General features: G+C 39.8%; 11 protein-coding genes, 1 long non-coding RNA gene and 4 other non-coding genes across 31 annotated transcripts in view; 7 read left to right on the top strand and 9 right to left on the bottom strand.

Annotated features, from left to right (window-relative positions):
* The first annotated feature begins 6972 nt into the window (after positions 1-6972).
* Positions 6973-46340, top strand: prkx (protein kinase X-linked). The gene is made up of 8 exons (XM_058380515.1): positions 6973-7564; positions 21052-21220; positions 21427-21690; positions 28277-28396; positions 36835-36930; positions 40085-40142; positions 41536-41613; positions 42523-46340. The coding sequence occupies exons 1-8, from the start codon at positions 7405-7407 to the stop codon at positions 42646-42648; spliced, it is 1071 nt and encodes a 356-aa protein (XP_058236498.1). The 5' UTR covers positions 6973-7404; the 3' UTR covers positions 42649-46340.
* Positions 46341-48546: 2206 nt separating this feature from the next.
* On the bottom strand, positions 48547-63867 carry LOC131346552 (uncharacterized). Of its 2 annotated transcripts, none has more exons than XR_009203633.1 (5): positions 63416-63867; positions 56894-56959; positions 56331-56755; positions 56084-56241; positions 48547-53464 (listed from the first exon to the last, which is right to left on the bottom strand). It is a non-coding gene; the product is annotated as an uncharacterized LOC131346552 (long non-coding RNA). The 2 variants fall into 2 exon arrangements; XR_009203632.1 differs by lacking the exon at positions 63416-63867 and adding an exon at positions 57651-58174.
* Positions 63868-65579: 1712 nt separating this feature from the next.
* Positions 65580-79047, top strand: mxra5a (matrix-remodelling associated 5a). Of its 3 annotated transcripts, none has more exons than XM_058380470.1 (7): positions 65580-66134; positions 66359-66595; positions 68557-68686; positions 68804-69194; positions 69764-73756; positions 74650-75571; positions 75965-79047. In XM_058380470.1, exons 2-7 carry the CDS (start codon positions 66375-66377, stop codon positions 77871-77873), a joined length of 7566 nt encoding a protein of 2521 aa, XP_058236453.1. In that variant the 5' UTR covers positions 65580-66134; positions 66359-66374; the 3' UTR covers positions 77874-79047. The 3 variants fall into 3 exon arrangements, with proteins under 3 accessions (XP_058236453.1, XP_058236454.1, XP_058236456.1); XM_058380471.1 differs by having other exon boundaries at positions 66385-66595; XM_058380473.1 differs by having other exon boundaries at positions 66397-66595.
* A 2805-nt stretch (positions 79048-81852) lies between these two features.
* On the bottom strand, positions 81853-94088 carry gyg2 (glycogenin 2). Of its 3 annotated transcripts, XM_058380475.1 has the most exons (10): positions 93876-94088; positions 92204-92345; positions 91593-91791; positions 90884-91046; positions 90565-90691; positions 90037-90304; positions 89087-89254; positions 86314-86451; positions 84948-85090; positions 81853-83920 (listed from the first exon to the last, which is right to left on the bottom strand). In XM_058380475.1, exons 1-9 carry the CDS (start codon positions 93880-93882, stop codon positions 84965-84967), a joined length of 1338 nt encoding a protein of 445 aa, XP_058236458.1. In that variant the 5' UTR covers positions 93883-94088; the 3' UTR covers positions 81853-83920; positions 84948-84964. The 3 variants fall into 3 exon arrangements, with proteins under 3 accessions (XP_058236458.1, XP_058236457.1, XP_058236459.1); XM_058380474.1 differs by lacking the exon at positions 81853-83920 and having other exon boundaries at positions 84241-85090; XM_058380476.1 differs by lacking the exon at positions 81853-83920 and having other exon boundaries at positions 84241-85090; positions 91593-91767; positions 93876-94087.
* A 1971-nt stretch (positions 94089-96059) lies between these two features.
* Positions 96060-130039, bottom strand: cd99 (CD99 molecule). Of its 2 annotated transcripts, XM_058380936.1 has the most exons (13): positions 129854-130029; positions 115910-115933; positions 115723-115749; positions 115434-115463; positions 114408-114437; positions 114245-114265; positions 113809-113844; positions 113272-113295; positions 113116-113181; positions 111566-111589; positions 99809-99925; positions 98819-98872; positions 96060-98287 (listed from the first exon to the last, which is right to left on the bottom strand). In XM_058380936.1, exons 1-13 carry the CDS (start codon positions 129909-129911, stop codon positions 98259-98261), a joined length of 540 nt encoding a protein of 179 aa, XP_058236919.1. In that variant the 5' UTR covers positions 129912-130029; the 3' UTR covers positions 96060-98258. The 2 variants fall into 2 exon arrangements, with proteins under 2 accessions (XP_058236919.1, XP_058236920.1); XM_058380937.1 differs by lacking the exons at positions 96060-98287; positions 98819-98872; positions 99809-99925 and adding an exon at positions 105474-107823 and having other exon boundaries at positions 129854-130039.
* Positions 99005-99096, bottom strand: trnar-ucu (transfer RNA arginine (anticodon UCU)). The gene is given in 2 exon segments: positions 99005-99040; positions 99060-99096. It is a non-coding gene; the product is annotated as a tRNA-Arg (tRNA).
* Positions 100651-100742, bottom strand: trnar-ucu (transfer RNA arginine (anticodon UCU)). The gene is given in 2 exon segments: positions 100651-100686; positions 100706-100742. It is a non-coding gene; the product is annotated as a tRNA-Arg (tRNA).
* On the bottom strand, positions 103788-103878 carry trnar-ucu (transfer RNA arginine (anticodon UCU)). The gene is given in 2 exon segments: positions 103788-103823; positions 103842-103878. It is a non-coding gene; the product is annotated as a tRNA-Arg (tRNA).
* Positions 104555-104645, bottom strand: trnar-ucu (transfer RNA arginine (anticodon UCU)). Its single transcript is given in 2 exon segments — positions 104555-104590; positions 104609-104645. It is a non-coding gene; the product is annotated as a tRNA-Arg (tRNA).
* Positions 130040-133282: 3243 nt separating the features above from the next.
* On the top strand, positions 133283-180275 carry dhrsx (dehydrogenase/reductase (SDR family) X-linked). 3 transcript variants are annotated; one of them, XM_058380844.1, is made up of 7 exons: positions 133283-133884; positions 145265-145372; positions 149047-149115; positions 162222-162323; positions 166831-167038; positions 170335-170542; positions 177761-180275. In XM_058380844.1, the coding sequence occupies exons 2-7, from the start codon at positions 145318-145320 to the stop codon at positions 177941-177943; spliced, it is 825 nt and encodes a 274-aa protein (XP_058236827.1). In that variant the 5' UTR covers positions 133283-133884; positions 145265-145317; the 3' UTR covers positions 177944-180275. The 3 variants fall into 3 exon arrangements, with proteins under 3 accessions (XP_058236827.1, XP_058236825.1, XP_058236826.1); XM_058380842.1 differs by lacking the exon at positions 133283-133884 and adding an exon at positions 140583-140735; XM_058380843.1 differs by lacking the exons at positions 133283-133884; positions 162222-162323 and adding an exon at positions 140583-140735.
* Positions 180276-210760: 30485 nt separating this feature from the next.
* On the bottom strand, positions 210761-218343 carry creb1a (cAMP responsive element binding protein 1a). 4 transcript variants are annotated; one of them, XM_058381151.1, is made up of 8 exons: positions 218181-218340; positions 214296-214436; positions 213251-213397; positions 213069-213169; positions 212825-212964; positions 212227-212409; positions 211159-211297; positions 210761-211040 (listed from the first exon to the last, which is right to left on the bottom strand). In XM_058381151.1, the coding sequence occupies exons 2-8, from the start codon at positions 214383-214385 to the stop codon at positions 210896-210898; spliced, it is 945 nt and encodes a 314-aa protein (XP_058237134.1). In that variant the 5' UTR covers positions 214386-214436; positions 218181-218340; the 3' UTR covers positions 210761-210895. The 4 variants fall into 4 exon arrangements, with proteins under 4 accessions (XP_058237134.1, XP_058237133.1, XP_058237131.1 ...); XM_058381150.1 differs by having other exon boundaries at positions 213069-213397; positions 218201-218343; XM_058381148.1 differs by having other exon boundaries at positions 213069-213397.
* Positions 218344-219441: 1098 nt separating this feature from the next.
* Positions 219442-225387, top strand: chmp2bb (charged multivesicular body protein 2Bb). Its single transcript, XM_058381117.1, has 6 exons — positions 219442-219600; positions 220072-220163; positions 221945-222139; positions 222275-222377; positions 222473-222579; positions 223691-225387. The coding sequence occupies exons 1-6, from the start codon at positions 219567-219569 to the stop codon at positions 223802-223804; spliced, it is 645 nt and encodes a 214-aa protein (XP_058237100.1). The 5' UTR covers positions 219442-219566; the 3' UTR covers positions 223805-225387.
* A 22276-nt stretch (positions 225388-247663) lies between these two features.
* htr1fb (5-hydroxytryptamine (serotonin) receptor 1Fb) lies at positions 247664-269880 on the top strand. The gene is made up of 2 exons (XM_058379960.1): positions 247664-247861; positions 268155-269880. Exon 2 carries the CDS (start codon positions 268184-268186, stop codon positions 269276-269278), a length of 1095 nt encoding a protein of 364 aa, XP_058235943.1. The 5' UTR covers positions 247664-247861; positions 268155-268183; the 3' UTR covers positions 269279-269880.
* Positions 269881-270188: 308 nt separating this feature from the next.
* cldng (claudin g) lies at positions 270189-272058 on the bottom strand. The gene is made up of 2 exons (XM_058379961.1): positions 271651-272058; positions 270189-270917 (listed from the first exon to the last, which is right to left on the bottom strand). The coding sequence occupies exon 2, from the start codon at positions 270895-270897 to the stop codon at positions 270268-270270; it is 630 nt and encodes a 209-aa protein (XP_058235944.1). The 5' UTR covers positions 270898-270917; positions 271651-272058; the 3' UTR covers positions 270189-270267.
* Positions 272059-272408: 350 nt separating this feature from the next.
* On the top strand, positions 272409-284212 carry znf654 (zinc finger protein 654). Of its 2 annotated transcripts, none has more exons than XM_058380063.1 (9): positions 272409-272567; positions 276091-276236; positions 276395-276476; positions 276592-276727; positions 276799-277001; positions 277085-277221; positions 277469-277607; positions 278251-282121; positions 283171-284212. In XM_058380063.1, exons 1-9 carry the CDS (start codon positions 272454-272456, stop codon positions 283179-283181), a joined length of 4839 nt encoding a protein of 1612 aa, XP_058236046.1. In that variant the 5' UTR covers positions 272409-272453; the 3' UTR covers positions 283182-284212. The 2 variants fall into 2 exon arrangements, with proteins under 2 accessions (XP_058236046.1, XP_058236047.1); XM_058380064.1 differs by lacking the exon at positions 272409-272567 and adding an exon at positions 275283-275973 and having other exon boundaries at positions 276091-276251.
* A 240-nt stretch (positions 284213-284452) lies between these two features.
* arl13b (ADP-ribosylation factor-like 13b) overlaps positions 284453-288358 on the top strand; it is a 10559-nt gene continuing 6653 nt past the window's right edge. For 2 of the 4 annotated variants that reach the window (XM_058380067.1, XM_058380069.1), the window contains exons 1-3: positions 284454-285039; positions 287874-287944; positions 288214-288358. The exon at positions 288214-288358 is cut by the window's right edge and continues 105 nt beyond it. In XM_058380067.1, coding sequence (XP_058236050.1) covers positions 284981-285039; positions 287874-287944; positions 288214-288358 — 275 coding nt within the window. In that variant the 5' untranslated portion in view covers positions 284454-284980. Of the gene's footprint in view, positions 285040-287873; positions 287945-288213 lie in introns of all 4 variants that reach the window. The other 2 variants (XM_058380068.1, XM_058380066.1) reach the window with 2 other exon arrangements.

Genomic DNA, 288358 nt, shown 5'->3' on the forward strand with positions numbered 1-288358 from the left:
GAGAAAAGAGAAATGACCCCGGGTAATACACACCTATAGATCTATACAGGAGTTCATGCCGCCATGTAATTATCCGATCAGCCGATATGGCAGCAGCACAATGCGTACAATCATGCAGATACTGATCAAGAGCTTCAATTAATGTTCACGTCAGACATGGGAACTCAGGGTTAAAGCTGATCTCTGAGATTTTTAGACAAGGCGGTCTCTAGAACTTTACACAGAATGGATACAAAACAAAAAACATCCAGAAGACATGGGAGAATTCTCACTGTTCATTGCAATTAAGCACAAACATAATGGGAATAAATGCATCACAATATGCTGACCAGATGAAGCAGATGACCACATTATTTTGCTTATTCCGTCAGGCAAGAACAGGAATGAGGCTATAGTATAGATGAACATTTTTACATCATCTACCTGTTTTACCCCAGTCCTAGCACCTCAAGTGACCTTTCTGACCTTCAACCTCTTGGTGCAGGAGTAACTGTGTGAAAAGCTTATAACTGTCCATCAAATGGCATGTATGATCAATTTCAGGAAACGGGTTGTTTACAAATGTCAGCATTTGGTCCAATTAACTGCATTGTGAGCTGATTGTACCATGTGGTAATAAAGGGTTCTTTGACCTGTTGAATGTGAAGCACTGGTTAGTTACCTCACATATTTTACAATCATAGAGGTAGGTGTAACTATCAGTCTCCATCTCACACAGGAACTTTCCTCACTTTCACTCCATTGTGTTTTTTTTGTTTTTTGTTTTTTTTGTCGGAAACTATGTTCCACCAGACTCAATTAGTAGTAAACTCTCTGAGACAGAAACGAGCTAAACGATTTTTCATTATATAGCAAATCACGTTACACTGATTAGGTCTGTGTAAATATATTACATTTGACGCAGACACCATTTGCAAAACCGGATTAAGATAAACCGCTCTTTGTCCTTATAGCAGATGCTAGAACTGAGAAGCTGACGATTCTAAATACGCTGTCACAATTACGTTAACGATAGATTAACAACGATCCGAGGCTCGGCAAAGCACCAGTATATAAGTAGAGGAAATGACTCTAATGTTTGGTTAATAGAAATATAGCAATTGTTTATTTGTTTCATTAAATAAGACACTTTTGAAAGCTTGATTCTGTTTGGTCAGAAAGTATTGGTTTGTTTTCTATAACAAGAACTGTGGGCACTAAGCCTTTGTTATCACCACACAATACATCCCAGCTGATGAAGTTGGGGTCAGAGTGCAGGAGGAGCTATGATACAGTGCCCCTGCTTGGTGTTTGGTGATGCCTGGGCTTGAACCCCAATCCTCCAATCAACAACCCAGAGCCTTAACTACTTGAACTATCACTCAGTCGGTGTATATGGTATATATTAAACATGGTCACTTTATAGTAACAACTTAGACTGGGATTTAACCGGAGAAGGAATCTCCAGTGTTTGTAACAGACGTAAAGCTGTAATACAGACATCTTGATTAATTAAAAAAAGAGTGAGAGTTTGTAAGTGATAACAGGGCATAATGTAAGATATAAGACATTAAAAGTAAAAATAAATGGATAAAAATGATGTGCTTAATTGTAATGGTTGACATATACGTGATGAATAAGATGAATAAACAGTGTGAGCCCTTATTTGAATAGAATTAACTTTCCATTGGGGAGAATAAGTCCGGTTAACATCAGGCCTCATGACTCAACCCCATCGTTCAACTGTTTCCAATAACAACACAACCCCATAATGTTTTATTCCATTACATGGCATGATGCTGAATTATAGGAGAGAAGCTGGTGAAGTTGTACAAAGTTAATGCAGGGGTGCCAATAATAATTCTCCATCCATTAATACAACCATTTTGTGTAGCATGTATCTTACACAAGGGCTGTGGGAAGCCTGGAGGCTATCCCGGGGACAGCGTGGGAGACCCTGTACATTATCACTCACACACCCTTTCACAAACTACAGACAGTTTAGACATGCCAATCATCCTATAAGGAGTGTCTTTAGACTAGGATAACTTGGGATAAGTACTTTTCTTTCACAGTTGTACATCATTTTAACCTGTCACCAACGGCCACCATTTTGTCAAACTTCTAATTAATGATAAGCATGAAGCCCATTAACTATCTTCTTGATGTTTCTTCTTCTTATTATTATTTTTTAATAATATGTTGTACAAAAAAGTCGTCTATTAAACAAACAACTTTGGGATAAGTACGTTTCTTTCACAACTGTACATCATTTTGGCCTGTCACCAGCAACCACCATTTTGTCGAACCCACTAATTAGCCGATTAGCATGAAGCCCATTATCTATCTGCTTGATGTCTCTGATTATTATTATTATTATTATTATTATTTTTATTTTTATTTTTATTTATTTTTATTTATATTTTATATTTTTTTATTTTAAAGAATATATTCTACAAAAAAGTCTTCTATCAAACACAGTCCTTTGGGATAACTACTTTCTTTTCCCACCTGTACATCGTTTTTGGCCTGTCACCAACGATCTCCATCTTGTCGACCTCACATTCGCACATTTTCCCCGGATGTGCAGTGTTTCCAGGACAGTAGTGATGTTCCACAGACTGTCTGAAGAGTGTGATAGCAGTTGAACTGACAGCCGCTGAAAGCTTTAATAGAGTTATGTGCGCTAACTGGGCTGCCTAACGGTCTTGCGCCCTTTGTCTCCATGACCGCTGATACGATCGGTGATGCAGAGCTTCAACGAGAACTCGATCAGGAGCTTATGTTGTAGCTGGGGATTTCTAGTCCTTCTTATATATTTTTTTCTCTCTTTGTTTTTCTTCCCAAGATGCATGTTAATTCTTCAACATCAAACATGGCAGTGTGGGAATGTAATGTGTTATAAAATAGAATATAAACACTTGCAACATGCAAATTATAATGTGTAATTAAATTCTGTAGCCGTTAAGTTGCTAGGTGATAGCATTTAAGCTACTATTCAGAGCCTACAGCAGGCTAGTTTGTGTATGTTGTAACTAGTTCAGCTAGTTTTGGGCGAGTGAAAACGCTTTGTGTAAATAAAAGTGTGTGTAAAAACAATCTCTGAGAGCACTTAGCTTGTTTACATGACTTCTTTTTCGTGTATCTTTGTTCAAGCTCCCTCTGGCTAACTGTTAGGAGGATTGTTAGCAGCTAACAGGGTTAGACTAGCCAAAGAACGATTTCTGGTTCAGTTAATGTTAATCAATCTATCTGATGGTGTTCTGATATTGTTAATGCTGTAGAACATCATGAAACAATTTAGTTTCATTGCTTATGTTTTAGTAGCTCTCTCACTGTTATAGAAACAATAATATATTATAATAAATACCGTATTGTTCCGAATATAAGACGATATTTTTTTCATGGAAATGCATCTCAGTAAACGATCTCGTCCTATATTCGAGCTCTAGACTTTTACACGTCAATACACCCGCAAAAATAGGACCGCCATGCTAACGTGTCTCGCTGACGGGACCAAACTTCCCCCATACGTGATTTTAAAGCGCAAGACAGTACCCAAAGAGGCAATACCCGCTGAAATTTTCGTTCGTGCTCAGAAAAAAAGGCTGGATGGAGACTGAGCTAGTGGAATAGACTGACTGACAGGAATGACATGATGATTTGAGGAGCCAAGTTTGGCAAGATAAAACAGTTCATTGCACTTCTGATTATTGCTGTACTGTTTGTTGCAGTATGTTTATTGCAATATTTTTTATTGCTCTACTGTTTGTTGCAGTATGTTTATTGCACTATTATTAATTACACTTTGTTATCCAATCACGCCTGTTATTTTTCTCTCTGAGGTAGGCTTCTACTGTTAATGAAATATTGGTAGGCTATGTATTTTTTCACAATGAGATGCACAGTCTAACTGTTATTAAATCCAGATGGACTGCAGGTTATATGTTATGCCAGATGTAAATTATTTTCAAATTAAAGCATTTTCTTTATAAAAGACAAGAGTTGGTCTTCAAAATGCATTTTTCCAAAAGGTACACTTTGAAAAGTGAGGGTCGTCTTATAATCAGGGACGTCTTATATTCGGGACAATATGGTACATTAACATACACCTGTGATTTGACATGCAGCCAAAACTACTGTTTTGTAATGGAGAATTCAACAGGCGTGTACAGTGGGATAACAGATATATTTTACATGTACTTTTATTTAGTGCACGAAAAACCATAACAATTAGCTGGATGAAGTCACACCCCCTGAAAATGGCCCAGTGGATTGAAAAACTTTAATCTATTTATAAACTGGAATGTATGACTGGCCGACCCCGACTGAACCTGGACATTTTAATACAAAGGTGGACACCTATTATTGATGCATGGAAAATGAACTGATCAATAAGGAACTTTTATTTATTCCTTGTGTTTATTTATTTATTTTTTTATTTGTAAATTTTTTTTTTTTTTTTTTTTTAATTTTAAATATTATTATGATTGATTATTTATGTATTTATTTATTTTGGGTTTTAAGTGTTTAAGTTTTTCCTTATCTTATTTTTGGTTGTTTATTTAAATCACTGCTGTTGTCCAGTTGCTGTTGTCCGATTAATGTCCAGTTCATTTTTTTTCATCGTGTTTCAAAATAAATAAATAAATAAATAAATAAATAATTATTACTACAACATTGCTGCAACATTTAAACCTGTTTTTTGTTGTTGAAACCTTTTCTAAAATCTAAACACACCTATTGTGGTACATTTGACAGATTTGATGGATGGCCATAGACTATGACAATTATTGTCATTTTCGAAGGATATCTAACATTTTTCTCATCTTTAAAGGTGATAATTCATTTATCTGCTTACATAATAATATAAATCTATTTAATAATGTAATATGTATATCATAATGTATATCTATTCATAATTCATTGTAAATATACCACTGTGCACTTCTGGTTAGATGCTAACTGCATTTCAGTGGCTTTGTAAAGTTGAATCTAATCTAATCTAATCTAATCTAATCTAATCTAATCTAATCTAATCTAATCTAATCTAATCTAATCTAATCTAATCTAATAAATATGGCTGCAGAATGTGTTTCTAGTTTATCGTGAGCCACTTCCTTTGGAGTTGTGTGTAGTGTATTATGTATTGTGAAGTTTGGCCCGTTCCTGGTAACAACTCCAACATGAATCTATATAACGATTGCTTCGTTTTCAATGCAATGCAAATCAAATGTACTAGTGATGGACGATTTTATTACACGCCTCATGAAAGACGTTCGTTTTTTGTAATATTTGCTACGCGGATGCGTAACAGAAAATCATTTCACAAAAAAAAAATTGAAAGAAGAAAAGGTGTGCAGGGTGCAGAGAGATGCGATGCGTATGAGACGAGAGCTCGCATTTCAGATTGTGAACTGACTGTGTTGAACAAATGAGGTGTCAAGAGCACAAGAAAAAACCTGGTTAAAGATGTAATGTTTCTTGTCCTAGATGCCTGTAGAAGGGACATACATATGGCACATGGGCCTATAGACGAGTGCAAGTATAGAGTGTACACAGTGAAATACGAGACTGTTTGCTGGTGGGTCAGTAAGTCACTGAGTCAAAGAGCCTCTTTTGTAGGTGTGTGTGTGTGTGTGTGTGTGCCAGTCTATCTAAAGAGTCACCTAAGAAACCAACCGGCTGCTGGCAGTAATTTAGGACGGCCCAGGAGTTCTTGGAAGGAGGGTTGTGTGTACTCCTTATATAGTCTCTCTCGTAAGTCATGCAGTGTATTAACTTGCAATAAATAAATTAAAAGTCAGGATTTCATTTCATGTTTTCACAAAATACTGACCTTACAGATTTTTCCAAACAATTGAGTCATCACTGTCCCATTGTGTAAGTGAATCAGGGTTCGTCACCACCTAGGGAGCTAGACAGTTGATTGAGACACACCCCAGGTTTTTTCCCTCCAGAAGCCAGCTGTTAGTCTGGATTAGACTTTTCCAGCTACCGCACAGCATTTCATCATTCAGTCACACAAAACACACTACAGCAAGGAGTGCCAGGTGTAAGTGACAGGGCTGTGTAGATGCAGGTAGAGATCAATTACACGACTAATTCTACAAGAAACGTCGTGTTTTCCTAAATATTAAACGTCTTTCTTTAATTCAAGCGGTTCATTTTAAATAGATTTCGACATGAGAGTGTGTTTTAAAGCTCAATTCCTGTACTTCAAGCAGTTGAGTTGGAAGAGAAAAAAAAGGTATGAAAACAAGAAAATAATTTATTTTTAAGAAAATAGAAGGGAAAAAACAAGGCAGGGAAAAAAAATCAGAAATAAAATGAAAAAGCGAAAGATTATAAAGACATTAAAAAAAAGAAAAAAAGAAAAAGAAAAACAAATATAAGATAAAAAAAAAAAATAAAGCAAAGCAAGAAATGCAGTGACTTCAGAACAAGAAAATAAATTAGACAAGACAGAAAATAAATGTATATTTATTTATATGCATACTTTATGTATATTTATCGCTTACCTATTATATAATAAAATAGACAAAATTAGAAAAAACAACAAGAGAAAATAAACAGAAAGAAGGAAAAAATGACAAGAATTATAAAATAAATATAAAAGGTTAGGAATAAATGTAGGGAATAAAAGAAATAAGAAGCCTTAAGGAAATGAAAGGAAAACAAATAATAATCCAGACAAGACAAGGAAATAAAGACGCTTCCACCCGACAATCCTGGGTCCTGTCTCAAATCACCTACTTCCACCCTAAATAGTATGTCTAATATGAGCAGTAACCGTAGTAACCGCGCTATTCAGACATACTATTAGTTGCGGTTTGGGACGTTGCCTTCAAAACACACTGAAAGAAAGACAGACACGCCCTCATGACACAGAGCCGCCCTTAGGCTAAACCCCGCCCATCTGACACCCCATTGGAGCATGCCTGACATGCGATAGCTGTGATTGGTTCTTGTGCTTGTCAATCGTTCTTTATTTTTTTTTATTTATTGTCCGGTGAAGCACACGGGTTCGTGTTTCGGTGTGGGTACTGGAGAGGGAGGAAGTGAATAATTTAAATGTCTCAAATAGCCCAAAGGAACGGAAGGGTATTGTTTGATACCGGGAGAGTCGTTTTCTCGTTAACTTTGTCCTGTCAGTTGTCAGTCGTGCCTTTGTTTACTGTCGCTCAGTGCTTTCTAAAGTAGACAGAGAGAGAGAGAGATAGACGGTGCGTGACATTCCCATTAAGGCAGATCGTGAGGTGTGATCATTAATTAGACAGATCAAGAGGGTATGGTGCTTTATCGGAGAGAATCTCAGGTTTGTGTGAACAAAGAAGATTAACGGTTTCCGTTTTCTGGGAAGAAACCGGAATAACTCGTTAAAAGCGCTGTGTGGTTCCTTATACGAGTCGAGCGGATGGCAAGATGGCAACAACAACAATAACAACAACAACAACAACAAAAGGACTGACCAGTGAAGAGACAGACACAACAAACAGCGCCACATTATCTACAATGGCAGCATCTTTAGCTTTAAACAACAGGGTTTACTCTCTGGACGACTTGGAAACAGTGGCCACTGTCGGTGAGTTACTTTTCATACACTAAAGTCACATCAGGAAACTTTGTATCACTGGTCACTTTTACACTGGACAACAGAGACGCGGTGTAATATCCTTCCTACAGCAATTCTGCGTTCTGATTGGCCGGCAGCTCTGACAGTAGTTCCGGCTGTAATTTAAATCGCTCGCCTGAACGCGTTATCGTTTCCATAGTGACGGCTCATTCACAGGGCCTCGTATGATTAAAACATGTTATTTAACAAGAAATATAAACCACAGCACGGTTTCATGCTAAAACCTGTCAGAAAATGTGCATTATTTTAAAAATAGTTCCATCTGTAACTTGAACAATTGGTTAATATCAACACGTCATTGTTTCCATAGTAACAGATGCTCCACATAATCAATACTTCGATAATAAAGTGGCTAAAAATAAAGCCACCACACAACTCACGGTCTAAGGAGTGTTATTCTAACAAATGGTGTAATTTTTCATAAGTTGATACGGCGACGCATTCTTTATTTATGAAGGAGTCTCCAGTGTCGGCATTTTCTCAGTCAGTTATTTGTCCACTTTGGAAAGAGTTTCTTGATAACATAGCAGACCTGTTTTGTCATTTGACCTTAAAGAGAAAGAAAGAAATGAAAGGAATGTCTTTGTGAAATGTTTAAGATGGTTACAGCAAGTGATAACAGGATTGTAGTTTGATTTTAACAGACCGTCTGCATCATTAAGGTGGTTTAGACACCAGGTCACGTTTGCTGCCGTCCGAATCCATGTGTAATTGTTTCCGGCGTCGCCAGAAGTGTTGATCTGATTTCAGACATGCTTGAGTCTATAGAACCCCTGGTTCGTTTGTCTTACGTCATCATAAATGTGAATGGAGAACACAACCACTGACTTACAATTTGCATAATTACTCACATTAAGCACCTATGGATGCAGTGCAGGTCCCAAGCCAGGAAGGGCATCCAGCGTAAAACCTGTGCCAGGTTGTTATGCGGACCAGTTCGTTCGCTGTGGCGACCCCTCACACACACACACAGGAATCGTGGCACAGTTCCAGTGCAACTGAACTCGCACCACTGTCTACAGGAAGTCTCGGGTTCAGAACCACACTGCGATTCCTGCTCCACTTGACAGCTTTCACACAATTTTTCGTGCAAACCGTGCTCTGTTTCGGACCAAACTGGCTGTTGTTGTTTAATAGGGGTAGTGGTGGCTCAAGTGGTTAAGGCTCTGGGTCGTTGACCGGAAGATCAGAGGTTCAAGCCCCAGCACCACCAAGTTGCCACTGTTGGGCCCTTGAGCAAGGCCCTTAACCCTCTCTGCTCCAGGGGCGATATCATGGCTATCAGGAGCCATATCATGGCTGACCCTGCGCTCTGACCCCAACCTCCAAGGATGGGATATGCGAAGAAAGAATTTCACTGTGCTGTAATGTATATGTGACAAATAAAGGCTGTTTCGTTTCGTTAATAAATGTAAAATATAATCTCTGAGAAATTGCTGAGGTGTATGAGGAATAAAACACTTCAGGATGCTCTGCTATTGGGAAAATATCAACCAACTTCAGGTTGGGGGCATTGCTTCATGTAGGGCCATGTTACACACATTCTTCTTCCTCTTCTTCTTCTTCTTCTTCTTCTTCTTCTTCTTCTTCTTCTTCTTCTTCCTCTTCCTCTTCCAGTTTTCCACATTTTCCATTTTTACCTATTCAGCTTATTGGAAATGTTTCCAGAAGTCACATTCAGACAAGCCAAACTTAAATGACGATCCTGACACGATGCATTAATGTAGTTCAGCAGTACTTTCCCATTCTTATCGCACTATTCCACTCAACAAACTAAAATCGCATACCATGCTAGTCTGTTTTGTGTCCAGTCTTCTGCATTTTCTAGATTTGTAAACACTTTTGAACGGAAGGGGCGGAGTTTCCGATGCTCGCGGAAGCGCACGGCAATGATCATGACGCAGGCGGAAAGTTTTAATAGAGACAGGGATCGGCGGTGTGTGTAACGTCACTGTCCATGAAATCGCTAAATATTTTACAGCTTGACTCGGATAGAGGACACAGGGAGGCATGGTCATCTAATATTTGTCATTTTTTAGAATAGAATATATTTATTGTCATTGTAACTTGTACAATGGAATTAAAAGTGCTGTTCAGTCAGTGCATTATTCATTGTACTATAAAACTAAAAAAAGGAGCATAAAAAATAGCTAAAAATAAAAAAACATAAAAAGATCAGAAAAAACACAAAACCATACATTCAGTCATCCATCAGATCGCACAATCCCTTGTTTCACTAGCAGCATGTGATGTTTTGGTTCTATTTAGTGCTGTGGAATAGAAGCTGTTACTGAATCTATTTGTCCATGATTTGTTCCGTCTACCTGATGGCAGAAGTTCAGATAGATGGTGTCCAAGGTGCGAGGTGTCCTTTATGATGTTCTGGGCATTTTTGAGACAGCGTGAGGTGAGGGCAGCTGGCAATCTTCTGGGCCGTGTTAATGACCCTTTATATGTGAATATTGTCACTCATGTTAATGTCAGTGTCTGTACCAACAGTGTAAAGTTCCTGGATTTGTTCAGATGAGACGCAGTCGATCAAAAGCAGGACCTGGAACCGTAAATATTTCTAAGTGAACTGTTAATTTTGGATAAGTAATTATTTAAAAAATACAAATACAGTATATAAACAGTGATTTTTTAGGTTTAATAGTTCTATTAAAAAGCCACTCATTCCGCCGGCGTTTCTTTGAGATGCGTTGTTGTAACAGGGACTCGGAGGTGATAAATTCGCCATATTTTTAGATTTGTTAGTGTAGTGAGTTTTTCCTGTAATTGTGTATCTGGACTCTGACATTTCTCCCTACACAGGAGAGAGACTTCCTCACCATAATCGCAGCTCCGACACCTTTTAATTAGTTTTGTTCGGCACGTTCACGCTCCGCTGACAGAAGTGTTGGAAAGCGATATTTTTGTGTATAGTCTGGTTGAGAATGAGTGTAAAACAGAGCGCTGGTATTGTTTAAAGGTGTGTTTGTTGAGGTGAGTCCAGATGGGGCGATGTGGGTGAAGTGCAAAGCTAATGGAACCATTTCTTTTCTTTTCAAAGTCTTCAACAATTTACACAAAGCCACGGTCAGAGTGTAGATAAACGGGAGGTGGTGGTAGAGTTTTTTTTTTCTTTTCTCCTGACCGGTGTTTTAGCCTGCTCAACCATTCACCTGCATTATAACAGAGTTTCAACACAATAAACAAACACACAAATTTCAGCTTATGCTTTTTTGCAAGAATACAAAATCAAGCAAATTTGCTCACAACACTGTGAAATTTTGAAGGGAGTAATAGTAGCACTGGACTTTTCCACAGCATTACTATACCTGGATCTCTAAATATTTCAACGCCTTACTTACTCCGATCAGGCATAACATTATGAGCACTGAGAGGTGAAGTGAATAACACTGATGATCTCCTCATTATGGCACCTGTTAGCGGGTGGGATATATTAGGCAGCAAGTCAACATTTTGTCTTCAAAGTTGATGTGTTAGAAGCAGGAAAAATGGACAAGTGTAAGGATTTGAGTTTGACGAAGGGCCAAATTGTGATGGTCAGTATCTATCAAACGTGTTCACAGGAAGAAACAGTGGTGAACCGGAGACAGGGTCATGGGCGGCCAAGGCTCACTGATGCATGTGGGGAGCAAAGGCTGGCCCGTGTGATCCGATCCAACAGACGAGCTACTGTTGCTCAAATTGCAGAAGCAGTTAATGCTGGTTCTGATAGAAAGGTGTCAGAATACACAGGGCATCACAGTTTGTTGCATTTTGGCAGCAAAAGGGGGACCAACATAATATTAGGCAGGTGGTTATAATGTTATGCCTGATCGGTGTATATACTTATACAGAGGAATAATGTTATGTTAAATATATATAATTTCTGTAAATATTTTTGGCTTTTCTGGCCACTTCTGCTATTGTTCCTGAAATGCAGAATGAGACAGGAACATCTTTTTTTCTTCTTTTTTTTTTTTACATAAAACACACACACACACACACAATTTGATAATAAGGTTCTACATACTTTTCCAGGTTATATATAATAGTAAAGAATAGAAAAAGAATTGATGCAGCTTTAACTAAAAGTGTACATTAGTCACGCTTTGGCAAGCGGTCATGCTATATGATGTGCTATTTTGCCAAATATCAGGAAATATATTCCTACTGCTCAAATTTCATCCAAATGTTAATGAGATTATAATTTTACAGCCAGATAATGAACATTAGCAGTAAAATTACTTCATAGCTATTTTCACTTTCCCAAACATAAAAGAGGAAGGCACCATCGTCATTTTTGTAGGGTCAGCTTTAATGATTTTGATTTATTTTCATTCACAGACACTTTTCCTGTAGCTGACATTAGATTTTGTCATCAGCCAGGGATTCATGCTTCATACAGAAGTAACGACGTAGCGAAGCACATCAACAATACAGCTCTGTGAGGAAATCTCTGGAGTTAGCTTAATGCTAAACCTCCTGATTCCTGGCCTCCTAATGACAGACCGCTTTTCATAGGTTTATCTACCCAGGATATTTAGGAAAGTATCGAGTAAAAATAGGACTTAGACATAAACGAGACTAATGTGGATTGTTTTTGTATGAAAATGTAAGTAGCAACTGAAACAGTGATTCAAGTAGAGACAGAACAGAAACAGGAACATGTTGACATTGTAGACAATTTATTTTTAGTCATGTTATCGTGTGTGTGTGTGTGTGTGTGTGTGTGTATGTATGTGTTTGTGGTACTCCTTTTGGCCTCTTTGGTCATTGGTGTGTGAATTTGAAAGGACAGCTCCTCCTCTAGGGTCTGAGGAATGAGATCTAGGTCATGTTAGGATGCACACACACACACACACACACACACATACTTGCACACTATATATTACCTCAGAGTTTCACACCTGCAAGTGCTAACATGTTTTCTTTACTTGGTTAAAGGCGTTTGATGATAAAGATAGTGTTTTGCTGCTGTGTAAGCACTGACGATTTGAATTTGGAATTGTGTGTGTGTGTGTGTGTGTGTGTGTGTGTGGTTATAAAGCTTGTATAGACTGAAAATAAATGATGCTGCTCAGACGATGCTGCTCTGCCTATTCCATAACCTTAAAACGTTCAAACAGCTCATTTGCCTTTCAGCCGAAACACGCAGCACGCTGTATGATGAACACGAGCTCAGTCTCATGCGTAGCGTCTCTGTAATTAACGTCCTTACACAGATTCTTTCCACGACGCTTTTGAAAGGTTGATTCGCTTTCGTTTGCATCATTTTCATTTCTGTACTAACAAAAGGGATTTGTGTGTTGATGTGATGAAGGAGATGTTTGGAAGGAGTTTCCAGTGTCAGGGCTTAAAGGTACATTTGGTAAGATTTGTTTCAAATGTTTTGACTTTGAAATGACTTTTTTGTTCAGTTTCACTAAGCTCCTGAACCCAAGACTTATGGTGGTTCGAATGGAATTAGTGTATAAGTTTCCATGAGCCCTCATGACGTCACTTTCAACCACACTTGGACTCTATAAACACTTACTTTTATGAGGATGTGAAGGGAGGTTGGGGGGTGTGGCTATAAAATGACTGACAAGAAGCCAATCCAGATATTCCAGGCCTGAAGGCAGGTTTCCAAAATGTAAATACTCTTGTTGTAAGATAGCATTTCTTTAGCATAATTTTTCACGATTCGTATTATTAAGAAACGCAACAAGCTGGATATTTTTGAAGTTTTATCAGAAAGTAAATGACAGTTTATACCTGCTGCAGTGTGAATGATAACAAGAACGTACTTGTTTCATGGACCTTCTACAACGTTAAATGTAACTGCAAATGGATAAAAAGTGTGACGTGTTTAATAAATAAACCAATGTTAACATTTAGATATTGCTCGTTATCAAGGTCATTAAGGTTGGTAACGGTGACTTTTTTTTATCATTAAAGTAAATGTTTATATCAAACCTATTTCTGCTCTCTGAGATGAAATAGAAAATTAGAAATTCTTTCTTCGCTTATCCCAGCCTTGGAGGTTGAGGTCAGAGCTCAGGGTCAGCCATGATACAGCACCCCTGGAGCAGAGAGGGTTAAGGGCCTTGCTCAAGGGCCCAACAGTGGCAACTTGGCGGTGCTGGAGCTTTAACCCCTGTTCTTCTGGTCAACGACCCAGAGCTTTAACCACTTGAGCCACCACCGCCCCTAGATGCTCTAAGTGCTTGTTCATAAGCATCTAAAATATGAAGGTGTGTATCTTCAACCTGTAAAATTCTGTCAGGTTATCCAACAGAGGGAAAAACACACGTCTCACACTGACTCATTTTATATCAGCCAGAAAATGATTCATTTGTTTATACCGATTGAAAATGTGTGATAAGTCGATTTCCATTCCGTCGGTGGAAAAAAATGGCTAAAGATGATCAGAAGATTTCCAGTGATTTCCAGTGTCCTATGAGCTGTCATTCATATACTGCCTCATTTAGAAACTACACTGAATGAAAATAATGCCAAGTAATTAAATGTTAATGAATGCGTGTAGGGAATTTCATTGTGGAGGGGGGAAAAAAAAAATGTTATTAAAGGATATAACTCGGCCCGCTTGGGAAGGAGACCTCCAGCTGAACCGCAGCAGAATGACAAGCATACAGCATTAGGCCTAGCATAAAAAATCCAATTTGCTGACTCTGTGCTCGGACGCCACGGATTTACAGCCTGTGACGAATCAGTTACGCTCTCATCTCGACGCTCCTGTTACAGATTTTAACATTACCATGATTAAGAAAGAGCTCATTTTCATGAATCAGCGCTATCTACAGCTCCCTCATGGTTTGGCTTGACATGAATCACAGCAGAGAGTAGGTGCGGCGGAGAAGCCATGCGTCACGCTTTTCTGATTTACAGTTTCGGAAAGCTGAGGTAACTTTCTCCCGAATATAAGGAAGCTTTTCTGTATCACTACATAAACATGGAAATGGGTGGTACTCGGAAACGTCTGCTGCGTGTACACACACGAATCGGTTCAGGAAGACTGTGCTGTTTGGGAGATTCTTGGAAAAAAAACAAACAGTCCGTCAGGCGGATTAGGGTGGTCACTGCGGTATTAACGGGCGTGTTTAGTTTTGAGAATGACCCACGTTTCTTGGAATTAACCAGAAAAGTATTCTGTGGTCTAGTCAGATTTGCATCCACTTTTCTGAGACGTCTTGTTTCTAGCAGTTCGGTGTTTGTGCATCATTTAAGTGGAAAAATCATGTCGACCCACCAGAATAAATTAAGGTCAAGTAACATGACGGCGATTCGGCATAATGAATCTTTTATTGAATGAAAGTTGCTTGAAGCCAATGTTTTAGCGCTTATAATGCTATGTAATGGGATTGTCATACAGTTGAGGGAGGGAAAAAATGTACATCTTTATGATTTTTTAATGGAAAAATGAAAAGTCTACTTTTCTGTTTAACATTTACGGCACATTTATAAACTGAACGCTAATTCACATGGTTTTTATTTTTTATAAGACAGTTAGCGCTCACACATATTAAGGAAATGAATCAAAACTGTGAATAAAATATATCATAACAGATTGTAATGTTATAAAAATATTATTCCGGCAGCATTCTGATAGATGACGATCTGAAACAGGGCTGTTTTTCAATATGTCTGAGGAGATTCAGTTAGCAGACTATGCCAAGTGCAGTTTACTGGCTGATTTTAGCTGAAAGGAGTCTTTTCTTAGTACTGTTCCAAGACATCTGAGAGAAAGGTTGATATTCTTAATGTATCTGTTTGGATTTTACTGACACGTCTGTCTTCGTCTACAAGACAACCTCCTGCTAGTACACCTCAGAAATTAGCTGAGCTCTGCTTAGAGTCCAAAGTTTTCAGTTTTCTGCTCTTCAAGTAGTCAACTGTGAGGACCGTGTTGCTAACACGGTCCTCACAGCTGACTACTTGAAGAGCAGATTTCCTGTAAAATAGTGATTTAAATAAAGTAATTGAATTTTTTTATCATCTAAGAGTGATACACATATTGTGAAAACTTTTGCCATGTCCCTCGCCCCTGAGGAAATTAATTTTGTCGTGTAAGAAGTGATTAGCGTGGTCACTCGGCGAATTTCTTTAATTCGGTCACATGACCTAAATGAACTCACTCAGTTCATGCCCACTCGTAATCTCATGTGCTGCTACTTACGGCTTTGGACACACGTCGTTTATCCCGTCGAAGGATTTTCTCTTTGCTGCTGTATGTAAAAAATGTCATGTAGCAAAATTCCTGCTGATTAGCAAGTTCTGTATTTGCACTCCACAATCCACAGAGAGCTTTCTCATGGTCAGGATTTGTGCTGGAATGACCCAGTGATAGTCTCCATGGCGAAACACATTGTTCGTGTTGTTTGGGGTTATGTGTAAATAGCTAGGAATGTGTGAGACGCAGAGTCTGAGAGGTTCGGGGCACAATATCGTTTTGTCTTTAAGAAAACAGTCAGCGCTTTCCCAGTTGATCGGTTTTAATTCTAAATGGATTTATTTCAATCGGAAACACGTCTAGGCGAGCCGGGCTTGGCAGACTAGCAAATACTTATGAGTAATAGTAAACAGATTTTTCCTTTTTTTACTCAATGTATTGTTATTTCTCACTTTTGTCACATTTTGCATGCCATACACATTAGATTCAGTTAGATTCAGGCTAGCAATGAAGACTCCACAATCAACTCCAGAAGTATTGGCACCCCTCGTGACATTAGGTGATATTTTAAATGTAAGCATGGGGCAAATCTAATACTCTCAGATTTTTATAAAATAACTTAAAGTAAAACACGTTTCGCTCCCCCTAGGCAAAACACTCTTTTCAAAAGTATTGGAATTTGCTACCCTGTAGTGTGTAATAAGATTGAAGATTCTAGATTCGTGCATGTACATTTCAGTACTTAATACCGAGAATCTGACTCTCTGTCGATTTGGCTGTGTGTTTGGAATTTGGATTCTATTATAACCAATGACCAAGGAGTATTCTAACTTCGTGGAGGAGGTAAAATATTCCCGAATGTGTCAAACAAATTCATTACACACAATTTGCTCTCAAGTCTACTGTGATTAGACTTGCCAGCATGTCAGCAGGACTATTTTAGGAACATTGGAACATAAACACAATACAAAAACAGATTTATGACAATTTATGTAATATTTGATTTGGTTCTGAAATGTGTTGTCTTCATAAATATACTATTTCTGCCTGGTATTGTTAATAAAATATCCGAACGATCATTTATGATCAGTTGAAATCGTAGCATGTTCACACACACACTCTGGTGAAGAATGTCTCGGAGGTTTCATATCAGTTCAGATCACATAGCAGACCAGAAGACGCGACGCAGTACAGAGTTATCGCTCGTGCTTAGCCATTCTTCACGTGTTCCTTCATGCAGTCTTCCTCTCTTACCGCGCAAGTGTTGCTTGCTTTCTCTGGGTATAAGCATGTAGACGCAATGGCTTCCGAACAATGACTCGTTGTATGAGGTGACAGCATTCCATTTCACTTATATCATGTAACGGATGTGATTGTTCCCTGTGCGTTCCTTTATGTTGAGCAATTACGTAAGGTCACCCTCTGAAAAAGTCGTAAAGATAAGATCTGTTTGTCGGCATTTCAGTGAAAGTTTTATGTAAGGAGATGTGTGTTTAGTATCTTTGGAAGGAGTCTCTAGTGTCAGCGCAGCTTTACAATTTCCGATACACAGGGTTCGGCGGTTTCCTAGCAACATGACCGCGTTAATAACTGAGGTGAGGGAGTGACGGTTTATAGCCAGCATAACGAAAGTGAAAATAGGAATGTACTCGTTCTGCAACATTTAGTGGAACTATAAATGGCACAACAATTTGTTGTGCTATAAAAACAAAACAATCTGCTTCACGTCATGTGTCATCACACCAACACGTTTATTATTTTCCAATCACTGATCTGATCACCGATCCGATCCGAGCCGCATCACACCCCTTGGTTATTTTCTGAAAACAGCACTCCATGAAGTGTTTTATGCCTCTATGAATAAATGATTAATTGTAGCTTCATTTCAGACTTTTAGATTCAAATTTTAGACGCTTCTGAACAAGCACTTGAAGCATCTCAGAGAGGAGAAATGGGTTAGATATCAACATTTACTTTGAAGCCCTGAGTTTCTACTTTCATATGAGCTTCATATTAAGCACCACTGTGGAGTGAGACATGGCAAAGCTGAACATGGACACAACCAAACAGGAGCAAATATATAATATATATTGCATATTAGGGTTTCCTCCGGGTGCTCCGGTTTCCTCCTATAGTCCAGCTTCTAGGCTGATTGGTGTCTCTAAATTGCCCGTAGTGTGTGATTGCGTGCGTGAGTGAATGAGTGTGTGTGTGCCCTGCGATGGGTTGGCACTCCATCCAGGGTGTATCCTGCCTTGATGCCTGATGACGCCTGAGGCTCCCCGTGACCCGAGGATAGATCGGATAAGAGGTACAGACAATGAAATGAAAAAACAGACATGTATAGTTTACGTCTTAGTCTAATGGCTATCAAGAATTCTAGTCACTTCACAGAATCCCGGACCAGAACCACAACAGTTTTGAAGAGCTCATGAAGGTCAACATTAATACTGTATTAACTGCATAAACACTTCTCATTATCGCTTATTAATAGTAATGTTATTACACCAGTGCATTGTGTGCCTTAGTTAAAGGTTAACATATATGTTTACTGCAAATAGGAACTGAGTGTGTGAGGAGCTGCTTAAAGCTTTGCTTAGCGTGTATTATTTTAGGAAGTTGGGGTCGACCTCGTTCTTGCGCTTGATCATGTGTGTAGTGTTAGATCTCTTACTCAACAAGGTCCAGAGTTCCCCTGTGTGGGAGCCAGTGGTAGCTCTGCGCTAGTCTCCATACACTCATCTCTCAAACATACACTCTCTCTCTCTCTCTCTCTCTCTCTCTCTCTCTCTCTGTCTCTCTATCTTTAACTTTCTATCGCTCTATCTCCCTCTATTGATCTCTCTCTCTTATTTTCACTCTCTCTGTTGTTCTCTCCATCATTCTCTCTATAATTTTCTCCCTCTCTCTCTCTTTCTCTCTCTCTCTCTCTCTCTATTGATCTCTCTATAAGTTTTCACTCCCTCTTTTGCTCACTCCATCCTTCTCTCTATCATTTTTTTTCTCTCTCTCTCGAGATCTCCATCGTTCTTTCTCTCTCTAGACCTCTATAGTCTTCCTTCTCTCTCTCTCTCTCTCTCTCTCTCTCTCTCTCTCTCTCTCTCTCTCTCTCTATCACTCCTTCTACTGTTCTCTCTCTCTCTCTCTCTCTCTCTTTTTCTCTCTCTAGATCTCTCTCTTTGTCTCTCTAGATCTCTATTGTTCCCTTTTTCTTTGTCTCACTCTCTCTATTACTCCCTCAACTGTTCTCTCTCTCTCTCTCTCTCTCTCTCTCTCTTTTTCATTAGATCTCTCTATCATTTTCATTCTCTCTATTCCTCTCTCCATCCATCTCTCTTTTCAGAAGTTTTCACTCCCTCTTTTGCTTACTCCATCCTTCTCTCTATCATTTTTTTTCTTTCTCTCTCTAGATCTCTATTGTCTTCCTTCTCTCTCTCTCTCTCTCTCTCTCTCTCTCTCTCTCTCTCTCTATCACTCCTTCTACTGTTCTCTCTCTCTCTATCACTCCTTCTACTGTTCTCTCTCTCTCTCTCTCTCTCTTTCTCGTTTTCTCTCTCTAGATCTCTCTCTTTGTCTCTCTAGTTCTCTGTTGTTCCCTTTCTCTTTGTCTCACTCTCTCTATTACTCCCTCAACTGTTCTTTCTCTCTCTCTCTCTCTCTCTTTTTCATTAGATCTCTCTATCATTTTCATTCTCTCTATTCCTCTCTCCATCCATCTCTCTTTTCAGAAGTTTTCACTCTCTTTCCTCTCTCTCTATCATTCTCCTTCTCTCTGTCTTTTCGCTGCCTTTATCACTCCTTCTACCATTCTCTCTATGGCTCTCTCTCTAGCTCTCTATAACTCTCTCTGTCATTGTCTCTGTATCGTTCTCTCCATGTGTCCATGTGGACGTGGTAAATGGTGCTCTGTAGTCGTGCCGAGCTCGCCCTGGCCTCTCGGTGCTGCTTGGCTTCTGTTTCATTCTCTCAGCTGTGGGAGAGCGACTAGTACTCGCTTAGTTGCTGTGGTGATGGTGCTTTAGTGTGCGGATGGACGGACGCTGGGAAAAGTGTCCCCCTATCCCAACCCAACCCCCCACCCCCCCTTCTTTCACAAGCTTTCATACACAAAGTCAACTGCATTTGTAGACACAGCTTCTAACACAACATTCATTCCACTAGAGTCGTCAGGTCAAGCAGGATTTGTTCTCGTTCTTCTTACTACAAGTTCAGGGTGTTACTCAAACTGATAACCAATACACCACAAAGCAAAGAAATACAGACAATACAATAATCTCTACACAGCGCACTCTGTTCTGATGTTGTGTTTGATAAACTCTCATATTAGTCCCGATCCAAATCTTAACAAATGTAAGTGCTACAATCAACATCCAAGCAAGTCTGAATGGCAAAAAAAAAGCAACACTGACCTATCAGGAATGAGTCTATTCCCAGGATCAGATCAGTGCAGTGGGCGGAGTCTGGTACTGTAATGCGCAAATCTGATTTGCTGCTTTAACATCTAATCACTGGAATCAGTTAAGGCTTATTATGCCTGGAAGGAGTGTCCGGTGTCAGCGTCTTTATTTGGTGTTAAAGGAATACAACACCTCAGGATGTGCTTTCATGGGATAAAAATCATCCTCACAGTGCTAACAGCATCTGTTATCTTTCCCAGACTCGTACGCCTTAGTGTGTTTTATTCCTCACTTATTTCATCGACTCACTTTATAATTCATTTTTCTCTTCCGTTTTCACTCTTTTGTCGACTGATTTAAAGGATTTCATACTTGCTGCTTGCGATCTTCTCATGCTAGCTAGCACTACTAGCTTGTTTTTTGTTTTTTTGGTTCATATCATACACCTGACTATTGAGTTAGACCTTTAACCCAAAGCAAACAATGTCAGAGAAGAAAGGGATTATTGTTCACGCTTGATGCCTGAGCGAGCATGGAGACAGAATCGCCTTTTGTCATCAGAGATTAAAACAAAGCCAGGGACCCGGTGACGGCTTCCCGTCTGACGCTTTTAAAAGCACGGGTAAATGTCATATACAGCATGTTGAACTGCATGAGCTGCGAGTGCTTACAGTGATGGAGCTATCGTTTGTGTGATTCCCTGCCAGACACTTGGGTTGAAAGTTCTTGTTGTTTCTTCTTTTGATTAGTGCACAGGATGATGGAAAAGTGCTGAGCTATCAGATAATGATCGGACGACTTAGAAAGGTGCATGGGTCGTAAAAACTAATCTTCTAATGGCCGCTCTCATGCCCTGTACTGTGTCTGTGTCTCTTTGACAGGCACAGGGACATTCGGGAGGGTTTTTCTGGTCAAGGACAAGAAGACGAGGGGTTTCTTCGCCCTGAAAGCCATGAAGATCCCAGACGTCATCCGGTTAAAACAGGAGCAGCACGTCCATAACGAGAAGGAGGTTCTGACGGAGGTGAACCATCCCTTCCTCATCCGGCTGTGAGTGTGATTTGGATTTCAAACACACCAAAGAAACACACTGAATCCTAATTGGCTTGCTCTTTTATAATTTAAGAGTGAAGCATAATGAATCTATACACACTACCTAGTGCCCTAGGTTGATTTCTGTTGATGTGTGTTTCTAGTCACTGAGTAAGAGTGTATGTTGTGTATTCTGTAATCACATGCCACGTTTCTGTGTACAGGTTTTGGACGTACCATGATGAGCGCTTTCTGTACATGCTAATGGACTACGTGCCAGGCGGCGAGCTGTTCAGCTACCTGCGCAACCGCGGCCGCTTCAGCAACGGCACCGGACTCTTCTACTCGGCCGAGATAGTGTGTGCCATCGAGTACCTGCACTCCAAAGAGATTGTCTACAGGGATCTGAAACCCGAGAACATCCTGCTGGACAGAGAAGGTCACATCCGCCTCACCGACTTCGGCTTCGCCAAGAAACTTTCCGACCGGTACGCCAGCACACACTTATTTACACATAGAGGGCAACTGCCTAGCGACAATATCAGAGCTTTATTTTATGTCCAATAGAAATCCTCTCCGATTTGTCCTCCAGCAGTTTAGCGTAATAGATCCAATCCTGAACAAGCTTCTTAAGACCTCTATTATTTAGTGTTTGAGTAAAACATAATAGATCTCCAGGGGTGGATGGGTTTGGCAAGCCCGACCTACTGTAGAAATTGCTTCATCCTAATACCTACCTATGCCTTGAAACACTTTTATTTTCTTCCTTGCTTCCAGCAGTTTCAGAACTACTGTCCTGGGTTGTTTGGGTTATATTTGTGTCCTTGGTGTATTTTGTGTAGCTGTATTTTGTCCCCATCACACCTAAAGTACTCAGGAATCACTATAAAGGTCTCGGGGTCAAACAGTTACTCTCTGTTTTTTTTAACAACAAATAAAACAATAGTTAGTCAGCCAAACATCCTCAGCAGAGGAAAGGCTTCAAAAAAGGTTTCAAACACTGTAACACTAAAAATATGTCATGATATTATAAATACAGTGGAACGTTCGAGTTTAATTTGTTCTGGAGGCGAGTTCCTAAGGTGAAAATTTGTACCATGAAATGAATTTTTCCATTAGAAATAATGTAAATGCAGATAATCCGTTCCAGCCGCCCAAAAATATGACCAATACGAAGCGTATGGAAACTGTATGGCTGCTTACAAAGAACTGACCCAAGCCAAGCATTCCATGTCAAGAGTCCTCACAGGAAGTCGTGCCACCAAGCTTGGGCTAAATATAGAACCACCAATCTGTCAACAAAAAAAACGCCATGTAGGTTTTGAACGCATGCTGAAGGCAACGTTGGTATCGTAGGTTGACTCTTTCCAAACACTGACTGAAAAAAAATAGTAAAATCCGTAAACTCACTTCGTTTGGCTTCACTTGGTTTTCCACTGACGCTAACAGGTTTTGACCGTCTGCTGGAAATACGCGTAACTTAGCCGTTGTTCGGTTTGGTTCGTTTGTACCCCGAAAATGCTTCGTATGCCGATGCAAATTTCTTATGCAAAATTTAAATTCTTAAGGCGAAAATACATAAGAGAGGGCATTCATATATATACTCACTGTATTATGTCATATACATTCACTGAACTGTCCCACTCTGGCGATTTTCAGTGTAGTGAAGCCCAGAGAATTTCAGCTAGCAATCAAGGCTAAATGTGTTTATGGTGTAATCATGCACACCATTTGCCATAATTTCCCAACACATCTGAGGAAATTTTTTATTGTCATTACACCTTCACATTGTTTATGTTTTATACTTCATGGCTACGTGGTCGCTGTGAAATCGCGAGCCTTTAGTCATAGCTAGTTTTTTAGTCAGTGTTTTGTGGTTGCCTAGCAACAGAGGTTGCAGTAACAAGGGGTTGATTCGTCGTTATATCCACCAGAAAACTTGCCATATTGACTCATGTTTATTAATCACTACAACTCCACCCATGTAACATTGTACACCGATCTTTAAATAGTTATATTTTTTTTAACATTAACTGAGTCTGTGTGAGACTCTGTTTGCTTCAGAGACATTTTTATCACTATAAGGAATAAAACACTCTGCTAAATGTTTCCAGGTATTTTAGTTACAGGTAAATAATCAATGACGAGCCAGCGTAAAGCCTCCTGATTTGAAGCGCTCCTGTTCCCAAATAGAAATGATTTCTGTTCCAATAACCTGAGGTAAATCCTCTTATACCACAATTACTATTTACACTTATTTAAGTACTACACTTGGTCCTAGTTAGTTTATTTATAGTTACTTTCTTGTGTTGTGGTTACTATGGAAACAGTAACATTCTCATACATAAACCTTACTTGTGATTTTACAGTAAAAAAAAAAGTATATTATAATAAATATATAATATAATAATGGCTCAAACAGAGTTGATTGTAGAGCCATTGAAAGTAAACGTAAAACTAAGCTGCTACTATCTTAGAAAGCACTGGTAGTCGTCATACAATATAAACCTAGATGTAATAAAACAAAGGTTTAATTTTTGTAAAAGAAAGACTCTTTCAAGGCTTGTATGTGCTCGCCCTGTCTGCCTTTACTGTTATTAATCCCCGAAGAGAGAGGCACCGGGTTCTAAATAACCTTGGTGAAATTGAAAACTCCACCAGCAGGACCAGCAGGGGCCCTGGAAATATCGCTCAAGCTTAAAAAAAGAAGAAGAAGAAGAAGCTTGGTGTGTGTTTTATGTGCACTTTGTTGCACAAGCTGACCCATGTGGCATGTAAATATATTGGCCAGAGATTTAATTTTTTCCCATTACAGACTACAGACAAGGAGTAGATTAGGAGAAGGCTGCTCTCCATTGTGCAACTGACCCACTTTCAGACACACAGAGAAGGTGACTGTCGGATTCTGTAATGTATTGATACTGCCACCTGGTGGCTACTGTGTGTTATGGCGAGTGCTGTTCAAGTTTGTCAGTCAAAGCTGATTATACACCGACTGGGCATAATATTAACTGACCGGGCATAATATAATGCTGCCAAAACTGCCCTGACCCGTTATGCCCTGTGTATTCTGACAGCTTTCTATCAGAACCAGCATTAACTTCTTCAGCAATTTGAGAAACATTAGCTCATCTGTTGGATCGGATCACACGGGCCAGCCCCACGTATATTAATGAGCCTTGGCCGCCCATGACCCTGTCACCGGTTCACTACTGTTCCTTCCTGTGAGCACATTTGGTAGATACTGACCAATGCAGACCAGGAACACCCCACAAGAGCTGCAGTTTTGGAGATGCTCTGATCCAGTGGTCTAGCCATCACATTTTGGCCCTTTTTTCTGCTTCTAACACATCAACTTTGAGGAAAAATATTCACTTGCTACCTAATATATCCACCCTTGATTGGATATGGTGTATTAGTCACCTGAGTTTGATATATATAGTATAGCTTGTACTGGGCTGTGATTAAAATAAAAAAAAAAAGTGTTGCCTTTTAGGATGATTAAGTTATTTCTTAAGTTTCAGTGTTTATATAATGACATTAAACAATCTAAAGGTAAGGGTTCTTTGTTCTAGTCTTATAAACCAGACTGCTGGCTTTCCTGGAAGTGTCTACTACGACCAATCACTTAGCGTGTTGTATTTTCGTTTTCTTTTTCGGAGTCACTTTGAAATCAGGATTCCGATTAGCGACTGTTTACTATGAAACGTTTATGATGTAACAGTTTGTTTGTACACAGGAGCCAATCAGATTGCAGCCTGAAGGTTGTCGCTAGAAAAGTGTACAAGAAATATTACACATGAGACTTCCATTCGAGACTTTCATTACTCTGTCACAGCAGGTAATGGGGAGAGGAAGAAGACTCTTGTCATGAACTCGTCTACGTTGTGTGTGTGTGTGGACATGATGGTCAGATTTAATAGTGCTCTGTGGATGAAGAAGTATCTTCCTTACCTTTTCCCATCATGCTTGTCATGCGGGGGACACCTTTCCCAGCGGCTGGCCCTCTGCACACTAAAGCACCGTCACCACAGCAACTAAGCGAGTACGTGTATCTTGATGGCACTAGTCACTCTCCCACAGCTGAGAGAATGAAACAGAGGCCAAGCAGCACCAAGAGGCCAGGGCGAGCTCGGCACGACTACAGAGCACCATTTACTGCAGACCTTTTCCCTCTTACCGCGTCCACATGGACAGAATCTCAATTTTAACTCGAGTGCTCTTCTAAAAAATATTACATCCAGTCGCCTAGAAACGGTCTAGAGATGCTGCAACTCTGAACTTTTAAGAAGAAAATGGGTTCTTTAGAGTTCCTGCTTTCCAACATGAGGACCAGCTTACCAGAACATGTCCTTTTTTGATATTTTACATCAGATACAGTATGTATAAAAATAAACTGTATAGTCTATATTATTTGACTTGCAGGATGACATGGGTAGATAACAGGTAATCTTATTACTTTTTTTTTTTAATATTTTGTGTATGTATTATTTTAAATGAATACAAGCAAGAACTGTGGTATCCTTGTGCCTGATTAGCTAAACACAGATTTATTGGCTTAAAGCCACACCCACAAATGAGAGAATGTTGAAATCATGAACAGGATGAACAATAGGACATACTGTAGATTAATATAATAAATAATTATATTTCACACATCCCTGAAGGTTTAGTTACTCCAGTACCCAAATTTATTTATTTATTTATTTATTTATTTATTTATTTATTTATTTATTTATTTATTTATTTATTTATTAATTATTTGCCAGAAAGCAGCTTACTGAGAAATGTTAGTTTGTTTTAGTTTTTCGAAAAAAAAAAAAAAAAATATATATATATATATATATATATATATATATATATATATAAAAACTGTAATAAATTATTAAAAATTAAATTAATTCATAAGAAGATTAAGCACTAAGCAAGGAATTTTATTTATCTGTATATACCATAATACATTTTTGATCAAAATCAAATGAACTCAGTAAATTTCATTCCGATCAAATTCACAGATGCCTTTATATAAAGTCTATATAAAGTTTAATCTATAAGCGCAAATTGAAGGAGTTTGGATGAAGGAAAATAAAAACACATGGTAGATCCGTTCAGCTGCCGGAGATTCGACAGCGTCAGGAATACAGCAAAAACCCTCTATGCAGGAAGATACAGGATGAGTGAGCTGTAGACATTTCGTATTAGTGCAGCTAGTGTTTTATAGTAAACTACTATTTGATATTTCTGTTTATCAAAGATATTACAAAAATAAAGAGTCTGTTTCAGTCTTGCTGAGGACATCAGGGTATGTGGCACGGGGCTTGTAAGTAACAATTTGCTGATAAATGACAGAATCATGTGAATGAGCAAAATCTGACAATCAATTCAAAACATGCTGCTTATGTGAATTTATAATGATTTACAGCGAAATATGACATTTCTTTAAAAGTTCACACTGGTTTAGTTTATAGCAATAAGCTGTGTAAATAAATGTTACTAATAATATAGCACGAGTAGCTCTTGGACACTTGTCAAAGTAGCTCTCAGAGGAAAAAAGGTTGGGGACCCCTGCTATAGATCCTTGGTTTTTGTGCTCCTGCAAAATTCCCTTCCAGCTATCAAAACGCACAAATCCGCCAAGCCGCTAGTTAGCAGGGTGAAGAGGTCGTCTCTGCGGAATTACCGTCTTGTCTACTGCCAATCAAACTGCCAGGGTGCTGAGGATGCGCGAGTGCTCGCGTGGTGTAAATAGTAATCAAATGGCTTTGCGATGAGCGCTCAGCATGCGAATTACGTGTAGGATGGAGTTGAAGGGTGTACTTACTTTCTTTCTTTCTCTCTCTCTCTTTTAATCATTTCAGGGGTTTTGTTGGTGCAACCACTGCTTCAGCTTTCTAACCTGGATGCATAAACGTGTCATGATTTTTTGAGCCACATAAACAGAGCTGTTAGTTTATTAGCAATACCTCTTTAGTATTTAATAAACAGTCCAATCAAGAGGAAATGTACTCTATACAGATTTGCTGATTTTATTAGGAAATAAACAAGTGGACCTAATAAATCGAGTAAACAGAGAATACACGGCTCAAATTGTCATTATCTCTCGCTCTCTATTCTTTGCGCTCTAAAATAAGATGGAGGGAAAAACATCCTTACGCCTCTGTGATGTGTTTTTAAATAGAAATCGAAGCCCTGCTGATGACAGAAACGCAAAATTGAATTGCGTTGTGTTTAAAAATACCCATGTCATATATTTCTATTGATCTGTTTTAATAGAATGGGAATAGACAGACATAACATACACCGATCAGGCATAACATTATGACCACCTGCCTAATATTGTGTTGCTCCCCGTTTTGCTGCCAAAACAGCTCTGTCATGCACTGTGTATTCTGACACCTTTCTATCAGAACCAGCAGTACTTCTTCAGTAATTTGAGCAACAGTAGCTCGTCTGTTGGATCGGATCACACGGGCCAGCCTTCACTCCCCACATGCATCAATGAGCCTTGGCCGCCCATGACCCTGTCTCCGCTTCACCACTGTTCCTTCCTTGGACCACTTTTGATAGATACTGACCACTGCAGACCGGGAACACCTCCACAAGAGCTGGAGTTTTGGAGATGCTCTGATCCAGTGGTCTAACGATCACAGTTTGGCCTTTCATCAAACTCTCTTAAATCCTCTTACTCTCTTAAGTCTCTGACAAAAGAATCTTATCTTTTCTTATCTTATCTTAAATGTCGAGGCAACTACATATTTACATTTTAACATGAGGATTAAAGGTAGAGGAACGAACCAATAGCGAGAAAAAAGCATACAGACTCTAAACGAGGCTATCAACACAGAACAACCAACAAGAAACACAGGAACTGAAACAGGTTGCTGATTAGTGAAACTGCTCAGTGAGTCTGTGACCTGAAGGGTCATGTGACATGCAGGGGCTGATTGGTATTGTAGTCCAGTGCTGATTCAATGTAACCCTGACACTTACCGAGAGCAAAATTCTTTACAAAAGAGATGTGGTGTATGTGTAAAAACGTGTCTAATCATGTTTCTTTGTCACTTTCGTTGGCAGGACGTGGACTCTGTGTGGCACTCCTGAGTATTTAGCTCCAGAGGTGATCCAGAGTAAAGGTCATGGCCGGGCGGTGGACTGGTGGGCCCTGGGTGTTCTCATATTCGAAATGCTGGCAGGGTGAGTAGTCCAAGGCACACACACATATTTAGACAGAATTAACTACTTGAGTTATTGGATGTCATCCACCAGTGACCTCAGTAATAATGCTTTTACAGTAAAACTATCTTATCAGACTGAAATGCTGGAGCGTAAATGTTCACCACTAGAGGGCAGCACTCAGCTTAGACAAAGTGGGACTTTTTCTGAAATGAGAAATAACACAGACGTTAACCAGAAAGGACAAGTGAAATACACACATCTGGCTGAGCTCAATTTCTCGAAAAACAGACTGCAACCATTTAGAAATGTTCTGCTGAAATCCAAATCAAGTTTCCTGCAAATGTGGAATATACCAGAATGCACCTCCATCAGCCTGACTGTAACAGAGTCTCTCTCTCTCCCTCTCTCTCTGTCTCACATACACACACACAATAATTTAAACATGTTTATCATTATAATTATTATTTATTTTTGCTGACTACCCTTGCAGTTGAACCTAAAATTATTATTTACGTCTTCATCAAGATGTTTATTTTGCTATTGTTCATTTATCATAAGGTTATTTTACTCTGCGCTCTCTCTCTCTGTCTCTCTCTCTCTCTCTCTCTCTGTCTCTGTCTCTCTCTCTCTCTCTGTCTCTCTCTCTCGCGTATTTGATTGGTTAAGCTGGCATGTAGTTTTACACAAACCCCGCATGTGCTATGTAAGCGACAGCAAACACTACCCTGCTAGCAAAGGAGGCGATGAGGAGACACGGGACAACTGCAGCTGTTCCGTGGCTGAGGACAGCTGTGTCACCTGACATCTGGCCCGGGTTTGTCTGTTTGTGGCAGGGATTTAATTATTTAAGAAGAGTGTAAATACAACAGCTGGTAGGAAAACTAACAAAGCTCACCAGTGTTACCTCCTCAGTCATCTCAGAAAAAGGATCCAATCTAGAAAACATTAATGTTAGAGGTTCTGTTTAGAACCTTTTAGAAGAGAGTGTAATTTAAACCCATATATCATACGTCCGAGTTAAAAAAGTTTACAATAATGTTGTTGTTGTTGTTGTTGCTTTGGTAAAGATTTATTTTTTAATTAAGATTTTTATCACATTGCCTCGACATGACACCAGGTCTAATACTCAGCAAAGCAACCTTTTAAATGAACGGCTCAATAAGTAACTCATCATTTTATCTGATTCTTTTTAACAAGAAGATAATTGTCTAATTACGTCTGGTCGATATTTATTATCACCCGAGCCAACCGCTACAAGCCTGGAGCTTTATTTATGGAAAAATCCTATTTGTCCGACAACTCGTAATCAGATATCATCCCCTGATTGTTCAGCTCTTTGGTGAAGTATTAGTCTGCATCTGGCTATGGCTGCTGCTGTTATTTTTCAAACCTGACCTCCAGACACCCTCGTAAGCATCCGCCCATGACCAGTGCACACGGCTTCACAACACAAGCTTTTCATTTTTGGCTGTCCAGCTGGGAAGCCCAGCGGCGCTACTGTTCCCTTGTCCCGCTTGTTACGCACGTACGAAGACGAATCACCTCGCCGCCACACGCTAACTCAAAAGCACTGCGCTTTTCTTGGCAAGAAAGGAGTTTGTTCAGAAAATATAATGCATCCAAATAATAACTATCCTGTCCCCGATGTTTCATAACACACTTTTTATCGAGGTTTAAAACCAAGAAAGCTTAGAATCCAGGTTTAAACCATAATGTTATACATGATAGACATCTATACAGATGATTATGATTATGGTGTAGGATTTTTATAGAATGAATGGTTTAAACAGTTAAGTGAATTGATGGAAAAAACATTTGAACCTCCAGCATAATGACCTCCTGAAAAGTGGCTAACTGGAGCCGGGTATTTCCATCAGTTTAGGTGTGGGTTTGACCTGCCCTGATATAAATCCAACACACACATTTTTATGGGTGTTTCATAGCTTGCTGCTTGATTTTTCTTTTCCTGGACCTGTCAGTTTAAACAGAAATTTCTTGAGATCAAACATTTGGGCTAGGGTCTGTGGAGATTTCACTGCCGCTCTGTCTTCCATGTTTGTTTTCCTCTCTTACCCCTAAACTTGCAGCCTGATTATTTGGGCTAGGTTTTGAACTTTTGTGTGAAGTTTCCGCTGCTCCATGAAGCCATCTTCAGACTGGTAAACTGGTTCCTGGTCCACAGGACTGGAAAGTACTGAATCTGGAGTTAAACTGAACCTTAAAGCTAAACTAAATGTATAAAGATCCTGAGGATTGGCTAGTGAAAAACTGAAAAAGTCCCTGTGCTGAAAACACACCTAATCCTGCTCATAGTTCCTGAGATCCTGAAAGGGTTCCTGAGACAGAAACCCATATGAAATTCCAGAGCTTGATGAAATTCACTAGTGGAAATCCAACTAAAGGTTTCAGAGATTCTGAAAATTCTCCTCCACTGGAAACCCACTTAATGTTCCTGTGAGCATGATACAGTTCCTGTGGATTTAGAGATCCTGTAAAAAGTCCTCTAATGGTAAACAAACTAAAGTTCTTCCTGTAAAAATGTTTCTGCTGTGAGAGTGACCACAAGTTCCTCCAAATGTTCCTGGGATTTTGAATGTGGTGAAAATATCCCTGTAGCTTCTCTGATCATACAGTTAGTGAACCACATCAGCTCTGGTCTTGGCTAGGATTGTGCTATCTGTCCCGGAGTAACCTGCATACATCATCATAACCTCGAGAGAATCTCATTTCTTCTTGCACAATAATTCACATTCACAAAAAAAAAAAAAACCCTGCAGAAGGACCATTAATTACTCACAGCTGCTAAAACCAAAGAGCAGCTCTAGTGAAAACGGTGACATCGTTTCAGAAAAGCACGATGCGTCAGTGATATTTTATGACTATAATATGTCACAGAAAAGGCTTTTTGTTTGCCGTGGCAAAGAATAAAATGAAAAGATGCAACATTTATCTGGTCTTCAATGATCATTATGACAGCCATCTAAAATAGGCTCAAAGTGATCTATTACGACTCATCGCCGCTCATGTAGCTGTAGAAGTTGGATGTTTTATGGACCTTGCGAGAAATGCAATCGACTCCACTTTGAAGAAACCGAGAGAAGAAGATGGCTGATCGTTTTTCACAGCACTGAAGCAGTGAAGGATCTTCTAACTAGCAATATGGCCAGCTGTTCCTAGGGTGCCAATACAATTAAGAAGTTATATTGTCGAAAAAATTTGTCTGAATTTGACATGCATGTATTTGCAGCAACAACTTCAGTTCCCCCATCTGACCTTTCTTTGTGCTAAATGCGCTATACAGCTTCTCCCAGACTACTGCGTAGTGGAAAAAGTGAGACCCGCCCGTCTTACTCCCCAGCCTTTTCAGAAGTGTTCAGTCCTGTGAGACAGAGACCCGCTCTTGGCCCTTGGCCTTTTTTCCAGTCCTTTTGAAGGCACACACACACACACTCTTTCTCCCACTTTCCTCCTTGTCTTGCACACACTTATAGACTCATTCAGGTTTAAGTGGCTTATAGAGCTCCTCTGTCTCATGTGTGCTTTGTCAAAGCCCTCATACTGGCTCTTCAGAAATGTAACGAGTGCTTCATGAAAGAGCAGTTTCCTAGGGCCTGATGCACTTAGCACTGCATGAATGCAGATGTTTTCCTGGTAGTCAGGGTGGTCCTGGAAAAGTGCACAGTTAAATAAGACTGTAAAGATTCACCCAATTGCACTGGTACCAATATGTACCATGCGCCTGTGCTGTCAGTTATGAGGTAAAAATTGGAAACAGATTGTCTCTGTCAGTGCTGGTGAAGGAAGCAGGGTCTGTGTGAATCAGTCCCAGAAAAGAAGGCATGAACTGGGAACCTGACAGTCACAGTTGAGAAGGTGTGGTCTATGTGCCTTTGGGTTCCAGTGGAAAAGGATGTGGCCTCTGTGTCAGTCAGGCTCATTTGGAAAATGTGTGGTCTATGAGTCTTAGTTCAAATTAAGGAGGCGCGGCCTTTGTGCCTTAATTTCGATTGAGGAGGTACGGCCTCTGTGGCACAATTTCAGTTAAAGAGGGTGTGGCCTCTGTGTCTCAGTTCCAGTTTAGGAGGCATGGCTCTGCGTCTCAATTTTGGTTAAGGAGGCGTGGCCTTTGTGTCTCAATTTCAGTTTAGGAGGTGTGGCCTCTGTGCCTCAGTTTCATTTAAGGAGGTTTGGCCTCTGTGTCTCAGTTCCAGTTAAGGAGGCATGGCCTCTGTGCCTTTGTTCCAGAAAATGGAGGTTTGGCCTCTGTGCCTCAGTTCCAATTAAGGAGGCATGGCCTGTTTGCCTCAATTTCAGTTAAGAAGGAATGGCCTCTGTGTCTCAGTTTTGGTTAAGGAGACTTGGCCTTTGTGTATCAATTTCAGTTTAGGCCTCAGTTCCAGTTAAGGAGGTTTGGCCTCTGTGCCTTAGTTCCAATGAAGGAGGCATGGTCTCTGTGTACTTTTCACTCCTAGTGAAGGAGGCAATGTCTCTGTGTCTTTTTCTGTTCCAGTGAAAGGGTTGTGGCTTCTTTATGTCAATCTCATTGCTTTAATTTGATCTTTTAGACATTGAATAATCTACAGCACCTTGACATCATATTATCCCAGAAGACGAAATAAATACCACTAGTGTAAACACATCCTGAGGCATTGTTCCGTATCAAGCTAGATTTCTAAACAGACCAGCGCTGAGGTAGTTTCCCCTTCGTATAAGTACATTGCTTCCTCTTTGATCTTGGAGGAAACTGAGATTTCCAAACTAAGGGCTTGTTATGGAAACCTCTACCAACTGGCTCCAGGGTCCAAATAACGTGTCTTCAGCACTAGAAGATCTCTGAAATGTCAACTGGTGTTCATTTCACTCTGGTCAAGCTTTCAGGAGTGGAGTCATAATAATAATGAGCAGTTTTACACTGGCTCTGGTGAGAAAACTTTGCTTTGATGCTGTTCTACAGTTAACTGCACTCATGTTAAGTGCTTCCACCTGCTGCTCTTGCCTGAGCCAACTGTCAACATGCGTTAAGGCCGTGCGTCCTCAGGCTTATTATACCCTTATGCAGGTGTAATAGCACAGCATGCCGCTGTTGTTGTGTTCCAAGTCTGGAGAGAGCCGGACATTGCCATCCACAACTACTTGGCTTGCTTAACTTTATCTGTCTTTTTCAAGCTTTTTGGGAGTTCTCGACACCTGCGGCGTTAAAAGAAGAATGTTCAAGTTGCATAACCCAAATGATTTCATTTCTTTCCACTCTGTGTCACTAATGGCTTGAAAAGTCTCATTGTTTCTTGCCATTTTTCATCTCTTGGCATTCCCCGTGTGCTTTGTGTTGGCAGCCTGCTGCTGCTAAATCCATTACTGTAACTAAGCTGGAAAGACCTCACAATGGAAGACCACAAAACCCTGAACTGAAACCAGTTTGTCTTTTCTACACTCGTGCTTATATACATTTATTCATCCAAGACACTTTTAATTGGATGCTGTCCACTATCCAATTCAAGCAGTTAGTGGAGCTCACACTGATAGAACAATACAATTAACAAGATTTGTATTTAGTTTCGTTGGACAGGGTTATGATTTCCCCAGGCAGAGATTGATGTTGAGTCAGTTGATCAGGTCATATTAATAGTGTATATTTACAAAACTGAGAGATTTGACAGGACTTTTTAAGTCTTCACATCAAACCATCCATCCATATTATCCTACAAAGGGTCACAGGAAGTCAGAAGTCTATTCCAGGAGACTCGGGGCACAATGTAAGACAGACAATATAGAGATGCCAGTCAACCATCCATGTGTGTCTTTGGACTCAGGGAGGAAACCTGAGAAGCCAGAGGAAAACCCCTGTAAGTCGCTCTGGATAAAGTCGTCTGCCAAATCCTGGAAATGTAAATATAAATACAGGGAAAACACAAAGTCTGTAAACACATAGCAAAGATTGATAAAAGTAGGTTTGAAAATACTACAGTGCTGCAGCTGGATTTATTAACAGCCACGAAAGTTAAAAAACTGACTCTCAACCAGACTAGCAATACACCAATTTACAGCCTGTAATTTTTACCAGCTGACCATCTATCTTTATTTCACCAAGGTGTTAATATTGTCTTGTATTATTGCAGATATTTTCAGAAATACACAATAGGCTAATTATGCAAATCAGTAGATCAGTTTAGTGACAAATATCCTACATATACACTATATTGCCAAAAGTATTCGCTCACCCATCCAAATAATCAGAATCAGGTGTTCCAATCACTTCCATGGCCACAGGTGTATAAAATCAAGCACCTAGGCATGCAGACTGTTTTTACAAACATTTGTGAAAGAATGGGTCGCTCTCAGGAGCTCAGTGAATTCCAGCGTGGAACTGTGATAGGATGCCACCTGTGCAACAAATCCAGTCGTGAAATTTCCTCGCTCCTAAATATTCCACAGTCAACTGTCAGCTGTATTATAAGAACGTGGAAGTGTTTGGGAACGACAGCAACTCAGCCACGGAGTGGTAGGCCACGTAAACTGACGGAGCGGGGTCAGCGGATGCTGAGGCGCATAGTGCGAAGAGGTCACCAACTTTCTGCAGAGTCAATCGCTACAGACCTCCAAACTTCATGTGGCCTTCAGATTAGCTCAAGAACAGTGCGCAGAGAGCTTCATGGAATGGGTTTCCATGGCCGAGCAGCTGCATCCAAGCCATACATCACCAAGTGCAATGCAAAGCGTCGGATGCAGTGGTGTAAAGCACGCCGCCACTGGACTCTAGAGCAGTGGAGACGCGTTCTCTGGAGTGATGAATCGCGCTTCTCCATCTGGCAATCTGATGGACGAGTCTGGGTTTGGCGGTTGCCAGGAGAATGGTACTTGTCTGACTGCATTGTGCCAAGTGTAAAGTTTGGTGGAGGGGGGATTATGGTGTGGGGTTGTTTTTCAGGAGCTGGGCTTGGCCCCTTAGTTCCAGTGAAAGGAACTCTGAATGCTTCAGCATACCAAGACATTTTGGACAATTCCATGCTCCCAACTTTGTGGGAACAGTTTGGAGCTGGCCCCTTCCTCTTCCAACATGACTGTGCACCAGTGCACAAAGCAAGGTCCATAAAGACATGGATGACAGAGTCTGGTGTGGATGAACTTGACTGGCCTGCACAGAGTCCTGACCTCAACCTGATAGAACACCTTTGGGATGAATTAGAGCGGAGACTGAGAGCCAGGCCTTCTCGTCCAACATCAGTGTGTGACCTCACAAATGCGCTTCTGGAAGAATGGTCAAAAATTCCCATAAACACACTCCTAAACCTTGTGGACAGCCTTCCCAGAAGAGTTGAAGCTGTTATAGCTGCAAAGGGTGGACCGACGTCATATTGAACCCTATGGATTAGGAATGGGATGTCACTTAAGTTCATATGCGAGTCAAGGCAGGTGAGCGAATACTTTTGGCAATATAGTGTATCTCCAGTGACAAACAGAACCCGCATCAAGAACCGTAACAGAATGTGGGCCATCGATATTTCACTCTAAATCAGGAAAGCCTTATCTGCCTTCATATATAATGAATAGGAGGTTATTTTGTCTCGACTGCTAAAACATATAAGACACAAGAGAAAGAAATATCAGAGATAGGCACAAAAGCATTGCTGTGGGGTTCAAGAAATACACAAGAGTGAAATTTTACAGTTACAGTCAGAGTGTGATTTTCTTTGTAAAGACTAGTGTGTTCTGTAGTGTCAGTGTTTCTTCCAGCAGCATGCAGCAATAAAAATGACAGGCTCATTAGACACTAAATGGCTTTGAATACTAAATCTTTTGAAGTAAATTAAATTTGAGTTTAAATTTGACAGGCTTGATAAATTACAATGCGGTATAGTCAAGTGTGTGTGTGTGTGTGTGTGGTGAAGGATTAGGTGTTAATGTAAATGTTGGCCCACAGTTAGTCCTGGAGAAACATTCAGACAGCAGACCATTCACACTCCTGTATATGAAACACACATATTTCTTTTCTGCAAGAATCTGAAATAAACTTTTAACAAATACCCCTAAACTCAACAACTGCTGCTGCAGGAATACCTTCTGTAACTTGCGCGAATAAGGGCTTGACAGACATGCTGGCTGCAGAGGTCAGCCGACTCGAGGCGCCAATATTTTTCAGTATTGGAAGAGGCATTAACGTAACTGAGCAACCGGAGACACATCATTTGTTACTTCTCGTCACTTTGCTCAGATTTACTGAATTCAGACGCCCTGCCAGCAAGACGGAGAGAGAGCTCTGCGGTAGTCTTCATTACTGAGCTTTTTTTAACAGTAATTTGACTCGGTAATCTTTTGCAGTAGGAAAGTAAACAAGTTTTTTTTTGTTTTTTTTTTTAAACAGTCAGGATTTGATATCTGTGATCTTCTCATCCAGACCAATTACATAATGCCTCACTTATAATCTGTGTTGATGTTTCTTTCTCTCTTTTTTTTTGCAGGTACCCGCCATTTTTTGACGACAATCCCTTCGGCATCTATCAGAAGATCCTGGCAGGAAAGCTGGAGTTTCCAAGGCATCTGGATTTCTACGTAAAGTAAGCTCCATCCAAACAATGCAGAGACAAATGAGCGAGGCTTAATTACAGCTCTCTGTTAACAAGGGGACTAGAAAGGACAGAACGGGCTTATTCATCAAGTTGATGCATTTTGTTAATGCGCTGTCTTGTAGATGGGTTTGCCCCTGTGACCTGCACATGGCTAACCGAAGTGTAGTCAACACACACACACACACACACACACTCCAACATTCTCATCAAAATGTGCTGCAGTCTAATCTGACTAGTGCTGATGTGAACCCATTAGCTCAGGCCTGAGACAGCTGCAGTGGAGGAATGCACACTTGTTACTCTCTATCTCTGTTCGTCTGTCTTTATCTCTTTCTCTCTTTCTTTTTCCCCTCACTCTCTCGCTCCTAACCCTGCTTGCACAGCCCTTTTACTCACACTATACATCAGGTTTATGCAGTATGGAGAGATGACTTGATGTGTGTTATCAGTCATCTTAATACACCTTCATGGAGCGAAAGGAAGATTGATCAGCCCAGCAGGCGTTCCGATTCATTTCGCAGCATTGCTTACGGCATTCCTCATAATCTTTGTGCAAGAATAGTGAAATTTACAGCAGTGTCGCGGGCGGAAGACAGACAGCAGGTTGTGTCCGAAGGTTGAAAGTGGTAAAGATTGACAGAATTATTGATACGTTATTCAGAATGAACATTTGAACAGATATAACTTGAAGACTCACAATTTTTATTTATTTTTTTTGTTAAATTATTTATTTTTTAAAGACTGCTTGCGCACACAGGGTATCTGGTTGACACCTGAGTTGATCAGGTGAACAGAAAATCACATGAACGGAATCTTTTTACTTCCGTACAGCCACATATTGGGATTCATATTCAAACATCACCTTTCTGGTTTAGGCCACGCCCACTTTGGCTTTAAATCCAACTACAGATACGACTATTTGGAACACTACACATGTGCAGACACCACTAAAGCTGGTTATCTATGCTGCATGATGAGGAACAAGTCGAATCCTCGTGATTTTCAGATGTTCCAGTGTATAAACTTTTGCATTGGTGCTCCAGTCCTTTTTATAAAGGGATTCAATTAATAAGATAATTAATCAGGAGGCAAACTCCCTGGACCAAGTCAGATTCCAATGCAACTAATGTGAAATTATTGGGAGCGCTTATGTGTGAACAGAACCGCTATATTCCCAGGAAATCAAGGATGATATTCTTTAAAGGATACAGTCATGTTGTATGCCATTTCTGAGCAAATTTGGAACAATTTGACAACGAGAGAAAATGCAGATTATAAAGCAAACAAAAATTCCACTACAATGTGTTCCTTGTACCACAGCACTGTTAAATTCTCAATTCTGATTGGTCAGAACTATGAACAGATAAAACATGCAACATGCCACTTGTCAATCTATTAAATATTCTTAGCATTGGCAAATAGCTGTGGAAGAAAAACATGTTATTCATATTTTATTCCTTATTTAATAACAAGTCACATTCTGTTTGAAACTGTACATGCCCCCTGGTACAATCCGGTAGATTACTTGTACAAGTTTGCTGATGATGTCCAGCTTTTAAGCTATCAAATGTACAAATTTCACACCAAACACAAAGCTTTCTCAAGCCTAATGTGTCCCATTCAGTCAACAGCAGCAGCACCTGAACGCATTTTGCATTATATCACACTTTCCAATAACACGCCAGAGACATTTGAAATACTTCTAACACAGATACAGACCTTTAAACTAGGTGCATTTGTCTGAGTGGCATTTTGACAGTGCTAAGTAGGCCAGACCTCGGTCAGACCAGAGCCATACGTCAAGAGAAGCTTGAAGAGACAGACAGGATATCAGGCAGGAGACGGGTAAGCGCCCGTACACGCCAAACCGAGCTGCAAACTCACGTCTCCGAGGCATCACTCATGTCAACTCGACAATGTAACAAGCAAAAAGAAATATGAGGCCTTTCGACTACAATCAGCATCTGAATAAGCTGCTTGGCACAACAAAGCGTGATGAGACGAATATATTCCAGTCAACGCCATCAAACATCACAAAGGCAGCAATAAGTCATGCACATGGCTAAGAGTAAAAGTGTTGGATCAGAAAGCTGCATTTATTTGGAGTTATCTCTCTGTGGAGATTTGTTCTGAGAAACACCAGATCTATCGTGATGATGCACTACCAGTGCTACCAGTATGACATCAAACATATGGAAAAGATCAATGTCATCTGCAAGATGTGTTTTGTTTGGGTGTAAAAATAAACATCGTCATGACGGCGTGATGCAATACCACCCAAATCTTGACTATTTTCCAATAAAGTGCTGCAGGAATGAGTCTTAAATCCTGGGAAATAAGCATTTTAGCACTTCCACTTCCATCATCCAGAAGTTAGCAGGTTTTTTGAGGTTTTTTGGGTTTCAGGTCAAATGCCTGAAATAATGTCTGTGCTTAACACAAGCTCAAGATATTTTCACAACATAAAATACATCAGTAATACCCCACTCATGATTTTTAAAGCTTTTTCACATCTTGAGAAAGGCAGCTGTGATGTGAAGAAGTGGCTAAATGTCATCATGCCTGACAGGAAAACTCATCTCTTCCTTTCGAGAACTGAAATAATAACATTATTTTTATAACCAGTATATTACTAGACTTCATGGAGTGTCCAGTGTACTAATCCCTGAATGAGCTGTCACTCAGATTGGAGAATTCAACAGGGCAATATATTCATATTCAATATATTCATTTTTTTCCACGCAAATGTTTCTATCTTCAAAGTAAATGTTGATATCAAACGCATTTCCACTCTCTGAGAAGCCCCAAGTGTTTATAAAATTTGAAGGTGTTCATCTTCAACCACTAAAATTCTGTGTAAGGTTATCCAACAGAGGGAAAAACACACTCACTCTGAAAGCCAACAGAGTCCTGACTCATTTTATATCAGACTTTGGTTGATAAAATAAATCATTTGTTTACACTGATTGAAAAGTTCCCATTTCTATTCCACTAGCGTAATGGAACAGCTTTATATTGGGTAAAAGGTTTAACCCCTTAATCATTCATTTATAACTTGAATCTTTCAGCGATACATTGTTTAAAATGATTTCATGGGAATTCTTCGTAAGGCTAAACCTTATGTGTGTCCATTTCTACTCAGGGACCTCATCAAGAAGTTTCTGGTGATTGACCGAGCAAGAAGACTTGGGAACATGAAGGTGAGAATGACGTTATAATCAACTGATCTTTAATAATCAAAAAACTTTAAATCTGGGTTTAAATCTGGAAGCATGTCACACTTTTCAACAGTCGGTGTCAGACTTCAAGCTGAATTGGCTTTTGACCATTTGGCTACAGAACACACTTTTAGAAACAGCTTGATGTGAAAAGATCGCACTTAGAGCTAGCAGAGTTTTGGCTGTTTGCCAGAATCGATCCACAGCAACATTGGGTTTTTCCATGGACTGTCACTCATATTTAATCTGAATTGAAGACAATGCCACTGTAATAACTTGACTTATCTGCTATTATAAAATGCATGATGTCTGTAGTGAATTAAAACCAGAAAAAAAAGCATGGAAAGAAATCTGATCGTTGTGTAGATCTTGGGTGCCTTACAGGATTTCTGCTACAGAAGTACCGCAAGGAGGAGTAAGCATGGAAATTCACTATCTCCCAGCTGCCCTTCAGTCCCCCGTTAGGGTCAATCAGGGTTGCTTAGACCAGGTGTAGATTTGCATTTAATGACAGTCATGTTTCATAATATCCTCTAGCAGATTTGACAAATGAGCATACAGAGTGGCAGCTGAATCGCTCACGGTCCCGGTCTCAGTCTCGACGCTGATGTCATCCGTGCTGGGAAGTTGTTGACTGCATGTGCATCCGTTTCCATTTTTCCATCAACTGTAGTTCTGGTAATAAAACCACACATGATTACTCATAGCAAATGTGGATTGTCTTACCACTCGTAAGCTTTTTTGTGTGTGTGTGTGTTCTATAGCCACGAAGTGTATCAAAATATTAAAATATTGCATCCATGCAGAAAGCACGCTTAGATTAACTTCTCACAAAGATCTCTTACAGTAGTTTATTGCCATCACACTCGTTTCTCGCTCATCTGACTGTCTGTTTTCCGTCATCTAAGCACTTCATGGTTTAAGGACAATAAGTATGAAGGAAAGAGCCTTTACTCTTTCACAGGAAGATGGACATGATCTTACATTGCTGTAATACATCAGCTTGATGAACGATTCCAGATATTTTATAGCGCTGAAGTCATCTGACAAACCTACCACATGTATCCTGTGTGAACTTGTGTGTTTCCTTTTCCTGCGTCCTTGTCTCCTATTGGCTATGGATCGCCATAACGAAGATGAAAGGTCTCCGAATTTCACAATGCTGAACTATATCAATGAATCTCGCACAAACATTCCCATATGCATGAGATTTTTTGTTTGGCTGCGCTCCCATGGAGAAAGTAATGCATTCCATTAGCACGCATGAGTGTTCTTTTATTGATTTATTATTTCAGCAGTCTTTCAAATCGGAGGTTCCTTTGTTTATCTGTCTGAAGTCACTTATGGAGGCCTTTATGTGCTTCTTATTTGGCAGAACGGAGCAGAGGACGTGAAAAAGCACAGGTGGTTTAAGACTATAGACTGGGATGCTGTGCCAAATAGGAAACTAAAGGTAAATCTCTTTCATTTAGATTCTAGTGTCACAGATGGTAATCAACAGTGGGGGGATGTAGCCAGACCAATGGTGGGACATAGTCAGATCAATTGGGGTTGTGCCCAGGCCAGTAGGGGGATGTAGCCAGGTTTGTGGGGGGACATAATCTAGCCAGTGGGGGGACATGTCCAGACCAGTGGGAGGAAATAGCCAGGTTTTTGGGGGGACATAGTCAGGCCAGTGGGCAGACATAGCCAGAGTAGTGGGGGGATGTAACCAGGCCAGTGGGGGGACACAGCCAGATTTGTGGGGGGACATATCCAGACCAGTGGGGGACGTAGCCAAGTTAGTGGGGGGACATAGCCAGGCCAATGGGGGGACTTAGCCAGACCTGTGAGGGGGGGGGGCATATAGGGGTATAATTAGGAATTGGGGGTCAGGGCTATGACTATTTATGCAAGGCATGAGTAGATGTCCATTGGGTAGGATCCCAAATGGAAGCTAATAACGAACTGAAGAAATCCTCATTTTATGATTCCAAATAATAAATATCATTAAAAATTTTGCTCAACTGTTTATACATTGTTGTCATTGAGGCCAATGAATAGTTTACAGCTTCAGAGAAATCACTATAAAATAGCTTGCTAATCCTGCTTGTTCCACCTCAGCGGTGGACAATAATGGGAAATGGGAAATGTCCTAGAAATTACAAAGCAAACATCAAATCAGGACAAAAAATACATTCAAGAAACACATGAAGATTAACACAAAAGCTTGTTGCTGATTGGACACGGCTGTGATTAGTCTAGCAAAAACAATTTAAAGAAAAATGATATTAATCCCAGTCCATTCATTATGGTTTCCAAAACTATACTAAGACTTTGGCCCTGTACTCTCTCTTTTTTTTTTTTTTTTTTTTTTTTACAGCCCCCTATAGTTCCTAAGGTATCTCACGAAGGTGACACATCCAACTTCGAAGCTTACCCTGAGGACGAGTGGAAAAAAGAGACTCCAGTGTCACCAAAGGACCTCGAGATCTTCAAGAACTTTTGAAAATGGAAAACGAGGGAACCATGATTTCCTCCGCTGGTGCAACACGTCCATTGTGATCGTGGTGGTCGGCCTCGCTGCTCTCCTCTCACTACTCGATTGAGGACACGGAGAACGTTCGGTCATCATGTTTACCATCACCATCATCCTCAAGATCCTCAAGTGTGGAGAGAAGGAAGTGCTATTTATTTATGTTTCTCTGAGCCTATTTGCAAAAAAATAATAATAAAAAGGCGCCAATGTTTTTTCCAACGGTGTCTAAGCCAAGAACACACTAGAAGCCAGTAGTCCGATAAAGTTTACATCAACAACTATCAAGCTATCGGAAACAATGACTCGTGTGTTCGTGATGTCATGCGATGTGGAGAACCAACAACAAAGGGTTCTTTTCATCTTGATGTCAGACGGTTTAATATACTATTATTTAAAGCTTTTTATTATATGATTAATAAGACAAACGTGATGTATTGGAGTAGAGATGCATCGATACCTTGCTTTTTGTTTTTAACCAGACCAAATACCAAGTAGTGCTTGATTGATTCCTCATTTCATATCTGTGTCAGTGTGAACAATCAGGGAAGTCACCCAACCATATATTCAGCGTTATTTTATTTTCCCTGGGTTAAATAGTACAAAAGTGCGTGTTCGTGATTTTAGGCTACTAGACTTGTTATTTTGTGTGAGTTCATTAAAAAAAGTTAGTTACCCTGGATGGTGTAGGGTTGAAGTTGTTCCTCTTCAGATGTACACTTCCCTACAGCTGTATGTAAAGAACCTTTTCTTGTTTTTGGCTGCGTCAGAATCCCTCGTTGCCAAGGAGCAAGAACAATACACTGGATAAGACCCGATAGGGAAGATTCTAGCTGTGTCCCAAATCACGTACCCAAAGCAGTCTTAAGTTTCACAGTCGATTGCAAATAACAATGTCAGTGTTGTAAAGACGTCTCGTACAATGGAGTGTCGTCAGCCATCTTGAAAATCAGCGTGAGCACCTGCTAGCCTATGCATAAGCAAAGCTGCGATTGTCCAGTGAATGAAGTGTCATGAAGTGCGCTTCTTCTTCTTCTGCTTCTTCTTCTTCTTCGAGTTTTTAGTGTAAAACCACTCCTCAAGGTATTTTATACTACACAATGCTGTGTATAAGTATGTGATTTGGGACACACCTGGATTCCTCCAAATGGATCCAAGTTAAAGATTATATTCACCAATCAGGTATAACTTTATGAGCACTGACAGTGGATTAGCTCCTCACCTGTTAGTGGGTGGGATATATTAGGCATCAAGTGAACATTTTGTCCTCATAGTTGATGTGTTAGAAGCAGGAAAAATGGACAAGTGTAAGGATTTGAGCGAGTTTGACAAAGGGCCAAATTGTGATGGTTAGACCACTGGATCAGAGCATCTCCAAAACTGCAGCTCTTGTCGGGTGTTCCCGGTCTGCAATGGTCAGTATCTATCAAAAGTGGTCCAAGGAATGAACAGTGGTGGACCGGCGACAGGGTCATGGGCGGTCAAGGATCATTGATGCACGTAGGGAGTGAAGGCTGGTCCGTGTGATCCGATCCAACAGACGAGCCACTGTTGCTCAAACTGCTGAAGAAGTTAATGCTGGTTCTGATAGAAAGGTGTCAGGATACCCAGTGCATCACAGTTTGTTGCATTTTGGCAGCAAAAGGGGGACCAACACAGTATTAGGCAGGTGGCCATAATGTTATGCCTGATTGGTGTATTTTGTGTTGCCATGGTGATATTTATTCCGAACAATCGGAACAGAACGAAATTTGTGATTTTATTTGAATTTTAATTGTTATGAAAATATTCTAAAAAGGTCGAAACAGAAAAGTGAGTAAGTATCGTGCGATTTGGGACGCACCTTGTGTTGTTTTTGTAGGTGTGTAGTTCCTCCTCCTTTTTCTCAGAGCACATTTAGTAGTCTGCTTTGGTTTGATTGCCATCGTCCAGATCAACATTGTGTCACAGTATCACCTGCTTTCGGAGCATTTTATTTCAAAGTATCTGTCCGATCTTAGTATCTGTATCGATGCATCTCTATTATAAACTTTAGTCAAATTATTGATGGTTTTAATTCTCAACGTGACGTGGTGCTTCTTGACGTTTTGAACCGGTAGCTTTTCTGTCGAGGTTTGATGCAGCTTCAGGAGTGACGCTTCCTCACGCTCCTCATCATCTCTGCATGTACGTAACGAGACTTTTAGCACTTGCCTAATGTGGCCTTATGTTAGGATGTGTAAATTAGAACAGAAAAAAAAGGTACTAGTTTGTTTGAAGCCACTGGTTCAGTCGAATCACTTTTGACTCTGGAATATAAAATCTCTGTATAGACATGTGGGACTTAGGTTTACTGTTAAATTAGTAGCTTGTGTGTGTGTGTGTGTGTCCAAATCAAGTTCTTCCTCTCCTCGTTCTTCTTTTTCTTCTCCATGAACACGTCTTCTTTCTACACGGGTTGCACTCTACAGTTAAAACCCAAACCTGTTTCAGGAGTTTTATTGTTATTTATAAACGTGCAGTGAAGAAAACCTGTTACAAAACGTTCGTTTCAGCTTTAATGCTCTCTAAAGCGACACTGCTAATAAGGAAAGTAAACGCATCAGTGCAATAAATGTGGATCACGTTACAGTATTTAAAGAGGTGATTCTCAAACTTCATTACAGACTAACCATGGCTGGAGGAGGTGATGGGTGTATATATACATATAGGAACATCTGAAGGCATGTAAGTCTGTTAGAGACGCCTTTCATCACCATTCACACTAAGACTAGCTAGAAAGAAAGAAAAAAAAAGGAAGGGGAGTGGCCAAATGCCATAAATGTAAATGAGTTCAAATAAATAACCCGCTGTATTACATGCAAAGTGATATTGAAGTGTTAACAGTCCATTAAACCAAAACAAAAAACATCCATAGTGTAGTTTTGTGTATTTGTACATTCAGGTACATTTATCCAGCCTCTTTTTTTTTTTTTTTCCCCCGCCACTGCGGCAGCTAGTAAATATACTAGTTAACTTGTCTATGCAACCGACAAAACCGTAAAAATATTCCTCATGAAGATTCACACTCTCTTCAACATCTTCACTTTCAGCTTCTTGATGCTTTCCTTTCTTATTCTTTCTGCTTAAAATGAAGTCAAGAATGAAAATCAAGTCGCAGCTGCTTATTTCAAAACATTTGATTCGAGTATAACTGTGCTAACTAAGTTCAAACTAAATGTCTTGACTATTAAAAGGACCAAGAAGAAGAATATTCACTGGGACTATTTGACGTGAATATCCTGATGTTTGACTGCTAGCTTGTACCGTGTGGATTCATCATGGAACCAGACGACAGCGAGGAGGAAAAAATACATAAATCTTGACAGCTGAAACTTCCCCTACACATCAAACTAATCCACTGCATGAAGGTTCGACACTCATAACTATGGCAACTCCCAAAATATTATGCCCAACTGAACACCCTGATTGTTGTAGAAAATAAAGTCTCCCAGTGTGGATCTCTTAGCTTTTTGAGACTTAATGCTGGGTATAAAAAGAACGGAATAAAATGGTCCTGGATTTTAATATTCAGGAAGTTTTATAATGCAGAAATAGGAAGCAACACCATGTACATATCTTACATCCTACACTGTCTCTCGCATGTCCTAGACAACGTTACTGATATTTTTTTTTTTTTAATGAAACATCTACCTTTCTCAGTTTTTTACCTCTCGATGTCTTTTGCTACAGTGAAAATCGCTGCAGTATTTAAGCTCCGTGAACTTAAATATTGCTTTAAAGAAAACATAGGAAATTTTTATACTGATTTTTAATGATGTCGGTCCTTTGGTTGCTTTTTTTTTTTCCTTCAAACAGTGTATGTAAAGTGGTGTAAGTGCAGTGTTACCTGCTGTTTACATGAGCTACAAACCAGAAAAGAATAAACCTTTCATGTGGACACTTCTGTGACATTTTTGTCTTTTTTTTTTATTTATTTATTTTTTTAAATTTAATTTAATTCATTTATTATTATTATTACTATTATTATTTTTTTTATTTAATTCTTTTCATAAATTTTTACATATATAATTATTTATTCATAGATTTTTATTTACTTACTTATTTAATTATTTTACATTTACTTATTTATTTTTATGACAAAACCTTGCACATAATTACTTTGACTTTTTATTTTTTTATTTTATTTTATTTATTTTTTTTCAGCATGATATTTCTTTATGTAATAAGATTACACTGGTTCTTTACAACTGACCTGAAGGATGTAAATCTGCATGTCAAACCTGACCGGAAACCACAGTTTAACTCTTACACAAGACCTTAACCTTTTATATCGGCTCACATGCATTTCACAAAGTCCACTTCGACAAAAAGCTTTTCCTAAATGGAATAAACGCTGCTGATGACATCAACCCAGAATGGGTCAGGAGATTGATCTTGACGTAACATGACCAGCTCAGATCGAGACAGTGAATTATATGAAGGCTGTAACGTGATGACACTCTTCTCTGACTGAAAAATGCTGTAGTAAATGCTTATTAATGTTGTTGCTTATCCAACACCTTTAACATGCTTTTATTTTCTATTAGCTATTAATCATTATAACTATTAATCATATAGATGCAGCGAGAACCATCCAACATGATAAATCCCTCACCATGGCTGTAAAATACCTGAATAATTGTACTATACTTTTTATTATTTTAGAAATGTTTTGTAGTTTTTGCACTATATTAAAATGAAGTCTAATTTAACTTTAATCAACACTAAAAATGTTAAACATTTAAAACATTTTAAGCATTTTTTTCCTAATGCCAGGTTAGACTAGCATAAATACCTGTAGCTATAGATTGCAAGTCCGATTCAATTCATTTGTTGTTATTTACAGGATATTTTACCTCTGATTACTAATTAGCAAGCGCTATGCAATAAGTCATGTATCTGACCAGTAAAATAAAGATTTTACTTTCAGGAAAAATTGCATACTGGCTTTATTATGAAAACAGTTTAATTATGTTTCTGTATTATTCGATAATTAATAAAATGGAAAATCTGGCATTGCTTAAATCAATCCGTTAAAAGCATTTCATTGTTACTTGTTAGTATTTTTGCGAGTATATTTAAAAGTCACAGCTTACACTTTCTTTTGGATTTATTTATTTATTTATTTTTGTTTTTATTTTTATTTTTTTTGCATTTCCTCTGGTATTTAAGTAAAACTCTGACATACTTTATCCATCTGTTCCGTTTATATAAAGCAGTATGCTGTATTTATAGTGTAGTGTTTTGCTTTGGTTCAATCATTTCTCTTCTCGGTGATATTTTTTAAATCCCCTGCTGGTGTGGACAAATGAGCCTGTCGACTAACGTGACACAAGACACTTATCGTCAAATCGGCTTTTCAGGAAAGCATTCGAGTTTGTGGACTCCGGCTTTAAACCCAGCGTGTCTCCGAATGTGACTTCCCCACCTCGAAAGTTTGCTTTTCAACCTTGTGATATTTCCGAACAGTTGAAAAAAAACAACCGTGAGGGTATAATAGGATCTTAATGGCTTTTTCAAAGATGATAAATGTCTTTAAAGGCTCTCAAACTTTTTACACTCAAGGAACCCTTTAAATAAAAATAAAAAATAAAGAAAAAAATTCCCTCAGTACAAACATTTTAATGAAATAAACACAATATATAAAATATCTACAAATAATATTTTGTCTATTTATTGCAGTTGTTTAATCAACTCTTTTCAACAAAATTCCCACATATAGATGTTTAATGGTAAAAACAAACAAACAATTAAAAATAAATAAAAAATAAATAAATAAGCACAATATTTAAATGTACAATAATATTTTGTTTATTTTTTAAACATGACCACTATTCAGAGAAGTAAGCACAATATTATAATAATATTTTGTATATTTATTGGACTTGACTGAAGTTTTTTATCTTCTCTTTTAAATAACATTTTCTCCCATATAACCAATGTTTGTTTGTTTTTTAATTCCATAATTGACATTATTTCTAGGCATTATAGGTATGATAATACTGAGTTGTGATTTCCACTGCTGAAAAAAAAAATAGAAAAGAGACTTCTCCAGTTTTCCTTAAAGGAAATGCTACAAGAAAGCATAGCAAGCTGCAACTATACCCTTAAACATCTCCTTGACCTTCTCACTACATGACATAAGTGTCTGTAAGTAATGTCTAATATTCTGAAATAATATTTAACCCGCCGCGGTATTACGCACGACATGTTATGTAGGTGTTTTAGCCACTATAAATCCTTACTGAGACAACACACCTCCATTGTGTAAACTCGTTCACTGGTGAGTGCTGAACGATATTATCATCATCGTCTCCTTTCGTTATCCTGAAAGAACAAGCCGGGCTTTTCACTTTTCACTCTCCTCCAAGACTCGCTGACCTTCTCCGAATCCAGTATGGCTTTGCAGTGTTAAGGCCAACTTGGATGAAGAGCGAAAGCTTCTGGAAATCCCAGATGACAAGATCTTAACTTTCTCCTCGAACCCTGCTTCCCGAGATCTTGCAGATTAATTCCGACATGCCTAATTCCTCATTTTACCCAACAAGCTCTTGAAGACTTTCATTAATCATCATCTAATTTATTCTAATGAAACGTTATAAGTAAGTTGGAATCCTTGCGCTAGGAAAATTAAACAAAGGCTGATCTATGTTGTGAGATCCCTCGCTAAAAGGGCAACTTTTTTCCAGCCCCTCTGATTCCATTGAAATTGCGGGTAGCTTTGTTGACATAGTTGCCCGCTGCTTTATTGAATCCTGATGACATTTATGTAATGACAACGCATGTTTTGACACATCAGCAGACAAATTTAGGCTCCTGTCTCTTCAGAGCAGTGAACTAAATTGCACCTTTCAGGATAAAATAGTGTGGCATTTGGGTGGTACCCCTTGGGGGTAGATCTAGCAACTTCTGATGACCGTAGATTTTGGTGAGTTAGGACAGAGACAGAGAGTTTAATACAGCCAGAGAAGAGCACACAGACATTATTATGAACAGTTGACAGGTTTCTCAAAGACTCTGGACGTTGAAAAAAAGGGATTCTCTTCACACGGGAAAAGAAGGTCACCATGCTGTCCATGCATTATCTTCTCCATAATGCCCCTGTCCATCACCCAATCTTTGCAATAGTAATTGCTCTGTACATCATCCACACACTTATATTTACTGACTGTGATAAGAGTAGATCAGAGTATTTGGTTTAATATCAAAGGCACTGGCAACCCTATCATTATTTATCCTGTACACTGCTCCTCCTTCAATAAATATTCAGAGCAGTGAGCAGTAGCATGGGGCAGCATGGTTCCCACCCCAATGGGCCTGTATTAGCTCTGGTTGCAGTTCCTATTTTTGACCAGCAGGTGTGATAACTCTATTAAGCCCTGAAGCACACTAGGACATCTAGAAGGATAAGCAAATCAGAAGAACATTTTTATTTCACATGCAAAACATTTACATTTCTAGCAATTGGCAGATGTCCTTATCCAGAGCGACTTGAATTGAGGGTTTAGGGCTTTGCTCAGGGGCCCAGCAGTGGCAGCTTTGTAGACCTGGGATTCAAACTCACAACCTTCTAAACAGTATCCCAACACCTTAAGCACTAAGCTACCCCATCCCTTGGGCCGGCCATGACCTAATGTCTCACAGACTAAGTGTACTATGAGTCTTAACCACTTTTGAGAGGTAATATAAACAAGTTTTATGGAAAAAAGTACTAGTTTACATATTTTAGAAAGAAGTAGGTCTTCACTCGAAAGTGAATCAGCTGTTCAAACATCTAGGGGAAGTTCATTCTACCTCCTAGCTGCCAGAACAGAGGAGAGTCTTGAATCATACCTACCTTGTACCCTGGGCCCAGTCGAGTAGTGCTAAAAGATCTGATGTAAGATGGTGCAGAGGTTCTTAGAATTTCAAAAGTATATTTAAAATCTGTTCAGTTCAGTTCAATTTTATTTGTACAGTGCTTTTAACCATGGACTTATCTCAAAGCAGATTTACAAAATATAAGAAATATAGTACAAGAAGTTCAAGATTAATATTAGACTTATATTTAAAGTAATATTTGTATTTATCCTTAGTAAGGAAGCCCGAAGAGGAAAAACTCCCTGAGAAACCTTGAGAGGAACCAGACTCAGAAGGGAACCTTATCCTCCATTTGGGTGACACCGGAGAGTGTGATTATAAATAATGATCTTTTTTTTATTATAGTCGTATACAGTCATTTGTGTGGAATGTGGATGAGAAATTTAAAAACTCTCAAATCAAGAGTTTTTTTTAGTGTCCTGTCCTAAATTATTTAAGATAAAAGTGTCTAGCAAAGGAATTCATCTCTGCAATATCTTTCTTCAGTTCGCTGTCATTTCAAGGAAAAGAAATGTGAAGAGAAAAAAAAGCACAGTAGCCGTCTCTCACAGAAAGTTTCAAGCAGATATGAGCTCTTTTTCATGATAAGTATAAACCGTAGACAAGGCACCTTGTTTTCCTGCGTCGACTTCCACCTTGTAATTGAGACACGAGTCTGATGTGATTAAAGGGACTAATGCAACGACACGCACACACTTTTCCATTAACCGACCTTCTGCAGACCACAAAAGAGATCGCTGGATGAAGAGCTCTGGGTCAGCAACAACGTCCCTCGACAAAAGCAGCTTGGCGTGAATGACAGGGTTGCAGCTCTTATTAGGGCACTTAAAAGCTTGAGGTGTGCTAAGATCAAAGAGGCCTGTCATCATACGCATGCACACGGCCACGCCCGCACTCAGGAAGAGTTGCTCTGCTGCCTCTCTCCTCCTCTGGTTTCAGAATCTGGGTTAAATTGAGTAGTTGACCAATTCATTCACTAGTCAGCAGGCAATCTGGAGGCAAAACAGGCTAATTTTAGTTAGTTGGTTTGAAATGATTTGCAGAATAGTTGAAGTCAGTTCTACAGGAAGTGGAAGTGAATGTGGTTGTGACCAGCGCCTGAGACCAGAGTCTGACCTTCAGAGACTCGGACACTACAAATACTGGCAGAAATCCTTCCAGATGCTGCTCTTATAGACATCACATCATTCATCCAGAGAAAGACCAGAGAAAGAAAAAAAAACGAAATACTTTTTTTGTTTGCTATAACTATGGAAAAGATGACTAGTCAGCCTCTTTACTGATCCGTGACTAAAAATTTGTCCGCATTGTTACAACTCTGTAACGATAATTAACAAAAAAAACTCAAAAGCTTTGATTTGACACCTGGGAAATCAGTGTATGGAAGGGTCGGAGTTCTTGGCCTTGTTTTATCCTCAGTTGTATTCGCTATTTATTGTCTCCAGACCAAAATACGCAGCTGCTTGGTGTGTTTTGAATGACTTTGGAAAAGAACCCACCGCTGGAGGATTGGTGTCATGCCTCCTGGGACAGCAACAGTTGCTGAAAGCAGATTTCTGGGTTTGTTTTAGCCTGATATCAAATGTTCATTTTTTTTAATGTCTTTCAGCAGCTGGTCTAATTCACCGGACAGACCACTGACCCACATGCTGAAGAGGCAGTAATTATTTCCTTGAATTCACAAGCAAAGAGTGTTGGATTAACAGCCGGACAGAGACAAGTGTCTCTAACACTGGAGTTAATGAGGACACAGATACTATAGAGTATCTATGTATCTTTATTATCAGGACCAACGAAGAAATCTCTGTCCACCCAAGTGCAGATGTGGCTGAAGCACATCTGCATCAAAGTTAAAGTCTGGCTTTAGTGCTTTTGTGTTATGATGACCTCATGATTTTCTGCACTTCATATACTTAATTGCTTTGCAACAAATCCAATAAGATTAAAGTTTAAACTTACTAGAAGCGGCTGTCGCAAACGACGACACACCATTCAAAGCATTTGTAAGATTTTTTAGACAAGATCTGTAAACTACATACATCAATATGCTGCTATATGTTGTGCCTCTTAAGTTGGATTAATTATTACTGACACACTATTGAAACTAGCTGATATGATGAGATCATAACTAGGTCAATCTAACGCTGAATCTTTCCTGCAGTTTTTCCTGATTAAAACAGATGCTGGATGTGACAGCTGAGTTTGGGAGTTTGGGATGAATAACATTCTTGAGATCTGGGATCAGGTCTAAAGAAAACTCTAGAGACACATTGGGAGGAACCAGTCGGTTCTTGTTGCTCTGATCTCAAGTTAAGAGGGATATTCAGACATGAAAGTCAAATAACGGTCTTTAAGTAAAGATGGGAGAAATAGAAGACTCATCATATCATTGAGGAGTGGAATCCGGGGTTCACGAGGATAAAGCAGCTAAAAAGACATACTCATCATTACAGATCTCTGCTTTGTAAATAAAATAGCAATGCAACTGACTTTACCTTATGAAATTGAATCTTTCACATTGAAGCATTGACTGATTTGTGATGTCTAACTCGAAATGATCTTTTATTAGTGGTTGACTTGGATACACTTCACAGCTTCATAGTTTATCAGTGCCAGTATTCCATCACATTGCCATGGATGATAAACAGATTCCTCACAATACACAACAACATGTAGCATCTGTCCCTATGCTGAAGTACACATTGATTTACAAGACGAAATAACAGCTCTTGCTGTAGGACCAATTTTCCTGTCGCTCCATCCATGACGCCTGTAAAACACACTCAGGTCTCGACACGCTGACACACTTTGCAGAACAGAGGTGATGAGTCCCTGCTGGCAGCGCTCAGGTGGATTCAGGAAGACGGTTTCTTGGCATCGGTTTGGGAAACGTAAAACAGTCTGATAGCTGAAAAGCAGAAGCGAGATTTAATAGTGTACAAATGCTGATGTGGTTCAGAGATCTGGCCTTCCTGGCATGTTATCTCGTCACAGAATGCAGCGGCCTCGTTGGGAAGTGGAAGATAGCTGTTTATCGGGTTTTGAGCGGTGCCACTGCCTAAGCTCTCACACTATCATTGGGAAACCTCAAGAATCCTTATCATTTCAGAACTAGCCATTGGCGGATTATATACTTGCTTTCGATCTGAGGAGTGGTAATGAATCATGGGTGTTTATTGGTCACATACACAACCGTACGCAATAGGACATGCAGACAAATGCATTTTTTTCTAACTCTCTGTGTCAAGAAAATAGAATAAGAATAGATTGAATATAAATTTAATAAAAATAGAATATACCTGTACAGGTAGTATTAGGGTAAAAAATGTAGATAGATAGATAGATAGATAGATAGATAGATAGATAGATAGATAGATAGATAGATAGATAGATAGATAGATAGATAGATAGATAGATAGATAGATAGATAGATAGATGGTAGAGAGAGAGAGAGCGAGAGAGAGATGGATGGATGAACGGATGGATAGCTAGTGAGAGAGAGAGAGAGAGAGAGAGAGAGAGGGATAGATAGATAGATAGATAGATAGATAGATAGATAGATAGATAGATAGATAGATAGATAGATAGATAGATAGATAGATAGATAGATAGATAGATAGATAGATGCAAGTACATTTGTGTGCAGTTTTAGTGTAATATATCCTGGGCAAAATCCAGTTGAAGTAATGGGTGGAGTCCAAGATCTAAGTCCTGGTTAAGGGTCTGAATAACCTTCAGAAAGAATCAAGAAGAGAAGAGAGAAGAGTCCATTATCTGGATGGCTGAGATCTTTCACTAAAAAATATCCAGTGGCTTCAAGTGAGCATGATTTACAATAGTCATCGTTATAAATTTGAAGCTAGGATGAGAGATTGTCTTGCTGGGTTGCCAGGTCTTGGCTCAACTACATCTCAATTTCTTTGTCTTTGTAAGAAACACCGTGGACGGCATGCATTTCTCATTTGTATGGCCAGAATATATGGCCATGATCCACTCCATAATCCCCTTTTTCTCAAGTTTTGCAATATGTCTTAGAACAAAAATGTTTCCATATATCATAGATACACTATCTGTGCTTACACGTTCCAATCATTTGCCATAGCTTGTTATTAGAATAAATGTTGCCTTAAATCAAGATCTTGGCATCCCCTAGCTATTTTCTTATTCTCTCCTGAACTCACGATCATGGCAACCCTGGTGGGGAAAAAAATCGGATATCGTGTAACTTTCAACCTTCTACAATGTACACTCTGTCATCACCCGGCCATTACTGTCAGGTAGAGTTTCTGACATGAACTTTGTGTATGTCTTCTTTTATAGCCTGGGGCCTTGAACAACAGCAAAACATGGGTGAACATGTTCATAGTCTCCTATTAAAGGTTATCGTAAATGTTCATATGGTTTCCTTACTGTGGAATGTTTGCAATAATACCCTGATCAAGAGATGGCACAGGTGGCATTATAGGTGAGAGATATAGGTGTGTTTAATACCAACAGATGCTCAGGTTACTAAGACAGAACCTATGAAAAAATGACTTTGAGTTGGTTATAGATAGGTTATAGAGGTTTAATTCAAGGACACTCGGTTTAATTTAACTCACTTTTATGTGTTTAGCGCTTTTAACATTGTTTTTTTTTTAAATATGAACCCAACCACTCTGCCCCAGAAAAACATCTAATGATAGAAATATCAAGACAGGTCCTTAACCTCAGCTACATCACTCCAGTTCATAATTGGCCTCAGCTAAAGCTAGAGCCTGTTGTAGAAAGTACATTATTAACATTCACATTATTTACTAAGTCCAGTGTCACCCAAATGAGGATGAGGTTTCCTTCTAAGCCTGGTTCCTCTTAAGGTTTCTTTCTCATGCTGTCTCAGGGAGTTTTTCCTTTCCTCCAGTCACCTCAGGCATGCTCATTAGGGATAAATGTTAGGGATAAATAGTAACTTTAAACTTTATCATTTTTCTATGTTTCTATATTTCTGTCAAGCTGCTTTGAGACAATATCCATTGTTGAAAGCGCTATAGAAATAAATTGAATTGAATTGAAATTGAATTAAACCAGAGCTCGATGTGGGAAGTTGTTGATCAATATTTCAGAAGATTGAGACTTTAAATTCCAGAACCACCGAGCTGCCACTGCTGGGGCCTTGAGCAAAGCCTTTAACCCTCAACTGCTTAACTGTATAAATGAGATAAGTGTATGTTGCTCGGGATTTATGGCGACGGAGAAAATGCCATAAAGGTAAATATTCATTATTGTGCGAGGGACTGAACACTGAGTAAAAACTGTTTATCTTTAAATTATATTATTTTCAAGTGTATGATTTACTCCCATTGAATTTATGGGCCGATTCCAAATTTCTTCTGATTTTCTATTAAGTTGCTAGTGCTTACTGTGATATTGCCAAGAAAATCTGCAGTTAATAAGGTTCTAACTCAGTGGTCTGTGGTTTGGGATGGAGTCTGTGGTGTTATTTTGCTTGTCATCTTATCATTTTGTTGCTCTTATTCAGAATACTCACATAATTGTCCTGGAAGTCTTGAAATGCACAAGTCTTATTTTCATTAGCTGCGTTTGTATTCTTTATTTAACTTTCTTTCCCACTAGAATCCACCGCTGTCAAGGTTCACAAACTTCGAGTCTTTGTCCAAATGGGTTTTATAAGCTAAACGTTTGAGACTGGAAAAGAAATCACCAGTTACTACCCAATACAAAAAAGCAGATCCAATAAACTTCCATTTCCTCTATGATTATTTCAGTGTTACTACCTTTTCCTTTCTCCTTTTTTTTGTGTGTCAGCATTTGGCACATGGAGGCTGGCTCTACATTCCATCAAGAAGCCAAATTTGTCCTGGTGAAGTAGTGCTACCGTGGTCCGGCTAATGTTCACATCTATACAATGATTAAAAACACAGTCCTGGTTGTTTTACAGGAAACAAAACATGCTCTTATCACTTCTTTTTAAATACCGGATTATTTACTGGTAAGAAAAGATTTAAATCTGAGAAAAGCTTTATGAAACCAATAATAATGCCAGAAAATCTCATCTTCAGCTCAGTAGGGGTTGTCTAATGTCATCTCTCTGCCTCTCCCTCACTGGAGGTGGTCCTGCAATCTTCTTTCCATATGCTGGACCCTCAAAACCCGACCCCTGAAAGGGATCCATGTGCCGAGGTTCATCCATTAAAATTCCCTGAAGCACACAAATAATATTCCATCTGTCTCTGCTGTCATCTATTTTCCAAATGCATATTTTGCAGTGTGGTAATATCTGTCTTTACAAGGAATCATCTCTACAGTGAATTGCAAGTTTGTATAAAAAGGACCGTACATTGAGACCTAGTCATTTTTTGGCATTGGCCTTCACCAAAGTAAGTACTGCTTCTTCTCAATTCAGCTGAAATAAAAAGAAAAAGAAAAAAAAAATTAGAAAGAAAGCTGGCCTAGATTTCACATCCATTTGCACACAGCTATAAAATAGCAAAAGAAATGATTTGGGATGGAGCTTTTTCTGTTCTCACAGCTTAACGTTTAGATCTGCATCGTTTTATTAAAGCAAGCTATCGAGATACTGCCCAGATACTGTCTAGACAAATCCACAATCTACGTGAGATTGGAGAACCCATCTGTTCTTTAGCACAAAACCTCAAAGGTTTCTTGGACATGCTGGGGTGTATAAGTATGCGGATCTGGTGTGTGTAATTTGGTGTTTTATTTTCTGAATGTGGCGAGCAGCTGCTTGGTTAATTGTGTGTAAGCAGTTTGTGGCTGTACCGTTACAGGTAGTAATTACATCGTTTTCTACTTACAGTAAAAATGATTGTCTTTTAAAACATTTGCTTCTGGTTCCATTTGGGCGCCAACACAGGGCAAGCACACATTGGGAGAATATTTTGCTGACTACTATCTCTCCTTGAAGGCATGGTCCGGTCTGTCTTTAAGCTCCTTATAAGGTTTTTTTTTTCTCCATCTCATCATGTGTCATCTCAAAAACTCCCAGTTCATTGCTAGGTAATGATTCCTTTCTGTTCCCCTTTAAGATAAAAAAAAAAACCAACAACCTCCTACGCAAAACAAAGGCGTCTTACCTTGTGTGATGTTTGCTTAAGAAAGATGATATCAGATTTTGTTTTTCTTTCTTGCTCTCTGGTTTTCAGCTGGGATGTTATTAATGAGGTTTCGGCAGCTACTTGCCTTTCGAATGCCACAACCCCAAATGAAAGGTATTCATTAAAATGGCATTCCACAGATGGTCCTCGTCAGACTGTTTTAATCAGTTTTCCCAGGTTTTAAGTCTCCTTCCATCCCCCTTTTCTCCAGGCCTCAATGATTCGTTAATAGAGACAAACGACTCCAGAAACAGAGTGACGCAACGCTCAACTGCAAAGATCATTCTGTGACAGGCTTTTAACTCAAACCACATCTCTACAAAAACTCGGACAGTCATGCTCTGCAGAATTTAAGGGCCAGAAAATGGGGCTACAGATAGCGCAACCTACAAGTGTTTGTCTCGGCTAGCAATTATTTTTGACTTAACATAGCTTCAGGTCAGAGATGTTGGCATCCAGCAATCCTGTGACCTAGGTCTATCAAGTCAAAGGCTTGAAGTAAAACAGTGATGAGTAAGCAATTCCAATTGCAATGCTTCGTAGCAGTGTCTAGACCAGTCTAGATCGGTATGAGCAAACTGGGTAGAAATGTGTCCCTCCAGGGTTCAGCACTGTGAGTGCATTAGCAGACGAGAATATAAATGAGGGTGCTGTATATAGTATAACAAAGAGGAATAGGAATATGGCAGGGTAGTGCGCTTGAGTGGTGATGACAAATAAGTTTAAAAGCTTTTTTTCAGATCACCCAGAGTGTATGTTTGCTGAAGACAGAATGCTGTTTTTAAATATCAGAGTGATGAAGAAAACCCGTCCCTGTTCTACTTGCAATCAGTCGTAGACTGATTTCTTAACCCTGGACAAGGACAGTAACTGGGTCAACTTGTCAAGGTATTTCCTATTTTAAGATACATGGTGAAAAAAGGGTTAGTATGGTAGATCAAGGAGACCAAATTCCATATTGATTTATTAAACCAAGCTTTTCTAGGACTTTGGGTGTTTGCACTGAGAGAATCATGAAATACACAGACTTCTGTTAAAAATCGTACAAGAACACCACATCATTTGCAGTATTCCTGCATGAAAACAAGCCAAGCATCTTAAAAATGGTGTTCTTCACAGTTTCAGTGATGGTACTAAAGAAAAATAATAAGATCCAGCTTGGTGTTCTGCAAATCTTGCCTGGACAAAAGTGAAAGCAAACCTGCATTTATAAAGCCTGCCCCCAAACGAGCCCAGAATCGGTCCTGAGTGGGAACTTACATATTTGGGCCAAAATCCATAAAGCCAGCCTTCTATTCCTTCTCCTTGCTGGACTGGAGATAACCTGTAGGTCTTTCTGTAAACTGGAGCTTAGTTGTGCATTCAAAAGGAAGCTTGATGGGTTATTATTAGGGTCCTGTAACACATTTATCAATACTGTGTTATAACAACTTAGCATAAATCCCTCGGTTATAAACTACCAGATATGTTTGATGTAACCACTCTGGAATGTCTTGAGTAGCTACAAGACAAATGAAGTTGTCAGCATCAAAATTTGATTATATTTGAAGTAGTTTATTTATATAAATTGTCCATTTTAGGACTTGAGGAAATGAACAGTTTACAAATCCTCAAAACCTCAAACCCAATGGATACATTTTCTTTCATGACCTGTTTGAAAAATACCCCATAGTCCAAGTCTAGGCTTATTTTATGTTTGGAAAAAAACAGTCAATGCCTAGAGCAGCACCTCACCCATGATATGTTTCTGAGAATTCATTTGCTGACGCCTTTTACCGTAAACAGGTTGCAATAAATTGGCATTGGCCCCTCGCTGTGGTGGTAATGGTTCCCCGCCTCAGGTAAGGTTATGTGGAGCAACACGCCATGTTTTCCGTTGCAGACACCTCTGCTTGATCACCAGGTCCAGCTGCACACAGCAGGCTCAGAGGCTGTTTATTGTAAGGCTGTGTCCAAGAGGAGGGAGTGCGGAACCGGGCCAGGAAAGCAAGACAAAGTGCATGGGAGACTTAAGTCTAGAGAGTGACCTACAAATCTGTCAGCTCTAACAGAATTTGATGAGGAGAAGAACAAAAGTGAAAGGACTTCTGTCCACTGTAAAGGTAGCTGAATGGGTCTAATCTACAGCTAAGCTATGAAAGTCATTTGATTTGTTACCTTCCTGTTCTATGTTGTTGTTTAGTTTCTAAGCTCCTGGTTACCACAGTACAAGCTTTTTCATTTGCTGTTATCTTCATGCTAAATCATAATGTATGAAAAGGTTTCCTTATGATCTACAGCTCCTACTTCAACATTTAGCTCCAACCCTAATCTGAGACACCTGATCCAAGTAGAGAAAGTCCTCAGGAACATCTGAATATTAGATCCACGTGTGTTAGATTAGGGGATGGACGTTTAAAAAGGTGCAGCCTCTGAAATTGCATACCTCTTAAATAAATAGTTTGCCAAACGAACGCTCCAGAAAGTTTGATGTGTTGAAAACCAAGGTTGTCATCAAAACCTTAGGGTTTTTTTTTTTACATTTTCTTATTTATTCTTTGATTTCCCCCCTACAACAGATGATTCACACAAAATGAACCTATTCAAGAGCCCAAAATGTCTTTAATAAGCCAAAAGAAAATAAGAAAAATAGAAAGAAAAAACTCTTTTTGCATTCCTAAAGTCACCAGATCTAGCAACAAAGTCATTCCTTTCTTGACTTCTTTAACAAACCAAAAATGTCAATTTCCGCTCCTTCACACAATATGTCAGGCATTCTGGAGGCTTAGCTGTCTTTCAGCTAAGCAGAACAGAATAAGCCACCGTGGTAAATAAACTGAAATATGAGGTCACGGGATAAAAAATGTGAAGTGCTGTTTATTGTTGCTAAGCTGCATGGTGATTCAGATCTGTACAGAGTCACAGATGGCCCTTTTTGGTGGAAACTCATTAACCCATGGGAGAGAAGCTTAAACAGAATGGATCATAAATGATTTACTGATAACCTACATGCCAAAACATTATATCCACCTGCCTAATAGTGTGTAGGTCTCCTTTGTGTTGCCAAAACAGTTATGACCCATGAGCTATGGACTGAACAAGACCTCCGAAGGTGTGCTGTGGTATCTGGCACTAAGACGTTAGCAGCAGCAGGGTGGTCCTCCATGGATCAGACTTGTTAGTCCAGCAAATCCAACAGATGTACAATCGAGTTTGGAGGCCAAATCGATACCTTGAACTTTTTGTCATGTTCCTCAAATCATTCCTGAACAAATCTTGCTCTGTGGCAGGGAGCATTATCCTGCTGAAAGAGGCCACTGCCATTGGTGTACGTGGTCTGCAACAATGTTTAGGTAGGTGTTACATGTCAAAGAAACATCCACATGAGTGTCAGGACCCAAGGTTCCCATCCTCCAACAGAACAGAGGCACATACTGCTTCCACTGGCTTGCCTTCTTATAATGCTTCTTGGTGACATTTCTTCCCCAGGGAAGTGGTGTACATGCACCAGGACATCCACATGACTCATCAGACCAGACCACCTTCTTCCATCACTCCATGGTCCAGTTCTAAATCTCAATGTCCATTGTGTACATTGGTCAGCATGACTACACAGCTCCAAACTCCATAGGATCAGACCAGACAAACTATCCTTCTCTCACCATGTAGATCAATGAGACTGTTGCCAGTTTACTGGTTGTCCTTCCTTGGACTACTTTTGGTAAGTACTACTATAATCAGTGCATACTGGGAAATCTGCTTCTTTGGAGATCCCAGTCATCTAGCCATCACAATTTGGCCCTTGGCACTTACCGATCTTTCCTGATTCCAACACATCAAGATCTGACTGCCCACTTGCTGCCTAATATATCTGACCTGCCTGACAGATGACACTGTAACGAGATAAAAATCTTACGTGACCTTAAGCACTAGGTTCACTGATTGGGTGAGTAAAAGCCGATGCTGGACCAGGGTAAACCAGAGACTCTTACTTAATTTGATCAGTGAAATGAAGAACATGCTGCAGATCGACCTCATCTCACATTCAAGTATGATGTACGAAAGGCAGAAACCTCTTCTCTTGTCCTCACCTCAACCTCAACCTTTATATAAACTTATGTGTGTGAATTTGTGAATCTGATTGATTCTTTTCTTCTTGTCTTCAGTTTGCCGCATAAAACTTTGTGTACCCTTTGTACAGTTTGATTGACAATAGGCTGACCCTACACATGAAGGCTGTTTTCTTAGAGGTCAAGCATGTACGAAGCCATGACCCTGTTACAGGATGACAGGCGAGTCTGGATCACTAGTGCTAACATGTGCTAACCAGGTGGAATACGTATCGCTACTGAAGCAGAAGCGTGTCTGTTCAAGAGACAGGTGTTAGCTTTGATTTTAATTCTAGCAAAGGATTTTTCTTCAAAATAAAACACCAGTAAATGAGCAATCTGGATATACAGCATGCCTAAAGGGCCCTTTAATCAAATGCAGATCAGAGACACTAAATCCCTTAGTGTTTCATAGTTAATGCTAGGATCTTTCCCCAGGTCTTGTTGTTTTTCAAACACAGATTAAGCCTAAGTATAAATTATACCTTTGGAGGATATATGTGGCGGCCTGAGAGATCCTTTCACGTGGTGAGATCTTGACATTTTCTAATATATAAAGATACAGTTATAAAAACTAGCAGCTTTCCTGACTGTGGTGCAGAAGCATCATGGATATTTTGACAGACATTATGTACTGAATTATGTCCATTATACTAGGGCTGCTAGGTAAAAGCATAATAAGGGAAACTGGCTGCTTTTACCAAGATACATCCCTTATGGTTATGGGTCATTTTGGTGAAATTTTGACAATATATTACATATAGAAAAATAACTAAGTATTTCCCAGCTAAGAAAGTAGAATTCAGAGCACAGGGGCAGCTATGATACAGTTCCCCTGGAGCAGGGAGAGTTAAGGGCCTTGCTCAATTGCCCAACAGTGGTGCTTGAACCCTGATCCTCCAATCAACAACCAAGAGCCTTAAACACTTGATACACCACTGCCCCAAAACATCTTTTGGCAGTATGATAGTGTTGCTGCCTCACATCTTTAGGGTATTGGTTCGATCCTGACCTCAGGTTAGTGCCTATGTGGATTTTTGCATGTTTTTCCATATTCCTCCCAAAAACATTGCCTATAGGAAGACTTCCGACCTTAAATTTGCCCCTATGTGAATGTGAGTGTGTAGATAAATGGTGCCTTGTAATTAACTGGTGTCTCATCAAGGATGTGTTCTCATGGTCCCATCACAACCCTGACCAGGATAAAGCACTTACTGAAAATGAGGATGAATATATTACACGCATGTTTGGTGACATATACTACAATATATTATATTTTGACAACATATTCTGTTTCTTTTCAAGTTGAGGTCTCAAAGTATGTTAAAAGCAGGAAAATTTAATTTTGGCAAAATTAGATTTTTGGCTATTTGCTAGAATTCAGCCAGAGTGACAACTGATGGGTTTTTCCAGACCACACGTGTTGCCTGAAGTACTCTTTTTTAGCTATTAACTGAGCCAAAATATGCTTCTGGAAAAATCCCAGTGTACTTTTTGTCTATTAAAAAGTCTGCAAAAAAGGTCAGTAAATGGGTTATCTACAAGTGAGCATCCAGTATATTTTATATTTTTTTAGCTTTCTTACATTAAACACATTGTAAATGTTTCTCTATGGCATTTACTGCAGACAGACTGGGTCAGTAAAGTGTGTCTCACCTTCAGTTCTGTTCAGTAGTCCTGAGACACAGACGACCGCCATATGTCTGAGACGTCAGACCCGTTTTTGTTGGGTTTATTTTCCAGCGTCATGGTGTTTTGCTCAGACACAGTAAGCCTGCTCTTTCTCAACCTATACAGCATGAGAGAAGAACCCACAGAAGAATTCTCCATGTGCACCATCGACCCCTAATGCATCCTGGGAGTAGGATGAAAGACCATTTAGCAGAATTATCCTGTACAGTGACTAGTGCAGGTCACGGTTACTTACTTTCTACCAATCAACAGGTGTGTGTGTGTGTGTGTGTGTTCTGCTGAATTCAGAAAGCCAGTAACCACTGATTTGTCTTTCTGCCAAACAAAAGCAAACAGTGACTCATTTTTCTATGTATCCCTTTTTTTAAATCACTTTATACTTCAGGCTTCTAAAACCTGACATGGATAGAATTATTTTTATACTTTTGTCCACAACATAGCTATCCTCATTAATACAGAATTAAGTATTTCTGTCTATATAGTTAAATATGTTGTTTATTTAGAAAGGAAATTATGGTAATGTTTTAAAAAAAAATTATTAATATTTTAAGATTTCCAAAGTACTTACTTTACATGGGTTTATCTGTAACAGTGATCGACCAGAATTAGAACATTTTTGTAGATATATTTCTAATATTCTGTCAGGCTTTATATCTCCAAATATTTCTGTTCATGATATTTCTCTGTCATAATCTTCTCTTTACATTTAGTGCATAATTGACTGCATTGTGATTTCAGAACCTTGTAGACATGTTAGAGGTCAACGGTGACACCACCTACTCCGTGTTTTCATGCCGTAGTGCAATTTGCTTAAAGTGACACATGATGTTAGATACGGTGAAGAGCAAAGGCAGATGGCTGTGACCTTTGACCTTGCTTGTTTGTTCACTTTGAAACACTAAAAACCCCAGCAGTGACTCATAAAGATCACAAACTTCATAGGTCAGTTAGCCCCATGTGTGTGTGTGTGTGTTTGTGTGTGTGTGTGTGTGTGTGTGTGTTTGTGTGTGTGTGTGTGTGTGTGTGTGCTCTCAGAGATTGAGAGCTGCAAAGTAAATGACAAGGCTTTGAACCCTGACTGAACTTTACTTAAGAAGACATTTAGTCGTTTAACAGGAAGCCCCTTCAGCTTGACATGGAAATAACAAGAGATTAAGAGTTGGGGAAGTGTTTTCAAAACCAGCAATTACGTGACGTTGTCTGAGAGATGAGTTGTTCTGTACAAATTTAGTAAAAAAAAAATGGTAATATAAGTCAGAATATTAGGCCAGTAGATTAATGTTATGTTGCTCTTTTGTAAACAATGTGGAGGTTTTATGTCAAGTTTGTGTTGTAACTTTACAATCACACAATTTATACACAGGAATAATAATAATAATAATAATAATAATAATTATTATTATTATTATTATTATTATTATTATTATTATTATTATTATTATTATGTCAGGTTTTATAGCTACAAATATTTTAGGACAAACAGTTTATGATACTTCTTTGTCATAATCTTCTCTCTACATTTTAGTGTATGAATGACTGCATCGTGTTTTCAGTAGACCTTTGCTTAAAGTGACACATTAAATATGGTGAAGAGCAAAGGCAGATGGCTGTGACCTTTGACCTTGCTTGTTTGTATACTTCAAGGTATACAAAAACACAGCAATAATAATAATAATAATAATAATAATAATTATTATTATTATTATTATTATTATTATTATTAATATAATCATCATCATCACTATTATTATTATTATTATTATTATTATTATTAATATAATCATCATCATCACTATTATTATTATTATTATTATTATTATTATTATGCATATATAACAATGCAAAGGCACTATTTTGAAGCAGGTGTATGATGATTTCTGCATGAGACTCCAACATGCTTTACATTTGTACATTTGGGAAATTGGGCGTTTTATCTAATCATGATTCATGATCATCAAGTTGGTTCTCTATAAGCCTCCCAGAACCACTTCCAGTGAGCTCCCAGTACCCCAAAGCTCAATGATCATAAGTTTCCATTACCTAGCACCAGTGCAAAACTAAAGAAGAATTTTGACACCAAAACACAATCTTGGCTGATTGACTACACCGAGCTTAAGTGGAAAATGTGAGTCAATTTCCTGAATTGCTTCTCAGAGCACCCAAGCATCTTTTCCTCCCTGGATCAGTGTTTGAGGAAAGTCACTCAGTTGTCCAGCCCTCAGTGGAAGTGTTTGGGAAGGAAGGCGCGTGAAGCGTGCGCGCGCTCAGCCACTCCTCCTCATCCCCAAAGCGCACTCATCTGCCAGAAAAAAAAAGAAAAAACGCTCTCAAAAGTTCTCTAAACTAAACGCAGGAGCAGCTGCGGAGAAACAGACAGACTATATGGAATTTCCAGGCTGAAAGAAAGGAACGTATTTATTTTTATTTATAGCTTTTTGAATAGGTTTGCTCTTTTTTTTGGCTGTTGCATTGGAGAGACAGTGGATGCAAAGAAATTTGGGGATTTTTTGAGAAAATTCTTCATGAATGAAAACGTTTCGGATTTTTTTTTTGGTTCGTTGCTTCGGTGTTGCGGTTGACGTTGCACGGTGTTTCTAGAAAAGAAAGTTTTCAGGAGCAGAATGAATGAAAGTCATGTTGAAATTTAGTAGAAAAACGACTTTGAGCACAAACAGCGTCTAAGGTAAGTCTCTCAGTCCTGTTTGAATCATTTCGTGAATATTTTTCTATTCAAATGCATGCGCAAAAACATTTTGTAATGCATGCACTGGAGTTCATGGAATAATAATAATAATAAAAAAAAAACAGCACCGTTATTTCACACAGTGCATTGCATTGTTTTGTTTCCTTTTTCTTTTGCACATCGCTTTGCGTTTCAGTCTTGATGATTATCGTGGTGCTCCACAGTGTTTTTTGTTTTTTCATGATAAAAGTTTTGGCTGCAGCTCTGAAGCTGAAGCTGAAGATGGGCCACTGTGTTGCGCGCGTACTGACTCTGTTTACGCTGGCGGCGCTGGCGAGGAGCGCGCGAGGCTGCCCGCGACCGTGCGCGTGCCCGCAGCCCGGAGAGGTTCACTGCACGTTTCGGTCTCTGCTCACGGTGCCCGCAGGCGTGTCCCGACAAGTGGAGCGCATGAACCTCGGGTAAGAAGGTTACTCCAAAATGGAGATGGAAATGGAGAAATCTGCATTCAAATATTTCATTTTGATTTCAGATTCCAACCTGAATCGATTAGACTTGTGTTACACAATAAGTTTATCAGAATTATAACAACAGTTGGCTAAAGGGTTTAGACACCTTTAGACAAACTGACAGCTTTTGCAACCAGGTATCTCTTTGCAGGAGATCAAGAAGTCCAGCTTTGATTTTACACTGCTGCCCTTGCATAGTGCACAAAATATATTTTGCACACAATTGCCTATTCTCATTCTCTTAATTGGAATTTCCACACTGAATGCCACTTTTCACTTGTCCAATGACAACAAAGTTTTTAGTAAAGTAGCCAAGAGATCACATGACAGTTTTCACCCAACAAACCCAAATCCATCAATGCATAAGTGAGAGGTCAAATGATCTTTCATTTCTTTTGTGTTAGTGTATGACACGCCTTCTTATACTACATGTATGACTGATATAAGCTACACTTTATTATACGCTAAATGTTTGTGTGTGGGAATTTTTGACCATTCCTCTAGAAGTGAGGTCAGGCAATGATGCTGGACTTAATTCATCTCAAAGGTGTTCTGTTGGGTTGAGGTCAGGACTCTGTGCAGGCCAGTTAAGTTCCTCCACACCAAACTCACTCATCCATGTCTTTATGGACCTTGCTTCTGCACTGGTGTCCAGTCATGTTGGAACAGGAAGGGGTCATCCCCAAACTGTTCACACAAAGTTGGAAGCATGACATTGTCCAAAATGTTGAAGCTGAAGCAATAAGAGTTCCTTTCACTGGAACTAAGGGGCCGAGCCCAACCCCTGAAAAACAACACCTGAATTTAATGATTTGGTGGGGTGTCCCAAAACTTTTGGCAATATAATGTATCTAGGTAGCCTAGCTAAATACTTTCCTAAACATGTTTAGATAAGGTAGAAAATCTTGAAAGCATGCTGTTATAGAACAATAATCAACGACAGGGCAGTGTGATGCAGCTCAGTTTGTCTTATGATTCCAGTTTTTAATTTATTAAAGAATAAATATTCGTACTTTTTATGATTATATTTAATGCTGTGGAATTTTTTCAAATCAAATTCAATCACAAAAAAGTGCAGCTTGTTATTTTACTTTAAAAAAAATGAAATGCCTGCAGTATGATACAGAAAACTTCACTATTTCATATAAATAACAGTAAGTTTTGCTGTTATAAACAAGTTTATTATTAGATTTATATTATGATGAGTGTCTGCATACAAATCACTGGGTGTAGGCTGTTACTATAGAAACAATACCAAAAGACCTATGTGGCTAGTCTCACTTTGGTACCATTTTAATAATGGAAAGAATGAGAGGGAAAATTACGATGTGAAATAAACCTGTCCATGGGTTTGTGAAAAGAGTTAACAATGTAGATAACCTATTAACTATTTAACAGTAAAGTTGTTGCTAGTTAAGCATTTACATAGCATACTTAATGGCATGTTAAGGCTAGCTTCCTTTGTTAATCCATTTGCAACGTCATGTTCTTTAACAAAAATAGAATATTTGTGCTGTAAGAATGACAAAATATATGTTTCTGCCCTAGAAGGATTTAAAATGAACAACTACTGACTAACTTTGGTGCTACTTTCTCTAATTGCAGAGAGATTCTTTATATTTTACTGTGTTGGACTTTGTGATGTGGATTCTTTTAGTGCTGTCTCTTACCCACCATAGCAAACAAAGCCACTATTGTATTCTTCCTCATTGCTCATCAAAATGAACTGGTTGAGCACACACCTGCCTCCCAAGATGATTTAAACACAGGCTGAAGACACAACACAGCATTCCTAGTCGAGATTTAAAATCCAGCTTGAATATTTCACCTGCATAATCTTTTCAGACAGAATATTTATGGTCCAGATCTTAGGTCTGAAGAATTATTGTGTACTGTAATTGTTTCGGTTTCAGGTTCAACACAATAAACCGAATAACAGGCAGCTCTTTTGCTGGTATGCGAAAGCTAGAACTTCTCATGATGCATGGGAATAATATTCATAACATTCCTGATGGAGCATTTCATGACCTAATATCCCTTCAGGTGAGTGGAGTATATATATCGAGTACATATCACTGGCTAATTTTTTTAATCCTTATTTAATCAAGACAAATCATAGCTACCAATATTTTACCTTTTCCCTGTTGTATATCCTTTCAGATGATGAAGATGAGCTACAACAAACTGAAGATCATTAGCAGACGCACATTTCAAGGTCTCTGGAATTTAGCCAGGCTGCACCTGGACCATAACCATCTGGAGTTCATACATCCGGATGCATTCCAAGGCCTCACCTCTCTCCGTCTGCTACAGTTGGAAGGCAACCGTTTGCAGCAACTCCATCCAGCCACCTTTGCAACTTTCTCTGTGCTCGGCTACTTCCCCATGTCCACTCTGAAGCACCTGTACCTGTCTGAGAATGGGCTTACAACGCTATCACAAAAGATGTTAGCTATTATGCCTCAACTGGAGAACTTGCACTTGCATGAGAACCCCTGGACTTGTGACTGTAGGATGAAATGGTTCAAAGAGTGGAGCTCAAATGCACCAGGTCAGCATCAAGTTCTATATAAGTTGTATTCCAAAACAGGGAGTAAGCAGCACAGTGGGAAGCGCTGATGCTCAGGTTATTGTTTGTTTGTAAGCTTTGAATGTTTTCATCATGTCCATGTGGTTTTCCTTTGGGTTTTATGGATTCCTCAAACCTTACAAAAATATGCCAGTAGATATGTGTTGAATTGCCCTTAGGTATAAATGTGTCTGCAATGTATTCCAGCATGTGCACAGTGTTCCCACTGGCTCCTGACCCATAGCAAACCCTGACCAGGATGACTCAGTATAATTAGAGCGAATTACTGAAAGTGGTAGCTGTGAATATAGTAGTTATAAACTGAATTACTGTGCATTATTGTGCAACTGTGTATGTAATAATTATATCAGTGCTTTATATCAGAGCCTTTAAAGAACACTTAAGAATTGTGGAAAATGCTAAGAATTGCAAGTTGCTATTGTATTTTTAATTTGACTCTATATAATTAATATAGTTAATTCCATTAGTGCCTTTAGCAGATTACAATGCAATACCATATTTTATTAATCCATGAACTCTTTTCTCATCAGATGTACTCAAATGCAAGAAAGATAGAGCTTTCCCTGGAGGACAACTGTGTCCTGTGTGTTTTTCTCCTAAACAACAAAACAAAAAAGATATTCGGGAGATAGACAACCCAAAATGCACCAGTCCTGTCATTAGTGCCCCTCACAGGACCTCTGCCCTGGACACAGAGAGTGAACTCTTGACATTAGATGACTTCCGTGAACCTCTTGGGAATGTTTCACTCGGCTTGTCAGACGAACATGGAAACCAAGTAGATCTGTACTGTCATGTCAATGAACCAACCAAGTCGACCAGAATAAACTGGAACCATGTTAACTCATTTCAGATTAACACAAATGCCACCCTGACGTTAGATCTGGAATGCCCGATTGACAGAGGCACTTATGAAAAGCTGTGGAGGCTTGTTGCATATTATAGTGATGTACCTGCACACCTGAAAAGGGATATTATGTTAAGCAAAGACCCTCAAATTAGCTACAGGTATCGCCAGGATGCAGAAATGGATGCTGTTTACTTCACTGGCGTGAAAGCCAATATGGTGGCGGAACCTGCATGGATAATGCAGTCGGCAGTGAACTTGCAGTTAAATAGACCTCAGTCCACAAGTAAAAGGGTTAGACTCATTCTTAGCACCCATCTATCAGAGCTGGTAGAGGCAGAGGAAGAGAGGCAGCAGAGGAAAGAGTGGGTTTTGATAGAGTCCAGAAACAGCACCAAAATATCTCAGGTTGTTGTGGTGGGCAACCCAATTCAGATGCATTGCAATGTGCATAGCTCAGGGAACCCATTAATAAAGTGGATGCTGCCCGATGGGTCTAAAGTTGAGGCCCCATATCAGAGCAGTGATAACAGGATCACAGTGTCTCCAACTGGTTTGTTGGCTATAACAGCCGTGGATCACTCGGACTCAGGTGTGTATTACTGTACAGCAAAAGTGGTGGGTGATGTAAGTATTCTTCCCTTTCGTCTGACAGTGGAAGACTCTTCTACTCCAGCTCCTGGAAGTGAGGGTGTGGCTGAACCTGTGGCAGGAGTCACTGGTGGGCCTGTTTCTCTTCCCTGTGTAGCCCTGGGTTCTCCTGATCCAGATATAAATTGGATCCTGCCAGACAACACAATTATAAACACATGGTCAAATTTATCCAGGATGTTTGTGGCCTCAAATGGAACTTTAACCATTCGCAATAGCCAGCTATCAGACAATGGTTATTATAAATGTGTGGCAGAATCTCAACATGGTGTGGACTCATTGGCCACAAAAGTAACTCTGACGAGGGCCTCCGGAGGACATCCTATAAGGAAATATTCCAGTAGACCTCAGCCTGCAGAAGGAGTCTCAACCAAAATAAAAGCTCCAATAAACAATGATGCAGAGGCATCTGGGGACAATGAAAATGAAGAGCCTGAAGAAAAAGCTTTTAAACGAGTGGATAGCTCTTATAAAAGGAGAATTCCAAATGCTCCTGTTCGGGGTGGACACCCAACCAGAAAAGTGTGGAGACGTCCTCCTTTGCCAAGAAGACGAATAATCTCTATGGGAGCTGACAGGAGTAACCCAACAGAAACAAGGAGAAGAATTAATGTATCAAATGGCCAGATAGATCCAGAACATTGGGCTAATATTCTGGCAAAAGTTCGCAGTGGTGGTGATAATGCAAAAACAACTACAACTGTAAGTTCTGGTCAGATTAGCACAAATAGATTACATCAGCTTGACACTGCTATCACAAAGTCCTTGGAATTGATACCAGCTAGAACAACCGGAGTGATACCACAAGAAGAATCATACACAGTCACAACAACAGACGCATCGGTGCAAACCACAGAAGTCAGCCTAGATATTAAACCCCTGGATGCTGAAGACCAGCTAAACATACCCTACCAAATCGCTTCTCCAGAGGTCAACCAAGATTCTGATTTGATTAATGTTGCATATACCACAATTGGTCCACAGCCTACTACTCATTCGGTGATAGATGCAGATATTGCCAAGTGGAATGAAGTGAGCACTGTCGAGAGCACAATTCCAAATGAAACACGTATTCATCAAAACCAAAGCCACAAGTTGGTTAGCAAAGAAAATGAAGCATTTCCCAGGGCTAGAGGTGATGACAATGACAATGCTAGTGATACAGAAGACAGCATTTTAAAAAGTCATGGGATTGAGGTTTATCACGGAAAATCTGACCACAGTCCAGTATCAACCACATCTATTGTTTTTGAAGAACAAAACACAAGAAAGTATTATGCTACTCATTTATTTACTGACACTGCAAAAATTGCATCAGAAGGGAAACATGACAGTTCACAAATTACACTGCTTACCACTATGACACCAAGATCTCAATCCACTTTAGAACATGAAAAAGGAACATCACATGGTAGGGCCTCATCCAATTCAAGACGTAAGAATAACGGCAGACGAAGAAAACCTAATAGAAATAGAACAAAACCAAAACAATCAAAATCTTCATACTTCATAAATATCACTCCAAATCCCACTACTCAAACCATGGTTTCTGAGATCACAAAGATGACTGCTATGTCTGAGTCAAAAATAGCAACATCTACAGTGGCTATGAGCAGTGGAGCCAAACTGGATAGCAGTGTTGCATTTACTTACAATCAAGGAACGTCACTCAGTGAAACAAGTCTGACAAATCGGACAGATCCTTTATTGGACATCAAGAATATCATAACCTCTGATACTTATGTCATTGAGAAAGTTTCAGTAGTGGAGCCTACATCACTGTCATACACTGAACCAGATAACAAAGCCTTGTCAACCACAGCGTTGTCAATATCTTCATCAACAACTTTAGGTTTTATAGGACAATCAACCACACACAGAGAAAGTGATTCTACTCTATCTCCTCTCATTCTGAACACTACATCTACTGACTATGGGACAATTATAAACATTGATTCCCTAATGGAAATGTATTTTGAAGAGGTAGAAACAGAAAGCACTACAGGACACACCAGCTCAGGGATAAAGTTTGACCCTTCCTCTGAGAGTCCACAAACACAATCAGAAGCAACACCAGGTGCAGGTAGAGATAAAGCAGAAAATCAATCTAAGTTCACACTGAAACCTTTCTCCTCATCTGCTGTGAAAACCCAGCATGAAATCATTGCAAGCCATGACTCAGAAATCCCTAGTGGGTCAACGAAAGCAAGCATCTATGAGGGGGCTCGTGAGAATTCTCAGGTTACAACTGAGAGGCCGAAAACACCCCAAAATGTTCAACAACCTGGAATGGCCACAACATCAAACCTAAACAATGCTTTATCTAACGGAAAAAAAGCCTCTGGAAGGAAGGCTCAAATAGCAGAAGAAAATACTGTAGCTTTGATGGAAAGTCAGCAGTACAGTAACCCTGTCACCACCCTGAAAACAACAACAGTAATAACTACTACCCCAACACCACCAATGCCTCCAACAACACTAAAGAATTGGAGACCCTCTGTAATCCACCCACATACATCTTTCCAGAATATACCTTCCGTGTGGAGTAGGTCAGGTATACCTGACAGTCCAAATCATATTCCTGACAGACACAGAGAAAGAATTTTAAACCCAGAACAGGGTATCAGGTCACCTAATAGAAACAGTCCAACTGTATTTCATTCAACAAGTCTATCAGAACATAGAAAATCAGATACCAGCGACAGTGATTTAAGCACCCAAAAACCAAAACCACAAACCACACTTAAAGTTCCCACAACTACCCCCAAAGTCCTAGTTCCTCCTCCAAGACAAACCCTTCCTATGAGGCCAAATGGTAGTTCTTTCTTTATCCACCATCCTTCTACCACCAATGGTGTTCATCATTCTCAGCAAAAGCCAGTCATCCCGGCTAGAAGAGGACAGCCTAAGATTACCAGCACCAATATCAGCACAGTGACAGTACAGGCTGAATCGGATGCCTATCTGCCCTGTGTGGCTGTAGGAGAGCCTAGACCCTTCCACTCCTGGACTAAGATCTCAACAGGTATGCAATCCTGTATTACAAAATGGTACATACACCTACATTAAATACATCTAGATCTGATAAAAGTTACATTATATAAAGTGAAACCAGAACATTGTAAAGTTGCTAACTATATCTATAATTGTCAAACATTATGCCATAAAAGATAATGTAATAAGTATTGTAAAATGATAATTCCGTATTATTATTTAAAAAGAAAACAAATAATTTAATTTTTTATACCATAGTGTTTCTGTAAAATAGGATACAGTTATTTTGGCTTTTTTTTGTTTTATCTGTTCACATTTATTGCATGTTAATTTACAACAGCTGACTGAACCATATTGTATTAAGCGATATTGATTTATGGCAGAAATAATTTCTTTGGACTCCCACAGTTACCACATTTTAGCTAGAACTATATATGATGTCATTTCCCTGTTACTGACCTCTTTACAGACCTCATCATCTGAAAGGAATGCCCTCAGTGGTTTATGTTGGAAACACAATGTGGTACAATTTCCAAAAGACAGATATGTCAGTTATTGTTTGTTCATAGTTAAGATCTATAAAACAGCTTAAAATCTAAATATTTATTAAGAACAACATCTATTAAGTGCATGTAAAATGTTAAGGTAATAGAGAATCAGTGCCATATAGTGTTGTATTATCTCTCTTTATTAATAAGGTTTGTCTTCTCACATTCTACCACTGTTAAATCAGAGGCCTGATATTAAAATAAATTGACAGTAAAATCTTATTGCTAAATCTTATCACAAAAAAAAAATTATAGACACTAACTGTCATCTGTTCAATATCTATTCAATGTTATTGTGATTCAATAACTGGACACAATTTTTATCATTAGAATCAATATGCAATCTCCTAATCAATGCCACTGTATCCCTCTGTAGGAGCCAGCATTACTCAGAATACTAAGATTCAGCGATTTGAAGTCCACCCCAATGGCACCCTCACTATCCGCAACGTCCTTCCTGTAGACCGGGGCCAGTACCTCTGCAGTGTCCAGAACCAGTATGGAAAAGACAAATTGGTGGTCACACTGATAGTCATAGCTGAACACCCCAGGGTGTTTCAGCCACGTTACCAAGACATAACCAAAAACCTGGGAGATATGATTGATTTGGAATGTCATTCCCAAGGAAACCCTCATCCTCGCACTACGTGGGTGCTCCCTAATAGGGAAATAGTACATATTGAAGCTCCCTCCCTTGGCATACATGAACAACGAATTTCAGTTTTAGCCAATGGTACACTCCGGATTAAATCTGCTACGTACACCGATCGTGGGGTTTATAAGTGCATTGCTAGCAATGCAGCTGGAGCAGACTCTATATCTGTTCGACTCACAGTTGCTGCTTCACCTCCAGTGATCCAACAAATGAAAAATGAGAATATTACTCTTCCAGAAGGCAGCATTGTCTACATGAACTGCAGTGCCAGAGGTGTTCCTCCTCCTACAATAAGCTGGTCTATGTCCAATGGTGTGCAGCTTCGTTCTTCAGAATTTGTTAGTGGCCTCAACCTCTTTGTTTTCAACAATGGGACCTTGTATATTCGTGGGTTGGGTCCGGCAAATACAGGGAAATATGAATGCACAGCTACTAATACACTTGGGATTTCATCCAGAGCTGTTAATTTGACAGTGAAAAAATCTATTGCATCAGCCAGAGCCAGAATTACTTCCTCATCTCCACAGAAAACAGATGTAATCTATGGGGGAAAGCTGCAATTAGATTGTGTTGCATCGGGAGATCCTGAGCCAAGAGTCATCTGGAGGACTCCGTCCAAAAAACTTGTGGATGCTCATTATAGGTAATAAAACATAAATTCATTAACTTAATCACATATGACCAGATAATTACACCTCCCATAGACATAGATTTAGTCACTAGTATTTTTGTTAGACTTGACTATCCAAAATGATACCTACTACAAATTGATCAGCACTTGTACCGTCTACATCTACATCTGCCTAACAAATAAAAACACTGCTCTAAGATCCTTGGGCAAGTGCTTACTAAAGATGAATGCTAAATGAATATACTAAAATAATATAAGTGTACCTAATAAACTGGTTCATCAGTGTACAGCAGAGTACTACTCATGTGTACTAGCAGTACTGCAGATCATTGAGAGTACCAAATGTTATTTCACATTGTTTACCTATTTACTCCTATTAATTCTTCAAAATTCTTTGTTTTTTAGTTATGACCCACGAATCAAGGTGTTTGCCAACGGGTCACTGTCTGTCCACTCTGTAACTGAGAAAGATGAAGGTGACTATCTGTGTGCAGCACATAACAAAATGGGAGATGATTATGCACCCCTTAAGGTCAGTATCTTGACAAAGCCAGCCAAGATTGAGCAGAAGACACAGATCAACCAGAAGGTGATGTACGGTGGTAACCTGAAAGTTGACTGTGTTGCATCAGGCCTACCAAATCCAAAGATCCAGTGGGCTCTGCCTGATGGCACTATGGTCAACAGCATTATGAAATCCGGCAGCAGCAGTAATAGTCCAAGTAGTAGATATGTCGTTTTTGACAATGGCACCTTATTCTTTAACGATGTGGGGATGCACGTAGAAGGTGATTACACATGTTATGCTGAGAACCAGATTGGCAAAGATGAGATGAAAGTACATGTCAAGGTGGTGGCAGATGTACCTGTGATCAGAAACAAGACCTCTGAGGTAATCAGGGTAATGTATGGAGATTCAGCCTCACTGAAGTGTTCTGCTAAAGGAGAGCCTAACCCTCACATACTATGGTTCTCTCCAACAAATAGAGCAATTCCTTCTGCTTCAGACAAGTACTTGATCCATAATGATGGGACACTGGTCATTCAGAAAGTGCAGCGCTTTGATGGTGGGAACTACACATGTCTAGCCAGGAATAGTGCAGGGCAAGATCTTAAAGTAACCAGGCTGGAAATCCTGGTATCACCTCCTGCTATCAACGGTCAAAGAGGCTTCACAAACTCTTTGAAAATATCTGCAATGAAGAATCAAAGGAAACTGATCCACTGTGATGCTTCTGGTACTCCTGTACCTCATGTCCTATGGGTTTTCCCAGAGAATGTTATTCTGCCAGCACCGTACTATGGAAGCCGAATGACAGTCCATCGAAATGGCACTCTTGATATTCATTCATTGAGGGCAGCCGACACAGCAAAATTAACCTGTATTGCTCGTAACGAAGGTGGAGAAGCAAGGCTCTTGGTACAACTTGATGTGATAGATGTTATAGAAAAGCCAAACCTCAAAAGCCCTAAAACAGAATCTTTCTCTATAACTGTGGGTAGAACAATGATGCTAAATTGTTCTGTTGAAGGTACTCCAGCACCACAATTAACCTGGATTCTACCTAGTGGTTCTCCACTAATGAGTGGCTCTCAATTTAACAAGTTCTTCCACAGGTCTGATGGGATTTTGGTAATTACTAACCCAGCTGTGTCAGAGGCTGGTTCGTATCGATGTTTGGGGCGTAATGCTGGTGGATTGGTTGAGAGGACTGTGGTGTTGACTCCAGGGCGGAAGCCAGAGATCAATAACAGGTACAACTCACCTGTTAGTGTCGTAAATGGTGAAAACCTACAGTTGCACTGTCTGTCTACTAGTGATCCTGTCCGTCTTACATGGACTTTGCCAAGCGGAGTTGTTCTAAACCGACCTCAACGGGCAGGTCGCTATGCTGTTCTACCAAATGGTACTCTTTCCATCCAGCAGGCTTCTGTGTATGACAGGGGCTCTTATACCTGCCGTGCCGCAAACGAATATGGAAGTTCCTTGCTAACAATCCCAGTCACTATAATTGCGTACTCGCCACGAATTTCCAATGGCCCACCTTCTACCACCTATGCCAGAAGAGGAGTTGCTGTTCAACTGAATTGTGTAGCTACAGGTATCCCCAAGGCAGAAGTGGCATGGGAGACTCCAGACAGAACAAGGTTAATTGTCAGCACTCAGCCACGCCTGTTTGGAAACAAGTATATACACCCTCAGGGCTTCCTTATAATCCAGAACCCCACGCCAAGAGACACAGGTTTCTACAGATGCACAGCTAGAAATGTGATTGGGGTTGACTCAAAGGGAACATACCTTCATGTGTACTGAGAAGCAATAAATTCAGAACAGAGATCTGAGAGTTTCAGCTAATCCATAGATTTATTCCTAGCTATTTTTCAATGTGAACATGACTTGCAATCATTCTAGGACTTGTTCTACAGTGTTAGTCATCACTTTGCCAGTCAGTTTTTCTATCCTGTAAACATCTAGGGAGTTGTGCTACTTATCCCATTCATACCTAATACCCATTAACTACTAATCTGACAGTAACAAGTAAGGTTTTTTTCATGTAAATACTACTACAACTATTTTCCTGGAGGTTTTTGTTGTTGTTGTTGTTTTTTTACTGTTGCAGCCAGGGACAATTTATGTCAAACTGTATATATGAGGCCTATATTTTTTATTTAATCTTGAAAAATAATCGGAGGATATTACTGACATTTTCATTTTGGAAATCATATGAATCATTCAGGGATATTAAAACAGACAGCTACATTAACTAATATTTTTCATTCTAAATGGGTGAAGGAAAAGTGTTTAAAGGATTTTTTTCATTGCTTTTGAACATGTTAATCTTTCCTGTTCCCATATAGGCAAACCTATAAAAAAGTATACTTTTTCTTGCCCCTTTTTTTTTTTTTTTTTTTACATATTTCCTGTAGGACACATGTTCACATTGGACTGACTAGGAGAAATGTTCAAACCTTAATGCTGAAGAACACAATGCCCTGAGTTAACAAAAACAGCTAACTCTTCATGTAGACTTTGTTACAGTTAATGGCTTTGATTTTTATCCAAACAGGACAGAACACTTATAGCATTACATATAAGAATGTTCTATAGAGTTTCTTATTCCATTTAGAAACAGAATCCCATTCAGAAGTGAACATTGTCTGAACTTGTATGCTGCAACCCAGTTGTGTAGGATTACGTAGGTATATCAACTGCATCTTTGTAGAGTTGACAAAAAAGGCACATGTTTTTTTTCCATGAGGTTGCTTTAACTTATTTGTCTTTTAAAGACTTGTATTGAGATTGAATTTTATTTTGGATATCTGTAATAAAGACCATTTTAAACAAACTACTTAAAAGTTTGCTTGAAACCAAACCACTAACAGTACAGACCATGAAATTGGAAGAAATGGTGAAGACATTAGCAATAAAGCTGTTGTGAGTCTTAGATAATATCTTACAAAATTCCTTGGTTCCTTGATAAAGAGAGGGGGGGCATTTATTAACCATCAGGAACTAAAATCAGTGTGTAATTAAGTACATTTTTTAACTTTCCTACTGTAAGTAAATCTGTACATTACCTGTACCAGACAATTTATTCAAATGAGTAGTGAGTTTATTTGAGAAAAGTATTATGGAACTTTGCCACACAATATGCACTATATGGTCAAATGTTTGTGGACACTTGACCATCACACCCATATGCGGTTCTTCCTCAAGCTGTTTCCACAACATTGTAAGTACACAATTGTCGAGAATGTATTTGTATGCTGTAGCATTACCATTTTTCCTTCAGAGGCCCAAACCTGTTCCAGCATGACATGTCCCTATATTCTAAGCAAGCTCTATGGAGACATGGTTTGCAAAGGTTTTAGTGGAAAAGGTCAAGTGTCCTGCACAGATCCCTGACCTCAACCCCACTGAACACCTTTGAGGGTTACATCCGCTATGAGATGTTCAAAAGACACATAAAGGTTTGATGGTCAGGTGTCGACAAGCTTTTAGACAATATAGTGTACTTGTTCCTTTCTCTGACGTGATAAAGAACAAACTTCTGGTTAATGGTGCTAAAGGGTTGCTAATCATTGTTCCAAAAATCAAAGCTAAAGTCTTGTAAAATGAAAAGCGTGAGCATGCACACATCCAGGACTAATTTTTTTTCCAAGTGAAGATAGCAAAGAAAAGTGAGGAAAGGCTTCATATTTTTTCCCTGAACTGGATTTAGGCCTAGACAATCAAGGGCTGGATTGCTGGATCTTGGGCACACCTGGGAATACTGACTTGCCAGAACTGTGACAAAGTGGTCACAGGGTAATTGTATTTCCTGAATGTTTGAGTCTAGCTGTCTAGGTCTTTGTTCCAGATTTGTGACTTTACACATTGCCAATGCTGTTAATAAGAAGGATCCAACTATTCTTATCTAACAGCAGTACAATACCAAAGGTTTAGCTAATTTTTATCTGTATTTTCCAGCAGATTTTAAATAGATTTTTACCATTCCACAGTACCAAAGATCCTTAAATATTTATATCATGGTACTGTGCAAGTGTGTTATTGGCAAGTGTAAAGGAAATGAAGAAGGACAATTGAATAAATTCCCTTAGCAGCAATTACAATTTTTAAAGCAGACCTCAGGCCTGAGTTGCCAATCGATTATATACTATATATGTAAGTATACCTTATAAACAGTGCTTACTTTACATCATGTGGACAAGGAGGAAAAAGGTCCCAGAGTGTATAGATGCAGTATTCCTCCATGTGCAGTAGTGTTCAGTGCCATCATAGACTTAGGGCCAGTAGCATTAATATGATGACTGTGGAACAATTAGTCATTGCAACCATAACGCTTTAGCAATGCAGTAGAAGAAACTGGAGTCAACTGCACATTTCCAATGTGTTTAACGTCACAAAGCTTGCTTTGCTTGTCTGAGAGTTTCCCTTAGAAATCCCAGACCACACATATGGCACAGGGTTCTTGTGGCCAGTGAACATTTTTAGCATCTTGTTCTGCTCCATCACTTTTCCTTTTTCACAAAGTCAGTCATTTCCATGACTCTTAATCAGCTAGCTCTACTGATGCATGAACACCACGTGTGGCTGCTAATGAGTATGCTATGATGAGCCAGCAATCCTATTTGTAGAAGGGATCTGAAACTTAAAGAATCTGAAACTTCAAGAAAATGGGTTATATTATTATTAATTTTTTTGTATATTATATTAGGTAAAAAAATATGTAAAGTTCCCAAGATCACATTATGAAACTCTATAGGCTGCCATAAGGTACCAGATCCTGTTCTTAGAACCTGGCAGTCTAGTGTATGCTGTGCATGCAGTATCTCACCTGCATTAATTGCCCTCAAAAAAAAGAGAGATCTTCAACCACCCAAGTTGCCAAGATAGCTTCCAACAGTATACAGTCACATTCTTTTGCTAGCAATGAGTGTTAAACGTGGAATTACAGCCTAATTAGAATGTAAAGTGTGGTGGTTTCTGCCATAATTAAAGAGTTGGCTTAAATGTGAGGCTATCAAGTTCAATCGTATGTTTTGTAGATGCTGGGAATTAGCATGGCATGCTTGCGGATTTGACCCATCAAAATTTTCATGTGCTAGCAGAACACTTGCCCTATATGTGGTTTGGAGCGCCCAAATGTTATGAGTTGCTAAGCTGAGTCAGGGCTTTTCTTCCATCATGACTTTTATAGTGGTTTTTCCTTTATTCATCACTTCATTACCAAATTAACCGTCTTCAACCTTCAAGCTGAGCAACATTTGGACAACATTTGGTGATGTGGTGCTGTGAAGGCCCATTTTCAAGGTTTGCATGGTGCAAACTACAAACTAGGAAGTATAGTGAGTATAGCAGGAAGTAAAGTGGACAGAAATTGCTGTACAGCAGATGTGTTTTAAACAGAATGTGGATATGGTTTGCGTAGTATGGAGGATGATGGATGTTGACTTCAGCCATATGGAGGCACTTTAGGCTGCGTGGGAGCTTGCATTGTTTCTCATTTTTCAGCGCTATTATGAGGACCAAAAAACCTGCTGACACTGGTAGCCCAGCAGGCTAGACCATGAAGACATAACAAATGCACAAAAAGAATAATATTTGTTAACTCTGTTGCTACTGACGCTTGGAAAATTATTGGCAGCTCTTTACAAGAACAGGTAAAAAAACGACGGAATAAACTGAACTTATGCACAACTTTTCCCCCTCAAATGACCAGAGATACTATTTGCAGAAAATCAAATAAAATTACATCCTTAATAAAATACTTATTTTGTTTACATTTTAAATATCTCGCCATCTGTTTTAATGGTGGGAACTGAACCCAAAAGACATGTTAACAGCAGCTTTAATCTCAAAATATCACTCATGTTGACTCAGTGTCATTCATTTTGAAAAAAGGGTGCCAATAATTATGGCATTGACGTTGCAGACTAACAGATGCAGGAGTCTTCAGTGATTAACTCAGCAAGAAAAGTGATCTCAAGATCAATACAAAGAATCTTCTAATAATAATTAACACCGTTAATGTATTCGTAGTATCCTTAATATGTTTGTGTATTTTTCAGATAATTATCCTAGAGGGGGATTTATGATTTTAGGTCACTAAACATTTATCCCTGAAACCTCATCCCAGCCCTGAGGGGGTGGACATTTGTAATGTACATGTGGTGGAGCAGAGAGCATGCCGGACAGATGTTAAACTCCCAGGACTCCTTTACCCAACTGACATCTGCTGTCCTCTTCAGTGTTTCTGTTTTTTTTTTTTTCATCAGACAGCTAGTTTTCAAAGCACAGCTATGATCTTAGCATAGCACACCAAGCATATTGGGAAACACTTGCATTTCTGACAGCTTGCACTGTGGAACTCTATTCTTCCAGGATTAGGAAAATGTCATGATGAGTGATGAGGTAGAAATATATAAATATATTGAGTGGCAGATGTTGTTTTGATATAAAAGTACATGGGTCATAGTAGGCAACATTTTCATAGCCTTGTACGTGAAAGCCATCAAACGTCAGGGAAATCCGTTGAATAATATTCATGATTCAGCCTAAATATTTACAACAGGGACAAACAGCTTCAGTTTATTGCCTCTGCAAACAAACCAGAACTTACATAAATGATGAAGACGGGTTACTTCCTATATTTTGAATGAATGTTTTGATTTGAGTTGAACTCAGTAAGTATTTGTATTGTCAACAGAGATTTATGAATACACCAGACCAAAACCAACCTTTAAATAAAGTCAGACAGGATACGTATCAAATCATTTTTTTGTATATCAGCGGTTACTAATACACGGACAGGCAGTTTCAGGTCAGTATGGAAGTGCTATGTCATTATTTCTACATAATATCTCAATGTATTTCAATGAATTTAAACTTTTACATCAAGTTATCTTGAGTGACCGTTAAAATGTGACGAGTTATTTAGTCAAAATAATGAGATAACTCATTATTATATAATGTATACTATATATACTCGATATAATAACTTGAAACAGGGTAATTCATTTAAAGTAAAAAAATATTTAGGAAAAATGAAGACTTTATAAAACAGGGTGGTGTGAGTTACTGTTACTACTTCGAAATTGAATGTTTTTCTAAAAACAGCATTTTTTCCCTCTTATACCACAGTAATTTGGCAAAAACAAACAAATAACAATTGAAAAAGAGCTTTTCATACAGGAAACACACTTACACTGGATACCATAAATTAGATAAAAGTTAGATTAAGAATGTTATATCCTTTCAGAAAGTTATATATCAACAATTATAAATATTTATTCAGGGTTTTTAATCCACTATTTTTTAGCATTAAATTGAGTAGATAGCCAACGTTGTGAATGAGCTGTGGCTCAAATGTATTGGAATTAATATTTATAAAACCTGTGATTAAAAAATACAGGCAGAATAACTGCCTGCGCTGCTGTTATAGAAAATGAATCAACGCCTTCTGACTGATCATAATGGAAAAATCAACAGAGCTGTGGTATTAGTTAAAATCTCCACATACTAAAGAGAGAGAGAGAGAAAGAGAGAGAGAGAGAGAGAGAGAGAGAGAGAGAGAGAGATTAAGTTGAAATAAAAACATAGCACTCCATCATTTTTATGCATGCAGTTTAAAGCTTGTAAGGCTCTAACTGAATGGTTTATGTTCTTAGGAATAACATCCACACACAGGATCAATAGAAAATGATTTAGTTGTATTTAGAGCGAAATGCTATTCATGATCTAAAACAAGGGAACAAGGGACGCATTCAAATGGACAAAAATATGCCTCCATCTTGGAGGAATGTCAGAGGTCAGTCAGGATGTTTGCAGGTAGCATCTGTTAAAGTTTGCAGAGTTCCCTACAGGGAGACAAGTGAGCAAATAGACAGCAGCATGAGGATGTAGTTATGCCTGCCATTACCTGCAAACCACCATCATGCAGAGGTAAACACAAGCATTACTGTTATCATCCACAGTGCACGCTTTTATTTTCAATAGGTCTAATATGACTCCTAATAAGCAACCTAAAAATCTGTCTGGAAGCTGCAGAAAGAGCTCCTCCTAGTGGTCAATTTAAACAGTGCTCCATGCAAATATATATATATATATATATATATATATATATATATATATAAATATATATATATATATATATATATATATATATATATATATATATATATATATATATAAAAATATTGAATTGACACCATATGATGATAGGCACTCAAACACAAGCACTCAAACTGTGGTCCTCTAAATCTCACAGGAACTTAACTTAATAAACTGAAATAGAACATATTTCAGTATTTTGATTTAACGAGCAGTTGGTTCTTATTAAAATCCTCTAAATTTAGATGACTAGTAAAACTTTATCACTAGTAGGGTCCCACCCTCTCCTCAGTTTGTTCATCTGCCAAAATCCACCCATGACTATAGCTAACTCCATGCTATTGTTTGATAACTAGCAAACTCTGAAGGTTGAGTTCTAACATGTTCTTCCTCGATCATTTCAAACTGCTGCTCATGTTGCATCATATGGCACCATAACATGCAATCTGCCATCTTCCGCATCCATGAGCTCACAGACACCCATGATTGGTTGGTGTCACTCTGACTGACAAAGGAGAAATAATATGCCATCCCTTCCACCCAGAAAGCACAGCCAATTTCGCTCTATTGATTCCCAGTCCACAGACAGTTGTGGCACCGATGGCATTCAAACTCACAAACTCAATACAACAGCGTAAAAGCTTTTTCTCTTTTCTCTCAGGATCTCTCAGGATACCCTTTGATTAGCTGTCTAGATGATAGAATAGAGGTAGACATATAGGGAAACGATAATGGATTAAACGCCAAATGACCATTTGTGACTTATTCACTCACACGCACAAAACAAGATGTTAAGTGAGAAATTCGTCGAGCTTTAGCCGGATGTTTTCGAAGGCATCCTTGCCCAGGTAATCCATCCGACCCTCTTCCCATCTCTTCCGATTCTCCAAATTCTCCTTTAAAGCTTCCTGTCTGGCCTGAAAAAGTCAAATAAAAAAAATGTCTTAGGTCAAGGTGACATAAAAAGTGACTGATCTGTGGAGTTCTGTTTAGATGTAAGCTTGGCCTACAAAAAGAGAAGAATTTTATCCATATTTCAGTGTGTTTAAATTCCTACCATTTAACTACCATTCAGGGTAAAACATCGAAATAGTTTTTAACTGAAATACCATGGATGGATGGATGGATGGATGGATGGATGGATGGATGGATGGATGGATAGATAGATAGATAGATAGATAGATAGATAGATAGATAGATAGATAGATAGATAGATAGATAGATAGACTGATCCCATGAGAGAAATTCTTCAGTTACAGCATCTTAGTCAGTAACATATATATATATATATATATATATATATATATATATATATATATATATATATATATATATATATATATATATATATATTACATTGATTATCTGCCATACAAGCCCCTACAAATTAGTTATCAATAATAAATACATAAATAAAATAACTAGCATAACTAGTTATAATAATCAGTAGTTTCACAGGTAGTATTCATGTGTAGTAAAATAATCTACACACACTTCCTGCTCATTGCTTGTACCAATGCTATTTCCTTGGCTAGTCGGTTTTAGCATGGCAGCTTAGGCTAACTTTACATATTGTTAACTTCTCAGGAGGTTCACCAGTTGGTTTTCACTCCCTAATTAACCTATTAACGTTTTTTTTTGTTTTTATTTTAACATAACTAGCTATTTAAAGCTAATATATTTGTGGATTGAAACAATGCATGTTGTTTTACCACCAAAATATTTATACTGTTCATTTCAATAGCAATTTTAGCCAAAGATATATGTTGGTAATGCTCTTTTTTGAGATGACTCAGATACTTAGACAGCATGACTCAGATACTCCCAAATAATATCTCATTTTTGTTATCTCGAAAAATACTGGAAAAACAGCAGTAGCTATTTTTTGCCAACAGGTGGCAGTAGAAGAACTGATTTCAGTAAATCTCTGCTCATGAGGGTTTAAACAAGCAGGGGAAATCGGTGAGGTTTTCAATTCCAGTGGAAAAAATGCCCTCATTTGCTTATGTACAGCTAAAAATAAGTCAGCCAGATTTCTTATTGGTCTGCAAAACTTCAAAGCCAAAATGGCTGGCAATCTGAAAGCAATAAATTCTTCCACTTTCCATCCCACTTTCTTGGGAAACTCTTTAAGACCTACAGTGTCTGATGCGGCCTCTGCTCCTAAGACTTCTTCTCCTTCTTCTTCTTCCTGTTTTTGTTCAGCTTGTGGTTCCTGTTGCTCAGATTTTTCCAAATCTTCAGAATCTTCAGCAGATAAGACGTCAGGCTCAGGGCTCTGGAGGGTTTGGGACAATAAAATAAGAACACCTCAGTAACAGTGACAGATTAGACATGCACTGAAGTAGATTAGAATCTGAATTGCCTAGTGGGTGAATTGTAAAATAAATTTGCAAGGCTGCTTAAAATATACCACTAATGACAAACATTGTGCTTCGGTAACTGTAGATCGTTCCGTGCTCTGGTTTAACACTTTCCCGGGGTTATTTCCTGTGAATCTATGCTTGACGGTGAATCATACTCTTTAGTTCAGTTTTCAAAACTCGGTCTGTGTATAAAGGGGTGATGTGTTTTTCACAAGGCGGGTCTAAATTCTTCACCAGTGAGTTGAAGAATGCCCGAGGGTTTACTGCTGATCTCCAAGATGGAGTCAATTTATTATGAGTCAGAGACAGAGAGAGAGAGAGAAAGAGTGAAAGATATATATTCCCTGGTAGCTTCCCTAAATTTTCCCTTAGCTAAAAGGTTCTAAAGATCCTGCGTGTACAACAAATTACCAAACAGAGCATTTAAATGTTATTTAAATGTTATTCCTGACTATTCCGTAATTGATATAACAGAAGATTATGGTTCAATTGCTGCATATTGGTTCCTTGTACTATGACCTGGCTGAGTACTCGAATCTGATTGGACAGAAGGTGTTGATCAACTTTTTCTACAACATAAGTTCAAGGCAAGAGACTTTTATTGTAAATCACATATAGTAGCTGGTGAAGTATATAGTGAAGTTAAACAATGTTCCTCCAGGATCCTGGTGCTACAAAAAGACACAGAGCTACACAAGATAATACAGAACTAGGCTTAAAAAGTAAAATGAACCTATTCACATGAAGTGCATGTGTGCAACCTGGTACAGTTCTGACAATAGTCTAAGAGAATAGTATGAGAGAAATAAACCTCTAGACGATGTGGTGTCATTTTAAAATAGCAGGCCTCAGGGTGGTATAAGTAATATTGCTTCACACACACACACACAGCTATTTTTCACTAACATCATGCCCTTTTCCTTGCTTATGTTGTACTTTGATGTAAAATGTGAGTTTGATTTGAAATACTTAGTTTTAAGCTCTTAATCCTTTTTTACGTAAAGCTTTCAAACTCCAAATGAAAAGGTGTTCGAGACTATTGGACCCGAGATTAAACCGAGTTCAAGATTTCATTTGGCCAATGGCCTATGGTGTGACCATAGAGAATTTTATCTTCATCTTCACTGTGAAAAACATTCAGGGCATGAGGGAGATGTTCTTTGATAAAATTACAGCCCTTGTGCCAAATGTCCTCCAGTTAGCAAAAAAATGAAGAATTACAATTCCTTTTAGAAGAAGAGCACGATGCAGAGCATGCGACTTCATTTGTCACAGTGTGTCACAGCCGGAGGGTCATTGCAGAGCTAATATTGTTGCTGGAGAGTCTTTCACACAAAGCAAGCCCATTATTGCTCTGGCTGATGAGTTCCATTCTCACCCTTGAGTCATCCCCAAAATTTTTTGATGGATTTTCTATTTGTGTGTGTGCATGTGTGTGCGTGTGTGTGTGCGTGCGTGTGTGTGCGTGCGTGTGTGTGTGTGTGTGTGTGTGTGTTTATGGGAGTGAGCGTGTGCAGGTGCAGTTGCATTTACTAGGAATGCATCAATATCAATATCAGTAAATATCATAGATTCCATGGTAACTACTCATGCTTCGACACCCACATCCACATGACACTGTATGACGTAGGTCAAGTGCACATTACTGCACTAATGATATGAAATGATAGTGATCTAGAAATATTTCATGATTAATGAAGGTAAAATTGTTCTGTTAAACTTTTAAGCGGACTGCAGTATCTTTCTACAGCACATGTAACCTGATAAATCATCTGAACCATAAAACTGCTAGATGAGAAACGCTGTCTACACACAACACTAGGTGAGAGAAAATACCAGCTTCTTGATAATCAGCCTCAATAATAATAATAATAATAATAATAATAATAATAATAATAATAATAATAATAATAATAGTAATTGACAACAAGGAAATCCAACACAGTAAAAAAAAAAAAAAGCAACAAGCTTTACAATACTATTTAATTCAAAGCTAGCTAATAATTGTTGTTTAAAATCTAGACAACTTTATTTAAAATAAAATGAGACTAGTAACCAAACTCATAAACACAGTGCACTGGAGAAACAATGAGCTAAATAACATGTTCAGTCATGCCAGTGATTGCTTAATTCTAAGTATGTTACTTATTTCCGTATCAGTATTGTATCAATGAATATCAAATAGATGGAGCCTGTTTATTTGTCACATGTACAATGCAGGGCAAAGGATCATCTGTGATATGGCACAGCTGGAGAAGATTGGGTTAAGGGCCTTGCTTAGGAGCTTGAAACCCCTGTCTATAGTTGGGTTCAGGAATCAATGCTCTCTGATTTCTAGTCTATGGTAGTAACCAAAAGATTGTAAGCTCAATTCTAGGAACTGACAGAGAGCCAAAGTGCCACTTTTGGGTGCTTGAGAAACATTTTTAACTGCTCGCATATATACAGTACGCGTGAGTCAGAGTCTCACTTGAAAGTCGTTTTGCATAAAAGTGTATTCCATTTGAATAAATGTAAATGTAAACAGCTCAAAATCACTCCTCTTACCGTGTCCTCCAGCTGATGACATGTACTTGAGCTCGATGCATCCAACGTCAGCTTCCCGAGCAATTCACTGGGTATTTTCTCTTCTCTGTCCTCGGCCTGAGAGACTGACTCACAGCTGTGAGGATGAGGAGGAGGAGTAGTGGGTGATGCTGCAGAGGTTGGTGACCTCTAGAGCATAGAAACAACAGGAAAGTAAGCAGAGATCTACCTCCACATGTCCGGGAATGGACTCTAACCTTGTCTTGTATGTTAAAACATGCTGAGCAAATATGTATGCAGAGCTCGTACATGTTCTAGAGGACTGTTATGTAAATCAGAGCTCTGGATGTTTTATGTATATATTGGTATAGTGTACATGCATACAAACAGTAACCACAAGTCTTCAAATGTGTATTCAGAAAGAAATCCCTTTGATGAGTAACCAAGCATCTACAATATTATTATACTACATTCTTCTTCTTCTTCTTCTTCTTCTTCTTCTTCTTCTTATTATTATTATTATTATTATTATCATCATTAGAGAATACTATAAGGGAATAAAACACTAGGGGGTGGGCTGTCATAGGAAACTAATGACAAATTTATTTCAAAGCATGTCCTGAGGTATTTTATTTCTCATACACCAATTTACCAGCAGTCAATAACATTATTATCCATTTTATAATTACATCTAATCTGGGCAAATGTCCAGGAAAGGAGTTCTGGTTATTGCTTATCCTATAGCAGCTATAAAGAGAAAAGAGAAAGTCTGCTCGGAAAATGTTACAGTTACAAAATTCCGAAATCCTTAAAGATGTTTTTTAATCTGTTTATAAGTAGTTAACACCATACAAGTCCCAAGTCCCTGTTGGATTTTAGAAAATAAATGACCAATCAGAATCGAGTATTCAACAGAATTTGCTATATAAACATTTAACACATTGTTAATGTTTTTAAATCTGTAGACTTACATGCGGCAAAGTGGACACATGGGTGGAACAGGGTGCAGCCGCCAACATGTCCAGCTGCTCAATCGGTTCAGCATCCTGGAGCTCATGAGACTCATTTTCTTGCAGTTTTGTGTGACTGTAGTACTCCGCCCACCACAGATTGACAAATTTCTCTAAGTTCCTGTTGGAATCCCATTGAGGAACCTCTGTGAATGGTTGCTGCTTGTGTGGAACATGCCAGGGCTTGTTCCTTCCCAGGAAGTGGACGATCTTTGCTTGATGGCCAAACCTGCATACCGCATACAATGATAAATTAACTGAATTTAAAGGAACACATAATCTCTTTCTTCATTTCCTTTTCCTACAAAATTCCTAAGAACTTCCACAACGTCAGATGGATTGCTCTGATTATTTTTTTCAGTACAGGGGAAATGTTTTGAAATTCTTGTCTGTTGGAAAACTTCCTTTAAGATATCCTTCATCATGCTTGACATTTTGCTTTTGCAGTAACAGAAAACATGTTTTCTTATCATCCTGTCGAATACATACTTGTGGAAAGCTGGTAAATATGTGTAGATTGCGTTGACACTGAGGTTGTAAATGAACGGTAGATGCTTGTTGATGTCCTTTATTGCCCAGTCACTGAAAAAGGTGTTTAAAATTCCCTGGTCACCTCCTAAAAACAGACAACAATAAACAATACTTGTGGTTTTTTTCCTCAACCTTAAACTCTTAAACATCACCAAGCATGAAAAATCATTTATTCCTTTATCTTCAGTAACCACTATCCTAATTATATATCCCGTGAATCTTCTCCTGCTTCTCTTTTTTTTTTCCTCCACTCCCTCCGTTTCTACCTCTTCCTCACCATCAAAGCTGCCGCACATCCTGGCGTGCTCCAGCAGGCGTGAGTGGGTCTCCAGTGACGGTCTGAATACAAACACGCCAGAGTTAAAGCAATCGGGCCAGCCTGGATCTGGAGCCGCAGAGAGCTCTTCTCGCTCAAACAGCTCATCGACATTACACAGCACCTGCAAGAACACATATCCGGGATGTTCTTGAATCGTATCGGTCAGAAGGTTTTGATTCATTTTCTTTAATGATAGCAGTAGAGTACTTACGGCTGAACAGCAAATCGTAGGTTTGTATCGATTTGCTTATTATAATTATTCGGTTTCTATAATCATTCACATCTGAACATTTTTCAGGTTCTCTGGTTTTGAACACACATCTATCCCAATGTCATGTCTCTATATTTGTTCTGCTGACTGCTCGGGATATTGTAAATGTTCATTATCGATTCCCATGTCACAGTTTATATCTAACATTGCTGTGTAAATTAACTGGTGACCCTTTATTTAGGATCATTTGCACTGAGAGGGAGTCACCATAAATCACTGATCCAGGGCAATGCAGTCTATTTGAGACGTTTGAGAAGAAATCAATAGTGCCGATTTCTTCAGGACATAAACCCAAACAAAGTCATAATTTAAGAGTTTATCATCGCCGTCATTTTTTCCCATGGTCCAAACGCAATGATATACCACCAAAAGATGTGTTTGAAAGTGACTACTCACAAGTGTATCAGCATCCAGGAACACACATTTGGTGTATTGTGTAAGAGTCCAACTGTGAAGCTTGGTGAATGTGACGCCCAGGTCTAGACGTCCCAGCCAGAAGAGATGAGCCCTGTCCCTGCTGTCCAACATGTCCACCACTATAACCTCATCAAACACGTCTTCTAAAGACAAACTGGACACGTATACAAGACAGCAGCTGCACATGAATCATTAACGTCACCCTGAACTTAACGTCAAGTTCTTGGTATATTAAATAATAAAGTGACAGTTCCGCTTTTAGAAAGCAATAAGAGGCGCATGTGTTTACGAACATCAAGGAATCCAGATTGTGCGAATATGCAAATTAGAAACGTACAAAAAAAAAATACATGCATACTAAGAGCTAGAGTGCTGGGACTGTTATTGATTCTAGGTAGCAGCTTTTCTTGTATAAAGATATAAAGGTGTTAGTTTGACTCAAGCAGATATTGCCGTCTAAATTCTATCGATATTTTGTAGAATTGTCAATACCTGGAATCTATTTGTTGATATCTTTCACACATAACATTTAAAACCCATATAACGGTCACATTTCTTAACTTTGTAATCAAGCTGCCATTTTCACTTACCATGCCTCTCTGCTAACGTTGGGAGAAACCATAACCACCAGTTTTCGAGTCGTTCCATGCCTTCGCAAGCACTTGCCCACCACTAGACTCCCCATGCAGTAAGCATCACTAGTAGCCAGGGTCACAAAGGCCTGGTTAGCCTCTAATACAGAATAACAGACAAGAAAATACTTGAATAACAAGACGTGAAAAGTCTAGAGAAGCTGGAAAGATTCACAAATCAGATGCAGGAACACAACATCCAAACCCCAGATTTCCACAATGTTGGGCTTTATAGAAGAGTGGTGAGTGTTGGAGTTTGCCTCAGCAAACATGTGGGTTTCTTTAGTTGGATGCAACCAGAATTTCATTTATTAGCCTTGGAACAAAGCTTTAGCAAACACTGATTAAGAACCTGAAAACACCTGGCATGGTGATGGAAGCATCATATAAAGCATCATGATAAGGTGATAAAATTTCCCCTATTTGTCCTGAATAATGAAGCCTTTACAATATTTGTCAAGTATACATTAGAGCACAATGACCACATGGCCCAACTTTGGAGGATGGAGCCAGCCATGATACAGCACCCCTGGAGCACTGAGGGTTGAGAGCCTTGATCAAGGGCTTACCAGTGCTCAAGGGTTTGCTCAAGGGCTTACCAGCAGCTTGGTAATGCTGACGCTTACACCCTGAGCTTCTGATCAGTGACCCAGCACCTTAACCACTGAGCCATCACTTCCCTCAACCAGACAGAGTCAAGGTTGTACAGGGAGGTTCTTTCCTTTTGTTTAAAAAAAATGGCAATCTGAAGGATGGATGCTACTGGTTATTATTATATTTATTTATTCCAGACTTTGATATCCATAATTTGGTATTTATGATGCTGTTAATTAAGGTATGTTCTCTAACAATATTGGTTATGATGCAAGTTATAGTATTTTCACCTAATTGTCAAATCATCTTCCTTATGTGTCTAAAATGTAAACCCCAAAGAGCCCAATCAACAACACTTTCATTTTATTTTGTTCGCTGAGCTACTGCTTTAATGATCTAAATATAATATCCAACGGTTTAGTATTTTCTCTATCCGTCTCTCATACCAGGTGAATCATTGGACAGAAATGACAATAAGTCAGCGCTACATTGTCCAATTCCAGACGGCCAATGCTATAGCTGACTAATACGAAGTGTCCTTTGATGAGAGCTTGATGAGTCCAAAGCCTTCGGAAATTTGATTAATGGCAGCGTTGTCTTTCTGACCTTCTCTCCAGCAGACCAAAGAAACAGATGGCTGCTACATGAATGAAATGTCACCATATACTGAATGGCAATCAAGGTCATAATAACTGAAGTGCCATGTTGCCATGCAGACTAAAAACTAATTATGTAGTTCATGCTTTCGATAGGAAGAGTTCATTCAGTAGGCTTTATAAAGAGGGCTAATAAAATAGACTGGGCTTGTGTTACTTTTCTGTGAGGCTGCAGGTGATATAATGAAAATATTAGATAATATATCTAAATATATTTAGATAATATACATATTAGGTTGAATACATGCAGTACATACAAGGAGTCTGGTATGACAGAAGACATAAAATAATAATTTTTTGTCGTTTGTACTGCCATTTCTTATTTTGTGGAGATCAGAAAAATGAAATATAGATCATTTGTAAGTGAGTCATGTACTTACCTGACATTTTCTATCTTTTTTTATGCCCTATGTTTCTTGTGTCTTCAAAGCTGGAAGCAAATTCAGGCCATGAAATCCAGCAAGTTCTGTTTATAGCCGGCTGCTGTGCCGAGACCGATTCTGTCACTCTGTGTCACTCTGCGTTCTCCAAGAATCAAGCTGACCGGCTATATCTAGAAATCACTTCTATAGCCAAGGCTGCAGAGCTTATGTCCTGTGTGGTGTGAAGTAAACTGAAACTCAGCCACTCATAGCGGTAACTCCAAATGACGACAAGTTAAACAAAAGTTCAGTGTGGTGTCTAGGTCATGAGACTTTGCTCATTTAACTGCACCAGCACAGTTGGCTTGGAAACGTGCAGTAAGTCAAATATAAGGTTAAGAATGTATTAACGTAAGTTAATATTTCTATCTTTAAGCATTCTTACAAATGGTCACATTGGCATATTTTCCAGATCATCTTTCAGAAATGCTTTTAAAGTTTCTATCCATGAATACGTTGATACTGGTTCACTAGGTCATGGATTAAGTATAAAACTTGGCTGGGATTAAATATAGCAAGAAAAGCACACAGATATTTTCCAGGAAGGGGTAGGTCATTACATGTCTTGTAGATGAAGAGAGCCAGTGACTCAGCTCTTCAGACATCTAGAGGAAGTTCGTTCCACTACCTAACGTACGAGCCAGAACAGAGAAGAGTCTTGATGCGTAACTCCAAGTTATTAAAATGGCAGATTTCCAAATCAGCTGATTAAAGGACTGAGTGTAATCAAGCCGTACAGTCAGGTTATTAACAGAAAATAATCAGCAGTAAGATGACGTATCATGGCTGACCCTGCCCTCTGACCCCAACCTCCAAGGATGGGATATGCGAAGAAAGAATTTCACTGTGCTGTAATGTATATGTGACAAATAAAGGCTGTTTCATGATTTGATGCACCACCCTAATGGAGTATTATAACCTATAACAGTCTTTTTTTCCTAGGCCCAATTTGTTATTCGAATTCATTAAACAATATATCATTCTTTTTATCCATTTATCGTTACATATAATGTTGTGGAATGTCTGTAAAACAAATTTGTTGCCTGTATCACTTACATTTTTGCAGATATAATCAGCCATTTCATCACCAGCCTCTCTTTGTACTTTCTTTAAGTTAATCAGACAGAAACTGTTACTGGAGACTCCTTCCGTAAATGATAAACAAATATCTTCACATAGAAAACTGTGCCAAATGTCAGGAGCTACTGAGACAGTTCCTTGCCAGACCACCAGAGGGGGTGATGACAGGTGATTCATCATACGCCCCAGCCTATTGTTCTGATTTCCTGCCATGTCACACACATACATATATATATATATATTATGAATTAAACTTCGGTCTGCTAAATTGCGCGCGGGAGCTCGCGACCTCCACGGAGACCTAGGTTCGATCCCCGCTTCGGCTGGTTTCTCCCGTTTGTTACAGCCATATTAACAGTCATATATTTTGTGTTGATGTTTTATAATCTGTTTATTAGGTACTTCATCCATACAAGTCTCTGTGTAAATTATTACTAAAGAACCAATCATTTATTAGAACGAGCGCTTTAATATGAACCCACAAAAAATGATCACTTCATATTAAGGTTCAACCTCACAAAAAACGTCACTGAGCTTTATTCTGTTTATTACTGATTCACTCAACCGGGCACATAAATAACACATGACAGTTCAGATGTTCTGTCCACTAAATATCAGCCCTTTTGTACCTGTCTTCTTCATGTTTGTTTTTGTTGTTTGTTTGGTCAGACGCGGTTGCTTTCCAGGTTCCCATGTTATCGTTATATTTTGTTAATCGTGTTTTATTTGGCCAGTGTCCTGTGTTAGTTTCGTTTTGAATTAAAACAGCGCTTTGACTTATCCAGCATGTGGCCCTGCTAAACTGTGCACGGCAGTTCGCAGCTACCACGGAGCCGCGGGTTCGAGCCCCGCTTCGGGCGGTTTCTGCCGTTTGTTGTAGCCATATTAACAGTCATATATTTTGTGTTGATGGGTCAGTTTTGTAATCTGTTTATTAGGTACTTCATCCATACAAGTCTCTGTGTAAATTATTACTAAAGAACCAGTCATTTATTAGAACGAGCGCTTTAATATGAACCCACAAAAAAATGATCACTTCATATTAAGGTTCAACATCACAAAAAAGGTCACTGAACTTTATTCTGTTTATTACTGATTCACTCAACCGGGCACATAAATAACACATGACAGTTCAGATGTTTAGTCTTCTTGATAACAATTTGCACAATTGAAGCAAAATTGGTGACAAAAGCTTACTGATTATGATATTTACACAAGAAAATGAGTAAAATATAAATTGTTTGCAGCTCGCTCGTTAAACTGTATTGTTAGTGCTAGTTTTCAAATTAACCAAAGTAAACAACATTTGATAAAAAGGTAAAAGGCACTTAAAGGCAGATTTGTCTTAAAAGAGAGAGAGAGAGAGAGAGAGAGAGAGAGAGAGAGATATTTATAAAGATAAATAAACAACTTCCTTGAACCCTGTATCATAACGTGGTCCTAAGCATGTCATAAGGTGGTCCTAAGCATGTCATAAGGCGTTCCTAAGCATGTTATTAGACAGTCCTAAGCATGTCATAAGGTGGTCATAAGCATGTCATAAGGTGTTCCTAAGCATGTCATAAGGCAAGCCTAAGCATGTCATAATCCGGGCCTAAGCATGTCATAAGGCGTTCCTAAGCATGTTATTAGACAGTCCTAAGCATGTTATAAGGTGGTCATAAGCATGTCATAAGGTGTTCCTAAGCATGTCGTAAGGCAAACCTAAGCATGTCATAATCCGGGCCTAAGCATGTCATAAGGTAGTCATAAGCATGTCATAAGGTGGTCCTGAGCATTATGACATGCATAAGGTGGTATGACATGCTTAAGACAGTCATAAGGCAGTCCTAAGCATGTTATAAGGTGGTCAGAAGCATGTCCAGTTATGTAACAGTCATTGTAACGTAACATATAACTTTAAAGATTAATGTTATAATATTTAGCGTGATACATGTACATGCTAGTTAACCTAGGTTCTCTGACATGACATCACTGATGTAGTCAGGATATGCATTATGGCAAATGTCATTAAACATGCCATAAAAGGAGCAGAGAGTGTTGATTCATTAATATAGAACCATAAACCTCTGGCAGTAGTTCCTCCTTTAACATATTTACATTTATATTTATAGTATTTTTTATGGTATCAGCTCATCCTCAGCGAGAAGCAAACATTCCATAAATCATCATCTAATAAACATTTATGGAAGGAGTCTCCAGTTTCGGAGCTTTATTAACAAAAGGAGTCCATCACAGCGCTTTCTGGTTTCAATTCCTGCTGTTACTGGAAAATAAATCTGCGCCATGGAAACACAGTGATGAGGTGACGCTTTTATTGCTGGACAAAAAGCACTTGGAGAGAAGGTGTTACATAAGTCATAACAGGATCGGATCGAACATTTCCAGTTGTTAAGAAGGTCGCTGATCATAAAACGTAGTCATGGCGTACGTTGGGTTTAGCTCTGGATCGTGTCGGTCTTATGATGCATGGTTCAAGCTAATTAAATGAAAGAAATGAAACAAACTGACATCTACAGCACACTTTACAGCATGAGAAATAAAATCTGTCCATATCAATTAAATAGGAAGAATGTCTGTAAAGTAAAGGCAGCATTTAGGTATCACACACTGAGATAACATGTACACACACACACACACAAAACATATAACAAAATCACTCCTTTTCATTTTTTTCATAGAATAGAAATAAAGTAATACCTCCAGGACAAAGCAACTCGAGTGTTTTTAACCATCAGAGCATCTACATGTAAAAGGAATGCTGCTTGAAGTGAATCAGATTACCAAACAGACAGCAAGTCAGTTAGCTGGTTACCAGAAAGTTGGTGTAGTCTACTGAAATACACCTAATATCATCAAATAAGCTATAAAGCTGCACCAAGCCCTCTGTATAAAACCATAATGAAAGCCAGAAATCTTTTTGTCAGCATGATTCATGATCATTTTACTCGTAATGTCATCTTACTGAGCGAAGTTGTGTTTCCTATACATTACAAAACCTGATGGTTAACTTGTAGATTCGTCTGCAAGAAATTAATCATTACTCGCTAGCATGTGATGGCACGTCACACAAAATTCTGCAATATACACATTCTTCTTCGGAGAAAAAAAAAAAGTTGGACCAATTTACATAACTCACTAGCAAAAAAAAAAAAAAAACAAATCACACACTATAACACATCATAAAAGAAGACTAACATGATTAAACACATCCTCTTTGGGCCTCAGCTGGTATGAAGGTATGTGCCGCTCCATCAGGAGTTAGGACGATCGGAGGAGGTTGCTAAAGGCTGCAGGCGAAACAAAGCCGTTAGAGAGGAATTAGCATGTGAAAAGTCATGTGTGAGGTTTTTTCAATAACACTACAACAAACAGTACATTTTATTAAGTAAATAAGTGTGTGCATGTAATAATACTTGTTTACCCTTCTTCTGGTGTCTATATATGTAAATATGTATGTGTGTATGTATCTATCTATCTATCTATCTATCTATCTATCTATCTATCTATCTATTGTATATTTATTCAGTACTAGTGCAGTAGAGTTTGGCTACAGTTTGTAGCTTATAAAATAAAATATTCAAGCATAATAAATATAAAATATTTAAACCAATATGTTACTTTATTTATTACAATAAAAACATTTGTCATACTTATTTTGTATTTCATTACTTCTGAACAGCAGAATATAATACAATACAGTATGACAATATTCATTTGAGGGGGTTTAAAACTGTCATCTATTTAAATTAATGGTAAATAATTAAAGTTGTCCTACAATAAAAATGTAAAAAAAAAAAAAAAAATCTAAGACAGCTTACCTTGTGGATCAGACTGCGTGCCAGATTGGTTTCTACCGCTCTCAGGGTCTGTCCCTACACACACACACACACACACACACATAAATAAATAAAGGGGATTTCCACAAAATGCCACATGAGCCCTCACCCTCATTAACCCAGAGACTTTTTAATTACAAACTTTATGAAATACTTAATTAAAAACCGCGACTCTGGTGGGACTCGAACCCACAACCTTTGAATCACTTCACCAAGCGTTACTTAGAAGTCCAATGCGCTATCCATTGCGCCACAGAGCCACTTGTTGAGGTTGTGGCTTTACGGGCGTTTCGTAACCCGACACTCAGCCGGCAGCTGGTTGCTGTAGTAACATGATTTCGCCACTAGGGGAAGTGTGGCACTACAGCCCCCCCCCCACCCACCCCCCCCCCCCCCCCACACACACACACACACACACACACACACACGCGCGGGCGCGCGCACACACACACAAACCTGCAGCACGGAATGTAAAACGTTTTACGGAAAGCAAAAGTTTACGCTCCCCTACGATTTTAAATAAAAATAAAAAACTTTAATAATATTGTTATTGTCATCAACAATATTATCTGAACAAAAACAATAAACAAAAACAATCCTGAAAGCTTTTGGTCCTTTAAAAAAATGATAACTGAATTATATCTGGTGAAGAAGATTTATATTACATTCAAAAATGAAATGCAGTCGTTTTTAATAATTTAATATACAACAACATACACAATGTGGCCCTTTTTTGTTACTTGTGAGTAAAGACTGTGATAGGAAATATCTCTTAAATCTTATATAAACGTAATGGTATGCTGCTATGAGTTAACAAGAAGAAGAAGAAGATGAAGAAGAAGGACAACATTTGAACTCTCGAGGTCGTGCATAAGGAAGTGCACTTATGATGAAGGTCTTGGAGAACGGCATTCCAAACAGTTTTCATCTTCATTTGAACCTAAGGGTGTACAAACTTTTGCAGTCACTCACCTCCTTGCACCTTAAAGCACAGCTTCTTCTTCTGATAAGCAAAATAGCTGGAGGCGGCTCCAAAAACGGCGACTGCCACAGCACTGATGATGCCCGCCATCTGCCCGCCTTCGGCCGCTGTGTCAAACAGGGTTAAAGAAAAAACAACAACTCATGAATTAGACCATTAGACTGAGGAGTTCTCCAGCTGAACACCGAACCTCTATCACTGTACTGAGGCTTTATCTAAAATCAATACAAAGCACTTTCACAGTGAGCTCAATGCCGTCCAATTCGACTGCAAAACAGCCATATTTAACTCATCAGGTAATTATCATGTTAATCACCATGCTGCACAGGACACCAGTCCTTCTGATTTAAATAATTTGCATAAGAAAATACCAAATAAATAAATAAATAAAATTATAAATGTTAATGCAAAATTTGAAAGGCAACCCAAGTGGATTTGTTCAGAAATAACAAGGGAACAGAAAATGAAAATTATTCTGAATATTTTACCCTAACAGTGAGATTAGTGGTGGTTGAAGATTACACTCATACATTTGTTTGGTTAATGAATGATGGATTTTTTGCTCTTTTCTTTTTATTTACATTTTTACAAGTCTGGCAAGACCAAAATGAATTAATTAGATTAAAATGCAAGTCTAATATGGACTTTTGTAGTATCCCTAGAATGTTCTCTCAACTTTTTGTACATTTATCTCTTGAGAGAGAAAACAACATTCTTTTTCCATAAAATTGTTGGGAAAATTTAAAGGAAAACTGGCTTTCTTGTAGCATATTATAGGAAATTCAGGCTTGATCTTCTTTATTCATTTACTTTCCGACTCCTTTTAAAACCTCGACTCTGGTGGGACTCGAACCCACAACCTTTGAATCACTGCAGCCAGAGTAACTTAGAAGTCCAATGCGCTATCCATTGCGCCACAGAGCCAGTCACAAGCAAGTGCCATCGAGTTTAGTCAGAATTCTAATACATTTATTAATTTACATTTGCAACATAGTATTACAAGTCTGAATGAGTTTTGGTAAGAAAATTACTATAGACTTTGACAGGATTTGCCTCAGTTACTTATTATAGCTCAGCTTTTATCGGCTCTGTGGCGCAAGGTTGTGGGTTCGAGTCGAGGTTTTAAATGGTCACATTAAGAGGATCAAGCCTCCCATAACATGCTAAAAGAAAGCCAGTTTTTCTTTAAAATTTGTCAGTTTTCCCCATTATAGAATAAGAATAAGAATATAGAATGCTGTTTTCTTTCTCAAGAGACAAATGAATTTTGAAATATTAGAAATATAATCTAATTTTGACTCAGAAACTTACTGTTTCTCTGGAACTATCATTTAACTTTTATTGAAATGTGTGTGTGGGGGGGGGCAAAACTTCCTGTTTCCAACTTTCACTTAAATTTTACTTCCCTTATTTATCAACAGAGACTACACCCAACAACGTAAAAAAAAAAAAAAAAAAAAAAAAACACTAACCATAATACTATTTTTTGTGAAAAAATAGCAAATTATTAAGACATAATATCATCTGTAGATGAAGAACATAGCAGCCTTGATTTTGGTGGGACTCCAAGGTTCTACACGCTACCCATCACACCACATGACTAACTTGAGACAACGTTTCTGTGTGGTGCAGCAAAGACTAACGTAACACAAACACAGTGTAAGATTCATGAATCTGATTCAGGTCACTTCATATCTAGAATGTGAAATGATGTGTGACTTCATGAGTGCAAAACAGTACAGAAGTTTAAAAGTGAATTATTTCTGGATAATTTCTAAATCTACACAAGAACCCACAACATATTTACAGAATGTATCTACCATTAGGTGGCGCTGCCTTTCTCAGTTTTTCCATAAGTCCCTGTACAGTACTTACATAAGCATATACTATACTACAGTCATTTCTATAATACATTCATAGATTAGGTTACATTTTGTTATGTTACATTATAACAGTGCAGATAGAGAACACAAACTGCCTGGACATGACAGCTCATTATTTTGGGGCTGGACAAGTATTATTCAGACTCTAGTGATTCATTGTGTTTGAGTGAAGCTATAAAACACACACACACACACATGACATGTAGAGGTGGAGTCTGCTACACCACAATGAGTCATAGATGCATTGCTCAAAACTTTCCTTCCTCGCACCAGATCCAGATGTTTTAGCCACTGCGTTTGGAGATTTTGCTGACAGGATGTTGTGATTCAGTGAGCAGGTCTAACTAATTTAAATGTAAATAATCTGGTTATGAGGGGAAAAAAATCAATCTCCATGAATCAGACCATATTTACTAGTGTCACTACTATTGAAGTATAATTAAAATGATTAGATTAATTAGATTTTCCCACAGTAAGGTGGTAATGTTACTTCTGTTTAGCTTCAGTGGTGCTACACCATGTTTTAACAAGCCAGTGTGTTTACATGTACTAACTAATCTGATAACTAATCTGAATTTAGTTGTAAAAATAGACAATTTATACAACCATGATGCACCACAGGAGATCATTTCAAACATATCAAACTCCTCCCTCTAAGTGATAGACACTTGGTTCTTGATATTAGCTGCAAATAATGTCAATATTTTGGTCAATTTAAGTGCAATAATTTTTTAGTGTGATAAATTGTTACATGTGCAATAACTTGTAGAACTTTTGTTTCACTGCTGCTATTTATTTCCAACAGTGTATTTCAATAAGATCGTGAATTCATTCATTGTACAGTGCCTAGACTTTTAACTTAATACTTAAAGTGATCAGGTGTAACATTCTGAGCAGTGAGAGGTGACGTGAATAAGACTGATGATCTCCTCATCGTGGCACCTGTTAGTGGGTGGGATATATTAGGCAGCAAGTCAACATTTTGTCCTCAAAGTTGATGTCAGAAGCAGGAAAAATGGACAAGAGTAAGGATTTGAGTGAGTTTGACGAAGGGCCAAATTGTGATGGCTAGACCACTGGATCAGAGCATCTCCAAAACTGCAGCTCTTGTGGGGTGTTCCCAGTCTGCAGTGGTCAGTATCTATGAAAAGTATTGTTTAAGTCCTTTAAATCCTGTAAGGACTTAGATTAGATTATATAGATTGTTTCCTGAGGGGACCAATAGTATCCTTATACTGATTTTACATGATTTAAGTAATCTGATAACATAAGGAAATCAGATTTTCTTTCTTACATCATATTATGAACGCATATCACAAACCTATTAGTTTAAATTACATTTTCTTTTTGGTAGCTTGAATGTATTAGCAGAAGCATTGTTTCATTTTATTATTACATGAAACTAGCACCCTGTCATTAAATACGTACAATTTTTGTGCTGATTTTTTGTCATAAAAATATTTATGGTCTTAATTTGATGTTTCAGATATTAGTATTTTAAGCGGTTACATTTGAAACTGACATCACCTCACACCCAAAACCATAAAACCTAATTATTATCATTCATTTGTGGTGATTTGTACTATACAAAAAAGTTTGCATGTATTTTTTGGATAAATATCACTGACATTCCAGTCTTAACCACTGATATATCCAAAGCTGTAATGTAAAATATCTCGAAAAACAAACCAATGACCTTTACCATGAGTTTAGGCATTCAGAAGCATGTCTGACTTCAGGGATCACTGCTACCATGGCGAATCAGACTTTCTGGTCGTTTTGATGGTTGGATATTTGCATATAGTTTTGCATGGTTGCGAATTGCACATAATGACATCACTTTTTTTTTTCTTCACTGGCTGTACACATGCATAAAAACACCCTAGTTGAATAAGAAGAGGAAGAAAAAGAAGCAGAAACCCAACTAGAGATGAATAAAATTAAACTGGCATGGGGAATATAAACTTTAAATCTCATCATGACTTGATTTTAAAAATTGTTGGGGTAAAATAAAACTTTGTCACAAGACTGGATTTATTTGCATGGATGTATGAAAGTTTTCATAACACTCATATAATTATAATTTCGACTCTGGTGGGACTCGAACCCACAACCTTTGAATCACTACACCAAGTGCTGCTAGAAGTCCAATGCGCTATCCATTGCGCCACAGAGCCTGACAGCTTTAGGCTAGGATACAGGCAGAAGCCAGTAAGACAGTCTCTCTCAAAAACTATCAACTCTACACATTACAGCTAAAATTTTGAAGTAGATATCTATTTTACATTTTTAAACATGATTGTGTTAAATAATGTACATAATAGTCCATCTGTTCTGTAAGTTTAATGTTCTTCAGTCCTGTGTATTTTCTTAAAGAAAACTGTAACATACATAGCCTGCTACATAGTGCAACCGGAGCTAGATATTTTTAAGATTAAGAGTAATTCAGGACCTCAGGATCTCAGATCTTATCTGAGCAAAACTTTTTTCTTAAAGAAGAGGCGGGGCTAACCATGTTGCTAGGTATGACACATTCCTCTTCACTTTTGGGCCATTTTCTCCTCTGCCTCTTAAACGTCCTCCTCCCTCCTCCGAACACCTTTTGACCTTAAAAGCTCTTTTAAGGGTTAAGATGCTTTGTGAGTAACTTTTATCTGTACTAGGATCTTCTGTAATTTTAAGGGAACGCCCACATTTCTAATTATCATGAATACAAGTTCTGGTTGAAATCAAGTACTGTTGGTGAACTTCTTAGGACTTCAGGAGGTGTTTTATGGATATACTTTATTTTTTATATTATTGGATATGGCAACAACAAAGTCTTTTTTTGCAGCCACTTGAAGGACATAAGTTCGACTCTGGTGGGACTCGAACCCACAACCTTTGAATCACTACACCAAGTGTTGCTAGAAGTCCAATGCGCTATCCATTGCGCCACAGAGCCACTCAAAAAGATGGCCACAAGTGACTGAGACAGCAATCAGTCAGATTTCAGGCTATTTCCGAATACACACCCTGAGTCAGAAGAGGCCACAAACACATTAACACACACGCCATTCTGAAAATGTCAGCAGGGATGCCATGTTATGGATGAGTCCTGCTCAGAGATTTAATAATAGCGGTGGCTTCTCTAGTGAAGGAATTCAAAATGGTTTCACCTTTCATAAAAAGTTTATTTAAAGAAACTCAGAGCAGTGCAGTTACACACAGAAAGGGGGGGGGGTGCAAAAATAAACAGAAATAAACAATGCAATGTTGTAACAGGATTCTATATTCAGTACACAAAAAACAGAGAAGCTTGTTAAGGTAACATCTAAGGTGAAAAAATGACCCTTTCATTTAAAGTAAACTCCCATGTGATCGTAGAAAGTAAGGAACACGTGCAGTGCAGAATTCATCTCTTATTTCCTCACGTTTCAGAGAACACCACGTGCCTGATCTCGGCTGTTCTCCCACTAATGAACACATGCTATGTGTGGTATGTGTTATGACTCACCCTCTCTCTCAGGCCTACTAAAATGTCAGCAACAGTGACGGCCAGCTTGTTATGACAACATGTTTCAAGGAGTTAAGGCATTATGCCTAAGAGAAGTCTCTTAATTAATAACGTTTCTCAGTAAGAGAGACACGTTTTAGTACAAACACAGTCCAGACGACAACAGTTTTGACTCAAGAGGGGGCAGGAAACACTTCAGACAAAATAAAGGCACTATCAAAAAGACTGGAAGGCAAAACAAGAGTTATACAGTGTGTGTGTATAAATGAATATCAATTTAAGCCGGTTTTAACTAAAATACAGTGGAACCTCGGCATACGGATTTAATTCGTTCTGGAAGTGAGTTCTTATGGGGAAAATCTGTACTGTGATATGAATTTTCCTATAAGAAATAATGTAAATGCAGATAATCCATTCCAGCCAGCCAAAAATATAACCAATATTCCCAATAAGAAGAGTATGTAAACTGTACGGCTGCTTACAAAGAACTGACACAAGCCAAGCATTCCATGTCAAGGCTCCTCACAGGAAGTCGTACCCCCAAGCTTAGGCTATAAATAGAACAGACCACCCACGCCACCAATCTGTCAACAAAAAAAAGGCAGTCACCTAGCTTTTGAACGCATGCTGAAGGCAACGTTGGTATCGTGTACTGACTCTTTCAAGACAGTTTTCACTGTCTGAAAAAAAAACTCGTAAAATTGGTAAACTCATTTTGGCTGCCTTCATTTGGCTTTCCACTGATGCAGACAAATTTTGAACGGCTCCCACACGTATACGCAACTTAGCCAGCATTCGGTTCAGTTTGGTTCGTTCGTATACCAAAAAAGGTTCATATGCCGATGCAAATTGGTAAGGGAAGGCATTTGCATGCCGAGGTTCCACTGTAAAAGTATACTTTTAAAAAAGTAGCAAGAGATTTGTAAGGAAGGCAGAAAAGCAGAAAATGATGAGCTAAATCTCTCATTTTGGTACATTTTGTTGAGTTACTGGGAAAGTCCCAATTCTCTGAACAAAACAGACTGCGATTGGTTCATTTTCATGTCAATCAAATGCTCTTTTGGACAGTCCTTGGCCAGTAAAATCTATTATGGAGTCCAGACCTTCTGCTGTCAATCTGAAGGTCTGGCTATGTGGGGATAGGAGCAAACTTCAGGAGTCATGTAACCAAAATTGTGTCCTAATTTACTGACATATAACTATTGATTATATCCAACATTACAAGCCTATCAATATGTATCCCTGATTCATAGTCAATCAAATACAAGAAAAAGGCTGCCTATATTTACATTATTGAGCAGGCACCCTTATCCAGAATGCCTTATGCCATTTAATGCAGCTGAGATTTAAGGGCCTTGCACAGGGGTCCAGAGGTAGACACTTGGTAAAGCTAGGATTTGAATTTATAGCCTTTTGATCAGTGTTTCAGCACATTAACCACTAAGCTACCACATTCAATCTAGCAAAGGGTGGAAAAGAAAAGCACCTGCAAAGCTTATGCTGGAAAAGAAGGATGCTGATATGGATCTGTCTTCTGTAATTATTTGTTTAGACTCATCTGTTTGTAAAATAAAATGAAATAAACGCAAGAATAACTTGAGATCATTTGTGTTATTAAAACATCTTTGCTGCCTACACTTTAATGAACATGCTTGTGGTTAATTCAGTAATGTATTTAGTATTTTTAAGGGTGAGTGTTTTCTTACTCAGGTAGAAATAAAATCTTACTAGTTACAATTTTCTATTTGCTAATGAAGACAAAATTCAGTCTAAATGTAAACAAGTCAACCTGGAGAAATTTTACAAGGTCGGATTTGCAAACCATACTGATTAAATGGTTTCTTCTTCTTTTTTTTAAATTTTGGAAAATATTTTGCAGAATTAATTAAAAAAATATAAGGGCCAAACAAAAACTTCGAGTGTTCGAGATTTGCGAGAACGAGACAAGAAGTCACAGAGATTTTTTGGAGAGGAATGTACCATTATGAGCTCTGGGGGAGGAGAAAGACTTCATACCACAGAACCACAGAGGAACTGGTTTGATTTAAAACTAGAGCCAAACACATTACAGAACCTGCACTACTGGACTGTGAGAAGAGATTCGATGCAAGCAAAGAAGAAGGATATTCCTGACAGTGCAAAAAAAAAAAAAACAGGGTGTAAAAAAGTATAGGAAGGAAAATGACAAGGAAGGACAAGATCTTTAAAAAAGAATTAAAGGAAGGAAGTGATGGTTGGAAAGTGCTCATATATCAAATGAAAGAACAGTTCAACGATCAAGAAAAAAATAAAATGAGAACAAATCCAGTATCCCAAGGTAAGACTGAGCAACGCCAGACAAAGCTTAATATGACCAGAAAAACCAATAACAGTCACGCCACCAAACCACCTTCAGTAACCTGATCAAACATGCCTGTTAACATGCTTTTAATAAAATCAGACAAAGAGACTCGCTGCTCATTGGATCATCAAGACTGCTTCTCTGCTTCGGATAAGTCCAGGAGCTCCATCAGTCTTTCTAGAAGGGACACTACAACTTGTTTAGAGTTGGCAATCCAGTCATGGAGGCCTTCTGGCATGTTATCTCCTAGCAACGTCAGGAGCTTCAGCCACTGCTGGTATAGTTCTGCAACGACAGGATATCGAAGCAGAGGATTTAGGGCACTGTCTCTGACATCACAGACAGCCAAAGTAAAACCAAGCTTTCTATTACATTTTGGAACAACCCAAATTGCTCTATTAGTGACACAGCTTGTTCAAACTTGTCCATACTTGATCAAAATGAAGAATGCATCAAGGGGTCCAAGCACCAATAGACTAGAAGACCAATATGGATGTGTGTTTGCAAAATGAAATAAAAATAGTTTAAAATGCTGAGTTCACCAAGCACCAGATCCAGAGTCGACCGGAGTAATTGTTTCCATGCGCTGGACTGTCTGATGCTTATGTAAGGAGTTATGGGGCATTTTATTCACCAGAACTGCAGTTTTCCTGACTTGTTCAAGACACAGAAATTCCCACAAACATTTTTTCCTACGAGGAGCAGACAAAGACCAAATTAAAGCGCCTAAGCTTTCATAATCCTCCAGTACTTTATAAGCACTACTGTTATACTGCCATAACTTTAAGTAAGCGCAAGCATTTTACTGTGTACGTTCATTCCTTTCATTCCCTTATATTCCGACTTCCTCCATCAAGAGATCCATATCCTGTTAACTGTGTAAGTTCGAATCCAACCAGGAATACTTAAAGCCCACTATTTATTATAAAATATCCAAATCTTTCCTGATTGTCCTTGAAAAAAATGTGCCACCAGAGAAGCAAAGCAGCCAGTCCTGTTACCAGTATCAGGGGTGTTAGTTAAGACAATGAAAATCTGGATAAAAGAAGGAAGGAAATGGTGATAAAATGAATAAAAGGAAGTAAGGGGTAATCTGAACGTAGCCCATGTTTTACATAAAAGAACTAAAGGACACCTCAAATGAAAAAAAAAAAAGTCTCACGTCACAGCTCAGAAGAAGAGTAGATATTCATAACATCCAGGGGTACTGGTGTACCGAGAACAATGCAATCATCCACAATGCCAAAAACATATGCCTAGGCTAGAGAGATTACGTGCTAATGCAAGGTGGAGCTTTCTGATTTTTTTTCCTGGTTACAGACCACATTTTAGCACAAAGGCCAACTTTTTTTCTCTTGAGCAGATATTTTATTATGTGCCGCTGAAATGATCCCACGTTTAAGAATGCTTACTGATATAAGAAGTGTTTACTGATTATGACTATAAACTTTGAAATGTATAAAGGTTTAAAATATAGGTTTTAAGCCATGGCATAACAAAAACACATAGTTCTACTGGGAGTTGGCATTCTATATTTGAGATCAAAGCATTTCCTATCTTTTCTCTGACAAAACAATGGTTACTGTAGGCTTCATGCACAGAACCCACTCTTAGAAAGAAAAACAAAGACTAATCAGTTTGTTCTTCTGTGTAAACGCGTAAAGGTTCCACATAGAACTATATAATAAAGGGTTAAACATTGATAAAACGTTCCAAATGAAGCCAGAAGCACATAATCCTAGCGTGATCCTAGATTACAAAGAGAAAAAGTTTCCATCTAGCACTTCTAGGCTTCTTTTGAAGAGTTTGTCCCTCTAGAAGAACCCATGTAGAACTCTATATCATCATGTTTCCCCTTCAGAAAAGGTTCCACATAAGGTAGCCATAGAACCTATTCCATATCCCAAAACTCTCAATAACCTTATTACAGTGCGAGTTCAGAAAAATAAAACTACTAGAAAGCCAGAACTCCTCATTCTAAAAGTGAACATTCAGTTTGGAACCCCATAACACAGTGGTTTCATTGTTAGAACACCTGGATCATTCAAAGAACCCTCAAGTAACCCTACACTGTTAAAAATAAAGTTGGCAAGAAGAACCAAAAAGGGTTTGTTTTCGCACTGACGCCATTTTAGGTTCCCCTAAGAAACATTCAGTAAATGGTTCTTAAAAGTAGCAACCACCCTTAAATTTTCAAATTACTATTGTTCTTATTTTTATGGTTGTTTCTTAAAGATCTAATTGAAACGATTTAAAAAAAGGTTGAATTTTGAAAATATCTGTTCTAGATCAAAAGTTTTGAGCATTTGAAAACGGGGAAAAAATGACCATTTTGGAGAATTTTTGCTCTATATAAATGCCTTCACAAAACGCTGAGTTTGCTGACCCGAGTCGGTAAAAATTTGCCCTTAAATTTCTATAACCTTTGATCTAGAAGAGGTATTGAAGCGTTATTGCCTTCAGCCTTTGCATTCCAGAGATTTTTTTCTGTAGAATTCAAATTTAATGTCGTTTTTAACATAAAACCACTCTATACAAATGATTTTTAAGTAGAAAATCGTAATTTTTTTCCCCTGAATGACATCACAAAAACAACTAACAAAAGTGTCTTGTAAAATATTGTAAATACTATTTAAAGCTGAATTTTTTTGTAATAAATATGGTAATTAATGCACATTTTCAGTAAAATCATGTTGCAATCTAGTCAAGTACATAAAGTAAATGATATGAATCGTCATTATTAAAAAACACTCAAGTTGTCAGGTTTTGACATTATATAATATATAACCGTTTTAGCTTTAGCTGGTAGGAAAGCGCAAATATTTTGGGCTGAGTTTGGGAACTAATGTCTCAGCGAATGGTGGTCATATGCAAATAAAGTTTGAACCTCTAGAAACTGTATTCATTCACGCATTTCGGGAAAGTCACTGTGGCTATTCGATCCGTACTGTAAAGACAATTTGTACTGTGCATGCGCGAAATTGCTGCCAACAACACGTTGTAACGTTATATTATTAGTAGTATTATAACAACTGTCCCTACTCGATTGGTACCGGAAACACGATTTGTACTGCTCATGTGCAGAAATGAGTCTACTTCTAGTCTGAAGTATGACGAAACGATTTACGGCAGTTTATTTATAAGCCAGGTATTTATAATACTGTTGTTATAATACTACTACTAATATAATGTATAAAGTGTTGTTAGCAGCATACGCATAGCAGCATATGTTTCGCACATACGCAGAACAAAATCCAGAGCTCTGCAAAATCCGTTTTGTACTGCACATGCGCAGTATAAGTCGTGTTTCTGTGCCACTTGTAATTACATGGGTAGATTGTCAACTTAACAATGAGCAATTTTTTTTAAAATTTACATCAGATTAAAGGGAATTATATTAGCTTCCTAACCAATGTATTTGCATTCAATTTGAACCCCAAATAATATTTTGATAGCTATTTTGGGACAGCTGGTATACGAAATTATCATTTTCGCCCTGATTACTGATAACCACTGATGGTGGTTTTGGTATTAAAAGAACCCTATTTTATTCTTTGAGCCAGAAAGAACATTTTTATTGTCTAAAGAACCTTTTGTGCAGTGGATACATTCCATGAATGTTCTTAGTAGAACTGTACACCCTGACAAAGAACCTTTATTTTTGAGAACCTTCCGTTTTTCAGACTGTAGAGGGATGGGTTCCATGACAGCTAAAGTGGCTTCAAGTAAAGATTTAATGTTAAAAATTGTATGGAGAACCAGAGACAGAATTTGTGTAAGAACCCTTTAGAGAACCCTTTCTCCAAGAGTTTAAGTAAGTTATCCAAAAAACTGGTACCTTAGAAAACATCATATTCCTTGATGATATACATTCGAAAACTGAAAAAAATCTCAAGATTTGTTGGGGCTGAATTAAACAGGAACTCATAACAGCGTCATCGTTTCCTTTAATCCGAGGACCACTACTATTAACAACAGCTAGATAAGATTATAAAAGCTTAACATAAGTGAAAGAATGTGTATTTACCTTTAGGCTGGTCATTTTGAGGGTCTAAAGAAATAAATGGAACAAACAAATGTGAGACATGTATGCATATAAATTTCTTACAGCATATAAATATCTGTATATTAACAACGTAAGAAAATAAGAATTCTTAATATATTAAATATTATACCATGTGGAATAATACAAAAAGGTCATATATGAAGCTCGGTGACAAAAAAAAGATCATATTAACACACTGTGCTGTCTGTGTTTGTCTAGAAATGTCTAGCAGCTCTGGGTGATTTATTTACCACATCCTTAGTAACTTACTGGTCAGGGTCATGATGGTGTAAATAAATCTAAATCCAAATCCAGATATAGATAACAATGTTTGAAGCACTAAATTGTGGCAGTGAGTTAAACCACTACTATAAACCTGTATATATTTTATTAGTTTGTAATAACCTGATATAGTAATTGCTAATTAGAGGCAAGCAATGTGTTGTTAAAAAATATGATCCTTAAGTGAGGCGCACCCTTTCTTCATTCAAAGCACAATAAAAATTCCAGAATGTTCTTTCTGACTGTCCGTGCCTCGACACTACAAACAGGACGACTTCCTGCCTTTTTATACATCCGTCCGCAACCTACAGCTTTGAGGTGTTTCTAAAGGTGCTGAAAATCAGCCAGTACTTTTCAACCATTTAATTGAACCCATTTAATTCATCCCAGATCATGTCAATTTGCACCATTAAAAATAGCTACTATGACTCATAAATTAAAATGGATTTGGAAAGAAATCCAACTAATTAGGTCCAGGAACATCTATTTATCTTTATCCTCATTAGAAATGCCAGGATTTGTGAATATACACAAGTATACATTTTAAGAAAGCACCCACGTCTCCAGATATCATAATGTTTCTAGCTAGCTAACTCAGTGCTAGTAACAAGGATATCTCAGGTAAACACAAGTAGGATTTCAGCATGAGTCTGGATTTTCCGGATCATATTCTTAACCATTTCTTTAACAGCAGATGAACGAGTTAGCTAGCTCTGTAAATTCTTGTCAAACTTGTGTTTTCTTTCATTATCCAGGCTAACCCAGACAGCACCGCAGGCTAACCGCAAACAAGAGAACAACTTACCTGTAAATTAGCAAACACAGAAAACACGCAAACACACACAAAGAGAAAAGAAACAGGTGTAAATAAGAAATACTAAAAGTATTTGAATCTTGAATACAAACAAACAACAAACAACAAATCCACAAGTTAAAGACAATAAAATAAATGCTTCTGAATGCTTTCAGTCCTAGCTAGCATTAGCTCACTAGCTTTTCTAGCTTGTTATCTAGATTAGATGAAAACAAATTAGGGTGGATAAACTTAACACATCACATACTACTGAATATCACAGAGATTAGCTATGTTTAAGTCAATATTTCTTTGTTCTTTTGTTTGTATTTTAACTCAGATTAGCTCACTATGTCCTCCATGTTTGTTTTTCTCACGCTCCCTATATTTTGTGATCTGACTGCTCAAAAGGGTAAAAATCATCTAATGCCACACTGTGCTTTTCTAAAAAGCATACCTTCAGACCAATCACCCTGACTGGTATCAGGGTTGCCATCCAAAAGATCTGTATCACTGAAATCTCCTATAAAATATAAAGAACGTTAACCGGAGGGACCACACACACACACACACACACATACACACACACACACACAAAGCATAGAGTCCATACCTCCACTAGTCGGTGGCTTAGGATCTGTAGAAACATAAAATGTATTAAAAAGTATTAACAATTTTGGATAAAAAATTCAACACAACTATCAGAGAGACATTATCGTATTGCTGCTTAAGAGGGACAATCTGTAATGTTTAGAACCCTCTGCTACCTGTGAAATAAATTAGAGTATTTATACAAGAATGTACACAACTGTGGGATTAGTAATTGTACATCTCATCTCATCTTATATCAACTGACAAACCCTCTCTGAAGATACGGCGTACGCAGAATTAGTTGCCTTTTGAAGAAAAATGAAGGGCTATGCAGGTGTATTAACACTGGGAAAATTCAGAAAGATCCGTAAAAATGTAAAGATAAAACTGAAATAATTTATTAAATAAGCATATAAATACTATAAAGTCTTTCTTGAAAAAAATTCTTTAAAATTCAACATTATTAGCGCTCTCGAGAAACTTTTAAAAATAGCACCTTTAAGTAGCAAAAATAACATAAGAAACACACACACACACACACAAAGCATAGAATCCATACCTCCACTATTCGGTGGGGCTACAGGTTGCTTAGGATCTGTAGAAACATACAGTGTATTAAAAAGTATTAACAATTTTGGGTAAAAAACTCAACACAACTATTAGAGAGAGCTGCTTAAAGGGGCAATCTGTAATCCGTTTAGAACCCTCTGCTACCTGTGAAATAAATTAAAAATGCTGTAAAGTCTTTCTTTAAAACGTTATTAGAGCTCTCGAGAAACTTTTAAAAATAGCAGATTGCACCTTTAAGTCGCAAAAATAACATTAGAAATCGTCACCAGCACGTTTTCATATTCTCCTCACTATCACCACTATCCAGACATGCAGTGTGTTGATTGGTTAAACACAACGACACCAGAGAACTTGATAAACGACGAGATAAGAAATTTTTGTTTTGTATGTGTGTGTGTGTGTGTGTGTGTGTGTGTGCAATTTACCAGTATTAGGTTTCTCTGGATCTAGAACAGAAAAGAAAATATCAGCTTGGGATCATCAAGATTTAGCAATGAAACAAACTCCTGAGATAACTTTAAAGCTAAAGGAAAGACCTCGTTCCTGCTTAAGGACTCATTAGACACATAGCAGCGAAGAAGACTTTACCTGGAAGGAGAGCGTCTTCAAGGGTCAATTCTAGGAACAGAAAAACAGAGAAATGTTTATCTAATAACAATCTAATATCAATCAAATAGTGAATCACCTGCCAGATTTTATACATATTAAAGCAAACTGACTACATTTAGCATTTTATTAGGTTTAGTCTGAAACTAGATTAAGTCCATAGCGAGGTACAACACACCAGAAAACATACTAGGTGAAACCAGCCATAACAAAGCCGAGAGAAACAGCCAGGGTTTGAGGATTTGGAAAACAAGGCAAAGAGACTATGACATGATGACAAACGACAAGATTTCACTAAGAATAATAACGCAGAGGATATAAAAAGAAATGTGTAAACATGAATTAAACACAGAACAGGTAAACATAATCAGTAACAGAATAATGACAGGACGGGCGGGGACATAACCAAAATATAAATAAATGTGGTCATGCCGCAGGGTGTCGTCCAGTGAGAGGGAGAATTTGTGACGAGAAAAAAATTATATTTGGATGCCAAGTGAGGTTAGATAGAGCTAAATAAAATGATTTCGAATTCCAATCAAATTCAAGTTTGATTAGTCACATACATAATGGAAATAGAAACAGAGTCAAATGGAATAACAAATAAACAGAAGATTAAAAAACAGAATAAAAAATAGGGGGAAATTTAGAAATAAAATAAAGGAGAACTGGAAGTAAAGTCAAATTAAATCAAAAAAGTAAAAATTAAATGGAATTTAAGTAAAATTTTAAAAAATGATCATTTAAATAAAATTAAAAATTAAATTAATTTTTTAATTTTAATTAAATTAAATTAAAAATAACTTTTCAAGAAATAAAATAAAATGGAATTTCATATATTGCTGTTTTACATTTTGTTTTCTAGAATTCAGCCACAATGACACATGAAGGGTTTTCCACAGACACCTCACATTTACAATCTGTAATAAAAGCATAATGTGTGTGTGCATGTGTGTGTGTGTGTGTGTGTGTGTGTGTGTGTGTGTGTGTGTGTGTGTGTGACCTCACCTCCGTCGTTTGCCTTGGGTGGTTTTACTTCTGTATGACAGGGAAAACAGTAATCAAAATCATATAATCATAGGACACCAGTCACTGCCCTTAGACCATGTACACATTATTACATAATGAATTTTATGAGCATCATATAGTTCACTTTTAGACAGTTGTCTGTTATACATATAGTAAACGTTCCCAATGTCACTAAACTGTAATATCCTTATATATTTTAATGAGGCAATTGTTGTAATATCAAAAATATTCCAATTATTATGAAAAATGAAATAAATAGGAACTTTACCTGTTTTAGGTGTAGGTTTTTCATCGTCTTAAATGGAGATCATTATAATTAATATAATATTCATTTTATATATAATTATAATCATTTAAAAAGCAATTACAAAAAATACAAACATTGTTCCGAATATTTAAGAAATGAACAATTGTTATTAGAATTATTAGCAGTATTATTATTAGTGTTAACTTACCTACGGCATCTGAAAGATCAAAGTCTGCAAAAGGAGGAAAATATTGCTATTAAAATGACAATCTCTGTGTTACACATACGTTTAATAAAATAATAAGTCTGAGACTTTTCAACATGGATAAAATGTTTAAGACTCCAAATATCAAATTAATATTAAAAAACTTCTAGACGAAATCCCTAAGCACCTTAACAACACTATGTGTAAATACTAGAAATATTAAAAAAGTAAATATTATTGTGAAGTTTTATGTGAGGTGATTTTGTAGTTAAAATCTCTGGTGTCCAGTGGAAACACAGAGAAATGCTTTGTGTACAACCTACACTTTTATTTTCCATCAGATCTAACGAACAGGGAAGTGGACTAAACCAAACGCAGACAAGGTGAACTTATTTCTACAAAATACGTCCATCTTTGGTTACAAAGAGGGGGACGAACTCGCTTCGGTTGTTTTAACTGATTCTTATTGAGGGTTTTTACAACTATACAACTAATGCTAAGTTCTACTTGAACTCATACACCAACCTTTAGTGGCATTTATAAAATGTCACTTCAGGTGCTTACAACTTCTGACATTTCTACATGCTGGTATAATCTTGCTTAAAATCTTTAGACATATACCAATCAGCCATGATACTTTAAAACCACTGATAGGTGATGTGAGTAACGCTGGTTATTTCTTTACAGTGGCACAAGTCAATGGGTGGGATTATATCAGACAGTAAGTGAACAGTCAGTTCTTGAAACTGATGTGTGTGTGTGTGTTGGGGGGGTAAATGGGCAAGTGAAAGGAATTGAGCAAATTGATGATAGCTAGACGACTAAGTCAGTGCATCTCCAAAGCAAAACAGTTCCAAGCAGTAGTTAGTACATTCCAAGTTAAACCAAGAAGCTTTCATTGTCATTTCAACCATAAATAGCTGACGCAATACATAGTGAAATGAAACAATGCTTTTCCAGGTCCATGGTGCTATATGAAGCAACACAGAACTACATAAAACTACATGAAGCTACAGAAAAAAAACACAGAGCTACATTAAACAACACAGAGCTACATAAGCAAAACACAGAGCTACATAAAACAACACAGAGCTACATAAAACAACACTGAGCTACATAAAACAACACTGAGCTACATAAAACATCACAGAGCCACATAAGAATGACACAGAGCTACATAAAACAAAACAGAGCTACATAAGAACAACACAGAGCTACATAAAACAACACAGAGCTATATAAAACAACACAGAGCTACATAAAACATCACAGAGCCACATAAGAACGACACAGAGCTACATAAAACAACACAGAGCTACATAAAACAACACAGAGCTACATAAAACGACACAGAGCTACATAAAACAACACAGAGCTACATAAAACAACACAGAGCTACATAAAACATCACAGAGCCACATAAGAACAACACAGAGCTACATAAAACAACACAGAGCTACATAAGAAGGACATAGAGCTACATAAAACAACACAGAGCTACATAAAACAACACAGAGCTACATAAAACATCACAGAGCTACATAAAACAACACAGAGCTACATAAGAACGACACAGAGCTACATAAGAACGACACAGAGCTACATAAGAACGACACAGAGCTACATAAAACAACACAGAGCTACATTAAACATCACAGAGCTACATAAGAACATCACAGAGCTACATTAAACAAAACAGAGACACATAAAACAACACAGAGCTAAATTAAACAAAACAGAGCCACAGAAGAACAAGATAAAGCTACATAAGAACAAATCAGAGCTAGAAAAGAACAACACAGCTACATAAGAACAAAACAGAGGCACATAAGAACAACACAGAGCTACATAAGAACACAGCTACGTAAGAACAAAACAGAGGCACATAAGAACAACACAGACCTACATAAGAACAACACAGAGCTACATAAAACAACACAGAGCTACATTAAACATCACAGAGCCACATAAGAACATCACAGAGCTACATTAAACAAAACAGAGACACATAAAACAACACAGAGCTAAATTAAACAAAACAGAGGCACAGAAGAACAAGATAAAGCTACATAAGAACAAATCAGAGCTAGAAAAGAACAACACAAAGCTACGTAAGAACAAAACAGAGGCACATAAGAACAACACAGAGCTACATAAGAACAAAACAGAGGCACATAAGAACAACACAAAGCTACATAAGAACAAAACAGAGGCACATAAGAACAACACAGAGCTACATAAGAACAACACAGCTACGTAAGAACAAAACAGAGGCACATAAGAACAACACAGAGCTACATAAGAACAACACAGAGCTACATAAGAACAAAACAGAGGCACATAAGAACAACACAGCTACATAAGAACAAAACAGAGGCACATAAGAACAACACAGCTACATAAGAACAACACAGCTACATAAGAACAACACAGAGCTACATAAAACAACATAGAGCTACATAACAACACAAAGCTACATAAGAACAACGTAGAGCTACATAAGAACAATGTAGAGCTACATAAGAACAACACATAGCTACATAAGAACAACAAAGAGCTACATAAGAACAACACAGAGCTACATAAGAACAACACAGAGCTACATAAGAACAACAAAGAGCTACATAAGTACAACACAGAGCTACATAACAACAACACAAAGCTACATAAGAACAATGTAGAGCTACATAAGAACAACACAAAGCAACATAAGAACAATGTAGAGCTACATAAGAACAACAAAGAGCTATATAACAACAACACAGAGCTACATAAAACAACACAGAGCTACATAAAACAACATAGATCTACATAAAACAACACAGAGCTACATAAAACAACACAGAGGCACATAAGAACAACACAAAGCTACATAAGAACAACACAGAGCTACATAAGAACAAAACAGAGGCACATAAGAACAACACAGCTACATAAGAACAAAACAGAGGCACATAAGAACAACACAGCTACATAAGAACAACACAGCTACATAAGAACAACACAGCTACGTAAGAACAAAATAGAGGCACATAAGAACAACACAGAGCTACATAAGAACAACACAGCTACATAAGAACAAAACAGAAGCACATAAGAACAACACAGAGCTACATAAGAACAAAACAGAGGCACATAAGAACAACACAGAGCTACATAAGAACAAAACAGAGGCACATAAGAACAACACAGAGCTACATAAGAACAAAACAGAGGCACATAAGAACAACACAAAGCTACATAAGAACAACACAGCTACATAAGAACAACACAAAGCTACATAAGAACAAGACAGAGGCACATAAGAACAACACAAAGCTACATAAGAACAAGACAGAGGCACATAAGAACAACACAAAGCTACATAAGAACAAGACAGAGGCACATAAGAACAACACAAAGCTACATAAGAACAAGACAGAGGCACATAAGAACAACACAAAGCTACATAAGAACAAGACAGAGGCACATAAGAACAACACAAAGCTACATAAGAACAAGACAGAGGCACATAAGAACAACACAAAGCTACATAAGAACAAGACAGAGGCACATAAGAACAACACAAAGCTACATAAGAACAAAACAGAGGCACATAAGAACAACACAAAGCTACATAAGAACAACACAAAGCTACATAAGAACAACACAGAGGCACATAAGAACAACACAAAGCTACATAAGAACAACACAGCTACATAAGAACAACACAGAGCTACATAAAACAACACAGAGCTACATAATTGTCCTAGCCACATAAAGTGCATCGTGTACAACAAGTGCAAGACAAAAGACAGATACAAAAAATACACAAAATAGCACCGGTCAGTGTACATTCTGTATATTATACAGTAAACTGTGCAAAAATAAGAGGACTGTAAACAAAGAGAGCTCTTGTTAACACGTCCACTTATGTAATAGTTGGTGGCAGTTTTGAAATGTGGTGTGAAAAAGCAGCAACTGATTGAATGTGCTAGACAGTAAACAGATTTAATATGGGTGGTGCTATAGACATGGGTGTATACTGAATGAGTGTTTGTGTGTTTGCGTTCAGTTCAGTTCATACAGTCGAGTGTGTGTGTGTTACAGATCCAATAGTGGATCATTAAATATTCCTTAATATCAGTGACCACATTCAGAAGCAAAAATAGGTCAGGAATGATCTGAGGAACATGACAAACAGCTCAAGGTGTTGACTCCGCCTACAAATTGCCAATATCTCAGTCAGATTGAACGTCTTGGTACCAGATAATGTGCCATAGCACACATTTAGAGGTCTTGTGGAGTCCATGCCTCAAAGCATCAGAGCTTTTTATAGGTGCAAGAGAGATCTACACCATACTGAGCAGGTGGTTTTAATATATTACGGCTGAAGTTCTTGACACTATGACAATAATGATGCGTTCTGTCGCTAAAGCTGATTTTCTAACCAGTCTTCACACAGACACGTCACACAACAATTTCTTTTTTTTATTTTTCTTAGCGATTGTAATTCTACGCCGTAATAAAGACTGGTTCTATAGCTAAAAATAAAAGTCAAGGCCATTTACAACAGATTTAACGCTCTAAAACAGGCATCGCACATTACTGACTTTTTATAGCCAATGACATTACAGTATCATCTTCTACAGCAAAAATAAAGCAACTCCTCCTTTTTAAACAATCCTCACAGGCTACGACAAACACAATCCTGCCAGTTATTTCAATATCTAAAATAAATAAGGCTCTGTTTTTAACACTCTATGATAGACAATTAACTAAATAATGACATTTCTCTATACCTAAATAAAGAAAAGACAGAGACATGACACAATAATGACATGTTTCTATAGCTAAAGTAAACAAAGTCTGGTTACTTTCTTTCTTTCTTTCTTTCTTTATTTATTTATTTATAAATTTACAAATAAAAATGAAATAAAAGGGAATTTGAAGTAAATTAAAAATAAAATAAAAATATAAATAAAGAAAATAAAATGGAATTTTAAGTAAAATAAAATAAAATAAAGCAAAGTCAGGTTTGTTTATTTATTTATTTGTTTATTTATTTATTTATTTTTAGTGTTGTAGCTCAGTGGTTAGGATATTGGCCTATGAATCAGACATTTTGGTGTTCAAATCCCACTACAGCCAAGCTGCTACCACTGGGCCCCTGAGCAAGGCCCCCCTAACCCTCAACATCTCAGATGTATAAAATAATATGTATATTAGTCGCTCTGGATAAAGGTGTCTGCCAAATGTTGTAAAACTTATACCTATGATTGATATAACACAATTATAATTTATTTTTCTATAGCTTGAGTAAAGTCGAGAGCCTTTTCCTCAATCGTAACCTTACGACAGACACGTAATATAATAACGACATTCTTATTCCTTCTTCTACGGTATATGTTGTCCGTGTGCATACCATCAATTCTTAACAGTAATAAACTGAGCCAGGTTACATTTGGACAAGGGCCAGTCAGGTGTGAAAAGAACGAGCTGATCAGCCTGTATAAATAAAATAAGCAGACTAACAAGTAACTATAGCAACTATAATTTTGCTTACGAAAACAAACCTCCTATTTGTTCTAGCGTTTGGTCTTATTAGTCTTACAGTAAACTTTATTTAAACGTCATTCTTATTGTTGATTTAACGTAAAAAAAAAAACCTTGCTTGATGTTTTGATTCCAATAAACTGGTGATAACTCGGTGTCTAAAATTCTATGCTAGTCATCAGTTAGCATGTTGTTAGGACGCAGCGTACGACTGAGCCACTGACTCTGTGCAAAGCTAGACTCTGGTTAAGGTTAAGCAAAGAAGGTTGGTTTATATGTACATAATCACAACAAAGTTAAAACCACATCCTTTGCACCAGACTGACCTATTTAAATAAACACCTTCAAATTTTACAGTGACCACATCGTGCCCTTTATTTGTGAATCAAATTCAGACCTTCTACAGAAAGACTTTTACAGATTGCTTTTTTTTTCTTCTTTCTATTTTCCATTTGTATTGAAACATAATGTTCCAGTTTTAAAGGTCATTAACCGTATCAAGAAAAAAAAAAGTGATATATAGAGGCTGTGTGGGAAAATGGGATTTTTAACAAGTTTTGAACCTTGAGCCTATACAACTGACCTGAATATATACATGTTTTTTCCAGGACTTGAGAAAATGAGTCTTTAAATTCTATTTTTTTCTGGATCTACAAAAACCTTGCAAAAACAGTAAAAAATTAGAAATGCTGCCAGTGACAGAGGCTCACCTCTACAAATGTCAGTGGTGCTGACACAGTCACAAATAATTGCCATAATGAATAAAATCTTAAAAATGTCGCGGAATATTAAAGATCTGCAATAACGTGTAGGTCTAAACATGTCTGCTGTTATGACACTCCATATGACTGTAAGTGTCTGAATGAATCATGTCTGAAACCTGAAACCAACACTCAGTGTGTATCCTGTATAAACAGGTTGCCAAGGTGATGTTTGCTGGTTGTTATTGTTTGTCCGTACCCCATGGTGATTAACATTTGACTCACTACTGAAACTAAAGAATGCTTTTTAGGGCAAGGCGAGGCTCGATCTGCTGAATGGCACAGAGGAAGTAGAGAAAATGTGGCTTTTAGCTCAACAATGCTAAGAAAGAATGAAAGCCAGGGATTACTGAATATTAGCTCCATTAGCATTGCTAGTGTGGTTGTATACCCAGCCATTGAGCCTGAACTTTAACACTCTGTGAGGATTTCTTACATTTGCCTGAACACACATCCTGTAATTTGAAATTAGTCAGAAAAAAACTTTCTGGAGATAAAATCAGGAATGCTAACCGGGCTAATTAACAAAAAGCTAATCTCACCAGTTGCTTTGGAATACAAACAAAAATGTATGAAGGCCTACTAAGCACACGATCGCTAAATGATGGATGCATTCCTTGCTAGAAAAGAGGTAGGATGAAGGTTTTGTCACAGACACGTAACATTTAGGTCTATTTTTCTCTCAACTAGGAAATGTCTGGTCAATTTCACTTCAACATTTCAATATGAGGCTAGCAACCTGAGTGCTAACATTTATCCTTAGTGACAGCGTTTCTTCGAATTGAATTGTGCCTCACATGTAATTCACTTTGGATAAAAGCGCTTGTCAAAATAAATAAAAGGTAAGCCTAGCCCGCGCATGAGCTGCATTCAATTTGAGAAATGATTCTACATTCTGTACGTTGTTGATAGTTTTAAAAATGACATTTATGACAGAGGAGATCTTAAAAAAAGAGCCAAATGGTTTCTGCGGGCAAAGTTAAAGGCATTGCAAAACCTACACACGCAGCCAGGAGATTAAAAGGAGAATTTGATTCATGGCGTTTTCTAAAAATGAACAGCGCATGTCCTCGTGCTTGCGGTTTGGTGCTCATGGGCACCAAGTTAGAGTACATGCACGGCATTACAGGAAGTATGAGTCTTCAAGTCACGCAAAGGCAGAATACAGAACACTGTGTGTCACTTATATATACTTTAATGACTTATTTGGTTGTATGTTGATTAATAATAGCACGGTAAATTAAGCGGATTGTGCTGAAGCTGTGGAATCATCACTATTTTCTATCTTTAAAAAACAAAACAGAATAAAGCTAATAGTTTATAACATTACCATGACTGTCTGTGTGATCTATTTTAACATATGCAGAAATTAGGATAGGACATTTCTAAAAGGAGAAGAAGGGCTAGCAGAAATTTTATTCAACTATATGCACTATAATCAAATAGTTTAAACTTTCCTTTAATATTTAGGCCTCTGATTTATATTTTACAATATATAACCTAAAAATACTAATAGAAATGTAATACAATTTGCATAAACTATAAAATCATCATTGTATTCTAGACTCTCTAGGTTCTTCATATCCATTATCTACTTCCAGTTTGGACATGTCTACTGTGATGTAAATAAGATTAAATCCCCAACTGTGTTTCATATCTGCACTACTATGTTTAATTTAACTCATTGTATTAGATATTTAATGTGTAAATATCGATGGCGATGGATCAAACCCGGATCTCCGCCACAAGCTCGATCGCCCGTGGTAGCGGATCAGACCCGGTACGTGTGCTGCTTTTATTTAACAAAACAAAGCACAACTACATTAAACATAACAGAAATAAACCAGAACTATGTCACGGAAAATAACCTCAACAAAGCATGACTATAACATAAAAACCTAGATAACATGGCATCCGGCCTTAAGGCACACACACTGTTACATCGACAAATAAGCATAATGACTGACCCTGACCAAGACAGCAGGACAAACATATATAGAGCAGCACATCAAGGGACATGTGAGAAAGCGCGAACATGCATTAGGAAAGAATGTGGAATAACACAATAACTATAAACCCAATATTCCCACATAGGAATAACGCAATAAATAAACAAACCACTAGGACTCCCTAGGGGTCTGGCTAGGAACTGTCCCAATAACTCCTGTCACTGCTGTAACACAAGAATTACCCTCATGGGTATCTATCTATCTATCTATCTATCTATCTATCTATCTATCTATCTATCTATCTATCTATCTAAAAATCAATGTAAATCAACATGTGCAATATTTCAGACTAGATTTATTCTAAAGTTAATCGCACGTTGTCATTTTTTTCCTTTCCTTTTTAATAGAATGTGATTCACTGCGATGATTCAGTCAAATATCAGTCTGATTGAAGCGTACTGCACTCATCTGTTTTTGCTTGAACAAAGGAAAAGATGACTAATCAACAAGTCCACTCCCTTTTTTTTTTATATATACAGGCTAAGTCTGTTTTCCAAATATGGAAAATAAACAAAGAGTTTTAAGATGAATTTCGCACAGAATTATCTCTTTCATGGACATTGCCTTAGTCTTCCATTTGTCTTGTCTTAGCACACCTTGATTTTTTTTCTTCCAACATATTCGAAAGTCTCTACTAGGTAACCCATTTTGGGATTTGGACTCAATCACTAATTCAATCACAGTTAAAGGTGTGAATGAAAATACGCAACTTTGACTTTAACACGGCTGCTCAGTAGATCTTCAGTATCTATGGAACTATTTAAAGATTTTCTAATACGCTGTACATACTCTGCTAATATGGTGCATGTCAAACTGGGTTGTGATGCACTGGTCACTGGTCGACTGACTTTAACCCATTTCCTTTAACCCAAACCTCACGATGGATCAACAAATTACATTTGACCTACATGTGAAGCCATAATAACAAGCTCACCAATCTTTTAGACACACATGCTTGCCTGCATTGCTGCGTAGCTGAGGTATGTGACTAAAGATATCTGTCTTTGGAATAAATATGAAACCTGAAGTGCACATATATCATAAGTAATTGGATGAGTTGGAATTTCCAGATATAATAAAAAATTAGCCTCACACCAGCTATAGAAACGGTCAGAGATTCACCGAATCTGTGTTCAGTGAGCTGACTCAGAGTCGGCTAACAGGATTGGAACTTCTGCACTTGGCGCTAATCTGCCGCAAAAATCAATGTGTTGTGGGTTCTGTGATGCTTTTCTGCTCACCACGGATGTAAAGAGTTATTTGAGTTACTCTAGCCTTCCGGTCAATTTAATGCCCTCTGATCTCTTTTCAGCACAACTGCTGCTCACTCGATGTTTTTTGTTTTTCACACCATTCTGTGTAAATCTGGCCCAAATCGGGTCACAATTTCCCCTCATTCTGATGTCTGATTAGAATATTAACTAAAGCTCTTGATCTGTATATGCATCATTTTATACATCGCAATGATGTCACATACAAGTCTAAATGTAATGGCTTTAGTTGTGTACAATATCATCACAACACACACTATTTAGAATACTTATAGACATTTTATAGGGTTTAAAGGGTTTTTAAAGAAACATCTATCAAATCTAAAACCACAGTTAATGTGTTTCAACTTTTTAGATCATAGTGCACTTGAATGATCTGATGAACTTTACCATAAAATAAAAAAAATAATCACGATACAGACCCAATTACTTGGATCATACATGCAATTTCTGCGTTCATTTTAACTTAAGCTGAGAATCCGACACCATTTCCGAATCGGCAGCTCTAAATTTTCCTAAAACTTTGCATGACTGAAAGAAGATGAGTAGATGCACAATCATGTGCTCTGTTGCGCTCTATTGTGTTGTGTTGTGTTGTGTTGTGTTGTGCTGTGTTGTGTTGTGCTCTATTGTGTTGTGTTGTGTTGTGTTGTGTTGTGCTGTGCTGTGTTGTGTTGTGTTGTGCTGTGTTGTGTTGTGCTGTGTTGTGTTGTGCTCTATTGTGTTGTGTTGTGTTGTGTTGTGCTGTGTTGTGCTCTATTGTGTTGTGTTGTGTTGTGTTGTGTTGTGTTGTGTTGTGCTGTGTTGTGCTGTGTTGTGCTGTGCTGTGCTGTGTTGTGTTGCGTTGTGTTGTGTTGTGCTGTTGTGTTGTGTTGTGTTGTGCTGTGCTGTGTTGTGCTGTGTTGTGTTGTGTTGTCTTGTGCTGTGTTGTCTTGTGCTGTGTTGTGCTCTGTTGCGCTCTATTGTGTTGTGTTGTGTTGTGTTGTGTTGTGTTGTGTTGTGTTGTGCTGTGTTGTGTTGTGCTGTGTTGTGTTGTGCTGTGCTGTCTTGTGCTGTGTTGTGTTGTCTTGTGCTGTGTTGTGCTCTGTTGCGCTCTATTGTGTTGTGTTGTGCTGTGTTGCGCTGTGTTGTGTTGTGCTGTGCTGTGTTGTGTTGTGCTGTGTTGTGTTGTCTTGTGCTGTGTTGTGCTCTGTTGCGCTCTATTGTGTTGTGTTGTGTTGTGTTGTGTTGTGTTGTGTTGTGTTGTGTTGTGTTGTGCTGTGCTGTGCTGTGTTGTGTTGTGCTGTGTTGTGCTGTGTTGTGTTGTCTTGTGCTGTGTTGTGTTGTGCTCTGTTGTGCTCTATTGTGTTGTGTTGTGCTCTGTTGCGCTCTATTGTGTTGTGTTGTGTTGTGTTGTGTTGTGTTGTGCTGTGCTCTATTGTGTTGTGTTGTGTTGTGCTGTGTTGTGTTGTGTTGTGCTGTGTTGTGTTGTGTTGTGTTGTGCTGTGTTGTGTTGTGTTGTGTTGTGCTGTGTTGTGCTGTGTTGTGTTGTGCTGTGTTGTGTTGTGCTGTGTTGTGCTGTGTTGTGTTGTGCTGTGTTGTGCTGTGTTGTGTTGTGCTGTGTTGTGCTGTGCTGTGTTGTGTTGCGTTGTGCTGTGTTGTGTTGTGCTGTGTTGTGTTGTGTTGTGCTGTGTTGTGTTGTGCTGTGCTGTGCTGTGTTGTGCTGTGCTGTGCTGTGTTGTGTTGTGCTGTGCTGTGCTGTGTTGTGTTGTGCTGTGTTGTGCTGTGTTGTGCTGTGCTGTGCTGTGTTGTGTTGCGTTGTGCTGTGTTGTCTTGTGCTGTGTTGTCTTGTGCTGTGTTGTCTTGTGCTGTGTTGTGTTGTGCTGTGTTGTGTTGTGCTGTGTTGTGCTCTGTTGCGCTCTATTGTGTTGTGTTGTGTTGTGTTGTGTTGTGCTGTGTTGCGCTGTGTTGTGTTGTGCTGTGCTGTGTTGTGTTGTGCTGTGTTGTGTTGTCTTGTGCTGTGTTGTGCTCTGTTGTGTTGTGCTGTGCTGTGCTGTGTTGTGTTGTGCTGTGTTGTGCTGTGTTGTGCTGTGCTGTGCTGTGTTGTGTTGCGTTGTGCTGTGTTGTGTTGTGCTGTGTTGTGTTGTGTTGTGCTGTGTTGTGTTGTGCTGTGCTGTGTTGTGCTGTGTTGTGCTGTGCTGTGTTGTGTTGTGTTGTGCTGTGTTGTGTTGTGCTGTGTTGTGTTGTCTTGTGCTGTGTTGTGTTGTGCTCTGTTGCGCTCTATTGTGTTGTGTTGTGCTCTGTTGCGCTCTATTGTGTTGTGTTGTGTTGTGTTGTGTTGTGCTGTGTTGTGTTGTGCTCTATTGTGTTGTGTTGTGTTGTGTTGTGTTGTGTTGTGTTGTGTTGTGTTGTGTTGTGTTGTGCTGTGTTGTGTTGTGTTGTGTTGTGTTGTGTTGTGCTGTGTTGTGTTGTGTTGTGTTGTGTTGTGCTGTGTTGTGCTGTGTTGTGCTGTGTTGTGTTGTGCTGTGTTGTGTTGTGCTGTGCTGTGTTGTGTTGTGCTGTGCTGTGCTGTGCTGTGCTGTGTTGCGTTGTGCTGTGTTGTGTTGTGTTGTGCTGTGTTGTGTTGTGTTGTGTTGTGTTGTGCTGTGCTGTGTTGTGCTGTGCTGTGTTGTGTTGTGTTGTGTTGTGCTGTGTTGTGTTGTGCTGTGTTGTGTTGTCTTGTGCTGTGTTGTGCTCTGTTGCGCTCTATTGTGTTGTGTTGTGTTGTGTTGTGTTGTGTTGTGTTGTGTTGTGTTGTGTTGTGTTGTGCTGTGTTGTGTTGTGCTGTGCTGTCTTGTGCTGTGTTGTGTTGTCTTGTGCTGTGTTGTGCTCTGTTGCGCTCTATTGTGTTGTGTTGTGTTGTGCTGTGTTGTGTTGTGCTGTGCTGTCTTGTGCTGTGCTGTGTTGTGTTGTCTTGTGCTGTGTTGTGTTGTGCTCTGTTGCGCTCTATTGTGTTGTGTTGTGCTGTGTTGTCTTGTGCTGTGTTGTGTTGTGCTGTGTTGTCTTGTGCTGTGTTGTGTTGTGCTGTGTTGTGCTGTGTTGTGTTGTGCTGTGTTGCGCTGTGTTGTGTTGTGCTGTGCTGTGTTGTGTTGTGTTGCGCTGTGTTGTGTTGTGTTGTGCTGTGTTGTGTTGTCTTGTGCTGTGTTGTGTTGTGTTGTGTTGTGCTGTGTTGTCTTGTGCTGTGTTGTGTTGTGCTGTGTTGTGTTGTGCTGTGTTGTGTTGTGCTCTGTTGCGCTCTATTGTGTTGTGTTGTGCCGTAGTGTCTTGTGATGCGCTGTAATTTGTCGTGTGTGGCACTGCAATGATGTGTACAGCAAGACTGTGTATTTACTCAAGGAAATCTTTGTTCTCTTGCAAAATTGGATAGAATTACGATAACAAAAGATGCGCTGCCTTTTTTCAGGCTATACTCAAACCTGATTATAACTCATGTGACTCACTGAAGCAGCGCTTGAAGTTCGACGAATGTGGCAGGCTCGCCTGTGGGCTTCTACTCAGCACTTAGAACTATGCATTCATCCATCCATCCATTCCTTTTCTGTACTGCGTATCCCAAATAGGGTCACAGAGAACCTGGAGTCTATCCCAGGGCGCACGCGCACACACACACACACACACTATGAACAGCTCAGTGATGCCAAACAGCCTACAACACGTCTTGGAACTGGACGAAGAAACCATAATACCTCGAGGAAACCCCTGAAGTGAGGAATTGATCTTCCAACCCCAGAAATCCGAGACAAACACACTGTTACTAACCACACAGGTCTAATAATAAACTTAAACCGGTCTTAGAATTTTTTTTTTTCTTAAGGTGTGGCACATTTAGGATATAGAGCTTGTGAACAGGGTGTGTTAAAAATAAAGCTCATGCACTCTTGCAAGTTTTAATTCTCTACAACCACAATATAGTGTACATTATTAGAAAGCAAATGTCGTATTTTTTTGTTTGTTTGTTTGTTTGTTTCCTAATACAGGATACAGTGTTAAAAAAACCCTCAGAGGTTACATCACTGCATCCTGGTTCGTCTTTGAGGTTTAACATGTAAAATCTACCCAAACAAAGAGCTGAAAAGTATTTTTTTGAAATATTTTTTTTTTTTTTTTTTGGTAATTTTGCATTGAAAGCCTGAAACACGAGTACTAGGGGTGTACAAACTTTTGCACTGCGCTGTAGGTAAACCCCGGATGGTTGTTGTTTATTTCCTGAACGTGTGCTATCATACAACATAATATCGAGCTAGTGTTACAATTCAATAGGTTTAGACTTTGTAAACAACAACAAACTTTATACTGGATACTTTTTAAAGTCGCGAGCTCTATGCACAAAAGAATTGTGGAAATAACACCTACTCTGTACTTTAGGTATCACGAGCGCTCCGAAAAGTAAAATCCACAGATAGTAAGTCATTTTTTTTTGTTTGTTTTTTCCTCTGCCGATGACCACTGGACACTGTGTACTGGATCCTTCCGAGTTGCTTGGACTCGTATCCACATGCAAAAAAGAGTGCAATTCTTCCAGAATGGGTGTGTCTAATACGACATACGATGGGTGTGTCTAATAAAACGAGACGCCCTACCGGAGCAACGACTAATGCAAGTACACAGCTGTACACTTCTCTATGTGTAGAGCACTAAACTGACGCAGGGGGAATGTGGAAGGCCACACGGGTCAAAAACCTGCTCTCAAGGAGAAAGTTGTAGCTTATTACCAAATGGTAATAAGCTACCATAAATTTATAATCGGGTTGTTTTGAGAAGGTGATAATCCAACATAAATGTCAGCTGGCTAGCTTGTTCCTATCTGTCCTAAAAGTTGCAGGAATCTCTGAAGCAGCACCGATAGTGTATTATAATTCTGAAACTTATTTACACACCGATCAGGTATAACATTATGAGCACTGAGAGGTGAAGTGAATAATACTGATAATCTCCTCATCATGGCACCTGTTAGTGGGTGGGATATATTAGGCAGCAAGTCAACATTTTGTCCTCAAAGTTGATGTGTTAGAAGCAGGAAAAATGGACAAGCGTTAGGATATGAAGGGCCAAATTGTGATGGCTAGATGACTGGATCAGAGCATCTCCAAAACTGCAGCCCTTTTGGAGGTGTTCCCGGTCTGCAGTGGTCAGTATCTATCAAAAGTGTCCTTTAAGCCCTGTAAGTATATGGCCCATGGAAGCCCCACTTTGCAACTTACAGGACTTAAAGGATCTTCTACTAACATCTTGGTGCCAGATACCACAGTACAGCTTCACAGATCTAGTAATGCCTTGACAGGGCAATGCTGTTTTGGCAGCAAAAGGGGGACCAACACAATATTAGGCAGGTGGTCATAATGATCGGTGTAGATGTTCATTCACACTTGTTAAGATGCCAGTGCATCACAAGGAACTGAATTAATTATTTATTGAGTAGAGGAAACTCAAAAATTGTGGAAATCAATATTTTAAACAAAATTCTAGAAATCAAGGACATTCATAGGATGTTAAACGACTTTGCTGCGGACACAAAAAATGCACATCAGATATAAATTTTTCAATTTATATATTACATACCAAGCTTATCAAGGACAAAGATTAGAACGATATTAAAATACGGAGAAAAAGTGTTTCCCTAACAGGAACTGTTTGTGATTATGTTAGTCCACTAGCACTGCTCGACTGCTGCCACCATTTCTCAGGGTAAGAGGTAGGTATAGACTGTTCTCTGTTCTGGCACGGAAGTAGTGAAATAAACATCCCCCAGATGTCCGTACAGCCGAGTCACTGACTGTCTTCAAACAATGGATGAAGACCTACCTCTTCCACTTAAACTAGCTCTAATTTTCCCTATTTGTTTTATGTATTGTTGTATGTTGTATATACAAAAAAAAACCTCAGTTTTTAGGCTGATGGAATCCTCAGTCTGTGACCAACTGAATCAGTGTTAATGTCTTCATTGCTAAAGACTTCAAAGCACTTTTGTACATCGCTCTGGATAAGATCGCCTGCCAGTCGTTTTAGTTAATATTTTTATTTTATTTGGCCTTGCTAATAGCCACATTGGTGATGTTAAATCTGTGTGGGGAAGGGAGGGTAGGATCTGGAAAGAAAAATCTCATATAATCTATCTATAATGTATAGAATTATTACTTTGGCCACAAGTCTCATTATATGTTGACAAATAAAGACTTGACATTGTTTAAGAGAGACTTAAGAGTTGTGCCTTATTTTTTTTATTTTTTTTGTGGAGCGTATGGCTTTCCATAGCACAACGCCCCAGGCTGTATCGGGCGTGTCAAGTGAAAGTTTATTTGTTTATTTAAGTAACTTCTTTCCGCCATTTCACGCTTGAATCCAAGGCATATGTTGTCGTATGAGCACTTCTCTCTATTTCATTATCTTTACGGTCAAGCTCTGTTTGACTTCATGTTATAAGCAGGGGTTTGTAGTGACTCGAGTCGTTTAGGATTCATCTGAACGACGCCTTCACAGGCTCGTGCAAAGGCTCGTGCAAACTCCTCTCTGATTTTCCAGTGGCAGAAAAGGTTACAGCTACAAAGCGCTGACAAATGAGACTTGATAAAAGTGAAATAAATGTCTCTTTGCAATAAATTTTCTTTTTTACTTAAGACGTTTTTTTAATCTGTGCATTCTTATTAGTAGTAGTCGTAGTAATAGTAGAAGCCTTAAATTAGACCTGGGGTGTCCAATCTTCGTCGCAAAGGGTCCGTGTCGGTGCAGGTTTTCATTCCAATCATGCAGGAGCCACATGTGATTCCTGTTTAATCAGTCGAGCTTGGCTTCAGTAGAATCAGGTGAAACCCTGCACCCACACCGGCCCTTTCCGGATAAGATTGGGCACCCCTGGATTAGACCTAGATCCTCGGCTAAACACGGTATGTTCCCTGTGAATGGGCTGTAATTATAGCAACGGTAACATATTAGATCAAGTGCATTAGTGTAAACTATTACTTTTATAGAGAATAATCACATTTTCACACCAGATTCAAGAATTAATCAGCACTGAGGTATAAGCAGAGTGATCAACAGTGTTTCAACAGTGTGGTTCTCTATACGATGATGTGTCATGTTTCATGTGTTCCTGGCTTAGTTTGTGTGCTGTTAAGACCTGGAACATTCAAATTTAGCTTACGGCATTCACATAGGTTTATAAATAGCTGAGGGAGAGGAATGGGATTTTGGTTTATCTTTGGTCACCATGCACCAACACACTTACACATTATGGGGAATCCTCCGTGAATCTTGCATGTAATTAGGAGGTGGGAGGAAACCAGGAAGACCTACAGAGACAGTAACCTGAGCTCAAGATCGAATTGAAGTCCCTGGAGCTACATGATGCACTGCACTAGCGTACTGTGCAGAAATGAAAAAAACTAATTTATTTCCTGTCCTTTCAATAGAAGTACTCTATTTTGTTTTATTTTAGTACTCTGTTTTGGCCTGATTCTGATCATAATATGGTATGAACCTGGTAGTTATTTTGGAGACCTGGGTCTGAACACATTAGCACCACTAAGTGCATATAATTACACAAAGACCTGTTGATTACTCCGGTTTATCCTGACCCCTAGTGTTTGGATAAAGCAAACACACACAGTGCAGCAGAACAGTGCGCCAGATCCTGAAATGTGTGTTGAGCATCACCTCTCTCTCTCTCTCTCTCTCTCTCTCTGTGTGACCTTGCATGGGTGCAATCTCCTCAATCACTTAATCATCCACAAGCCATTCATGGACTGTCCGTCGGCGAGGAGCTAAAGAACATTTGTGCATCATTGTGCGCTGCAGAGTTGATTCAAAGAAAGTTCTTAGAGAAAGATCTTTCTCTTGGTTTGACTTGGGATATTTGGATAGTTTTATTTCCTCAGCACCAAAACGCACGTGTCTGGTTTTGCTTCTGCTGACCGGAATGCGCTTCATGAGCCTATAGGTCACCTCGACCCTTGACGACGCGGTGAGCGCCGGATGCGCAAGAGCGCGGACGATATTCGTTTTTTCTTTTTTCTTTCCTGACGCGCGCGCGTTGCCTGTTCCTCTGCAGCACGAGCACATCACAACGCGTCTCGGCGCGCGCCCATGCGGACGCCGCGGATTGGCTCCGAGCGGCTCGGCGGCGGCGGTTCGCGTGCGTCCGGCTCTCGTGAACGGCTCGCGTCCGCGCCGCTGACATGCAGTCCTTAATCTCACCGGTGACCAAAGCGATCTTGGTTGCCTTGTTCATCTTCGCCATCTTGCTTATCCTCTACGTGATCCTGTGGTACATATGTCGTGACGTGGACTGCGACCACGGCATCTGATCGCGCGGTCTGCGCGATTTTTTCCCCCCTTTTTTTCCCTTGGAGGACGCGAGCCGCCGTGGGAACGGGGATGACCCCGCCGTGGTGAGTGCACCGTTCACCTTCTGCCACCAACATCTGAGTGCATGCCAAATCAGAGCCTGGCATTAAAAAAAAAACAGATTTCATGAATTGTGTGTTTATGTGTGTGCTTTGAGGATTATTTAATGCACGGTACATGCTTTTGAGCTCGCGCAACATTTTTCCCACATGTTGCTGCAAACCAGGCAAAAGAACAGGGTCAGGTAGATATTTGCTCGAAGGCAACACATTTTTTTTTCCAGCAAATATATATTCAAGAGACATGCATTCATTTTTAATGCTGCATGATAAGAGGCAGAGCGCGCGCTTTTGATGCAGCTTCATCATAAAGTTGTGTTCACCACGAGCTTCTTGTTCTGTGCCAAGCGTGCGTTCCTACAGGTGACAAGAGGTCGATGCTAGTAAAAGTGGACCGCAAACCTGTAGGGCATCAACTGCTATTGCCCCAAACAATAAATTATACCAAGATTTGTAAGCTGGTGTATCTTTTCCGCTGCTTATTAGTATGCAAAGGTTCATGCAAGCGCACTAAATATTGGCATTCCACATACGCATGGTACTATTCTATACAGTGTGGTCCTGTAGTATTTTCTGCTGTGCCGACAGAAAAAACCACGAGATAAACCGGGTGTGTTTTCCCCTCGTTCACATTGATTTGTTTCCCCTTCACGCTGGAGAAAACGTTGAACGCTGTGACTCACCGATTTTTTAATCCTCGCGCTATGAACGTGAGGAGAATCACAAACGCGCTTTCGCACGCGCTTGGTGTAGGCTACGTCTGCGAAAGTCGCCGCGTGAGATAGCGGACAAACCTGTGCGACCCGGCGCGTGAGCCTGGAACGGGCATCATTGCAGTACCACGCACGCCACATTGCAACGCATCACAACACAGAGCGCAAATACAAGCGGAAATGCGCATCGATTTTGCGCCGTGAAGGACGAATAGAGGGCACGCAAAAGGGTTTGCACCCCTTTCTGCGCCATTCTGCTGGTTTTGCATGACAACTGTACAAAATGAATGGATGCACTATTGAGTTTGGTGTCTAAAAAAAGCAAGTGAATCAGCAGTTGTTGTTGTTTTGGGGTTTTTTCTTCTTCCTCGTGTACCCTGGAGTTGTGTTCCTTCTGTTAGTGCTATTGGAAATGCGTTCTGACAGGAAGCCCGTAGATGCAAACAAACTCTGAGAGAGAGAGATGCGACAGCTGTTATGCCATAAAGCATTGACAAAGTGTGTGTGTGTGTGTGTGTGAGAGATGTCTGGCGGGCATGCAGTTCTGAGAAGCACGGCTCGTGAGTCATGACCAAGGTCAGCCTTGAAAACCACACGCTCATGGCCAAGTGATATAAGGTTTTGGAAAGGCGAGATATTTTATGGAAGACCAATGAAGCGCACAAATATTTACAGCACTGCGTGTCTTGGCGATGATACCGTGGCATCACCCAGGCAAAGGGTTACCCCTGCTCTTCGTCTACACAATAATATAAAACGTGCATCATTTCAGCTTGACCATCAAAACCCTTATAAAATATTCATCTCCCAACTTCTGAGCAGGATCTCGCAGGTGTTTTTCAGCATCCGCTGCGACAGCTTCAAAACACCTGGTCTTCGGATAACAGTTCCCTGTCACGGAGAGGCAGAAGGAAAAGCCCTGTTTCCAGAATGCCATTCAGACTCGAGGGGATCTGCGGTCGCTCCGGCTCCGTGCACAGTGTGGGAATTTGATTTCCAGCTTCACCCTGCTGCGTCGTCTCCTTGGGGCTTTCTCCCTGCAGTTTAACGGCTCTTCATTACACACTCAGTGAAATAAAGTGGGATATGTGAGCCACAACCAGAGGCGGTGAATTCTTGAGTAAAGATTTGAACTAAGACATTGCAATTTATGTTTCTGTCCATTGTTTATACAATACCAACATCAGCGCTTTGAATATCAGCTGATAGCAGATCTGTCACTACTGTATGCAGGACTTCACAGCTGTGATGCCGATAAGCTTTAATACAGGTTTTATCGCTCATTGAGCTCATCATTGGCTCAGTTTAGCATCAAATGCCATATAATCTACAGTCCTGAATAATTTAGAACTCTTAAAGGTGCTTTGGTCGTCACTTTATGTAGAACCTTACAACAGTGTGTTTCCCTAGAACCCTTTTAGGAGGCTTAGAACCTTTAAGAAGGCCTTTATTTTAAGAGTGGGAGGTTCTCGGAATTAAGAAGAAAATAATTATCAGTAATTTGGATTTTTAGAAGAAAGCGTTCTTCAATTGATTACACAAATGCAATTCTTCTTAGAACCCTTTATGATAGTAAATCAGGCTATGCACAACCTTTAAGAGAGGCAATCCAAGAAGCCTATCATGTTTCATAGAGTCTTGTGAACCCAATAAGAGACCTCCAGACTCCAAAGGAGTCCTATATTTTGATTTATAGCGTTTGAAGTCACAATGTCCCCAATACCAGTTGCTTCCATATCCCTCTTTGGCACATTCTCAGTGGTTCCCGTTCTCTGGTGCTCTAACCCCAGCTTTACACCAAGGCTGACATATGCGAAAATAAAGACAGTAGGTATTTTGGTGATAAATAAAGCGAATTACAAAAAAAAAAAAAAGACTCCCAGAGAGCAGGATGGTCTAAGGCTGAGATGTGTATAAGAGCAAGGATCCAGTGCAGGAAAAAAAAACACATGGTACAAAAAAAGACCCCAATCATTTACACATTTTACAGCATTCATTCATCCTTAACAAAGCCTCCATCCTGGGGTGGTTTAAATGACTAATTTCGTTCTATTTTGGTAACATAGCCGTCTAATTTAACGCAAAATTAGTGCAAAACAAATCTAACCGAGCGGACAGGATTGGTCGGAATTCCTTTGGGAGATGGATTGGGATTTAAAAACAGTCCTCTGTGCTGAAGGTTGTTGTCCCCCCCCCCTTTTATTTCACATTGCTTTTAGAGGGGGAGGACAATGGATGAGTGGTGCACAAACAAAAAGCATTGTATTCTCATAGATCATCCTGAGTGGAATAGCGGGAAAGCAGCATGTGAAGGAAGGGTCAAAGATGCAGGGGGAAGTAAGCGATAGAAAATGGCAGCTGGCGGTGCTGATCTGTTGCTGGAGGAATTGGAATTAAGGTTTGTGTTGCTATACGTTTTGAGGAGAAAACAGAGTACGAGATCTTTTCATTAAATTACAACGAGAGGTGGGAGAAGAGAAGGTATATACTTCCTTTTCTTTTTTCCTGAGTGTTCATATTTCATTCGCCAGCCTCTCATTTTCAGAACGACAGAATTCATGACATTGTTCTGATTTATCTGAATATAAAGCAACCTTCATGGCACATCAGATATCATTCTTTCACTGAGAAATTCAATACAAATTCAAATTGATGCCACAGTCATCTACGGCCAGGAGTCCAAGAGAGCGTAATTTGGCTCTGCTTTCTAGGTAGGAGTGGATGGCATTACACTCATCCCTCTCAATCAGAGTGACATCACCCAATCACGTAAAAAAACCTCATGCTATCTAATTTGGACCTTTAAATATATTCGAGAGCCTTAAGAGCATCGTTCGCTCTTTACGAAGACATGGAATTAGTCTTTCCTTCATATCGCCGGCTGAAGGAAAAGCACCGTCGCCGCCTTCATCACGCCAGAGATAATTACTTAATCAGCATTTTATTGATTTCCTTACAAGACATGATCACAGCAGGTGGCTCTTGGAAAATGGGACGTCTAGGGAACGAGCTTGCCAAATGTCTAGCTAATACAAATTAGGAAAACATACTGAAATTCCTTTTTTTTTCATGTTCCATGGAGCCTAGAATGGGCTGAAAGTGTTTAACCTGGGATCGTATCCAAGATTGTGAGGAGAAGCTCAATACCAATAATTGCAATAAAACAGGCTCCTTGCAGATGGGCCTACCAAAGGCCATACCACTTGGAGAAGGTCTGATCTCGGAAGATAGGTAGAGTCGGGCTTGGTTAGTGCTTGGATTGGAGATTGCAATGGGAATACCAGGTGCTGAAAGTTGTAGCAGTGGTTAAGGATTTTGGTTACTGATCAGAAGGTCAAAGGTTCAAGCTCCATCACTGCATCAAGCTGGCTCTTGAGCAAGGCACTTAACCCAATCTGTTCTCCAGGGTTGCTGTATAATGGCAAAAACGCAAAGATGAGGTTGAAGGTTTTGGGAAAGGTTGAGAGGTTTGGGATGCACCCATGTGGTGAGGCCAATAAGTCTGATTCAACAAGTACTCATTCATCTCCAAATCTAAACAAAAGGCGGGCAAAAATAACTCAAACTTCTACTGAGATAATGACATTATTAGCCTCATGCTTTATCCATGTGCTGAAACCCATGTGATTCTTGCTAAAAACGAATCCAAGCTACTAAATCCAAGCCTGCACACTGACCCCAGCTTTCTAAAAAAAAAACTGGGAGGAAGAATTTCACTGTGCATGTGACATATAAAATCTCCCTCTTTATTCCTTCAGAAAAATAGGACAATGTCAGTCTTTCTGTAGACCATCGATTCTCAGAGCCTGCAGAAATGTCCAAAATTAACATTTTGAATGGTTTTGTTAAATTTCTCCAGGAATAAAACTCTTATTGGCGTGCTGCTCTCAGAAAATTATCTACAAACTAGTCTTACTTTACAACAGTGATTATTTTCCAATTACAGCACAGTGTTTTATTCCTATCCTACACCTATTTTTGTGTAATATTTTGTAACTTTTGCAGCATGGTACTGCATTAGAAATATCTCTGGCTGTTACAAAGCCCTGGCACTGGAGACTCCTTCCATAAACCCTAAATAAACTTATTGAAAACGTCGCAGTATCTACAACTACACTGTATTGTTTTAGGATTTATTGTAGAGTACAAATCCCTGTGAAAGTTATTACTCTAATTAATAATAATATTCAAGCATTTGTTAATAGATGTGAATAACCATCATACTATTGTCAGAACTGCAGTTAGAGAAAATCGTTCCACACCTTTTGACCAATCAGAAGTGAGAATTCACCAAGGCTGTGGTATAAAATTAAAAAAAAGTTCCTAACATCCATATTGTTTGGTTTGTAGCATTTTTTTTTTCACATTTCTTGTATATGTGTTATTTGTGTCTTTGACAGGAAATGAGTTTTTGGTCTTTTTTGTTTCAGAAATCTGCTTTCCATTGTGCTGTAATAATTTCATTGCTTACAATAACACAGTTAGGGGATTTCTTGTAGGAAAATAGAAATTTGTCCTCCCCCATCTCATTACCCATTCTGGCTGTTGGTCTGTCTGATTGCTTTGCGAATTGAATTTGCTAGAGAAACCATTCTGCTTGATATACTTTAGTAATCCCTTAGAGGCAATTGCTTTTTCTTCTTCTTCTTCTTCAAATATCCCAAGAAAGTACAGCATGGTACAGCCTTGCATTAGATAAGAGGAGGGTTATGGCGGTCATGTGACCTGAACTCACAACTTGTACCATGTAGGGGTTTAGCACGCACAATGCTAGGAATGGAGGCTTAGTAGACCAGTGATTTGTTACCTAGTCACAAAAAAATGAGCATACTAGAGATTTAGGCCACAAAAGGTACACGCCTGATTTCATCACCACAGCATACACTTTATGGCCAAAAGTATGTGAACCCCTAATCATTACACTTGGAGCTTGTTGGACGTTTATATAGAGTTGCTGTTCTACAGACATTGTTTTTTGGTCTGTGGAGACTGTATAGCCTTGTGCTTTGTATGTTTAAGCACCTGGTAACAATGGTGCATGTCATAAGTAGCATCCACATACTTTTGTATGTCTTCCATAGGCTTGCATTATTGTTTATATTTTATATATTATTGTTTATTAATATATTATATTAATATAATATATATTATTAATAGTTATAGCAAGGATCCTGTCACACACCTACACTCTTAATAATAAAGGTTTTTTTTTTTAAAAGGTACCTTAAAAATAAAGGTTCTTAAATTTCTTTTTATAGTTCTTTTTTTGTCAGAATTTATTGCACCTTGCGTCGAACCTTGAATGTTTCCATTGAACAAAGGGTTGTTTGTAGCGGAAAAAAATGTTTTTTAGACTATAAAAATGTTCTTTGTGGCATTAAGAAAAAAGAGAACCATTTACTGAAAGGTTCTTAGGGCAATCGAAAAGGGCATCAGTGTGAAAACCCCTTTTTTGGGTTCTTCTGGGAAACTTTATTTTCTAAGACTGTAAATATGCTTTATTATATTTTTCCACAAAGACACCAGCACACACACACACACACACACAACATCTCAGCACACAATGTACAAACAATAATATCACACAATTCACCGCAGTTCTAATAAAATCATGAAAATATTACTTCACTTGAACACACTTGAAAATATTATCATATAATGGTAATCTATCTATCTATCTATCTATCTATCTATCTATCTATCTATCTATCTATCTATCTATCTGTCTGTCTGTCATACTTATTTATTTATTTTATTTATTTATTTAGTCCTTGTGCTCGGTATCGATTCATATTCAAAGCGGAACAACTGCCCTACAAATCCCCGCCTCCGAAACATTATCCCAAATAACTCGACAGTCCCTCTATAAGTGCACTATGTAGGGTGAGTTTCACGGGATGTAAACACCCTACGTAGTGCACCGTGTCTCTGAAGCGGAATCGTTCAGGACGGAGCCGTTTTCAGGTCGGACTGTAAACAGTGAGACACTCTCCAGGCAGCGCGCGCTGTCACAGAGAGCGATGTGGCCGGTGCTCGCCTTCATCCTGCCGGTCATCAGGCTGTATCTCATCGGTGTTAAAGTTCTCATCTACCAGATGCTCCATAAATCCTTCACTTTACCAGGTTAGAGGGGGTTACAACCGTCCACGGAGTGTTTTTATTATTATTAATATTGTTTTCGGCACGTTGCTTTAGGTCTTGTATAGAGGAAAGTTCAGAAGTGAGAATGATCACGTGGTTTAGTTTGTTTGTTTGTTTGTTTATTCCGGTTTAGTTTAATCCAATATTCTCAGTCGTATCATGTACAAATTGCTCACCTTATTGCTTATATCTCACAATCTGCCTAGAAAGTGAAAGTCACAATACACAAAATGATAGAAAATATCGTTTAGAAAAAGGAAAAACATTTATTTCTAGGTGTGGATCAATAATTATAGTGCACTACTTATTAATAAGAGATTTTATAAAAGTGCTTCAGGCTTATCAGTACAGGTCCACGTAGTGAGTGAGAAACGTTTTGGACTTTGATACTTTTGCCAAATGATCAGAAATCCTGTGTGTGCAATGTTCAGCGCTCAATAATTATAAGGTTTCTTTCCATCATCCAGAAACACGTTGGACTGGATATTCTCAATCAGCTTTATATATACATATGTGCCTCCTGGTGGTCCAGAGGCAGGATCCCACCCTGTTATGGCCATGGCCTGGGTTTGATTCCCAGGCAGGGATCTAACCCAGCCACTAAAGAGTTAACTCTCAGTGCCGGTCCCAAGCCCTGAAAACCTGTTCCGGTGTAAAACCTGTGCCAAATTGAAACATGCAGACCGAATGATCTCCTGCGGTGACCCTGAACAGGGATCAGCCAAAAGAACAACAACAGCAACATATATATATATATATATATATATCCACACATGTGTGTGTGTGTGGTGTAATGGATGGACTGATGCCCCATCCAGGTGTATTCCTGCCTGACTCGAAGTGCTCCTGGGATAGAGTCCAGATCCAGCGCTTAGTGAAGATAAATGAATGATGCCTGACATCCCGCATGTGACCAAGCCGAGCTTTCGGTGATGATGGCGGCTTGAAGATTTATGTCCTGTGCTTATGGTTTAATCTTCTGGGTATCGTCAGTAACACTGTATATGAAAACACTGATAGACATAGAAGAAGAATCAGTGAAGTATTTTATTCCACTTAAACCACAGCAAGTCATCATTTCTAAGATTTATTTTGTATATTATTAAGACTTGTTTTCATTCGGTTAAATTTTCCTCTTTATTTATGGATATTTTCACTACATTCCTTTCATCCCCAGTGTAATCAAACTTCTTTGCGGAGAACTATTTTTCGTTGCTATTCATCCTGTATCGTTTGTTTCTCTTTAAAGCTCTTGGGAATAAAGGTCAGACGATGTGAAATCATTTTCGTGCGGCATTTGGGGGGAAAAAAGCGTCTACTGTGTTATAGCGATTATTGCATGGACAAAACCTCTGACCCAAATCCTGAAGAAATATGCAGTTAAGCTGACTAAGTCTCTGAAAGAAACAAATGTCTTTTTGGTGACTTTTTTTTTCTTCTCTCTCGTCACAGAGGAGTTACGATGCAGACCGAACCTGAAGAAACTGATCTCGGATCAGCGTTAGGTGGCATGCGGGGGATTAGACGCGCTGCACAATGAAGTCTTATTCATACGCATTAGTCAGAGGAGAAAAGCAGAAATAGCTGGACACGGCGATCCGCCAGTACAGGAAGCCTAATGTGACGGCGTCCTGTTAAGGTATAGATCGAAGAAGAAGAAGAATTCGATCTGGCACAGTCCCTCCTTTGATATGGTGTGAGATATCCAATTATCACTGAACAACAGAGCACTCTTTACAAAGAGTTTAGACTTGTCTTACTGATGAAACGTTGTCCCCGAGGGCCGCGGACACGCTGTAATTTGTGTTGCATAGATGTCTGGCTCGGAGCTGACACACCAACGCATGAGCACTTAACCGTGTTTGTACCACTGTAACCGCGTTGGTGAATCTGATTGGTCGGGAGGTGTCGAGGAATTTTCCAGCACAGAAGTAGAATAAATCAAATCACAGGTTTAATGCGCTCATTCAGATAGTACTCACCGGTAATAAACAGCGAGCAGTGTGATGAACAGATTAGAAACGTGTTTTATAGCAATTGCTTATAAGAATTTTCTGCTAGGATTTAACGTGTAGGGAAGGAGTCTCCAGTGTCGGCGCTTCTTACCAGTCAGTAATGCTGCTTTTACACCTACAGTGACTCGCAAAGACATTTATTTTCTGTGAGAGCTGCTGACTTCCTGTGACATGAGGGACAACGAACGTTGGTAACTAGATGTGGGCGTGTCCAGTGAGCAAAGTTTATGCAAATGTGGCGTGACTCGGTGCCGTGACACCACTACCATTGGGAGTGAAGACGCGTGATGGAGAGCATGTGATCCTTGAGAAAGAGCACACACTACTTCTCCATCATCTCATATGATATACTGCAGATCGACAGTGATGGATTTTATACACAAACTCTCGCTCATCCTCAAGAACGATGAATTTTAGTGGCAAGAAAACCGATTTGGAACGCTAGTAGCTCCACCCACTGATAACTGTTATTACCACGGCAACCAGTGGTAGGAAAGGAACTCCTATCATAGGAAAGTTTTCAGGATTGAGCAGTTTATACTTTTCAGTTTCTCGTTAAACTGTGTGTGTAATTTTTTTGTCTTAAACTATAACTTCAAGAAAGATTGAAAAAAGCGACACCAGTGAGGGTTTACAGCTAATAATAATAAAAATTAAGTACCGTAATAACAGGAAAGCTGATTTCTCATGTGGATGAACCACTGCACTTGGTTAGAAAGTAGGATAACAAAATTTCTCTATTATTGTTGAGGTATATAGGAATAAAGGAAGAGGAATAAAGCGCTTCAGGACTTGCCGTCATAGGAAAGGAATCAATAATCACTTAGTTTTTCATAATTGCTGATAACAGCACATCCCTAAGTGTCTTCTTTATTACTTAGTTTAGATCGTTTAAATTATTTTTCCACCCATTTATTGATATGATCTCATTACCCAATACTCATCCACTGATCTGATCTTTTCTCTCCACTTAATTAATTACAAGCTGTGTGTACACGCCTCCGCTCCATTATTTTCCATCACTTCATGCTGTGCTTAAATTGAGAAATTTCGCAATATCAAAACAATCTCGATGCGTAAATCTAGGAAAATTGGAAAATGTGTGAAATCAGATTCATGTTATAATGATGATGATGAGGATGATGATTACAATGCTGTATCAAGCTTATAAACATTAAGGCCTTCTTTGGATCTTTATTTAATCTGATCCAGCTATAAAATATATTTCAGAATGAATTAGAACTGAATTAAATTTAGATTATTTATCAGATATTTAATGCTTTCATCAGCAATTTTTTGTGTTATGTTTTAAAGTAGACTTCATTTGAAATTGGTCAAAGATGGAAAGTGGACAATTTATGAAAATTTAGAATTTTAATTCTGCAAAATGTCCTAAAGTATTTGCATTTAATCAAATAAAACATTTATTTTTTTGTATTTTTTATTTCCAATTGCGTCTCAGTAGGGCATTTTTTAAATACAACCAATCAAAATAATCTTGTTTCGACTGAAAAGCTGTGCTTTTTTTTTGTTTTCCGACGATGTTTTTGTATATTATTTGACCAATTTTTTCCAGTACAGTAAGTTCCATTATCACACTAAAATGGAAATGGACTTATGGGATGTTTTCAATCAGTGTAAACAAATGAATTATTTTATCTCCACAAGTCTGATATAATAGGAGTCAGGTCTCTGTAGGCGTTCATTGTGTTTTAGACGGGTGTTTTTCTCTTGGTCGGATAACCTTACACAGAATTTTAGTGGTTCAACGCCTTCACATTTTAGACACTTATAAATAAGCACTTGGAGCATCTCAGAGAGCAGAAATGGGTTTAATGTCAACATTTACTTTGAAGATACAAACATTTGTGTGGAAAAAATAACCGATTTTTGTTTTTTTGGAATTTTTCTATCAATATAATGCCCCCTAGTAAGATAGATAAAAACAGAAATACTTATAAAACACTACAAAATCTTAAAGACTTGAGTCTCTATTTTCACATGAAATTCATAGTAATCACCATTGTGGAGTGAGACATGACCAAGACATTTAATATTGAACATGGACACAACAAAAACATTATATTGAAATGAAAACTGAGTAGAAACCCCCACACGTTTGGATTTAACTTCGAAAACCCGTTGTTCAGTTTTGGTATAAAGCGTTAAAATTCTACCCAGAATCTCAGTGTCACAAACTTTATTCCAAGCTGCCGGCGATACATCCTGGTTTCAGCTACTGTTTCCAGCTTGACCCTAAAATCTCATTGAGACGACGCCTGCTGCATGATTCTGTTGGAATGATGCAATGTTAGACACAAACACACACACACACACACACACTTTTCAGTTCCTTTTGCAGAAGTCCCAGTGAGATGGACACCGTGTCCTTCGCCAGGAAACCAGAAAGTAGCATCATTTCTTTTCCCCCTTAATGTTTTTTTTTTTAATTTTTTAATCCTGTTCTCTTTTCATCCTTCTTTTCCCCTGGATCAGTTTTGCCCAGGCAGAATGGGAGGGTTGCCATAGTGACGGGAGGAGCCAGAGGAATGGGCTATGAAACTTCTCAACACCTGGCGAGCCTGGGCACGCATGTGGTCATCGGTAAAACATCACACTCACTCACTCAAATCTCACAGTCTCTCACATCAGACATGTGTGTCGAGGACATGCCCTTTCCACTAGTCAGTGCACTGCGGGCTTTCTGGCAATAATTCTGATAGATCTAAAATGTTCCTCTACCGTGGACACTTCACATAAACAGATAAAAAAAAAATATATGAAAGAAATGGAAGACAGAGTGAGAAACGATTTCAAAGCAACAGCAACAATTTCACTCACAAAGGGAATGAATTCATTCATTCAGCTAGATTATGTAGCAAATCCTAGCACTCTCAGTATGTTTGTATTGCTCTCAGTACTGACTCAGACTTATTTTCGTTTCTCACTCTTGTCTTTGTCTCAACTGAGAGTTTGTGTTGTTTTTTCATTTCTTACAAACACACTTGGATAAGAAGTACAGTGGAACCTTGGCATACGAATGCCCTCCCTTATGAATTTTCGCCTTAAGAACTGAACTTTTGCAAGAAATTTGCATCGGCATACAAAGCATTTTTATTATATGAATGAACTGAACCGAACCGAACGTCGACTAAGTTGCACATACGTCGTTGCGTCAGTGGAAAGCCAAGCTAAGCCAAATGAAGCAAGTTTACGAATTTTCGTTTTCGTTTCGCAATACAAATTTCCGCCTTAAAAACCCACTTCCAGAATGAATTAAATTTGTATGCCTAGGTTCCACTGTAGTTCTTTCTTCTGGTAAACAACCTAATCATTGTACAATACCAAAATGATGCTGACTGGCTAACGTAAACGCTTGGCCTCTGAGACAGTTCAGTAATTTCCCGTCTCAAGTCTCCACCCTGCTTTCATGTGGACTCGATCTTGACTTGAACTAGACCCACTTAAGATTCGGCCTTGACTCGATCTTGATCAGTCCTTGGTCTTGGACTGGTTGGTGGTCCAACGTACAGCAGTAGTTAATAGTCATGGTGTATGTTCCATATTTCAGAATCTTTCAGTTTCTGTTAGTTTGGAAGGTTTAAATAAAAGTTAACGTTCATTATCTGATCACTGGTTTGTTGAAGTTTGCTAAATGTAAATAGTTAATTAAGAGCTGAGTTAACACGTAGTCAGAATGATGCATTATTAATTATATTAACTATTATCAGTTATATTAATATTATTATTTTTATTATTATTATTGAAGTATTATTGCAAAATATCATATTCTTTACGGCCATTGTAGTTGAAGCTGATTTAGTTGTTGTTGTTGAGGTTGTAGCTGATGTAATTATTTTTATTGTTGTTGTAGTTGTCGTTCTTGTTGTAGTCAAGGTTGTTACTGTTGTAGTCATTGTTGTTACTGTTTAGCTATAGTTCTTGTTGTTATTGTTATAGCTGTAGCTGTAGTTCTTGTTGTAGTTCTTATTGTTATTGTTGTAGCTCTAGTTCTTGTTGTAGTTATTGTTATTATTGTTGTTGTAGCTGTATTTCCTGTTGTAGTTCTTGTTGTTGTAGCTGTAGTTCTTGTTGTTATTGTTGTTGTAGCTGTAGATCTTGTTGTAGTTCTTGTGGTTATTGTTGTTGTAGCTGTAGTTCTTGTTGTTATTGTTGTTGTAGCTGTAGATCTTGTTGTAGTTCTTGTGGTTATTGTTGTTGTAGCTGTAGTTCTTATTGTAGTTCTTGTGGTTATTGCTGTTGTAGCTGTAGTTCTCGTTGTTATTGTTGTTGTAGCTGTAGTTCTTGTTGTAGTTCTTGTGGTTATTGTTGTTGTAGCTGTAGTTCTTATTGTAGTTCTTGTGGTTATTGCTGTTGTAGCTGTAGTTCTTGTAGTTAAATTCATATTTGTACTGTTGTCGTAGATGGTATTATTGTTGTTGTAGCTGTAGTTCTTGTTGTAGTTCTTGTGGTTATTGTTGTTGTAGCTGTAGTTCTTATTGTAGTTCTTGTGGTTATTGCTGTTGTAGCTGTAGTTCTTGTAGTTAAATTCATATCTGTACTGTTGTCGTAGATGTTATTATTGTTGTTGTAGCTGTAGTTCTTGTAGTTGCTGATGCCGTTAGTTGTTGTTATTGTTGTTGTAATTGTAATTGTTGTAGTTGTGTTATTGTTGTTGTAGTGAAAGTAATGTTTTGAAAGCTACTTCTCACAGCAAAAGCACAGACACAGGCCCTTAATTGACATGGTTGACATTTTCAGTAAGGGGTTGTCTCAGTGTCTGCAGTTTGTAACAGTCAGAGGTAAAGCTGTAAGTCTTCAGGACAGAGGACTGCTGCTGTATTACTGAGGAGCGAGAAAGAGTCTGGTGAAGGAAAGACTGTTTACAGCTGCTATAATGTAAGTGATTTTATCTCCCTGACCTGAAATTAGTCACCATTTTTCACTCACAAGCAGTATATTGTGTCCTGCTGGTTATCTCCTGAGGTCAGAAGTAGACACTGCAGTATTTAGTGTTTCTCCTGGACCACAGTCTAGCGCAGGTTTGTTCATCAAAATGACAAATGTGTTAAAGCAGGGGGGAAAAAACTTTAGGACTGAAATTATACACACCAGATGATCAAACTGGGGAGACTGAGTTTCAATAGCAGGAGAAAAAAACTGTAGAAATGAAACAAGGGCCTATTTATTTCCTCTTCTCACCTGTTCATTTAACTGGAAAGAGAGAGAGAGGGAGAGAGAGATGAAGGTACACTACAGATTTACATGTTCTTTTTTATATTCCTAACAACAGGAAGTACACCCATGAGGTTTTAAGCTAATGCCCTTGGGACTTCACATTAAAAACCCATAAAACAAAGTCAAACTCTAGCCATGAAAGGTCAGAAAAGAGGAAAAACAATTCATTCAAAGGTCCACTGTTCTTTCTTAGTTCTTTCTTGAAAGATTCAAAACCTCTCCAAACTTTCAATTGTTTAGTTAAACTGCGTAACAATTTACCGTATATATATATGTATATAGGATATAGTTCACAAGTACTTCATACTTTATTTTTTTTGTATTTTAAAATGTAATCATTAAGTATTAATTTATTTATCTGAAAATTCTTCATATTGGGTTTTTTTAAAAAATATTTTCATATATATTTTTGTGCTTTGAAAAACGTTTAAAAATTTTTTTTTTGGAAATTTTGATTTATTATAATTGTTGTATTTGTCACGTATTTTATAATTATTTTTAAATTTGTATTGATTGAAAAGAAACCCACATAACAAATGTTAAAACAAGAAACATCAAAACAAATTAATAATTTAATAATGGATAATTTAATAACTAAAATAACACAAGAAATTATTAAAAAATGATCAAAATTCATGCATCATTTTCCCGCAAAAATATGCATGTTGATCATTTTGAGTATTTTTGTCTTTGGAAATATTGGAAATATATTGGAAGTATTTTATAATTACAGTGTTGGGAAATCTGTTTTAATTATTTAAAGCATTTATGTGTTTGGAAATTTACATTTAAGTTTTTTTGTGTAAGGTTTTGAAATGACATGATTCGATCTTTTTGAGAATTTAAAGAAGTTTGAATTTTAAACATTTCTTTTTATTAAAGCATGATTTTTATTAACATTTTTAATTGTTTCTATTTTAGCATGTCTGTAATTTTTTTATTATTTTATCAGCATTTTTAAATTCGATCCAATTTAAGAGTTCTGTGAAATTTTTGTATGTATAGTTTTGTTTTAACCTATTTTTTTTCCCCTTCTCCAGCTGGAAATGAGGAGGAGGAGGGTCTCGTAGCGGTGAAGAAAATCCAGAAGGAGAGCGGACACAAGAAAGGTACGTTTGCACATTTCAGTTCAGACACTTCTCTCTGTGTGAATGAGCGAAACCTGCATTAATTTTTCTGTGAAACGTGAAAGGAATTTTTTTTGGATACAACCTGCTTTGAATTTATTGTCAAGGGGTATCATTGTATTTTTGTTGGTGTTGTTTTGCTTTCAAACTCACTGGGGAACCACATTTGATGAATTTCCTGCTAGAAGAAATGAATAAGGAAGACAGACGTAGCAGGAGGTAGGAATGTTGTGTCTGTGTGACAGAAAACGGGAGTAAAATGTTTGATAAATGCGCAGGCGCTGAAGAACACCATCCCTCCGGTCAGACGCACTGTCATGCAGATGCGATATGGATGAAGGCGTCCCCTTATCCTCGCTTTAAACTCCCACCCTAGTACCTTCTTTTGTCTCACTGATTTACTGTCAGCGCCTCGACACGCCACCGATTTCTCCAAACTAGACAGAGAGAGAGAAAGAGAGTGAGACGGGCACAGCCTTCAGTTCTTAATCTCTGTGCAGGGAGCTTGCACTAAACGAGAAATGAACATGTTTGCGTTTGACACGGCAGATCCGGAGACAGCTGCTGTCTTCTTGCGTGTGTGTGCGAGTGTGTGTGTTGTGTTTGTGTGTGTTGCCTCCCCTGTGTGCTGTGTGATCCATCACATTGGCATTCGGCGACAGGCTAATGATGTCACTCAGTCAGGTGAAACCACCTGTAGCGGGAAACGGTGCTTAAACTGCCAGCAAGAGCTACACATCACCTTTGTGAATCCTGGATGTGATTCATTACAGCGAGACACAGACAAGGCATACTAATGTTTCTCCTCTACTGTGATTATATACAGGGAGTAGCATCTGTGTTCATGGTTTACACAGCACTGGGTGGTCTCTGCAAGGGTTGAGTGGGTTTGCTGCTCTAACACGGCAGATTCATGTGATACGGATGTATGATAATGGCTTAAAAGATTATTTCCAGACAAAAATGTGAAGCAAAAAATGGCAATCAATCCAGAACCAGTAGGCGAAGATTTTCAGATCTATAATGACCAAAGAGAGCAACTGTATAAACCAGGCACTGATTCTAATTAGTTTATTGATACTCGTAAGTACAGTCAAAAATTTCCAAAAGGAAAAAGTCAGAGGATACAGTGTTTTTATAATTCTTGTGGCTACTTGTCAAACACTGCTGAAGAGTGTGATGACCTTGCAAAAAGATGATTTGTATGCTGCTCCTGCAGTTGAATGGACAACGATGTCCGCTGCCAGGACTTGTCGGATAACTGCAAAGTCAAATCCTCAGCTTTGTACCTCAAGAAGAATTGATAGTAGCAACAACATTGGGTCTGAAAGTGACCCAAAGACCGTAGGCTCTCGGTTCTTGTCTTTATGACCCGGTCAGACAAATCACCTGAGCTAGAGAGTGCCATCTTTTGTGGTTCTATGTGCTAATACTAAAAGAAAATAAAAAAGAAAATATAATACCAAAAAAGCAAAATACATTATGTCAGCTTTGGTTGCGAACTGTCAGAAAGCTTCCGTCAAGCTGGTCTCAATAAGAAATATGAAGGAATTTGATTGAACAACGGCAATGTGGTTAGATTTTATTTGATTTCGTACAATGAAGTCCTAAGGGAAAGCATAAAGCACATTTTTCCACCAGTGCTAACCTTTTGCTAAGCTTTCTCAGCTTGAGATTTAATCCTTGAGCTACTACAAAAGAGTGAGACCACATTGGTTCCTCAGCAGTGGTCTCTGGATGAGCAACTGGTATTAGTAAATTGGCAAGGAGAGTATATTCTCTAACACCCAGTACCCAGCCATCACAATTCCCACTTCCTTGCAATTTGACAGACTGTGGAGTTACCACAAGCAAAGGAACCAGGAGTAAGCTTGGGCAGGGGGTTGCAAATCATCTATGTATTCACTCCCAAAACCATCCTGAAGAGGTCAGCTGGTTTGATTAAAGAATTTGGGAGTGTGTACAACTGATGGGACTTTGGAGAATAACCAATGTTATGCACAAATCTACCAATGGTATAGATCTAAAGGGCTTTTAGGATTTGCCTAATGGGACCGCATCTTCAACTCCAGTCATTTCCAATGGTATGCAATCCCAATTTGGTTTTTTTGGTAGCATTGTTGACTGTTAAATCCAGGGTCCCTGATTTGAATCTGATCTCTGTTTACTTTGAATTTTTCAAGTAGTCCATGAGTTTCCTCCCACCTTCCAAACAAGGACTGCGGATGAAAGTGTCAATGAGTGTTTAAATGTGCTCCCACCTAGTGCACATAGGCTCTGGATCCACTGCAACCCTGACCAGGGCCAGTTGGATGCTAACGATGACTGAATGGTGAGAATGGTGCAGCATTACTGTGGTCCATGAGACAGCTTGATATTGAGGAAAAAAACAACCGTATGCAGGAAGCCAAAAGAGCTGCATGATGGAAGGAAGGGAAGAAGGCATTACCAATATGGTCAGGGGGGTTTACAGCCATCTAAAAAAATTAGGCATCTCATCCTTTGACACACACTAGAATTCTTGTGGTACAATTCTCTTTTTCTCTCTTCTCGCTAGGATTTTCTTGTTAACATTGTTGGCAGCTCTGTGACCAGATCCTGCGATGTTCTGTGACAGAAATAATGTCACACTGAAAATCTTGCAGCTCCCAAAGCTTAGCCTCCTCCACAGTGTAGAAATATCTCCGTGTGAAGCACTGAGTGACTGAACGAGGGCATCCTGCTGTAGACGCACACAAACACACAGATCCATACCATCAGTGCCTTTGTGACAAGGCAAGGCAGAAGCAGGAAATAATGGGGTGACATGTGCAATTAAAGTTCCTGTCACTGTGTTACAGGTACAGCACTTTTTTTTCATCATTTATCTTTTCTTTCTCTGCTTTCTCAGGTTAAAGGGACTTTGATGTTTTGATGTTATTGCACAAACGCTTGTAAGGATGCATACGCCATTTGCATGTATGTGGGATTTACATAAATGAATCCTGCATATATTCCCAGTTTAGAGTTTCATGGTGATGGCTATTCCACTCACTGAGCTTAACTGACTAATATGTTTTTAGTCCGATTCTCAGTTTTGCTATTAATCGAGTAATTTCACTGCACCTACGTTTACTTTTGTCTGAAAAATAACTACAGATTTTTGTTTAACCACAAAGTAGGCATCTGTTGTGTGTGTAGTCTGTGTGTGTTTTCTGGGTGTGTTTGTTAGCAGTCATCTGGTTGTTGTCACGGTGAACAGACCTCGGCACAGTCAGCTTTGTCCCTATGCCCCGGTGGAGCCGGTGTTTTGGAAAATGGCCACCGGGGACCCCTGTGTGTGATGCAATTACTTCAGAGGCCCAACACTTATCAGTCACATGCTGTGTGTCAAAGATGCTACACAGCCACATGCATTTTTATAGGAAATGTATGCCACATGGGTATACAGCCTTCCAAAGTGGTATGGTATGTGGACTGTTTGAAGCATATAGACTGCATCTATGTAAGGGTAAGGATGTATTTATCAGCCTGACCTTGGTGTTCCACTCCTGTCCTTTAGTCAGATACCGACTGTGACACTGCAATCATGAGACGAGGGGGGAGGAGTGTAAGAAACCCTTCATCCTCTCTTGTATTTTATGCCTTTCATTGATTTCCACTTCACTCATCCTGCACCGAAAGAGAGAGATAAATCTTATCACAGCCATCCTTCCTTCAGTTTACTGATGTCTGCCAATGTCCAGTCTCCTCCCCCTTCTCCTCCCCCTCCTCCTCCTCCTCCTCCTCCATCTCCTCCTCTTTCAACCCGTCCACTTCCACCTCCTTGGAGAATGGTCCTCCGTCCAATCTGGCTCGTTTTCAAGACGAAGTCACCACATTGGCACACCTGTGCCTTTCCCGGTTGCCAGGCAGAAGCACCATCTCGCACACACGGGCACCACATCAATGGTGTGTGTATATTTTGCTGGCGCTCTTCGAGGAGAGAAGATGTCTTTGTCGATGTCGAGAAATGGCAGGACGCCAGTCACAGCTCTCACCAGCTGGCACGCTGGCAGTCTGTTTCTGAGCTTCTCATTACTGTCTCTGGCACCTATCCTAGGATTGATGAGCCTGAGAGAGATAGCAGGGTTTTTGCGATTGATTGTCCTGATCCACAAGCTGGGCCGTATATTTATTTTATAACGAGGCAACCTGTCAGACCATAATCAGGAGGGAAAAACTGTGCGAGGTCAAGTATTCATTTTTAGGTCTTGGAATCTCATTCTAAATGCGAAATCTGCAGGTCGGACTTCTTAACCCGTACGAATCCTTCTTAATAAGGGATGTGGCAGCATATCACATGGTGAAAATACGTCTTTATGGTGGTCAGGGTCAAAGTCTATTCTAGATATGCTCAGTGTGGGATGGAAATATGTCCTCCAGTCCATTTCAGGGCATTCAGGGGCAATTATTGTATAGCTAATAGTGTGAGGAAACCAGAGAACCTGGAGGAAGCCATATGGATCCTGTGTACCGTAACTACAGGGAGTCCTGGAGTCGTGACGAAGAAACGTTGCCCACTGCGTGAGCATTGCACCTGCTTCTATCTAGTTTAGTCAAGCTATCTAGCTAGCTGATCTTGCACACCAAACCTTGCTAGATTCTGGAATGTTCCTTAAAAAAAACATGTCCAAGAGCTTCCTACTTTCACAGGAAGATGCCGTAGGACTAGCAATGCAAACAGCCAAACATTGATGTTTCAAACAAGTCTCTTGAAAATAAGGAAAGCCAGGATACTATAGATAATACATATTTTACATATTTTTTCCTGTTGGAAAGTGTGTACAAAAGTGTGCATAAATAAATGACAGGGTTATATTAATGCACAAGTTTAATACATTTTTGTTGTTGCATGCGGCACATTCCCTGGATTTAAATGCCATTATTGACATGTTTATTTCATATACACTGGAAGGAATCTTCAGTATTAGCGGTTTGTAATTGTCAGAGCTAAAGCTACAACATAAAAGTTTTAAGACACAGAAAAGTCTTTAGGATGGAGGACTTTGAGCTTTTTAGTAACATGAGAAAAGGAATCTAGCCGTGGGGGTCACAGTCCAGTGACTTCTGTGCAGGTCCCAAGCCTGGATAAATAGAGAGGGTTGCGTCAGGAAGGGCATCCGGCGTAAAAAACATTGCCATATTTAACCATGCGAATCGTCAGTATTATGTAATAAATGAGGATATGAAGCTAGTGGGTGCAAGTGTTGAGGATGCAGAAGATAGGGATAGGTGGAGAGAGATGATTCGCTGTGGCCACCCCTGAAGGGAAAAGCCCAAAGAAGAAGAAGAAGTAACATGAGAAAAGGAGGAAAAAAAAAGTTTGGTGAATTATAGCTGCTATAATGTAAGCGATAAGAGGAAATAATATATTTCACAGATATTCTACTAATATTAAACATCACTATAAATGGTAAAATATGACAGGTTGTGCTTAAATAAATTGGGAATGTTTAATAGATTATAGGGCATAACAGGCATAACATTATGAGCAGTGAGAGGTGAAGTGAATAAGACTGATGATCTCCTCATCATGGCACCTGTTAGTGGGTGGGATATATTAGGCAGCAAGTCAACATTTTGTCCTCAAAGTTGATGTGTTAGAAGCAGGAAAAATGGACAAGCGTAAGGATTTGAGCGAGTTTGACAAAGGGCCAAATGCCAAATTGTGATGGCTAGACCACTGGATCAGAGCATCTCCAAAACTGCAGCTCTTGTGGGGTGTTCCCGGTCTGCAGTGGTAAGTATCTATCAAAAGTATCCTTTAAGTTCTGTAAGACCTTTAAGTCCTGTAAGTTGCAAGGTGGGGTCCATGGAGAATCTGCTGATAAAATCTTGCTGCTAGATACCACAGCACACCTTCAGGGATCTAGTGGAGTCTATGCCTCGATGGCTTAGGGCTTTTTTGGCAGCAAAAGTGGGACCAACACAATATTAAACAGGTCATAATTTTATGCCTGATCAGTGTATGTAGCATAACAGGTCAAAACACCTCTTCATGTTCTTTGCACTGGGCCACATCACACCATCCCATCACTGATTAAGTTCCTATAACGGCACATTCCACAGTATTTTATTTCTTTTGTTAAAGGAAATGTGCGGCAGCTGTAAGATACAGTGATGAGGGTCGTACAGACTGTCAGCCCAACTTCCTCCTTCTTCTTCTTCTTCCTCGCGACTCATGAACTTCTCACACCATTTCATACACACACTGATGCCTCACAGATACGAGCCAGTTCAGGATTGGCTCTCGAAATCTTTCTCAGCTTTGAGAGATAAGGAAAGTGTGGAGATGAGAGAAAGAGTTCGCCGGCTGCTTGAATAATGAACAAGATGAGAGGCTCTGAAAGGGACACATTTAAATTGTGTGTGTGTGTGTGTGTGTGTGTGGGATTCCTTGGCAAATCTTAAGAGGATTATACATAAGTACATAAGTATGTGAATGGGAGCGGCGGTGAGGAAAGATGGCTTTGAGAAAAAGTGAGAGAAAAATCTCATGTTTTCGGCGCAAGGTTTAGAACCCGAAATTTCTCTCCATCTTTATTTCACGTGTTATACCGGGTGTGCGCGTCTACTTACAGAGCGTGGCTTTATTCAGCGGTTATAACATCACCCTGGTGTCAGCCTATTAAGCGTTTATTACAGTATTTATAAGAGCAGCTAATGGACCGTCATGTGCAAGTGCTTTTACTAAGTTGAATAATCGAACGTGTTTGAGACATGGCTGAGCGTTTTGCGCTAATGAAGGGTTGCCAGATTGAAGTCAATCTCTCCCCGCAAAGAGGGCAATTAGTGTAATGTGCTTGGTAATTACAGTGATTGCGTGACTATAATTAGTTTAATTATGCGGTTGAGTAGTCGGCTCAGGAACCATGCGTGCCGTGCCCAGAGCACGATGTCGACAAGCTGATACTTCAGATACGTTATTATGAACAACGGTGAATATAAATAGTCAAACAGCTGTATGCTGCTAATATGAAGCATGATTTTATAATACCAGTGTATAACATATTAATTATAGATTATAGTAATGTGATGGTAGTGATAGTGTTTGTTGGTGGATAAAGGGTGCGAAAGGGTTACGACTGAACGGTTTATCAACAATGTGACAGTCTGGGGTCTTGTGTGTGTGTGTGTGTTTCCCATGTTTGTCAGTCCTGTCACAGCTCTCAGTGAATATTTTAGTTCTTCCTGGCTTCCTTCTCCAGCGATGGATGAAGTAGATTGATAGCCCGCCGTCCCCACCAGCTAAAAAGCAACCGGGGAGTGTATCATCTCCTCAGGCAAGGACATCCCACAGGGACATCCTTGTTTTTTTTGTTGTTGTTTTTGTTATAGACAGATAGATTACTGGTTTGAAAAACCCAAGTCCAGTTAAAGTTTTTTTGTTTTTTTTTTACTTCTCTTGTCAGGGTCATTTGTCCTTCCTCGGCTGTAAGGTACATCCGCATATCCAGGAAATGACACTCGTTCTTGACTTTAGCTATCCAAAGTTCAGTGTGACATATTGGATCATTTAGCGAGACAGCAAGGAGACAATTAACACCGGAGCGTCAGATTAAAATGCAAATTAATATAGTCCGAGGCGTGCTCCATGATTGGATGGTGAGCGATATGGTTAATTCATTTAATGTGGAAATTACGGTAGCTCTGACACACAGGGGAGGAAGAAGAAGCGCATTCGGATCGCAGGCTTTCAAGGTCGTTTCACCATGCTGCGAAATGTTGTTTTAGTCACAGAGAGAGAGAAAGAGAGCGAGAGAGAGAGAGAGAGAGAGAGAGAGAGATACTGGAAGGGATGGGGAGAGAAGGAGAGAGATACAGGAAGGGATGGAGAGAGAGATACGGGAAGGGACGGAGAGAGCGAGAGATACAGGAAGGGATGGAGAGAGAGAGATAGATACTGGAAGGGATGGAGAGAGAGTGATAGATACTGGAAGGGATGGCGAGAGAGTGATGGTGAAAGAGAGACAGAGAGAGAGTGATACATTAAGGGACAGAAGGAGATAGAACGAGAGAGATACAGGAAGGGATGGAGAGAGAACAAGAGAGATACGGGAAGGGATGGAGGAAGAAAGAGAGAGATGCGGGAAGGGACAGCGGGAGAGAGGTGTATCGTTAAAACATTTGGCTGAAGAAGCCATTTTTGGACTGATTGATTTTTAATTTTCCAAGAATCATTTGGTAAGGATCATTTACAAACATGAACCCATCAAGGCAGAAAGAACAGAACAGATCGTAACGTGGGTGTAGTCTGTATTGCATTGCAGCTTAGCTGGATTTTACTTGCCATTAAGTCCATCATTCACAGTCAGCCCTAAATTTATAGCCTATAATCTGACTTTGAGCTTATAAATATTTCAATTTTTTTTCCTCAAAGCCACTGGTTGCAAAATGACCAGAATGTCCAAGAATTAATAATCCACTGGAGGGAATAACAGCCTTTAATGTCTTCAGCTTAGGACCTCACTTTGTTACAATGCTACCATTTATTTTCAATTCCTTTAACTGTTTGGATGGTAACGAAATAGTTTGTTTGTTGTTTTTGCCGTTCTTTTCTCCTAAAGGTTGCCAATATTTCCGGAGTGTTCTGTAACTTAATTAAGCCTTGGATGTTAGAAGAAAGAAGAAGAAAAAACTCATCCGAATACAATACAGTTCTGTACTAATGGATTTTTAATTGTAATATTTACTGAAGCTTTATTTATTTATTTATTTATTTATTCATTTTCATTTATTTATTTATTTATTTATTTATTTATTTATTTATTTATTCATTCATTCATTCATTCATTCATTCACTCATCTTCATTAATAGCTTTATCCTGTTCAGGTGGTGGATCTGGAGCCTATCCCAGGAACACTGATTTGATTTGATTTTATTTCCTAATATTTTATTTTATTTTATTTTATTTTATTTTATTTGCTTTAATTTAATGTAATATGATTATTTTATTTTATTTTATTTTATTTTATTTTATTTTATTTTATTTTATTTTATTTTATTTTATTTTATTTTATTACATTTCATTACATTGCATTACAATAAATGAAAGCCTCTTTTGGACCTCAGGTCTGGATGTAAAGCGTTAAAAATGATCTGCCGTATCAACCTGCCATTTTTTTTTCGACTAGACAAAAATAAATCACCTCAGACAAGTCTGGGTTTTTTTTTCCTCCATGAAACTGAAACCTCCCTCAAATCCAAAACTGCTGGAAAAGAAAATCACAGAATCCTTTTTTTTCCCACCTGTATTTGCCGGTAAGCCTCCTCCATCCCCCATCGTCCACAGAGGCCAGCTAGAGGCTAAGGCTACCTATAATCCACTTAGCGTCTAGGGGCGAGCCACGACACACACTTTGTACTAAGTGACCTCGTTTCTCCTCAGCGGTTGTGCCGTGTGTCAGAGGGAGTGAACCTGCCAAATACCAGAATTAGCATAACATGAATAGCTAAAGTCATTAAAGCAATGATGTGCATAGAACTCGAGGGGTGTTGAGGTGTTTTTTTTTTTTTTTTAAGATACCACAACAAACAGGTGTTTAGCATCTGAATAAAGCCCAGGACAAGTTGTTTTTTTAGCGTATAACTAAAAGACTATCTATAAATGTATCTTACAAGCAGAATAGTTAGCAAACAGCTACTGTGCTTCATGTTTACGACATTTATCTTAAATAAATTTGTTTAAATAATTTGAGTCCTTTCAAAGGTACTTATCAATCCAACCACTAAATTTCACCTGTTTTCCTGAATAGATAACTTTACTATAACTAAGGAGTAGAATGTTTTCTGTCAGCAAGGGCTAGCTGTTAGCTAGCTACTTGAAAGCTACAGCACTTGTTAGTGGTTGTTCTTTGTTGTTTTTGCTGTTTACAGAATTTCTTGATATTTCTGTATGTAGTTGCTATCAGTAATGGGTTGCTTGCTAGCTAGTAAACATTTGCTGTCTTGGCTAACATTTTTCCTGTCAGAGAAAAGTTGTTTAATTAAACCTGTTGCAATTAGGTGATTTGCTACCATTCATCTCTCATGTTTTAGTCAGGAAAATAGATCTATGACTGACAAAATAAGTTAATAAGACAAGGAAATCCAGCTTGTCTTGATACCAAGGGAAAAAAACAGAAGGATCAAACCTCTCTTACTTCTCTGTGTTGGAAAACTTCTGACCATTTCAAATCACTGGCACTGGAGACTCCTTCCAAAAAATGAATTTCTACTCATAGAAAACTACGAATTTAACACAATTTTTTCTCTCTTTGTGTGGAGAATCGACCACACGATCGCTAAATTGTTATAAAAGATACATAACATATTAAAAGAGCACATTAATATAAACCTATGATTTGTATTAAGGAAAAACTTCTAACCAATCAGAGTTGAGAATTGTGGTTGAAACACAGCGTATGTAACATATACATGAAAACATATTACTTATTTTGAGTTCCTAAAAAACAGACACATATGGAATGAGGAAATAATTGGCGTGAATATGAGCAAATTTGTTTCCTGAGGTAAAAGTCGGACGTGTATATCCATCTTCAGTCTCGCTCTCTTTAGCCATAGTTAACCCTCGTCATAGCCTTCGACACTCGACAGTCGAGGCGTGTCCACTCCGGTAATTGTGTAATAACTTTCATAGCCGTTATTAGCTCAAAGGTTCCTGAGGCCTGATGGAATGAACAACGTGACTAATTAGAGTTGACACCAGGGGTCAAGCGGAGGCACAGAGTCAAATAAACACAAGCCCCCCCCCCCCCCCCTCCCCGCCTTCTAACAGAGACATGGGGGGAGTCAGATTGTATAAAATAGTGGTTAGGATCCGTCTCACCCATGTGAATATCTTGATCTTAGCGTGATCGATATCAAGCGGGCTTGGTGAACGTTTTGTCAGTGGGAAGAGTTTATTTGACGTGCAAATTGTAAGAGGCTGCTGATATAAACAAGTTATGGTATCGATTTTTTGTTAGAAGGCGGAAACTTGCACGGTCGAGTGCCAGCATTTGCATTCCTCCTCTTACTAAATGAAAAAGAAGACATTTTCCGCTACTGAATATCATCGCTCAAAGGATATAAAGGAAAAGAATGAGCAAATAGGTTATTAGAGAATATTGTTATCGCTTACAAAAATGGAAATGCAACCTTCTGAGGGTCATTTATGAACATTTGAAGTCCCTGAGCAACAATCCTCTCACCCACAACCTATCAGATTATATTCTACATTTGAATTTTTGGCATTTAGCAAACATCCTTATCCAGAGCCACTTACATTTTTATCTCATTTATTTTATACAAATGAGGGGATACAATTGAGGGTTAAGGGCCTTGCTCAAGGGCCCAGGAGTGGCAGTTTGGTGGACCTGGGATTGTAGTCAGTAGTCCAGCACCTTAAACACTGATCCCCTAGGTGTGTGTGTATGTATGTGTATATATATATATATATATATATATATATATATATATATATATATATATATATATATATATATATATATATATATATATATATGTATATATATGTATGTATATATATATATATATATATATATATATATATAGTGTGTGTGTGTGTCTATTGTTAGTCTGATTGTTAGCGATTGTTAGTCATGTTGGTGGTTATGTTCTGTTCCAAAACACGATGACATTGCCTGGTCATTGAACTTCACACACATTTTCAAATTTACAATACCACTTCAAAATGATCTTGCGTTGCTCAAAAGTCAAGTGTGTATCGACTTGACTTTTCTTTGTCTCTCTTATGACGGTCACATGATCGCCTCAATGATAGTGTGACTACTGACATCTTTAGAAGAAACATAATACGTTGCTGCCATAATTTAATTTGAGTTTTCAAAAAAAAGAACTGAGGGCAAGAATCTTTTATCACCACATATACATTACAGCACAGTGGAATTCTTTACTTCATATATCTTAGCTAAGGAAGTTGGGGTCAGAGCGCAGGGGCAGCTATGATAGAGTTCCCCTGGAGCAAGGAGGGTTAAGGGTCTTGCTCAGTTGCCCAACAGTGGGGCTTGGTGGTGCTGGGGCTTGAACCCTGATCTCCAATGAACAACCCAGAGCCTTAACCACTTGGATCACCACTGCCCCAAAGGGCATAAATAGGTGTGTACATTTTTTAACAATGAACAGAATGAACACATTAGACAAGAAGCTAGATCTTAGCCAGCTCTAGATTCTTTCTCTAGAATTGGATGAAGATGCAATTGACACGATCAATTTTGCACTCAATTCTCTGTCAGTGAGCAGCTCAACAAAATAGACATCATGTTTAAACTAGAATGAATTTCCTGGTTACACAGTCACACTTCTTGACCATATATTACACAGTTATAGAAGGGAAATGGTTTATAATCACACTATTCGGTGTCACCCAGATGAGGATGAGGTTCCCTTTTGAGTCTCTCACAGTTTCTTCATGCCATCTTAGGGAATTTTTCCTCATCAACATCACCTCAATTTTTTTTTATCCAGGAAATTTACATGACAAAAGCGGGCGTCTGTATGAAGCTGAAGGTATACAAGAATCCTAATTTGTCTTTGACTTTAAAGAAGACTTTCTTTAATTGTCTGAATCTCGCGTCTTTCTTACGTTTTGTTTTACACCTTGTTCAGTCAGTCCCTTCAGGATTTAGTGATTTTGCATTTGCAGAACTTTACACCAAATTAAGCAAGGTCCAAGCGATTCAGAGGAACTTGCTATTTTTCAAAATAACCTCAGATTTTATGCAGATTTGGAATGATGACATCGTAAAAGGCACAAACAAATATACAAAATATACATCCAAATGTGGAAAAAAGTCATGTATTGTTGGGGGAAAAAAAGCCAAATCCTGGAGGGACTATTAACTTGCCATCAAGTTATAAATATATCTAAATCAACGATAAATGACACGAACGCTTTCTTGTTCATATGGAAGTCATGACAATCACCCATTCTGTTTGAGCTCTTTGTAAGCTTGTATAATAAATGGCAGTGTATTGATTTAAATGATCGATGGTTGGATGTAGTTGCATTAGTAATGATCTTGTGGTGCTCTTCTGTTTGCAGTGGAGTTCATGTACCTGGACTTGGCCTCCTTGAAGTCCGTGCGACAGTTTGTACAGAGATTTAAAGCCAAGGGTCTGCCTCTACACATTCTCGTCAATAACGGTATGTAGAACTAACAGATCACTCGGCACATGAGTAATAAAGAGTAGCTACACAAAAAAAGGTTGTTAAAGGCTTCCTCTTTCACATCATTTTCCAAGTAAACTTTCTCAAGAAGCTTTCAGTGCTATTTCAGAGGGACAAACTGTGAAAGCCTGAAAGAAATGCTCAAGGCTGAACTTGGAAGCTCCTTTCAAGGAAGTTTATTGGAAGATTCCACTTGAAGATTAAAACGAAGAGCCCTTAATGGTGGTAGATTGATTTTTGTGTGTGTGTGTGTGTGTAGAAAAAAGTAAAGTTTTTCAAGAATCCTTTAGAAATACCAAAGAAGGCTGTTTAAAGCTTCCTTTGGATTCTGCTTGTTTATGGGATGTTTTAGAGACCTTTGGGTTTCTCCTTCACATCACATTCCAAGTAAAGTTCGTCAAGAACGTTTAATTCTTCAGAGGGACAAACTGAGAACCTGAAAAAGTTCACAGCATGCTCAGGCGGCTGTACTTGAAGCTCCTTTCATGGAGTTTCCCCAGAAGATCATATTGAAGAGCCCATAACAGTGCAAGATCAATATATATTTATATTATTTTTTGATTTAGAGTTTAAGTATTAAACAGGTAGAGTGTATGCTCAATGTGTATCATCAAGATTCTGGTCCTAGATGTTTAGTTGCTTGCATTAATCACATTGGAAGCCATGGCCTGGTGTTCGTTTCCAAACCTCTGTGGGTCTTCACATTCAGAAAGGGTTTTTATTTGTAACCTTTTGTAAAAGATGAAAACCTCTCTCTGTTGTAAGGTTTTTCAAAGAGACTTCCCTTTAAGGGCATTCCCTTAAGAGGAACAAACTGAAAGAGCTTTTAATGCACTTTCTTTTATATTATCGTTATCTTTTTTTTATGCTTTATCTTTTCCCCCCCCAGACTGTAAGACTCAGCACTTAAACACTTAAATGATAAGTTATAAGGTTAATGATAAGAAGAACATGTACAGTCATCCTGAACTTGTCTTTAGACTCATTATTATACTGTAATGATTTATACTAGCACTATCGTGGCACCCAGAAGAGGACAGGTTCCCTTTTGCATCTGTTTTTTTTTTTTCTGGGTTTCTTCCTCATTGTCTTCTCAGGCAGTTTTTGCCTCTCCATTCTCACCTCTGACTTGATTTTCACGACATTCTTTAAAAAAATTCATGTTATTTCATCATAAAGTATAAGAGCCTTTCACAGATCTGTATGCAAATGCAGACCATGCAGCACTGGTTGACAAAGGAAAAATGTCAGAACTTTATTTTTTATTTGCATTTTTTTTTTGCATATTTTTTTATTTGTCCTTCAAGAAGAATCCTTTAAGCTTTTACTGTAGAACCTGTCGAAATGGTTTCAAGTAGCAACCATCCAAAGAACCATCCAAAGCTCATCAGACCATCCAACAACCATTCAAAGAACCAGACCAAAGATAACCATCCAAAAACCTTTGTCCTATGAGCGTACATGAAATTTGATTTCTTGATGAAAGGAAGGGTGTAAGTTTATACTTTCTTGATTTATTTGTTCAGGATTTTATTTTATTTTATTTTATTTTATTTTATTTTATTTTATTTTATTTTATTTTATTTTATTTTATTTTATTTTATTTTTTGTAAAAGCAGTATGACATGCTATTTAATATTTAACATAAAAAAATCTCCATAGAAGTTTCAGGTGACTTTAAGGCCTTCATTGCAACCTCATGCCAAAACCCCAGATGTAAACCCCAGGGCAGCTTCTAACCCTTCAGTCTGAATACAGCCTTCTCGTCCAGAGTGCCTGTGGAGCTCTTTCAGAAACTGTGCCAAAGCTTTCAAAATTAGCAAGAATCACAATTAAGAACTGTCCACCCTGGCAGTGTCAGTAGATATCCAGCTCTCCTGTGATGTTTTTTTATTTATTTTTTTTCCTGAAGAGTCTGATCCAGGTCCTCGGGGCCTTAGGGGTCATCTGTTTTTAACTAGATGGCTCCTATTTAGCAGCCCTCCCCAGGGAGCGTCGCAGACGACAGGAACAGTCACACTCCGTCCTGTTTCAAACAGTGGAGAATTAATAATTCACACTCTCTCTCTCTCTCTTTTTTTCTTTCTCTTTCTCTCTCTCTCTCCTTCTCTCCGTCTCTGCTTCCCCGGCACACATCCCATCCTGCTGATAACAGCTGAAGGACAAACGCATCTGTACCGCCCCATTGAGGGACTAATGATGCGGAAAGGTCATCGCTTGACCCCCGAGAGCCTCATCACTGGCACAGAGGCGATACGGTTAGGCATTTTGACCGGTCATTGGGTGCAGATTCTGTTTTTTTTTTTCTTCCCCCAAACACATGATATATTTTAACAAAGGAATGGTTGCATCCAAACTGACAGCTCTTTGTATAATTAAAAAGAGCATAAAGCTTCATTTTAATTTTGGTTTTAAATACATCATGGGACAGAGCACCGCTGTAATCCTGATTACCATGTGCTCAAGGGAGCCAAGCGCTAATTCTCTGAAGAGCACAATTATGATGGAGCATATGTCGTAAAGCGGATGCTCTTTCCCGAGAATGGGTTGTGCACAAAGACAATAGGAGGGGGCTTGATCTTTGGCACGGATTAAGCGCTGTTTATTTCCATGCCATAATGATTTCTCTCCTGTGGCAAATTATCCAGCACACACTGTTCATAATGGAACCTTGCACAAGGTGGTTTCCAGCGAGTTTCAGGCGTCAAGGCGGGGAGGTTTGGGTCAAGCTGAACATAGCCTGCAGTGAGCTTGAAACCCCTCTGTCATAAACGAGGGAGGAAAACATCATGTGATTACATTTTCAGAGAATGGTACACTCTGTATAAAAGTTGCATTGGCCATTGTTGTTATAGTTCTCAAGAGGTTATAATTCTTGTACCTGAGGAATTGTTCTCTCAAGGTTATACCTCTTGTACCTGGGGAATTGTTCTCTCGAGGTTATACCTCTTGTATCTGGTGAATGGTTCTCTTTTTGGGCTGGTTCTCTCAAGGTTATACATCTGGTACCTGGTGAATAGTTCTCTCAGGGTTATACCTCTTGTACCTGGTGAATGGTTCTCTCAAGGTTATAGCTCTTGTACCTGGTGAATGGTTCTCTCAAGGTTATAGCTCTTGTACCAGGTGAATGGTTCACTTGTAGGCATGGTTCTTTTGAGGTTTTACCTCTTGTACCTGGTGAATGGTTCTATTAACGTTACATATCTTGTAAATTTTGTGAACTCCCAAGTGTTTTCCATTTATGGTATTTGGCAGGCACCCTTATCCAGAGTGACTTACATTTTAAACTGCCTTGCTCAAGGGCCCAGCATTGGCAGACCTGGGATTTAAACTCCTAACCTTCCAATCAGTAGTCCAACACCTAAGCTACCACATCCCCCCTGGAAAACAGAAAATCCCAGCAATGATACAGCCATTTGTGGCTGGGAGCCAGGGGAGCAAGATTGGCCATGTTCTCTCCAATGTAGATCACAGCAACACTAGCTCTTGAGTGATAGAGGAGAGCTGGCAGGTGGATGGGAATTGGCAGATGGTCAAATTGGGGAGAAAATGAGGAAAAAGCTTATAATGGATATAATTAGACCTTCAGGGCAATGGCTGAGGTAAAATTCTCCTTTCAGTTCCAGGCTCTTTCGAAGCATATTCACAAGTCACTTGAAATTTTGTCCATGTCCGTTGTGGCATTCTAGAGATACGCAGCTTCAAACCGGGGCATCTGGGGGCTCATTTCTTAGAAACCAGATGACTCAGGACTTTGTTTTTTTTTCCTGAAGTATATTAAATATTAATGAGCATTGTAAGCACTTCAAATGTCGTCTGTAGCAGACTTGTTTCTCGGGAACCAAAAGTCCCAGAGCTTCATATTTGAAATGTACTTAAAGGACACAGCCTTAACCAGTCTCACCACAGTGACAAGCAATGCTAGTTTACTCCTGTTTGTTTCCAGAGAAGTTCCTTCAAGGACTTCACAGAAAGTTGCACTCTTGGCTGCTGCTTTTTTATATATATATATATATATATATATATATATATATATATATATATATATATATTTCTTTGGACAAAATCACTTCAGCCTCAGCAGCTGAACAGCCCATGTGTCCTTCTGGATGTGCTAAATAGGTCAATGACATGTGAGAGCCAGTGCAACTATCACCCAGAGATATCTCCCCCAGCCTTTCCTCCTCGGGTGCCCTCATTGGTATCATCTGATAATCTGACAAACATTTTTACAGCCACTTTAGTCTAAAGCCACTTTACCTCCTATGGTTCGGAATCTGCAGTAATAATGTGCGTCATTTGTGTTCAGGATGAAGACCAGTGTTTTAACAGCCCCCGAGTTTCACTTTCATTGCATATTATAGCTTTAGCATCTATTAAGGCAAATCCCCCCACAGATATAACCAATGAAAAGGAATAGAGCTCCCAGTAATGCTTTTCTGAGATAATGATATATCTTTTTCTGCATTTTCCACATCTCTAGCTGGTGTTATGCTGGTCCCAGAAAGAAAGACCGAGGATGGATTTGAGTTGCACTTTGGACTGAATTATTTGGGCCACTTCTTGTTGACCAACTTGCTGCTTGCTGGGCTGAGAGATTCTGGGCAGAGCAGGAGGTGCTCCCGCATCATCACCGTATCCTCAGCCACTCATTATGGAGGAAGACTTGATCTAAACGACCTGCAGGGCAGGTAACACAAGCTTTAATTCTTAAAATGGCCATATAAAGTGTGTGATTTATCTTTGCTAACTCTCACCAACATTTACAATGGCAAGATTTTTGTCAAGAAACTTTTTTCAAGAAAAAATTACAAAACAAAGAAATTTCCTGTTTACTTTCTTTTAGTTGTTTAAAAACATAGTTAACATTCACATGAGCATCATTTGACCTCATTCATTTCAATATTCTTGGCCGGGTTCGTACAAGGTTCTTTTTGAAATTTAAGTCCAGAAATAAGGAAAAATTGAGAACAGTTTCATAAACCAGTGTGCTTGAAAATCTCTTGAATTACGAAAAAGACAAAATCGCTAAATAAATTAAAAGTGTTTATTGTCAATAGAACACGAATACAATCCTGACGCTCGAAATATGACACACTGCTGAAGCCCCTCCCCCTCCGCACACTATTCGCCTACGTGTTTTGACAGACAGCTCCTGTAACTCGTCTGGAGTTTACAGTGAAGATGGAGCGATGCCTGGGAAATGCAGCATGGCTGGAAAAGGCGGAGTATAGAAATCTTGAAGACATGACAAATGTGCGACGTGCCATTTGTAAAATACCCATCCATCCATTTTCTATACCCACTTTATTCCTAATTAGGGTCACGGGGGTCTGCTGGAGCCTATCAAAGCACACATTAGGCAAAAGGCAGGGGTACACCCTGGACAGGTCACCAGTCCATCACAGGGCCACATACACTATATTGCCAAAAGTATTCGCTCACCTGCCTTGACTCGCATATGAACTTAAGTGGCATCCCATTCCTAATCCATAGGGTTCAATATGACGTCGGTCCACCCTTTGCAGCTATAACAGCTTCAACTCTTCTGGGAAGGCTGTCCACAAGGTTTAGGAGTGTGTTTATGGGAATTTTTGACCATTCTTCCAGAAGCGCATTTGTGAGGTCACACACTGATGTTGGACGAGAAGGCCTGGCTCTCAGTCTCCGCTCTAATTCATCTCAAAGGTGTTCTATCGGGTTGAGGTCAGGACTCTGTGCAGGCCAGTCACGTTCCTCCACACCAGACTCTGTCATCCATGTCTTTATGGACCTTGCTTTGTGCACTGGTGCACAGTCATGTTGGAAGAGGAAGGGGCCAGCTCCAAACTGTTCCCACAAAGTTGGGAGCATGGAATTGTCCAAAATGTCTTGGTATGCTGAAGCATTCAGAGTTCCTTTCACTGGAACTAAGGGGCCAAGCCCAGCTCCTGAAAAACAACCCCACACCATAATCCCCCCTCCGCCAAACTTTACACTTGGCACAATGCAGTCAGACAAGTACTGTTCTCCTGGCAACCCACAAACCCATCAGATTGCCAGATGAAGAAGTGCGATTCGTCACTCCAGAGAACGCGTCTCCACTGCTCTAGAGTCCAGTGGCGGCGTGCTTTACACCACTGCATCCGACGCTTTGCATTGCACTTGGTGATGTATGGCTTGGATGCAGCTGCTCGGCCATGGAAACCCATTCCATGAAGCTCTCTGCGCACTGTTCTTGAGCTAATCTGAAGGCCACATGAAGTTTGGAGGTCTGTAGCGATTGACTCTGCAGAAAGTTGGCGACCTCTTCGCACTATGCGCCTCAGCATCCGCTGACCCCGCTCCGTCAGTTTACGTGGCCTACCACTTCGTGGCTGAGTTGCTGTCGTTCCCAAACACTTCCACGTTCTTATAATACAGCTGACAGTTGACTGTGGAATATTTAGGAGCGAGGAAATTTCACGACTGGATTTGTTGTACAGGTGGCATCCTATCACAGTTCCACGCTGGAATTCACTGAGCTCCTGAGAGCGACCCATTCTTTCACAAATGTTTGTAAAAACAGTCTGCATGCCTAGGTGCTTGATTTTATACACCTGTGGCCATGGAAGTGATTGGAACACCTGATTCTGATTATTTGGATGGGTGAGCGAATACTTTTGGCAATATAGTGTATAAACAGACAACCACTCACACTCACTCCTATGGGCAATTTAGAATTACCAATCAACCTAATGTACATGTTTTTGGACTATGTGAGTACCTGGGGTATATCCACACAGGCACGGGGAGAACATGCAAACTCCACACAGAAAGGCCCCTGCCTGTTCGAACCCAGGATTCGAACCCAGGGCTGTGAGGCAACAGTGCTAACCACTAAGCCACCGTGCTGCCCAGTTGTAAAATATATTATTTGTAATTTTGGGAGGAAATTTATAAAAGAAAAAAATAAAGAATTGCTTGTATAGTCCAAAAAGTCTTTGAATTTGGAAAGTCCATTTATGAGCCATAATATTTATATCCTCGGTTGAAAAATTACAATAAAACTCAAAGAAGTAGGTGAAAATAAACCATACATTATCCCACTGTTCAGCTTTTATAATTACAGTGATTTATTTATTTATTTATTTATTTATTTATTTATTTATTTTTTGCTTTTCTCTTAAGTGTGTGATCGGTGATTCATAAGCGAGTGCATGACCTAAAAACATACTGCCTTTTCATCTCATGTCTTAATAATCGTCCAGAAAAATAAGAAAAACTACAGCCTATGAAATTTTTTTACCTCAGTCTCTATGATTTTTTTTTCTTGAGTGTCATATCAAACACTCTATTATTCCTGCACCGGTCAAGATAGAACCAGCGCCAGTGGTGACCTGGCACTTCAGAATGTATCATTTCTGTTTGCTTGTTCTTCCCTGGGCTTGTGTTTTTTTATTGCTTTTGGTTTCGAGAGGTTTCCTCCTTCGCTGCAGCTGCATATTGCTGATGTTCCTTTCCGCTCAAGGACACGAGGCTTATAACGCAGCACGCACAGTTGAGCCTTATGTGTCTATCGATTGACTGAATGTTTGCCGGCTTCCAACAAGAGCCGACTACAAACACGGCAATAAATACAGACGAGGGAGAAAATGAAATACGGCAAGCGCGGCACCCTGTGTACCCATGTAATGACTTGTCGTGTTGTACATCGAGTATGTGAGTAGCAGCGTGAGCTCGAATAATGGACGGTTTCGATTACGGGGGGGAGAGCCGGTCTTTCCGAGAATGAATAATTTACCTTTGTTAAGATTTAAGGACAGTTCTCCTTCCTAGTAAAATAATTGAATTTAGTCTCTAAGGTATAGGGAGCTATACTGATAGTTTAGCATGATGCACATAGCTTTTTCAATAGAAAGCCACGTAGAATATGTTCTGTAGGGTTTCTCTGATACACTCAATAAAATTGAAGGATTTACAATTTTACACAAGGCTCTTCTTTTCTGCCTCTCTCTCTCTGTTTCAGGTCGTGTTATAGTTCCCATGGTGCGTACTCTCAGAGTAAACTGGCCCTGGTGCTTTTCACATACCACCTGCAGGAGCGGCTGTGGGCTCGAGGTGATCCTGTAACGGCTAACGTAGTGGACCCTGGCATGGTGGACACAGACTTGTACCAGAACCTGTGCTCTCCTGCTCAGCTGGCTAAAAAACCTGTGGCCAAACTGCTCTTCAGGGTGAGATGAAGAAAAAACAATACACTGCTTTTTCATATCTAATTTTTTAACCAGAATACTTTGTAACTTGTAGTTTGAAATAGAAAATAGTTATTGCAATTATTTGCAATAATTCTCTTCTTAATGGAGATCCACTGATGTTTATGTGTCTGATATTATTATATTTCCAGAATTACCAAACTTATAAATATATTTTAATATCATAGTACACTAGTACCTCTATTTTATTCCCTCTCAGATCGACCTGTGACACATTAGAAACTGAAAAGTATTATATTAAAAAGCCTCAGTGTTTTATTTCAGTGTATTACTGTAGTATCGCCTCATAAATCACCATCAAGCTAAGTTTTCATGATTGCCACCACCAACAAGCAGCTCCCAACTAGACAGAAATTTTATACCATTATTTCTTCCCTTGATTCTGCTTCTCATTTTCCTGTTTTTTTACACATTCCGGACAAATAAATCATTTGTTTATACCACGAAGAGTCAAAAATCCCACAGTCATAATTCAGTTTTTTTTATTTTTTTTATTTATGACTTATGTCTCATCTCCTTTATCTTTCCTGTCTGGTCATACAGCACAGAGAGATAAGATAAAGGACATGCCATTCTTTTAATGCTGCGATGTCTTGATGAAAAGTCAGAGAACGATCATATCATACATAATGTATACATCAATATTAAGTGTCATCCTGTTCTCCCTAAGAGAGAATGCAGTCTAACTAGAAAACTGTTACAGAATCACGACGTCCTTTCTTTATTATTGATCAACCCGTTTTGCTCGAGCGATCGCCGCTAAAGGCAACAGAGTTCGAAGAATTTATTCCGTGTTATAATAAATCTTCAAGGACGCACATTGCTGCAGTTTATTGTCTATTTTCATAGACATTTGTCCTTGAACGCAAATTGCCATCACTGGTATAAGAAATGGCTTGTACCTGGGATTGGGTTACAGAACTCAGCATAGCTCATTGACCATCGGAGTTCATTCGGTCAGCTCCAGAAATACTGGCACGCTTCAAGAGAATGAAGAGTTTCTACACAAACAATTCAGGAAAGTAGATGCTAATGAAAAATAAAACTGAGAATAGAGACTGAATACGAGGAAAAGCATCTGTGGTGATTTATTATAAAAAAAAAAAATTGATAATAAGATGGTGAATTTTTAAGCACCAGCTTGTTTCAGATTAAAATCTAGCTGTCACGAGGTTAAGACTTGGCTGAATTTGTTTGAACAAGATATTTAACCAAAACTGAAATGCAAATCAAGGCAGAAATATTTTCAGGACAAAATAGAATGTCAGCCTATGTACTGGAACTGGATTGTAAACTAAAAACTGGGATCTTAATTGAAGAGGAACCTTATGATCTAATAATATAAAGGTATTAAATGTGGAGTTTGCATGTTCTCCCTGTGCCTGCGTGGGTTTACTCCGGGTACTCCGGTTTCCTCCCACAGTCCAAAGACATGTACATTAGGTTGATTGGTAATTCCAAATTGCCCATAGGAGTGAGTGTGTGTGGTTGTCTGTCTATATGTGGCCCTGTGATGGACTGGTGACCTGTCCAGGGTGTACCCCTGCCTTTCACCCAATGTGTGCTGGGATAGGCTCCAGTAGATCCCCGTGACCCTAATTAGGAATAAAGAGGGTATAGAAAATGGATGGATGGATGTTTTTAAATGTTCTGGGTAACAAAAATCCTTCTACAAGTGTTTCTAATTTGTAAATTTTTTATAGGAAGAGACTAAATTTTAAGAGTGAGGTGCTAGTAATTTTGCCCTTTTAAACTAACTCTATTATTGCACATTCTATTCTAAACCACTCAGAAGAAAATGTAAAACCCATGTCTTTAATTATTGTTTAGTCTTATTGATGTAGCGCTCCTCATTGTATTTCTTCCTCAGGTAATTTTCCACATAAAAACCTCTTTGAGAAACTATGAACCCATAACTATCCATAGAACCCCTACAGCTGTATATTCCCAGTTGTGTTTGATTCTAATCATTTCCACAAAGGGTGCCAATAATTTTATTTTACCAGGAATGAAGCCATTAATAAGGTGATATTGTCTTCGGACTGACGTGACTCACATGGAAATAATGTGGTGATTGCAGCATTTGTCTCCGTGATCCAGCCCTCAAGACCGAATATGTTGTAATATGATAATGATTCTCTTCAGCCTGGGATGTGACACCGTTCTGTTCACTTCCTGTATTTTTTTTTATCTTTTAATTGGTGCATTTGTTTTCGTGGCTGTCAACAAGGCCAGCTGGTCCCTTGGAATTTATCTTGGAAATCTTATAGTTGGTCACCATGATGTGTGTCGAGGTGAAGGATAATTGGATTTATTTTATGTTTGCACATCAGAAGGAGATAAGTGTGTGTGTGTGTTTGTAGAGGTGGTAGGTGTGTGTGTGTGTGTGTGTGGTTGCAGTGGTGGATGGTGGTAATCATAGGCTGCTTCCCCTTTAAATGATTTGGTAAAATGAGTCATTTTCTGTATTGTGGTTTTTGCTTGCAAAACAGGTGACACTGTGAATATTATTAGGTTTTCTAGGCATATTATAAAACCTGGTTTGAGAAAACCTGAGGTGATTATGTTGACATGAAAGGACCCTTCAGAGTGGCTAGTAAGCCACCAGCTGTTCTAGTGGCCTTCAGACAAAAAAAAAAAAATCACACTTATCTTTCTCATCCGAATTTAATTTCCGTGAAACTCCTGCTCTTGTCAAGATGATGAGTGCTGATATTGATTCATTGGGATGTTCATTGCCATGGTGATTTTCCTTCTCACGCGCATGGCTCACGTGCAGGAGAAAGGGTGAAACCTTTCACACCATATCCTGGTCTTTGCTAAGCTTCATATATCTGAGCATCAAATTGCGTATATTACAAAACCACAGGTGTAAAGAATCAGCAATTGAAAATAACACTAATATGATTCATTGATTCAATACATTGGCATCTGTGAATCAGTCTCAGGGAAAGAGGTATGGCTTCTGAGACTTAATCTCAATCAAGGAGGCATAGCCTCTGTGACTCCATCTTAGTGAAAGAGTCGTGGATTCTGTGACAGTCTCAGTGAAGGAGGTGTGGCCTCTGTGAATCAGTCTCAGGGAAAGAGGCCTGGCTTCTGTGACAGTCTCAGTGAAGGCGGCGTGGCCCTTTTGTAAAGGCCATAGTAAAAGAGGTGTTGCCTCAGTGAAGGAGGTGTAACCTCTGTGATTCAGTCTCACTGAAGTAGGCATGGCCTTAGTGAAGAAGGTGTGACCTCTGTGACTTAGTCTCAGTGAAGGAGGTGTGGCCTGTGTGACTTAGTCCAGGTAATGGAGGTGTGGCCTCAGTGAAGAAGGTGTGACCTCTGTGACTCAGTCCCAGTAAAGGAGGTGTGGCCTTAGTGAAGGAGGTGTGGCATCTGTGACTCAGTCCAGCTAAAGAAGGTGTGGCCTCAGTGAAGAAGGTGTGACCTCTGTGACTTAGTCCAGGTAATGGAGGTGTGGCCTCCGTGAAAAAGGTGTGACCTCTGTGACTCAGTCTCAGTGAAGGAGGTGTGGCCTTAGTAAAGGAGGTGTGGCCTCTGTGACTCAGTCCAGGTAAAGGAGGTGTGGCCTCAGTGAAGAAGGTGTGACCTCTGTGACTCAGTCTCCGTGAAGGAGGTGTGGCCTGTGTGACTCAGCCCAGGTAATGGAAGTGTGGCCTCAGTGAAGAATGTGTGAGCTCTGTGACTTGGTCTCACTGAAGGAGGTGTGGCCTGTGTGACTCAGTCCAGGTAAAGGAGGTGTGGCCTCAATGAAGAAGGTGTGGCCTCAGTGAAGAATGTGTGGTCTCTATGACACAGTTAAGGAGGTGTGGCCTCAGTGAAGAAGGTGTGGCCTCAATGAAGAAGATGTGGTCTCTATGACTCCGTCTCAGTGAAGGAGGCGTGGCCAATATAACTATGGGTTGAATGTTATTACTGTAACACTTCTGGAATTATCTGGCATTTAATAGACGTGAGTAATTTTGAAACACATCTAAACATTAGTCCAGTGCTGTTATAATTGTACACCTGCACACACTTGTAAACGACAAACATTTTTACGATTCAGATCAGTCTGAAATTGTTTATTTCCCATCTGTTTATTAATTTCTGGCTTTTCAAACACATGCCATGCTACGCTGGAAGGTACGCACCTTAAAATCTCAGCGAGCCGCGCGGTCATGAATAATGGATGCGAAGCATCAGGGATCATTTCACGACTGGATAGACAAAGAAATTAGGGACGCGCATCAGGAAATTATTTTGAAAGGCATCGGGGGGGGAAAGGTGTTGGAGGGGGAGGGGATTTCTGACAGATTATCCAGATGTTGAAACAATAAAACACAAAACCCAGCAGCTTCAATCGAGAAGCTCAGAGTTCTAAACAGTTTTGTGGAATATCTGATATTTTTAGCACCGTCTCAGTCACTGACAGTGTTTTCTGCCACAAAGCTAGAGAGAAAAGGAAGAGAGAGACGGAGAGAAGAGAACCAGACGTGTCTTGGGTTTATGTAATATCGTTGAGTCATTTGGGTTATTATTAAGTTAGCTATGAATTATACAGTAACTACAACGAAGCAGGACAAACAAAGGGCTAAACAAATCCGGACCGGGTCTTAAAGGGTTAAATTCTGACCCCAAAGCATTTAAAGGAGAGAACTTTATAATCTTATTGTCCACATACTTACTGACCTTGTGGACAACTCTGAATGAGAGCGTTGTGGATAATATCGCACATCGATTTAAGGCAGACTTCAGCTTTACTGGGTTCGAGCGCCTGTCCTAAGATTTGGTGTTCTATAAAATTCTAAATCGATTTCAAACCATTTAAAGTGAAGCACTGAGGTGTAATTAGTGCTCTGTAAATCTTATGACTTCATTTCATTCTTTATCACCATGGATTTCAAAACTGTCTTTATTTTATCTCTGTCTCTTCCCCTTTCTGTGTTTCTCTCTCTCTCTCTCTCTCTCACTGTGGTTCTTTCTGTCTCATTCTCTGTCTCTCTTTCTGGACTCTCTCTCTCATTCCCCATGTATTTCTGTTTTTCTCTTTTTTGTTCTCTCTCTCTCTCTCTCTCTCTCTCTCTCTCTCTGGTTCTTTTTGTCTCATTCTCTATCTTTCTGATTTTCTCTTTTTTGCTCTCTCTCTTATTCTGTCTCTCTCTCTCTCTCTCTCTCTCTTGCTTTCTCTATCTTTCTGGTTCTCTCTCTCTCTCTTTCTCTTTGTCTTTCTGTTTTTCTCTTTTTTGCTCTCTCCCATCTCTCTCTTCTCTCTCTCTCTCTCTCTCTCTCTCTCTCTCTCTCTCTCTGGACTCTTTCTCTTGTTCTGTGGACTCTTTCTCACATTCTCTCTGTCTTTCTGTTTCTCTCTCTCTCCCACACACGTACACACACACAGTCTCTCTGACAAAGTCTCTTTCTCTCTCTCTCTCTCTCTCTCTCTCTCTCTCTCTCTCTGGTTCTTTCTCTCTCTTATTCTTTCTGTCTTTCTCTATATTTATGGTTCTCTCTCTCTCTTTCTCTCTCTCCCTCTTTCTGATTCTTTGTGTGTGTTTCTCTCTCCCCGTCTTTCTCTCTATCTCACTTGTTCATTTTCTCTCCACCTCTCTCTCTCTCTCTGTCTCTCTCTCTCAGCATTTAAAATTGATCAAGTCTCCAGTATACAATCCTAATAAACTCTTAAGCTCTTATCTCAGAGGTTTCCAGTCTCTCTCTTCTTCATGACTTCAGGAGAGAGCAGCAGGAAAGTGTCTTTGCTCTGTGAATAAGGTGAATCTCTGCCTGCCTTCAGGGTGAAGTATTGACTTAAGCAACAGTTTGTGTTACCTGAGTCTTTTTAGCAGCTTGTTCTTTCGAGGCATGCAGACTGTGTGTGTGTGTGTGTGTGTGGTGACTGCCACCTCAGAAGAGGCTTTTCTTTCTCTTTTGTTTGGGATATTGATTCCACTTGGCCAAGTGAAAGTTTGTGTAAAGGCTCACTGACCCTAATCCAAATTCCCTCAAATGGGAAAGTGGAAAGCAGGAGAGAGGAAATTGCTTGGCCGTGCTCGCCCAGCCTCAGGGCTGGCTTTTTGAAGCACACTCCATGCCACAGGCGTTCCACGACGCCGAGCTGCTTCCGTAATTGATCCGTCCGAGGTCAGGAACCGGCTGACCGCCCTGCATTGTAATCTCACAGGATCTGCGCTGAAACTCAGAGAGGGCTTCCTGTACACACAGATAAAATAAAAACCTTTTAATATCACTTTTAATATATTTTTTTCATTCTGTTTGCGAAACAAGTTCTTTTATTTATACAGTTATAGCAGCTTCCAAGCGTTCGAGCTTCAGACCAAGGACAGATCCGAAGACGCTGACACTGGAGACTCCTTCCAGAAATGAATGTCTCCTCATAGAAAACTCACCATAGCTATAAATAATTAATAATTAATTCACATTTTAGAAAAATCAACATGTAGGCGGTTACTATGGTAAGGATAACATAACAAAAACATTAATATAAACCTAGATGTAGCCAAAATTGTTATCAGGGATGATTAGCAGGTTTATCTCACATCTCTGGGGGTGAGGGTTCGAGTCCCGCCTCCATCCTTTGTGGGTGGAGTTTCTATGTTCTCCCCGTGCTTCAGAGGGTTCCTCAGGGTTTTCTTTGGTTTCCTCCACAGGTCCAAGGGCATGATCTCTAAATTGTGTGTGTGATTGTGACTTGTGATGTGTCCACCTCGTACCCCAAGCCCCCTGGGATAGACTCCGGGTTCCCTGTGACCCTGTGTTGGATAAACGCTACAGAAAATGGATAGGTGGATGCTAAGATGAAACAGACTTTCATTTTCTTCTGAACTGTTCTTCAGACACTGAATCTGTATCATGGCAATTTTTTAGAAAGGGTTTACTTTTAATTGTAGAAAAGTATATTATATAAAATGAGGTATAGAGGGTATAATGGCAGGAAATGTGCATTTCTCTATAAACGATGCACTTTACCTCCAGTTTATCAGCCACATTTGTCATTTAGCCGTTAGAACAAAAACAAGCAGCACTTTAAAAGCTCTAAAAAGCTTTTTAATGGTTTGTGTAGTCCACGATTAATGCTTAACCCCACATCTCTTAATCAGATTTCATCTTAATTTCATCCAAGTTTGTGGATGTTACTTTCAAAAAAAATAAAAAAAAGTGTCTCTTTCTCCTGTACAGACTCCAGCCGAAGGAGCTTCCACGGCCGTGTACGCCGCCGCCGCCTCCGAGCTGGAAGGACACGGCGGCCTGTACCTGTACAACGGCCAGAAGAAGATCTCCTCAGCGAGCTCCTACGATAAGCAGCTGCAGGAAAAGCTGTGGACCAAGAGCTGTGCCATGGTGGGGCTTCAGGAAGCCTGAGGAACATCCCCTTCCTCGCTCATGAGCATTCAGGTCATGCTTACGACGACGGAGGATCATTTACCGACAATTTCGTTTTGCACTTTGTCTCATACTCGGTATATGATGTTGATAGAAGAAGGAGTTCTTACTTCTTCCTTTGTAGCAATCAGTGAAGATTGATTCTTCTGTCTGAAGGTAAATAGTTAGTATACCATTTCCAAGCCCGGTGAGTCATGATTCTGCACTATGAGAACTTTTCTTACATTAACGCTAAGAACCAGAATCAATGCAATAACAAGTTCTACTGATTTGCCAAGCTGTGGCTCTTAAATTACTGTAAAGAAAAAAAAACAAAACTTGACCGGTGGATCACGGTCATGTACTGCCTCAAAAAAAGAAACGCTCTGCCTCTGTTTTCATTTTCTCCTGCTTCGGAGGGCAAAAAAATCTCGTCTTGTGCTGACTTCAGTGGATTCCCCTGTTCCTGTGTGCTCCTTTTTCTCTCTGCGCTAAATCAAACATGCTCTAACACTCTAATGACCCATCGCAGACGCACAAGCGGAAATGCTACAGCGCCGGAAATTTGATAAAGCTTCATTTTTTTGGTTTTTTAAGTAAACATTTCCCTCCAATTCTACGTAGCTTTTCCGAATGCTACTTATTCCTGCTAGGATCGTATTTTTCTTTTCCTTTTTATTATTTGGTCTATCTTGGTGACTGTGATGTGTTGGAAAAATGTGATTGATTGTAGTGTCTGACCATTCGACTAAACTGCTGTAGTGTTCTGTTTTTTCCCCCCCGTCACATGCGAGAGAAAATGTTTGAATTTTATAAATACGCTATCTGGAGTGTTTGGATACTTCCACGTCCTGGTCAAGGTCTCGTCGTGAATTCCCGGCGCGTGATTCAGTAATTAAATCAAATCAGAAATGAATAGAGAGAAAAACAAAAAGACTTCTAGTTTTCTAGCTCCCTTTGTGTGAAATCCAAAATGACTGGGAAAGCGTGAACATTCCTCCAAGTGCTGCTTCCTTCCTGCAGAAAATTTCACTTGTATCCGTGTCAAATGTTACTGTGTTCAGTGTACAGTGTCTTGTATTTATGTGTCAAGTGACCAATGAGTTGACCGATCGTGTGCTCAGAACATGTGCCGTAACAGTACGCTTAACGGTCTTCGTGTGAACTCCATTCTTCTGCCGTTAACCAATCACGAGCCGGGTTTTCTTACATCCCCGGCGCACTGTGCGATCGGCTGCTCGCTAATCAGTCGGAGCCGTTCGGCTTTCATCCCAATCGCGAAGGGTAATTACAGCCCTAATTTGCAGCCCTTGCGTGATTGCTTCCTTGCACGGCTACAAGTCGCTTTAATTAGCTAGCGATAAGGAGGTAAGGAATAAATCCGTAACAATATTGAGGATTGATCAGAAACGCAAGCTCAGGAGGAGATAATTGCACTCGCTCTTGATTATTAAAGGCAGCCGCGGCTCACTGTGAACGGTTCCATCGTCTATTAACACTCGACACGAGATGTGGAAGCGTCAAACGTTCGGAGGAAAATATAAAGAAGAAAGGAACAGGCAAACGTATTCGCTTTGGTCGAAATTTCCAAAAGAAACCTTGAAATCAGTGTTACTTCAGATGTGGTGTGTTTATTTGATGTGTGATGCTGGTGGGTGGAGAATTAAAGTATAATTTTTGTGCAATGAGAAACTTCCCCTTGTCGATCGAGAAAAATTAATAAGATCGGCGGTTTGGTTTGGAAACTGTTAGATCAGCCGTGTGCTGAGTGGCATAAAAATGTCATGAGTGTGTGTGTTTGTGTGTTTGGCTCTTCACTGTAGGAGTACTTGACTCATCAAAGGCTGATGGGTCACGTTTTCCCTCGGCGGCGTGGGCGAATCAAACGGATCCGTTTGAAGTCCTGACACGTGTCTCCTGCGTCTTCCACCGATCATCACCCAGCTGAATTTAATAAACACACTCAAGTGCAGTACCGACTCACCAGTACACGACTTCCGCCTCACCCAACGATTAAATCTGGCAACCCGTATATATATTAAATAGAATTACAAAACGTTTATGTTTTTGCGGCGGTGTCTATAGGTGGAAATGACATTAAAGCTGAAAATAAGCGTATGGAATAAGCGTCATGATTATTTGGTGTTCGTGTGAAAACTTGTGCTCCGATCCTAAAAGAGACCACCAACAGGAACGCGACGGATTATTATGATGTACTCTCCTTACACTACTTGAGAACATGGTTTATTGTAACAGTACCCTTTTTTTCCTGTATATTAAAATCATTAAGGTTTTTTTTTTTTCCAAAATAAAAATATTCAACATTGCTGCATTTATTTTCGATCAATGTTACAAAATAATAAATAATAATGAATTGGACAGACGAATGAAAGCTGTGGAAATGTGAAATAATTCAGTAAAAAAATATAAAAAAATAAATATTTAAATAGATAGATGGCTAGATAAATAAATATTTTTAAAAAAATTAAATAAAATAAATAAAAATGACTAAGAAGAAGTTGTTGGACTTTAGGTACAAAATGCTTAGCAGCAGTGCCTGAGAAAGTGAACAACGATGAGCATCCCATCCCAAATTTCTCAAATATCTTTAGCTTTAAAGTCTTTAAAGGAAACATGATATATAGAGATTTTGGCAATCGAGGGCTCTGTGGAAACGTATACAGGTAAGTGAATGGTACGCTACACTTGCTCCAGTCTCACACACACACACACACCATCATACACAGTATGACATGCAGTGAAATACTTTTTATTTTATTTTATTTTATTGTCTGTATTATAAAAGAATCAAATAGAGTAGGGTCAAAAAAAAAGGGTTGGAGGGGGTCCAAAATAATTCAAAATGAAATACAATAAGATAAAATAAGAATAATAAAAATAAGGTACAATGCATTTCATTGTGTAAAATAGAGTAATGGAAAATGAAATAAAGTGGAAGATAAAGAGACACATTATAAAAAATACAGTATATGGAAATGATACAGTGACTGGTTAATATAGAATGTAATGACAGTGATGAATAAAGTGCGGATGTTTAATTATGTGCAGTTTTTATTGCAAGAAAAATGAAAGTGTTCAAAAAACTTGAAGTTGAAGTCGTGTAAAAGAGTCAGATAGCCAGAGCCATTAATGTTTTACTGTAGAAAAGCTGTTAAATATGTCTAAAATATGCTGCTACAGACTATAGGTCACGCTCAAGATGATGTGGAAGCTGGATAGCTAGTAACATGCAGTCAGAGGTCAGAAAGAGCTTTATTACCAGGTATGTTTACACACACTAGGAATTTGACCTGGTGACAGGAGCTCCAGTGCAGAAGAAAGTACAGACATACACGATTACGGTGGCCGAGAAGTGCAAAACAAAATAAGAAGTCAGAAAAAAATAACATGATGCAAAATAACAAATCAGAAAAAATAACATTTGGAAACAAAACAAATCAGAAAAAAATATTATCTGAAACAAAACAACAAATAAAAAAAAAAAACATCTGGAAACAAAATAACAAATCAGAAAACACAATAAGAAATCAGGAAAAAAATGACATTTGGATGCAAAATAACAAATCCAAAAACACAATAACATCTGGAAACAAAATAACAAATCAGAAAACACAATAACATCTGGAAACAAAATAACAAATCCGAAAACACAATAACATCTGGAAACAAAATAACAAATCCGAAAACACAATAACATCTGGAAACAAAATAACAAATCAGAAAACACAATAACATCTGGAAACAAAATAACAAATCCAAAAACACAATAACATCTGGAAACAAAATAACAAATCAGAAAACACAATAACATCTGGAAACAAAATAACAAATCCAAAAACACAATAACATCTGGAAACAAAATAACAAATCAGAAAACACAATAACATCTGGAAACAAAATAACAAATCAGAAAACACAATAACATCTGGAAACAAAATAACAAATCAGAAAACACAATAACATCTGGAAACAAAATAACAAATCAGAAAACACAATAACATCTGGAAACAAAATAACAAATCAGAAAACACAATAACATCTGGAAACAAAATAACAAATCAGAAAACACAATAACATCTGGAAACAAAATAACAAATCAGAAAACACAATAACATCTGGAAACAAAATAACAAATCAGAAAACACAATAACATCAGGAAACAAAATAACAAATCAGAAAACAAATGAACAAATCCAGTTAATTTATGTTAGTTATTTTGTTTTGCACTTCTCAGCCACCGTACATGATAGAGCAGACACACACAGAGGAATTAGAAAATAGAGATGTAATAAAACTTATAGAAGAAGAATATCAGAACACAGAACAAACAAACAAAAAAAAGCAGTAGAATTGCGGAGCTCAGCTAGCTTCCAAGCAAGTAACTGAAACCCCACCAGCATTCGGCTTTAGCTGGCCAACATTACCATTTGTTTATAGAGTGCTGATAATGGAGTGTGTAAAGAGAGAGAGAGAGAGAGAGAGAGACTAGAGCTGAATAGAAAATAAAAATCTTCTATATAATAATAATAAAAGTTACATCCATCCATCCATTGTCTATACCCGCTTTATTCCCAATTAGGGTCACAGGGTTCTGCTGGAGCCTATCCCAGCACACACTGGGCGAAGGGCAGGGTTACACCCTGGACAGGTCACCACTGATAAAAGTTACAGAATAACCGTATTCGTTGTAGACATAACAAAAATACAGTGTTTTGTGTAGAGTAATACACAACATATTCATTTTTATTTGATCCATTTCCTGTCTTCTATCCTCTTTCTTTCACTCAGGTGAATTATTACCCCAGCAGTAGCAGCACTTTTCCTCCAGTCAGCATGTATTGCTCTCTTTCCACCTCTGGGCCAATTTGTCCCTGTTGCAGGCCTCCTGGGGATCATCTGCTACTGCGTGCCACACTTCAGCCTCTGAGGAGTTCCAATCAGTCTCTCACACCTTTACACCTTTCACCCAGCCTCCTTTCCCCTTAAAAGCGAGTGTATTTTGCTACAGAACCTCCCGTAAATTGCCCACTTGCTAGACGTGACGTATTTTCAACCACCAGTGACCGAACGGCTAATTTAAGACGAGCTAATCCTGAGTGTCGGTTACCTCAGGTTTATGGTCCAGATGTTCCTTTAAGCATCTTCAGCAGCTGTATGAGCAGTTAGGATACGTTCAGTAACTAGAACCCTTCTCACACGGAGAAACTTGTTAGCATTTTCACTTCCACTGAGCTGTGCAGCTGAAGGTTAAGCGAACGTTCGCGCGAGGACGCAACGACGAGACAGACGACCTTCATGTTTTATGTATATGAATGACAATGAGCCAAGATTTCAGCAGCATGCGACAACTGACATTTGAATCTCAATAATTACCCTGTCGGCTAAGAGCTCTCAATAAACCTGCATAGGGAATTTATGAATAATAATAATAATAATTATAATAATAATAACGCTTGGAAGGAAGTAGCAGAGATGTTTGGTGCCTCTGTTGAGTGCAAGTAACTAGTAAAGTTAGCTGCTAGTGAGGTAATATGACGTAACAACTAGTCACACACAGATTAGCGTGTGTTATTTTGTTTTGTGTTTAATTAGCCAGCTTTAGTTTTAAACCAGCACTGCACAGGAAATGCAGACTGGATGTATTTGCTTGAATGTCAGTTCAAGTTAAATCTAGCTAGCTGCTAAAGCTAGCTGCTAGCGAGCTAATACGAAGTTTAGCATGGAGCAGGTAACTCGAGTCACCAGTTTTCAAACTGATTAGCGTGTTATTTATTTTGCATTTAATTCATTAGCTTTAGTAGCTGTCGTGACTTCAAGAGAAAAATTTATACAACTTTACACAACACTGCCTCTCTTTACACAACACTGCCTCTCTTTACACACCACCGCCTCTCTTTACACAACACTGCCTCTCTTTACACAACACTGCCTCTCTTTACACACCACCGCCTCTCTTTACACAACACTGCCTCTCTTTACACACCACCGCCTCTCTTTACACAACACTGCCTCTCTTTACACAACACTGCCTCTCTTTACACAACACTGCCTCTCTTTACACACCACCGCCTCTCTTTACACAACACTGCCTCTCTTTACACAACACTGCCTCTCTTTACACACCACCGCCTCTCTTTACACAACACTGCCTCTCTTTACACAACACTGCCTCTCTTTACACAACACTGCCTCTCTTTACACACCACCGCCTCTCTTTACACAACACTGCCTCTCTTTACACAACACTGCCTCTCTTTACACACCACCGCCTCTCTTTACACAACACTGCCTCTCTTTACACAACACTGCCTCTCTTTACACAACACTGCCTCTCTTTACACACCACCGCCTCTCTTTACACAACACTGCCTCTCTTTACACAACACTGCCTCTCTTTACACACCACCGCCTCTCTTTACACAACACTGCCTCTCTTTACACAACACTGCCTCTCTTTACACAACACCGCCTCTCTTTACACAACACTGCCTCTCTTTACACAACACTACCTCTCTTTACACAACACTGCCTCTCTTTACACAACTCCTCCACACACCACCGCCTCTCTTTACACAACACTGCCTCTCTTTACACAACACTGCCTCTCTTTACACAACACCTCCACACACCACCGCCTCTCTTTACACAACACCACCTCTCTTTACACAACACTGCCTCTCTTTACACAACACCTCCACACACCACCGCCTCTCTTTACACAACACTGCCTCTCTTTACACAACACTGCCTCTCTTTACACAACACCACCTCTCTTTACACAACACCTCCACACACCACCGCCTCTCTTTACACAACACCTCCACACACCACCGCCTCTCTTTACACAACACTGCCTCTCTTTACACAACACTGCCTCTCTTTACACAACACCACCAATCTTTACACAACACTGCCTCTCTTTACACAACACCTCCACACACCACCGCCTCTCTTTACACAACACCACCTCTCTTTACACAACACTGCCTCTCTTTACTCAACACCACCACACACCACCGCCTCTCTTTACACAACACTGCCTCTCTTTACACAACACTGCTTCTCTTTACACAACACCTCCACACACCACCGCCTCTCTTTACACAACACCACCTCTCTTTACACAACACCACCTCTCTTTACACAACACTGCCTCTCTTTACACAACACTGCCTCTCTTTAGACAACACTGCCTCTCTTTAGACAACACCGCCTCTCTTTACACAACACTGCCTCTCTTTAGACAACACCGCCTCTCTTTACACAACACTGCCTCTCTTTAGACAACACTGCCTCTCTTTAGACAACACCGCCTCTCTTTACACAACACTGCCTCTCTTTACACAACACCGCCTCTCTTTAGACAACACCGCCTCTCTTTACACAACACCTCCACACACCACCGCCTCTCTTTACACAACACTGCCTCTCTTTACACAACACCACCTCTCTTTACACAACACTGCCTCTCTTTACACAACACCTCCACACACCACCGCCTCTCTTTACACAACACTGCCTCTCTTTACACAACACCTCCACACACCACCGCCTCTCTTTACACACCACCACCTCTCTTTACACAACACTGCCTCTCTTTACACAACACCTCCACACACCACCGCCTCTCTTTACACAACACTGCCTCTCTTTACACAACACCTCCACACACCACCGCCTCTCTTTACACAACACTGCCTCTCTTTACACAACACCACCTCTCTTTACACAACACTGCCTCTCTTTACACAACACCTCCACACACCACCGCCTCTCTTTACACAACACTGCCTCTCTTTACACAACACTGCCTCTCTTTACACAACACCACCTCTCTTTACACAACACTGCCTCTCTTTATACAACACCTCCACACACCACCGCCTCTCTTTACACAACACCACCTCTCTTTACACAACACTGCCTCTCTTTACACAACACTGCCTCTCTTTACACAACACCTCCACACACCACCACCTCTCTTTACACAACACTGCCTCTCTTTACACAACACCTCCACACACCACCACCTCTCTTTACACAACACTGCCTCTCTTTACACAACACCTCCACAAACCACCGCCTCTCTTTACACAACACGGCCTCTCTTTACACAACACCTCCACACACCACCGCCTCTCTTTACACAACACTGCCTCTCTTTACACAACACCACCTCTCTTTACACAACACTGCCTCTCTTTACACAACACTGCCTCTCTTTACACAACACCTCCACACACCACCGCCTCTCTTTACACACCACCTCTCTTTACACAACACTGCCTCTCTTTACACAACACCTCCACACACCACCGCCTCTCTTCACACAACACCACTTCTCTTTACACACCACCGCCTCTCTTTACACAACACCACCTCTCTTTACACAACACTGCCTCTCTTTACACAACACCTCCACACACCACCGCCTCTCTTTACACAACACTGCCTCTCTTTACACAACACTGCCTCTCTTTACACAACACCACCTCTCTTTACACAACACCTCCACACACCACCGCCTCTCTTTACACAACACTGCCTCTCTTTACACAACACCTCCACACACCACCGCCTCTCTTTACACAACACTGCCTCTCTTTACACAACACTGCCTCTCTTTACACAACACCACCAATCTTTACACAACACTGCCTCTCTTTACACAACACCTCCACACACCACCGCCTCTCTTTACACAACACCACCTCTCTTTACACAACACTGCCTCTCTTTACTCAACACCACCACACACCACCGCCTCTCTTTACACAACACTGCCTCTCTTTACACAACACTGCCTCTCTTTACACAACACCTCCACACACCACCGCCTCTCTTTACACAACACCACCTCTCTTTACACAACACTGCCTCTCTTTACACAACACTGCCTCTCTTTACACAACACCTCCACACACCACCGCCTCTCTTTACACAACACCACCTCTCTTTACACAACACCACCTCTCTTTACACAACACTGCCTCTCTTTACACAACACTGCCTCTCTTTACACAACACTGCCTCTCTTTAGACAACACTGCCTCTCTTTAGACAACACTGCCTCTCTTTACACAACACTGCCTCTCTTTAGACAACACCGCCTCTCTTTACACAACACTGCCTCTCTTTAGACAACACTGCCTCTCTTTAGACAACACCGCCTCTCTTTACACAACACTGCCTCTCTTTAGACAACACCGCCTCTCTTTACACAACACTGCCTCTCTTTAGACAACACTGCCTCTCTTTACACAACACCTCCACACACCACCGCCTCTCTTTACACAACACCACCTCTCTTTACACAACACCACCTCTCTTTACACAACACTGCCTCTCTTTACACAACACCACCTCTCTTTACACAACACTGCCTCTCTTTACACAACACTGCCTCTCTTTACACAACACCGCTACACAACACCAGCTCTATGCAACACTGACTCTCTTTACACAACACCACTACACAACACCTCCTATCTTTACACAACACCGCTACACAACACCAGCTCTATGCAACACTGCCTCTCTTTAGACAACACTGCTACACTACACCCCCTCTCCTTACATAACGCTACACAACACCTCCTTCCTTTACACAACACCCCTACACAACCCTGCCTCTCTCTACACAATGCAATACAACACCGCTTCTCTTTCTATTAAACAGTTAAAGACATTTTAAAACCTTAAACCTCTCTATAGCATCACCCTGATTAAGATGAACACTAGATATATTTGCTTTCTGAACCTCAGTCCCGCTCGGATATTCCACGCCCCAGACGGTGAGCTTTGTGCTGGAGAACCCGAAAGCCTGTAAAGCTCGTCCTGGGAAAAATCTCTCCTTCCCTCTATCATGAGACTGAAAAACTGCAGGTTTTCCCAAAAACACCGATCCCTATCTGAGACACGCAGGAAGCAGAGAAGTGGAGAATCAGAGCTCAGCTTGCGAGATCTCTTTTGCCACTTTGTCCTGTCGGTAAGGAGAGCCGGTTCTGGATCAGCGGCCCGGTTCTGCTCTGAACCGTCACTCTCTTGTGGTGACAAGCCTAGCTGAGCTCTGAGAGCGAGCTCCACCGTGAGGCCTTATCTCCTTGGAGCAGCAGGCCTGCTTAAATGCTGTCTCGATAAACCCGAGACTCTCTCTCCCTCCCTTTTCTTTGGCTCTCTCTGTCTGCCTGTCCTGGAGAACATCCATATTTAACAGGAGTTTATCGCTGCACTCTGCTCCCCTGAGCGCAGATACATGATGATAGATCAAATTGAAATGCGCTCTAAATGCTAAATATTCATTACACACGGGGGGGGGGGGGGTAGTGGGTAAGTCTATTTGTCACATTTGTGTAAGGCCTATAGATGAGGCCAGCTGCATGATAAAGTCTTTTTGGAAAGGTTTTTTAAGTGGATTTAAGACAGCTATGCTAACATGCCAGTTCTTTCAGGTGGATTACGGCGCTAATCTTAGCAAGCACACCTTCTTTCATCCTTATAAAAATTATTATATAAAATTCCTAGAACAAAGGCGACACTGAATTGTTAAGTCAAGAGGGTTCTATTATCCCGGCTCTTAAACCTGGAGACGTGAATCTAAAGTAAACCACGAACCTTTTCTCTTATAATGCTGTTAGCTTCAAAAAGTCAAAAATAATGCAGTTTAATCATCTGGAAACCCCAAACAGCCTTGTATTGTGTATCTGGAGGAGTTCTGCTCATCTACCTGTTGTGTTAACTGTCATCTGTTTGCCAAACACCATGAATCCAGATACAGCAGGTTAGAGATGAGCGCAGTGTGTAGCAATTTGTTCTTCCTCATTAGTACAATTTCATCATGTTGTTTAGTCATTTGTTTGTTTGTTTATTATTATTGTTTTCACTTCAGAATCTCAGAAAACGTGCGCTGAACCCTTCCAAGAGTGTGTTAACTCCTTACTGGTGACAACAACACACTTTTCATGAGGTGTGTTTTGCTCTTAAAGCGTGTGACACAAATCGTGGTTAACTAGCATGCATGCTAACAGTGTGAGGATGATATTTTTATGTTGGATCGTAGCAAGATGCATTTAATTAGCATTAATTAATATAATAATTAATAATTAGCATTACCTATGCTGTAATTTGAGCAGCAGCCAGTAGGGAGGCATTCTCTCACTCGCCTGTCAATCACAGCACACTAACCAATCACAGGAGTCTTTGAGCTCGTGTGTGTGTGTGTGTGTGTGTGTGTGGAGTCAACAGCACTTTCCTCCAAGTGAGTTCCGCATGAGCAGCAGTTTGAGAAGCTGTAGTTGGCTGGCTTCACTGTCTCAGAGGGAACACGTGTTATTCTTCACTCTGCCTGTGCGGTAGCTGTCAGCGACAGTGGACAGTTTGCTGGTAAGTGGGAATTGGCAGGTGACCAAACTGGGGAGAAAAATGCAGGAAATGTGGGACGTACTCGCCAACAACATGATGGGAAGACCTCCGCTTCCAGGTCTAGTCCTTGTTCTGACTAATTGGTTTGCCTGAAATACATGTGTAATGTACTACAAACTTGGAGGCATGGAGGATTAGTGGTTAGCAGATTTACCTCGCACAGACAGGGTTGGGGGTCCGATTCCTATCTCCGCTCTGTGTGTACTCCCATGTACTCCAGTTTCCTCCTCAAGTACAAAGATGTGATATAGACTGACTGGCATCTATAAATTGTCTGTTGTGTGAGGGCGAGTGTGTCCAGGGTGTCCCCTATCTTGTGCCCGGAGTCTGCTGGAATAGACTACAGGATAGATAGATAGATAGATAGATAGATAGATAGATAGATAGATAGATAGATAGATAGATAGATAGATAGATAGATAGATAGATAGATAGATAGATAGATAGATAGGATGGCTGGACGGATGGGTTAAAGTTGCACTAAAAGAAATAGAATAAAAGAATTGAGAGATGATTGATGAATAGATGGAAGAAAGGAAGAATGGAAGGAAGTAAGGCTGGATGGATGGAAGGAAGGAAGGAAGGAAGGAAGGAAGGAAGGAAGGAAGGAAGGAAGGAAGGAAGGAAGGAAGGATAGGTGAATGAAAGGATGGATGGAAGGAAGGATGGATGGGTTGAAATTGCACTAAAAGAAATGGAATAAAAGAATTAAGACAGTTGATGGATAGATGGATGGATGGATGGGAAGAAGGAAGGACAGATGCATGTATGGGTGGAAGGAAGGAAGGAAGGATGGATCGACTGAAGGATGGATGGATGGGAAGAAGGAAGGAAGGAAGGAAGGAAGGAAGAATGGGTCAATGGATGGATCGAAAATAATCACCACTTGGTAGGATGACTGTCACTCACCAGAACCTAGACTCTCTACATTTTGTGTATGAGGTGAAATGGCTCCAATTATTTACGCTCAAACAAACCATCTCTCAAGTTGACCTTGAGCATGCCTGAGTCAACAATCTGTAGGTCTGATCACGTCAAAGTCACGTCAGGAGATGAGTCACTGGCGGCTAACAAGTAAAGGAGGATGAATCTGGAATCTGGAGACGAGATCTAGACATGAATGATTAAAGCTTAAGTACATTTTACTGCAAATGATCTCTCCAGTCCGGGATTGATGTTGTATATGGAGACATACACAAACCTGTGACTTTTTAATGTACTGTTTGTTCTCGTTGACCTCTCACAGTCCATTTTGCGTTCCAATCCCATAGTTAACCTTATTTACGGCTCCGTATTGTCCACGGTTCAATAAACCCACTCCAACTATCCCACTACTGACCTTTTTATATTCCCCAGAGTGACAAAATTTTTGGTTACGTCACTTGAATGCGTGCTGTAGTTGATGTTGCTGCTAACTGTTCAACTAACATAAATAACCTCCAGCTCTGGAACCATAAAACCTGTAGCACTCAAGGTATTGACCTTTTTAATGAAAAAGGCATAATAGAAGAAAATTAGATAGACGCTGCTTTAAATTCTTCCCCCTGCAACAACCGACGTATTGTCCAAAACCCAGTCAATAATGGTAATAAGGTAATTCAGTGTGACTCGACTCTGGCATTTCTGCTCAATGACCAGACTTGAGGATAAAAAAATTACACAAAAGAAAATGAAACAATACACTTTCAAAATTATTGGCACCCTTTAAGTCGGATCTGAGGAGATCATGAATGCTGAGTTGCTGAGACTCTCCAGATTTGAACATAACCTTAAATGAAGGCATGAAATGAACAAAAATTAACAGAATATAAAGTTGAAATGTCCTGCAAGGTTGATAAACGTTGTTAAAAGTCCAGAACAAGAAATGTGGCTCTACAATCTGAATTTAACATGTACACATTTCATTGTTAATTATTTTTTCCATTAAATTTTTACAATAATCTGGGGTAAAATAAAATAAATAAAATGTTCAGTTGTTTAGATTCAAATTTACAAAATGGCAGATTATTAGAATAAAACAGTAGCTATCAAGACGAGTATTTTTTTTACCTGAAATTCTTTTACAAAAAGCCTGAATTTGATGAACTGAGTTTTTTGATCGTGATGATTTTTTATTGTGTTTTTGATTGCGCCCCCAAAAATTGAATTATTAGATTTTTTTTTTCCCCACCTGATCCCATCCAGCACCATCACTGATCCGGGATCCACCATGAGGTCCAGTCCATATTTTCCAATCTTCTAACTCACCTCAGCTCTTACTCACCTGTTTCTCACTTCCTGTTCATTAGTCATTGGCCTCTGATTAGAAATTCTGGCCACACTCTCTTTCTAATCTTGTTGTTGTTGTTGTTGTTGTCCTATTGGTTTCTATCTGTTTTTGGTCCCGTTTGTCCGGTGGCTGAGAAGTGCAAAACAAAATAACAAATCCAAAAACAAAATAATAAACACAAAAACACAATTCTGACAACCTGGAAGAGGTAGCTATAGTTTGTGATTGGAATTCTTACCTCTGATTGGACGAGACATCTGTCCCTCAAGATACGTGGAAGTCCAGCGGGCCGCAGCAGTAGAAAGTGGATTGGTGTGTGTATGAACACAGCTCTGCTCTTCTAGCGCTCCTTACATCCTTTAATCTGGAATAGTTTAGTCTTTGAACATTCCTTCGTCCTTCAGGTGTGTTTTTAGAGATCGCAAACTAATCTTTATGCCATCAGTATATCCAAAATCATGGCATATTCCTCGAAGTAGCGCTGGATGAAGTCCGTTTTCTTATTAAGATAAATATATATGTTTGTTATTTTCTTTAAAAGATTTATAGCTGCCACAGTAAGTTTGTCCATGTTTACAGTTCTGTTTGCTGATATAGATTGTTTTTGAAAGATTTTCCACACTGCCTCTGAGTTCATTATAGGATTTGAAACCCTTGCTAACAAAAATTAGCCATTGGATCAATTGTAAATTGTTTAGAAATAAAAGAAAAACCCAATTTCAAATGAATAAGGATTTTTAAGTTCAGATTGTAGTGGCATGTTTAAAATTCCAGAGATTTAGCTCAGCGATGTTATTTTCACTAGAGGAAGGATTCACCAGATATTAATTGGAGGAGTGCAGATCATTTTCAACTCCTTTTTGAGTACTAATAACATTTTGGGTTCAAAATATCTTATATAGCTATTGCACATGATTACAGTGTAATATTTTTGAAGTATGAAGTCTGTTTGCAGTCTTACTGCAGATAAGGATACGGTTTCTGTGGCTTCTGCTGCCTGAACAGATTCTCAAACCTCTGTTAACAACCTCTCATGTGACACTGCACTTACAACCCAAATGGGTTTGAAATGACTCTTAAAGTTTGTCCAAATGAGGACCAAAGCCCAGTCAGCTATCTGTCTCTGAGCTCTCAGATGAAATGGGGGTTATGGTGCAGTGCCTTGTGGGTGATATTAGGTGCTCAAAGACAGATGGAGAAAGGGACAGTGATTGCACTACACATGCATTAAAGGGATGGACGTCTTCACTGCCGGCTACTGAGAAATGGCAGCGAGCAGGTGAAGCAGAATGGGGCTGGGAGAAAATGGCTGGATTTTCAGGTCTTGTTGCTAGTTTTAGTATAATATTTCTTATAATAAGTGATGTGAATATTTGTTCATTATTGCAGATAATAGAAAAACAGAAGGAATAAATGAATGAATGAATACTTGTTCCCAGGCTTTTGTAGTTTGTTTATTTATGCAGATGATAAAATAATAGAAAGAAAGAACAGACAGACAGACAGCTAGATAGATAGTTGTTCCCTAGCATTTCTAGTTTGTTTATTTTTGCAGATAATAAAATAATAGAGAAAATGTGTGATAGATAGATAGATAGATAGATAGATAGATAGATAGATAGATAGATAGATAGATAGATAGATAGATAGATAGATATATGCTTGTTTCCAGGCATTTCTGATTTGTTTATTTTTTTGCATATAATAAAAGAAAGAAAGAAAGAAAGAAAGAAAGAAAGAAAGAAAGAAAGAAAGAAAGAAAGAAAGATACTTGTACTCAAGTATTTCTGGTTTGTTTATTTTTTGCAGATAATAGAATAATAGAAGGAAAGAAAGAAAGAAAGAAAGAAAGAAAGAAAGAAAGAAAGAAAGAAAGAAAGAAAGAAAGAAAGAATGACAGGCAGATAGATAGATAGATAGATAGATAGATAGATAGATAGATAGATAGATAGATAGATAGATAGATAGATAGATAGATATATGCTTGTTTCCAGGCATTTCTGATTTGTTTATTTTTTTGCATATAATAAAATAATAGAAAGAAAGAAAGAAAGAAAGAAAGAAAGAAAGAAAGAAAGAAAGAAAGATACTTGTACTCAAGTATTTCTGGTTTGTTTATTTTTTGCAGATAATAGAATAATAGAAGGAAAGAAAGAAAGAAAGAAAGAAAGAAAGAAAGAAAGAAAGAATGACAGGCAGATAGATAGATAGATAGATAGATAGATAGATAGATAGATAGATAGATAGATAGATAGATAGATAGATAGATAGATAGATAGATAGATAGATAGATAGATACTTGTTCCCATGTATATCTGTTGTGTTTATTGGTGTGAATGAATAAATGGATGAATGAAGGAATCATTTATTATTGAAAATAATATAAAAATAGAATGAAGGAAAAATAAGAAGCAAATAAATAAATAAAATAAATAAATAAATATTGATTCTTGCTTCCAGGCTCCTCTGTCTCATTAGTGCAATCATACATGCGCTCTCTCTCTCTCTCTCTCTCTCTCTCTCTCTCTCTCTCCCGAGTATCTGCATATCCGTGGCTCAGTCCTCCGTTACTGGTTCTAAAATGACATGAGAAATTAATTCTACACTCGAGAGTTATAACAAGAAAAACCCAACAAGTGTCTTGAAGAACAAAACACCTGGACAGTGTCTTGGGGTAATTGTGGTATAAGCAGAATAACTCACTACAGTCTGTTGAATTATTAATAAAACAATGTACCTCAGAGGTGGTAATCAATCCTTTCAATCAATCCTTTCCTACTTAAACGTGTTTACTAATTATTAATGTCATCCATGACGTCTGGCTATTGCTTATAATCTTAACTTCTTAAAAATCCCAGAATGAAGAAGTGAAGCTAAGCTGATGTTATTATTAGAATGCTTATACTCATGGGGGTCTAAGGAAAACTTCATGAGCTTTCCTGAAAGCCTCACTCCAGTAGGTGGTGGTGGTGCTAATGCAAGTCATTTCGGCGCTTTTAATAAAGATGTGCGTCCATAAGGCTACAGGGCTCCGCTTCACAATACACACGCCGTGATGAATGGCTGCACTTATTCCTTCTGAAATGGGCCCCGGCTTGTGATGAAATTGTCCCATTGATGGATGGCTGCCACGCCTGCTGCAATATCGATGCTGTTAATACAAACCCAGTGTGTGTAATTTAAGACATCGGAGGATTGCGATGTGTCACGGTGTGTCTATGAGTGGCTGTGGGAGGGTATTTACCTAGAGGGCTTGTGCATTACTGAAAGGAGATGATAGACCGAGGATGTGTGTTTATGCCAGAAAAGCAGGAACCCGTCTCCGTCTCCTACGCAGAATTACAGGAAGGACAAGATAACGTTGCGGCTTTACAGCCCACAACTTAACGAAATCACGGGTTTGAATCCGAGGCTGAGATGTTATATCATCATCTAGGGCTGATTTGCATTTGAAATGCTGATTGTTATGCAGAGAAGGCGTTGTGTTTTCTTTTCTCCCAGCCCCCCCCCCCCCCCCCCCCGCTTCCACTGTTCACGCTGATTTCAAGGTGAAGCGTGTCTGAAGGGGGCACCACGGGAAAATAAACTGCCACGTTAGCAGTGCAGCTAAGCAAGGATCAGGGCCGAGCGCTTGAATAAAACATGAGGGACATGCTCCGGTACACCCCACTATATAAATTTCAATCTTACAGATGTTTCGTCCAATCCTGTCGTACATCTGCATTAGGTGTTGTGTGTGTGGGGGAAGAACAAAAAAAAACAAACTAGATCACAATACACCAGAAAACAAAAACACGGCTTATGAGCCCAAAGTCACCTCAGAAAACCCCTGAAGTTCTGTGCTGGAGGTTGTGAGGGTCACGGTGTGACTTCCAGGCATAATTATGATGATGTTTCCTGAAGGTGGCATCGTGATGTCATGTCCTGAGGAAACCCTGAAAATAGAACCCTGCATTAAGGCTGTAAATCTACTCTGAATGTGAAATAGAAAAAAAAAAGTACAATATGTACGACAATGTCACAGCATGTGGGAAAGTGGAAGGGTAGAAACTGCTGAGAAAATAACACCATATGTGGTTTTTCTGTTTTGCTTTTAAATGTATTTTGAGACAAGTCTCATTATGACCTTGGCTGGCTGAATGAAATGATAATACTTTAACTTAATATTCGGATTGTAATGCAGCTGAACTGCTTCATTTTAAAATAAAAAGAGGTGACTATGTACCTGTATCTGCATCTGTTTAAAGCTCTAAAGTGTGATTTCTGTAATTGGGTTTCATCCTGAATGTGGGTGTGTCCTAAACCGGAAGGATGTTTTTTACTTCTTTCTTTCTTTTGAAATACTGATTTTTAATCCGGCTAGCTCATTTATTACTGCTGTTTTTAATGAGTTAGATCTATTTGCAAAATATTGATGTTACAGGACAAAAAAGGATCGCAATTCATTGCATTTCTTCATCCTTAGTAACTGCCGGTCAGAGTCATGGTGCATTTAGGCTGTTAGTTTGTAGCCTGATAGTAGCCTAATTGAAGCTCATCATAAATCTAACCAGGCAGTTACTTAAGGATGAAGAAATGTATTGTTCAGGTTCATGGTCCAGTCTTTCTTTGTCCTGCAGCTTGACGAAAGTCCTGCTTGTGTGACTTTTAATTTTGTTGATGTTATAATCCTCAGGATTCGAGTCACCTCCAGTCTCATTCAGATGCTTTGTTAAATAACAGTAATAAACCGTCTATTAGTTACGAAAACCTTCTCTGCTCATTCCGAGTAATGTGTTTGAATTAAATTCATCTCTGCGTTAAAAGCATCCATTAATTCACAATTCAGGCTCCTCTTCTTCTTCTTCTTCTTCTTCTTCTTCTAGGATTTGACATTTTTCTGCCCCAGAAATGAGCTCCTCCTCTGGCTTTAAAAAGATGATTAGATCTGCTTTTTATCTTTAAAAGGCTGCTCATGAAAATGCATAGTTTTAACAGTGGGGTGTGGAGACTTTAGATGAGGGAACAAGATGGTTTGGCGTTGGTTTTATTGTAATTGTGTAAATGTAACAATGCATGTACCAAGGAGGAAAAGATCCAAGAATTTACAAATTCATGATGGAAATAAAGAAATTATCTTTGCTGCCAAAAATAATAAATAAATAAAAATAAATGAAATAAATAAATAAATACATAAATAAATAAATAACTAAATATTAGAAAATGGATTTCTTCTCCATGTTTAAAATGATGATCAGTTCAAATATTTTGTCAACCAATGAAACATACATAGTTTTGTCAGATTTTAATTCATGTCCCAAGGAGCAGAAGATCTTGAAATTTACAGACTGCCAAAGAACATTTTTTCAATATATAAATGAAGACATTTTCTTCGCTGCAATAAATAAATAAATAAATAAATAAATAAATAAATAAATAAATAAATTTGAAAATGGATTTGGCTAGGGTTTTTTTGTTTGTTTGTTTGTTTGTTTTAGGATTCCGTTCAGATTAGCTCCTCCTCCAAGTTTAAAATGATGATTAGTTCATCATTTTGTTTTAAAAAAAAAGGCAACCTATAAAACATACATAGTTTAATTAGACTTTAAGTGAGGGAACAGTATGGCCAGGCAGCAGAAGTCTCTAAAATTTACAGACTGCTCCTTTAAGAAACAGAGTTTTGCCTCATAAAATAAAGAAATTAACCTTCCTGCCAAAAATTCAGGTCATTTCTGTAATGTTCCAACACCGGATCTCTGCACAAAAGCTCTTAACCGAATGACATCCTGTTCATCAGGTGTCTCGAAATAACTACCACAGCACATGTTGAATACTGAGGTGAGTCAATGTGTTAATACTGTGAAATGTCCCTCTGTGTTGGTATGCAAGCCCTAATGTATCCCATCTGCTCTGCCTTTTCTCCCATAAGCAGCCACCTGTAATGACTGAGAGCTCAAGGTCAACGGCTCAGAACCGTAGCCATTAATCACAGAGCAAAGACAAGCCAGCGTGCCTCCCCTTTCTTTCCCGATTTTGCTTGCTCATTCTAGATGTCCTTCATGTCCTCTCCTTGATGTTTTTCTCCCCCATCTCTGTCCTCAGACCTCTGGGTGGTTCCCTTTCTCATCCTACCTCTCTGTCTCAGAAGGTTGTGAGATCACATCCAAGCCTTTGAACAAACCAAATGGATAAAGCTTTGACTATACAAATCATCGTTAATTTCCAGAATCTTCCAGACATTTACCCTCCAGGGCCTTTGCTACTGAGGCATCCTGACACCTGAAACTGTAAAAGATCACATTTAAATGTTTCTGAGTGTTATTATCCAGCATTGACAGCTAAGATATGTCAATGACTCGATATTTTTCCCATTTCGTTGCAAACACAATGTCCAAAATGTCTGGAACTTGGAGCACAGGCATCAATAACAAAAGAATCATCTGAAATTGCAACCGTGACGAAAATATGCTTCACTGTTTTTTTCACTGTGGCAATAAAAAGGCAATAACTGGCAGCTGATAATAGCCACAACATAGTAATCATCGAGCTCCCCTGTAACACTATCCTCAACAGAATATACAGAGAGCAAATCGGATAGACTGTCAGCAGGAAATTGCCGGAAAATGGGAATGAAGTGAGATTGCTGATGGTATACATGATGCAAAATTGAACTATTCTGCTTGATGCTATGGATACGGTGTAGGATAATCAGATGTCTAATATGATGGGCAGTAGTAGTTGTCATTGGAGAAAATTTGAAGGATATCCAAAATATCCATTCTCAGGGAAAACGGCTGCATGGTTTATCAAAATGAATTCATTTGTTCCTTTTTATCGTTGTATCATAGTCATTTGGGATGAACACTGACATCACATCCAGGGTGTATTCCTGCCTCCTGAAGGCACATTTAAAGACAGTATATCAGTATAAGTGACCCTTGGAAGCCCATGACCCTGTCTCTGTTTCACTGGTTGTCCTTCCTTGGACCACGTTTGGTAGGTACTAACCCCTGCACACTAGGAAGACCCTACTGATATGTTGGAGATGCTAGGACCCGGTCATTTAGCCATTACAATTTTGTCCACAATTTGGTAAAAGACACTCAGATCCTTGAGAAATGATTTTTCTCCAAAACTGGCTATTCACTTGCTCCCAGTTTAACAATATAATCAACATTATTAACTTCAACTGTGAGTCGTTTTAATATTATGACTGATCGGAGTTTGTGTATACTGTATACGCCATGTTTTAGATCAAGCGGGGCAATGGTGGCTCAAAAGAGAAGCCTTTATTATCGCCACACATTCATTACAGCACAGTGGAATTCTTTTCTTCACATATCCCAGCTGAGGAGGTTGGGGTCAGAGCACAGGGGCAGCTATGATGCAGCACTCCTGGAGCAGGAAAGGTTAAGGGCCGTGCTCAATTGCTCAGCAGTGGCAGCTTGGCGGTGCTAGGGCTTGAACCCTGAGCAACATCCCAGCTTGAGCTACCACCGCTCCAAAAGGTTAAGGCTCTGAGTTGTTGATTGGAATGTCAGAGGCTCAAGTGCCACCATTGTTGGGGTCTTGAGCAAATACCTCAGCCCTATCTGCACCAGGGGAGATGTATCATGGCTGACCTTGTGCTCTGGCACCAACTGTCTAAGCTGGGATATGAGAAGAATTTCACTGTACTGTAATTGCTTTTCGAAATAGCAGGAAAAGGAGACTGAATATTTAGAGTCACCAGTCTGTCACCACTACCCAGCAGAAACATGGACCTCTATACATTTCAACCCATTTAGAAAGTGAATGTATATCATAATGTTAGTGTTACCTTATAGTCCCAGAAGCCACTCCCCCTTTTAGATACCTAGAACTATCAGACCGAATAGTGTCGAGTCACTTATTTTCACATCACACCACGGTTTAGTCTATTATTAGAAACAGTAATCCTCTGACAGACTATTGTATCATCCTGTTTAATAGAAGTATGTGATTTAAGACACGACCCGTCACAAGCAGCGAGAACTAAATCTGGATGACGGCAGCAGCAGCCTCTCCTCTGGGCAGTTTGTGTAGGAAGAATTACCCTTCCAGCGTGGGATCGCAGGCAGCTTATTCAGAGAAAATAGAATGTGTCTGGACACATGGAGAGTCCTGAGAGTGAAAATGGGATTTGTCAGTGTCTCGGGAATAGACATATTCATCATCACTAGCCGACTGTCGTCACGGCCTTGTTAGCGAGCTGATACGCTTGTTAAGGTTGGAATGCAAACAGATCTGTGTGAGCTTGGAGGAATTGCAGGATTAATCACTAGCTCTCGCGTATCGAAGATGGTAAACAGGACTTTAATACAGTTTGTTTGTTAAACGGTGTGCATTATTAAGACCATCAGCGAAGACTAGACGAAGTAATCTAGTATGCCTAATGTATTTACAGTCAACTTCAAAACTATTGGCACCCTTCAGAAAAGACTATGGTAAAAAAAAAAATAAACACTACATACAATCATGGAGAACTGGAGAAGAGACCTGTCCTCTAACAAAATTATCCCTATATAAACATTCCTATATAAAACCTATTTTGAATTATTATACTGATTATTAATACATCCAAGGAGAAGGAAAATAAATCTAAGAAGAGTGAAAAGGAGTCACAGTTACATAAATGCACAGTTGAGTTGAACTTTTTAGTTGTAAGATGTCAAATTCATAGCAATAAGCTCTGTAAAAGGCAGCACATGAAGTTCATCCTCATCATAACTTATATTGGAATCTATTAAGATTCTAATGAGAGCATCGTCTTGTCTCATGTCCTGGTCAGGAACATCAAAACACAAGAAAAGTAAGGAAGTCTCCATTATATCTGTCAAATATGATATTAGTTCATGGATGCATGGTGAAGACTGATGTAATCATGTACATACGTTAGTAAAGCCTGGTTTCCTCTGCTGGGACGTTAAAGTTAGCCATAGATTCAGATTCTGGATCCTGTTACCTACTGACATTAGCCAAATATTGATATTTTTAATGAATTAATTCTTTATTAATTCTTGATAAAGAATTTGAAGACATATCTTTTAGTTTTTGATTAATATGTTTTGTTTTATTTATTATTTACAATTATTTGTATTATCATTATTGTATCCTAATTTTACATTTTTTACTTTCTTTATTCATTCTTATTGTTCTTGATTTGTTCAGGGGGTTTTTTGTGTGTGTTTTTTGTCTTTTTACATTTTTATGTTTTGACATGTTCTTGAAGAAAGGTCCTATACAACTATTATTATTATTATTATTATTATTATTATTATTATTATTGGTTAAACAAGACAATGACCACTAACATACATTCTATACTGTTCCTATATGCTTAAACCTAACATATAATTCATTGCATTTCTGATTTATTTTATTAAAAACATCAATAATTTTGGGTTTATGTAAGCAAGAGGAGTCCAGTTTAGAGAAATGCTCCATAAAATCCTGATCTTTATGCTTAATATTGTAACTTTGAGTTTTTCTCAGTCAGTAAATCATCCAATATCGCTTGGAGATCATTTCCTAACTGTAAGCTATTTATTCTAAGACACCATTATGCAACATTCCTACTATATCTGGAAAAAAACCATGCCATGTTTGTCACTCTTTTCTCCAAAAACAATTTCTCCATGCTATCTATGAGAGAGACAATATCTGTAAACAAAACAACAAAGCCCACCATGTACCCTTACAAATAAAAAGTGTAAACAGACCTTCAGTGATTCCTTTCTGTTCCTCATGGCATGGGCTGTAAGTAATACTGCTGTTCATTGTCTGGCTGACCTTTTGTGTGACCGGTTCTCTTGCTGCAGGCGGTCAGGAAGCGTCTGATTGTGAAAAAAGCCCAGTGAAATTAAGTTCTTGAATCCTCATTCATGTCCACTCGTGCTCGCAGCACTTTCTCGGGGATAATTGAAACGTCTCCAAATGGAAAAGAAATGGACTTCAGGCAGACACGGCCCACTACGCTGCTTTTATTGAGTTGCTGAATGGACCTTTGTCGGTGCGTGATACCTGTGCATATTCCTAAATGAGGATACACGGGCCTACTCGACTGAAAATGAATCCCATTCCAATGAATAGAGACGTGATATTGATACATATGAGGAAAGGGGTTTTTTTTGTACTCTAAAGAACAAAAGCATCGTGAATGAGCTGAGAGAGAAATTTGAGAGACTTAATCCAAACCGTAATTATAAAGCTACAGTGTGCTTTGTTTAATCTGCGTACTTGTAAAAAAGAATTGAGGAAATCGTTCCAACGTGCACCGCTCCTACCTTTCCAAGCATGCGGATTTAAGTATTGTATTGTCTCTGATTTCATGCATTCTTTCCGAGTCCTTGTTTAAGTCATTTGCTTCAGCAAGATTGAGAAAAAACACTGCCGGCTCCAGAGCATTCATACACCATTTGTTAGTTAATTACAATTTAATTAGTTCTAATTTGCAGGCAACTGTATAACAAAGAAATGTTTCATGAAGGGGATATTATTGAAATCCCACAATGACGAAATATAGCCAACAGGAGGTACGACTCAGACAGGCTTCAATCATTGTTTACTATAAGTGTTCTGTACGCTGCAGATTGCATGAAGGATCCAACAGTGGCCATGTCTCTGTCCTGGGATTTGATCTCATAACCATCCGGAGACTAGGAAGGAGGAATAAAATGTTGGACAAATAAAGGGGTGTATGTTGGGTGGACTATAGGAGGGATGATGAAAGGATGAACAAACAGACAGACAAACTAGCTAGCTAGCTAGCTAGCTAGATAGATAGATAGATAGAGTGAGGGAAAAAATGATTTTATCCCCTGCTGATTTTGTACGTTTGCCCACTGACAAAGAAATGATCAGTCTGTAATTTTAATGGTAGGTGTATTTGAACACTGAGAGGCAGAATAATAACAAAAAAATCCAGAAAAACGCATTTGAGAAAAGTTCTACATTGATTTGCATTTTAATGAGTGAAAAAATATTAGATCCCCTATCAATCAGAAAGATTTCTGGCTCCCAGGTGTCTTTTATACAGGTAAGGAGCTGAGATTACAGTAGGAGCACTCTCGGGGAGAGTCACCTGTCCACAGAAGGAAGCATTCAATCAGATTCCAAACTCTCCATCATGGCCAAGACCAAAGAGCTGTCCATGGATGTCAGGGACAAGATTGTAGACCAACACAAGGCTGGAATGAGCTACAAGACCATCGCCAAGCAGCTTGGTGAGAAGGTGACAACAGTTGGTGCGATTATTCCCAAATGGAAGAAACACAAAAGGACTGTCAGTCTTCCTCGGTCTGGGGCTCCATGCAAGATCTCACCTCATGGAGTTTCAATGATCATGAGAACGGCGAGGAATCAGCCCAGAATTACACTGGAGGATTTTGTCAATGATCTCAAGGCAGCTGGGACCATAGTCACCAGGAGAACAATTGGTAACACACTACGCCGTGAAAGACTGAAATCCAGTAGCACCGGCAAGGTCCCCCTGCTGAAGAAAGCACATGTACAGGCTCATCTGAAGTTTGCCAGTGAACATCTGAATGATTCAGAGGAGAACTGGGTGAAAGTGTTGTGATCAAATGAGACCAAAATCCAGCTCTTTGGCATCAACTCAACTCGCCGTGTTTGGAGGAGGAGGAATGCTGCCTATGACCCCAAGAAGACCATCCCCACTGTCAAACATGGAGGTGGAAACTTTATGCTCTGGGGGTATTTTTCTGCTAAGGGGACAGAACAACCGCACCACATCAAAGGGACGATGGACGGAGCCATGTACCGTCAAATCTTGAGTCAGAACCTCCTTCCCTCAGCCAGGGCATTGAAAATGGGTCGTGGATGCAAAGAGGAGTGGGCCAAAATTCCTTGAGATGTGAGATGTGTGTAAACCTGGTGTCCAACTACAAGAAATGTCTGACGTCTGTGATTGCCAACAAAGGGTTTGCCACCAAGTACTGTCATGTTTTGCAAAGGAGTCAAATACTTATTTCACTCAATAAAATGCAAATCAATGTATGACTTTTTTGAAATATGTTTTTCTGGATTTTTTTGTTGTTATTCTGCCTCTCACTGTTCAGATAAACCCACCATTAAAATTACAGACTGATCATTTCTTTGTCAGTGGGCTAATGTACAAAATCAGCAGGGGATCAAATTATTTTTTCCCTCACTGTAGATAGATCAGTGGTTCAATAGACAGTTGAATAAATGGCTGTATAAATGAATGTTTGATAGATGGATGGATGGATGGATGGATGGATGGATGGACGGACAGACAGATAGATATGTTTGGATTAGTGGTTGAACAGACAGTTGAATAAATGGCTGTATAAATGAATGTATGATGGATCAATAGATAAATGGATAGATATGTTATTAGAGTACATAAAGATTAGGTTCAAAATTGAAAAAGAAGAACAAACACAGCCAGTGGATGGCTGGGTGGAAGGAGGAAAGAATGAAATGTTGAATGAATAAAGCAGTGTGCGTTGGGTAGACTGTAGGATGGACAATGAAAGGATAAACAGACAGACAGACAGACAAACAGAGATAGATAGATAGATAGATAGATAGATAGATAGATAGATAGATAGATAGATAGATAGATGGATGGATGGATGGATGGATGGATGGATGGATCAGTGGTTGAATGGCTGTATAAATGAATGTTCATGGATCAATGGCTGGATGGATGAATGGATGGATAGATACACTATATTGCCAAAAGTATTCGCTCACCTGCCTTGACTCGCATATGAACTTAAGTGACATCCCATTCCTAATCCATAGGGTTCAATATGACGTCGGTCCACCCTTTGCAGCTATAACAGCTTCAACTCTTCTGGGAAGGCTGTCCACAAGGTTTAGGAGTGTGTTTATGGGAATTTTTGACCATTCTTCCAGAAGCGCATTTGTGAGGTCACACACTGATGTTGGACGAGAAGGCCTGGCTCTCAGTCTCCGCTCTAATTCATCCCAAAGGTGTTCTATCGGGTTGAGGTCAGGTCGGTGTGCAGGCCAGTCAAGTTCCTCCCAACCAGACTCTGTCCTCCATGTCTTTATGGACCTTGCTTTGTGCACTGGTGCACAGTCATGTTGGAAGAGGAAGGGGCCAGCTCCAAACTGTTCCCACAAAGTTGGGAGCATGGAATTGTCCAAAATGTCTTGGTATGCTGAAGCATTCAGAGTTCCTTTCACTGGAACTAAGGGGCCAAGCCCAGCTCCTGAAAAACAACCCCACACCATAATCCCCCTCCACCAAACTTTACACTTGGCACAATGCAGTCAGACAAGTACCGTTCTCCTGGCAACCGCCAAACCCAGACTCGTCCATCTGATTGCCAGATGGAGAAGCGCGATTCGTCACTCCAGAGAACACGTCTCCACTGCTCTAGAGTCCAGTGGCGGCATGCTTTACACCACTGCATCCGACGCTTTGCATTGCACTTGGTGATGTATGGCTTGGATGCAGCTGCTCGGCCATGGAAACCCATTCCATGAAGCTCTCTGCGCACTGTTCTTGAGCTAATCTAAAGGCCACATGAAGTTTGGAGGTCTGTAGCGATTGACTCTGCAGAAAGTTGGCGACCTCTTCGCACTATGCGCCTCAGCATCCGCTGACCCCGCTCCGTCAGTTTACGTGGCCTACCACTTCGTGGCTGAGTTGCTGTCATTCCCAAACACTTCCACGTTCTTATAATACAGCTGACAGTTGACTGTGGAATATTTAGGAGCGAGGAAATTTCACGACTGGATTTGTTGCACAGGTGGCATCCTATCACAGTTCCACGCTGGAATTCACTGAGCTCCTGAGAGCGACCCATTCTTTCACAAATGTTTGTAAAAACAGTCTGCATGCCTAGGTGCTTGATTTTATACACCTGTGGCCATGGAAGTGGTTGGAACACCTGATTCTGTTTATTTGGATGGGTGAGCGAATACTTTTGGCAATATAGTGTATGTTATTGGAGTACTTAGAGATTAGGGTCAGATTTGAAATTGAATGGTCAGTCTACAGATGACTGGATAGCTGTTTAGATGAATCAATGGTCAGATGTAAGGGATTGTTGTGTGGCCTAATAGATGGATGGGTGAGTAGATGGATGAGTTGGTGTGGTTTGTAATTAAATAAATTACAGGAAAAAGAGCAGGCAGGCAGGCAGGCAGGCAGATAGATAGATAGATAGATAGATAGATAGATAGATAGATAGATAGATAGATAGATAGATAGATAGATAGATAGATAGATAGATAGATAGATAGATAGATAGATAGATAGATAGATAGATAGATTAGACTATGGATGGATGGATGGATGGATGGATGAGTTTAAAATATCTCCTAAGGGTCAGATATGAAAGAAAATATTTCATATACTATGATTGCATGGATGGAGGGAAGGGCTGAGTGGGACGAATGAACAGATGCGGCACTAAAATCTGCTTTAGGGTCAGATCTAAAAGAAATAATTAAGACAGTTGATGGATGGTTGGATGGATGGACGAGTTGCATCAAAAGAAAAAGAAGAGAAAGAGCAGAATCAAAGTAGATGGAGCGTCAGATATGATGGAAGGATGAACATGCTGAGTGAAGGATCTGCTTTAGGGATAGATTTGAAGAAGAATCTTTGATGAATGGATGTGTGGATGGATGGTAGGATGGATAGATGGACGGATAGATGGATGGATGGACGGATGGATCAGTGGACTGTATAATGTGTTGCATAACAATCCTCAGGCTAAAAACGGCTGCCGTCTTGATGATCAAGCAGAGAGAAGAGAAGAGAGACAGCAGAAAGAGAGGTTGCGTCCTACCATATGGCCTCGAGTGGACAACCTCAGCTGGTCGTCCTGTCACAGCTGTAGCAGGGCTAAAGCAATCACTCTGTGCATATCAATGATCGCTAATCAGACGTGACTAACGAATGACCGAGTGGGGAAGGCTGATGGAAAGCAGCAGTGTGTTTGCTCGCGGATTTATTGTCTAGATTGCAGTTTGGTGGCTATAAATGGCTGCTGTCTTTCTGCACACAGACTCGCATGGCAAGTCAATAATGAGCTTTATTTTGCCGTTGCATAGTTTTACTTACACACAATAATTCAACATGAACATGATCAGTCACTCAGATGAAAGAATATCAGCTCATTATTATTATTGAGCTCCTGTAATGGGTCATTTGTAGGTCTGATCATTTGGACAGATCAATATGAATAGCTTGGAGTCATCATTATCGATCCTTGTTCAACGCAACGATCTCATTTAGCTTGTGAACGATATTCAAAGCAGGAAAGAGGGGAAAAAATTATTAAACTCTTTACTTTCCCTCGCAGGGTTATTACATAATCAGCGTTTGATAAATCTGAATAGGTTTCTGATGCCGTGAATCGAATCAGGTTTGAAGTCAGTATCACTGAACGATTTATTTCGTTTCGTTAATTCATTTATCTTTATAGTAGAATCTCTTCCTATATGATAACTCCATATTTGTCATGATATAGCGAAAATGAACAGAGTTCTTTGCATTTTCCCTTTCCTTTTCTTTTCTTTTCCCCACCTTTCTGGCATAATTACTCAACTATTTATTTATATACATGTATTCGTCATTACTTAACTCCGACGAGGTTTAAATACACTCACCGGCCACTTTAACAGGAACACGTCCCCTTTGCTTAGTCATGCGATTATCCAATTATACAAACACACAAATGTGTGTGTGCGTTAGTGCTGGAAATCATACAGGTCAAGAGTTCCAGTTGATTGCTCATGTTAAATATATCAGAATGAAGCTGAAGTATTTTTCAGAAATTGCTCATTTTTGGAGAATTTCACTCAACAGTCTGTAGAGTTTAGACAGAACCGGTGTAAAAAAACAAAAACAAACAAACATCCAGATCTACAGGCAGAAACGGAGTGTGGAGGAGAATCCTCTGAGGAAAACTGGTTCTGGCTCCAACATCTGTGGCAAGATTAGATGGATGGATGGATGGATAGACAGACAGACAGACAAAGGGATAGATAGATAGATAGATAGATAGATAGATAGATAGATAGATAGATAGATAGATAGATAGATAGATAGATAGATAGAGGGATGGATGGGCAGACAGACACACAGACAGACAAAGGGATAGATAGATAGATAGATAGATAGATAGATAGATAGATAGATAGATAGATAGATAGATAGATAGATAGATAGATAGATAGATAGATGGGCAGACAGACAGACAGACAAAGGGATAGATAGATAGATAGATAGATAGATAGATAGATAGATAGATAGATAGATAGATAGATAGATAGATAGATAGATAGATAGATAGATACTTGTCCCCAGACATTTCTGGTCAGTTTATTTTTTGCAGATAATAGAATAATGGACGGACGGACGGACGGAAGGAAGGAAGGAAGGAAGGATGGATGGATGGATATGGAGCAAATAATTCAATACAAAAATCACTTCAGTAGAATTGAATAAGAACAGACTCCAGTATAATCAGAGGACTGAGGGAAACGAATGATTCTGTTAACGCCACATTACTGCCTCTCTGATCTGTGAAACTTTCATCTTAAAAAATCGAGAGATGAGATTTGGGGTTGATTTCCGGTCCGGGTCGAAGCTGCATTAATCTTTCACACAACAACGTTAAACAGTGACACAGAGCCTTTAGAGCACTGATTACAGACCTCTGATTACAGAACCCTGATATAAAACATAACACAAGTAATGAAGATCATAGAGCTTTCTCTCATTTCCAGCACTGTACTTAAAACGCTGTTAAAATGCCATCGATGCGTCCGAGCGGGGCGATAGAAAAGTAATCGCCTCATCCGTCTCCATCCAGATGATAACACAACCATCTGTGGCCATAGGAGCAAAACTGGAGAGGATAGAGAGAGCTTTCTTCTAGAGTGTTCTGCTGCCCCTGCCCTGTGACAGCATGGCTTCATGCATCTGCCTGTTTGTGAGCCGTCATGCGATTAGGGAGATATGGCTGGAGGGTGAGAATTGGATTTGCATGTGACTGAATTAGGGAGAAAATGGGAGAGATTGCAAACCAAGATCCACAAGGATATAGCTCATTAGGATTAACATCACCTCGGGGGATAAATACCCCAAACGGATATAATATAAATAACACACATATACAGAAAGAGAAATATTCCCTTCTCTTAATGCTTAAAATTTCCCATGATTGGAAAAATGAAGCTTCAGTCTCCCGTACAGGAAGAGGAGCTCAGATGGCGTACGACGGGTCCGTCTTTGTCCTCTGAGCAGATGCTTTTAGAAAGCTTTCAGCCGAAAGGGGAACGACGACAAACGTCATAACATCGAGTCAGATAAATCACCCAATTTATTTAGGGCAGTGTTTCCTAATCTTGGATCAGTCCTACTATATTTCAGTCAGGTTTTTCTGGAACACCTTATATTTTAAAAATAAATAAAAAAAATCAGGCTGATGCCCAAATAGTCTGCGAAACACTTCTATTCTAATTTACATGAATGCAATTATTTTGGTTAATTAAATAAAAAAACGGATCAGGAATAGAGCGGAGTGACCTGAAGCTGAGTTACTGCTTTCACAATGAAGTTGATTATTTTCCTAGAACACCACCTCCAGAAGTATATTATTCATGTGTCTTGGTTTGCATGTTAAACTGAGCTCAAGTAAACACACACACACACTCTCTCTCTCTCTCACACACACACACACACTCTCTCTCTCACACACACACACACTCTCTCTCTCACACACACTCTCTCTCTCTCTCTCTCACACACACACACTCTCTCTCTCACACACACACTCTCTTTCTCTCTCTCTCTCTCTCTCTCTCTCTCTCTCTCTCTCACACACACACACACTCTCTTTCTCTCTCTCACACACACACACACACACACACACACCAATTCTGTCTAGAAAAGGACGGGGGTCGAAATCTAGTTTGGAAGGCATGCGTGATCTACATGGCAAATCACAAAAAAAATTAGCAAGAACGCAAAATTCTACAGGCGCAACTGATTAGCATCAGCCGCCGTGTGTGTGTGTAATCACCGGAAGAAAATGGGCTCCAGGAGGCATTTGCGCACTGTATTCCATGTGTGTGTATGTAACACATAATTAAAATTACAATGTATACAGAAAATGGCAAAAAGAAAAAAAAAAGCAGATTTAAAAATAAGATGCATATAATATTGTTTCAGATGGCTACAGAAGATGGCAGGAAACAGAAGCATAAAATAATACGGGGTTTCAATTCAGCCGTGAGCGTTAGATTACAGGTACAAGCTGCCTGTTTGGTTTAGTTATCCCCCCCCCCCCAAATCTAGGATTCTTCTAATCCTGGTACTAGGCATGAAGCAAAAATCCAGCACGGAGTGATGTAGGATTGGGTCCCGTTAGATGAAATGGATAAAGAATAAATCGATAACATGATGAGCTCAAGAAGGAGTAAATGTGTTACAACGGACGATAAAAAAACAGATTTACAAGCGTAGCTCTTGTATTGAAAAGCGTATAACTGTATTTTTTTTTTTTTAAACATTCGCAGAAATCATCGTCCTGATTTAGAAAGACGGAAAGTCCTACTTCCAGTAACGTGAAGAACACGACGACGCCGGGAGGTGGAAGAAAGAGCCGAAGCCGCGGGTTAAATGGCAAAACAACCCCATGATAGAAGCATATACATACATATTCCATAGAATTTCCATATCAAAATAGGGTTCATGTGTTAGTAACAGAAGCAGATAGAAATTCCAAACGGGTCCGAGTTCGCCGGAGTCCCACTTGGTGATATCGGACGAGCGCCGTCTCCCGGAAAGTCGGCGTGATTGAAGGGAGGCGTGTGCCGTCCGACACCGGTGCATCGTGGGAGCCCTCCGATTGAAATCGCAACCGTGGCGAGGGATTCGAGATGAGATCAGACGTGTCTTCATTTTCCGCGTCTGCAATGCCTCGTCAGACGTCTGCAGGGTCTCTCTGGAGTTTTCATGAGACGCTTTCTTTTAAAAGGTTGACTTTTTTTTTTTATACAGAACACAATAAAGGCATTTGATTTTAAGAGTTCTGGTTTTCTCATTTCTTATAGGCCAATATCTTTTCTTAAAAAAAAAGAAAAAGAAAATAAGACAGAGAAAAGAAAAGACTGCTGCCCAGGTGCCTGTGTAAAGGGGAAGAGTCACTGTCTCAGTAGGACCTGGGGAAAAGCGCAATATGTGTGTGTGTGTGTGTGTGTTTGTGTTATTCTGATTTGTGACAGTACAAGTCCTTAAGTGCTTTCAGCTCCTCGATGAGGGTTTTGTTCTGGTTTTCCAGCACGGCCACGCGATTCTCCAGACACTTCACATACTCCTTCTTCTTGCGACGGCACTCTCGCGCTGCCTCCCTGTGGCAGAAACTCAGTATTACACTCAAAGGACAGGAATCCTGCCTCAGTTTTAATATTTACATTTTTTTCTCTTGCACACTTGTCCTACTTTCCCCCGTGTGTGTATGAGCAGTACCTGTTCTTCATGAGGCGGACCTCTCTCTTGCGCGTGGCTTCCTCGGCACCTCCCTGACCCGACGCCATCACCACTCCGGGAGTGATGGTGCCTGACGCCGCTGTGCGGATCTGATACGCCTGCACGTCGCCGGACGCAGCTGAGCGGCATGACGGAGAAATAGGACACGTTAGCCGTGTGAGCTGCACTAAGCATGCACGTAAAGCTACAAGTAAAGAGTTATGGCATATATCTATCACAAACTACAGCTGTAATATGGACCATATTTCTTAAATGATACTTATACAGGTGACTGAAGCTCAATATTTAAAGACCTGCATAATTTAACCAGAATGTATTATTATTAAACACCAGTTCTAGGATTTATGGCTGGATTTGGATTGATCTAGCCTCCGAAATTAGACTAACAATGTGTACTAGCTTCTGCAACAGCACTGTTTCAAAGATTGCAAAGATAACCTGCAAAACACATAGTTTCATTCCAAGTCATCGAGACTAAAAACCAACAGCCATTTTAGAAAAAACGCTTCTATGCTGACGGGGCAGATTTCAAGAAAGGGGTAGAAGTAACTTCCCCATTTGGTCCTGCAGCTTGAAGAGGAAAACAGTGTCTAAAATACAAGAGTGATTCATTAACATTCAGATTACGATATTGAGATGGAAAATTTTTTAGAAGATCTAGATCTTCGTACATTCTCTAAGCAGCTGCTCTTCTATTTTGTGTACGAAATTAATATAAAAGAAAACAGAGCTCGTTATGTTACTCTTCACTTGGTGACTGTTACAAAGCACTGGTACTGGAGACTCCTTCCGTAAATGCTAAATGTGTGTCATACTTCAGACATTTCAATGATTGGTCACCATGTGGACGTTACTAGAGAAACGAGCGTGTTAATATAAACCAGTGATGTGTCCGAAAATAAATGTTATAGAACATTTATTAACACTTCTGACCATTTGAGAAGTAAACAGCACTGTGGTCATTATGGAGTGAGATATTTCCTCAAGGAACCCTTCATTTATCCCACTGTATAATCCCATGTGTTTGTATACAGATGAACTGCTCACCCTGCACCACCACCTGGTTACTGGGCACCAGGATCTGCTGGCCGTCACTGGTCTGGGCGTACTGCAGGATGGTGGCGCCCGACTGGGCCGCTGCTGTGTTGGTCATCGTCAGTGTCTGTAGGCCCTGAACGCCGTCTGTGCCATTATTGGCCAGCTGGATGGCTCCGCCTTGTGTGATGGCGACTGAGAGAGGCAAGAAGCAGGGAGACTTTTACAAACCAACAAAATATTAAGCAGTGAACTATGTGTTTGATATTAACTAGCTATTAACTAGCTATTCATACATACTTTTTGTAATATATATACACATCATTGCCAGCTGATCAGAATCACATATTTTCTCTGTTTACAATACAAATTATTATGATCAGTGTGTACAATAAGTTAATGTAAACACTTCAAGAAACATATGAAAGGAGGCTGGCTGCATAGGAAATGTCCTTCTTGTAGAGCTTATAAGGGATTAAAAATCATGGTGGGTGAAACTCTCTCTCTCTAATAAATGAGTAATGTTTGGCGATGGAGTAAATCTTTTATAAAATCTGCAGTGTGTGTTTGAGAGAGAGAGAGAGAGAGAGAGAGTCATCATCTCACTCACTGTACTGTCCACTGCTGGTTTGGTAAATGGGGGTGGGCACAGTGACTGTAGTGATGGCCGGTGCCGATTCCTCCTCGTTTTTTTCCTCCTCTATCCGAGGCACGGCCGGAGTGTCAGACGAGAGATCGTTCAAGATTTTTCTGTATCGGAAAGCAAAGAATCGGAATTAAATCATGCCAACAAACTACAAAGGCACGAGAGCGTCGAGGCGATAAGGGTAGAAGAAACCCCTGTATGAACAGACCTGTATGAGGGTCGTCTGGAGAGGATCTCCCTCCTTTTCTGGGTGTCTGTCACACTGTCCACTGACTCCTGCGAGTCCTCGCTCTCGGCAATGGTGGAGATCTGAAAGAGAGACGGACAGGGTGGATCGTCAGTCAGTCGGTGAGAGGAAATCGGTCCTGTAAGCCAGAAAGGTGAGCTCACCTGTACGGCTTGGACTTGGGGAGACTGGATGACAGACGGCTGCGCGGCCTGGATGACCCCATGAACCTGCACCGTCTGACCGTTAGGCAACTGCACCAGCGTGACGGTGGGCCCGGTGGCTGAGGCTTGGCCCGCTGCCATGGAAACCTGTTTCACACACACACACACACTGTTTATAAACGGTGTTGTAATGACAGGGTACTGTAATGAAAAATGATCTTTATGCTGCACTCACAAAACTCCACTCCCTTACACACATATCTAATATACTACTACTAGTAACATGTTCTAATGAACTACTTGACCATGTCAAAGCATTCCCAGGTCAGCAAGTCAATCAAACTGGTTTATATGATTACGCAAAGCGAACTAACTTGGCTAGACGGTATCAGAGTACCACACTTTCACTGAATTATAACTCCTGATTGGTCAACAGGTAATGATGAATTGAAGACAGTTCACAGGTTTACACAAAAGCGCTATCGTTTCTATAGCAACGACACTGCCATAATAATCCATAATAAGGCGGGGGAAAAGAAACAATGCTATTAAATGTTACATGAATAAAAATGGATAATCGCTGATAAGTTTTCTGTAAAGACAACTTCACACCACTTCATTTAGGGAAGGAGTCTCCAGTGTCAGCACCTCCCACCAGGGGAACATCCCCAGGTTTTTGCGTGTTGTGGTTTCTCTGTGTTTTATATAAAAGTGTAATGAAATTGCTGTGGTATAAGAGAAATAAAACTCTTCAGGGTGGATTCCTAACACATCACATCACGCCTTGCTGTTAAGGGCTACAGAGATTCGGTGATGATGTCACAGGATGATGTTTGCAATCAGCTGATCTAAAGTGCCACCCTCGTTGACCCGGGGGTAGTTCAAGCAACATGCACACATTTCTGACGAGCAAAAAACAACGGAATTGAAATCCCCAGAATGTTTAGAGTATTGTAAAACCTTCTGATGTGAACTTTTCACCCAAACACACACTTTCTAATTCCACTACTCCAGCAGCGTGATGTGGACGAGGCGTCCGGCTCACCTGCGCCAGGGTGGCGATCTGCTGCGTGTCTGTCTCAGAGACAGCGGTCTCGCTGCCCTGCTGCACATCTGCTCCTGCGTCCATGGTCATTTAGAAAAGCCGCAGTGAGGAAACGAGGTGGACTCGGTTGGCACGACCTGCCTGAGGAGGGGACGAGGAAAAAGAAAACAATTACGCTTCACGTATACGCAAATTATATAGATCAGCTCTTAACGTCAAGGCAGGAAGCAAATATTCCTAATGGAGCGATTTGGGTTTTAATGAATAGTTTTATTTAAAAAAAAAACCCTAATATCTATAAGTTTAACTTGAATCAAATGTATTCAAGGTGTGTTTGGTTTCTCAGTGGGTACACCAAATCTCAAATACTCTTTTGGTACAATGTCAAAAACATTGCGAAATTACAGCTGAAGTCAAGTGTGTGTCCATTTCATCGTGTAGTTTGCATAATGATAACTAGTGTAACTATATTGCCAAAAGTTTCGGGACACCCCTCCAAATCATTGAGTTTAGGTGTTGTTTTTTCAGGGGTGAAATTGTCCAAAATGTCTTGGTATGAAGCTGAAGCATTAAGAGTTCCTTTCACTGGAACTAAGGGGCCCCGAGATCAACCCCATGAATTCAATGATTTGGAGGGGCGTCCCAAAACCTTTGGCAATATAGTGTATATATATCCAAGGAAAAATGTCAAAATTACAGTTTATCATTTTGAATTATTCAGAAAGTGTGTCGCCTACATGTAATTACAGAGTGACGTTTTGTGTGATCTTATATATTTACGGAAGGAGTCTCCAGTGGCGATGCTTTCAGAAGTAAAGCTGTTCAGATATGGGAAACTCTTCAGGACATTGTTTTATTTTTTTTTTTTAGTCTAATGGTCTTATTGACAGAATAAAAGTCTAAAAGACTATTTTAAGTTGCTAGGAAATGACCGGATGTTCCACAATAATAACAGAGAAAAAGGTCCATGTATTGTTCCTTAATAAATAAAAGAATGAATATATAAAAAAATCATATATATCAGGATGTGCTGTTATTAGAAAATAATCAAGTTTGAGAACTTGTTTAACCTACAGGGCTGCTATAAAGCGGGCCTCAGTATTTTTAACTTATAATAAGAGAGCTAGCCATTTTGTTGTCCAGCACTTTTGAACAAAACATCTAGGAACCATGTCTATAAATATAAAATAGGGGGGAGGGGGGAATCTACTGACCACTGCTTACAGTCAGACGACTAACAGGGTATGTAATGCAGTAAGCATGCTTCTTGAACCGTTTGACCTGTAACTGTAGCGTACAGGTTTATGTCATAGTGCACCGGGTTCAGAGTAATAAAACGCCGGACAGTAATAAACCACTTGAGAATAAAGGTCTGTGAGTCACACAAAAATCTTTATTTGTTCAGTTCATGTGTGATTTTGAGGGGTGTGTCTCTTTCACAACGAATTAAAAAAAGAAAGAGTTTTGATGTCTTCTGCGAAAGTCATTATTTGTTTATGGAAGCAAATCTGTACCGTGTTTGGACTAGATAATTGAAATAACCTTAAACGCGATCATGATCTCCAGTTGATGGGGCGAATGCTTTTTTTTATTGTGCTGGATGGCTGTTAGTTAGGGCTGGGTCTGAATCTGTTTTGGCACAGATCCGGTAAAAACTGATCGATTCTGGTATTGCGCCATTGTGACCTGTTCATGTGGAGATCTGAGGCTACCTTTGGCCCAAATCTGCTGCAGCGTCTATTCATTGGCTAGGGTATTAATACACTTGGTCATGACCTACATATGTTTCTGAGTGCCTTTTGGTTGAAACCACTGACATAGACTATATTGCCAAAAGTTTTCAGGTGTTGTTTTTCAGGGGTTGGGCTCGGCCCCTTAGTTCCAGTGAAATGAACTCTTAATGCTTTAGCTTCATACCAAGACATTTTGGACAATTTCATGCTTTGTGGGGAGAGTTTAGGGGATGACCCCTTCCTGTTCCTTGGTGTGGAGGAACATCACAGAGTCCCGACGTCAACCTGATAGAACACCTTTGGGATGAATTAGAGTGGAGACTGTGAGCCAGGCCAAAACCTGGTCGTCTTCCTTCACATGCACATGAATGTAATATGGAGTCGTCCCGCCCTTTTCAGTTATAACAGCTTCCACTCTTCTGTGAAGGCTTTCCACAAGGTTTAGGAGTGTGTTTATGGGAATTTTTGGACAATTCCTCTAGAAGCGCATTTGTGAGGTCAGGCACTGATGTTGGACGAGAAGGTCTGGCTCACAGTCTCCGCTCTAATTCATCCCAAAGGTGTTCTATGGGGTTGAGGTCAGGACTCTGTGAAGTTCCTCCACACCAAATTCACTCATCCGTGTCTTTATGGACCTTGCTTTGTGCACTGGTGTGCAGTCATGTTGGAACAGGAAGGGGTCATCCCCAAACTGTTCCCACAAAGCTGTCCGAGATGTCTTGGTATGAAGCTGAATCATTAACAGTTCCTTTCTTAAACTGGAACTTCGAGCCCAACCCCTGAAAAACAATCCAATGATTTAGAGGGGTGTTCCAAAACTTTTGGCAATATAGTGTACCTTTGCAGCATATATTCATTGGTGTAATAATATGCTTGGTGATGATCTGAATAAGTGCCTCTTGGTTGAAACCAATGACATTTATGATTTATCATAATTACAGTTACTATGTAGCACACTATATTTACACTTAATTAATGTGAATTTATGCAATTTATTTATGTATGAAATGTGTTTGTTGTGAATTTTGAAACAGTGCCATACAATAAGTCCAGCCATCAAGACTTCATGTCCCTTTTTGGCGCCTTTTTACTTCCGCATTCACACACAGCGACGGAATTAGGACTCACTACAGAGAATCGATTCTTTTAAATGACTCGTCTTAGTGAATCTGTTAGCGACAATTTGATTCGTAGCTCGATTCACGAAAAGCGTCGAAAAAATTATTTCATAAGGCCCAACATAAGAAATCGTACGTGTTGTCCCTGTCGCTATTTTTCATTTTAGGTGTAGCTTGAATTAACAGGTTCAATTAATGTTTGATTCTTTTTAATTTTGTATTAAAACTACAAAAATAGCACGCCTCGTTGTGGTTACGTACAGATAAATGACTTTCGATTCGTTTCGGAGAGTCGATTCACCTTCAAGGAATCTTTCCCAAAGAACCGCAACGATTCGCTCAAAAGTGTCAATCGGTGTAAATTGGGTTTGTACATGAAATCAAAAATTACCCTCACTAGAAAACTAAAGGTGCAAAAACAAAAAAAAACACCATTTTGCATGATGGATAAAACAAAACGCGCTTTATTAATCGCTAATAGATATACGTTATGTGTCTAATGGTGAAACCACTGGCTCTTTTTTACCCAAATGGACAATATGTTTAGTTGCAATTCTGAGATCAGTTCGTAAAATACAGCTGATGTAACATCTGGAGAGTCCGAGCACTATTGTACTGCAGGTTGAAATGTTCTCTAATGTATAGTATTAGCAGGCTAATGCTATATATAAGATATATATACACTGTCCCTCTGGTTAGCTATTTCAGCTAGCCAGCTAATGCTGCAGGCTCGCGCGCTCTTGAAAACATTTTTCCTGGTAGCTAGCTAGCCATTGGCTTGATAATCGCTTTATAGCCTAAATAGCTCAGCTTAGCTGTTATAAACGTGTGCACAGTTATATTCCCAGGACCCCCCATTTTCCTTCCCTGTGCTCCCCCGGCTCGGTGTGACTCACTGACTAAAAGCGGCTCGGTGTAGCTTGTGCTGTGAAACAACAACATGCCCGCCGCCGCCATGATCGCTTTGTGTTAGGAAACGCCATGGCTGAAAAACTAGACGCGCGTTTTATTTGCGTTGCGTATCTCCTCCTTACCCGGTCACGGACTCGCTTACTCGCTCTCTCTGTTCTCGCGTCACTCCCGGGCCTCCGGAGCTCCACTTTTTATTCAGTCCGACACGTAAGAGCCCGCGTCAGGGTACACCTCCGCCGCGTCACCGCAGACAACAACAACGCGAGCAAGGACGAAACTGCGGCACGACTCGATGTCGGGAACGCCCGGAAAACGTCGAGCGAATGCGAAGACTCACGAACTCACCACGAAGCGCAGCCGGAATTTCACGAAGGAGTCGTGCGTACGCCGCGCATGCGCGGGAAACGTGATTGGAGAAAGCCGAAGCTCTGCAGCAGCATTTCGTACTGTTACCAAAAACTGGCTAGATACATAGATAGAAATATTAATAATAATAATAATAATAGTAATAATTATATATATATATATATATATATATATATATATATATATATATATATATATATATATAACAATGCTCTTGTGTCATGATACAAAGTGCATTGAGTACATTTTAAAATATTATTTATTTACTATAAATTTGTCATGGTTAATTAAAAATAGTCAAGAGGTATGTTTTGCGGCTGTAGTACGACAGTTACATACCAAACTCTAAACACTGGGAAATTGGGAAAGTCCCCCCCCACCCCTCCCCTCCCATCACACACATTAAAAAGTCTGTGCTTTATTCAGGTTTTTATTTCATTATATATATATATATATATATATATATATATATATATATATATATATATATATATATATATAACCACAGTGACTTATTAAATTAAATTAAAAAAAATACTAAATGGCTATTGGCCGTTATACTGGTCATATTAGTCAAAGGGCTATCATTAAGAATTATTATTGTTGAATGACTCAGGTGATTTTGAACATCAATAATAATAATAATAATAAGTTGTTTGTGGGTGTGGGCATTCCCTTGGTTTCATAGTTTTGACGCAAACTCTACTGCATTGCATTGTGGGTAACAAAACTCCCTAACATAGCGAATAATGTGTAGTTTTGACAATACTGCAGGAATGCTAAAGTGTATAAATATATGTGTGTGTATAAAATGTATTTTTTAAAGTATACATATATAATAAAAAGCAAATGTTTCAATAAGTAACACAAAAGCGTCTTTCTTCCTTCCACCGTTTCCACTTCTCCTTTTAGCGGAGCGAGCGATTTTGATTGGTCGGTTTAAAAACATGACACAGTTATACACCAATCAGAGACTTGGGTTCGGTTTTTTTGTCCCGCCTACCGGGGTAAAGAACCAGGAAATTGATCGCTATGTCATTTTAATCAGACGGCACAGAAGTAGCCGGAAGTCTTTATAGAAGGATTTGTTTAATAGTCATTTATTTATTTTTCTCTTGGTTTGGTCGATATTTTTAGTTATCATGTCGTCGCTGTTCAAGAAGAAGACGGTGGAGGGTGAGTTTCTAGCTGAAATGAGAGAGTTTTGGTGGACGGAATGTATATAAACAAACCTAGGTACTACTGGACTAGCTGTAGTGAGCTAACAACTGTGTGTGTGTGTGTGTGTGTGTGTGTGTGTGTGTGTGTGTGTGTGTGTGTGTGTGTGTGTGTGTGTGTGTGGGTAGGTAGGTAGGTAGTAAGTATTATTTAATGGTGTCATGTGTGTAGTTCATGACACATATCCCATCATTTCCAGTAATTTGGTGAACACAAAGGGTATCAGTGTCAAGTTGGTCCATTTCTGGTGGATATTTAAAGAGAGAGTTTCCTTCTATGGCCATCATTATGTAAAGAGCAATCAATAATCAATTTCAGGCTGAAAGAAGAGGAAAAGGCTTAGAAACTAGTTGATTTGCGTGTCAGAATTCCTCCGCGCAGACGTAAGGTTGTTGACAACATGTTAAATTATGATGAAATGTCTTACAGATGTCATTAAGGAGCAGAACAAGGAGCTGAGAGGAACACAGAGGCAGATCACGAGAGACCGAACTGCACTGGAGAAACAGGAAAAACAACTGGTGAGAGACACCTCCCTCGCCTTTCACGCTACCGCTCAACCAGTTGGAGAAAGAGTTTGTTATTTCTGGCGTCGCAGAAAGTTAGAGTCCACAGAAATGACTCCCGAAAGGTCCGTGAGGCAAATCCAGGAAGTGTATGAATTTTTAATACAGTGATGCAAACAAACCCTTTTATCATATAATATGGAGTGTTTGTGCTTTCAACCCGAATGGGTTTAATCACTCGGAACCAGTAATGTGTGCTCTCGAAGGGACGTTCATGAGTAGAAAGCTCTAGGACTCGAATAGATAGAAGACTATTAATGTGCACTTGTGAAATGGTGGTGGTGGTGGCGGCTCAAGTGGATCTTGGTTAAGTTGTCTTTATTTGTCACATATACATTACTGCACACTGAAATTATTTTTTCGCGTATCCCATCCTTGGGGGTTGGTGTCAGAGCACAGGGTCAGCCATGATACAGTGCCCCTGGAGCAGGGGTGGGTTGGGGGGCCTTGCCCAACAGTGGCTGCTTGGTGGTGCTGGGGCTTGAACCCCAATCTTTCAGTCAACAACTCAGAGCCTTAACCACTTGAGCAACCACCACCCTCTCTTAGACCGAAAGATTTTCCACTGTTGGGCCCTTGAGCAAGGCCCCTAACCCTGCTCCAGGGGTGCTGCTTCATTGCTGACCCTGCGCTCTGACCCCTCTGACCCTGCGCTCTGAATAAAGAAGTCAACAAGGGAATGGTAGTGGGTACTTTTCAGTCCGCTCCCTAGTTCAGTAGTCGGGGGGCTGATCAGGGAGTTGGCCGTTTTAAGGGCTCTCTCTCTCTCTCTCCCACCTGTTTTCCTCTCTCTCTCTCTCTAAATAAATAAATAAAAATCAATAAAATCAATCAAAATAACAAATTGAAGCAGGTTGATATCTTTTTAAGTGTTTAATAATACTTTATTGCTACCCTTCAATCCTGCTTGATGTACCATGACACAAAGGTGTGTGAATAAGCTAACAAATATTTGACATGTTTGGGTTTTTCCCACTGGTGACTGATGAGGAGATATATAATGTCGCTGGAGATTGAGTCATCAGTGTTGTAAATGTAGTAGTACGTCAGGGTCATTACTAGAGCCTGAGTTTGTGTATACAATATACAATATACTGATTCACCACTTAGGGAGCTAGAGAGCTGATTGAGACGCAGCCAGCACCTTATCAGACCGTACTCAGACATTGCTGAAGTTTTGAAAATGATAACAAAAATGAAATCCTTTGCTGTTTAGAGTGGTATGATGATGATTTGACACACAACCAAGTACCAACGTTATATATTATATATATTTTATTAATTGTACTAATGGCTCGTATATAAGAGGAATAAAAAACACTTCAGCACGTGCTGTGGGATAAAATAAAATAATCAAGATGTGGCTAATCAGTCATTTGGTGGCTTAGTGGCTAGCAGGTTTCTCTCGCACCTTTGTGATTGGGTGTTTTTCGATGTTGCCTCTGGTTTCCTCCTGGTACTTTGGTTTCCTTTCCCAGTCTAAAAATATGCATTGCAGGCTGAGCTGCATCTCTAAAATGTCTGTACAAATGGCTGTGTGATTAGGTGAACCCTGGAGCCTTGTGCTTCCTTGAGTAGGCTGTTTAAATGTTTAAGTTTTCATTGATAAGTTTTTTATATTTGCTTTCAGAGCTGCTCCTTCTGACCAATCAGGAAGGAGATTTCAACACCACTATGGTAAAACCCCGGTGTAGTGAACTGTATTATACTCATGCTGTTTCTTTTTGCTGGAACAGGAGATGGAGATCAAGAAGATGGCCAAATCGGGGAACAAGGAGGCGTGTAAGGTCCTGGCCAAACAGCTGGTGCAGCTGAGAAAGCAGAAGACCAGGACGTACGCGGTCAGCTCCAAAGTCACGTCCATGTCCACTCAGACCAAACTCATGCACTCGCAGATGAAGATGGCAGGAGCCATGGGCACCACCGCTAAGGTACAGAGCAGGACGTAAAGATACCTACACATACATTGTCAGATAATGTCCAGTGTATTTGTTGAGTGTTTTATCTGTGTGTGTGTGTAAGCATTAAAATTTAACCTTCATCGCATCTGTGGTGTCTATTTCCAGACCATGCAAGCGGTCAATAAGAAGATGGATCCTCAGAAGACTTTACAGACAATGCAGAACTTCCAGAAAGAAACAGCCAAGATGGAGATGACTGAAGAGATGAGTGCGTATTCCTTTGTCCTTCATCTGAAACCTCTTCTTCGATTTATCAGGCGTATATCGATAACGATCCTGTTCTGATTTCTCTCCACTCCCCAGTTAACGACACGCTGGATGACCTCTTCGAGGACTCGGGAGACGAGGAAGAATCTCAGGACATCGTGAACCAGGTGCTGGATGAGATCGGCATCGAGATCACCGGAAAGGTGAGTGCTGAGATTTAACAAAATATATAAATATAGATGGAAAATTCCCACCTTTTGTTGAATAACCATGTTAATATTCCTTATTAAGGAAAGGTCTGTCATTGTTGAGGGAACTGCATTCCACGCATACTACTCATACTAAACCCCACCCTAAAGCAGAGTGCATATACATGCCCATTTTAATAAGTACGCCCGCAAATATCCGATCAGCCAATCACGTGGCTGCAGCTTATGACATTAAAAAAGACAGAAAATTTACTGCTAGTGCAAATGCTGAGTTGCTTTTCAGCTCACCACGACTGTACAGAGTGCTTATATAAGGAACCACCCCCTTCCTCGACTGCCAGTCCAGCCATCCTCCTCACCCCTCTCTCATCAGCGAGGTGTTTCCGCCTACAGAACCGCCGCTCTGCTGTCATGTGTCAGAAACATTTTCCGAAATACACAAATCCGTCTGGCACCGATCTCGACTCGTTCTCACGTCTGATGTGAACGCTAACCGAAGCTCATGGCCTGTATGCTGTGCACCACGTGATCGGCTGATTGGAGACCTGAACAGACGAGACGTTCCTGATGATTATAGTGCCCTATTATTTAAAACGTGTTTCCTATTTGGATCATTTCTAGTCTTTGTAAATGACAGGAAGCAAAAAATGACAGGAGGAAAAAAATAGATGGAGCATCCGGTTATAAGACAATAATCACTGATAACAGTACATCCTGATGTGCCACTTATACCAAAGCAGCTATTTTGTTTTCATTTACTAAAGAACAAAACGTGTTCCCTTCACAGCAAAAGCACTTCTAGATAAATTACAAACTGCAGCTTTAAATTAAGCGACCACTTGAACGCTTTAAAGTACTCTGAAGATATTTTACTGCTTTACACACACACATTTAATCAGAACGGTCACGTTTGCCGTCTTGATATTGACCCGATATGATTCTCTACATCACGTAAACCACACCACGTCATTTCCTTTTATTTCACTAATATGAGAGACCTCCTAGATCTCCTCCTGAGCGCTTCACTATCCTGATGTCTTGATCTCCCGTCACGTCACGACTATGATTTTTAATCCCCTAACGGTTCTCTGGTTTTCTTCTCCAGATGGCCCACGCTCCCGCTGCTAGCCGAACCAGACCCGCCGCCTCCACCTCCAAAGCAGATGGGATATCGGACGAGGAGATCGAGAGACAGCTAAAAGCTCTCGGAGTGGACTAACGGCGTTAGATGTACATCTCTGAACACACACACACACAAATATATATATATATATATATACACACACACTACTGAACTCTCAGCCTTGACATTTGCAGTCACATCAACATGCCTACTTCTCGGGGAAAAAGTGCCACAGCAGGAAAAATTCGATCCGGTTGTCACCATAAGACTCCTAACACCGAGCCACTGTTTGAAAACTAATAATAATAAAATAGCGTGTACATTTTTACCAACTGTTCATATATAAATATATATATACAGTTTTGAACGCATGCCTGCACATCATTGGTTTTATTCACTGTTCCATTAAATTTATATCGGAATGCATGAGAGGTTGAGAGCAAATCATAAAGCAAAAAACAAAAACAAAACAAAAACTTTCCTTATAATTTTTCCCTCAACTCTCAAGAGAGATCTACCTCCAATAACAATACTGGCACTCTACTTCAGGAGCTGTTTTTTTTTTTCCCCCGTCTTTTTTTATTTCTTTATTTTATTCTTTAAAAAAAAAACACACACACTAATCTCCGATCTCCGGCACATCAGTAGCACATCTGGTTTGAAACGACTTCCCAGCTACTGTTGAGTGATTTATCCCTTCGTCGTGTCTCCCAGCTACCTGTCTGCCTGATTGCTTTTCCCGGATTTATTTTTTTCGTTTTTTTTTCTCTCAGTCGAATCACAAGAATAAGAGCTAACAAAGCAGAAAATTCAGCAGATTGCACGATCAAGCTAGATAACGGCCTCCCTTTTTTTTTAAAAAAAAGAAAAATTATTTTATTCTTTTTTTGGGGCAAATCTTCACCACGTTTACGGTAAAATAGAACAATTTTTTTTTTTATATCATTTTTGATTTTGTTTATTTATTTTTTCCTCTTTGCTGTAATTTTTCTTTTGTTAAAAATGTATATTAATTTTATTCTTTTGGCCAAATCTTCACTACAGCTTCGTTAAAATAGAACAATTAATTTTTCTCTTTTTTTTTAAATTTTTTTTTTAAATTAATTTAATTTTATTTTTTTTAATGATATAAATGCTGGTGCTGTCTGAAGCATCGCTGTTCATTAAGCTTGTTTTAGGACTGCTAAGAACAAGCCTTGGTAGACCCCAGACCAACTTCGTGGTCAGTTTGGATGGGAAAAGTACAGCTCCTCATTATCTGCCGAGAAGGATTTGTAGGATGAAGGATCGAGCCCCGCCCCCTGCCCCCCTCATGAGCTTGTTGTTCGGCGTCTCTGAATTTAATTCAACCGTTTATCGCTGTCGAGGCTGAGCTCAGTCTCGCAGCAAGCAGGTTTAATTAAAATCACAATCTGCATTGGGATTTCATTAACAACGGCTCTGTTTGAATCTAATTTTAACCTCACACCCAGGCACAATCCACTGTGTCGAGAATCCCTCGGTAGTCTTTATAAATGTGTAAATAGTACAGGTACAGATTAGTTATTGATTTGTTTTGGTTTATTTTTTTCTTATTCATAGCCATATTTATCAGTTGTTCCGGGATACCGCGATTTCTTCAACAGCTATGGGAGTTTTTTTCATTGTTAATCGTAAATAAAGCGCCTTTTTAACTATCATGTCTTCTGTACGTCTTCTGTTATTAAGTAACTTCTGGTTTAAAGTTTAATCGTGACACCAGAGGGCAGTGTGTAAGCACAATGAACTGATCCGGCATATCAAGAGGTACGAAGCTGTGGATATAACAGCAGAGATTGTTTAAGCTGGCTCTGATGATGTGGTGTAACGTTACATTACGCTGTAAAGCGAGGAGAGAAGTTGATGCAAATTTGGAGCGCCTCTACTATCGGAAGTGAAGACGCGTGACGCTACTTCTCCTTCGTCTTGTATGATATGAAGATGCTGATTGAGCTGCATATGTTGTTTCTCCATCATTTTAGCATTTGAAGACTCCAGCATGAAGGAGCTGCTGTTAAATCTATAATGAACTCGGATGTTGGGTTAATTTAGGAGTTGCTCAGGAGCTCCTGGTTAAGCAATTGACTGTAGAAAGGACATTGTTTATAATCACACTCTATGTTTATGATATTTCTGCCGTTTAGCCTCCTTGTTAGGGCGCCTGCCTCCCATGGTGGAGACCCGCCCGGAGTTGTTGCGAGAAAAACCCGAGGGTTTACGTACGTATTGGGGAAGTGGTGGCTCACACAGGTAAGGCTCTGGGTCACTGATCAAATGGTTGGGGGTTCGAGCCCCAGTACTGCCAAGCTACTGCTGTTGGGTCCCTTAACCCTCCCTGCTCCAGGGGTGCCATATCACGGCTGACCCTGCTCTCTGACCCCAGCTTCCTATTTCATAAAAAAAGGTTTTCGCATATCCCAGCTAGTAAGCTGGGATATATGCGAAAACCTTTTTTTATCGAATTTCCCCACTGTGGGATCAATAAAGTTTTATCTTATCTTAATTCATGATCACACTCTCTGGTGTCACCCAAATAAGGAGGAGGTTCCCTTCTGAGTCTGGTTCCTCTCTGGTATCTTCCTCATATCTCTGAGTTTTTCCTCGCCTCAGGATTCTCATTAGGAATAAATTGAAATAGAAGTCTAATATTAATCTTGAACTTCTTGTACTATATAGTTCTGTAGAGCTGCTTCGAGACGACGTCCACTGTTAAAAGCACTATACGAATTGAATTGAATTGATATGATGCAGATACACACTTCTACCAAATCTCCCTCCAAGATGTTTTTTTATTTTAGCCGAGCAAGGAAATGATTCAGAATGCTAGTTGCTCCACCCGTTGATCAATGTTATCACCATGGCAACCAGTATTAGAAAAAGAAGCCGCTTTATAGTACAGAGACTAAAGACTTGCAGACAGTCTACTGTATGTGTGAAGCTTTTGTGTATATATAAGCTTCGGTGAACACTTAAAGGTGAAATCTGGAATCCTTCCAAAGATCTCGTTTAGCCAGCAAGCAAAATGGGATGCATCAAAAACTCATTTCAATCACTGTACTATGTGATTACACTGACCTGCGAACACCTTTCCAATCAGCCAATCATGTGACAGCAGAGCAATATATAAACAAAATCATGAAGATGCAGGTCCAGACCTTCAGTTTGTAATGTTCACATCAAACCTCTCGGTGATTTTGATTGAACAAATGGTGCCATTTGGATTCTTTCAGAATCATCAGAGATGTTCAAGCAGTTGAAAACAAAAAACAATGTCCAGCGAGAAGCAGTACTGAGGTCAGAGGTGAAGAAATCTCTTGTATTTGCTGATGTGGTGAGCAGAAAAGCATCTTGAAGTACACAGCGGGTGAAACAGAGTGTAGAAGAACACATCTAGGGTCCAATCCTGGCAGCCATGAGCGGGATAAACAGAAACCAGCACACAGAAATGGAGTTAGATGGAATTATTGATTAGGGAGAGCTGATCATATTGTAACTTCTAAGATCCTGAAGCCAGGAAAGTGTTGAACTCTCAACAACAGTGTCAGTCAAACAAAAGGAGGCAGGATTAGGACAAAAATGGCAAAAAGAACTGAGCTTGAGCCACGCATGGACAGCATGAAGATACACGAGAATGCACAAGAAACCATGAAGATGGCTTTAGATCAGTTCTGCAGTCTCCATTAGGGAACATTGCAACACAACTTCAACAACAACGAAAAACTAAAATGAATTTCCTGCTTACACAATCCCACTTCCTTTTTGTTCATATAGAACACTGTTATAAAAAAGGGAAATGATTTATAATCACAGTATCCGCTGTCACACAGATGAGGATGAGGTTCCCTTTTGAGTCTCAAGGTTTCTTCCTCATCAGGGAGTTTTCCTCATGGGCGTCACCTCTGGCTTCCTGATTAGGGCTAAATTTAAAATGTATTAAAAAATTTTAAATGTATTTATTCCTGTAAAGCTATTAAGACTCCTAAAGCATGGGCTTGAGCTATGAGATTAAAGAAAAAAAAAATTATATTGTCATGTGGGCAGCATGGTGGCTTAGTGGTTAGCACTCACAGGTCCTGGGTTTGAAACCCGGGTTTGAACAGGCAGGGGCCTTTCTGTGTGGAGTTTGCATGTTCTCCCCCGTGCCTGTGTGAGGGTACTCCGGTTTCCTCCCAACATGTACACTGGGTTGATTGGTAATTCTAAATTGCCCATAGGAGTGAGTGTGAGTGTGTGTGGTTGTCTGTCTATATGTGTGGCCCTGTGATGGACTGGTGACCTGTCCAGGGTGTACCCCTGTCTTTCGCCCAATGTGTGCTGGGATAGGCTCCAGCAGATCCCCGTGACCCTAATTAGGAATAAAGCGGGTATAGACAATGGATGGATATTCTCTGGCAGTGATGGGCAGTTCTTTTACTCCTAGAAATTTCCTTGCTTTTTTCAAAAAGCAACCCAACATTTCTTTAACTCCACCTCCTCATTTATTTTCCTTGCTAAATAGCTCCTCCCATTGATGGACATCTTCTCCAAACTGACCTCACTTCACTCGTCGATGATGTCTTTCACGGCGTATAACGTCCGAATCCAGCCATACACCTCGTGGTGTGATTCCCCACGGACTTAGCGTCGATAAAACGTTAACGCGTGTATGTCCATCACACGCTCAAATGTTCCCTGGCTTCTAATATGCTCTCATTTTGACTGACATTTCTCTAAGGATCTATTTCATATCAAATTAATACGACTTCCGCTTATCGTATTACTTAGTGGAATTTGTTGGGGGGTTTTTTTGGAGCAGGGGAAGCTCCACAAACTGAAAAACGAAAAAGGCTGCAATAAAAAAGCACCTGTGAATCATTAATCTAGAAAACCTCCTATCTTATCGATCCCTCCGAATCAATCGGTATGCCCTTAAACATAGTGAGCTTTGATAGATTTCTGGATCAAGGCTAGGAGAACGTCGAATCAAGGAATCATCCAGGCACCAATTAAAGTGACAGGAGTTTTATTAGACCAGACGTAGGGTTCGAGGGGGGGGAAATTGGACAGGTTTTCAGCATTTATACAGGAGCAGGTTGCTTCGAAGGCATCAGAAAGCTTTAAAGATGACAAGCTGCGCTGTTATTGATTTAAATCTGCCCTCACGGACACACGCTAGATGAATGTTAGAAACCTGATAATGTATTTCCATCAAGCGATTAAAAATGGATAGTCTCGCCTTAAGGGCAGATCTGTGGGTTAAGATTTTAGCTCAGATTTGCGCCGAGATACTATTACTACTACTGCAACAGCGGTGAAGATTTCAGCCTGCACTTGTTTTTTGACCCTGCGACATCTTGTTCTGCTGCAAAGAGAAGTGAAAAACGTTGGAGGCATTCGCCATGTGTCATCTACCATCTGTCTTGGATAGCTCCTGGCTTTGGTTGGAACCATTATTTAACATATCTTGATAAAAGATCAAATCCCAAACTGATTTTTCACGTTCTTCTCCGTCTTGCGATCGTAACGCTATATATCCGAGACATAAAGTTTTGCCACAGATTTTGCCACAGATTTGCTAAAAGCCCTGAAGCCATTTCGTCTGAGAACAAACCCTGAGGTCTGAAGATGTCCTATATGATCGCCGATTTTCCAGCTGAAGCTTTTTCCTTTGAAGATCTATTTCCTGCTGAGAAAAGTTTAATGCATGTATAATCTCAGTGAAACCTGTGTAGCGTGAGTTTATCTTATCTAGAAGCGGCGATAAAGCATTCGGTGTGACTACTACAAAACAGAGCGAAGGAAGGGGAGTAATACTACAAGAGCAAAGAAAAGGGAAAATGGATTGGCGTGACATTGAGGTGAAGGAGAAGAAGATGGAGTGATGAGTGTTTTGGACACACAGAAGAATGTTAAGGTTCCAAGGAGAATTTAAACAGATGATAAGATATAAGACTTGGAGGTTTTTTTCCTCACTTAAATGGTAAATCAGTGATATATTAGCCTTCAGTTGGGAGTCGGGTACGATTCATCACAAAACATACACCCAGACAAGTGTACGCTTTTTTCTCCATTTTCTTCTATTTTTTTGGCTCGTTTTTCTGTCACTTTCCAAACAAAACCCTTGATCACTTTTATAGATGGAGATTTTTCTTCAGTCTACTGATTGTACTGTATATATATCGAATTTAGAAAGAAAGTTAATTGTATTGCAGTGTTTCCTGTTTCCTGCCAGAATCCAAGTACACTACCACTCAAAAGTTTGGGATCATTTGGAAATTTCTTTGTTTTTCCAATGAAAAGCAACCCATTTATATCCATTCCGAAGAAAGATGTACATCGCACAGAGGCCCCATTATCAGCAACCATCAGTCCTCGGTTTCAATCTCTTGTTATGTTTGCTAATCCGAGTTTTTATCATTTTATCAGGCTAAATGATTATTAGAAAATTCGTTTGCAGAGAAAACTGTTGTACTGATTAAGAGAGCAATAAAAGTGGGTTTGTGTTTGTGTGGGTTTGTTTACAAGCTCGAAATGTTCAGAAAGATCTTTCTTTTCTTGGTAAGAACTTATCTTAGCATGCTCTGAACTATTCCCTTCATAGAACAGTGCAGAAAAGGAGTGGGAGGCCCAACTGGAAAACAAGGAAATTTCCAAATGATCCCAAATAAATGATTCCGAATTAGTCCAAACAAGTAAATTTCCAAATGATCCCCCAAACAAATGATTCTAAATGATCCCAAACAAGGAAATTTCCAAATGATCCCAAACAAGGTAATTTCCAAATGATCCCAACCAAATGACTTAAAATTAGTCCAAACAAGTACATTTCCAAATGATCCCCCAAACAAATGATTCTAAATGATCCCAAACAAGGAAATTTCCAAATGATCCCAAACAAGGTAATTTCCAAATGATCCCAACCAAATGACTTAAAATTAGTCCAAACAAGTACATTTCCAAATGATCCCCCAAACAAATGATTCTAAATGATCCCAAACAAGTACATTTCCAAATGATCCCAAAACAAATGATTCCGAACAAGTATATTTCCAAATGATCCCAAAACAAATGATTCCAAACAAAGAAATTTCCAAATGGTCCGAAACAAATGATCCCAAACAAATAATTCCAAATGATTCCAAACAAGGAAATCTCCAAATGATCCCAAAGAAATGATTCTAAACAAGGAAGTTTCCAAATGGTCTGAAACAAATGATCCCAAAGAAATGATTCCAAATGATCCCAAACAAATAATTCCAAACAAATGATTTCAAATGATTTCAAACAAAGAAATTTTCAAATGAACCCCAAATAAATGATTCCAAAGAAATGATTCCAAAAGATTCCAAACAGTAAGGCGGTGGTGGCATAAGCAGTTAAAGCTTTGGGTTGTTGATCAGAAGATTCAAACCCCAGCACCGCATAGCTGCCACCATTGAGCCCTTGAGCAAGGCCCTCAAGCCCAAGCGTCCACCTCACCACCACGCTCCAGGGGTACTGTATCATGTCTGACCCTGTGCTCTGACCCCAACCCTCCAAGGATGAGATATGTGAAAAAAGAAACATTTCACTATGCACTAATGTGTATGTGACAAATAAAGGCTACTTAGTGTACATGGCTGTTCAGACAGCAATGAAGCAAGATCCTGAAGCTTGTGGTCAGAAAAGTGTAATAAGGCCATAAAACATTCTTTTGCCTCTCGGCTGAACGTCTGGAGCTGAAATGAGTAATAAAGCATCCAGCTTTCTTAAACGCTCCAAGGAAGAACTTTCATGGAGAAGTTTGATGAAATGAGAGCACAAAATGCCATTTGTTTCTCACAACTATATTGAAGTTTCCTTTGCTACTTTATTACCTGTAACACCACAGCATTCAACCAGGGGAAGATGATTTGCTGGTGTTGATTCTAACTACCCTTCAGCTCATCTTTGCTTACTATATCACTCTAATTAACAGCGGGAAAAAAAGAGTGACTCCATCTTTTCCACCCAGACAGCTGCTTCAACTTTCACTCTTGCTGTCTCATAAATGGCTTGGGGTTTGGTTCGGCAATTTCCTGATGATAGAATGAGTGTTTTTCCATTGGGAATGCAAATGCACTGTATATATGTTTCAGAGGTTAACCATGTTGGAGTTTAACCAAAAAATGCATTTTTTCAGCACTGAACGTCTTAGTCATGTCTCACTCCACAGTGGAGGTTCATATGAAGCTCATATGAAAGTAGACACTCAGAGCTTTAAGAATTTGTAAGTATTTCTGTTTTAATCTAGTCTACTATGGGTAATATATTCATAGAAAAGTTCATAGAAACCCAAATGTTTCAGTCTTTACAGCAAACCCATTTCTGCTCTCCGAGATGCGCCAAGTGGTGGATCATAAGCAGCGAAAATTTGATCTTCAACCAGTAAAATTCTGTATATGGTTATCCAACAGAGGGAAAAACACACTTCTATAACACACTGAAAGCCAACAGAGTCCTGACTCATTTAGATAGATAGATAGATAGATAGATAGATAGATAGATAGATAGATAGATAGATAGATAGATAGATAGATAGATAGATAGATAGATAGATAGATAGATACTTTATTGATTCCAGATATCCAGCAGCAATAGAGACAATTTGATATCAGACTCAGAGAGATAAAATTAATTTGTTTGTTTACACTGATTGAAAATGTCTATTTCCATTCTGGTGCTTGGATGGAGCACCATTGTACTGGAAAGAGAGGTTAAACATCAGGTAAAGCCAGGATGCAAAGTAACATAAATGGGACTAATAATTCATTTAGCTGCTGCGATGGAAATTATATTCAAATGATGTGTCCATATAGCTGAATCACAATAAAAAGAAATACAACTTTGCAATTATTGACTGCTAACTGAAATTAAAATCAGCTCCACCATACCGAGAGCGGCTGCTGAATTCCAACGAGACTTTTCCCCTTACATATAAATGTGTTTTTTTGTCACCCAGTGAACAAACATCCGGCTTGCAGCACGGCATAAGATGAAATGATTCGATGTAAATTTATGAAGGTTTCTAATGCGACTCATGAGTTCAAGTTAAACTCATGACAACAGTGTTGCTAGGCAACTGGATTGTGTCGAGCTATAATTATACGTTATATATATCAGCTACTAAACGAGCATCCACGGGTTCTGGCGTGACTGACCGACGTCAACGGTTCATGGAACCACAGTTGTCTCTGAAAAAAAAGAAAATCAGGGATGTTTGCTTTTAAGTGGAATTTTCTCCGAAAAAATGAATGTAGGGGATTGGAAGGCAAGCTGTTAGCAAGTCGTTACTGCTGATAATTTCACATTAGAAAGACGCTGAAAGTTAATGTAGCAGGAATAATAAAATGCTGTACACATTGATTATTTATGGCTTTTAGATTTCATTTTGGCATGGTGCGGAGATTTACTCGTTTGTTTTCACCGCATCGTTGATTTTTAGCGATAATTGGCTCTTATTGACTCTATCTCACAGAGGTATCACTTCTGCTTCTCTGAGAGCTAATTCAGTGTTTTATGCTAATATTCTGGTTTGTTTTTCCTTCAGATTTAGACCAGTTAGCACATTCCAGTAATGAAATGATCACAACTTTTAAGTCTCGAAATTCCACAAGCAGCCGTAAAAACCCTTTATACCCAGTGTTAGCTCGATGAATTACTACCTCATGCATCCAGCCCGATGTTTAGATCCTGGAAATACGTTGTCATTAGATGTATCATGTCTCGCTTGTTGACTCATACACAAGTCAGTAGGTCAGTAATAATAAATGTCTGGATGTCTCCTGTACACTCGGCAAACTCCGAGTCCGCCCGTTACACGCAGTTTGTCTTGTCATGTCTCATTCGAGAAAGGAAATGCTGATATTGTTACCCAAGGTAAAGGGTAAAGAAGAAATTGTTTGGCTGTTTTAGCCACAGCTTATCATTTGTTCAACGCTTTTGTCACAGCTAACAGGAAGTGAAGGGACGACGCTCAGCGGCCGATTAAAATCGATTCACGTACAAATCCTACTAGTTCTTTTAAGCCCTCGATTTTTAACTGTGGGCGTCTTTTGAAGGTCAGTGAAAAAAAAACTAGACAGTCGCGCACTGGGAGTATTTCCGCTTCCTTTCTGATTAAAAAGCACGCACCACACAGGACCACTTTTGTGGCTTTAGGGTCTCAAAGGTAATCCTCACATCACACATACTTAGGTTCTCTATTCGAGTCACGAAACATCCACTGACAGTCCAGCTGTTGACAAATAACAGAGGGCATTGACTCTAAAGACCTCTCGGGAGTCTCTGAAGCCACACCACTTAAGACTCTTGTCAGTCAGTTTTGACTTCCAGTCCTCCCACTGGACTTTCCCGCCATCAGACGTATAAATGGTCCAAATGAACTCGGAAAGCAGCAACTTCTCTCTCTCTCTCTCTCTGTTCAGCTGTTTTGGCTTGCACACAGGCACTCCCAAAAGCTCTATATGTCAGTGACAGCGAATCTGAAATTCCATCCTGAGGAAAGAAAGAAGAATTTCTCAGAAGACCCATCGCAAACCACGCTGACATGCGCCCAAGGCTAAGAGTCACACGACACGCCTGAGCTGCCTGAACGCAACGCCTTTCGAGTCCATTAATTTTTAACCCGATCAGATAAATGTGTTTAGAATGCGCCACTGCCTTGAGATCTTCTCGGATGATGAGAATGCAAATGCAATCAGAGATGAAAATGGGAAGAAGATTTCAAGCCTGTGGAAAGAACGGCAGTCAAGATTTCTTTCCAACACTTACAGTGACGATCTCGAAGAATGAAGATAAACGATGCTGTCGATAACCAAAGCTAGAAGTGTTTACGGTTTCTCACGGTTTTTATAGCCCAGTTAAATAAAAAAAAGATTTGGCGCAAATTAACCATTTCAGAACAAATTCGAGGAAAAATGCATTAGAAACTCACTCTACAAAAGTCTATAGAAATCATAAAGCCAAAAGAAGCAAAAAGCTCAATAAACCACCTCATTTTCCACTCAGCCTCATTTATCAAGCCGCATAAAAAACGTCTGGATTTAATCATAATTCGTCTTTCACACACAGAATCTAATATTAATGAAAATCCCTGTAATTATGAAACAAAAACATATCTTTCATATCCTTCTTGTGCTCGCGAGTGCGTGTAAATTTACGTGAAGGAAGACTCAACCGATGAGCTTCAGAGCATCATCATTTGCATGGATTACTTCACTTTTATACGCGGATTATGTTGTCAAGTGTAAATTGCTTCTGTATTTCAATTACTCACGCAAATTTAAATGAAACCCCAGTCATTTTATATCAACCACATTAATTACCAGTACACTGGTGTTCCATTTCACCGGCAAGATGGAAATGGGACGTATGGGACGTTTTCAATCAGTGTAAGCAAATGAATGATTTTAGACCGATATAAAATGAGTCAGGCTTTCAGTGTGTTTTTCCCTCTGTTGGATAACCTTATACAGAAATTTACTGGTAGAAGATCAAGCACTCGGAGCATCTCAGAGAGCAGAAATGGGTTTGATATCAACATTTACTTTGAAGATACAAACGTGTGTGGAAAAAAAAGTAAATGTTCTCCTATGAATATATTGCTCCTAGTTGGCTAGAAAAGAACTGAAATACTTATAAAACACTATAAATTCTTAAAGTTCTGAGTGTCTACTTTCATATGAACTTCATATGAACCTCCACTGTGGAGTGAGACATGATAAAGACATTCCATGCTGAACATGGACACAACCAAACAGGAGCAAACTCCAATTTTTGGCCTCTAGGAAAAATAGCTAATTCAAGAAATATTACATCTTAAAAAATGAAAGACAGCATGCCAACATTAAACCGTAAATTAAAACAAATAATACTGTTCCTGTTCATTGAGTTAAAACGAAACAGTGGTCTATAAAAGGGGGACGAGTTTTAATGGTTTAGTCTATAACTTGTTTCCATTTACACAACGTTTTCTTTTAATGATGTGCAGTTAAGCTGATTTGTGTGGCATTTGTGTGTGTGTGTGTGTGTTTGTATTGTATGCCAACATCAGGCTTCCTCAGCCCTCCAGCTTTACCAGCATCAGTGAGGGTGTATTAGTGCATGAGGGATTTCTGTCTATCAGGCAACACAATTCTTAATGAATTCACTTTTTTTGCAATTTCACTCCAGACTTTGATGCTTTGGTACTTTCAAGTGATGTTAAATAATATATTCAACAGTAGATATTTTACACATTATATTAGATTTATATTTATTATATATAATATTTTATTGCTGAAGACCTGACCCATGAAAAGTTGTCGTTTGGTGATCAACAAAAAGGGGTTTCGAAGCAAATCAGCTAGGCTTTGAAGATGGCAGGAAATATCCGGTCATTGTCATTCATTTACACATGACAACGTGGACAAGTACAAAGAAAATCCGCGTTTCTGAAACGTATGTAAATCTGTAAATCCGTTGAGAGTGTCTATGAGCTGAAAATTGAGCGAGAGTGTGAGAAAAAGAAAAAAAACGAATCAAATTAGCGGTAGAAGTGTGCAGCACTGATTAAATATGAATGTAAATCAGTTGTAATCACGGCATTGTTACGTTTAGTTCTGGTCAGAAATCCCATGTTCCTCTGGCGTGTACCATAAAGTTAGGAACATGCAAGGAGCAGCAGCAGATGTAGCAATGAAATGTGTTTACAACAGTAGCGGATCATCCAGCCAAAGGGTTTTCAGTGCAGTCCAAGTCCCCTGAGAAGAGAAACGGAGGCTGCTGCTGTGTGATTACGGTGTAAATGTAAGCAGATGTGATGAGAAGCACTGGAGGAAGGAAGTTGACTGGGAAAGAAATGCATTTTAATCAGTATTTTGAAAAAAATAGGTGAGTAAAAACCGTCCAGTCCTACACCCAGACTAACCGTCACGGACAGGGTTGTTAGTATGTCCTGCGTTCACGGACACTAATGTTTGGCATTTTTGCTTCCTTCCTGCCTCTATCTGCCTCGCAGACAAAAGAAGCAGCACTCTCCAATTATACTGAAAGGCAAAAGGGAGAGATGAGAGAAAGCGAGGGACCTGCATGGCAGGAAGAGGCAATGAAAGTCCTTCATGATTAAGAGATGAGAGCACTGATGATGTCATGGGGCCACTGAAGCCCCATGACCACTTCGATGGCATTATTGTCTGGTCTTGCTCCAAACACGTGTGCCAGGACTGAATTGCCATTTGGAACAGGATCTCCCAGGAAGCTTTCTCATTTATGAAACATTTTCATCCTTATTTGCTTGCGCAAGCTCGAGCCTGAGACTCGAACCCGTCATTAGTCATGCGCTCTTCTCTTGCTCGCATTAATAGCAGACACAGGTCAGGGACAATAAGCTCTGGATTACCGACTCGTATTTATTTCCATCAGCACCTTGGCTTGATTGTGACTACAATTGCGATTGAGGTCACAGGTATGACACCTTTGTCTGAAATGAACGCAACTCTTCTTCGACACCATCTCATTATAAACTTTAGTGTCGTTGGTTGCCGCAGTGGTTGGTGTATATCTGTCGGTGTGTACGGCACTTACCGAGGGCAAAAAAGAAATCTTTACACTTGAATGAAACAAGAAACCCTCTAGAGTTTCTCTTTTCTTGGAAAGAGGTAATTAATTTCTGCTGTTTTGCATCAAGAGCAGCAGCAGGGTCAAACATCTGATTATATAATGAATGTGTTTGTTGTACCAAAACAAATAACTGCAAGCCAATCAAATACACTCTCTCAGAGAGCTTCTATAAAACGGAAGAAAGAGAGATGCTCGACTTTTGATGCTGTTTAAATGAGCAGGTGACTCATTTCGTTTCCGTTCATTATCTTACTTCCATCATTAGCACTGCCACTTCATTTCCTGGCATTAGCTGTCTTGTCACTCTTGTTAGCTTCCTCTATCTGGTGCTCAAAAGGAATAGAAGTCATTTTACACTATTACCTTAAATTTAATGGATCAGCCAAGACGGTCCTGATGTTGAAAAGTTGGCTTCTTTTGTCAAGACAAATGGCACTAACAAGGAAGGGAAATTTGTAGCTAGCGGTAACAGCTAATCTATCATACACTCTCAATATTAAAGATATTTGATTTTGTGTTTTCTAGAAGTGTAGGACACGACGGACATAAAGGGATCTCACAGTCATAGCTCCATTTTGAAGATGAATTATTTATATTCAACCGGCCATTCTGAGGCATAGACACTATTCTGCTCATTTTGGAAATTGAAAGTATATAAATAGTGTTACTGGCTTTTGTGGTCAGAATGAGCTGATTTAGCCATGAAGTTATGATCTAACCTCAGCCACATAACTAAACACGCAAACATCAAACCCCAAGCCTGTTTTGGATCCTATACATTGGCTAGGAATTATGTTTTTTTTTTGTTTACCTATAGATAATGAAGATTACACCTTTCTTCTGTATAAATACTTTCTGTTCATCTCATTAAATTTCGATGAGTTCTGCTATTCAATCACTGTCTCCGCGTGGTTCTTTAGCATTTCTTCCCTGAATTCAGCTCTGGAGGCAGTGGCAGCAGGGTGACTCAGATTTCTTCTCAGAGTGAACCTGAAGATTCTAACACAATCCATCTAATCATCCATCCATCCAATCATCAGTCCATCCGTCCATCCAACTGTTCATCCATCCATCCATCCATCCATCCAACCATCCATCTGTTCTTTTTTGTGCCAAAAATGCTTTGTATGCCGATACAAATTCCTTGCAAAATTTCAATACTTAAAGTGAAAATTCGTAAGGAAGGGCATTCTTATGCCGAGGTTCCACTGTACTTCCCACAATGTCATTTGACTCTCTGCTTATAATAGCAAAAGTGGGATTTAGCCCTTGCTGAATCTCTATCTAAGGAGAGCACTGCAGCAGCACATTAGTCCTTTGGTTTGCAGTCTCTGGAACGAAGACTAGCATTCATGTGGATGTTACTTTGACATGTACCACCTACCTAAACACTGTCACACACCAAATTCAACCCTTCACAGCAACGGCATTCCCTCATGACAATGGCCTCTTTCAGCAGGATAACGCACCTTGCTGCACTCCAAAAATTGTTTAGGAATGGCTTCAGGAATGTGAAAAAAAGAGTTTAAGGTGTTGACTTGGCCTCCAAATCAGATCGAGCATCTATGGGATGTGCTGCAGAAACAAGTCCGATCCATGGAGAACCCAATCTCACAACATACAGGACCTAAAGGATAAGGTCACATTCCACATCACACCTTCAGAGGTCTTGTAGAGTCCATGCCTCGATGACACAAAGCTGGTTTAATGCCACAAGGAGGTCCTATACAATGCTAGGTAAATAAGATTAACAGCAGAATTGCTTACTACACCACAAAATATAAACATGTTTCCAGTAGAAACTTTACGTTCCCCCAAAGCACAGCTTAGATCGAGAGACAAGCTAAAGTGCTCTTTATTTCCCAAGTGGCCATGTACAACCAGATTTCAGAATGGTTTGGTGATTTTTTTCCACTTCATTAAACCTGATTCAATTTATCAGTTAATGACCAGGTCAAATAGAAATATTAGGGAATTGAGTTGTGGAGCACTACTCCGTTCCATGCTATAGAGAAAGAGAATTGTTAAAGAAAGCATAACATTGTGATCTCAGTGTGTTTGTGCTTATAGTCGCTGGGTCAATATCTCCTTTGTGTAGCTGAAACTACCGTTTCTAACGCTATTGATATCCTCACCGGGAATCAATGCTCAAACATCACCGCTTATTTCCAACACAGACTTTCTACCTATGCTTATTGAATCCTACAGCCACCATATATCTCTCTCCAATGCAAACTGATGCAAAACGGTACATGCACCAAATAAACTCTTTGTGAAAAATTATCTTTATATCCTCTTATATTCCCTTCTTCTTTTTTTTTTTTGGTTAATCCTTTATCCCTGTTTGTAGGGGATTTTAATCGTTCAAGCTCCTCATCCATGTTAATTTTAAGCACCGGATTAATGGCATAATAGCAGTTTAATCAGATTTTTCGATCTACCCACATTTCCCGGTAGTGTTTTAAGAGCTAAAACCCGAGACCTATTTCAAAGCACCTGGGAGCGCATGTTTTGTTGCATTGTGTGGTTGCTTCGTTCTCTGTTCTCCTTATCGCCCTCTCCCATACAGCCGTAGCACAGGGTATTAGAAGCCTGATGAGCCGAGATAGACGCCACATGACATTAGAGTTATTTAGACCTACACCGTGTTGAGTGTGTGAGAGAGATAGGCAAAACAGGTGGACAACCAAATGGACTGAGATAGAGGGTGGGGGGAAAGCCAGTTAGGGAATGTCAAGTGAGATTTGGCTTGTAAAGTGGGGTCATTGACTCTGAGAGGTGTACGATCATGGACGAAATAGGAGCTCAGGGGGTTGTGTCCTATATATGCACTGCTCACTGTGTCCTCTCTCTCTCTCTCTCTCTCTCTCTCTCTCTTTCTGGCCTAGATATATATACAGGGTGCTAAAACACCATTGTGAAGGAGCACAAAAGGAATATCGAGATATGTACATTTTATTCTTCTTTATTAAAAGACGCTGATCCTCGTTGAGTTGATCAAACACAAAGCTATATGCCAGGCTTCAAGGTGTTATTTCACCTACTCATCTTTCCAATAACAACAACAAGAAAAAAAAAATGCCACAGGTGAAACGATTGCAATATACATGAGATGCGAACAGGCGGAATTTGAAACAGGCTGCCTTTATCTTCCTACCACCACCACCACCACCACACATCAAGTAGCTCTCATTAATGTGGTGCTCGGTGTCTGCTTTTTCTTTTTCCTTCAGAAAACTGTCTCATTTTTTGTACCCTTATCTGAAAAGCACATAAAAAAAACCCCACACTCAAAAACCGTTGCATTTACTGGATTGTATTTTTTAGGATTTGCCACTCTCGGAGTGATTTGTTAAAGTTCTTTGCTGGTTGCAAAAATAACCTTTTGGATATCGTTTGAAATGACAACAGGTGTAGAAGTACCTAGCACTTGTGTGTGTTTATTTGTGTGGATCAATATATGAAGCAACCTCCTGCTCTTTGCTAATAAGTTGACAGCGTGAATAGAGAAGATTGTCGTGATGGACCAGAGCAGGTGGGATACAATTGCAAACGATTCATCAAATGGATCCAAATGAGTCACACTCAGGCTAGTCAGATGACAAGCAGGAGACTATAGTCGGAGTAGAAAACAGTCAAGTCGGGTGAACTAGGCGAAGATCAAAACCACCAAAGTGAACCGAGAAGAAATATCGGAAATGGGCGATGGGTGAAACAGTGGCAAGACTTCACGAAGCGAGAGGGTTTAAATGGTGGTATTTACTGAGAGTCCCATTAGTGAGATAAAGAGTAGCTTCTACTGATAACAGCTAGAAGCCTGAGAATGGGCTAATGCCTGAGTGGATCCGGATATCAAGCTATGAAGATTTGGTTGTGAACAAATCTATAGCTGCTTCCTGTTTTGACAACCTACATACACTATACTGCCAAAAGTTTTGGGAAGTCTGCCTTCGGCGGCATGCTTTACACCACTGCATCCAATGCTTTGCTTTGCATTTAGTGATCTGCTCAGCCATGAAAACCCAATCCATGGAGCTCTCTACGCACTGTTCTTGAGCTAATCTGAGATGATGCTGAGATAAGGCTTTTATGCAGCTCCTCAGTCATGAAAATCCATTCCTTGGAGCACTGTTCTTGAGCTAATCTCAAGGCCAAACAAAGGTTGAAGGTCTGTAGCTACTAACTCTGCAGAAAGTTGGTGACTTCTGAGCACTGTGCGCCTCAGCACGCGCTGACCCCGATCTGTAATTTCACCTGGCTTACCACTTTGTGGCTGAGTTTCTGTTGTTCCCAATTGCTTCCACTTTGTTATAATACCTCTAACAGTTGACAGTGGAGTATTTAGTAGTGAGGAAATTTCAGGAATGGACTGAGAGCGACTCATTCTTCCACAAATTTTTGTAGAAGCAGTCTACATGCCTGGGTACTTTTGGCCATGTAAGTGATTGGAACACTTGAATTCAATGATTTGAAGGGGCGTCACAAAACTTTTTGCGAATATAGTGTACCTTACACTAACAAAAATGTGTTCAGTTACATCAAATTTCTTGTATACAAAATCCAACCAGCATGACTGGATGGTGGCAACACCTAGCTTTTAATCCTCAGCCTGTAATAATAACACTGAGGCAATAAATATGACAATGTGGTTATGTTTTGTTTGGGTTTTTTTCCGCTAGAGCCATGAAAAGCTCTGAAAAGATTGGGCTTGAATTTGACACAAACCCAATAAACTTATATTTCTTAATCCATTCATCTTTAAACGTTTTCTTTTCATCCTCAACTTATATTTTAACAACCCATGCCATCATGGTACTGTACTAATAAAGCTGAACTACTAATTAGAAGGTCTTTGGGGGTCAAATCCCAGCATCATTGGCCTAGGATTGCATTAGAAATCAAATATCATTTAAGAAGAGTTTATATTCCTGGATTACATGAACACAGAATTGTGTAAGCAACAAAAAGAAAAAGAGCTGACTAGGAGTACATACATTTGAATATCCACTAGATTGCAGTGTATAAAATAAAAGATGTACTTTATGTACAGATTTGACAGAATTATAATTACAACCTGAGCATATTTCACAATATAGAGTACAGCGTGCTTAGGGTATTGCGAGAAATTGCACTTGATTGTGGATAATAATAGGTGTTATGTGCAGGTAGTGTTGTAATTCTGGCAGCTGTATTATAATGATAGAGCTGAAAGGATTTACGTGGTCCATTATTGGGAGGTATAACAGCTCAGGAGAAATGTATCTCTGGGTTTTTTTTTCGTTGTCTGGGTATCTGGATGGCACTCAATTCCAGACTTTTTTTTTTTTATTTTTCAATACATTTACACGTTTGCCAAGCGTATAGTCAAGCAGTTCAGGGTTAATGGACATGCTCAGAGGTTTAACTCTCGGGCAGTCTTAGTATTTGAGCTCACAACCTTCTGATAGCTAGGTCCTGTATTCTGGATAAGGATACTGACTATGACTTTTGGAGGTGGATAGATATTTCTTTTGGTATTTTGTATCCCAAAAGTCTTTATACATAGGGGAATTTTCCACTTCTTAGCAAAATGTAACCTGAAAAAAAGATCCTCTACATGATCGCCAAGTTGTCTCTAAGGATACTGGCTCCCAGTAAAGCAATAGTGGCTTGTTTGCCATGTTTCCTGTTCAATTTCAATACGTTTTTCTTTTCTCAAAGGCATTCTTAAAGGGTACATTTTGCCAAAAGAAAAAAAGTATTAATACCCTCTGAGGAAGGAGACTTTGGGGACACTTTTATATATATAGACTAACAGAAAACTAGTCCATAAACATGGATCCTCTTTGAATCAGCGGCTTTGAATTACAGCACATTATGTGTACGGGTGCACATAACCTGAGCCATTTAACGAGAACGTCTGAAAAGCCATTTTATGTGCAGTAAATAAGAGAAGTGCGTATCCTTGGCACTGGAAAAGTAAGAAAGGAAAAGAGACATAATAGTATTCCTGTGTATAGGATAAAGCTCCTTGGGTGATGAATCTTCTGCTCAGGGGAAGATTGACTGCGAGGAAGAAAAGTAACAGCCTGCGTAAGAGCTTCACACGGTTGCCAGGACACTGCCACCACCTCGGTCTCTCTCTTCCTGTGGAAGCTAACCTGTTCAATTGTTTATTATTCTCCCTCACACTCGCAGACGTGGGCATTTTTCTTCGTTGTCATCTTCACTTGTTCTACATCATCACTTCAGTCTCCCTCAGTATATTTTGCCAGCTCGAATTTCAAACAGGTCACTCCTGTGGAAAACACACCATAAAAACCTTATTGTAACTCACACACACACACACACACCTGCTTTGGAATTTATATGCAATGCAAATCATATCTGATCTCATATTCCAGTCTCTATGACTTATGAAGTGTTTATAGTGAGGCGATGCCTGGGCTAAAAAAATGTTATCTAGCAGACTGCAGAACCAGTATCTGAAGGACAATCGGGTTTGTTTTTTGTGACACGCTTTCATCAGTTATATAACTAACACGCTGCTTAAGTTCTCACTGTTATGAATCACACACAGCAGGACTGAAGCTCCCAGGGGCTTTGGAGAATGGCCTAATGGGTCCAGGCATGGTGCTAAAATTCATTGCAAATGGTGCTAGAGAAGCTGTTTGAATTTCTTTGGCCTTATACGCACATCTTGAAAATGCCAATATTGCTATGATTTGACATAAATTACATTAAGTATGATGCTTTATAAATGATATCACACTATACGAGCTGTAATACGAAACACTAAAAGCCCACTGATGTTTTTTACATTTACTTCTTAATGAAATAAAGGTGTCATAGATTATTCTGTATGTACATGAATTATATTAACTTATATCTCCAATTTTGCAATAATATAAGCATAAGTTACAGCAGATAGGCTATACACTTGGACAATTATTTAGCCCACGCTACCCATCAGTCCATCAGTGGAAAGGGAACACTGTGGGATGACCACTGATGAGATATTTTTAGTAATGGCACTGTTATGGTAGTGGGTTTGATGCTAAGATAAAAACTAAGATAGTTTTGGCCTTTTTAATGCTAACCTTTTGTCTCCTACCATCAAGATGAGATGTGTGATATGCAACAGTAGAATTTCTCTGCATTTTGGTAACAAGTGTGCTGACCATTGTGATGTCAAGTCAATGCAAGAAGCTATGGTCTAATGGTCAAGTCAAGTCAAGTCAAGTCAAGTAGCTATCGTTTCATGGTCAGGTCAAGTCAAGAAGCTATGGTCTAATGGTCAAGTGAAGTCAAGTAGCTATTGTCTCATGGTCAGGTCAAGTCAAGAAGCTATGGTCTAATGGTCAAGTGAAGTCAAGTCAAGTAGCTATTGTCTCATGATCAGGTCAAGTCAAGAAGCTATGGTCTAATGGTCAAGTGAAGTCAAGTCAAGTAGCTATCGTCTCATGGTCAGGTCAAGTCAAGAAGCTATGGTCTAATGGTCAAGTCAAGTCAAGTCAAGTAGCTATCGTCTCATGGTCGGGTCAAGTCAAGAAGCTATGGTTTCATGATCGTCTCAAGACAAGAAGCTATGGTATCATGGTTAAGTCATGTCAAGTGAGGAACCTATTATCTCATGGTCAAGTCAAGACAAGTCAAGAAGCTATGGTCTTATGGTCAAGTCAAGACAAGAAGCTATGGTCTCATGGTCAAGTCAAGACAAGAAACTATGGTCTCCTGGTCAAATCAAGTCAAGAGACTATGGTCTCATGGTCAAGACAAGTGAAGAAGCTATGGTCTCATGGTCAAGGCAAGACAAAAAACTATGGTCTCATGGTCAAGCCAAGTGAAGGATCTATGGTCTCATGGTCAAGTCAAGACAAGAAGCTAGAGTCTCATGGTTCATGTCACGTCAAAACTTTATGGTTTCATGATTATTTTCTGGGATTTGGCAATGGCAAATACATTTTGACACAAAGTATTTGAACAGGAACAGACATATTTCAGGTTTCCACAGTATTTGGAATCTGAACCACAAATTTTGTAAAATGAATTAAACATATCTAATGTCTGTGTAGCATTTTTACTCCAACTGGTCCATTTTGTCTGAGATGTGGTCTCATTAATGTTTAGTTGATCTTTCAACATTAAGTTTCTGATTATTTCAATCCCTTATTCCATGGAGGTATGTCCCACTTAGCAAATAAGTGTTAGCCTAGTGTTGGCCCACACTTACACTTCCATCTGACCCATATATGACAGTGGAATGACAGCAAACAAACTCTAACTCTCAAATATGCGTGCCAGAACTCCACTTTGATGAAGCCATATTTCAGGCTATTTATGGACTAGAAACTACTTCATTGGGCCAAAAGTGAGACAGGACTGACTACAAGATTCCAAAAGCCACAAAAAACTCTTAAATGTGTCTGTATTCATGGCACTTTTTGTGGAAGTACCACTATAATTGTGATAACTGAGAGTTTGACTATACTCCATGTCTATAATGAAATAATCTGATGTCTGGATATCTAGCTAGCTAGCCTATTTCACATCCCATGTGTGACTGTATGCTTACTTCGATCTATAAATTTGGTATCCATATCAGACTATACAACGAAGATTCTCTGAAGACAGACCTGTGGTTTTAAGACCATATTTCATTCAGGTTTCTTGAATTAATCCTATACCACCCTCAATTTAGTGGCTTCTAGATGCTTCCGTAGAAAAATGGAGAAAAAAAATCACCTGATATTGCCTTTATTATCAGCTGCCTTGGTCACGATGACATTAATTCGGCCCCGTCAGCACATCCCATTAAGCTTTTAAAGGCCACTGATCTTATCTCATGTCTGATATTTGATGGCCAGTTTTTGTCTGCAATGGTGTAAACTAGGTTCATGTCAAAAAGGTATCCCAATTTTACATAAACGGAGCTTGATTGGGAATAGAGGGCTTAAGAAAGTAAAATAGACATAGAAGAATATGTAAATGTTGAGAGCTCCATATTAACAAGGTGCTTTTCCCACATACCCTTTTAGAAATTAAGGTTAAATTTCCTGGCACTGGGGTTGTACCATTAAGAGCACATATATCGTACCTTTTCCCAGTTAATTTGTATGTGGCCATGTAGTTTATCAGCTTTTAGAGCTTTAAATGTAAACTCTATAGCCCAAAGTATGGGGAAAAAAAAACCTGACCATGTTGTTAAACAGCTGCTGTTATATTAACCTCCAAGTCAACTGGGAAGGCTTTTCACTACATTATCGAACAATGTTTTGTCCATTCAGCCCCACAAGCATTAGTGAGGTCAGGTGAAAAGGACTGGCTCACAGTCAGCAGTCCAGTTCATCCCAAAGGTGTTCAGCGGGGTTAAGGTCAGGGCTTTCAAGCTCTTCCACACCATGCTTGGAAAACCATGTCTTCATGGTGCTCACTTTGTTCACTGTGTCATGCTGGAACAGGTTCGAGCCTGAAGGTAATGATACAGCATAGAAAGACATTTATATGGTTGTGTGTTTCCAGCTTTTGGAGCAACAGTTTGGGGCGGAACCAGATATGGATGAGGTGTCCACTTTTGGCTATATTGTGTATCATTGGTTTAATAAAGACTATAATGTGTCATGTAGATGCAGGGATTCTTAGCTCCTAATTTGTGAGGTAAAACATGGTGGATAACATGGAAAATAGACCTAAAGGATGAATTAGTACTGTGTGTAATTGATGTCTGCAGTTTTTTACCTCAGCATCATTTAGCAGTGTCATTTAGCAACAGGAGATGCGCGCGAGCGCTCTCTCTCTCTCTCTCCCTCTCTCTAGTGCTCTCTCTCTCTCCTCTCTACCCCCCCCTCTAGCGTTCGCTCTCTCTCTCTCTCTCTCTCTCTCTCTCTCTCACTCCTCTCTAGCGCTCGCTCTCTCCTCTCTACCTCTCCTCTCCCTCTCTCTCTCTCGCTCTCTCTCTCTCTCTCTCCCTCCCCCCTCTCTCCTGTCTAGTGCTCTCTCTCTCTCCTCTCTAGCACTCTCTCTCTCTCTCTCCTCTCTAGCGCTTACTCTCTCTCTCTCTCTCTCTCACTCTCTCTCTCTCTCTCTCTCTCTAGCGCTCTCTCTCTCTCTCTCTCTCTCTAGCGCTCGCTCTCTCCTCTCTACCTCTCCTCTCTCTCTCTCTCTCTCTCCTCTCTAGCGCTTACTCTCTCTCTAGCGCACTCTCTCTCTCTCTCTCTCTCTCTCTCTCTCTCTAGCGCGCTCTCTCTCTCTCTCTCGCGCGCGCTCTCTCTCTCTCTCTCTCTCTAGCGCTCGCTCTCTCCTCTCTACCTCTCCTCTCTCTCTCTCTCTCTCTCCCATCCCTCTCTCTCTCGCCGCACGCGCTCTCACTTTGCGCGCCAAAATAATCCAGTCAGTGTCGAGTTCGCGCGCTCACGGAATGCTCGCATCTCGCGCGCCCGTAGTGGAGACGCCATTCTCTCTCTCTCTCTCTCTCTCTCGCTCTCTCTCTTTCTCTCTCTCTCTTCCCGACAGAGCCAGAGGAGCTTTACAGGATTTCCTCTGACAGACCGAAATCACGTAAGTCTTTTCCTCTAAACGATTCCGTGTGAGAATATTCCAACACTTGTAGATACGGTGATAGAAAAGAAAGTTGTGCCTGTAGAAATCTTATATATGTATAGACATACTGTATATAATGGTTATTTTCTTAATATATACTTGCAAATTTCCCATTGGGATGAATAAAGTATCTATCTATCTATCTATCTATCTATCTATCTATCTATCTATCTATCTATCTATCTATCTATCTATCTATCTATCTATCCAGCTTAGTTTCCATACAGTAGTACTATATGTTATATATAAATCCATATATACTCAAAGAAATAGATAGCTTACCAAGTGATCTTAAAATAAATTTGGACATATTTCAGGCTTTATAGTTTCTTGTGGTATTCGGCTTATTTCTAGAAATGAAAGAGCTTGAAATGAAAGTCAAGAAATGGGTTTAATAATCGTATATTTGTCATTTCATGATGGAAAATACTAGCAACATTTGACAAGTCTTTGATTAAGATGGCATTTTTTGCCGTGTATGTAGTATGTAGGGTAGTTTATATGATGGTCCAGTGATGAATTGTAATAAAAACATTGTTAGACGGCTGGATTTTGGCATGGATGGAAAAATATTGCCATGTGCTTAACATACAGTTTTCATGTTTTATGTATATAAAGGTGTATAGGACTATACATCAACGTATGCATATAGATGGGTTTTTAAATGAAACTAAGACGCCCGACTGGCCATTTCCTCCATTTGCATAGTCTGTAGATACAAATGAAAGCAATTAATTTGTGTATAAATGATAAATGGATATCTGGATGATAAATGGATGAGTATGATTATTGATTACTTGCTTTCACTCGTTATTACACTTAATTGATTTTTTTCAGAATCGGTACTTCGGTCCCTCAAGGAATTTTTGGATAGTTAAAGGTTTCTGCTTGAATCCATTGAACAATTTTTCGAAGAGTGTGTTATTTTTTATTTAGTTGATCAGCACCGTGATGTAAGATATTGTATGCGGTATTCAGTGTTAGCGAATCTACCGCACAATCTGAGCTTAACTTGCAGCCAGCTATATAAATACATCGCCCAATCATACACCATCATATAAACTAGAACTTCTTCTTCTTCTTCTTCTTCTTTGTCTTTTCCCTTCAGGGGTGGCCACAGCGAATCATCTCTCTCCACCTATCCCTATCTTCTGCATCCTCAACACTTGCACCCACTAGCTTCATATCCTCATTTATTCCATCCATATACCTCCTCTTTGGCCTTCCTGCCAGGCAGCTCCATGTCCAACATTCTCCTACCAATATACGCACTCTCCCTCCTCTGGACATGTCCAAACCATCTTAATCTGTCCTCCCTAACTTCGTCCCCCAAACGTCCAACATGAGCCGTCCCTCTGATGGACTCGTTCCTAATCCTGTCCAACCGTGTCACTCCCAAAGAGAACCTCAACATCTTCAGCTCTGCTACCTCCAGCTCTGACTCCTGTCTCTTCCTCAGTGACGCTGCCTCTAAACCATACAGCATGGCCGGTCTCATGGGAACATATTTACATGTTTAGAATATGTTCACTTATAAGATTGAGTCATTGCAAATCCAAATGATCAGTTTGATCCATATTGATGGGTGTGGTCTCGTCTATGATGACTCCGCCCCTCCCCATTCACAGTGCACTGAAATGTTTTGATTTTTTGATGAGATTGAATATGATGTATATGTCTGTAGGATATCTCAGTCCCCGTGTGAAATCTTTGAGCGGTGTTAGACGGCGCTCAAGACTCGCCATCAGAGAAAGGCTAATTGAGGGAATATGTGTGGGAAGAAAGGTGTTCGTCTCTCCAGAGCAGGTCCAGACAAGTGCAGAATCCATGTTAAGGCACATGGAAGCTAAGACACTGTGGGGATGTATGTTGGATTTTCCTTTAATTTGTCATCTTTCGGTATGTAAGACAGTGAAACTCTGCCAAATAACACAATTCATCCGTCTTTTCGCTGCATTTTTAATACACTCTCCTCCTTTGATTTGTCCCTTCAGGGGAACCATACGATGTTTTATGTAGAACCCAGGAACAGAGGATTTTCAATTCAGAAAAGGTTCCTTTAAAGAGCTGCGACTGCTACCCGTCTAATGAACCCCTGAAGACCGCTTGGAGTAAGATAATCTACTTTACATCGTTTCTAAACCTGCCCAGTCCCGGCAATTCTACTTTTCCCTTTAATAACGTGACACAACGTGAGCTGACGGTTTCTTTCTTTCTTTAGCGGTGGAAATTTGACAATTACCTGTAAATACACTCTCTGAGCCTCCCATCACGGACCACACGCTCATTTAAAAGCCCACAAAAAGCCATCCGTTGAGTCATGAGAGTGGAGAGATGCCTGAAGTCAGCCTCTCCATGAATTTCAATCACGGCTGATAATGTAGAATTAGTTTGCCGCCGCCTCACACAGATACATAATTGAACGTTAATAAACGTAAAAATGTAGGCTTTCCTGCTGACTCCACAGTCGCAATCATAGCTCCTGAACTTATTGACTGCATAGCTTCATGAAGATGAAAGAAACAAACCAGGTTTACTCCCCCCCTCTATTTGCTGGTCGATTGCTTATAATTCCCAGAGGAAAGATTAGCTCAGGGCGTGCAACGCAAACGCCGGTATAAAATCATATAAAATGGTTATGCATCTCACGTCGTCTTCCTGCACATTCATTTCATATGGTGATTTAATTACAGCTAATGATGATTCCTGATTAAGATGTAAGTTAATTATTGTATTGTGTGAAGAATGGAAGACGACGGGGGTGTGCCGTTATAGGAAAATCATTAATGTGGTCTGATATTTGATTAATAACAGCATGCACCGAGGCCTTTTTTCCCTCTTATGTCACGGCTAATGATTTCTTATTTATTTAAAAAAAAAACAACAACATACCATTCTGTTTACCCGTTGATATCTTGTCCAGGAAATCATCTTTAGGGCTTTTCAGACTTGTAATAGTTCCCTCAGGGTTATTGTAAAAGCCCTGAGTAAACGCAATCCTAGGTCATTTTGTTTGATGTTTCACACTGCTCATACTTTACCTGGGGTTAGGAATTAATCCTGGCTCATAATCTGACATTTCACACTGCGCATTCCTGAACCCTTCGACTTATTTGTATATTTAAGGCGTCTGGATAAATACAGCATACGCCATTAAGGCATAACATTCTGAGCAGTGAGAGGTGAAGTGAATAAGACTGATGATCTCCTCATCATGGCACCTGTTAGTGGGTGGGATATATTAGGCAGCAAGTCAACATTTTGTCCTCAAAGTTGATGTGTTAGAAGCAGGAAAAATGGACAAGTGTAAGGATTTGAGCGAATTTGACGAAGGGAACAAATTGTGATGGCTAGACCACTGGATCAGAGCATCTCCAAAACTGCAGCTCTTGTGGAGGTGTTCCTGGTCTGTGGTGGTCAATATCGTTCGTCTGTTGTTCCGTACTTGAGCCGGTATTGCTATCTTTCACATCTTTCAAGCAAGAAGGTCCTGGGTTCGAATCCCAGGTTTGAACAGGTTCTGTGTGGAGTCTGCATGTTCTCCCCGTACCTGTGTGGGTTTACTCCGGGTACTCTGGTTTCCTCCCACAGTCCAAAAACATGTACATTAGTTTGATTGGTTTGACTTTATTTCTGCGATGCTCAGTGTTTTGCCGCTTGACTCTGACTCTTGACTCCTGAATCTGTTTTTGTTAAAGGGTTTCACGTGATCCGAGCCACACGCCGTTCAATTACTGATCGCTAAGCATCGGGCCGTAACATCGTTTCAAACTGTACAGGTTGTGGAGTTAACACTGCCGAAGCTTGAGAGCAGCGTTCCATTACCACATGTAAAAAGCTAAATTACACATGTGCAACCTGGGGTTAAATGCAGGGTTCAGAATGATGAAAACCCGGGGTTAAGCGCAGTGTGAAAAGCATTGAATATTGACCGGAAATTGCTATATCTACATGTCAGGATGGAACGCATCACCATTCCATTAATAGTACATTGTTTCTATGGAGACGCTAACGTATTAGAACGAGCGCATTAACATAAAGCTGGGATTTTGGCGTACAACCGTTTTGGAGTCGCTGATGGACTTTTTTTTATTTTGGGTGATGAAAACACATTTCTCATAAAGGTCCACGCGCGGAATACTAATGCCGTTCCTAACGGAACTGCCGCGCTATCGACTATCAAGCGGCGTAATTTGTTTACACAAGCTTATTCACTAAATATGGAACTAGGAGTTATAAGGATTCTTAGATAATTGAAAAGAAATCAGAAGCCTGAATGCAAAAAAACACCCTCGCTGCGGTGCTTAGCTTCACAGCTGACAGGATGTGTAATAGAAGTTGACACAAAAAGGAAAACCAAATTAACAGCAAATTAACTCGAAGTTTCAGGAGGCTGCCGCCGATTCTGCCGAGTCACGCGTGACCTTCAAGCTTCTCCTACACAGTCGGCTTCAGAAGTATTGGCATCCCTCTGTGAATGGGGCCAAATAGCTTTGTTTTCTTTTCATGCATTACGAATTGCTTTTCTCTGTAAATATTCCTAGAGTTTGTTTGCACTTTTTTTTTTACATTGTTTGAGGGAAGGAAGAAATCAGATGTTTCGGTTGAAAATGCTTATTTTCTGTTCATAAGGAAAAAAGTTTGAAGCGGTGTTAATGGACAAAAAAACAAGCGGATAGGAGACAGCTGTCTTATTTCAGGCCAAAATATCATATTTTTTGGAACTACACAAATTGTAATAAATTAGTCATCAATCTTTCAAGAATAGTAATCACATCATTTGGCAGACACGAGTTTTCTAAATGTGAAATTATGCTTCAGAGGCCCTCCAGTGAAATAGGAGATTGAGTCCCGTATCGTGGTGATGAATAAGTGTGAACATGCCAGATGAATAAGCCCACTTGTTAAACGCTTTTTTATTAAAGACAAGATTGAGTATATGTAAATTGAGTTAGCTGTCGAATGACCTTCATGTTAATGCCGCGGCTATTCAAAGGAACGCCGCTCACCCCCAAAATGTCAGAACAGCATTTTGACTATGAATGCAGTCTGATTCTCATGGATTGACTAGATTGTCTGTTAGGTACAAGACAAAAATACAACACAAATATTTGAAAGGCATTGTTGTTGTTGTTTTTTCCCCAATATGAAAGAATAAGAGAAACTCCAAAACCATCCTGAGGGAAGTCGAAGGCTCGGTGAGTACGTAACTGTCCTATTTCATATTCACGTATAGCCGTGAGGTTTTTATCCAAGCCTTAAAACTGACTAACTATCTGCAGAAGCGAGCTGTGGTCCACACTGGACATGAATTTTTAACTGATCCATTTGGTTCAAGTCCTGGGTTGGCACATTTTGTGTGCGAATGTAGAATTCGAAGGAATACATAACACTGTAAAATGTACAAAGTTTACAAAACCAAAAAGCATTATGTCAGTGTCAGATTGAGTGTCATATACAAAGATCAGGCATAACATTATGACCACTGAGAGGTGAAGTGAATAGGTGAAGTGACTGATGATCTCCTCATCATGGCACCTGTTAGTGGGTGGGATATATTAGGCAGCAAGTGAACATTTTGTCCTCATAGTTGATGTGTTAGAAGCAGGAAAATTGGACAAGAGTAAGGATTTGAGCGAGTTTGACGAAGGGAACAAATTGTGATGGCTAGACCACTGGATCAGAGCCTCTCCAAAACTGCAGCTCTTGTGGGGTGTTCCCGGTCTGCAGTGGTCAGTATCTATCAAAAGTGTTCCAAGGAAGGAACAGTGGTGAACCGGAGACAGGGTCATGGGCGGCCAAGGCTCATTGATGCACGTGGGGAGTGAAGGCTGGCCCGTGTGATCCGATCCAACAGACGAGCTACTGTTGCTCAAATTGCTGAAGAAGTTACTGCTGGTTCTGATAGAAAGGTGTCAGAATACATGACGGGTCAGCAAAAGATGGACCAACACAATATTAGGCAGGTGGTCATACTGTTATGCCTGATGGGTGTACTCTAAACCTTAGATTCTCGGACCATGCAAAAACGTGATACGCTTCACGAGGGCTGTGATTTGGTTGCTTATGCATCAGTATCTATGGCTTGGAAGGTCAACCCAGTGATACAGAAGAAGAACCACATCTTTAAAATGACCCCAAACTAGTCAGCAAGAAGTAAACATGTTTCTCTGCCCAGGTTAAAAAGAAATGACCTCATTTGGTCATTGGAAGTATCAAATTAGGAAAAAAATAATGGTGAACAATACACTATAGACTCTCTAGCTGGACCAATCCTCGTCTGGCATGTGAGTGGAGATATATTAGTCGCAGCTCCAATCCTTTATTATGTCAGAACACACGTATCTGCATAAAAACACAATGAGATTATCATAAAGAGAAGACAGAGGAGGAAAAAAAAAGATAAAAGGTCGGTGAAAGAGTGAGAAATGAGAGAGATGGCCCCATGAGAAACACAGAGGCCCACAAGGACCTTCCAAAAGAGAATTAAGAAGCTGGAGCAGGCAAATAATTGTACAGTTACACCATTGACTTCATGTTCATGAACTATTTATGCAACGGCAAAGAAATCACAGAGCAGCTGAACGTTTAATTATTTATAACGCCCTTTTTTTTATTAAAAAAAGGCCACGATTATTATACGCTTCAGTCGAAAGAGATTCAAACATTCCGTTCTGCACTTTAACCTCACAGTCACTGAAATACAGAGCCCGAGGTGGACAAATCAAAAATTCATTAGCTGGGGCAAGTGAAAGCTTTAATGGGCTGCCCTTATGATCTTGTGTTTGCCTGGAAACCTAATTTACTAGAAAAATGGTAGCTAGCATAATGAAACAACGTGAGGGGGGCTAGTTAGCAGGCTAAGTCCAATAATGCAGACACAAGTGATTGTATAAATTCCATAGGGGACGACTGCCTCGACGGTTATTATAATTTTATTGGTGCACCATGTTGTAATCTTGTCCGGGGTTAACGATGTGTCCAGCCCTGAAAGACAAGTCTAAAAAAAACGGGGGGGTTTAATTACTTACTGAACTAATGACTTTAGTGTTATTCAGCTATATTTAACCTACCATAACCGTAGGGCTTTGTTATAGATACACATTGATGAAATGTTCGTCAAGGTTTTCAGTCAGTCTCTGAAGACCAGATCTGTGGTGAAGGAACAGGAAACGGTACGTCAAGTCAGAAACCTCCTCCTGAACAAAAAAATGAGGTTTGTCGGTGCAGTCTATTTGGCGTGGGCGTTGTGAATGGAGAAGTTTGGAGAATCACGTGGAGATGCACATTAAGAGACCCACAGTTCAGTTACTGACAGCAGATAACAGCCTTGAGCTGTGGAAGATGATGAATTAGCTTCCCTCTTCCCGGTAGAATTCTGCTGGCAACACGTCCCCGTAGTTCTTCTTCTCACATGGTTGTAGTTGCGCGACTCGACTCGACTGTCCTTTTGCGAAAGCGTGCGACGAGAGCGATATAACAAGAAGCTTTCTAGACTATTTGTATCCCTGCTGTAACGCCTGCTCCGTGGCATATTTCCACACACCTACTTATCTTACCGTTTACTGAATGTTACTTATTAGTCACGTAAAGTGCCTTCTGTACTGGATACCCCGTGATAAACAAAGCTATTACTCCAGTCACACATATTCAGCGCTATCAGCATACAGCTCTTCAAAAAAAAAAAAGGGTAGGTATCTGTAGTGCAAAGGCACATTGTATTCTTGACGTTTGATCTCCGAATGGCAGATGAGCATCTCACTCTGTTCCCACCCGCGCTCTCTTAAGACAATAACCTCTCCAACACACCTACGGAGTGCATATGCAAATCTGTGTGCTGTGCTGACTTTATTCACTCATTCTTCTGCTCCTCACTTGCATAGGGAAGGCACTTTTCCTTCAAACGTTTCTTGAAAACTCTTCTACCACACCGACTATTAGTTCAGTGCTAAAAGTTTCAGCTGGATTATTTTTGCTCAGTCATGGACTATGGAGTCGCTGATTTCTTCACTGCATTAGTACCAACATACAAACACTGAGTAGGAATCCCTTGCTCTCAGTTCTTCTTGAGGCGTTTGAGATTCTGGTCCGCGTCGAAGTGATTGCGAGACATGATCGCTGCCGATTTGTCAGCCTCACATCGATTCTGTGAGTCTCCCGTTCTACCTCGTCCCCAAGGTGTTCTATTGGATTGAAATCTAGTGGCTGGAAAGACCATGGACATGTTCATGGACCCAGTTTGAGACTACCTGTCCTTTGAGACGTGGTGCATTACCATGCTGGAGGTGGCCTTTATTATAAAAGCGCTTTGGGGATCGTGTGCAGTCAGCAGTAATGCTACAATGGATAGACTGTGGCTTTCAAAGGATGATTGATTGTGTTAAGTGTTAAGTGGCTCAGTGTGTGCCAAGAAAACCTTCACCAAACCATTACATCACCACCACCACCATCCTGAACTCTTTGCATGAGGCCTGCTGGATCGATGGATTCACACCATATCTATGACTCGGTTATCTGCATGTTGCAGCAGAAATCATCAGCATTTTTACAACTGAGCTTGTACCCCATTGTACCCCACTGTTCTTGGCTAAAAGGAGTGGAACCCAGTGTGTTCTTCAGCTGTTGTATCCAAAACCCCCCCTCAGGATTTGATGCATTATGCATTCTGAAATGGTTTCCTGCTCTAGACCTCTCTACTCAACAAGGCATTTCCACTCCCATTCCGTTTGTTCTTTATTGCACCATTCTGTGTAAACTGTACAGCATGGGTGTCCAATTTTATCCACAAAGGGCTGACGTGGGCGGGTTTTCATATCAGCCACACCTGATCAACTGATTAAACGTTTGATTGGACCCACACCAGCTCTTGGTGGGTGAAACAGGACACCACTGGTCCACAGATTGTTCCCAGAAAATCAGTCATTTACACAATACTCACACTAAACCATCTGGCACCAGCAACCATGCCTTCCCCAATAATGATGTTTCCATCCACTGTAAGCATTAACTAATACTCTTACACCTTATTCTGCATGCATTGTATTGTGGCCACACGGTTGGCTGACTGGATAATTAGAAGTGTATACCCGAATTTAACAAAACATCACAAGTGCTTTGACACAAATCAGACCCAGCACTGAACTCACTTTCAGCTAATTGGATGCTGTGGAGGGGATTTAAAACAAAACCGCCTTTGAGTCTGAAGGTGAAGGACGAGAGCCAATTTGATGCGGGTCCAACTTTTCGGGAGAAGTAACCGATACTAATGCGGGGTGGTTAATCTGACGGGTGTGTGATTTGCTTCCATAATTAGAGTGGCTCTGAAAATGTGTGGTATGTGTTTGTTTGTTTGTTTGGTAGGAAAAAAAACACAGATCACTACAATTACGGACATACACTGAGACTAGATATATGTTCCAGCGGAGGCTAAAAATACAACGCGATATATTTCAAACACAGCCACGAAATGACTAATGCATAATTTCTGATATATATCGGTGTTAAGAGATGAGAGATGCTGCAAGGGCAGGATGTAAGTAATGTTCAGGTGGTTGTTTATAGTGCGGTGCAGAGGATAAATCAGAATTTTTTTTATTTACCAAGGATTCATCACTGGCAAAGAAGCTGCTAAGGTGCCTTCTGCTTCTGAATTTGATGGAAAGTTTCCCAGAGACCGCTAATCCTGCTGAGGCAACACTTTACCCAGGATATTTATTGAGGTCTTCAATCAGAGGCAGTGGCAGATGATGATTTTTTTTTTTCCTTCTCACTCTGTGATCAGTAAAAATGCTGCAGTTCTCCTCCTCTGAAATGATCCCGAGATAAAGCAGACATTAAGAGAAAGGATTGACTCAAAATCACCCCCTTTTTTTGGCGAAGGTGATTTCCCCCTTTCAGGCAGAATGATTGATGAAGTCGTACAAATGTCTTGCCCTAAGAAAGTGATTAAACAAATTCGCTTAATGATGCTGGAATATTTGTCGTATTCAGTAAAATTATTTTATTTTATGTTTAAAAACATACTGCAGACTTTTATTTATAAATTCTTTCCACTCAAATAAACAGGCTTTAAACAGAATTATTATTATTTCATACAGATCATGAAGAATCTCATATGCTTGTGCACTTTTCTGACAACAAGATTCAGGATGTTGATATGAGGCAGTAACAAATACAGCTGTAACACAATGAGATACAAAGAAATAGTGTTGAGTTGTGTTTAAAGCAGCAGTCACTGGAAGGTAGACTAGATTGTGTCTTGTGTTTTTGCCAACAGGCTTTGGGAATAAGGCTAAAGATTTTGGCTCCATCTTGACATCTTGGGTTAACCCTAACCCTAACCCTTTTAATGGAGTTATAATAATTATATAGTACACATTAATTTTAGCTAAAATAATGGAACTTAAAGCAGGGTTTCTGAAAAATTAAATTAAATTAAATTAATAAATAATGACTAATAATAATAATAATAATAATAATAATCATAATAATAATAATAATAATAAACACACTTATTTTAGCTCAAATAATGGTACCTCAAAGCAGGGGTTCTGAAAAATGAAATAAAATACAATTAAATACAATTAATTTAAATTAAATTAATAAATACATAAATAATGACTAATAATAATAATAATAATAATAACAAAACTTAGACTAATAATAATAATAACAATAATAATAATAATAATAATAATAATAATAATAATAAACACACTTATTTTAGCTAAAATAATGCTACCTCAAAACAGGGTTTCTGAAACATCTAATTAAATTAAATTAAAATAGATTAAATTAAATTAATAAATACCTATAAAAAATACACGAATACCTAATAATGAATATTAATAATAACAATAATAAAAACCAGACTAATAATAATAATAATAATAATAATAATAATAATAATAATAATAATAATAAACAAGCCCCATCTGTAGAGATAAATTTTTATGGATTATTCAAAAATGTATTATTTAATTGTGTACAGGAAATTACATATGTAACCTAACAGAACACGCCTTTATTGAAAATGTCATTACATTTCTGTTGCTTAAGTTATTGAGTGCTGGATTAAACCCAATTCAAGTCGAACAATAATAATTAGAAGAACTTAGTAACAGATTTGATGGTATAATAAATAATCTTTGATAGTGATACGTTGTGTGGGTGGCACTGTAGCAAATGAAAAAAAAAATCATGCCCTATGATGAGACACACCCTAACCCATATGGTTTTAAATGGTACTTTAAGAAACACATACCCTTTAAACTACCAACCGACCTTATTACATTCAGGTATCTTTTTCCTGAGTGTGAAGAGCATTAGACCAGTGTTAAATCCTCCGGTCATGCTTTAACATTCAGTATGCATCATCCACGGTGGGAAAAGAGAAAGCACGTGTTTTTACGGAGCTGTCTCCTGCATTTTGTGACACACGAGCACAGACGTCCAGGTGAAATGCTGCAAATGGAATGAGCGTTTAATTGTAGCTTCACTCAACTGCTGCCAGGCTGCTGAAAGCTTGCAGCTTTCCACCAGCCCAAAGCCCAAAGGACCTCTTGGCTCAGTGTGACTGATCCTTAGTCACTCGCACATCTGGCAGAGTGTTTCTGAAAGCGCTTCAACCCCCCCTCTCCATTTGTTATTTTCTTTCGCTGACAGCCATCCACAAAAAGAGTAGCCTGACCTCCCTGAGCCAGTTATATAAAGTGTGTTTGTTTGAAGAGATGAAAACTCTTTCCTATAGACAGAGCTCAAACCAGAAATCGAATGCCGAGACACATTCAGCTTATATGATCGCGGGTCAAATTTAGATCAACCTTAATTAATCTTATTGAGAATCATTCGGCTCGGAAATTGAGTATCGAGTCAGCCCCTTTTGCAGTCACTTGACCTATCTGATTTACTCAACATCTACGGATTCACAGTATATACAGGTTTATTTATTAATTTTTTTCTTCTGGACACATTTTTTTCCTTTAATATTTCACAATAAATACTGACAAATAAATAAATAAATAAAAGCGATATTCTTTTATCCTTCGTTCAGCTTTCATTTATTTGAGACGAAGGCCAAAACATTGTGGCAGTCATCCTGCACAGAGGCGACTTGTAACCGTGGACAAGAAACGGTAATGAATACGCCGACGGTATGATAAGTGCTTTCTGATTGAAAAAATAATTTGCTTAGGAAAAGAAAGTCATGCGGCAAAATAAAAGGTGAAGGCTCAGACCTATTTATTTATTTATCTGCTCCGACTCTCCGTCAGTCTCACAGCTCTCCTCGGTGGACAGGATGTCTGACAGACTACACAGCCAGGGATTTAAAAAATGTTGGATGAAAATTGGGTCCTCACTTGTGCCATTTAAAGAGTGAGGATAAAGGAACATATTGGTGAGACATAGACAGTCCCACCTCTGTGGAGACACGCAAAATGCAGGAATGCAGGAGAAAAGTAATTACCAAACATCTGCTCTTTTGATAAAACATGGAAATGCTTTTTCATGAAAATGCTTTGGGGTCATCGCTTCCACAATGACGTATTCGAGCACAATTTCTGGAATTTGGAATTCAATTCAACAAGACTTTCTGGACAGCCATGCAGCACGTTGCCAGATAAACTTCTTTATATGTTCCTTGAATGACATTTCACCAGCACTGGACAAGGGCTTAAATTCGTGTTGTAGCTGAGTAGCTATCATTCCCATGCCAAAAGTGTAAGTTTAGAGGCATCAGGTCTCTCCGAAAAGGAAATGTATTAATTTAAGCATGTTTGTATGGCTCTTACACCTGCAAAAGAAAGCAACTGCTTGAGATTCCTAAAGGCGTAAGAGTGCTCAGTATCTCGAGGCAAATATACAGGAGAGCTCATGATGTGTCCCAGTGAGCTGAAGAGTCGATGAAATAACTGCAGCACATTTCAGAAATGGACAAAATGTTCCAGACCGTCCTAATTGATATTATACGGTTTTTACCAACCCATTTAGATTACATAACTCTCATTACGGGTCTAGATTTTACATGCTGTCAGAAACGCCATGACTGATTTCTTAAGAGCGGGACAGATGATGCAGCATAGCAGTGATGATTATAGACGTTGTCTGTGCAGAGATATGTCTTGGTTTCCTACAGGTTCTTCAGGTTCTCCGGTTTCTTCCCACCACCCACAAAGCTGCAGGCAGGCGGACGGGTTAGTCCAAATTGCTAGGCACCCGTCGAGATTTATTTCTATCTCCCCCATCGTTTTTTTCCTGAGATCCACAGCAACCCTGACCAGGATAAAGAGGTTACTGATGATGAATAACAGCTCCGGCTCTACAGATCAGCCAAACACTGTTAGCACTGACATTGTTTACCGGCACATTTATAACCCCTAAAATTCAGCAAGAGATAATAAACAATACGCCTTTGTGCATATCAGCTTGCCAAGGTTTTTCCTAGTCACTGAAGGAGACGCAAGAAAATATGATGACAACGGATAAGGAGGAAGACTGACAGGGGAAAGCAGTGAAGAATACTATAAACCATGAAAATCTAGAAAAATAATCGAAATATACAGATATCCTGAGTAGGCGGAGCTAACCAGAACCGCTTGATTACATTGTTAAACAAATTTCATTCATAAATGTATATCACCGGATGTATATCTCAATAGTTTAACTTGGTTCTCTGTGTAAGATCCTCATTCTTCAGCATTTCTGCATTGCTTGGATTTCTCACTCGAGGGAAAAGCATCGGATGAATTAATACACGTCAATTTATCGATTGGAGGAGTACGAGTCGGCTCTCGGCGGCGCAGAAATTAGCAGGATGGCACGCTAATGTGATCTAACTGGCATGGATTATTATCAGGAGAGACAGGTTTTTTCATTCATCCTTGTCACTTTGCTTCATGTGATTCAGTAAAGCATGTGACCACTGGCTGGGGTTGTCATTCTAACAGCATTCTGACTTTGGTACCAAGTGTAGTGTCACAATTCCTGATAACACATCAGTAGCAACAAACAACGAAAAAAATCAAACAAAAAAAGACCTTATCTGACTCACCTACAGACGTAATACACCATCAAGGTGTTTTGAATGGAAACAAATAGCTCTGACATTTTCACACTGTATCTTAAAAACAGGACTGAACTTTGTGCTACACTAAAAGGAACATTAGTGACAAGACAAAAACAAGTCAGTGACTAAGGAAATCGCATATTTCCTCATGAGGTGTATATGACTGAGGTTCAGGACATGGCAGTGAAGCCAGGTTGAGTCCTAAATCTGTAGTCCACTGGACTGACTCCACCCTCTGGACTTTTAGCTCCACTCCATCCAGGTTAGGGAAGCTTGATCATGTTTGACTCCACCCCCTGGACTTTTAGCTCCACTCCATCCAGGTAAGGGAAGCTTGATCATGTTGGACTCCACCCCCTGGACTTTTAGCTCCACTCCATTAAGGTTGGAGAAGCTTGATCATGTTTGACTCCAACCCCTGGTATTTTAGGGAAGCTTGATCTAGTCTGACTCCACCCCCTGGACTTTAAGCTCCACTCTATCCAGGTTAGGGAAGCTTGTTCATGTTTGACTCCACCCCCTGGAATTGTGCCCCACGCCATTCAGGTTAGAAAAGCTTGATCATGTTTGACTCCACCCCCTGGATTTTAAGCTCAACTCCATTCAGGTTGGAAAAGCTTGATCATGTTTGACTCCACCCCTCTGGAAATTTAGCTCCACTCTGTTCAGTTTGGGGAAGCCTGATCATGTTTGACTCCACCCCTCTGGAAATTTAGCTCCACTCCATCCAGGTTAGGGAAGCTTGATGATGTTTGACTCCACCCCCTGGAATTTTAGCTCTACTCCATCAAGGCTGAAGCTTGTTCATGTTTGACCCCACCCCCTGGACTTTTAGCTCCACTACATTCAGGTTAGGAAAGCTTGATCATGTTTGACTCCACCCTCTGGAATTTCAGCTCCATTCCGTCCAGTTTGAATTTCACTGTGCTGTAATGTATATGTGACAAATAAAGGCTGTTTCTGTTTCTGTTTCCATCCAGGTTAGGGAAGTTTGATCATGTTTGACTCCACCCCATGGATATTGGCTCAACTCCATCCAGGTTAGGGAAGCTTGATCATGTTTGACTCCACCCCATGGATATTGGCTCAACTCCATCCAGGTTAGGGAAGCTTGATCATGTTTGACTCCACCCCCTGGAAATTTAGCTCCACTCCATCCAGGTTGGGGCAGCTTGATCATGTTTGACCCCACCCCCTGGGGTTAGGGTTAGGGTGACCCCCTGGGGTCAAACATTGAAACAAAGTAACAAGCATAGGGAAATTTGTTCCATAATTTTACTGGTAACCTGTGCCTCAATCTTCTGTTTTGTTCTTTTAACATGTAGCTCTCTTGTCAATCTTGTAGTCAGTATGGTGCTTGTTGTGACCAGTAGCTTTCCATTTCATCTCAGGTACATGCATTAATAGATTGTGTGTGTGCTAGCCATGGTGCTGAATTGTACATGGAGTTCTTGTACTTATTTGTATCCTAATATACTCTGTATGTGCAGAGCCAAAATTGCTCGAGGAGTGTTTTTGATTGACAGAGCATCAGTCCCATCTCTAAATGGTGCACTTTTAAGAGTTTATATGATTGAGCTGCGGTTCCACCAAAATTGCCAAGGGGAATAAACTCTTCAAGGTTTAATTCAAGTTTGGCGAAAAGCCCATAAATGTTATTTTGAGTACATGTTCATAGACGACTGAGCCGTGCCGGTGCTTGGAAAGGAGAGGTAGAGACTTTGATGTTGTAAGAGGCTTAAATATTTTTGAGGCTCGTGTGCCTGTGAGAGAAAGTAAACCACAGAGTGAGAGGAAAAGAAACAAGTAAAGCAGCACGCTGAAAATAGTTTCTGCTGAAGGTTATGACACGAAAAGCGTATTATATAGTGTGTAACGTGGGACCAGAGTCCTGGGATGAACATATCACACTGCACCAGAAGAGCTTATGAGGTGTAAGAAAAAACATTCTGTAGATTAAAACAGAAGTTTAGCTTTGGATTGAAAAATTGTTTGGACATACAGTATAAAAAATGAAAAGTGACCAATGCAATGTTATGACCAATAATGGAAACTTTATTATCTTGCTATTGTTATGTGATAAATTAGTGTAAACAAAACAATGGCTTAGGTTTTGGATGCATTTTGCTAATATGGTTTATGTACCTGTCAGGAACAGCTGGACAGTTCCCTGCCAGGCCCAGAGAGGGCGCTGGCAGGTGAACCTTGGAAGCCTGCTTCTTTGTGTGTCTTTTGTTACGCCCTTCCTATTGTTCCTATCCTGATTGTGTCACCTGTATCCCATTAGCCCTAATGTCTACCCCTATAAATAGGGATCCTTGTGTTTGTGTCCTTGTCCATGATTGTTATCTGTACTGTGGTTTCTGTTGGGATTTTGTTTGCTAGGTTCCATGTCCAAGCTAAGGTCTAGGTTTTGTTTTTGTTTTGTTTAGTTAACCACGCCATGTCTTGTGTTATGTTTGTTTCCCTATGTCGCGTCTTAAATGTAATAAAAGCAGTGCTTTCTCTGAATCCTGCGCATGGGTCTCATTACACCGTGTGCTGGCGTGCGCACACACACCACGGGCGTCTGGGGTCGAGCCCCGCATAGGGCGGGGGTCCCAGACGTTACAGAACCAATGGACATGGTCATTCTAGGACGATTACACCCCATTTACAGAGCACAAGAGCTCACTGAAAAGTCCAATGAGGTTGAAAATAAAGAGAATTATATCCCATTTGAACCCCTGTGTGAGATTTTGGAACCCAAAACACTATTTGGGGAATATCTTCACTGGGTATCACTTCAATACAGTTCCACAGACTTGCAGGATCAATGTCAAGGTGCAATGAAACTATTCTGGAGATTTGTGATGGCGCGACACCTTGCTATGACACTTCATGTTGGTTTTCCTTTATTTTGTCACCCTTCCCGTATCTTGCACGTATACACAGGATGCGACATGCCTTAAAGCAAGCTGCCATCTTGCCTGGTATCATTTCCATTGCCTTGGCAAAAGAAGCTCACAGTGCAGTGTTTCACTGCGCAAAGAGAAAGTCACTCTGAGCACTGATAAGAGTTTTACTGAAAATGGGAAAAGAGTTCATCGCTTCTGCACCTTGTGAGACGCAGAAGTATGTCCCTATTTCATTTAGGCTAATACAAGAATCAGTTACAGCAACAGAAAAACCAACAACAAGCAGCCAAGACACTGTAATCTCTGATCTTTGCTAAAATACAAACTCCCAGATATTAAACTCCTAGAAAATACATAAAGGACACAGCTAAGAATGGAGAGGTTTACAGTGTTATTTGCACTGGGATTATGTGAATGCAGGGTTTTTATTCCCACCAAGCAAAAGGTCTTCAAATAACCTTAAGGTCTGGCACCTTAGTTTTTATTACACTGGTTCTTTTGACCAGAATAGAACAGTTTACTTACAAAAAAAAACCTACATACGTACACATCATATACATTATATGACCAATGTTATCTGGACACCTGACCATTACACCTAGATGTAAGTCTTTACTAAACTGTCCCCACAAATATCTAGAAAGTCGTGTTACAATTTTCTACACTGGAACTAAGACGTCTGAACCTCTGTTTCAGCATAAATGAGCTCCATAAGAAGATGTTTTGCCAAGGTTTGAGTGAAAGAACTCTCAACACCCTGCCCATAACCGATAACCAAACACCTCTGGGATGATCTGGAACACTGACTGCACCCCAGACCTTGTCACCTGACGACAAGATCAGCCTCATTACTTGTGGGTGAATGAATGGCCCAAAGCCATGCTTCAAAATTTAGCGGACAGCCTTCGGAAGACTGGAGGCCATCTCCACATCAACAGTTATGGATTCAGAATGGGATTTTTAACAAGTACATAGTCTACGGATGTAATATTCAGGTGTCCAGATACAGTACAGTACATTTGGCATATGGACAAAATTCCTTAAAAAGACCTCACAAACAATCTGAAAGATCATATACAGTAAGATTAACTAGCTGTTACTGGTTCAATCATCTTCCTGCTGCTTTTTTTCTCATTATACAATATATTAATTATGATAATCCAACTTAAAACCTTCAGGTGCTATTATTAAGGCTACCTGAACCCTGAGAGTAGTTTCAGTAGATACGTGAATCAGTTCAGTCTCCAATTTTCTGCTCCGTTTAAATCCCTTGTAAATTCATTCACTGCAAAATCTTGCTTTGAGTCAGAAGTCTGTTCTGTGGTCCATGTACCCCCTAGTTTACAAGGCATGATTTGTTTTTTACTCTACTTAGACTTCCTAGAGTTCTGGTAATCTATCATTGTGCTTCTCGGCTTGTATTTTCAATCTGAGACTTTGTTTTTGTGAACAGGACTAAAACCTGCATTTGATTCTATCCTAACCCGTTCTTGCTGGTTGACAATTTCCTTTCCCTTACATTTTCTGATACACCGATCAGCTATAACATAATGAGCATTATCTCCTCATCATGGCACCTGTTAGTGGGTGGGATATATTAGGCAGCAAGTGCAGAACATTTGCACATGAAGAACATTTTGTCCTCAAAGTTGATGTGTTAGAAGCAGGAAAAATGGGCAAGCATAAGGATTTGAGCGAGTTTGATGAAGGGCCAAATTGTGATGGCTAGACCACTGGATCAGAGCATCTCCAAAACTGCAGCTCTTGTCGGGTGTTCCTGGTCTGCAGTGGTCAGTGTCTATCAAAAGTGGTCCAAGGAAGGAACAGTGGTGAACCGGCGACAGGGTCATGGGCGGCCAAGGCTCACTGATGCACATGGGGAAAGAAGGCTGGCCCGTGTGATCCGATATAACAGACGAGCTACTGTTGCTCAAACTGCTGAAGAAGTTAATGCTGGTTCTGATAGAAAGGTGTCAGAATACACAGTGCACGGATCAGCAAAAGGGGGACCAACACAATATTAGGCAGGTGGTCATAATGTTATGTCTGATATATTAGAAAAAACAGGCCTTGTATTAAAAGGCATTATTGCTGTCTGCTGCCTGCATAAATTTCTCTCTGGATTGTCAGCCGTGTTACGACACACCAGAAAAGACGGAATGCCTATAATCTGCTCTAATCTGAAAACGCCTTTCTGATGATAGTTGTTATTTTGTTATTTATATTGTCGGTGCTTGAGGCATCATGGGAAATCCAATAATGCACTGAGGTCATGCTCTAAAGCAATTACTGTGCATGAATGAGCGATTGAATAAAAAGCAGAGATCAGTAGATCAAGCAAACAAACACTGATAGCGCTTACACGAGCTCACAACATTCGCATATCTATTTCCTGATACCAAGTATGAATAAACAAATAAACGTAACATGGGAATCATTGTTTTATGATATGTGTAATACAGTTTCCCTGGAATTAGAATGACTTGTTCTTGCTTTTATCAATGTGCTTTAATAGAACAGGATGTGAAGAGAATTACATTCGATTATATAAATGGCCTATATATATATATATATATATATTTGTAATGCTACTTTTACAGCAAGTCAAACTTGCAATAATACAATAGTAAGACAGCACTGAGTCTGTACAGTCTTTATCTAACACGTTATGAAGGTTAGTGTGGGAGTGGAAGATGGTGAATCAGTTGACTTCACACGCGTTGTGCATTGCGCTTTCTTCCAAGAGGGGCAATGTGCATTTGACAGAATGACTCAGTGCTGTCAAGCTGAAACGGTTTTTCCTGAAAGATATTAGACTTTTATTTTTTGTAGTGGTAAATATGCACCACCATGTTTACTGTTGGAGGATTATAAATGACCGTAAAATAAATATTTGGCCCTTTGAATTCAACATCACTGAGATCTCGAAAGGAAATGTAAATTCATTAAAGTTTATTGCAATAATGTTGCCAAAAGGCAGCTTCACTGTGAAATGCATGAAAATTAAAACTGGAGAAAATACATCCCCTGCTGTTTAACATCCCAGTGATTTGTCACAACAAATCATCAACAGTGAAAAGACCATTAAAAGATGTGTGTTTTGTGTTTGTAGTTATTATAAGATAAGGTCACAGTAACGTGTTGATTTTCTTTCTCCATTACAATCAAATGTCATTAGATTAGCAAAAGCCACTGAAATCTCTGTATTAAGATCATGTAATCATTTGTACATTATTTATTTATTTATTTATTTATGTATTTATTTATTTATCTGTACTCTCGTCCTCAGGTTCCTGCAGTTAAAATCTATTCAGAACCATGGATCCGTTAAACTGCTCCTCAGTGGATGACGTGGATGCTGGAATCAGTGGCAGTAAAATCGTCCTCTGCCTGCTGCTCTCCATCCTAGCTGTGGCCACCACGGTCATCAATTCCCTGGTGATAACAGCCATTCTGGTCACTCGCAAGCTCCATCAGCCAGCTAATTACTTGATTTGCTCGTTGGCCGTCACCGATCTCCTGGTGGCTGCGCTGGTGATGCCGATCAGCATCGTGTACATAGCAGAAGAGACGTGGGTGCTGGGGCCGGCCATGTGCCACCTGTGGCTGGGCGTGGACGTCACCTGCTGCACCTGCTCCATCCTTCACCTGGCTGCCATCGCCCACGACCGATACCGTGCCATCACGGATGCCGTGGCGTACTCACAAAAACGCACGTCTCAGAGAGCGGCCGTGACCATCGTAGTGGTCTGGGTGCTTTCCGTACTTGTCTCGCTCCCACCTCTCATGTGGAGGAAGATGCCTGAAGAAAGCGGGGAACGTGGAATGATGGAGTGCATGATGGAGCACGATCACATCGCCTTTACTGTCTACTCGACTTTCGGCGCCTTTTACATCCCGCTTGTCCTCATACTGGTGCTCTATTACAAGATCTACCGGGCGGCGCAGACGCTGCGCAACCGGCGAGGCAGCAGCCGACTGGTGAAGCAGTCAGTCAATAGTGTCATGGTGAGTTCAGACAGGGAAGCTCCACCGCTCAGTCCAGACACGCTCAGCCCCACCGAGAAGTCTTTTTCAGAGCCATCAACGGATGGAGAACGCGTTAAGATCACTCCCACCACGGGCAAAGTGTTTAAGAACCGACGGAACCCCGCCGCCAGGGAGAGACGGGCAGCCCTCACTCTCGGCCTCATCCTCGGGGCCTTTGTGATCTGCTGGCTGCCTTTCTTTCTCAAAGAGGTCATTGTGAACACGTGTCCTTCTTGCAGTACGTCGGCTCTGCTCGCGGACTTCCTTACCTGGCTGGGCTACCTGAATTCCCTCATCAACCCGCTTATATACACGATCTTCAACGAGGACTTTAAAAAAGCCTTTCAGAAACTCATCCCTTTGTGTTGTACACGGTACAGATGAACTCTGATGACTACAGATGCTTTGGAGGGAAGGATATCCTGCTGAGGATTGCAGGAGAAATGATTTGAAAGTCTTATTCTGGAGACTGTTGAGAAGGGGAACAGACTTTGCACAGTTAAAATAACTAAGAATCATTCGTTCATAACAAAACAAAGTTCGTACCTTAAATCCAGAACAGCAGAAATCTTTGTTGGAGTTTTGACCGAAACAAATTTGAATAATGGACAATTGCAATTGGTGCCTCAAGACTGCACCAGTGACTGAAGGCAATGGATGGCACAAGTGTTACAGTATACAGACAAGGGACCAAAAGAAGACTTTAATATCCATTTCTGACCGCTGCTTCAATTTCAGCTTCCACTCTTGTTCAAGGTGTTTTATGAATTTGATAGTCATGACTTGACATGCTCATTTTCCAAACAAACTTGGGATATGCAACCAGGTTCACTTCAAAACATACAAGTACCTAAATACGTGCATGACATTCCCCTTTAATCTTAATAATAAAAAGAAAAAGGCAAAACTGCTCCAGTTGTTTACCCCTTTTATAAAGAATGTTCAGATAAAGGTGTGTTACAGCACAAACTCAATGGTCATTTTTCAGCTGGGAAATATGAACAGACTGTATATATATTGCTTGTCTGTCATTTCTTTCTGGTTATCTTGAACACCAGGGTAGACGTGGTTGTCTGCAGCGTTATTCAAACTGCTTTTATTTTGCATTATTAAAAATGTTCTCTTCCAATTTTATTCAAGGAAATTGTTCAAAAAGCAATAAGCAGGGCAGTGCATGCATCTCAGAATGCAGAGTTTCACCCAGTTGAATGAAAAAGGGTAGGTGGCACCTCAGAAGAGGACATCTGAGCACAACACCACCATCTACTGGATAAAAATAAGGAAGTCATGCTACCACAGTGAAGGTAAGTTTTATTTACAGAAATAAAAATATACTTAATTTTAAAAAGACAAAAGCAGGGGTTAACATAAGCTCAGACATAGGCAGTGCGCTCTCTGCTGGTTTGAGATGCAGGTTTGTATTGGCTTGTTTGCCTTCCTCTACTGCCGGGCCAAGAACTGCATAGAAGCCCTCCGCCGATCACCATTAACACAGAAGCCCCCCAACAGATAAAGATGGCTGTCCCCAGCTCCCTCTTTTGCGACTGGGCCACCAGTGGATTATAGAAGTTGCTGATCACAGCGTTCGCCATCCAGCTGGGGGGTATGAGGCTCAGAATTCCTGCGACAAGAAAGAAAACCCCAGCTGCTATAGCTACCCTGGCTTTGGCACTGCTTTGGGCCAAACAATTTGTGCACTCGCCTCCAGCTACGCTAGCAAGTATGGCCACCAGACCGACCAGCGGAGCGATGACGAGCATGGCCCGAGAGGCTTGAAGGTCTGAAGACAGAGCCAGCATGGAGTCATAGACCTTGCATTGCATTTGCCCGGTGCTCTGCACCACACAGGTCATCCACAAACCCTCCCAGACGACCTGCGCCGTCACGATGTTGTTGCCGATGAAAGCGGTCACGCGCCATAGCGGGAGAGCACAGGCCAGGATGGTTCCCAGCCAACCCAGCACTCCCAGTGCAGTACCCAGCATCTGGAGCCCTGCAGACATGGCACCTTTTGGGCAGAGATCTGGAAGGAGGAGGACACAAGAGATGAAGTGAATAAGTTAATGCCAACTTGGTTTTATTTCCAAACAGAACATGGGTTACAAGAGCTGTAGCTTGAGGGTGTTGGATAGAGCACATTACAGGGACTACAAACCACCATTAGATACAAAACACAAAAACTAAATGGCTTAGGATGTATTGACGTTTCTTTCTGGAGCATGACTGTTAGGGGTTTCCTCGGTCATTTCCACAACAGCATCAGGAATAGGCAAAGGAAACAGCAAGAAAACGTTTCTAAAAACCACTTTGAACAGCATTTATTCAACACACTGCATGGGATACAATCAATCAATTGGGGTTTTGATGGCTTAGATTTAGAGACAAACCTCATTAAATTGTCCAGATCTAGCACCTTGTCATTCATTGACTAAGAAAAAGAAGTCAGGAACTACTTCTACAGATTTCACAACTAGGGAGAGTTTGAAAGGAGAACATCAGTCTCACGCCCAAAGAAATGCAAAGTTTTTGTTGGGGTTGGTCTGTGGCTTATTTTTATATAAAAAGGTTAAAAAAATATGCACAAAATCAAATGCAGATGAAAGGAAGACTTTTCCAAAGTGAGCATTCAAAGTGGAGGTATTTAGATTGGTCATTGTACTGTGTAAACATCAAGGTAGGAAAACCAAACCTGAACCTAGATCTACTACTTTAGCTTTACCTGGTCAATAATGAAGGACACACAAGCAGCAACTCACCTGGAAGCTTTGACTCGTTGGCAATACCAATAAAAACCAATGAATAAAATCATAAGAAAAGCTTAAGAAGAGAAGCTGAGGTTTCTTGTAGAAAACTAACAAATAAAAAAAAAAAAAACCTCCCAATCAACACTCCCAAATTAAAATCAAGGACCATAAACGTTATGACCGACTAGCACGGCTTATATAGGCCTAATAACGCCTCATGCTAATTCCTCGTCACTGATTGGTTAATATACCAACTTAATTAATTCACGTGACCACCACAACGCTCATGTGACATATCAGTCCCTACCAATGAGTGAATGAAACGAAGGAAAAGTGAATTGAATACTTTAAATGCTGGGTAACGTGTAAAGTTACATCATTAAAATTGCTAAAAAAAGATTTTAAATCGTTTTTAATGATAACGTGTCCGTCAAAAAAATTAAAAGAATTTTTATTTTTAGCGTTTAAGACATTATTGCCATTAAAAAGACAAAAGTCTGTAGTTATACAGATATTTAATCTATTAAATTATTATTATTATTATTATTATTATTATTATTATTATTATTATTATTTTAAATTCGATGCAGCCTGAAAAATTAAAGCCCCAGCTCCTGAACCAATCCGAAGCGCGGATTCCCAGCGACACGCCGCCGCCACGTGATCGACGCCCGCGAGCTCCAATAGGCAAGCGAATCAGCTCGCGGCGCTGACAGCCCGCGGACCAATCGGAACGACCCGCACGGGCCGTCAGGTTCGGTTGAGATGAACGGCAGCGGCTGTGTGTGTTGTACGCGCTGGGTTAGACAGACAGTATGGCGGAAGAAGAGAGTGAATTGGAGTTGGACAGGTTCAGAAAAGAACTGGAGAGTTTGTTAAACGACGAGCGCGGACTGCAGAGCAAGTCGTATTGCGCGAGATTCTGCGAGGTGAGACCATGAAACAAATACCCCCTCACGCGCACTGATATATATACATGTATATATTCATAGAGAGAGAGAGCAGAGCTACTCGCTAATGCTAAAGCCTTGATTATCAAAAGGTAGGCTAGGTTGTTCCATACTAGCGTACTAAACAGTACGCGTGCGTGTAGAACGTAAAGCGTATACGTCTGCGTACTAGTTAGTGCGCTAGCGCGCGTCTCCCGGAGGTAACCGTTTGTCAGCAGAGATTCCTCCTCTGGTGTGTGTGCGCGTGCGTGCGTGTGCGCGCGCGCGCGCCCGCGCCGACTACTTTTAGCTAAACATGTATCTATTTCTTTTCTGTTCCGAGTTTCTCACAGGGTTTGCTCGTGAATCAGGACAAGTTAGCGCAGATGCTTTTTTTTTTAAAAAACAAAAACTAGTTTCACGGTTTTTCTGTTAATCCTATGGTGAACTGGGTTGGGTGTTAGCAATGGCGGACTAGCTGGCTAGGTTCGAAAACAAACGAATTTGTGTGCTAAATGAACTGTAACCAACTCCAGAGACGAGAAGAAACTTCTCATGTGGAGGAACACGTCCTGTAATAGGGGTATTAATGGCGTAGAGGTAGATTTCAGCAGCGTGTGGGTTTGTTTATCATTTCTGTAGCTCCAGCCATTGTGTATGTTTGTTGACTCGAGCCTCTGTGGAGGAAGAAGAAGAAGAGTTTATCATCGAGTTTGTTGATGATTTTAGTATATAGAAGGCTTGAGTAGCTGGAAGAGATCTTCTGATCTTCTGGTTTGAAGTCATATCTCCATGCTGTTTCTGAGCTCTCTGATCTTCAGGACCACGTTGAAAACAAACCCCTCACTACTTTGTTGACTTTCTGTGAAGCCGATGGTCGTGATGAACTTTTACACACTTTTACTTGTAAATAACTTTAAGCTGACACTGAAGGTGTGTTAGGAAGGAGAATTCAGCGAGGAGTAATCTTTCGTTCTTTATTTTGCACACAAAGGTTTGTTTGTTTTTTTGCTCTCCGCAGAAGTAGGGCTGTTGGATACACTGTATTGGGACACCCCTCTAAAAAAAAAAAAATTCATTGCGTTGGACTCGGCTGTTTAGTTCCAGTGAGAGGAACTCTTTATGCTTCAGCATACCGAGACATTTTGGACAATTTCATGCTTCCAGTTTTGTGGGAACAGTTTGGGGATGACCCCTTCCTGTTCCAACATGACTGCACACCAGTGCACAAAGCAAGGTCCATAAAGACACGGATGAGTGAGTTTGGTGTGGAGGAACTTCACAGAGTTCTGACCTCAACCTGATAGAACACCTTGGGATGAAGCTGGCTAAAATCTGGACGTCTTCATCTCTTCTGGGAAGGCTTTCCACAAGGTTTAGGAGTGTGTTTATGGGAATTTTCATCCCAAAGGTGTTCTATGGGGTTGAGGTCAGGACTCCACACCAAACTCACTCATCCATGTCTTTATGGACCAACATGGAGTCATGTTGGAACAGGAAGGGATCATCCCCAAATAAAGCATGAAATTGTCCAAAATGTCTTGCTATGAAGCTGAACCATTAAGAGTTCCTTTCACTGGAACTAAGGGGCTGAGCCCAACCCCTGAGTTCAGTAATTTGGAGGGGTGTCCTAAAACTTTCTGCAATATAGTCTATGATGATACGTATTGTAGGATGATAATAAAATGAGTTTTGGTTGATTCCCCCCACCCCTCATCGTCTATGCACAAAAGTCCCTTTTCTGCAGCCGATTTACTCCACTAAGGTCAGACCCAGGACGAGGGGTGTGAACATACTGTTAAAAAAAAAAAGTATGGAGGAGTGTGACATAGAGCGAAACTCCACGTAATACTGACACAAAGCGGGCATCAGCTCAATTAAATGATGAGCAGGTGAAGAGGGTGGTGCTGCTGTTGTTTAGATGTGGTTTATGGTCTACAACACATCTACCAGAAGACACTCTTTTGTAACTTTCCGTTCATCAACTCCTGCTGTTATTTTCTACAGACTAAACCTTCCATTCATTTTAGAGAAACTTTTAATATATCTTGATGTACGTTGTTTTAACATGTAAAACTTCTTGACTTGAAATAATCCACATCGGGAGGAGATTTTATTGATATCACTCAGCCGTACTCAGGAGTGTTACCTCCTGCACTGGGCTCCTGCTGATGTCAGTGGAGTTGTGATTGACAGGAGGCTCGAATAAACACAAACCAGTGTTCTCCAAACGAGTTTTCTAATCTGTGGAAAACATTTGTGCTGAAGCCTTGTCTTAGACCATCTTTTCTTTTCTTTCCTTCCTTCCCTCCCTCCGCCTACCTTCCTGTCTTCCCTCCTTCCTGCCTTCCTTCCCGCCTTCCCACCTTCCTTCCCGCCTTCCCACCTTCCTTCCTGCCTTCCCACCTTCCATCCTGTCTTCCCACCTTCCTTCCCTCTTTCTCTCCCTCCTTCCCGCAATCCCACCTTCCTGCCATCCCTCCTTCCCACCATCCTGCCTTCCCACCTTTCCTCCTTCTTGCTTTTCCTCCTGCCTTCCTTCCTGCCTTCCTTCCCGCCTTCCTTCCCGTATTCTTTCTTTTCTTTTCTTTTCTTTTCTTTTCTTTTCTTTTCTTTTCTTTTCTTTTCTTTTCTTTTCTTTTCTTTTCTTTTCTTTTCTTTTCTTTTCTTTTCTTTCTTTCTTTCTTTCTTAATAAGTAAAACATTTGTCTTGATTAGTCGTACTAGGAGGAAATACAAAAATTTTGTACCTTTAACAACACTCAGTCCTGTGTATTATTCTGAGGTGATAGATTTCTCTCTGTATAGTTTTGTTTTGTTTTGAAGTTTGTATGCTCGTTATGATCAAGTATCTAAATGACTGAGATGAGTGTTGTCTAATACCTGCAAAGTAAACTAATTGTTTTGAACGTAATCACATACCACCCCATGTCCCTACATCAGGGACGGACAAATCGATAGTGCGAGAAGATAGTAATTCAATTTTTACAATATCAGCTGCCAGCAAGCAGAGTAGAAGCCCTACATGTTTTCGACAAACTTCATTTATACATTTGAAAACAATGTTAGTTTGTGCAATACTTGTGCCGAATTTTGCGGCCTGCCACATCACACACCTCTTCTCTTATTGCAGGCATGAACAGATGATATGCTGAGTCAAATGAAGTGCAGCGCAAAACTGTTCCACCTAAAACCTTCCAGCTAGCACAGCATTAGCGTAGAAGTAGTGGGAGTAGAAGTATGACTAAAATTCAGTTTTTATCAGTTATCTTAAAAGGATCCATGTGAAAGGTTTCATTCAGCAGTGTAGAACGGCGTGAGCATAAATGCACACAACACCTTTTATAGCTCATGAAGTTAAAAAGTTCAATAAAAATCTATAATCTGAACCCCAGCAGGATTCCAGGTTTGGTGTTGCTCTTATTACTGAGTCACTATTCTTCCTTTTGTTCATTTACTCTTTCGTGGAACACTCTGTTCTCATTATATCTGCTCTTATCTTTTCTTTTTTTTGGCGGAAAAGCTGGTTGAGGAATACACGAGCCGATGGCAGGTGCCTCTCCCACAGCTGCAGGTCCTGAGGAGTGCCCTGTGCTCGTTCGTCCGCGGCGCCGCCTCCTTCCCGTCCGATTGTGAGCACGTGCGCTACACTCTGAGCAGTCTGGCCCTGTGAGTATAAACTCTGTGAGTTCTGTGTTCGAAACTTTGAAAAGGTCACGTTTTGACTTTTTGTACTTTTTTTTAATTAAAAAAAAGAAATACATCCGTGTAACTCGGGAGCGTACTTGTTAAAATCAATGAATAACAAATGTTTTACATTATCGCAGGAGTGTCTTCGAGCTGCTGCTGTTCTTCGGAAGAGATGAGTTCCCCGAGGACCCGCTAAAAGATATTCTGGACTCGTTTCAGGTAATTGCATCACCTACGACCTTTAGAGATTCCTTCACAGCCAGCGTTATTAAAATCGCTTTTAATTCAGAAATTTCAGACCGTCATGGTTAACGGATGGCTTTTCTGTGCATAGGAATGCCACTCAAGTCTAGTGAGGTACCAGAATGTGTACCTGCTTCAGGTCATACACATCGTCAGAGACGGAGGGCCGTGGGCGAGTCCTGTGCTGGAGGGAATCCTGAAGGATGTGGAGCAGAGACAAGATGACGGTGTGTTCCGTTTTCCTTTTTGACGTTTGTTTACTTCTGCCTCTGTGTAACTGTAACCGTCTGCTCTACAGTGGACCGCTATCTCGGCTCTGAGGTGCCCATGTTCTTCGAGTTGCGTGTGCGTTACCTGCTAGCCTGCGAGCGGACCCGCGAGGCCATGGCGTTAGCCCTGAAGTGCAGCCAGCACCCGACTGTCGGACATGTCCTGTTCTTCAAGCAGGCCTACCTCTGCTGTCTCTGGAAGTCCTCTCAACAAGAGCGCCTCTTCGCTGAGGTGTGTTTGAGCTCTCTGCTCACAATTATTTCACGATCGTTCGCTCGTGAGGTGACATTTTTGTATTTGTGCTTCTTGTAAAGATGGCAGAGATCGAAGGGAAGGAGGCCGTGGAGATTCTCTGCATCGCAGAGAACGAGGAAAAGGACGATTTGCTCCTGGAGCTCAGCAGAGGCTTCCTCTTGCAGCAGCTCAGAAGTGGAGACATGTACTACCTTTGGTGAGTCTCAAAAATAACTTTCAGCGTCTGAGTCAGCAGCAGCACACACCTCAGATCAGTCATGGTGGTTAGAGGTGGTTTCCTAAAAAAGTTCTCTGTCAAATGATCATAATTAATTCTGACAACTTTATTGAATTACATTGAGTGTGGTTGTATATTTGTGTGGCAAGTTTGCAAATAATATGTTATTATTCTTGGTGTAAATTGCAGTGTAATGTTATCTAACGAATATTCTGGCTCTCCTCAGGGATCTGGTCTTCATATGGTATAAACTGTACCTCCGAGTGAAGGCCAAGGAAAACTTTCTGCAAGAATGCAAACTGTTGCTCCTGTCAGCCACCAACGTGAAAGCGATCTTCCCATTTATGAAGGTTATCTTGACCGAGGTATGTCGAGACACAATCTAGGTAGAAACCATGCGACTACTGATTTCTCAAGTATAAGTTGATGATTGTCTGTAATGGCGGCTCACACGCTCATTCGAATATGTTTCGTTTCTATAGTGGCTGCTTTTTCATGGGGACTTGCACAGCAGAAAATTGTTATAATCTATGATTAATAATAAACAAATTAAAAACAATAGGAGAGAAATTAGATTCATTGATTACGATGGGAAGTTTTCCGTAAGGAGATATGTTTGACATTTTTATGGAAGGAGTCTCCAGTGTCTACATTTTGTCCTCAGGATCGAGGGGTCATTTTCTTAATCTCTGAGACTATGAGAGAGAAATAAAGAGAAGCTGGTGAGGGACCAGATGTTTTGGGTTCTGCTGTAGCTGTAGTCTAGCAAGACATGTTCCACAATATTAAATGTAAATATAAGTGGATAAAAGGTGTAGTGTGGTGTTTATTCATTTATGCAGTTTGTATTCACAACATTGGGGTGGTAACAGCTGCATCACACCACTTGGTTGTTGATCGTGCCTCTATAAGAGCAAATATTTTATTTCTTGTGTATATAAATGATATCTTCTTTTGTCTTCTTTTGCTGTTCTTTGCTCATGTAGTTCTTCTTTTTTTTTATTTCAGCATTTGGGGAAAGAAGGCCTCACTTTTTGCATCGAGCTCTGTGCCCAGGCCCTTCAGAACGACCTCAAGAACGACCCGGTCACCAAGTCTTTCCTCTACAAAACCATCGCGTACCTGCTCCCCAACGACCTGGAGGTCTGCAGAGCCTGTGCGCTGCTCGTGTTCTTTCTGGAGCGCACCGTCGAAGCCTACAAGACCGTGTTCTTCCTGTACAATCACCCGGACCTGGAGTACCACCTGGATGCCAGTCCTGTTGGGAACAATGTGCGCTTCGAGGTGATTCAGATTCTAAAAAAGGGTCTGTTCTTCGACCCTGAGTTCTGGAGTCTTCTGAACATCAAAACAAACTGTCTGAAGCTCATGAGCGACGAGGTAGCCAGAGCCGCCCTCTGCGAAATAATGGAAGAGGATAAATGGGCTCCTGGTTACTGCGCCCGAGAGCACTGCAAGTGCCGAGCAGAGCCAGAAAGGACTGTCATCAGACAGGAGGCAAAGCCTGGTAGTAGAGACAAGCAGGAATCTGGGACAGTGGAAAAACGGGTCAGGAGTTCTGACGACGCATCTTCTGATGCCCCTCAGTGTAAGAAGAGAGGGAGGAAACCAGGGTCAAAGCTCACAAAGAATCTGGAGCCGTTTCCAGTCCGGCGTTCATTTAGGCAGCTGGATTTGGCACAAAATCATGCCAGACAGCTGAACAACAGATGTCAGAGGTTCCACACTCGGCAGACAGAGAAAAATATTCTGAAGCGGCGAGGCAGGAAACCCCGGTGGCTCCTGGAGCAGTTAGCTTCCCTGGGAGAAAACAGTGCTCCCGGGCAACGTAAGAAACCAGGGAGAAAACCCAGGCTATTCAGCTCGCTAAAGGACATCTTAATCGACACGCCGGTCGTCGAAATCACGACGGAATATTCCTTCCCCGACAATGAAGTCGAGCTGCCTGTCGACGTTCACGAGCGGGTTGCATCCAAAACGACTTTTTCCACAGAGCATCGCTTCGATCAAACAACTCCTTGTAGTAAAACTCTGAACTCGATTCTTCAGTTATTGTTAGAGAAATCTCCTCATTCGACCGGAGGAAAAGAAGAGTTTCAGTCGCAGGATGTTATGGTCGTTATTAGAAAATTCCACACCTACGCTAAAGTGCCTGAAGAAGAGGAAAGCCCTTCGCTTGATCGCCTTACGGATGCTAAAGTGTTAACAGCTCCACGTGCGGAGAAACAGGAAGACGGTTTTCAGTCTCTTGAGCCTGTACAGAATCCTAGCGAACCAGTGTCAGGGTCCTCTCTGAGTGCTGCTGTAACACAGGAGATCCCCGGTGTTAGTGATGGATCTGACCTGCCATTAGTTTCACCTATTGAGCAGGTTGTAATCCCTGATAGCAAAATCACTACAGTGGTCAATCCTCCCAAAGATCATACTGCTAGCCTCGTGACTGACAATTTTCAAACGCTGGAAATCACCCAGGATGTTCCTAATCTTGCTGACAAGACTGACAATGCTACTGATTATATTTGTACTACGCCTAAAAACACAATGGATGTTATTTCTACCTCTGAAAACATACCTAATACTACACCAGAACTTGCACCCCAAAGTAAAGTTTCTACCCCCAAAGAAATCTTGGACACTCATGAAAATCCACCCAACATCAAAGATGCGGTAGATGCCTCAGAAAAGGCGCCTACAGACGAGATTATCCTCAAGACTCCTGCTGCTGTCGAAGAAGCGGCAAAACCTCAAGAACCGGCGCCGCAGCTGAACACCGAAGTCGAGCCGCCTCGGAACAGCGACTCGTCTCCCGTTAATGCCGCTCAGACTCCCGTGCAGCCCGAACACCGATGCAAGCTTTGCAATAAACATTACGAGACGCCCCTGAGTCATGCTTTATGGCATTACAGGACAGAAAAGAAGTGCATGTTCTGCGACAAGCTGGCTTTGACTCGTGGAGCCTTGCAGCATTTCCAAAAGCACATCAAAGAATTGAGCAGGGTCGAAGGTCTGCTCGAGACCAAGAAGCCAGAGGACATGCCCGAAGTGACCAGGAGCCCCGATCAGACCGTTCTTGAATCTCCGCCGAAGAAAGCAAAGCCTGGATTCGCACAGATCAAGTCAAGACTGCTGATGAGACTGAAACTGACAAGGAAAGCCCAAACTCAGCGTGAAGCGGAGAAAAGCTCCGATAACGGTGGCACACCCGTGAAGGAGGCCGACACAAAGAAGCAGACATCAGCACCAGAGCAAAAAGAGAACAGCATGAAGGATGATAAGCAGAGTGTCCCACAGGAGACGATAAGATACTTAACAAGAGGTTCAGTCAGGAAGTCCGAGCACAAGGGAAAGCTGCGTCGGACGAAACTAGGCAGGAAAGCAAAGGCAATGGCAGGGGGAGATGGTTCAGCCCCGAAGGACACTTCTGTTCACAGGGTTAATGGAGTAATTAGAAAGAAACGAAAGATGTGGTGCCTTCAGGAAGACAGCAGCCCTGCAACTGAGAAAACCCTTGTGCTACTGGGAAAAGAAGAGAATAAGGCCGATGCAGAGAGACCAGAGAAGGCGATCAGGAGCCATAAAGCTAATTACGATATCAGGACCAAAGCAGACAAGACAACCAGCAATAATATCGAAGGGAAAAGTAAAAACTGTGCAAAAGCAAAGGTACAAGAGGAACCGAGAGGGAAGAAGAAAAAGCACGATGAGGAGAAGGTTGGCATTAAAGCAGCAAAAAAACGAAAGAGCGAAGACAGTCCTCTGGCTGCTAAGTCAACAGATACCATGGAGGAGAAAAACACCGTTCCAAATGTGGAAAAACGGCAAAATGGAACAGGCACAGAATCCAGTGAGACATCCAAAGCGGTGCAGAAGAGGAAGGTCAGTAGCACTCCTGCGGTCAGCTGTCCTATAGACATGTGCACGTTCCAAGCCATGCCAGGCCCAGTCCTCTCTCACGTCCTCATACACCACCCGGGTGACAATAAAGCCCTCGAGTTCTTCTACAACCTCGCCACGAAAAAGTGTCTGTTCTGCGCCAGAAGGATATGGACTCCTCAGCACTTTTTTGACCATGTCGTGTCTCACCGAGGGAACCTCAAACACCCATGCTACCACGTGTCCTGCCAAAAGAGGTTCAAAACACGGATGGACGTAGGCGACCACATGGAGAAGGACCACAATCCTCTGAAAGCAAGGTGCTGCTTCCCTGGATGCCCGGTGGAGTCTGCCAGCCTCAAGGACTTGTATAGCCATGAGAAGAGTCATTACAAGGCAGTTACGCTAAACAAGGACAAAGCAGTGGACAAACCCAGCCTCAGATCAGCAAGAGGAAAGAGTACTCCCGGAGCAACAGCACAACAGACATCCGAAAGCGTAGTGACGGAGTCTGAAACTCTACCACCTCCTCCTTCTCCTTCTCCTCCTTCTTCTTCTCCACCACCAGTTGAAACTACAGAACAGAAGAAAAACCCGGCGCCTGTAAAAGCAGAAGATGAAAAGCCTTTGGCGTTAAACAGAAGTACAGTGAACTACGGCAGCAAGAGCTCCCGGCTGGTCAACGGTCACGCCGACCACGCACAAGAATCTAACGCTAAAGCGCCCCCTGCAGCTCCGAAAGAGCAGGAGCAGAAGTACGAGAAAGTGGCAGTCAAGCCATTCAGCAGACTTCCTCCTTCGGCGTACCTCGACGAGCTGTACCTCAGCATGCCCAAAAAGTGGAGGGGGTCCCAAGCCAGCGCCAAAGGCTCCGATACAGATAACACCACCCCAGTCAAGAGGCAGAACTGCTCGCGATGTAACGCAGCCTTCGACTGCGAAGAAGAGCTGCAGCTGCACCGGGAAAAATGCACGTCGCTCTTCGGCTTCGATTCAGACGACGAGAGTAAGTGCAGTCCAGGAAACATTGCCTTTTATTGTTATCTATTTTAATTTCATAAAAGCATGTCAGAAGTTCTTTTTAGGTCAAAACATGTTCTTTAAGCATCATAATACATTTTCTGTCTAATAACCCCATGCCACGTAATCTCTTCTTTTGTGTTTTTGTGTAGTATTTAGGGAGATTTGATGTGCTCTATCTTTTTTGCTAATCTGTAACTTGAATCTTAATCCTTTTTATAATTTTAATTGCTTGCATGGTCACAAAACATGAACATGGTTTACTTTTATCAAAGCTTTCAGCAGACATTCAAACAGGGAACATTAGCAATAATCTGTGGTCTCTACACCGATCAGCCATAACATTCTGAGTAGTGAGAGTTAAGTGAATAACACTGATTATCTCCTCATCATGGACCCACTGTTAGTGGGTGGGATATATTAGACGTCAAGTGAACATTTTGTCCTCAAAGTTGTGGGGTGTTCCCGGTCTGCAGTGGTCAGTATCTATCAAAAGTGGTCCAAGGAAGGAACAGTGGTGAACCGGCGACAGGGACATGGACGGACCAGGGCTCATTGATGCACGTGGGGAGAGAAGGCTGGCCCGTGTGATCCGATCCAACAGACGAGCTACTGTTGCTGAAATTGCTGAAGAAGTTAATGCTGGTTCTGATAGAAAGGTGTCAAAATACACATTGCAGGATGGATCAGGGCTGTTTTGCGGCAAAATGGGGACCAACACCTTATTAGGCAGGTGGTCATAATGTTATGCCTGATCAGTGTAGTATAGATTCATGTAATTAGCTTTGGACTTGCCATTTCAGCATTATTTGCAGAGTGCTTGGACCCCGCAAATCCTTATTGCAGATTGTTCTGCGTTCATGTTTATCCACTTATCCTGTTTATTGCACCACTCTGGCAAGATGGTGAAGTTTGGGTCATTCAGTAAATTTGTCCTCGCTGTTAAGGTTTCAGTGTAAACTTACTTTAAGTCCTAAACAGAACTGAAAGCTGTTTACTGTGTTTCTTTCTAACTTATTTACACTTTTCTACTAGATGCCTTCTGAAGAATTGGAGCCTGCTTGACCTGTTGAAACGCTGCTGTGGACATTCAAAAAGAATGAAATCTTGACTCAAAGGACCATTTTTATTAAGAGAAAATGAAAAATGAGGCTTGTTGGTCGGCCCGGACACGTCCCTGCTTCGGTTAGGAATTGGATCGTGAACGTCGACTCCAGTAGAGACTCATCTGCTCTGACGATCTCAGACTTTAGTGATTGGAGGTGATGTTCTGCATCACCAACACCGCAGTGTGTGCCTCGGGTAACAAGCTAGCGACCGTGCAACTTCTTCTTTTTAAAGACTGCTGCAGTATTTGATCTGATAATAAAAGACGTAACTAGGTTTAAAGGTGGAGGTCACGAGGATTCTGCTTCAACCTCAACCATGATTTGACACTTGCTTCAGGATGCTTACGGTAGTAGAGGTAATTGCAACTGCAATGTTATCTGGAATATTTCCAGCACATTTGGAAAAATATCTGGTTCTTTCTTAACTTTGTCACAGATTTTTATTAACATTTAATCTCTCAGATCATGGCCATCGTGTGTTCCTTGTACTCTAAACGAGCAAACCTGTTGCTCATCAAAGATTTAGATTTATCTGTAAGGATTTGCCTAACGTGTATTGATGGAACTCGAGTCTCGCCGAGCTTAAATGGAAAGGTGAAATGAACAATCAGTGTTTCCTGGAAAATTTTATAATGGGGTCTTAAAGCAGTTTGGAAAAGAATGCGGTGGCAGTCACGCAACCTCTTATGACATTAATGTATATATGTTTCTAAAACTCTTCTCTTTACACTCAACAAACTAGAATGAGAAGAACTGAATGTCTCTCAAGGTGAGGCATGTCTGAGCTGTTCCACACCAGAGCGGCGATTTACTAATTTAATTTATTCATATTCTGTTTTTTCTTTTCTTTTTGTATTTTATGTAAATGTTTGAAAAGTTTGGACGGTATATAATTGGGATGGGTTAATATAGGGGGTTTATATATCAAGAGTTTTTCTGGCCTACAAAAAAAATTAAACATGTATGAGAACCGAGTCGAGTTTTCTTGGTGTCATGTCTATGGTGGGAGAAAAGAGGGATGCAGTACAGCGCATGCGCAGTACTATTCCTGCGCCTACTCATTCCGTCCACTAGGGGCGCCAATTCCGCATAACGGTCTGCTTACTTGGTTACATCTCAAATCACGAACTAGTGCACTAGGTAGTGTGCTAGAGCACAACGAAGTAGGGCACTATTTAGGCAGGCTAGTTAGTGAGAGTGCGCATTTTGGGACGGAGTTCTTGATGAAATCACGGCCGCAGCCATAGCAGCCGGTGGCGTAAACAAAAAACAGCGTAGCTGACCGTGTTAACGAAGCGCTAGCTAGCTAAAGTTGCAAATAAAGTTTACTAAATTGAGCAGAATAGGGTTTTTTTTTAAGGATCGATTTGCTTGTTCAATATTTAAAGGTTATTTAAAAAATTTTTTATAAGAGCTAGGAACATCGCTAACATTTCCGAATTAGCTAGCTAGCGCAGGTTAGCTTTAAAAGTCCACTGACTATGTTAGCATCGTGTCCAGTTAACGGATTATTATGGGATGTAGCTGGTTAGCTGACTACAGGCTAATTAAAGATGCTGTGATTTTTAAAAAAAAATGAGCTCGTGCTGGTTAACTCGCTATAACGGTAACTGTGCTCCAGAATGTCAGCCCTGTTTATCTCAGCTAGTTAACCCTTGCAGTATTTAACCCTTTAGGTTTTAACCAGGTTAGTTGTAAGAGAGGGGAAGTTTCCAGGTCCATGAGTTTGGACTGTGATGTTCAGTCTGATGGCGAACTGCTGCAGCTGGCTGAAACGGTGGAGAGAGCCTGTCAGGTGAGACTGCCATGTTTGTTACACTTTAGCTTTCTGCTTTACTTCAGTAATATAACAAATATATCATAATCTAAGCCGAGTGCCATAGCATTACAGTCTACAACTTATGCATCTGCCCGTTGGCATGGTAACAGGGGCGCGTATGCGGTGCTCCGGGTTGCCAACTCTTTTCAGGGGGAAAGTAGCTCGCGCTAAAAGTCTCAGGATGACGTCATGTCTAGTTTGCATACATTGATATACAACTATATTGCCAAATGTTTTGGGACACCCCTCTAAAATCGTTGAATTCAGGGGTTGGGCTCGGCCCCTTAGTTCCAGTGAAAGGAACTCTTAATGGTTCAGCTTCATACCAAGACATTTCATGCTTTATGGGAAGAGTTTGGGGATGACCCCTTCTTGTTCCAACATGACTCCATGTTGGTCCATAAAGACATGGATGAGTGAGTTTGGTGTGGAGGAACTGCACAGAGTCCTGACCTCAACCTGATAGAACACCTTCAGGATGAATTAGAGCGGAGACTGTGAGCCAGACCTTCTCATCCAGCATCAGTGACTGACCTCACAAATGCGCTTCTAGTGGAATGGTCAAAAATTCCCATAAACACACTCCTAAACCTTGTGGAAAGCCTTCCCAGAAGAGTTGAAGCTGTTATCGCTACAAAGGGCGGGACAACTCCATATTACATTCATGTGCATGTAAAGGCAGATGTCCCAGTTTTGTCCTGGTTCACAGTCTCCGCTCTAATTCATCCCAAAGGTGTTCTGTGGGATTGAGGTCAGGACTCTGTGCAGGCCAGTCAAGTTCCTTCACACCAAACTCACTCATCCATGTCTTTATGGACCTTGCTTTGGTCACTGGTGTGCAGTCATGTTGGAACAGGAAGGGGTCATCCCCAAACTGTTCCCACAAAGAGCATGAAACTGTCCAAAATGTCTTGGTATGAAGCTGAAGCATTAAGAGTTCCCTGGAGTTCACTGGAACTAAGAGGCCGAGCCCAACCCCTGAAAAACAACACCTGAATTCAGTGATCTGGAGGGGTGTCTGAAAACTTTTGGAAATTTAGTGAATCACGATCATTGCCATATTAAATTAAAAACTGAGAAGCAGGAAACTAATTAAATAGAATAGTTTTGTCTGAATGTAGAGCAATAAATTGATTCTTAATTCTGATAGAAATAAATCATCAAAAATCAAACATGTATTTACAAAATATTATACTTTCTGTCAAGAACACTGACAAAAATGATGTAGAGGTCATAAAAGAAACAGTTACTCAGTTGTATATAACTTGTAAATATGTCCAAGGAGGGTGGAACAAACAGGAGGGATCATTGATTGGTCACTGGGAATGATGATGAGCAGTTATTGGTCTTTGGGGAGCGATGGTTATTGGTGATTTGGTTGTTGATGGTAAGTGAAGTGAACCTGCTTTCTCAACTCATTTAACCGCTGTGATGTGAGCTGGAGAGCTGTATCGAGTTCAGAGAGCCCAAAAATTTATTAGATTTACTAGATACCAGGCTCTTTTTTTAATGAAAGGCATCACCAAATTCATGAGAAAAGAGACATGGAGTTAGATACACAGTTTATTAGGTGAGGGGAAGAAATGTAAGAGTATCTATCAGTTTCAGTGCTCATGTAGACTTTTCTTGGCTGACAGAACAGAAACCTGCTGTGGTTTTCTTCTGTTGTTTCTCATCCACATCAAGGTTTAGCATATTATTTATACAGAGATGCTTTTCTGCTCACCGCGGTTCTAAAGAGTGATCATTCGAGTTGCCTGAGCCGTCCTGTCGGCTATCGTCAATCTGACCGTTCCCCCTTTTTGTTTGGTGTGAAAATCCCAGAAGATCAGCAGATCCTGAAATTCTCAATCTGACACCAACAACCCTGCCACAGTCATTGAGATCACACTGATGCCGATATTACCCCGAGCTCTTGACCTGTGTCTGTGTGACTGTATGCATTGTTCTGAGTCTCTGAGTCTTGATACCTGAAAGCAATGAGTGCAAACCTCTCTCTGTACATGATTACAAGAGGCATTAAGTGTCAAATCCTCTCTCTTTCTCTTGACACAGATTAGGCTCTCACTGTTAAAAAGGTCCTGATAATCAAGACATGGTTTTTGTCTTATTTTCTTTAACCTAACCTGTCTGTCTCCGAGTTAACAAACCTGTGACCGTTTACTCAGAAATACATGATGTTTGGTTTCCATGTTTCAACACTGAAGAAGCTTCAGGACAGAGGATTTTCCAGTTTCTTGGTGTTTATATGAACTTCAACAGAAACTGATTATTAGTACACGTGAATTAGGCAAATAAATGAAATCATCTGATTCGTAAACATGGAAGTGACGCATCGGGACCCTAATGTTTATCCTGAGAGCACTCTGAAATAATCGCGCGAGCAGCGTTTGTCCTTCAGCACTCATCCCATAATCCCGCGATAATCCCAGCGAAGCAGGGTTGCCCGAGGCCAAGAGGAACGGGAGCGTGTTTTTGTTTTGCCGTTTGCTCAGTCGAAGGTGCAGGAGAGTCGTTAGGAAAGGAGGGACGAGGTAGCTAGCAATTTGCCTCACTTCTTTAACGATCAATGAAGTCCTCCTGGCTGCAGAGGACGGTCACTTGGATAGGGCGCTTGATGTCTTTGTGGCGCAGGTGCCGCAGGTTGGTACGACTGAGAAGATGCTACTGATTCTGAGCGACTAATGATATGGAGGTTTACATGCTTTTTGCAGATCTGCTTGGGAAACAATCTGCTTACAGGTACGAATCTGTATATGTAGCAGTTAATGCAGTGTGTGTGTGTGTGTGTGTGTTGTGGTTGGGTACAGGAAGGTGACACTGGTGATGGTGGGACTGGACAATGCTGGGAAAACTGCCACAGTACGGGGCATCCAAGGAGGTGAATCCAACACTGTTAATCCTCCATAGATGTTTTTCTATTATGGGATTAACCCAATGGTTTAAAATCATTTTAATGGTAACGATAATTAGAAGCGATTAGTCTGATCAGTGAAAAAAATATCAGCCATGTTTCTTCCACAGCCGGGTGTTAGAAAATGATGTAGAAGTAAAAGTATTTTTTGTATTATGTATATTATTTCATACACATTTGTATATGTCAGTGTAGCTCACTGAAGGTACTCAGTGTAAATATTTCCCCTCCCTCAGAGAGTCCTCTAGATGTGGCTCCAACGGTAGGCTTCTCCAAAGTGGACCTAAAGCAGGGCAAGTTCGAGGTCACCATCTTCGACCTCGGTGGGGGGAAGCGGATCCGGGGCATCTGGAAGAACTACTACTCCGAGTCGTACGGCGT

Source organism: Hemibagrus wyckioides, linkage group LG26 (genome assembly GCF_019097595.1).
Source record: "Hemibagrus wyckioides isolate EC202008001 linkage group LG26, SWU_Hwy_1.0, whole genome shotgun sequence".
NCBI lineage: Eukaryota > Metazoa > Chordata > Actinopteri > Siluriformes > Bagridae > Hemibagrus > Hemibagrus wyckioides.

Coding starts and splice junctions, on each gene's coding strand:
- prkx (XM_058380515.1), top strand. CDS start 7,405: ATGGCAACAACAACAATAACAACAACAACAACAACAAAAGGACTGACC. Junction 21,691..28,276: donor GCCAAGAAACTTTCCGACCG/GTACGCCAGCAC, acceptor TTTCGTTGGCAG/GACGTGGACTCTGTGTGGCA. Junction 36,931..40,084: donor CATCTGGATTTCTACGTAAA/GTAAGCTCCATC, acceptor ATTTCTACTCAG/GGACCTCATCAAGAAGTTTC.
- mxra5a (XM_058380470.1), top strand. CDS start 66,375: ATGATAAAAGTTTTGGCTGCAGCTCTGAAGCTGAAGCTGAAGATGGGC. Junction 66,596..68,556: donor GTGGAGCGCATGAACCTCGG/GTAAGAAGGTTA, acceptor TTTCGGTTTCAG/GTTCAACACAATAAACCGAA. Junction 68,687..68,803: donor ATGACCTAATATCCCTTCAG/GTGAGTGGAGTA, acceptor ATATCCTTTCAG/ATGATGAAGATGAGCTACAA.
- gyg2 (XM_058380475.1), bottom strand. Junction 91,792..92,203: donor AACGTTAGCAGAGAGGCATG/GTAAGTGAAAAT, acceptor ATTCATGTGCAG/CTGCTGTCTTGTATACGTGT. Junction 90,305..90,564: donor TATTTACCAGCTTTCCACAA/GTATGTATTCGA, acceptor TGCGGTATGCAG/GTTTGGCCATCAAGCAAAGA.
- cd99 (XM_058380936.1), bottom strand. CDS start 129,911: ATGACTTACTATCTGTGGATTTTACTTTTCGGAGCGCTCGTGATACCT. Junction 115,464..115,722: donor AAAACCTACACCTAAAACAG/GTAAAGTTCCTA, acceptor CCTGTCATACAG/AAGTAAAACCACCCAAGGCA. Junction 113,845..114,244: donor TCCAGAGAAACCTAATACTG/GTAAATTGCACA, acceptor ATGTTTCTACAG/ATCCTAAGCAACCTGTAGCC.
- dhrsx (XM_058380842.1), top strand. CDS start 140,633: ATGTGGCCGGTGCTCGCCTTCATCCTGCCGGTCATCAGGCTGTATCTC. Junction 149,116..162,221: donor GGAGAGCGGACACAAGAAAG/GTACGTTTGCAC, acceptor TTCTGTTTGCAG/TGGAGTTCATGTACCTGGAC. Junction 170,543..177,760: donor TGGCCAAACTGCTCTTCAGG/GTGAGATGAAGA, acceptor TCTCCTGTACAG/ACTCCAGCCGAAGGAGCTTC.
- creb1a (XM_058381150.1), bottom strand. CDS start 214,385: ATGACCATGGACGCAGGAGCAGATGTGCAGCAGGGCAGCGAGACCGCT. Junction 213,398..214,295: donor AGATCGCCACCCTGGCGCAG/GTGAGCCGGACG, acceptor TGTGTGAAACAG/GTTTCCATGGCAGCGGGCCA. Junction 212,965..213,068: donor TCCAGACGACCCTCATACAG/GTCTGTTCATAC, acceptor TTTCCGATACAG/AAAAATCTTGAACGATCTCT.
- chmp2bb (XM_058381117.1), top strand. CDS start 219,567: ATGTCGTCGCTGTTCAAGAAGAAGACGGTGGAGG. Junction 222,140..222,274: donor CCATGGGCACCACCGCTAAG/GTACAGAGCAGG, acceptor GTCTATTTCCAG/ACCATGCAAGCGGTCAATAA. Junction 222,580..223,690: donor GCATCGAGATCACCGGAAAG/GTGAGTGCTGAG, acceptor TTTCTTCTCCAG/ATGGCCCACGCTCCCGCTGC.
- htr1fb (XM_058379960.1), top strand. CDS start 268,184: ATGGATCCGTTAAACTGCTCCTCAGTGGATGACGTGGATGCTGGAATC.
- cldng (XM_058379961.1), bottom strand. CDS start 270,897: ATGTCTGCAGGGCTCCAGATGCTGGGTACTGCACTGGGAGTGCTGGGT.
- znf654 (XM_058380063.1), top strand. CDS start 272,454: ATGGCGGAAGAAGAGAGTGAATTGGAGTTGGACAGGTTCAGAAAAGAA. Junction 272,568..276,090: donor ATTGCGCGAGATTCTGCGAG/GTGAGACCATGA, acceptor TTGGCGGAAAAG/CTGGTTGAGGAATACACGAG. Junction 277,608..278,250: donor TGAAGGTTATCTTGACCGAG/GTATGTCGAGAC, acceptor TTTTTATTTCAG/CATTTGGGGAAAGAAGGCCT.